General features: G+C 43.1%; 7 protein-coding genes across 17 annotated transcripts; 2 read left to right on the top strand and 5 right to left on the bottom strand.

The window, feature by feature from the left end:
- Window positions 1–17,595: 17,595 nt before the first annotated feature.
- On the bottom strand, window positions 17,596–53,719 carry PXDC1 (PX domain containing 1). The gene is made up of 5 exons (XM_053397017.1): window positions 52,381–53,719; window positions 29,981–30,072; window positions 28,090–28,207; window positions 22,421–22,532; window positions 17,596–18,435 (listed from the first exon to the last, which is right to left on the bottom strand). Exons 1-5 carry the CDS (start codon window positions 52,634–52,636, stop codon window positions 18,318–18,320), a joined length of 696 nt encoding a protein of 231 aa, XP_053252992.1. The 5' UTR covers window positions 52,637–53,719; the 3' UTR covers window positions 17,596–18,317.
- An 89,762-nt stretch (window positions 53,720–143,481) lies between these two features.
- On the bottom strand, window positions 143,482–151,867 carry LOC128417811 (uncharacterized). Of its 2 annotated transcripts, XM_053397001.1 has the most exons (5): window positions 151,592–151,867; window positions 149,708–149,785; window positions 147,472–148,039; window positions 145,195–145,275; window positions 143,482–144,537 (listed from the first exon to the last, which is right to left on the bottom strand). In XM_053397001.1, the coding sequence occupies exons 2-5, from the start codon at window positions 149,762–149,764 to the stop codon at window positions 144,092–144,094; spliced, it is 1,152 nt and encodes a 383-aa protein (XP_053252976.1). In that variant the 5' UTR covers window positions 149,765–149,785; window positions 151,592–151,867; the 3' UTR covers window positions 143,482–144,091. The 2 variants fall into 2 exon arrangements, with proteins under 2 accessions (XP_053252976.1, XP_053252977.1); XM_053397002.1 differs by lacking the exon at window positions 149,708–149,785 and having other exon boundaries at window positions 151,592–151,865.
- A 1,529-nt stretch (window positions 151,868–153,396) lies between these two features.
- On the top strand, window positions 153,397–180,884 carry PRPF4B (pre-mRNA processing factor 4B). 2 transcript variants are annotated; one of them, XM_053396979.1, is made up of 18 exons: window positions 153,397–153,599; window positions 158,882–160,075; window positions 160,903–161,073; window positions 161,680–161,832; window positions 163,107–163,188; window positions 164,299–164,509; window positions 166,195–166,268; window positions 166,910–167,000; window positions 168,531–168,678; window positions 169,998–170,135; window positions 171,810–171,963; window positions 173,454–173,568; window positions 174,318–174,469; window positions 175,264–175,350; window positions 176,445–177,261; window positions 177,794–178,430; window positions 179,212–179,257; window positions 180,177–180,884. In XM_053396979.1, exons 1-15 carry the CDS (start codon window positions 153,484–153,486, stop codon window positions 176,646–176,648), a joined length of 3,090 nt encoding a protein of 1,029 aa, XP_053252954.1. In that variant the 5' UTR covers window positions 153,397–153,483; the 3' UTR covers window positions 176,649–177,261; window positions 177,794–178,430; window positions 179,212–179,257; window positions 180,177–180,884. The 2 variants fall into 2 exon arrangements, with proteins under 2 accessions (XP_053252954.1, XP_053252953.1); XM_053396978.1 differs by having other exon boundaries at window positions 176,445–178,430.
- A 3,718-nt stretch (window positions 180,885–184,602) lies between these two features.
- On the bottom strand, window positions 184,603–198,716 carry FAM217A (family with sequence similarity 217 member A). 6 transcript variants are annotated; one of them, XM_053396982.1, is made up of 7 exons: window positions 198,040–198,716; window positions 193,784–193,880; window positions 190,509–190,590; window positions 190,402–190,427; window positions 187,913–187,981; window positions 187,715–187,794; window positions 184,603–186,392 (listed from the first exon to the last, which is right to left on the bottom strand). In XM_053396982.1, exons 1-7 carry the CDS (start codon window positions 198,288–198,290, stop codon window positions 185,213–185,215), a joined length of 1,785 nt encoding a protein of 594 aa, XP_053252957.1. In that variant the 5' UTR covers window positions 198,291–198,716; the 3' UTR covers window positions 184,603–185,212. The 6 variants fall into 6 exon arrangements, with proteins under 6 accessions (XP_053252957.1, XP_053252958.1, XP_053252959.1 ...); XM_053396984.1 differs by lacking the exon at window positions 198,040–198,716 and adding an exon at window positions 196,812–197,161 and having other exon boundaries at window positions 184,607–186,392; XM_053396986.1 differs by lacking the exon at window positions 190,402–190,427 and having other exon boundaries at window positions 184,608–186,392; window positions 198,040–198,126.
- Window positions 198,717–206,279: 7,563 nt separating this feature from the next.
- LOC128417813 (testis expressed protein 56-like) lies at window positions 206,280–214,263 on the top strand. The gene is made up of 3 exons (XM_053397004.1): window positions 206,280–206,677; window positions 209,961–210,144; window positions 213,972–214,263. Exons 1-3 carry the CDS (start codon window positions 206,413–206,415, stop codon window positions 214,261–214,263), a joined length of 741 nt encoding a protein of 246 aa, XP_053252979.1. The 5' UTR covers window positions 206,280–206,412.
- LOC128417809 (enoyl-CoA delta isomerase 2-like) lies at window positions 213,802–248,734 on the bottom strand. Of its 4 annotated transcripts, none has more exons than XM_053397000.1 (10): window positions 248,589–248,734; window positions 231,210–231,375; window positions 229,127–229,225; window positions 228,004–228,186; window positions 226,372–226,441; window positions 224,268–224,370; window positions 222,477–222,597; window positions 220,254–220,343; window positions 217,945–218,088; window positions 213,802–214,549 (listed from the first exon to the last, which is right to left on the bottom strand). In XM_053397000.1, exons 2-10 carry the CDS (start codon window positions 231,315–231,317, stop codon window positions 214,397–214,399), a joined length of 1,071 nt encoding a protein of 356 aa, XP_053252975.1. In that variant the 5' UTR covers window positions 231,318–231,375; window positions 248,589–248,734; the 3' UTR covers window positions 213,802–214,396. The 4 variants fall into 4 exon arrangements, with proteins under 4 accessions (XP_053252975.1, XP_053252972.1, XP_053252973.1 ...); XM_053396997.1 differs by lacking the exon at window positions 248,589–248,734 and adding an exon at window positions 248,458–248,578; XM_053396998.1 differs by lacking the exon at window positions 248,589–248,734 and adding an exon at window positions 248,458–248,578 and having other exon boundaries at window positions 231,210–231,372.
- Window positions 248,735–254,431: 5,697 nt separating this feature from the next.
- Window positions 254,432–287,887, bottom strand: LOC128417531 (enoyl-CoA delta isomerase 2-like). Its single transcript, XM_053396326.1, has 9 exons — window positions 287,695–287,887; window positions 286,078–286,142; window positions 283,218–283,287; window positions 280,522–280,576; window positions 276,157–276,184; window positions 274,704–274,793; window positions 262,387–262,534; window positions 261,585–261,587; window positions 254,432–255,039 (listed from the first exon to the last, which is right to left on the bottom strand). The coding sequence occupies exons 1-9, from the start codon at window positions 287,885–287,887 to the stop codon at window positions 254,891–254,893; spliced, it is 801 nt and encodes a 266-aa protein (XP_053252301.1). The 3' UTR covers window positions 254,432–254,890.
- Between the last annotated feature and the right edge of the window lie 471 nt (window positions 287,888–288,358).

The raw sequence follows: 288,358 nt of genomic DNA, 5'->3' as shown, positions 1-288,358 counted from the left end.
GTTCTTTTTTTGGAGGGGGTGGGGAGCTAGAGGAGTCAGAGACAGGGACAATACTGAGAAGGAATAGAGTGACAGAGTTTCGAATATAATGCAAAACTTGTTTGTGTTTGAAATAAACTTTAATCTTCATTGTTAACTCTACCTGACTGAGACTCAATACTTCACCAGGGAACCCTGGGTCTTTTCCACAAAATTGGTGGAAGCGGAAGAATAAAGTACAGTGGTACCTCAGGTTAAGTACTTAATTCGTTCCAGAGGTCCGTTCTTAACCTGAAAATGTTCTTAACCTGAAGCACCACTTTAGCTAATGGGGCCTCGTGCTGCCGCCGCGCCGCCAGAGCACGATTTCTGTTCTCATCCTGAAGCAAAGTTCTTAACCTGAAGCACTATTTCTGGGTTAGCAGAGTCTTTAACCTGAAGCGTACGTAACCTGAAGTGTATGTAACCCGAGGTACCACTGTAGTGGTGTACATGTCAATAGTCCGTGAAACGACCGGGGGCTCTGTACAAACGCCACAATAACGTTATACATTAGCTACATACACCATTTTAAGATACACTTGTAAGCAATATATAATAATAAACTCTTTGTTTCTGTTTCCCATTATGCTCAACATGCTTAAATGTTTCCTAACAACAGCTGTAGATTTACTGAGTTCTGGACTTCGTTATTCCACTGTCAAATTACTACTACTACTATTTTATTTGTACCCCGCCCATCTGACTGTGTTGTCATGCTCCATTTCTCTGCAAACATGTTTTCACACTGACTTCCCTCTGGTTTCACTTCAGATCATATAAATCTCTAGCCTTCCAATTCTCTCTTAACATAGAATATCTAAGGGCTGGTGCACTTTTGCTGTTTTTCTTTAGGCAGTCAACACAGGAACTTGACACGCAGGGCTGCTAGCAGGTTCACAACTGGGCACTGTTCAGGTAGAATTTCCATTGTTTTCCTGTATGGCTGGACCTTAATATAGTGCTGCCACCATCAAATAAATATTAGTGACCAGTGGGAGGTGCTGATGGCAACATTGGTGCTTCTTTATGTAGGTGCTACAGAATTTATCAGCAGCCCTACATGCTTCTAAGATAGATACTAAGCCTGGACTAAGTCTGGATCCTAAATACAGTGGAACCTTGACTTACGTACGGCTCTCTTTACGTACGATTCCAGTTACGACCTTCAGTAGGTGCTTCAACTTATGAACTTTCCTCTAGATATGAACAGAGGCCTTGCCAGCAGCCCAGAGCTCGCCCGGCCAGCTGTGGGGCAGCGCTGGGGTCTCCGTCGCCAGGGAGAGGCCTCTGGTTTGCCAGAGCTTACCCTGCCAGCTGCGGAGCAGCGCTGAGGCCTCTGCTGCCGGGGAGAGGGCCCCCATCCCACTCCCGAAGCTGTGGAAGAGGTGCCACCTGCAAGTGGCACAGCAGGGCGTACTGCAGCCCCAAACCCCACCGAGGAAGTAACCTTAGGAAGTCCAGAGAAGAACCTGGCCTGGCAAGAAAAAAAAAGTGACCCTGGCCAAAGTGAATCAGCTCTTTACTGACCCTTGCCCCACCCCCAGCTTGTAGCCAGGTAAGCCCACCCACCCTCAATGCACATAAGGGAAAAAATGTTAATTTTTTCATCTACAATACTGTCTTATTTATTTTATAGTACAGTACATTGATTATTGCCTTCATTTTATGGATCTATGGTCTTGTTAGACAGTAAAATCCATGTTAAACTGCTGCTTTAGGGGGTGTTTTTTATCATCTAGAATAGATCAATTGACTTTTCCATTACTTTCTATGGAAAAGTGCGCCTCTACTTATGTACATTTCTAGTTATGACTGGACCTCCGGAACAGATTATGGTTGTAAGTAGAGGTTCCACTGTATTCCCACATGCAGCAGCAAGCAAGCGTATGCAAGAGGTGTTCAGCTTGATCAATGGCAGTGTTGAAGGGATCAGTCAGTCAACAGGTTTGGGAACAGTGAGATGCAGTGCAATCCAATGTATGTATACTCAGACATAAGTCCCGTTGAGTACAAAGGGACTTACTCCCAAGTGAGTGCAGATAGAATTGCAACTTTAATGAGAGTTTGGAACCAGTGGTGTAGCATGGGTTGCCAGCAACTGGGGACGCACAGAGGGCGGGGGTGGGAGGGAAGGAGGGAAACGGATGGAGTGCACATGTGCATTCAACTGCGCATCACCCAGGAGATCACAGCTGCAGAGCTAAGAAAAGAAGAGTCTTCTGTTGTCTGGAGAGGTCACTTCCTGGTTCACATGGAAAAGCTGTTTTCAATAGACGGAAGTGCACAGCTGTCTAAGGCAGCACCGGGTGCTGAAATTTTGTGTCCCTAACAATTTTGAGCCCGGGGCAACTGCCCCGATGCCCCTCCTCATGCTAAACCACTGTTTGGGACTAAAATCCAGGCAGCCATGCACAGCAACCCAATTTACAGGAACCAAAGAACACATTTCCTAGTAGCACCAGGCAGTTTGCAATATTACTTGTAGTGATGAATAATGCACTGTCTTAGGCCATCAGTAAATGCCTGCAGAACAGTCTCTTTATCAGGCAGATGTTACCTCACTGAAGGATCATTCATGGACAGTCCCTGTCAGACAACAACTGCAGCTCCTGATCATCCACAGCAAAAATCATCAGGCAGTTTCCTCTTCGTCTTCATGCATTCATTTATCAAAGCTATTTGAAGCTATCATTTCTCAGCTGCCGAGCGAAGGCTGTGCGGTTGCTAAATATTTCACATTTGCATAACGTTACAACATTAACACATTTCTCTTATGAGAAATGAACATTACACTGTTGGCAATGCGGAATCTGTTAGCACCAAATTACTGCTCTAAACCTACAGTTTTAATGTTACCATTCATAATCTCCTGCACGCACAAACACACAATGAGCCTTCATACTCCTGAATTGAAATGTGGCAACTGCTTTATTTCATGGGAAATGCTTTTAAGTTATTCTGTAACATTCAAGGCTGAAGCTAACAGAAAAGTATCTATGATGAGGAAATTAAGGGAGAAAACAAGTCACTCAGTCCTCCAGGTCTCTGTCTAATTGACTGTTTATGTCTCTAGTTAAATCTCTTCTAGTTACACCAGACATCTGTCTCCTCAGTCCCTTCAAGTAACAGATCATCTTAGCATCATCAACATGTCATTTCCTCTCCAGCAAACAGATTTTCAGCTGTTTGTGGTGGGTTTTTTTTTAAAAAAACAACACCTCAAGCCATGTTTGGCTAGAAGTGGCAGTGGGACAAAAGTTTGTTAAAAGTTTGACAGCAACAGCCAATAATTAGAACATGTTCCATTCATACCTTGAAAGTTAGGGTAGCTGATGGGTTCTTTTGATATTGCCTTTTAACTGATCTTGTTTTTGTTTTTTAAAAATATTTTTATTAAGCAATTTCAACATAACAAATTATCAGTCCATATAATCAATTACATTATTTCCCCCCTCCCCATCCCTCCCTCTCCTCCCACCAAAGACATCCCTCAGCTCCTCTCTCTGATTTCTTTGCACACATCGCTCTCTGCATATTATAAAATTGTACATATCTTTATTTTGTCGATCATATGTTCACCTAATAAATTTGCGGATGTTTATTCAAAACCTGCCAAGGAGTCCAGTTCATTTTGTTGTCTTTTTAGGTAACTTGTAAAAAGCTCCCATTCTTCCTTAAAGTCACAGTTGTCCTTGTCCCACAATTTGTATGTCAATTTAGCCAACTCTGCGTAGTTCATCAGTTTTTCTTGCCATTGTTCTTTCGTTGGGATTTCCTCATTCTTCTATCCTTGTGCAATCAAGACTCTTGCTGCTGTTGTGGCATACCTAAATAAGTTCTTTGTTTTTCTTGGCAGGTCTTGTCCTACAATCCCTAACAAAAATGCTTCTGGTTTTTTTACAAATGTCATTTTAAACATTTTTTTTTCAATTCATTATATATCATTTCCCAAATTTTTTTGATTTCTCTACATTCCCACAACATATGATAAAAAGTACCTTCTTTTTCTTTACATTTCCAGCATATGTTTTGTACATTTTTGCTATTTGTACTGGTGTGATATACCATCTATGCCTTTTAACTGATATTGGCAGCAAACCTGCAGGTGGCTGAAGACTGGCTGAGCGGCTTTAGGAAGTCATATCAGTGGGACATCTATACGTCTAGAGATTCCTCAGTACATTCCCAGAAAGCTTTGCCTGTATAGATGTCCTAAGGGAAGAGTGGTCATGGGCCCTCAGTCTCCAAAGCCACCACACTACCCTGATATTGTCAGTTTGCATTTCTTAGTGCAGAAAGTATTGATCTGATGTGTAGAGATCTTTCCTATTCTACTTAATTCAGGAGGGTTCTGGAAGCTTCTCTGTGTGAAAGAGGTAAGCAGAAGGTTCATGATGTTTGGGTTATTCCTTCAGAGAAGCTGAGTATAGCTGGCTTAAACTGGTTCTCTTATCTTTTTCTGTCAAGGTCATGCTGACTATAAAATTAAGGCCAGAAGGAGCCTGGGTTTCATTTCTCTTTCTATCTCTCTTCCTTCTGGTGTGGTGTTCTGTACATAGTATGCTTAGCATTAAGGTTTAGACTTATTAGAAGTTATTGTTAAGTTTAAGTTAAGAATAAGAAGAAGAGTTTGGATTTGATATCCCGCTTTATCACTACCCTAAGGAGTCTCAAAGCGGCTAACATTCTCCTTTCCTTTCCTCCCCCACAACAAACACTCTGTGAGGTGAGTGGGGCTGAGAGACTTCAGAGAAGTGTGACTGGCCCAAGGTCACCCAGCAGCTGCATGTGGAGGAGCGGAGACACGAACCCAGTTCACCAGATTACGAGTCCACCACTCTCAACCACTACACCACACTGGCTCTCTACTGCAATTGGATTTCTTATGGACAGGGCCAATCCTGAATGTGTTGGATTTGTGACCATTATGCTCATTTGCCTTCAATAGCAGTAAAGCTCTGCTGGATGAAATGTCTATTTGCCTCTGGTCTATTTTTGTGGGAATCCTGCAACGTGTTTAAGTTTTTACTCTGCTAACTATGCGTTGGAATCTGCTCTGGATTAATATTGAGTAGAATTTCATGACAGATACGCCCACCAAACTGGTCTGAGACTATGGAAGGTGTAGTTCCTTCCCTCAATGAGAAGGAAAAATAAGAATTCTGCCTACCTCCTCCCACCCTGGCCACAGTGACTCTCCTGGGTATTAGACAGGGGTTATTCAAAGCCCTATCTCAGGGGTCAGCAAACTTTTTCAGCAGGGGCCGGTCCACTGTCCCTCAGACCTTGTGGGGGGCCGGACTAGATTTTGAAGGGAAAAAATGAACAAATTCCTATACCCCACAAATAACCCAGAGATGCATTTTAAATAAAAGCACACATTCTATTCATGTAAAAGCACGCTAATTCCCGGACCATCAGTGGGCCGGATTTAGAAAGCAATTGGGCCAGATCCGGCCCCTGGGCCTTAGTTTGCCTGTCTGGAGGCTCCAGAGACTGAGCACGCAGGGTATCCCAAAATGCACACAACTCCCCCCCCCAAAAAAGAATTGTGTCTGTAGCTTGTATATTTGCTCTCTAGGGATTCTTTATTACTAGCGCAGCCATGTCCTGGTTACCATGGCAACTATTGCTCAGTGGTAAATTCCATCAAAGCACAAAGGCAGACTGAGGGGAAAGGAAAGAAAAAAAGAGGTTGCATACAAAGAACTGGAGTGTGTCTTATCTCTCCTCCCTCTTTTCTATGTATGCGGCGAGTTCCGTATTATGCCAGAGAAGCAAAAAAGAAGTTATAATGCAGAAATCCCAACCGTGACCAAAAAAAAAAAAAAAAGATTCTACATTTAATTTCCCCAGTGCTATCCTCAGCTCCACCTCACACAAGCTCTTCTGTTCATCTCTTTTGACCATGATATATCTCATGATATATCTGCTACAGTTGGGAATCACGATATTGATATACTTCACCATTATACAGTGGTACCTCGGGTTACATACGCTTCAGGTTACATACGCTTCTGGTTACAGATTCCGCTAACCCAGAAATAGTACCTCGGGTTAAGAACTTTGCTTCAGGATGAGAACAGAAACCGTGCTCCAGTGGTGCGACGGCAGCAGGAGGCCCCCTTAGCTAAAGTGGTGATTCAGGTTAAGAACAGTTTCAGGTTAAGAACAGACCTCCAGAACGAATTAAGTACTTAACCTGAGGTATCACTGTATGGCATATCGAACAATCTGAGTTACAGAGCATCTGTGTGGAAGTCTGAGTGTGTACGGTGGAGGGAACACAATTTCCTAAGCCCTGCTGGCCTCACGCGGGAGAGAAAACAATGATGCCAGGACCAAGACAGGCATATCTCGTCTGCCTTGTCAGAAACATGTCAGTGGAATGGGAGGGTTTGAATCCTGTGGATTCCCGGTCGCTCCTGATACATGGTTGACTCTACCATTAGGTAGAGTGAGGCAACCACGTGAGACGATAGATACTGTAGGTCAGGGAGTGGCAGGAATGTGTTGGAGGGCAGAGGTGTATACAGTGGTACCTCGGGTTGCATACGCTTCAAGTTACATACGCTTCAGGTTACAGACTCTGCTAACCCAGAAATAGTACCTCGAGTTAAGAACGTTACCTCAGGATGAGAACCAAAATCGCGCACTGGAGGTGCAGCGGCAGCAGCAGGAGGCCCCATTAGCTAAAGTGGTACCTCAGGTTAAGAACAGTTTCAGGTTAAGAACGGACCTCCGGAACGAATTAAGTACTTAACCCGAGGTACCACTGTATGTCATATGACCTGTCCTGTGCTCTCCTAAACTAATCTGCTGTCCTCAGCCACATTTAAGGAAACTTTCCCATCACCACGGTTGATTCAACTGCTTCTGAACCCACAGCTTATTATTCACTTCATGCCACAGAACGCATTGTTTCCTCTGCTGCTGCTGCTGCTACTTCTCCTCTGCCCTCGTTGTTACTTCGATAATTTATTCTTTCAGTCATTAGATAAATTTTTATCTTATGTTTTATTTCTATTTTATTTTATTTCTCTTTTGCCTGCTTAACTTAGGCTTAGTTTCTAGTTTAAGATCTGCTGGGTCCTGGTTGAGCTTGAATAATAATAATAATAATTTTATTTATATCCTGCCCATCTGGCTGGGTTTCCCCAGCCACTCTGGGTGGCTTCCAGCAAAATATTGAAAAATAATAAAATGTCAGACATTAAAAACTTCCCGATACAGGGCTGCCTTCAGATGTCTTCTAAAAGTTGTGAAGGGATGAGGGAAATATACTGGCATAACTCTTTATCTCTAGTTTATTTTATTTCTATTTTGCCTGCTTAACTTAGGCTGAGTTTCTAGCTTAAGATCTTCCAGGTCCTGGTTGGGCTGGAATTATTATTATTATTATTATTATTATTATTATTATTATTAATACCCTGCCCATCTGGCTGGGTTTCCCCAGCCACTCTGGGTGTCTTCCAGCAAAATATAAAAAAAATATAAAATGTCAAACATTAAAAACTTCCTGATACAGGGCTGCCTTCAGATGTCTTCTAAAAGTTGGTAAGCGTATGAGGGAAATATACTGGCATAACTCTGTCTGAGCCAAGGAGTTAAGCTGCCATATAGCCTGTTTGTGTCAAGAACCTCCTGGACCATCCAGAGATCCTCTGGATCCTATCCCACTCATCCTGATGGATCTTGCTATAGGATCGCTCCCTGCAAGTGTTTAGACTTGCAGAGTTTGCCAGTTGAAAGGTAAATAATGAACCAGTCAGGGAAAGAGGGAAATGATGAATTTTTGTGGCAAAAGACTGTCGTTTTCACCTGACAAATTCCTTAGACAAGTGAGTTATTGTCTAGGAAAGGTTAATCTGCACGATCCCCATTTTGTAGGACTGACAGTTGAGCAAGCATGTTTATAAAACAAAGGCTCTGTGTATGTGATTATGTCAGCTCATCTCTACGGAGGCAGTTTTCGATCTATAGACTACCGTAACAACATCCGAAAAAGACTTTTCTGGCATTAGAAACTTACACAGCTTTGCAGCAATAGCTTCCATTCCATCCTATCATCTAGCTGCACCTGCCTGATAGATACCATTTCTATTTTCTCAGGCAGCTTTATTGCTTTTATCTAAAAATGAGGAGTTATGAATATATTAGAAGTAGTAATGTCTAGATTAGAGCACCTTGCCATTGTGCGTTCGTTGCTCCTTAAGAGTTCCCCAGGGCACAATTAAAACTAAATTGCCAGACTTGGAAAGAAAAACTGTCATTATACATTGCATCATATTGCTATAGAAAATCTTCCGTATGTTGAGGCTGTTTTCATTTCCTCAGCCCTTCCCTGATGGAGCCTTATCCAAATGTGCTTGTTTGACAAGCCACCGACTTTCTTTCCAGACCTGGAGAGAATTGCACTTGTATGCCTAATAATCTGGAGATGAGCTTGTATACCACATTTCCACCTTCTGTCACCAGTGAGAAGTCAAGCTAATCCAAATCGATGGCGCATGATGTGTATGGACCCGCATAATGCAGCATTGCCAATGTAATAGTCCCATCTCCAGAGTTTGTCACAGATTTAGAGTTATTTCGCAGTTCCTTGTTGGCTCATTGAGCTATAGATTTCTCTGTACACACACAGACAGACACAGTTTGGCTCATTGGAACAGAATATATGATCATTCTCCAAGTCAACATTTTTAACAGCTTGGGGTGAATACAGAACACACAGCAAGTTCATTATGTACTCCTGGAACATCTGTAGTCATCCTGGAGGTTTTGTTTTCCCCCCGCTAACATCTTTTCACAATAATAACCAGACTGCCTGCTGCGATTTTCGTTTCATAACTAATGTCTTGACCCCTGCTGCCTACACTTCTTTCATTTTTCATTCATGGCTTTGCAGATTGCTAAGCATCAGGGAATCAAACGTCATTGTGGCAGATATCAAAAAATTGAGAAAACGCTTGGGAACTGGCAGCACAGCCCCAGATCCTAAAAGTGATACAAACAGCTCGTGAGATGCTCTTATAAACTCTACATAGCACAACCCAAGGTGGGGCAAATAAACCAAACCTCCTCTTACAATATTTGTTTCTTCCAGACCCATCATTCCCTTCCAGGTAGGCATAACTGTTTGTGGCATCTCTCTTCTGTCTGTTTTCTCTGGGTCTTAAAGGCCGTCTGGTTAGAAGAGAGAATTGTGACAGGGGCAGCTTATTATGCAAGAATGGGGGGAGGGGGAGTTCACCTGCCAAAAGGAAGAGTGCTTATAATTTTCAGCTGAATATGACCTCTTTGAGGGGGCAGCCCCCACAAATATTTTATTGGAGGTGCCAAAGGGATCTAGGCTCCGAGGAGTTGGCTCCGATGCCTGCATGGAATTGCTTGTGATTTGACAGGAGCTACGATACATGCCAATTTCACCCACCTCTGTCAAACAAGAAAAGAAGATGTAGCTATTTTTAAACTACTCCTGGTAGGGAAATTTGTGTGTGGTGGTGGGAAGGACAGCTAGTTGTTCTTGTTTTCTGAATCATGCTCTCACTCCAAGCTGAAGCTTCTGAAGTACTTCAGGCCAAGGCAAGCTATTTCCTGAAGTGCCAGGGGCCAAACCAAATTTTATGGCCAATGTAATGCCATATCCCTAATGCCATGTAACCTTCCGTGTGCCTCTCAAAATACCCTGCTGCCCTTAGGTGCCAGGGAGGATGTGGTGCCACCCGTGCTGGAATTAAGATTCAACTCACATTGCAGTCAACATCTCTGTGTGGTACCAGAGAAGCGGGGTGGAATTTTGCCTACCTCAGGCTGTCAACAACAAAATGTATTTGCTCAGGCCTGCTTGCAAAATTAGTCCTTCGGGTTACTTAGATCCTTCTTCCACACCAGACCTACTTACAGTTCAGTTAGAGAAGAACACTGACTCAGCAAGAAAGCAAGGGAAAGCTTGCGGGTAACTGCTGGAAAAGAGAAAAACTCAACCCAAATGTTGCTCGTCAGTTGCTGCTTATTTACTTAGGACTGCACTAATTTATTACATTCTTGTTCCTGCATGTAACTGCCTATATATATATATATATATATATATGCGCATCAGCACATCCTTCAAAAGGCTCACTAGGGTAGGGAGCAACCCTGAGGACATTCACTTTGTAATAGCAAGCTCCTAATTTCCCCCCCCCCTCTGGTGCAATTTTTATTCTGAATGTTAAGGGAGCCTCAGTGGGGAAAATATTCAGGAGCAGCTTGTAAGATGCAGAGTAACAAACATATATTCCCTGTGCTAACACACACAACTAACAATGCAATACTAAGGGGAATACTAACAATGCAATCCTAAGGATGTTTACTTGGAAGTAAGTCCCATTGTGTTCAGCAGGGCTGAATGTCCATAAGTGATTTTTCTGGCAGAAATTGCTGGCACTACATACAGTGGTACCTCAGGTTACATACGCTTCAGGTTACATACGCTTCAGGTTACAGACTCCGCTAACCCAGAAACAGTGCTTCAAGTTAAGAACTTTGCTTCAAGATGAGAACAGAAATCAGGTTCCGGCTGTGTGGCAGCATCAGGAGGCCCCATTAGCCAAAGTGGTGCTTCAGGTTAAGAACAGTTTCAGGTTAAGTATGGACCTCCAGAACGAATTAAGTACTTAACCTGAGGTACCACTGTATTCCCTTCAATATTACCAAATTTTGGTATTGACTTTTTGCATGTACGTTGACTAAAATCCATACACACTAAACAGATCAATTATGTCTCATACAGTCATAGAATTGTAGAGTTGGAAGTGACCATGAGGGTCACCTAGTCCAACCTCCTGCAATGCAGGAATCTTTCGCCCAACATGGGGCTTGCACCCACAACCGTGAGATTAAAAATCTTGTACTCTGCCAACTGAGCTCGCTCCACCATCTGGAGATAGAATCTCGACTCACAGATTCTTGACCCAACTCTCTTTCTCCTGCAGTCCTTCCATTCTGCGAAAGACCGGAGATACATGCCTTGTGCCAAATCAGTGGAGAATTATGTTGTGCTATCAAGAGAGATTTATTATGGCACGGGCATTTGTGGATTCAAGCCAGTTTCATCAGAAGCATGAAGTGTCGTCCTCGGTTGGCAGATATATGCACATCTGGGTGTAGAGGGGAGGGGTGGCATTGTAAATTGTGGGGCCAAACAGCCATGAAATGCAAAGATACCATCTGTGGCAATGCTGTGCAATGCTTAAGCGTACAGCTGCTGCACTTGGCAGCACCTTCTAGGCGGTTGGACTGTCTGATCCTGGCAATGGCAGGAAGCAGGAGCAAGCATCCAGGCATCAGAAGCTTGAAGAGCATTGCTCAGCATGTCACCCAAGGCACCTGTTGCTGCACCTGGGTTCTCCCTCTCTGCCCTTGGGCAGTGAAAAGTCCTCCCATCTTCAGGGAAAGCGAGGAGGGACCATTCAGCAGGACAATTATTTGCCAGCCTTTGAGGGAGTGAGATAGGATGGAAGGCACTGGGGAAAGCCACAAGGACCTAAGAATAATCCAGAGTCGATATGCTAGCCTGGAGCGATCCTATGCATTGTAAAGGAGTAGAAGGAGTCCTGATGTAATCAGATTTCATTCTGTTATGTAAACTGGTTTGGGGATTTTTCTAGATCGAAAGGTGCAGTACATATAAGCAGAAAGAAAATACAAGATTAAAAAACATTGTCCTGTATCGGAAGATTTTTGGCAGAAGGTAACTGAAACTATCGGGACGCAGGTGGCGCTGTAGGTAAAACCTCAGCGCCTAGGACTTGCCGATCGCATGGTCGGTGGTTCGAATCCCCGCGGCGGGGTGCGCTCCCGTCGTTCGGTCCCAGCGCCTGCCAACCTAGCAGTTCGAAAGCGCCCCCGGGTGCAAGTAGATAAATAGGGACCGCTTACTAGCGGGAAGGTAAACGGTATTCCGTGTGCTGCACTGGCTCGCCAGATGCAGCTTGTCACGCTGGCCACGTGACCCAGAAGTGTCTGCAGACAGCGCTGGCTCCCGGCCTATAGAGTGAGATGAGCGCACAACCCTAGAGTCTGGCAAGACTGGCCCGTACGGGCAGGGGTACCTTTACCTTTACCTTAACTGAAACTATCAACAGAACAGTGCAGAACCACCTTACATTTACAGAGCAAAATATCCTCTTGAATTATATACCCAGCACATGGAAACTTACAAAACGACAATACAAATGGACTCTCCATGCCCTTACTACAGCAAAAAGACTGATACTGATGAACTGGGAAAATAAAAATGCGGCTCCCTTCGACTATTGGATTGACGACTTATACAAACTCGCAACATATGAACAACTTGCATATAAATGCAGACTTGCCATGGACAAATTCAATGGTATTTGGAATCCATTCTTACAAATACAATGGTACCTCGGGTTAAGAACTTAATTCGTTCTGGAGGTCCGTTCTTAACCTGAAACTGTTCTTAACCTGAAGCACCACTTTAGCTAATGGGGCCTCCCACTGCCGCTGCGCCACCACCATGTGATTTCTGTTCTTATCCTGAAGCAAAGCTCTTAACCTGAGGTACTATTTCTGGGTTAGCAGAGTCTGTAACCTGAAGCGTCTGTAACATGAAGTGTCTGTAACCCAAGGTACCACTGTACTGTAATAGGTTAAGATCTGGTGAAGTACAATAACAACCTTGTAAAATATACAGTTTTGGGTTTTCCTCCCTCCCTCTTTATTTTCCCTTATATACGGGTGCTGTTCCTTTCCCCCCTTTTTCTCTCTTTTATTTACATCTCACCATGTTTAATGCACATATAACTATGTACTTTTTGAACTTTCAATAAAGATGGGGGGGATACAAGATAAGCACAGTGATTATTTCTTTCCAGCAAATGTTGGACTATGGAAGCACTTAAGAACCTTTAACTCTCTAAGGTGTGAGTCCACAATCTTTACATGTTATTGGTGTTCCCCAAAGAGGGTACACTTTATATTTTTTTCGTTGCTGGTTTGTGCCATATTAAAAACTGAGAAGATGATAGAATGCTGACTTAGTTCTTCAAATACAGCCTTATTGTGAAAGCGAGAGAATATTATATCAAGAGAAAGAGAGATGCGGTTTTCCAAACCTCTCTCTAATAGGAGGCAGTTTCACCTTCGGACTTCAGACTTTGTGCAATTGCTTCTTTCTGGAACGATGAAAATGGCAGGTGGGTTTTCAACAATGTTGAATGGATCTTGGTAATACTGGCCATAAAGAGATGCTTGACTGAGCGACACACTAGCCCTATTGACACCTTCAAACCATGCTCATCAAACACATCGGGGCAGGGATCCATCATGCTTCTTGGCCCACCTTTGCATATCTAGCAGGAGGAAGTGCACAGCTGGAGGCCCAGATTGTGCATGGGTCACAAATCATGCTCCAAAGCCTCTGTATATTTAGGTGTGCAATACAGAGTTTCCTTGGCGCTTTCTGTGAGCACAGAGAGATTTGAGGTAGATCTAGCAGGCACAATCTCACCCTGTTATCATCCATGTGTTCAGTGAATGCTGTTTGCAGGTTCTCATGAACAGAGCTCCCATTTTGTAGGTTACATGCTTTGGTCAGTGAGCGCAACTTAAGAATCTGACGGCAATTATATTGATGTAAAATGCATTCCTTAAACACATAGATGTGGCTCTGTCTAAAGCAGTTCAAACTGACCGTTAAAGGGAGCCAAGGAATCACTCCCTCAAAGGGTTTTACTGATATTATTTTGTTTTGCAAGGAAGTGTATGCAGTGAGGCTGCAATGATACTGATGCAATGCACCTGCTGCCATTCTGGTGCCATTTCAGCGAGACAAAAGCAAATGGTTTGTTTCCAGGAAATTATTATTAATTCATCCTGTCATCAGCTTCAGAAAGCAGCCATAGCATCAAGCACAGCTAAATTCATCTTTTGAGCCGTTTCTTTGGAAATAGGAGTCTTGGGTGGGTTGTGTTTTTTTTTTTAATATGACATCAAGTACAGTAATGAACTTGTGTAAAAATGATGGCAGATGCCAAGCTGTCATACACTGATTTCTGTATGTTGCAGAGAGGAATGTGTTTGGCTTCTGAAAACCTAAATGGGAAACAACAATGGACTTTACTCCAGGGGCTCAAATGAAACCACAACATGAATAGACCACAATAAAAAGAGATTCTTAAAATGACCAAGAGTTATTACCACAACGTATGTTAAGCACTCAAGTAAAGGAGCAGCTTTCACAGGATGATTTGATAATTACTTTGCTGGCACCGACTATGGAAAGCCTTTTAAAACAAACACAGCAGCCAACGTACTTGGACAATCTCTGGCACAAAGGTACGTAAAAGATAATCCCTGCCTCACTGGATTAGTCAAAAGTGTTGTGATTATATTGCTAATAGTAGCCAGCCAACCTAGACAGCATCTTAAAAAGTAGAGACATCACCTTGCCAACAAAGGTCCGTATAGTAAAAGCTATGGTTTTCCCAGTAGTGATGTATGGAAGTGAAAGCTGGACCATAAAGAAGGCTGATCACCGAAGAATTGATGCTTTTGAATTATAGTGCTGGAGGAGACTCTTGAGAGTCCCATGGACTGCAAGAAGATCAAACCTATCCATTCTCAAGGAATGGATCTGTCCTGAGTGCTCACTGGAAGGACAGATCCTGAAGCTGAGGCTCCAATACTTTGGCCACCTCATGAGAAGAGAAGACTCCCTGGAAAAGACCCAGATGTTGGGAAATAGAGGGCACAAGGAGAAGGGTACGACAGAGAACGAGATGGTTGGATAGTGTTCTTGAAGCTACCAGCATGAGTTTGACCAAATTGTGGGAGGCAGTGGAAGTGCCTGGCGTGCTCTGGTCCATGGGGTCACAAAGACTCGGACACGACTAAATGACTAAACAACAACAGTAGCCAGCTGTTAGCTTATAATACTTAAGCTAATGGCCACCACATCTCATATTTGCTTAAATTCCATCAGTCATTTCTATGCTGTGCGGAGAAAAATATATATCTCCTTTTGCTGTCTTGAACCTACTGCCAATCCCCTTTATTGCATAATTCCAAATTCTAGTCAATATTATAACGGAAGAAGTATTTAGCTCTCTGTGCCTTTGTTTCCATCTCCAGTGATTGCATTTTTTCCCCACGTTCAAGTCTCTGTCCTTACAAGTCAGCAGAAATAAAACTTTCAATTTCTACAATTGAAGCAAAAATTAACCAGTGCGTAGTTTTATTAAGACTGTGGCAAGTCGTCGTCGTCCCCCCCAGCCCCTTTAAGAGCTGGAATTTAGTAACATGATTTCACTCATCATCTGGACATAACACTTAATTATGTAACCTAACTAACGGCAAGAATTGACATAAATGATCACTTTATAGGTTACAATTAGTTAGTTTTGTACTAGAAAGAGCTTGAGGGCAATCCCCAGATTGCTTCACCAAAGACAGTACAGTTAATCCATCTCAACATTTGGTATTAAGAGCAGGATTTCCCTTTGGGTATTAATGACATCACAGTGCCATTGATGGAAGCAGAGAAAAAGCAACAGCAGTGCAGTTGCTCTGTCAGTCCCAGTAAAGAAATAGCTCTGGGTTCTCAAGGGATCATTTTTAGATTTCTCTCCCACCAAGCAAATACATTGTGATGTACTTAGACCTGGGAGACCCATGCATTAAGCCCTGCTCAGCCAAAGAGCCAGTCGCTATTGCTTTGTGTAGCGTACCTTGTGAGGATAAAATTGTGTAGTACAGGGACAAGGAATCTGCGACCCTTTCAGGGTTGTTAGACTGCCATTCCCATCAGCTGCAGCCTTCCTGGCCAGGGCTGATGGGAGTTGGAGTCTAGCACCATCTAGAAAGCTGCAGGTTCCCTATCTTGAATAAGGGCATGTGGCAAGTGCAAGCCATGGTCCAACTGTCTAGTGATCCAGGAAGAGTGTTGGACAACCAAACGAACACTGAAGGTAAACCATGTTACAGAAATGAGCAACTCCTCTTCAATACATGGTAACCTCAAAATCCCATCTTTCTTCCAAGACAACGTGTTGACACTTCAGTTCTCTGTGTTAATGGGGTCCTGCTTGGTGCCACGATGATGTGACGCTCCCATGCTGCTGCTCTGCATTGGAGCGTGCTGGGTTTGCCTTGTTCCTCACAGCCATTCTGTCCTTTAGAAAGCTACTCCCATTCAGAGCAGGAAGTATCACACTAGATGGACCAACAGCATATGGCAGTTTCATACGCCAAATACCTTAAGATCACGCTCAACACCAGGTGTTACACGTACAATGAGTAATATTTTATTTCATTAAAATATATTGAAAACATCTCTTGCAAAAGAGTTGGGTTCTCAATAATTTATTACTATTTACATTAGCAAATTTTGTTTTACAATCAATATACAAAAGAATACTGAAAGGTTCACAGGAGAAAGGGGCAATGTACCATATTCTTCAGAGCTTGGGGGGAAACAAATGGAGCAAGGAACTTGGAATGTATTCTGTTCTTCATTTCCTACACACAACTTCTGGCAATTCCACTAAACACCTCTATCAGTTTTATCTCAGTTTAACCACCATTTCCCCTTCCTCTGGGAACTATAATTTTCAGTGGGTGTTGATAATACTCTGCTGGAGCATGGCTCACAGAAATACAGTTCTTCATATTCCCCCTGAGTAGAAGGAATGGCAATTAAACCAGTTGAGGCCTATAGTTTAGATGTGCCTTTATTAAGCAGCTTCATCACAGTATGTGGTTGAATAAGCTGCGATAACAGGTGCTTTGCCACCCTATGAGCTGGAGCCAAAACCAAGCTTAACACAGCACCATTCAGTAGTTAAAAGGCTTTGAGGCCTGCTTCTGCTGTTACCTCAAATGCTTCATATTAACAGAGCCCACTACTGTCACCACAGAACCAGTTTTCCCTCCTCATCCCTGCCATTCAGGCCTACAGAACTTGTCTCTGTGCCATGTCCTCCTTCAGGGAATGCAAGAGTTGTTTACACTTTCACCCAAGCCAGTGGCAAGCAGAAGGGACAATGTGGTTGTCACTTTCAAGGACCTCCAAAATTGCACTTCTTTTCTTAATAGCTGTGCATGGAAGCTCTTCCAGGTCCAAAACTCTGCCTGCTGTACAGCTATTTTGGTCAAGCTTCCACCCCCAGAAGACAAACAGAGGGGGAGGGCTAGAGTCAAAGTGGGCTAGTGGATTTTTATAAGGCTGCACCTGTTGCTGTAGCACAGCTTTAAAATGTCCACATGTAGATGGATGAAGCTTATTTCTGAATGCAATGAGAAGGAAGAATAATGGGGGCCATAGACGGACTCCCATCACTCCCAGTTGCCATGGTCAGGGATGATGGATGGAAGTTGTAGTCCACAAATATATGGTGATCCCCAAGTTCCTCATTCCTGCCCTAGAGAGCCAGCTGACAATTCTGGTGGAAACCCTGCAATAGTGAGAACGGCAAAGATTTCCTGGTTCCAAGACAGGGGAGAAATCCTAACAGCATTTCTAGCAGACCCATCCAAAATTCAGGTACAGTTAAAAAATAAAAAAATAAAAATTGTGCATTTCTTTCCCTTTCCCCCAACTTGGGATATAACTTGCTTGTTTCCTTTATAATTATATTTATTATTAATTATTATTTCAAGTGAAAAAGACAGGCCCTTGGATGATTAAATAAAACCACAGGCTTAGAATAAGTGAAATTAAGCAATCCATTTATGTGCTTATTTCCTGCAGGCACGCATGACATAAGGCATCTTTCAATGAATGAACTACCATGACACTTGTTAGAAGTTGTCACTCTGAGGAATGAAAACTGAACACAGGAGGTCTTTCATTGGAAAAGGTTAAGAATGTACTTCTGGTAAGAGGGAGCTTGAGGGAGGAGAAATGCGGATGGTCTTTGCAAGTTCTACCGTATATCAGTAAGAACCGGCGCCACTGATTTTTGCACATTCACCAATGATTTGTCAACAGCGTGGTTGCTGCTGATTTTGCTGCATGACATAGTTCCTTGGCCTATGATGCTCCAGGTGTCTTTGCTTCATTCCCTTTGGCAAAACTAATGTCTCTTTGTCCATTAGAATAGAACGGCATCTTCACAAGCTGCTTCCAGGAACCACGATAAAGAACCAAGCAGAGGTGCCAGCATCAAGACAGATGTAGCGAGCCCCTTTCTGCCTTGCATCTCAAGACAAATGCAAAACTATGGGATGGTGAACGCCATGCTTAAAGACGCCCCTCTGATGTCAGCCACAAAGTTCGTTTGGCACTCTTAGTCCAAAATATCAGTTTCAAACGGAACCAGGTGGTAGTACGACAGGTTGGTGACATATGCTGCTGGGTCATCGCTGCCCTCGAGCTCAGAGGTAAATTCGCCAACATTTTCAAACCTAGAATGGGACAAAACAACGAGTTCACGTCATTCCTGGTTGGTCATGCTACTGTATTAAAAGGGGGGAATGTGCCTTGGGATGGAATACACATAAGGAAACAGAAATTAAGCTCCTGAGAAGCGGCAGATGCCCTTGACAGAAAGCACCATGGGATAATATATGGCATCGGTAGGCAAACTCAGGCCCGGGGGTCAGATCCAGCCCAATTGCCTTCCAAATCCGGCACCGTGTTTTTACATGAGTAGCATTTGTGCTTTTATTTAAAATGCATGTCTGGGTTATTTGTGGGGCATAGGAATTCTTTCATTCATATATATATATATATATATATATATATATATATATATATATAGCCCCCACAAGGTCTGAGGGACAGTGGACCGGCCCCCTGCTGGAAAATCCATGGGTTAGGGGGCGCAAATTACTTGCCTTGCCCCGGGTGCTGACAACTCACGCTACGCCACTGTGGTGTAGTTCCATTCTGTGCACTATACGAACTGGCCTTCATTTCAGGCTGAATTCAAGCAACCACAGACGTTGTTGACAGTCACATGGTATCCTGAATTGAAGTTCACTTGTTCCGAATAGATCATGTGGGAACTCCACTAAATGCCCAGGTTAATATTGGCTGCAACGCCACACATTTTCCCTAAGCTGGTGAGAGGACAGAATGTTCAGTTGGGCTTCAGGCCTGCTGTTGGTGGCCTTACATGATCTCTTCCTTGTGAATTTGCAACATTTGTGGGCATTATTTGAAAATAATAACCGCCACAGAGAACATGACTTTGTATTCAGTGGCTAGGAAACTGCCCCTCATTTTAGTCATGAACAAATGAGCTTTACATTTTAGCTAAACTAGATGAAAGATGTTTGCATTCCCTGCCTCTCTCTTGCTAGGTCATTTACCATCACAGTGTCATGGTCCTTGCAATTTAAGACTTGCTTCTTTGAGGCTAACAAGACACTCTTAGAACATCTTGCTAGGCATGAGAAGGGGCTGAGCTATAAATACTTTATAGTATGGCTGGATCACTTTAGCCGTTCTTCTCAACTAATATAACTGCAGCGATTAAAACACCAGGAAGGCTGCAACAATCAAGCCAATCTAATGTTCCACATGCATGAAAACTCAAGAGGAGAGACTGCCACCTACTGAATCAGAAACACCTCCTTCTGAAGGATGTTGGAAATATTTGTCTGCTTCCTGATTAATTGAAATTTAAACCAATCCCCCCTGCTGCTTCAATCATCTTGCAAGACTATATAGGTAAGGTAAAGGTAAAGGATCCCTGGGTGGTTAAGTCTAGTCAATGGCAACTTTGGGGTTGTGGCGCTCATCTCACTTTCAGGTCGAGGGAGCCGGCGTTTGTCCACAGACAGCCTTCTGAGTCATGTGGCCAGCAGGACTAAACCACTTCTGGCACAACAGGACACTGTGACGGAAACCAGAACAGTGCACGGAAACACTGTTTACCTTCCCACCACAGCGGTACCTATTTATCTACTTGCACTGGTGTGCTTTTGAACTGCTAGGTTGGCAGGAGCTGGGACAGAGAAATGGGAGCTCACTCCGTCATGGGGATTCGAACCGCCAACCTTCTGGCCAGCAAGCCTAAGAGGCTCAGTGGTTTAGACCACAGTGCCACCCGCGTCCCTACTATGTATTCTATGTGCATAAGCAAGTTTGCCTGCTTCAAGGCCCCACTGAAGCTCATCCAGTGTGACTACTGCTTCTGCTCCTGACATTCAGTAATATGAGCAAGAGTACCAGTGGAGGATTTAGCTGTGTGGAATATGATTGCACAAGTGTTGCAAGATCCTTTTGGAATAGCTGGCCACTCAGATTAGGGTATGTACACAGTGAGATCCTTGCATGCTGCTAAGAAAAAACAGGCCACTGCTATGTGCAAGGATCTGAAGACTGGAACCACTAGATCTAGTCCAAGAATGCTGCAAACCAACTGTCGATCCATTTTATTGTAATCGTTTTGGTTTTCAATCTTTTCTTTCCTCCTCCTTTCTCTTGTCTTCTGTCTTGACGTATGAAGAGTTCAGTTTTTACACTGCAAATATTTAAGTTCTTGAAGATACTGTTATCTGAAGCTAATTAACACTACTTGAGGTGACACATCAGTTACCTGCCAGAACAGAATTTCCCAGGGATCTTCTGCAGTGAAGATTGTCAACATAGCTGCCTATGAAGACCGCATTTAAAAGTTTGGTTTGGTTGCTATCTGTAAACTCTTCTCCTATCATTAAAGCAACATAGAAAACAATATTTGCAGTGGAGGAGAGAAAGAAAAGAAAAAGAGTGTTTTCAGCACCATACTAATGCCAACTGTGATTCAGCATTAGTAATATAATAACCACCTGCCTGACTCATAGTAGCTGTATTAAGAGTGTGTGTTGTTTGTTTGTTTGTGTGTGTGTGTGTGTGTGTGTGTGTGTGTGAACAGCCCACTCACCAGCATGATTGGGTTGGGTTTTTCTTAAGGTTCAATACACAATCCCAAGCAATTGAAGAGAAGTTCACAACATAAAAAAATATATATTCAAAGAGAAGACAACATAAAACTGATCACACAATTGGAATCTGTTGCTGCAAGGGAGCAGTTGTGCTGATATAAAAACTAAAGGAGTGATCTTGTGCTGGACTGGTACATTCAATCCATAATGACTCCCTGCCACACATTATAATGGAAAACGCTGTCGGAGGAGTCCCACTTTGTATGTTAATTTATACAGGAGATTCAGATCTACAAGAGACTCATTGCTTGTAAATCTAAATTTCTTATGAATGCCCAAATAAATTCAAGACTTCAGATGCTCAGCCTCATCATGTTACTGTGGTAATGGGATAAAGACTGGCGTTTCAGAGCTCTGCCACTGGGATGGGTGTCCAAATTATATTCAGCTAGGTAAAGGTGTTCATTCCTTGACCCAGGCTGTCTCCTCTCACTACCTGCCCTGGCTCTGCTTCGACTCTCCTCTTCAATGTCTGCCCCTATTCAATTCCTCATACTTTTACATTCAACCCAATCTTGGTAGAATGAAAAAACATATTGCCTAACACTGGGCGATACCTGCTTTTCAATATTGCACTATAGCACTAGCTAAACATCGCTATATATCAATATATCACAATGTCTGAAACAAGGATGGAACTATGTAGAGGTAAAGAGTAGGGCTGGGTGATGCCTGGTTTTCAACATGGTGCTATATCACCAGTTAAACATCATGACATACTGATATATCACAATGTCTGAAATAAGGATGGAGCTGGTTTTCAAGATTGTGTTATATTATCAGCTAAACATTGCAATATACTGAAGTACAGTGCCTTTCCCCCCTAGAAAAATAGGTGCCGGAACTCACCATGAAGTTGTTACAGTAAGTCCCACACTTTTTAACAACAACAAAAAAGAGGTGCCAGTACTGCGTACCCTTGCGTACCCCATTTAAAAAAAAAAGCACTGCTGATATATCACAATGTCTGAAATAAGAATGGAGTTTTGTAGAGGCATTGGCTGGCTTCACAGTTTTTCCCACATTGTGATTTTTGCATAGCACACAGACACACACATCATGATTCGCAATATATTGGCAGGTCAAAATTTATGAAACCGCTATCACAATATGGGCTTCAAACCAGTTTTGGACGATATATCGCCTAGCCCTAATATTGTTCCCTCCCTGTCATCTTCCACCTCAATATTAGTTCTCAGACTTGTATCTCCAGTCTACTTTTCCTCCAGATTATGCTGCTCTTGGTAGTATGGGAGGCATTGGTCCACGGTAAACTCTCACCCCAAACTTAGATCCTGTTTGGGGTGGGGCATGGAAAAAAGGTGATATATTTCATCAAACAGCTTCGTCTAACATTTTGGTTCTTGATTAACCCTGGGATGACACAAAATGATGTTGAGAATGGGCATTTATGTTTACGGGTGGAAATATTCATTCATATACCATGTATACTTACAAATGTTCTGCTGAATCGACATCTAAGTGCTTTTCTTTCCCATTTGGTATACTGTGATCAATGACTATTGTTTCAGTGTTGGCTAAACAAAACCCATTAGATCGCATGATTTCTATGGAAGAAGAAAGGAAAAGGGGAAACATCAATATATGAGGACTAATTCCAGAAAGGAACGTATGCCTACCTAACAAATGAGATCACAAATCAAACGTTATTTGAGGGAAAGGAGACATAAATATTTCCCCCCACAAAGGAATACACCGATACAAATTTACTGTAAGCATCTCTGCTTTATGGATTAAGCCTTAGCGAAAGGAAATTTATGGGCTATCTCTTGGATAAACAGCCTCTTTAGAAATCACTGGCAAATTCCAATTGTTCTCAGACAGAAAGCATCTTATGGTCTTTCTAGCTGTAAGACGTCAGTGATGTAAACATCCTTGAGGAGTCCACAAGGGAAAAAATGAGGGTGTGTATGTTGTTGTTGTTGTTGCTTAGTTGTGTCCGACTCTTCGTGACCCCATGGACCAGAGCACACCAGGCACTCCTGTCTTCCACTGCCTCCCGCAGTTTGGTCAGACTCATGTTGGTAGCTTTGAGAACACTGTCCAACCATCTTGTCCTCTGTCATCCCCTTCTCCTTGTGCCCTCCATCTTTCCCAACATCAGGGTCTTTTCCAGGGAGTCTTCTCTTCTCATGAGGTGGCCAAAGTATTGGAGTCTCAGCTTCAGGATCTGTCCTTCCAGTGAGCACTCAGGACAGATCCATTCCTTAAGAATGGATAGGTTTGATCTTCTTGCAGTCCATGGGACTCTCAAGAGTCTCCTCCAGCACCATAATTCAAAAGCATCAATTCTTCGGCGATCAGCCTTCTTTATGGTCCAGCTCTCACTTCCATACATCGAGGGGGTGTATGACCACAGTTAAAAGAAGTGGAGCAATTGGCATTTAAATAACCCTACCTCCCAATAAGATCCTTTAAGCCCATGGTCTAAAATTACCAATTGGGCCAAACTGAATCATGGGACATGCCCAATCAGATACCCAAAACTGAACTTGGAGAGCTGAAAGCATATTTTAGGGTACAATGCCGCCCTCCCACCCCACCCCGAGAAATTGAATTGATAAGTGGGATCTATTGAAGCGTTAATGTTGTGAACCTTTCACTTATTTCCACGTATAGCTCTGGTGGCAGCAACCCAAAAGTGCTTTATTTGCTAAGCAGAATCAACAAGTGCAAAAGGTTGGATGGGCGACTACATGAGAACACTGACTCCTGCTGGCTATATGTGGCATTTCATTCTTCTTTGGGTCAGCCTGGATAGCTTAGTTGGTTAGAGCATGGTGCTGATAATGCCAAGGCTGCAAGTTTGATCCCCGTAAGGGACAGCTGCATATTCCTGCATTGCAGGGGGTTGGACTAGATGATCCTTGGGTTCCCTTCCAACTCTACCATCCTATGATTCTATATAATGTGTGTAAATAATGCCAGTGACCTTCTTCCAAACAAACTGACTCCTGCATGAGCACTTACCCTTGGAATAGCTCCCCACTTGGAAGTGGGACGCATATGCATAACAAGAAACATTTGACTTTTGATTCCTCAACTGTGACAGAAACCGTTATATGATAGGGATTGTAAACTTCTCAGTATTCAATTAGCGTGGGAGGCTGCAATTCTGTTTGTCTTGAACTGAATTTTGCCAAGAAATGACAGCCTTTGGTAATAGATTTTCAATGGGAGGAAAAGAGAGGGGGGAGGAGAGAGAATGAAAGGGCTCTTGTACCTTACACGCCAGTGTTTTGTGCAAAAATAATGGAGAAATTCTCTAATTAGGTACAGGATTTTAAAGCCAGAAACTTTATTCCGGGAACCCCTAAAAGATTTTGCTCACTTTGTCACACTAACCTGGCTGTGCAAGATGAAACTAAACCGTCTGTTATTTTTGGTTTTAAGCATATTCTCATTATCTTCACTCAGACACAACACTTGAGCAGAAGGATGATTCTTCTGCCTATTCTGAGCTTAGTAAAAGCACATTTATTGTTAAGTTTTCTATCAGTTCCCTGTCTCTGCTGCCCTCCTTCTCCTAACCCATCAGGAAGTGCACTTAAAGTATGACTCATCTTCTGCAACAAAGGATTGTACTGCAGACTGAGACGTAAACTCCAGACTCAAGCCTCTTACCATCTGGTATACTTTCCTTCCTCTTTAATCTGGAGAGAGACTGTTTTGGGAACAGGCTTTTCTTTATTGAATACAAAATATGTCCTCCCTTTCCCCTTTCCAATCTTCTTTGGATGATAACAAATGGCCAACAAACAAAACCGCAGCAGATCCAATGTGAAATATGACCAGAATATTATTTCGCTTTGCTTTTCTCCCCACACAGAATCATAGAATTGTAGAATTAGAAGAGACCCTGAGCATCATCCATTCTAACCCCCTGCAATGCAGGAATCTCAACCAACGCGCACCATGATGGCCATCCAAACTCCGCTTAGAAACCTCCAAGGAAGGAGAGTCCACCACCTTATAAGAGAACACATTCCGCTGTCAAACAGTTTGGAATCGCCTTTCTTGCAATTTGAATCCATTGGTTTGGACCCTACCCTCCAGAGCAGGGCAAGCTTGCCCCATCTTCCCCGTGACAGCCCTTAGATATTTGAAGATGGCTATCATATCTCCTTGCCGACAAAGGTCCGTATAGTAAAAGCTATGGTTTTCCCAGTAGTGATGTATGGAAGTGAGAGCTGGACCATAAAGAAGGCTGATCGCCAAAGAATTGATGCTTTTGAATTATGGTGCTGGAGGAGACTCTTGAGAGTCCCATGGACTGCAAGAAGATCAAACGTATCCATTCTTAAGGAAATCAGCCCTGAGTGTTCACTGGAAGGACAGATCGTGAAGCTGAGGCTCCAATACTTTGGCCACCTCATGAAAAGAGAAGACTCCCTGGAAAAGACCCTGATGTTGGGAAAGATGGAGGGCACAAGGAGAAGAGGATGACAGAGGACGAGATGGTTCTCGAAGCTACCAGCATGAGTTTGACCAAACTGCGGGAGGCAGTGGAAGACAGGAGTGCCTGGCGTGCTCTGGTCCATGGGGTCACGAAGAGTCGGACACGACTAAACGACTAAACAACAACATCATATCTCTTCTCATTCCCTGTGGATCACCCAGTCAACAGAGCATGAGACACTTAATCTCAGGATTGTGGGTTTGAGCTCCACATTGGGCAAAAGATTCCTGCACTGTAGGGGGTTGGACCAGATGAGCATTGTGGCCCCTTTCAACCTCTACAATTCTATGATTCTTATCCAGGCTAAACATACCCAACTGTTCCTCATCAGGCTTGGCTTCCAGACCCTTGATCATCCTGGTTGCCCTCCTCTGCACATATTGCAGCTTGTCAACATCCTTCTTAAACTGTGCCTCTCAGAACAGCACACAGTATTCCAAGGGTGGTCTGACCAAGGCAGAATAGAGTGGGATTATTGCTTCCCTTGATCGTGACACTAGACTTCTGTTGATGCAGCCTAGAATAGCATTAGCTTTTTTTTCTTGCATCCTTGAGACTACAGCTTTTCTCTTCCAAGGTTAAATACTACCTTAGCAGTTAGCAAAAACACTGGATAATTCTACCCTGCAAGATTCTAGGAACATAGGAAGCTGCCTTACACTGAGTCATCCGTGCGTCTAGCTCAGTGTTGTCTACACTGAATGACAGCTGCTCTCAAGGGTCTCCGATAGGGGTGCCCCCCCATCTGAAGATGCCAGAGATCGAACCACAGTTGCTTCACCAGTGAGTCACAGCCTTTCTGAATGGGACGTCAACTTTCAAAGGAAAGGAGAGGGAATATACAGATCCTATCTCCCTCTCTCCTGCCTGAAGTGGACCTCTGCCCCCTCTGCCTCTTTCCAAGTCCTTCTTTAAATGGTTTTTTGATTCAGTTAGCTCTTCTTCTTCTTCTTCTTCTTCTTCTTCTTCTTCTTCTTCTTCTTCTTCTTCTTCTTCTTGACTGTGGAGGCCAATTCCGGATTGCTCAAACTTCTAGCATCTCCCAGCTCACCTCTTCTGCAGACTGCTTTTCTGTGTCCCACCATCAGGATCCGGGATCTAAGTTTTTGTCTTCTGTGCCCTCTTGGACAGACGGCTCTCACCACTCTTCCTCATCCAGCCAGCCCCTGACACAATAGGACTCAGCACCTGATGGAGGGCAGTTCTCCTGGACAGGTTGCTGAGCCGAGGGGGTGCAAAACTGAGAAGATACATGATTGAGAAGATCCATTTGGGGTGCCAAATTATGGGCTCACAAATGGCGCCATATTATGAAAGATTACCAAAGTCCTCCCACCTGCTTTTTCTTCTTCTTTGGCGATCACTCGTAGCCAAGTAAAATTATCTTCCATAAACACGGTTTTAATAATGAGTCCATCAGTGACTGTGGAGGCCAATTCTGGACCCACATGTCCTTCCACAGTGGGGACATTGGTTTCCGGGCGGGAGTTGATCATGGTGTGGATTTGCCAAGCGTGCCTTCCTCTTAGCACATTCCTCCTTTTCGTGCTGAGTTTGAGCATCCTCAAAGCCCATGACACCTTTGTAAAGGATGTTCTCCAACTGGAGCGCTCGCAGGCCAGTGCTTCCCAGTTGTCGGTGTTTATACTACATTTTTTTTTTAGATTTGCCTTGAGAGAGGCTTTAAACCTCTTTTGTTGAAAGCATTACGCTTTCCATTTTTAAGCTTGGAATAGAGTAGTTGCTTTGGAAGACGATAATCAGGCATCCGCACAACATGACCAGTCCGATGAAGCTGATGTTGAAGAATCATTGCTTCTTTATATGATTTTTGCTTTAGTTAGCTAAAACGTATAAGACTGAATCAAACAAAGCTTTACATTGTGCTTTAGAATCAGAGAACTGGAGGGTTTGAAAGGACCACTAGAGTCATCTAATCCACGCCCCCTGTAATGCAGGAATCTTTTGCCCAATGCGGGGCTCAATTCCATGACCCTGTGATGAAGAGTCTCATGCTTTGTCAACTGAGCTGCCCCAGGGAGTCTTTAGTATCATGTCCAAACACAGCCATTATAGAAAGCTGGTGTAGGCAATGTGGTTCCCTCCAGATGTTGTTGGACTACAACTCCCACCCTTCCTGCCACGCTGGCTGGGCCTGTTGCAATCTGGAGTCCAACAAAGTCTGGAGGATGCCACATTGGTTATTTTTGAAAGGGACCTTGGAAGCATCTAACAACATTCGGAAGCATTTTACAGTGGTGGGAGGAACTGCTATTACTCCAACATGTGTTCAGCTCCCTGTGTGACTGTCCTGAACAGTATTATCCAAGATCAGCACACACAAAAACTAGATTACACCCCCTAACCACTTTAGATAATAGCTACTGAAGAGGTTACTTAAGGATTATCACAGCAGCCCAGATCATCTTGTCAATTACCATGTCTCCAGTAGCATCCAGTTTCAAAGATAATTAGAAGGCATGGGGAAACAATGAAGTAATTCTCATTTTTGGAGTAAAATCCTTTGAGAAGCCTTAGAAAGGGGGAGGATAGAGTGGAAGTGACTCTCTTTTGAACCATATGGATGAAGATGGGCAAAACAATAATATTAACTATTGTCGCTAAAGCAGGTTGATAACTCTTACCTGATATTTTAACTGGACTTTGAAAGCTTGGTTGAATTTTATGGACATTGTCGTTTTTTAACACCTGATCTAAGGGAGATCTTTCAAAGAAGGTGAGGACGACTTCTGATCTGGAGTACTGGAGAAAAAGGATAAAAAAGAAAATTATAATTACAAGAGCTCAGGAACAGGAGGAAATCTCATCTGAGAGTTCATTTTCATGGTTGCCTTTATTTACTGAAGAAGCACGTTCTAAGCTTGGGGCCGCAAATGTCAGGGTCAACAAGACACAGTAATGGCAGCCATGCGTGTTTAAACATGGAATTGCCCCAATAATATAGGAAGTGCAAGAGTGGGATCTGGTTTTAACCACAAAGGCAACACATAGATGAAGGGTCCAGGATCCCCTACTTGCCACCTACTTCTTTGCTGCCCCTAGAGAGAAGAACATAAGAAAAGCCTGCTGGGTCACGTCGATGGTGCATCTAGATTGGCATCCTGTTCTCACAGCTCCCAACTAGATGGTTGTGGGACACCAGGGAGCATAACATGAATACAAAAGCATTCTCCCCCCCCCCATAGTTTCCAGCAACTGATATTCAGAAGCATTACTGCCTCTGACGGTGGTTGGTAGGCATCCGTAACTTTATCCTCCATGTCTAATCCACTTTTAATCCAAGTTGGTGGCCTTAACTGCCTCCTATGGGACCAAGTCCCCTGGTCCTAGATCAGGCATAGGCAAACTCGGCCCTCCAGCTGTTTTGGGACTACAACTCCCATCATCCCTAAGGTTAGGGATGATGGGAGTTGTAGTCCAAAAGCATCTGGAGAGCTGAGGTTGTCTATGCCTGTCCTAGATCTTCCAAAATTCAGCCCTATGGGTTGTCCATGGGTTCTGGTGTCATGAGAGAGGGAGAAAAACTTTCTGCTATCCACTTTTCTCCATACCATCAGTTTTAGAAAGTTTTCAAAATGGATGGAAGTTGATTTGAGAGAAAACGCATCCAACAGCAGTTTTCCCCAAGAAGCTCCTGGATAGATGTGGATTGTGGCTACTGTCATGAGTTTGCGGCTTCCAACGCTAGTGTGGCGAGAGCACGGGAGGCAGGATAAATGGTACCCAGCCTACATCCCCCATGAGCTATGCACCATACTGGATAAATCCCGTCACTCCTGTTGGGTCAAATCCTTTTACGAAGATGGAGGGAAGATCGGCCCCATTCCCATGACAGCCCTGCTTCTGTGTCAGCTGTAAATCTACAACGTTTCTCAGGATTTGCTTGACGAATTTGTTTCTGCATTTCTTAGTGGTGACGAAAAGGTGGAATAAACTCTCCCACACAGTATGCACACATAACAACCGCTAGCGTTAAGCAAGCTACATCCAAGCGTCTCTCTCAAATTGCAATGGTAGTGATTTCAATGGGCAATCATTGCAGTGGCTGTTTGACTCAGGGTTGGACTGAATCAGACCACTGGTCCACCAAGTTCACGGTGGTCTGCATCTGCTGGCAGTGGTTTCCTAGGGTTTCAGGCAGGGGATTTCCCAGTCCTACCTGGAGAGACCGGGGCTTGAACTTGGAACCGTCTGCATGCAAAGCAGATGGCGCTACCATTAGGCTACAGCCCTTCCCCAGTGCAGGCTGCCCAATGAATTGAGTTTGACATGAAAAAAAATGCTATTCGCCTATTACCTTTGACGGATTTCCATAAATTCCAAGAATGGATGCAACTGAATGGAATGAGGGATTTATTTAGCAGAAAGAATCAGAAGCCCAGAGACCAAAACAAGGAAAATGACCCATGGGGAAGTTGAGAATACAGAGCTAGTTTATCACAGCTGTTAAGACCACAACCTATAAGGTGGTAGCCCCAGTTTTCATCAGTAAGTCTTTGCATCTGCTCCACTTACCTTCCAAGGCATATTTATAATATTCTTAAGGAGCTTCTCTACTTCGTTAAGCCTGGCCTCTATGTCGTGAGACTCCTTAATGGTGATTAGTCCTGGAAACAAAGAAGATCTGTAAGGAACGTGGGGTGTGGAGGGACCAAACACACAGCATCCTATAGAGGAACCAGCTTTTCATTTTCTTCAGTTATATGCATTCAGGTATACATTTAATGCTGAACCTATCCTAGCCTGAGGACTTCAACATGGCTAAAAATCAATTAGACAGCTGATTTTATTAGAAGGCTATGATGCATATTCCTCAGACCTTTGCTAGATCTAAGCCTGCCCACCATACATCACTATCAAATGAGAGTCTAAAAAGATATATATTAGGTCTTATGGCAATCTGGATTGCATTATGGATACTCCATCTATCATTGGCAGAACACTCAGAAAGCAGCACAAGGGAGGTTCAAAGACCTCAGGTGTAAAGGGTTTCTAAAATTAATCTAAATTTTAGCTTTGTAGAGTGTCCATACAGTTCCACAACTGCAAGGTCACCACTGAGAAGGCCTCCTCTTATTTCCTAGACGTGGCACACACTGATGCTAAGAACATAGGAAGCTACCTTCCACTGAGGCAGCCCATTGGTCCATCTAGCCAGACATTGTCTACCCTGATTGGTGGTGGGTCTGTGGGGTTTCAGATAGAGGACATTTGCAATTCTACCTCAAGATGTTGGGATTGAGCTAGGGACCTGTTTCACACAAGGCAGATGTCCTACCACTGAGCCACAGCTGCTCCCAACCCTTGGTCGACCTTTAAGATTTCTCTGCCCCATGTTTCCATCCTGGGTCACAACTCTGATTCTAGGGAACAGCCGCCTCCATGGAAACTCATCAATGCCAGTTGTTCTGGAACTTGTAGAGGCAGATTAAGACTTAGTTTTAACCAATTTCATTGAACATATATCAGATTGTTATTGCCTTCTTTTAAATGTGTGTTTTTCCGTGTGTGTGTTTTAATTACTGGTTTATGTTACCATGAACTGGCAATGCATGTACCATAAGGGAGAGGCATCTGTGTGAAGCTCACAGTACCTCTGAATGTGTTTTATTTTAAGCCATAGGAATGAATGAACACCACTCATTAATATGAAAAGGAGGGCGTGTCCCAGGGATGATACTGGGATAGGTTTAAGCCTGTTCTCTACTCTTGTTGTCCCAGCCATGCAATATCAAATGGTTGAGAGTCAAACCTAATTCTATCTGCATAGTCCATCCTGGATTCTGTCTCTTTGTCACTTTAGTGTGTGATGCTGAGAAATGGTCTTTTAAAAAGGTATCTGTTCCTATTATCTTATTATGTATCTTGTCTTATGATTTGGTATGCATTTATTGTATTTAATTAAAAGTAAAGCTGGCTTGATGTCAGTGTTAAAGGCAGAGGAGAAGCTCAGGAATCAAAACGCAAAATAAATTTTAGGAAGAGCTGTGACAATCGCATGTGCAATGCATCCAAGCGCTGCTATATGGAGAGACAGATTAAAAATGTCAATTCCACAGCAATTTCCAAGACATCCAGCAGAGAGCAGCATAATGCCATATATTAGCTAGGATTACCTCATAAGGGAAAAGCAACTATATAATATGCAAGCATCCTGAGATCATTTGGCAAAACCATCTTTTTTCTCAAATTTATTTAGTATTTAATGCAAACCACCGTGAGAACTTTTGACTGAAAAGTGATGCAGATGTTTAGGAAGTAAATGAGCAAGCAAAGAGTACAGATCTCTGCCCCAAGGAAATTGCAGTCTAGTTGATGGTGCAGAAAACAAGTAAACAGAGGCTGAAGGAAAAGAAGGGGAGGGTAATATGCCAAGGTTATAACTCACATTTCTGTTTCACTTAGAGACACTAATAAGCAGCAAAGTTGTCTCTAAGTGAAAGCTGCCTATTTATAATCAGACTGCCACCTGGCACAAGTGCAGTTTCAAGAATTCCCTACATGGTGACCTCAAAACCACCTATAGAAACTTTGTTCCATTAATGAAATAGAGCCAGTAAGTGCTAAGAGTAAACTTTTCCACTCCAAAAGCCATAGATAAGATAAGATAAGATAAGATAAGATAAACTTTATACGCATTAGCTAACGGCCATAGCAACATAAAACAAGCAATATATACAAATAAAATATATTTCAAAAAGTAAAAACCGAAAGTTGTTTTTCTCCACCTCTAACCATATAGCACCAGTCTTGAAAGACCTACATGGGCTCCCAGTATGTTTCCAAGCACAATTCAAAGTGTTGGTGCTGACCTTTAAAGCCCTAAATGGCCTCGTTCCAGTATACCTGAAGCAGCGTCTCCACCCTCATCATTCAGCCCAGACACTGTGGTCCAGCTCTGAGGGCCTTCTGGCAGTTCCCTCACTGCGAGAAGTGAGGTTACAGTGAACCAGGCAGAGGGCCTTCTCGGTGGTGGCACCCATCAGATGTCAAGGAAATAAACAACGGTATCTAGACTGCAAGGCACATGTGCTGAATAGGATATCCCAATGGTCTCTTTTGAATGCAAAAGTCCCTTCCAGTGAGGGCTCCTTAAAACCATCTTCTCCAGCCTTTCAGACCATTGAGGTAAGGCTGTTGGGGGGAAGAGAAAAAGCCTTTTCTGTGGTGGCACCCTATTTTTGGAACCTCCTCAGAGTGGCCCACCTAGTATCAACACTGTTCTATTTCAGAACCAGTCAAAGGCATGTTTTCTTTCCTCATCTTTTTTTGGGGGGCATATTTTTGGTTTTTAATATGTCTGGGTTTGGTTTTGTTGCTTTTTAAAATGAAATTTCTATTATCTTTGGAAACAGCTCCGGAAGTTCTGCTGAAGGCTTTTAAATAAATAAATAAAATGTGTCCGCTACTCAGAAATTTCCAGGGTTCGTTGAACAGAAGCAACTGCAATTCAACTACAAGCATGTCCTAACAAATGTTAGCAGCATGTTTGGAAAGAATTTTCCCTTAGGTTAGATTAACTGAATGTGGAAGTGTTTTAGAGGGGTGGGGCCGCAGGTTGGCTTGTGTCATAGTTACGTGCTTGCTCAGATATCTGGGTGGGGTCATTTAAGTGTGTCTCGTTACATTTATGCCTTGATCTGCATGCACTGCTATCATGGTATACAGACTCTGACTGCTTCTAGCTTGCTATAATCTCCAAGCTGTGAACTATGTTTGGGTTGTTGGATTGGAGGAGGACACTCAGTTGTACAGACTTTAAGGCTCAGAGCCACTGCAGCCCCTTAATCCACAATACATTTTAGAAAGTGGCTTGCCTGTCTGTCTGTTCTCTGTGCATTCGGGTGCCTCTCGAGATATCATCGCAAACTCAGCAAGCGGGTTCCAGAAGCGAGAGAGGCTGTGTCTTCATTTGGATGCCGCACGGCATTTTAAATCAAGATGGCAGACCAAAATGTGACTTTGGTATGACTTCTCCCAATTTTGGACGTGATGGGTCCAAACTCACAAATTACACTATTCATCATTATTTTTCACCACAGAAATCCCGGGCAGCACTCACATGGGCATAGCCAGGATTTGGGGGGGGGGCAGAACCGATGTGATTGGTCAGTTAGTTAAGTACTTCTATTATTTTACTTGATCTGGGGGAGGGCAGCTGCCCCCTGCTCCCCCTTGGCTACTCCCATGGCGCTGGGCACTCCTGCTAGTACTGTTAACAAAGGTCTTATAATGACCACCTACTTGCACTTTGCCAAATTCTGGACGAAATTTGGGTGAGATGCAAAGAATTGCCTGTTGAGAGTTCCTCTCAACCCCAGAACTATAGTTCCCAAGCACTATAGGAAGAGGGAATAACTACTCAAATCAAGTTAAGAATGCAGTCCTGAGCTCATCTATCAGGAAGTAAGTTTCACTGAGCTCAAAGGGGCTTACATCTGAGTAAACCTATTTAGGATTACAGTGCACGCACATAGCCATCAGTGAAGCTGATGGCAGCAGTGAGCAAATCCCCTTGAAAAGAATAAGTGGCAAGTGTATTTGTTTGCAACACTCCTTGTCTGGTGGCATTAAATGACATAATACAATTGGTAGGTGGACAGAGTTTGGTAGAAATGGCCACACAGGCCAAATGAGGCCTGTGAGATGGAAGGTCCTCACCCCCTAGACCAGACTCTCAATACAATGATGAACTTCAGGGGGGAAATGATAGCTGTAGCATTCATACAGTTACAAAATTCTACAGTGTCATCTTGGGTATCTTTACAAGCAAATCGCTGAAATTTGTTTCCTAGTTTACTCTCTAGTAGAAACCATCTTCCAGGAGAAACCATCTTCCAAACCTGTGAGCAAAAAAACACCCCCCCAGAGCTCTTCTTATATTAAGTACCTAAAATTAGCAACTCTGTGGTCAGATAGTTTGGAAAGAATAAAACTGCTTTGACATATATGAGTATCCGTCTCCAAACTGTCAAACATGAGAAATGTTACCCAACTTCATTGTTACATGGGTAAAACTTGCTGAAAGAGCAAGAAGATTTGTGTTGTTCTCTGTGGGCATTTTGTCTGAAAGAAAATTACAGCATTTACAGCTGTCATTTGAAATTACAGTTAACAGCCGTCTTTGAAACTGCAAACTTCTTCCATACCTCATAGCCTCCTCTGTTACATATAATTTCAGAAGTGTGAGGAACTATGTTTAATGTCATCGCGCTTAGTCAAACTTACTGAGGCGCCAAGTCATCCCGTAATCATGAGAAACACCACATCAGCTTCACGTCTCTCTTCTGGGCTTTCACAAAATGGTGCCCAGATACTTCCAAGCTAATCTCCAGAACCGTAATGCAAAAAAACTTGCTCTTTTAAAGGTGAGATTCTGAAAATGCAGAATCCCACCAAATTCCATAGTTCTGCAACATGTTTAGAGAACTGCATGATACAGAGCCCTGTGGATTATATAGGTTCCCATATCATTTTTGCTATGATCATTTATATACTTGCAAGGTTGTTCTTTAGTCGTTTAGTCATGTCCAACTCTTTGTGACCCCATGGACCAGAGCACGCCAGGCACTCCTGTCTTCCACTGCCTCCCGCAGTTTGGTCAAACCCATGCTAGTAGCTTCAAGAACACTGTCCAATCATCTCGTCCTCTGTCGTCCCCTTCTCCTTGTGCCCTCCATCTTTCCCAACATCAGGGTCTTTTCCAGGGAGTCTTCTCTTCTCATGAGGTGGCCAAAGTATTGGAGCCTCAGCTTCAGGATCTGTCCTTCCAGTGAGCACTCAGGGCTGATTTCCTTAAGAATGGATAGGTTTGATCTTCTTGCAATCCATGGGACTCTCAAGAGTCTCCTACTTGCAAGGTAAAGGTAAAGGCAAAGGCAAAGGGACCCCTGACCATTAGGCCCAGTCGTGACCGACACTGGGGTTGTGGCGCTCATCTCTCTTTATTGGCCGAGGGAGCCGGCGTACAGCTTCCGGGTCATGTGGCCAGCATGACTAAGCCGCTTCTGGCGAACCAGAGCAGCGTACGGAAACGCCGTTTACCTTCCCACTGGAGTGGTACCTATTTATCTACTTGTACTCTGACGTGCTTTCGAACTGCTAGGTTGGCAGGAGCAGGGACCAAGCAATGGGAGCTCACCCTGTTGCGGGGATTCAAACCGCCGACCTTCTGATCAGCAAGTCCTAGGCTCTGTGGTTTAACCCACAGCGCCACCCATGTCCCATTTGCAAGGTAGGTAAAGGTAAAAGGTAAAGGACCGCTGGATGATTATGTCCAGTCAAAGGTGACTATGGGGTTGCAGCACTCATCTTGCTTTTCCGGCTGAGGAAGTTGGCCTTTGTCCAGACAGCTTTCCAGGTCATGTGGCCAGCATGACTAAACCACTTTTGGTGCAACGGAACACTGTGACGGAAACCAAAGCGCACAGAAACGCTATTTACTTTCCCCCCACAGCAGTACCTATTTATGTGCTTGCACTGCTGTGCTTTTGAACTGCTAGGTTGGCAGGAGCTGGGACAGAGCAACGGGAGCTCACCCCGTTACGGAGATTCAAATCGCTGACCTTCTGAACGGCAAGCCCAATGAAATGAAATTAGGAAAGGAGTGCCACAGCTGATTCTTAAAATGGTGAAGATGACTTTAAAAGAAGATTGGGCAAATTTATGGAAGATAAGGCTACCAGTAGCCACTAGGCATGATGGCTATGTTCCTCCTCCGCTGTATGCCTCTGAATATAAATTGCTGGAAATCACAAGTCGAGAGCGCTGGTCGGATACAGTGAGAATGGACTGCTGAACTAGATGGACCTTATATGTGATCTACCAGGGTTCATCTTACATTCCTTTTAAGACTGCAGTGAGATGGGGCTCTGAAAGGCTTTTGCAAGTCTCCTCCCTCTTCCCTATTGAAGTCCCTGAGACCAGGAACTTCAAAGGGAAGAAGGAAGAAACCTGCAAAAGCATTTGCAGGTCTCCCCTGCTTTAAGTCCCCAATCTTGTGCCAATCTCACTCTGATCTTTAATTGTTGCTCATTAGCTGATGGATGAAGAATAAACCCTAGGCTATGGGATCCTGTTCCCAACGGGATAAAACCCTGTCCGTCTCTCACCCATCAGATGGTGGGCAGAGTTTGGGGAAATGGCATTGGTCCATGGACTCAAGATTCTCCAGCCCTGTTATAGTGGGATGTTCCTGCAAGCACCAGCAACAGCTAACTGAAAGGGGGGTAGATTTGCTGCCAGGGGGAGAGGTAAAGCATGAAGAAAGCTTTGCTGTGGAGAGATAGCTGTGCTTCTCTTCGGCAAGGTTAAAATCAGGCAAGATGTGCCCTCTTTGCCCAGATCCAATGACCATCTTTTGCATGCGCTAGGCATCCTGCATGCACGGAACAGGTACACTGTTCACACAGAACCTCACAGAATCCTGCTATGAACTGGAAAACAAAAGTAGATATTTGTATTCTGTGCATGGGAACACATGAGATCTTGTTGCAGGAGACAGGCAAGGCCTGCAGATTCACTACCATATATACAATGTGAATGCATGTTTATATTTACGTACTGCACACAGTCAATGCTGCTATGACATTTTCATGGCTGGATATGTAAACAAACTCCTGAATAAATTATAGCAATTAAAGGTATATCTTTATACTTTTACTTAGGCCTCTCTTTCTGTTTTCATACTATTCCTTTATAACACAATGCTAACCATGATTACAAGTGGCGCTGTGGGTTAAACCACTGAGCCTAGGACTTGCTGATCAGAAGGTCGGCGGTTCGAATCCCCGTGACGGGGTGAGCTCCCGTTGCTTGGTCCCTGCTCCTGCCAACCTAGCAGTTCAAAAGCATGTCAAAGTGCAAGTAGATAAATAGGTACCGCTCCAGTGGGAAGGTAAATGGCGTTTCCGTGCGCTGCTCTGGTTCTCCAGAAGCAGCTTAGTCATGCTGGCCACATGACCCAGAAGCTGTACGCCGGCTCCCTCGGCCAATAAAGCGAGATGAGCGCCGCAACCCCAGAGTCGGTCACGACTGGACCTAATGGTCAGGGGTCCCTTTACCTTTTACTGCACACAGTAGGAGTTCTGTAAAGAGCCATTTCAGGGTGCATTTCTACAAACCAAGTATCTCAGCAATTGCATACTTCAATAGCAGCCACTTTCCATCACTGTCAAAGACACTAGGACATTTTCTGTCAAGGCTGAAACTTAATGGGTAGGGTAATTTGATGGAGGAAGCATTGGTCCAGACAGTAAGATTGTTTTAATGGTCACGTGCCAATTTAACCATGGACTTCATAAACCCAGAATTTCACTGGCTTTCTTCTGTCTCCCTGGTGAGTGCCAAAACTCTTCTAATTGGAAGAGTCATTTCCATAGAGGAAACTGAGTATGTTGACACAGTGTCAGCTCACTGAATTAATTTTGAGTGATGGAATAGCAAAGAAATGAATTCTGAATAAAGCACAGCATTCTACATTGCCTGACTGGAATGCACAAGTGAAAATTTGTAGCAGTTGGTCATTATATAAATGGGATCTGAATATTTGTTTAAGTTCTAATTCGGCTCCATCAAGAGATGAGGAATGAATATTCACAAATGGAGTTTGATGCTCAACTGCTGCATTTTATGGGTGTGTGTTTGGACCCAAATTCTCAAAACAGCCGTAGTTTGCTCCAGCAGGAGATTCAGGACAGAATTCCTCCACTTCTGTATTATCTGCACTCACTGGAAAGTCAGATGACTTCTCACCAAGTTAACAGTCCAGTGTACAGAAAGGGAAGTGCTAAATTTACACATCTTCCATCAACTATAATCTCATACTATGTCCCCTTCCAACTCCTCTTTGCTGGGGCAAAGTTATATACTAAGGGAGCAATCCTAACCATGGGAAACCATGGAGGTCCAATTGCAACTACGTGGAGACTTCTGGGCAGCAGGTTGGCAACCACAGTTTAAAGACCTCTGCCTTAGTCCATAGTTAATGCATTTCCATTTCCTCTGTGTGTGTTTCTGCTTCTTGCATATTGGAACAAGTGAGCTGCTGTAAGAAGCAAGCTACAGTCAAGCAATGTACTGTAGTTTTCCATGTATAAGACGAGGTTTCTTTTACTGTAAAATAATCTCCCAAAAATGGGGGCGTCTTATACACTGCTCCTCTTATACACGGGTAGTGGGTAGGGGTGACCGATGATTGGTTGCAGCCGCGAGCTGCAGATTGTCATTGGCGATTTGGTGTGTGATTGTTGGCTGAGTCAAAGGCTGCTTTGTATTGGCTGATACTGTGTTAAATGGATGCGTGATTGGTTGCTGTGGCAAGGGCTGTTGTGGATTTGCAGCCACTGCAGCAATTGGGCTTACGATTTCCTTCCGCTGTTGGCGATCGGGCAGACTCATTTTGCAAACGCAGGTGATTGTTAGCAAACCACGCCAGCAATTATAACCGTCGGGTTAGTGATGGGTTAGCTCAACTCCGGTCAATCCTCTGGTTCATCCCCAAAAAGCTCAACAACTTTGAGCCATCCTCTCCCCAAAAGTGGTGCTGTGGGTTAAACCACAGAGCCTAGGACTTGCTGATCAGAAGGTTGGCGGTTCGAATCCCCGTGACAGGGTGAGCTCCCGTTGCTCGATCCCTGCTCCTGCCAACTTAGCAGTTGGAAAGCACTCTTAAGTGCAAGTAGATAAATAGGTACTGCTCTGGCGGGAAGGTAAACGATGTTTCTGTGTGCTGCTCTGGTTTGCCAGAAGCGGCTTAGTCATGCTGGCCACATGACCCGGAAGCTGTACGCTGGCTCCCTCGGCCAATAAAGCGAGATGAGCGCCGCAACCCCAGAGTCGGTCACGACTGGACCTAATGGTCAGGTGTCCCTTTACCTTTACTCCCCAAAAAGTTCAACAACTCTGGGCCATTTTCTTAATCTGGAGTCCCCCAAAATAGGGTGCGTCCTATACAAGGGGTGTGTCTTATACATGGAAAAGTACGGTATGTGAGCTCACAGAATCATAGAAGGGATCCTGAGGGTCACTTAGTCCAACCCCCTGGTGAATAAAAGTTGTGGTGACCATAACCTAGGTTTAAGGTGGCATTTGACACCTAGCTCATATACCCGAGGTTCTAACACTGCTCTAAGGTCACCTCTAGACTGTTGGTGTTTTGCAGGATGGATTCAAGTGCATATTGGAAATTTAGGTTTGCAGCATTAAAGTAGATGATAGTGTTCTGTTGCCCTGGTGCAACAAATTCCCTTTAAAAAACAACAACAGACTTTTTACAGTAAGGAAAGTGATGGGGGAACACAGTGAAAGGGACGGACTAAACAATTGCTTAATAGGAAGGTGCATAACCAACCACACAAACAAATCAGAATGGGTTCAGGATGAATGCTCACTATCCTATCACCTCCCTGCGAACAAATCAGAGCAAATGCTCAAAAAAGATTGGACACAGTCCAACCAGTAAGTAAGCTTTGTGCAAACAAATCTGGATTTACTGCCCCATAAACAGGTCATCTAGGGGAGCCCTGGATGTGACAGGGGAGAGGAATATTTCACTCTGAAGACAGATAACTTCCTTCTCTCTCTCTCTAGGATTGCCAAGTCCTGATGCCGCTGTATCTTTGGGAGTTGAATTTCATCAAAATTTGGAGCAGAATTCAGGATGTCACAAAAAGCTGCACATCACAGCAAATATTGTAGATTTTGATAGCTTAGCTCAGACTAGTAATGTGAGTAAAGATTGTATCCAGGTAACTCTGCGGTGAAGCTTTCTAAACATTTGTTCTCTCTTTTTTCCTTTTCAGGAAACTCAAGCCTAGCATATACAGTGGTACCTCGGGTTAAGAACTTAATTTGTTCCGGAGGTCCATCCTTAACCTGAAACCGTTCTTAACCTGACGTACCACTTTAGCTAATGGGGCCTCCCGCTGCCGCCACACAATTTCTGTTCTCATCCTGAAGCAAAGTTCTTAACCTGAGGTACTATTTCTGGGTTAGAGGAGTCTGTAACCTGAACCTGAAGTGTCTGTAACCTGAGGTACCACTGTAGTGGGCACACAGCTAGCTTTAAAAAGAAGGAGGAGGACTAGTAACCTCTGTGACTTTGTTTTGCAAGCCTGGCTCAGTTACAAAGTCAACGTATTCAAGTAACCTTGTGACAACATAAATCAGCTAAAAAAACTATTGTCTTGTTCCCAGTACAGTGGTACCTAGGGTTACAGACGCTTCAGGTTACAGACTCCGCTAACCCAGAAATAGTACCTCTGGTTAAGAACTTTGCTTCAGGATGAGAACAAAAATCGTGCAGCGGTGGCTTGGTAGCAGCGGAAGGCCCCATTAGCTAAAGTGGTACCTCAGGTTAAGAACAGTTTCAGGTTAAGAACGGACCTCCGGAACGAATTAAGTACTTAACCCGAGGTACCACTGTAAATTCAAAATGATTGGCAGCACATCATTAAGATCTTTTTACCAGGTCACTTAAAAGCAAGTAATTCATAACAAAAGATACAAACTGGCTCCTTTTTCGGCAAGCTGCACTGCCAGGGTGTGCAGCCCATGCCATATTAAAAACAACAACTCCTTGCAAAGGAGAACGAGGCAGCCAAAAACTTACTTTCAGCTAGATAATTAAAGAGCCAGAGCCTTTGTTTGCCGGACAAAGATTCTGAGCAGGCTCCGTTAATGCACTGTTGACACTGCCGACAATAAAATGTGTCACAACTGATGCGGGGCATCAACTGTGAAGCTATCTTTACTGCCACAGCATAGCAACTGCAGCCGCTGCCTTTGGAAATGCTTGGTTTGCTTCAACAAAGTTACAGACTGCCAGGAGACAAGGAGAAACCTGTAGAACAGCGTACATGCCTAATGCATACAGTGGTACCTTGGGTTAAGTACTTAATTCATTCCAGAGGTCTGTTCTTAACCTGAAACTGTTCTTAACCTGAAGCACCACTTTAGCTAATGGGGCCTCCTGCTGCTGCTGTGCTGCCGGAACACAATTTCTGTTCTCATCTTGAAGCAAAGTTCTTAACCTGAGGTACTATTTCTGGGTTAGCGGAGTCTGTAACCTGAAGCGTATGTAATCCGAGGTACCACTGTATGTACAAATGCTCTTCACCACTATGGAAGAGCCCAAAATTGTTGAGCGCTTTTATTTCTTTTACAAGAACGCCAAAAATCCATGATGTTTCGATTGACTTGTCTAAGTTCCAGGACCACCTTTCGGAAATTCCCCTCAGCCATCAATTCCACCTTTGAAATCCAGGTAATGTCCGGGAAAATCTGGACATATGGCAGCCCTAACTTCAGCTATCCAGAAAAACACTGTAGTACTCTGTAGTGTTGACTCCTTAACTGCTGTGGCAAAAAGTCACAATTCAAATTCCAGGGTAGTGGAGTTGTACTTTTGGGCACCTAGACTGTGTAGACACTATACCTTTAAAGCACATTCAAAACACACCCTTTCCCCCAAATAATTCTGGACAATACAGTTTACCTCTCACAGAGCTAAAACTCCCAGCAACCCTTAACAAATTAGAGTGCCCAGAATTCTTTGAAGAGGAAAATCTGCTCCAAATGTGCCTTAGAGTCCAAACACCACAACTTACTAAATACTATCTAAACATCAAGATTTGAACCAACTAGTTTGGAATCCAGGGTTGAAATCCCTGCTCAGCCCTGGGCCATTCACAATCTCTGGCTGCATCTACACAGCCTTGGTGAAGATTTGATGTTTTCATCCCCAAAAAGTTTTTGATTTGAGTTTCTACTGAAATGAGGCTGCATTTTAATGTTGTATTTTAATCTTGTTTCTATGTTGTATTTTAATCAATTGTTGTTATACTTGGTGTTGGCTGCCCTGAGCCCGGTCTTGGCAGGGGAGGGCAGGGTATAAATAAAACAACTTCTTCTTCTTCTTCTTCTTCTTCTTCTTCTTCTTATTATTATTATTATTATTATTATTATTATTATTATCATCATCATCATCATTATTTATCAGTATATAAAAAAACTCTGAAAAAACCCTCACAATGGAAAAATTCATACAGTTTTACAGCACCATCTGGTGTCACAGTGTTATAACGCACTGTATTTTACTAATTAGGGGACGCGGGTGGCGCTGTGGGTTAAAGCCTCAGTGCCTAGGGCTTGCTGATCGAAAGGTCGGCGGTTCGAATCCCCGCGGCGGGGTGCGCTCCCGTTGCTCAGTCCCAGCGCCTGCCAACCTAGCAGTTTGAAAGCACCCCCAGGTGCAAGTAGATAAATAGGAACCGCTTACTAGCGGGAAGGTAAACGGCGTTTCCGTTTGCGGCTCTGGCTCGCCAGAGCAGCGATGTCACGCTGGCCACGTGACCCGGAAGTGTCTCTGGACAGCGCTGGCCCCCGGCCTCTTAAGTGAGATGGGCGCACAACCCTAGAGTCTGTCAAGACTGGCCCGTACGGGCAGGGGTACCTTTACCTTTACCTTTACCTATTTTACTAATACAAGGGACGCGGGTGGCGCTGTGGGTTAAACCACAGAGCCTAGGACTTGCCGATCAGAAGGTCGGCGGTTTGAATCCCCGCGACGGGGTGAGCTCCCGCTGCTCGGTCCCTGCTCCTGCCAACCTAGCAGTTCAAAAGCACTTCAGAGTTGTTGTTGTCTAGTTGTTTAGTCATGTCCAACTCTTTGTGACCCCATGGGCCAGAGCACGCCAGGCACTCCTGTCTTCAGAGTGCAAGTAGATAAATAGGTACCACTCCGCAGGGAAGGTAAACGGTGTTTCCTTGCACTGCTCTGGTTCGCCAGAAGCGGCTTAGTCCTGCTGGCCACATGACCCGGAAGCTGTATGCCGGCTCCCTCAGCCAATAAAGCGAGATGAGCGCCGCAACCCCAGAGTCAGCCATGACTGGACCTAATGGTCAGGGGTCCCTTTACCTTTTTTATTTTACTAATACAGTGGAACCTCGGTTTTCAAGCATCTCGGAAGTCGAATGTTTCGGCTTTCGAATGCCAGAAGTAACTGCTTTGGTTTTCGAATGCTTTTCAAAAGCCGAACATGCCACGCAGCTTCCCTTTTGAGTTTCCCTATTGTTTTGAGGCTTCCGTGTTGAGTTTTCAGTTTTTGAACATTTCGGAAGTCAAATGGTCTTGTGGAACGGATTACATTCGAAAACCGAGGTTCCCATGTATAGCTGAAAGTCTCAGCCCAATGTACCTCACAAAGTGGTTGTTGAGGAGGAGAACAATGTACATCACCTTGAGTTCCTCAGAGGACAGGTGCGATAATAATGAACAAAATAAGGCTGCTATAGGAAACAAATGACTTCTTAAAAAATGGCCTGCATGATTTGATTCCTACCAAGTTGTACAACCCACCAGCTCTCTTCAAGTGGTCTGCCTGACATTGCTCCATCCCCAGTGTTCGAAATTAGCCAGGAGCCAGGCACATTTTGCACCTGGATATCAACCACTGGGGACCAAGTGAAGATGCTTGGGTGCCAGGATGGGGCCTGACATCTCCACCATCTGAGGGTCATTGGATCTGGACTGTTTCCACACACTAATACCCCACCCTGTAGATGTCTACCAGTTATAATTTATCTGCACACTCGGAATGAATTTCTGGAACCAAAGTGCTTTTTCTGTGTAGCCTGAGAAGGAGCACTGAACAGCGCTGGTCTTCACTGACCTCATCACACTGTCCTGCCCGCAAAGTGGTAGGAATAGGCCAATATATATGTAGACCAGTGTTAGAAACTGAGATATGAAAGCTAGGAGCGAAATGGCACCTGAAACCTAGGTTATGGGCACAACAATGGAATGTCTAGGCACACTTTTTAATAACAAGAATACAAAGCTGAAAATGAATGAACTGCAGCTAAAATATTATATTCATTTTTCACATGGTCCGGTCCTTCCCCTGCCCAACCCCCTAATATTTTAAAGAGGGTCTCTTCTCCAGTCTTCAGAGAGTAGCTGGAAGTGGGGAGGCAGAAAAGGGTCCTCCTTTCCTTCCACTCTGCAGTTTTAATCTGAAATCTTAGGCACAGTACTGCGCCCAGAGCTCAGAAACTGCTCGCGCTAATGAAATTCCCAGTTGCAAAATGCGCCTAGAACAATGAGAGTTTCGAACACTGATGTGGTATGTCCCTGGATGAAGTTCTCAAAGTTCTAAACCCAGCTCAAGGTTGTCATCTGAACTAGCCAGATGTTTAACTGAGAATCCATCACTGTCCGTAAAAAATAAGACTCTAGAACAGCAGTTCTCAACCTGTGGGTCCCCAGATGTTGTTGGACTACAACTCCCATCATCCCTGAGCTCTGGCCTTGCTAGCTAGGGGTGATGGGAGTTGTAGTTCAACAACATCTGGGGACCTACAGGTTGAGAAAGGCTGCTCTAGAGCCATCTTATCCCAAAATGGGCAACTATACATTCTGTTCTGGCAACTGTGACCTTGGTTTAACGAGCCATTTGGTGCCTAGCTTATATATCCGAGTTTCTGACACTGCCCATGCCAACACATAACATCACCTTCACAGAATTAGAGAGGCAACAAAACATTTGAACCCCTTCACACATTAAGTGAATATACCCTTATCTGCACTGTACATGTAAAGCCATATCATACACAGCAGATGAAGCTCAACTGCATCCTCTCTGAAGTCTCCGCAACACGCAAGTCCTCCCTTGGTCTGCATATATTCTTCCACTGATAATAATGGGCAGCATTTTGCTAGTTCGCAATAATAGTGCGCCTCCAATAATTCTTTTTATCCAAGGGCCATTTGTCCGAATGCAAAATCTTTGTAAGTGAACAATTGCTGAGGATCAGGCAAAGAAAGAAAGAAACATGAAACACCCTGTATATAATAACCATGTTTGAATCACATATATTAAATGGTGATATACATCTGGGTCAGTCTCAGGAGATAAAAGTCACCCAAGAGGTTTTATGTTCCCAGCCAGAAAAGAAAAGAAAAGAAAAAGCAGTGTACAATAAATTAGCCCACTAAAAGATATTAACAAGAGATACTGTGTACACAGTATCACAGTGTTAGTGAAGTTTTGGGTGGTGACCATGTGGAAAGATATCAAACGTATTCATTTGCTGTAAGTGAATCCATAAGGATTTGAATGTTTGCCTGTTAGCCATACAACTTCTTGCCCTGCAAATTTTCATTAACATTTGAGAGAGAATACAAAACAAGCTATATAAACCCAAGGAATAGATAGCTTTTCGTGCATACTTTATTGAACAAATTGCTACTAGCAAAGGGCTATGCAAATGGATGGTATTCTTTAAAGTTTGCTGTAACTCCTGACACCTTCATTTCGCCTTATCAACAGGAATCCCAAAATAAACAGGCACTTCGTCTGTTCTCTGTGCCTCACGTTAGAATCACAGATCCATACTAACTAACAGCAGCTGTCTTGGGTATATCAGACAGGAATATTTTCTGAGCTGTACCTGGAGATTGAATCTGGGGCCTTTAAAAACAAAATGAATAGAACTACGGCACTATTCGATGGTACTACATGGTATGAGGTCACATGCAAGTCACTGGGAAGCTAGGAAATAAGACTCCCCCCCCCCCAGGAGACCAAATACACACCCACAATCTGATGTGCAAACGGCAGAAAAGCAAGAATGCTTGCAAAGTATTTTAGAAAAACAAACCCGATTGGGTTCGTCTCCAGGTTTCAGCAGCAGTGCTCCAGACCTGTCTGCAGGGGGCGCTTCAGGACAGTGAGTCCCAGCCAAATTCCTCCCTCCCTCCCTCCCTCCCTCCCTCTGCCAGCAAAGCACAAACCAACGTGGAAACAACTTCACATTTCCAAGATCACAAAAGGAAACAACAGCCCAAAAACAATGCAGTGAAGATTGAAGTGGCAGAAGCAGAGCAGAATGAAATAGTCCAAATACTTCAGGGGGTGGGAGCAGTAGCGGTGGTTAGGGGAGGATTCCATTAGAGGCAGAGAATGAAGAAACTTGACTAGTTTAAAGACCTAGGGAAAGATGGGGAAGTTAGCTGAAAGCAATACAGCCTGGCGCTGACAGGCGCTTCTGCGGCCCACAACCTGAAAAGGAACAGAAAGGCTGGCTGAAGAATTTCTCAGTAGGCTGGTCAGCCACCTATGGCTGGGTGACCCGGGCTGGCCACTTCATACATCCATGTACACCCCTTAATTTCTCTACACAGTGGTACCTCAGGTTACAGACGCTTCAGGTTACAGACTCTGCTAACCCAGAAATAGTACCTCAGGTTAAGAACTTTGCTTCAGGATGAGAACAGAAATTGTGTGGTGGCAGTGGGAGGCCCCATTAGCTAAAGTGGTACCTCAGGTTAAGAACGGACCTCCAGAACGAATTAAGTTCTTAACCCGAGGTACCACTGTATTGATTATTTAAGGCACAAGGCTCTTTGCTGCACCCAGTGGTCTCGGTGCAAGGCGACTTCCAGGAACATGGGGAGCTGAGAGTGATCACAGCCTGCCTGGGATCATATGCTTGCAAGTTTTGGTGGAATTAACTTGATGCTGCTGGACCACAACTCCCATCAGTCCCTGACCAATGGCCATGTTAACTGCGGCTGATGGGAGCTGGAGTCCAGCAACACCTGGAAGGGCACAAGTGCCCCATCTCTGGCCTAGAATGTGAGCGTAAAGCCATCTCAGGGTTGTTTCCAGGTAAGTGTCTAAAAATACGTAGCTTGGCCTCAAATCAGTGCTGCCCAGCAGGCTTTGCTAGAGGCTTATGGGCAGTGTTAGAAACTCAGATATATAAGCTAGGTGCCAAATGGCTCCTTAAACCAAGGCTGCGGTCACCAAAACGGAATGCCTACTTGCCCTTTGGGGGCAAGGCAGCTCTAAAGAGCCAGTGTGGTGTAGTGGTTAAGAGCAGTGGACTCGTAATCTGGTGAACTGGGTTCGATTCCCCGCTCCTCCACATGCAGCTGCTGGGTGACCTTGGGCTAGTCATACTTCTTTGAAGTCTCTCAGCCCCACGCACCTCACAGAGTGTTTGTTGTGGGGGAGGAAGGGAAAGGAGAATGTTAGCCGCCTTGAGACTCCTTAAAGGGAGTGAAAGGCAGGATATCAAATCCAAACTCTTCTTCTTCTTCTTCTTTGAATGCTGGACTGACTGTGATTGAGTCTCAGTTGAACATCTGGCTAGTTCAGATGGCAACCTTGAGCTAGGTTCAGAGCTTTGAGAACTTAAAGAAGAAGAGCCCCATGATCCAGGGACAGTCCATATACATACTGGCCGATTCCAACCTCTTTCTCTTAAGGATGACTGCTCCTGCTCAAACTGCTCAGAAAAAGCATGTTGGTTTCAGAAATTCATTCTGACTGTGCATATAAAATATAACGGACAGGATTCTACAGGATGGGGTATTAGTGTGTGGAAACAGTCCAGACCCAAGGATCCCCAGACATGCACCTCCAGATGGTGGAGACGTCAGACGCCACCCAAGCATTGAGGCATCTTCACTTGGTCGCAAGCGGTCGAAAGACAGATGCAAAATGCGCCCGGCCAATTTCAAACACTGCTTATGGGATATTTACGGCCATCATAAATATCAGTCCAGTACAGTGGTACCTCTGGTTACATACATAATTCGTTCCGGAGGTCCGTTCTTAACCTGAAACTGTTCTTAAACTGAAGCACCACTCTAGCCCAAGGGGCCTCCCGCTGCCGCCGCACAATTTCTGTTCTCATCCTGAAGCAAAGTTCTTAACCCAAGGTACTATTTCTGGGTTAGCGGAGTCTGCAACCTGAAGCGTATGTAACCTGAAGCGTCTGTAACCCGAGGTACCACTGTATACCTCAAGGAGCATCTCCACCCCCATCGTTCCACCCGGACACTGAGGTCCAGTGCCGAGGGCCTTCTGGCAGTTCCCTAACTGCAAGAAGCCAAGTTACAGGGAACCAGGCAGAAGGCCTTCTTGGTAGTGGCACCCGCCCTGTGGAACGCCCTCCCACCAGATGTAAAAGAGAACAATAACTACCAGACTTTTAGAAGACATCTGAAGACAGCCCTGTTTAGGGAAGCTTTTAATGTTTGATGGATTACTGTATTTTAATATTCTGTTGGAAGCCGCCCAGAGTGGCTGGGGGAACCCAGCCAGATGGGTGGGGTATAAATAATAAATTATTATTATTATTATTATTATTATTATTATTATTATTAGGACTACAAATATGAAATTCTCTATAAGATGGTGACACATAGCACAGGGTGAGACTGCCAGTTTCTTTTCTTTTGACAGTCTAGTTGCAACATCCAGTAAAACCTTCAGCAGACTCTGAGTTCCTCTGTCCAAATAGATCAGTCCCTGTTTTGCAGTTTGGTGAAGTAGAGGCAGCCATCCAGGCTCTTCTCTGTGCCCCTCTTTCCCTTGCCTGCCTGCAATTGTACTCAGAGTCTCCTGCAGCCTCTAGGTGCAGCCTGTGTACATAGAGTTTGATTGCCCAGTTCAGTTTCCCAGCAATCAGAGCCAAACGATGACAACAGATCCGCTGCTGCCTGCCCAGTGTTTCCACGTGACTTTGTAGCGTTTCTTCTTGACATCCAGCTGGCACATGCATATATAATATATATGGCTTGATGCAGTGTCACACGGGGGACACCCAATACCATTCACTTTGCGGCATTTTCCCACCCCAGCTGACCCTTGTTGCTTTTCCTGAAAAACCTTTTATTTATTTCACTTTTACCCCACCTTTTTCTCCAAGGAATTCATGCTTCTCCCCTTCCCACAACACCCCTGTGAGGTAGGCTAGACCAGAGGTCAGCAAAATTTTTCAGCAGGGGGCCAGTCCACTGTCCCTCAGACCTTGTGGGGGGGGGCTGGATATATTTGGGGGGGGGGAATGAACGAATTCCTATATCCCACAATAACCCACATTGTTATTGAGCACACATTCTACTCATGTAAAAACACCAGGCAGGGCCCACAAATATCCCAGAGATGAAGTTTAAATAAAAGCACATTCTACTCATGAAAAAACACCAGTCAGGCCCCAGAAGTAACCCAGAGATGCATTTTAAATAAAAGGACACATTCTACTCAAGTATAAACACGGTGATTCCTGGACTGTCCGCGGGCCGGATTTAGCAGGAGATTGGGCCTGATCCAGTCCCCGGGCCTTAGTTTGCCTACCCATGGGTTAGACTGAGAGGCACAAGGTCACCCAGCGAGCTTCATGGTTGAAGGCAGGGGGGATTTGAACCCTGGTCAACCAGGTCCTAGTCCAACACTCTAACCACTACACCACACTACAGTTTTAGAGTAGAACTTCACAGAGCTACAATTCCCAGCACCATTAATAAGCTACAGCTCCTAGTGTTCTTGGGAGGTGCATGTGGTTAAAATGTATTTTAAATGTATGGTGTGCACGCACAGCCGTAAACTGAGATGTAAGGCACAGCTACGTTTTTTGACTCCCCTAAAGCAATTGCCAAGAATAGTAATAACATTTTTAAAAAAAAACCTAAAGCAAAACATTCTCCTTGGACTACTGAGTTTGCTGTTATGGGCAGGCAGCTATTTATCACAGAAAGCAATGCTAAAAAGACAACCCACATGCCTGGGAAAGCTTGCAGTGGGAGCGAATTTCATAAAACACATGGGAATCCTTTTCTACATCCAAAACTTCCAGTGCACAAAAAGTGAGAATGTCAGCAAAAGGAAATCTAAGCTAGTGTCGTTTTTCATGCATGCCAATTTTTTGCATACTCAGTTGCTGCTGTTTAACGTGGTGAGCGCAAACAAACTATTATTATTATTATTATTACTACTACTACACTCTGTCCCTTGCATTCTAAAGTGGTACAATTCCAATAAGTGTTTATTATGTGCTTTTCATTATGTGCATAGATTGGCTATAAGATTGCCGTAAAACCACTTTTCTACTGTACTGGGGGGCAAAGGTATATTTCGTTATGGATAGTAATTACATGCATATGCCATCAGTTATATTGGGCAAAAATGGCTAATACCATAATTCACACTCTTAAGTCCCAAGCCTGCGTTTCTCCTTCATTTCCTTTTGTCCTTCACTTTCAAGAGTCCTCAACACAATTAATGAAGCTGCTTTAAGCCACCTTAGTTTACGATGCAACCCTGTTGCACTTGGGACGTCATCAGCAGAGGATCAAGGTGCTGTATCACAACAGTGACACCTCACAGACTTGTTGCAAGGATAAAAGTGGCTTATGTATTGAAAGTGTTGCTCAACCATCTTTGCATTTATGAAAAATACATTTTTGTTTGTTTGTAAATACTGCAATTTGTTGAAAGCCCACATTGGGCATCAAATTTACCACACATTTGCAAGGAGAGAGGCATTTCAAAACCAAATGTAAAACTTGCCAACATAGTTATTACTTCTGAATTGCAGTCAGGAAATGCATAACTCTGTATAATTGTCACTTGTCAAAACTGCCTCCCAACTTCCTGTGAGGCTGTTCCTTCCTGATTATTTGGAAGAGTCATTCAGCGCGGAAGGTGAAGGGCCAATGCTCCATAGTTCTGGAGATCAATCTACGATACTAACATCTGAACTGATGGACAACCATCCCTAGGCACAAGCCACCTGCCTATCAAAAATAGAGAGAGATTTTTCCAGGCACTGTACCACATCATTCACACCCCACTCTGAGACTAGGCCACCTGAGATAACTAAGATATGCTGAGTGGAAATGCATTTCTTAGGTTGCTATGCTACCTATACTTTTTAATATTGATGCCAAGCCAATCACCTGCCTGGAGTCTTTTAAGACCGGAAGGTTTAGAAATCTGAAAGACTAGACTAGAGTGGACCAATCAGCCCTCCTACACTTCCCAAGATATAGGATGCTCTACAAATTAGCCTCCTGCTTCTGCCACAGATCACTGGGCAAGGTACCTTCATCTCAGGCTAGTACCTGACTCACTCATCAGCATGTCCAAAGACTGTTTGCACACATTTGATGCCATTTGCTGAATCAGCACAGCCCAACACTCACAAGCGTACACAGGGTCAGAGATCAGCACTGAGAGTCGAAAAGGCTATCAGCAATCAAGGTGGGTGATTGACATGGCGGGGGAAGGGTTTGCTCACTAAACTCCTGCACAAAATTACCAATCAGTGTCCTCGTCTGCCTCTTATTCCACACGAGTGTCATCTAAAAGCATGCCAAAGTGCCAGCAGAGCAGACAGGTCCAGATAAATGCAGTTCCTCATACAGCAGCTATCAGAGCTACAGCAGTTTTAGGAGTTAATTCCAGCAATCGCACCCCTAGTGTTATACGCATGATGAGAGTCCACAGGATTAAGAGCCAAAGACAGTACGCAATCTGGGTTCACACCGTCATCAGCAGTTACGAAGTGTGCATGCACACGAGAGCTCATACCAATAACTAACTTAGTTGGTCTCTAAGGTGCTACTGGAAGGAATTTTTTTATTTCATGATCAGCAGTTACTTTTGCACATGCTCAGAGGCACTCTGTACAAAGCATTCCATACATCCCAGGACTTAAGTATTGGAGTCGAAGCAGTCCTTGCAGCCAAGCCCTGAGGACCCTCGCCTCCGATTAAGCCTGGCTATTGGATTCCCACCCATCCCACTCTCTTCCTTATTCCCCTTCCTATGTTCCTGCTGGAAAATCGGACTGGCTGTAGTCCTGGCTGTAATCCTGCCCTGCAGCTAGAAAGGCACTCTGTACATGCTCGTAGTGAAACCCACCAGCAAAGGACTGAAAGGGGAACGAGAGGAAGAGGACCCTCCCCACGTCTCCCTAATTCCGAGGAAGGAAGCTCCGCTCTGATTTTAGCTCAACTCCCTTCCGAGTTAACGCGGACGCGGCAAGGAGCGTAAAGCGAAACGAGGGCAAGAGATAGAAGGGGGGAGAGAGAGAGGGAGAGCGGGGAAACCCGTGCCAACCTTGGAGCAAGGGGGACTGTGACAGCTCGGGGCGATCCTCGGGGAAGGAGTCGAGCAGGCGCTTGAAGAGGCGGCCCAGATCCGAGTAGCTGCGGTGCAAGTAGAGCACGTTCCTGTCCGACCACTCGGTGCGGATCTCGAAGAACTCCTCCTCGTCGCCTCGCCGGTTGATGATGAGCCTCCGGATGCCGTTGACCCAGCAGCCGCGCACGAACATGTTCACTAGAGAGGTGCCCTCAAACACGGCCGAGGCCATCCCGCCGCTGCCCGAGGCGCATAACCCCTCCGCCGGCCGGGGACTGGACGGGAGCGGACCGCCTCCGTCCTCCCAGGCGCGCCGATTCAGCGGAGAGGACGGGAACCCGCCATCGCAGGGCTAGGCGGCGTCGCTTTCGGCCAGGCGCGCTCCCCTCGGAGCTGCGCGTAAAGCGGCCCGGCGCCTCCTCTGCGCTCTTGGCCCGGGAAAGGGGGAGGTCTCCGCCCTCCTCCTCCGGCTCCTCCTCGCTTCCACTTGCCTCCCTGCGTGTCCACCCGCGCGGGGTCGCGCCCGGAGAGTTGCCCTCGAGCCAACCGGCCCCCTTTCGCTTTAGGGACACTACTTGAAGCAACGGCGAGGATCCAACGACGGCCCAACCAACGCCACGGAGGAGCGCCTTAGTACGTGCTGTGCGCGCGCGTTAAAAACTCTTCCCTTTTTCTCTCTCCTTTTTTTTTTTTTTTTTTTTTTTGCAATTTTTGCTTCCGAAGAATCCGAAATACTTCGCTGGCGGGGCAAAGAGCTTGTTGCAAAACACGCACGCAAAAGGGCGGTTGGCTGGGCGCGCCAAAGGTGGCTTCCGATTGCCCTGATGCAACACGTGGAAGGAAACTGGGAGACAGGCAGCCCACTCCCCGAGAGTCCCTTCCTGCGGCCGCTGCGTGGATCAGCTATTAGTCGGACATCGGTAGAAAACAGTAGCGTATTATTATTATTTAACGTAACTGAAAAACGGAGACAGGTTAATGAAGGGCGGGTGGGATCGGAAACAGCGACGAAAAGGAGCGGATTCCTTGCTTGCCTTTTCCTCCATCGCGGCCATCCCTAAGTTTCTAGTCCTGGGGGAGAACAGGATGCCAAGGAGGAGGGTTCATTTCCCCCCAAGAGGTTTTCCTTGCAAACAAACCGCAGCTGGTTTTGGCGAAGATAAGTTCAGCGATTGTTTTCCCTCTCCGGAGCAGCGTGGGTTTGCCCGTCGAACAAGCGGCGAGTTTGCAGCTTCCACGCGCGCGTTTGTTTCCACGCAGTCCTGAGTATGGGCGGGCGTCGAAAAAGCCGAGCGTGGCGCAGCTCGCCTTACCCTACTGGGGGCTGTTCCGGAAAGAGAGAGAGAGTCCAAACTCTTCTCTCTCTCTCTCCGCCTTCGCAACAGCTGGAAAGGGCGGGGCAGATCTGTCCAGAGAGCAAGAAAAAAAAAAAAGGGAGAGATACTCTTCTAGCACTTCCTACGACAATCCTTTCCAGCAGCGGCGGCCTGAAAACAAAACAGCAGCCGCACACAAAAGGCGTCTCCGATGGTTTGAAGAAGCTGCATAATAGAAATCCTGTTCCAGAGCCGGCTGTAGGTTTGAGGACGTCGTTCCAAAGCTCCCGCTGGCGGTGGATCCCGCGTCCACCCGCGGATCCCGGTCACGGTGGGTTTATTTGGACAGCTGGGTCCAGTCACCATACATATTTCCCACAGTTCTCCTTGGAAATGGCAGCTAGACCCAGGCAGTCGCCGCTTGCTAGGAAGCAAGCTGTAAAAGGCACTCTGCCACAATGGTGAGGGCCTAGTGGCTGCCCCAGGGATGCTGATGGGTGCTGATGTGGGGCTTGCCCTATTTGGTCAACGTGTTATTCCATCAGTTTCCACAAGCACACATTTAAATGCTCTTAAGGCTTTTGCACTCTTATGCCAGCAAAGTCTTTTTCTTCCTTTGCTGGGGTGGAGCTTCAGCAGAGGAGGAGGTAAAGGTAAAGGGACCCCTGACCGTTAGGTCCAGTTGTGGCCGACTCTGGGGTTGCGGCGCTCATCTTGCTTTATTGGCCAAGAGAGCCGGCGTACAGCTTCTGGGTCATGTGGCCAGTATGACTAAGCCACTTCTGGCAAACCAGAGCAGCGCATGGAAGCGCCGTTTACCTTCCCGCCAGAGCGGTACCTATTTATCTACTTGCACTTTGATGTGCTTTCGCACTGCTAGGTTGGCAGGAGCAGGGACCGAGAAATGGGAGCTCACCCCGTCACGGGGATTCGAACAGCTGACCTTCTGATCGGCAAGTCCTAGGCTCTGTGGTTTAACCCACAGTGCCACCCACGTCCCTAGAGGAGGAGGAGCACATAATTCCTAGCTCTGAACCATGTGTCCATGGGGGCCACAGCAACAGAGGCTTGAAGTTGCCATTAAGGGCAATGTGGCAGTTGGTGGATTTAACCCAGGGGCCAGAATCCAGGATGATGATTATGATTCATTGAATTTATATACCGCCCTATACCCGGGGGTCTCAGTGCGGTTCACAGAATAAAATCAAGATATAAAACCACAAAATACCTAATAAAAATAAAAACAACAACCCAATAGCCCCCCCCAAAAAAAACACATTTTAAAAGGTCATAGGATGTCAATCGGATCAGCCAAAGGCCTGGTTAAAAATAACATTTTTGGCTGGTGCCTAAAGGTGTATAATGAAGGCACCAGGCAAACTGCCCTGGGGAGAGCATTCCACAGACAGGGAGCCACTGCAGAGAAGGCCAGTTCTCGTGTTGCTACCCTCTGGAGGAGACACATGAAGGAGGGCCTCAGAAGAAGAACTCAAGGTCCGGGTAGGTTAATATGGAAGGAGGCGGTCCTTGAGGTGTTGTGGTCCTGAGCCATTTAAGGATTTATAGGTCAAAACCAGCACTTTGAATTGGCAGAAACTACCATATTTTTCGTCCCATAGGACGCTCCGTCCCATAGGACGCACCTAGTTTTTTGGGGAGGAAATAAAGGAAATTTTTTTCCCTTTATTTCCCCCCAAAAAAGCAGGTCGGAGAAACCGAACCAGGTCGAGGAATAGCGGGATGGCGGCGCTGCGCCTCCCTGCTGTCCCCCAAGCTTGTGGGGCTGGCCGATGTCTGCCCAGCACGAGGGGCGCTCTGATTCAGGGCGCCCCGCCCACCGGGCGGCAGGCTGCTATCCGCAGCATGGGGAGCCCTGCAGGGAGCTCCTGCAGGGCTCCCCACGCTGCGGATGTATGCCCGGCGCGAGGGGCGCTCTGCTTCAGGGCGCCCCGCCTGCCGGGCGGCAGGCTGCTATCCTCAGCGTGGGGAGCCCTGCGGGGAACTCCTGCAGGGCTCTCCACGCTGCGGATGTGTTCCCGAAGCGCCAGGCGCCCTGAAAGCAGAGCGCCCGACGCTCCGGGAAGCAGGCTGCTATCCGCAGCCTAGACATCCCTGCGGGACCTCCCGCAGGGCTGCCTAGGCTGCGGATGTCTTCCTGAAGCCTGGAGAGTGAGAGGGGTCGGTGCGCACTGACCCCTCTCGCTCTCCAAGCTTCAGCGAAAGCCTGCATTCGCCCCATAGGACGCACCCAGATTTCCCCTTCATTTTTGGAGGGGAAAAAGTGCGTCCTATAGGGCGAAAAATACGGTAATTAGTAGCCAGTGCAGTCTGACCAGGATCGGTGTAAAATGCTCAAACCGTTTAGCTCCGGTGAGCAACAAGACCTCTGAATTCTGCACCAGCTGAAGTTTCCGAATGTAGCTGAGCATTTGGCTTAATGAAATGAACACAAACTGCACCATCTTGGCCCATATCAGTTGGGTCAATTGAATACTCCTCTAAATGTCCTTCTAAATTTTCCTCTAAAATGTCTTGGATAGGCCTTGAATTACATTAATGGGTTCACTCATCCTTACCCCTGTTCCTCACTGAGGTACAGCTCCTTGCATGATAGCAGGGGAGCCAACTTGAATAACGTAATTGAGGCAGCAGGGAAGCCCCGCCCCATATAATTGATCACATGACATGGTGCACACCATTTGAATGACCTTGGCCCCCAGAAGTTGGCTCCTATGCATTACAGAAAACATAGAGAACTCGAGGAGAAACCCACAGGGCTTTCACTAAATATGAAGCTGGCTTGAAGCATCAAAAAATAAAATAAAGACCAGCACCTACCTGCAATTGAAACATGTGAACAGTGCAGGTGTGCAGCTCTCAGTACTCAGCAGAGAAGCCTCTACTGCTGTCTGCGGCTGTTGCATGTTCACAGGAGTGCAGCCTTGAGTAGAAATCTGCATGATTTCACAGACAGGCTGAAGAGCGATGATACATTTCCTCCTCCTTGCCTCCCGTTGACCCCCCCAAAGACATGATTAATCAAGGGAGTGAAAGCTTCCCCACCTCTGCCTCAGGCAAAGGGGCCTAAGGGAGCTGTCTCATTAAGTGCAGCTGTCTGCCACCCCAGCCCACCCCCCTCCGCACATAGTTTCAGATAGAGGCAAAGTAGGAATATTTGTGTTGTGGAAAAAGTGATGTGGGAGGCAATGGCTGCAAAGAGTCACCCTCTTGAGGGAAGGCTGGCTGGATGAGGGGACGGTGTGAAAAGCCTGGGGTGAGGACAGTGCTGAAGGAGCAACAGAAAGGTTATATATTGAGAACAGTTATAATATGTCCGAAAAGTGGGAGGAAAAAGAGAAGTGAGACGGTTTCACCTTGGAAGAGGGTGTGTGGGAAGGAAGTGGTGTGTTTTTGCTGGACGTGAAGCCATACTTAGGCTGTATTCTCACTCCCTGCATTTCCAGAGCTGGTTTTTTAATCTGTGTTCACACTAGGTTATCCAAAATGCATAAGCATCCTGTACAGTGGTACCTCAGGTTAAGTACTTAATTTGTTCCGGATTTCCGTTCTTAACCTGAAACTGTTCTTAACCTGAAACACCACTTTAGCTAATGGGGCCTCCTGCTGCTGCCACGCCGCTGGAGCACGATTTCTGTTCTTATCCTGAAGCAAAGTTCTTAACCTGAAGCACTATTTCTGGGTTAGTGGAGTCTGTAACCTGAAGCGTATGTAACCTGAAGCGTATGTAACCTGAAGTGTATGTAACCTGAGGTACCACTGTATGTTGTTATAAAATACTTCTGCATTCAACAAACCTTTGTGCTATCAAAGGGGTTTCCACCTTCTCCTCCCCCCTTCCCCCAATGTGTATGTTGTGCCATTGCCAAATCTGCTCTGGGGGTTTGGGGGGGGGGACCCAGAACAGATTTAGAGGGTGCAGCAGGAAGAGGAGGGAGAGAAGTCTCTGTCATGCAAGGAAACATCCTTGTGCTGGTGAAACCTTAGCCTTACTGTTACATTGAATACAACCCTCTGTGGTGAAACAATATATTTTGTTGGGTTTCTTGCCTCCACCCTTTTGTCTGAAAGAATGAGGAGTTAAAATTCTCCCAACAAACAAAAAAGCCACCCAATTATAGCGACATCATAGCAGCAATTTACACCCCTCACATTCAAAGGAAGTTTTGCATTTTATTTCAATGGGTGGTGAATTGTGCCCCTTGGTTTTAATTCTAGGTTTGTATAAGCAATCCCTCTGCACAACCAAATTGTTGCATCTGGATACAATTATATCACTTTTAGCCATAAAACATGCTGCACATCACATCGCCGCTTGGCTTTTTAATGCACTGTGAAGTTACAAAAGCACTGGTGTTTCTTTGCAAATTACATAACTCTGAGTAATTATGTCACTACGAAGCAGTTTTCAGACAATTTCTGAAGATTGACCGTCGCAAAGCAGATGAGTCAGAAAAAAATCAAATCCCTTTTCACACACTTAAAAAACAAAAACACTGCAGCTGTTTCTGAATTTATTTGAAGTGCCATATAATGTTCCAGAATCTAGCAAAGAAAACCCTGTTGAATGGTGCTTCTAGGAGCAGAAACTCTTTTCTATGGTGCCTCTAAGTCAGTTTGCACTGACTCTGTGCATTGCAAGGAGAGAGCTGTGGACATGTGTGATTGTGGTTTCTGTGTTACACTACACTTGCACAAGCAGTTTCTCTGCAAATGTTGGCCACCACCATTTTGTTGGAAATGACATACATCTGGGTATAAATTCCATGGAATTAATTAGGAATTACTTCTGAATAAGCTTGAATCCAGCTGGAACTCATTGGATCAATTCACGTATGCCAAGTTACCTGCACAGATCACATATTTATTAGAGGGAGGGAACCATGTACACAAGACATCATCACATGAAATGAATTATTCGTGTCTGTTTCACTCTGTGTATACTTGATTATGTGCATTCATTGCCCACAACACTTGCCCACGTGGCGTTGCAGAATGGCTAACGGTCTGAGCTGCACAAAGTCCGGCACAAATTCACTGGGTGGGAAATTAGTCTGAAAGGGAGAAAACACCTTGAGGAGTGGGTGTGGATGTGAGAGGGAGAAGAACAGTGTTCTCTTGCTGCTGCTTTCCCGTTTTCATTTATTTCTTCGCTTGAAAACAGATCTCTTGCCATTATAAAGTAGCTAACTGTATAAAGAGTTCAGCATGTTTGGACACTCAAATTTAGTTGCTTCGTTGATGTAGAGGTGGCAGCCTCTTTATGAAGACATTGATCCGCCACCATCATGTCTAACTGTGCTCTTAGACAAGCTGCTTTCCCATCCATTCATGCCACCAGAAAAGGAATTTTGGGTTAGAGGACCTCTAACATGAACCCACCCCAAGGAAGCAGAACTGGCCTGCCAAATTTTGAAATAAGTGCAGTAATACATGTTCCATTCAAAGCAGCGGGGACTGGACTGTTAGGGTGAATGGAGTCACCGCCCCATCGACCTTAGTTGGTCCCCAGCTAGCCTTCCTCTATCTCGCTTCTTATAAGTCCAGAAGGTAGCATTGGCTTTCAGCTTGCTCCTCTCCCTCAGTCTCAGTGTTGCTCTTATATAAACTCAGTAGGGTGAAGGATGGGGCAAAACTAGAATTAGTTGGCTCTGCCCGTCATTGGCTCTGACTTTATCTACCTTTGACCTCCTTATCTTCTGCCCCACCAACCCTAACAGGCACCAACCATCCCCAGTCCAAACAGTGCAAGACCATTGCAGCCAAAGTCTAAAGCTACCTAACCACACCACAGATTTCATCAGCCTCATATTCCCCTACTCTCACAATATGAGGGTGATAATGCCAGTCTACCATACAGGAATGTTGTAAGGATTGCAGAGATCATGTATATGATGTTATATTATTTATACCCCACCCATCTGGCTGGGTTTCCCCAGCCACTCTGGGTGGCTTCCAACCGAATATTAAAAACACAATACAGCATCAAACATGTTCTTCAAGAGCCAATGTGTTGTAATGGAGTTTCAGACCCAGGTCCTATAGTGAGATCCAATCTCTATCCAGCCAAGAAACTCACTGAGCAATCCACTATTTCTCAACTTACACTATTTCACAGGATTCTTATCATTACCCCAGACTGGGATGACTGTCACCATGAGTGCCCTGGAAGAATCCATTTGTCATAAATAAAATTCATGAAATGTGCTATATAATGTAGTTTTTTTTATTGCTGTCAGGGAAATCAGCATTATGGTGCAACCCTAGTTAAAACCAAGCTATGGTCGGTAGATATAGAAGTAAGCCAAAGTCAACAGCAAATTCAGTTGCCCAAGCTGACATTGGCTCTGTTCAGATGTAATGACAGGCCATAATTATAGAAACATAACCACAGTTAGGTGTTGTGTCCAAATAGGCAAGCCATGAGTTGTGATCAGCTTAGCTACAAGCCAAAATAAGCAACCTTGGTTTGAGGCAGGTTTGCAAGCGATGATTAGTGCTACCTATGGTTTGTGACGACATTCATTCCAACAAACTGAAGTATGTGGCAGAGGCCCACCCACTTCTCAGAGTGGCTTGTGGCAAAGGCTTTCGCACATCCCTGACAGACAAGACTTCTCTTCTGTATGAGTTATTAGCTTTTGGGAATATTCAGTGTATTTCAAGAAGAGGGATTGATGTGACCCTTTGTGGCGTAAGAACAACATAACATGGTTCTTTTTGTTCCAGGGAAGCTTTTGTAATCTCTCTTGTTCCTATACATGGTGGTCCCTCTCGCGCTCTTCAAGGGAGGAAGCAAAACAAAAAGAAGAAAGAACTTTATTTCCGACAAGTTGCTGTGGTAACCCAAAGTGAATGTGCAGTCATAGGTCTCGGCTAGTGTGAATATGTTGATCCTGCTTCTATATAGGGAGACAGCAGAGACTGAAACACCTCATAAGAGGTTAAGTAGAACTAGGTGAGGGGGGGGGAAATATTTTCTTAAATGAAAGCTATTTGGACAAAACTAAGGAGTTTAAGTGAGTGTATCACCTCTTAAGCAAATGCCCCGTTAATTTTTGCCTATAATACTGTTGTGTTAAAGTAAGTAGGATGTCATGAGGCATTTTGCCTCAAGGTAACATGGGTGCCGCTGTGGGTTAAACCACAGAGCCTAGGACTTGCCGATCAGAAGGTCGGTGGTTCGAATCCCCGCGATGGGGTGAGCTCCCGTTGCTCGGTCCCTGCTCCTGCCAACCTAGCAGTTCAAAAGCACGTCAAAGTGCAAGCAGATAAATAGGTACCACTCCGGCAGGAAGGTAAACGGCATTTCCGTGCGCTGCTCTGGTTCGCCAGAAGTGGCTTAGTCATGCTGGCCACATGACCCAGAAGTTGTATGCCGGCTCCCTCAGCCAATAAAGCAAGATGAGCGCCGAAACCCCAGAGTCGTCTGTGACTGGACCTAACGGTCAGGGGTCCCTTTACCTTTACCTTTACCTAACTGTCAGAACATGGCATCCTAGTGACGACTCTACAAGTCTTAGAGCCCCTTACAACTTAACGTTAGAAAATGTTGAAATAACAGCAAAAACAATACCAGAAAAAGGCACACAACTTCTTTTTAAGAGAAACTCAGAAGTATCTTTGACTTAACATCTCCTGAGGCAAATAAGGGCCAAGCTACACATTACACCTCATGTACGAGCATATTTATTGTGTCTGGAGGATTCTTGAGTAACATCCACTGAGGATAGCATCAGCTGGGGAACAACAGTTCAGGAGTGTTAATCCTTTCCTCATGTACCACAGCCCCAATGAAAAACATTCCACCCAAGCTGCTCTTTGATCTGAATGAGAAGCTGCCATTGACACCATTGACAGCTCCCCTCCTACAGACCAAAGCTTGGTGGGTGATTTCACTGGGACTGAAGTGCAAGGGAAGGATTAGCTGCCCGCCCCACAAAGTCCAGATCACCTCCCACTCCAGGCCTACTTTAAAAAGCCAGACACATTAAATCTGCATATTGAATATAATATGTAAGCCCTGTTCCGTCATGGAAGGAGGGCACTCACATCCTGTGAGCCGTCCTGAGACCTGCAGGTATAGGGCGGTATACAAATTTAAACAACAACAACAACAAGCCACATTCTCACCACTGCATTGGAAGGCTGGACCTGCCTCACTCTGTCCACACACTGGGGACTTGTCTGCAGAGAAGAAGCCTTCCAAATGTGTTTGGGCCATCCTCTGTAAGCTATGATTTTCTAAGAACAGTCATACCTTGGATTCCAAAAGCCCTGGAACACAGACGTTTTGGCTCCTGAACACAGCAAACCCGGAAGTGATTGTTCCAGTTTGTGAATGTTCTTTTGGAACTCGAACATCTGACAGGGCTTCAGTGGCTTCTGATTGGCTGCAAAGCCACTCCTGACCTAAGCAGGGGGGGTGTTGCGGGCTCACACCCCCGTCTACAATCTTGCGGGGCTGGCTGCAGCCCCGCGGGACTCTGGGATTCCCCACTCCGATTATTATTCATTACCCACAGCACCAGCCAATCGGCTGGTGGTAGGGGCGGGGTTAACAAAGGGCATTTAAGGTCGGGGCAGCCCTGGCTCGCCCCTTTCTTTCCTTACAGCAGCTGCTTCTTGCAGCCAATCAGAAGCCACGGTTTGGTTTTCGAACATTTTGGAAGTCGAACGGACTTCCAAGGTACGACTGTATTGTGTAGCAAGCACTAGGGACATGTCTTGGACTGTGACATTGTTACTAACAAGCAACCCCATGCCCCTGATGCTCACACATTTTGTTTAAGTTACCGTATTTTTCTGTGTATAACATGCCCCCTGTGTATAAGACGCCCCCTCTTTTTTGGGACACCAAATTGAGAAAATGGGGGGAGATTGCCTGGAGTTGTTGAGCTCTTTTGGGGGGAGATTGCAGGACACCCACAGCCAATCACACGCACATCGACAAAGCCACCAATCGTCTTCACGCTCGCCAAAAGCAAGCACCAATCGCCCAACCAATTGCCACAGCAGCCAGTTGCCCAGCAGCCAGCAGACCTTGCCACACCTGCAAAAACACCGCTGACAATCTCCTGCTCATGGCAGCCACCAATCGCCCGCCCCACCTCTCCACTATCCGTGTACAAGACGACCCCCATTTTTAAAATAAAATAACCTTGTCTTATACCCAGAAAAATACGGTATGTGATCATCTCACTATGGTTCTTTTCATCAGTTTAGAAAGCAACACATACACACAACTCTATCCTATCAGGATATTTTGTTTTCCTCAGATGTTTGTTGCACAGACGAGAAGAGGAAAGACTTGAGTCAGGAAAATGTGCAACTTTCACACTCAAATTAACATAATGCAAAATTTATTTTCGGATGCCTGCTTTTTATTTCTACTGTGTGAGCCTTCAGGCGTCAAGCTTTTTCACACACAGACACGTTCAAGTAATAGCAAAGATTTTTTTAAAGTAACAAAGCACCCCCTGCAGTTAATAAGGGCATTTATTCACGCTTGCCTGTAAGCCTGGGATATAAAGTTCTTTATGGCATCCTGCATAATTCTAAAACATTATGGCACTTGTACAAGAACTCTGCTGAAAATCCACATATCATTAGAAGTTCTTTTTTGTACTTATTACTAAGGATTTTTGCTATAATTGGGGGGGGGCGCAGCAATCAATCTCAGGTGTGCTTCAGCTTAATTGTTTTAATTACCTTAAGCATGCTGGATTGTATCCTTACTCTCTAAACAGACACACCTTGATAATTTTGGCAAATGTCTAGAAAATTTCAACTGTGAAGATTAAGGGAGTAGCCTCTCCCCCCCCCCCTTAATGCATGCTGCCATGCCCATGTGCACACTTTTTATAAAAGAAAAAAAGAAAAGAATTCACACATACTCCTTCAGACATTTTAATTCTGTTCAAGTGCAAAAGGTATCCACAAGTGCAGACAGTCTGTTTTCCCAGAGTCTATTATAGTGAGTCATTTCACCATTACCAAAGTTTGACAGACACTTTACTCCATTTATCCCTTTCAGGTAGACTTGTTTTCTTCCAATACTTTGCAATTAAAAGAGGGGCTGAGATGGACAAATTGTTCACAAAGTACTGGATTTTCTTTTTCTTTTTCTTCTTTTTTAAACAGATTGTCCTAATATACCCAGCAACAAGGTTTCAGGTTTTGGAAGTAGAAACTTGCCTATACAGTGGTACCTCGGGTTAAGAACTTAATTCGTTCCGGAGGTCCGTTCTTAACCTGAAACTGTTCTTAACCTGAAGCACCACTTTAGATGATGGGGCCTCCCGCTGCCGCTGCACCACCGGAGCATGATTTCTGTTCTCATCCTGAAGCAAAGTTCTTAACCCGAGGTACTATTTCTGGGTTAGCAGAGTCTGTAACCTGAAGCGTAAGTAACCTGACGTACCACTGTAATTTATTTGCTAGCTCAAGCACTCAGTTTTAAAATTGAGAAAGGAAATATTTGTGTGTGTGTGTGTGTCTGTCTGTCTATCTACCCATCAGGGAATTAGAAACCACTGGTTCTCCAAACTATGGGAACAATTGTTTTGTGCCCAAAACATATCTATCCAATTGTACACACACACAATTTCAGCATAAGTTGTAGAACTTTGTTTTCGGTTTGTTTGTTTGTTTTTAAAGCAAAGATCCCTGGTGAAATGTTTTTGCTCATGACTATATAATTTTGGCTGAAACGTAATGGTACAACCCAGGACAATTTGCAGCAAAACAATGGCATGCCTAGAAGAAAGATAGGTTTTAAAAATTATCGGTCCTCCTGGGCTGCAAAATATTGAATTTCCACCAAGGCATGAATCTTGGAGCTGAAAAATGTCCAAATCCAGTTCTCCGCTCAACCTCCCCGGTGCTTGCCTATTTGTTTATTTCTGCTATTCATTTTGTACCTCTTCTGGTAGAGGGATGTCATTTATATATTCTGGGCAGCGTCGAGAGAGGAAGGGGAAATACATCTGTTTCTCCACAGGTAATTGGAAATATTCATCCATGTTCCATGGACAGGTTTCTTATTAAAAACATTTATATTTTTATATCCATTTCCTAGCTGGTGCCTCTTTTATGCATATGGGAATAGCATTGCTAACCACTCTTGTGGAATCCAGAGACATTGCTCTTAAAATACTAGTGCCTGAGAGCATATATTTGCCATACAAATATGTTTATAACACCAGCAGCAATTCCTGAAAGTTATGGGTTGGTTCAACTACTGTATTTTTCGCTCTATAAGATGCACCAGACCATAAGACGCACCTAGTTTTGGGAGGAGGAAAACAAGAAAAAAAATTCTGAATCCCAGAAGCCACAACAGCAAAAGGGATCGCTGCGCAGCAATCCCTCTTGCTGTTCTGGCTTCTGGGATAGCTGCACAGCCTGTATTCGCTCCATAAGACGCACACACATTTCCCCTTACTTTTTAGGAGGGGAAAAGTGTGTCTTATAGAGCGAAAAATACGGTAAGTGGTACTCAGAATAGACCCATTAACAGAAACGAACTCATAATAATAATAATAATAATAATAATACAGCAATAATAATAATTTAGTTATACCACGCCCACCTGGCTGGGTTTCCCCAGTCACTCTGGGCAGCTTCCAACAAAATATTAAAAATACATTAAAACAGTCATTAAAAACTTCCCTAAACAGGGCTGCCTTCAGATGTTGTCTAAAAGTCAGATAGTTGTTTATTTCCTTGACATCTGATGGGAGAGAGTTCTATATAATAAGTCAGTGTGTCTACTCTGAGTATGACATGGTTGGATACAACTCACTCTGGGTGCACTGATTCTACATCTCCCTGCTCAATGAATTCTGGGCAGTGTAGTTCGCCCTTCACAGTGTTACAGTTTGCAGCAAGCTTTAACAAATTGCAGTGCCCAGGATTCTTTGAGAGACTCGGATGAAGCAATTGAAGCGATGATCATCATATTTGCCTATGACACCAAACTGGAAAGGTGACTGTCAGATGTGTATTTCACTCTGTGTAGCTACACCTGTCAGGAGGTGAGAATCACTGTGATGTAGCAGTCGCACTAGGACCACGGACAGCCGTGTTCAAATCCCCACCCCGCTGTGAGTCTGGCTGGGTGATTTGGGACCAGTCACCATCTCAGAGCCTAGCCTACCTTGCAAGGCTGCTGTGAGAGTAAAACGTGGTATGAGAGAGAGAGACCTATGCATACTCCCATGAGTGAAGGACAGGCTAAACATGAATGAAATAAGTGTGTGTAGTTTTAACTGATGGGAGTGACTGGACTAGGACTGCGCAGGTTGCAGAAACCTGTTTACCCTGAACATTCGAAACCATATCTTAGCATCCAGCAATTGCTGACACTAGCCCTTTTCAGGCATTCACCGTCCTGATGTATAAACAAACCCCACCCCCTTGGACCCATCAGCTTTGCCAAAGCCCCACCCACTCTGACACATCTTCTCTACCCAGTTTGGAGCCCTTCGTAAGTCTGAGGGTGGTGTGCATTTAGAACTTAGGGGTCTAAATCAACGAGAAGAGGCTTCCTGCTTCAGCTCTTCATTCTTAAATTCACAGAGGCCCTACCATATTTTTTGCTCTATAAGACGCACTTTCCCCCTCCTAAAAAGTAAGGGGATGTGTGTGTGCATCTTATGGAGTGAATGCAGGCTGCGCAGCTATCACTGAAGCCAGGAGAGTAAGAGGGATCGGTGCGCACCGATCCCTCTTGCTCTTCTGGCTTCAGCGATAGCCACGCAAAGCCTCTTGAGCACAGCGGGAGCGCTCCTGCCTCTTCGCTCAAGAGACTTTCATTGCTTTCTTGTTCTTGTTTTCCTCCTCTAAAAACTAGGTGCATCTTATGGTCGGGTGCATCTTATAGAGCAAAAAATACGGTAGTTAGTGAGCTGATCATCCAGTGGAGTGCTGCTCATTGTCCCCCATGTTACAGGGGTCTGATTCATATCCACAAAGAGTCAAGCATTTACTGTGGCCGGTCTCATGCTGCCTGCTCTTCCAGCAGAGATTCAACAGCTATCTTCACTTTTGACCTACTGGTGTAAGACCTTTCTATGCCAGCAGGCAGAGCCAGGCCACTGATGGGGTAGAATGAAGCACCTGCCTCAGGTGGCAGCAGCCTAAGAGGTGGCATTCTGCTTGCGCTACCACTAGAACAGTCCCCCACCTTGCCATTGAGAGGGAGGCATTCTGGCACGCAACATTGCTGCCCATCTTCCCTGCCCCCGGAGCAGAAAAGATGCACACCCACACCTTGTGAAATGCCCTGGCTCTTACTGAGTTCAGTGAGAAGAGGGTGTTTTTAATGATGTATTTGTTGCATACATATTGTCGTGTATGCAGCCACCCTAATATTTTATATGATTCTACATAAATACTTCTGTAAATAAAAGAAAGGTGTCACAGCAAAGGAGGTGGAGCTTAGCAGCACACCCTGATTTCCCCCTTGCAAGTTTGTTTACACATGAGGAGGGCAAACACCCAAATAGGGCTACTCTTTTCATCTTTTCATTTACCCACAATCACAACTAACCTGATAGTTTTTTTAAAAAATCAAGGCCGTGACATAAATGTCTTACACGTACTCTCAGTCTGTTCTAACTTGTCTACACAGTGATAGATTTGCTTGGAATGTGCAGTTTTATCAGAGAATAAATTCTTCATTCTGCCCTCCACAGAATCCTTTCTTCCACTGCATCCCTCTCATTCTTGAACAAAATCTTCCCTGGAATCTGCACTTGCAAGGAAGCTATAGATTCAGGGGCTAGTGGCTGTGAAAGTCCTTTCAGGGAGCTAAAGGATGATGTGTCTGAATGGGAGCTGAATGCAGAGAAGCAGCTATATTTGTTGTGTTCCTCTACATTCATTCACGTAAAATTGAGAGCCTCTGGCTATCTATTCCTACTATCAGAGTGGGGGAGAAACAGACCCTTGGTGCTTTGCAAGGCAAGACAGTTCACACCATAATTGTGTGTGTGTGTGTATTTGTGGTCTCTTTTCAGTCCTCAGGTTCTTTTTCTGTATAAAAGTAATTTGAAAGACCTCCACCTCTCTTCTGTATCTAGTAATAGAAGAGAATGAAATGCATACAATTTAAAGGTTTATCATAAATGCTCAAGGAAGTGTACATAACGTAAAAAGCCAGGTTCCATCCGAATGAGCGCTGTTCCTCACAGAAATAATGCTGTCCTTCTTTAAACCTCGGGGGAGGGGGAGAATAGCAATATTGTGATGGATTTTACTACCAGATGTTTGTTGTGAATCATTGTGAACTGACTTAAGGCTTTCCCCAAAAACAGCTTCACTCTAAATTGATTCCCTGTGTACTTCTGTTTTATTATATCCGTCCCATGATTCCCTTAATTTCAGATATGGAAGTTGGAAGGATTGCTGCTTGTGTAGCCAAAACAGCACTACCCATGCAAAAAGAGAGATCTCTGCAAGAGAAAGAAGAAGAAGAAGAAGAAGAAGAAGAAGAAGAAGAAGAAGAAGAAGAAGAAGAAGCAGCAGCAGCACACAAAAATCTTTACAAAAACTCTATAAATCCTTCCCCCACAAAAAAAAAAAAATATCCCAATGAAGACTGAGTGCGTGTTATGTCAACAGAATGGTAATTAGCTGTTGATGGAAAACTCTGGAAAAATGAGTAGGAAGAGAATGAGATTGCTGATCCCAGATATCTGTATCCAAATATAGTGGGACCTCAGGTTAAGTACTTAATTTGTTCCGGAGGTCCGTACTTAACCTGAAACTGTTCTTAACCTGAAGCACCCCTTTAGCTAATGGGGCCTCCTGCTGCTACCGCGCCGCCGGAGTACAATTTCTGTTCTCATCCTGAAGCAAAGTTCTTAACCTGAAGCACTATTTCTGGGTTAGCGGAGTCTGTAACCTGAAGCGTATGTAACATGAGGTACCACTGTACATAGCTCTTTCTCTCAGGCAATCAAGGCAGCACCCACGGATTATATTTATATTTATATTTATATTTATATTTATATTTATATTTATATTTATATTTATATTTATATTTATATTTATATTTATATTCCCTTGCAAGGAATCCAGGGTGTCCTATATGTTTGGGGCAGCTCTGCAAAGTAGGTTAGGCTTAGCAGCAGTGACTGAGTGGTCCAAGGTCACTGAGTAAGATTCGCGACAGAGTAGTTTCGCCTTAATTCCTACCTTTTGAGACAGGATTGGAATTCCCTGGATCAAGACCAGTACGTACTCCATCCACTGCCCCACACAGCCTCTGTATGACAAACATTAAAGCCAAGGCTGTGAGGGGGACATACAGAAAACCTAAGATCAAGGGTTTGCTGTCCTTTTGGTGAAGAGAAATAGCCACATTGATACCCGTCCATCCCCAGGAATGAATGAGTAATATGTGGACCTCCTCTGTTTACCATTTTGAATGCTTCATGTCAAAACAAGCGTAAATGATTGGATGTGTCTGCATAGCATAATTAGGGATGTAAGCAGACTTCCAATGCAGAAACTGGAGCAATAAACAAAGTAATTACAAGAATTATTTCAGTCTAGTTGCAGTATACATCATTACTATAATTACAAAACTTAAACATGAGCCCATCGTACCTTTTGTTGTTCAGCTTGTGCAGAACAAACCTACTCATTGATTTAAAAAGAATTTTTTTAAAAAATGCACCTCGCTTTGCCACTTGGGTGGACAAATATTCTCTTATATTTCTTTGGCTATCTGGTTTTGTCAGAACTTTAAGCAAGAGGAGAATTTCAGGCTAGCCTTTGTTCTAAAGGTGTCTGAAAACCTGGAGAGTCTAAATGTTCTATTGCCCATCATTCCAAACCCTTCTGTCCAGACGCACCACTTTTTAAAATAAAGTATTAAAAAAAAACTTATTTTCATAAGATTTATAAAAATGTATATGTCACTTGGTTGTTAAAAAAACAACCTCAAAGCAGTTTACAAAGAGAAAGTACCTTGCAATTTTTGCTTCTGGCATGTTTTCAGGTTCAAAACTCTTTTTGGATTGTTTGTGAGACAATATGAGATATGGATGGAGCATAAGAAACATTGCCTAATTGTTTTTCTTCTTTAAGGCATCTCCTCTGTTATTTATCCCTTTCCTGAATCATGAAGAAAGCAATCCTTTTCCTTCCACTTTCAAGTCCTTTGTAGGTTGTGACTTTGGGTCATCTAAGTCCTGTTGAATTCATTGGGGATTACCACCAGGTAAGTGAGTTGATGATTGTAAACTAAGCTGAACTTGGAATAGACCCACGGAAATCAATGGATAAAAGTTCATCTAGTTTTCTTGCCTGACACCGTATCTCTATGCTTGTATCAGCATTATATATCAAGGCATTATAATTTTAAATACATTCATTCCATTCTTATCATGCAATTTCTTGTCTGTCCACAAACCAGTGGTTGAGAGGGAGGATAATGAAATGTCATGAATAGAACTTAATGAAAATGATTTATAGGTGGCATTTAACACCAGTAAAACTGGCAAAAATGTATAGGATGAAGGATAAAAAATGTTGGAAATGCAAAGAGGTGGATGGAGACTTTTACCATATGTGGTGGACTTACGATAAAGTTAAGAACTTTGGTGAGTTAATTTACAATGAACTCAAGAAAATATTCAAATACACCTTTCCCAAAAAACCAGAAGCCTTTTTGTTGGGTTTGATGGGGAAGGAAATTAAGAAAGTGGACCAAAGACTCTTTATGTACGCCACAGCGGCGGCAAGAAATATGCTTGCCCAAAATTGGAAATTGCAAGAAGTTCCCACCATTGCGGAGTGGCAGACGAAAATGATGAGTTATGCAGAGTTAGCCAAACTGACGGGAAGAATTCAGGATCAGGACGATCAGAAGTTTCAAGAAAATTGGAATGAATTTATGGTGTATATAAAGGATAATTGTAAAACTTTAAAAACTCTGGCAGGATTGAAATAGCTCTTACAATGTATGACAGATATAAGATTTTAAAAATAGAATACGCGATGTAAGAAGATAAGGGATACTCGATGAAGGAATGGAGGGGAGTTGCAAGCTCAGCAGAGCTAAAAGTATTTATGTGATTTACTGTTTTGTATTGTAAAAATATGTATAAGGAAAATAATAAAAATTTATTTAAAAAAAGAAATGTCATCAAAGGTCTTGAACTAGGAAGTCTAGCTGTGGGGCTTATTTTCAGGCATGCTACAGCACCACCACCATGGATGGCCAAAGGTGGTATTGCAGGTGCCAGCTCAGCAAGGGTCAGGTGATACAGTGGAACAATTGGCTTCCTCTTAAACCTCTAGATGCTGCAGGTTGCTTCAGTCTTGCCACTCCATCTGAGTTCTCAAACTATCTGTCCATACCCTTGTCTCTGCTTGGGCCGACCCTGATGAAGATTTTCACACACGAGGCCTTAAATCCACTTTAAGCCTCTCAATTAGATGCATACGTGTGCTCCTAGCTAATGCTGAAGAGAAAACAGAAGAGAGACATTTTTAATTTGGGAGTATGTACCTTCTGGTCTATGGGATGCAGGTGGCGTTGTGGTCTAAACCACAGAGCCTAGGACTTGCCGATCAGAAGGTCGGCGGTTCGAATCCCCGCGACGGGGTGAGCTCCCATTGCTCGGTCCCTGCTCCTGCCAACCTAGCAGTTCGAAAGCACGTCAAAGTGCAAGTAGATAAATAGGTACTGCTCCGGTTGGAAGGTAAACAGCGTTTCTGTGCACTGCTCTGGTTTGCCAGAAGCGGCTTAGTCATGCTGGCCACATGACCCGGAAGCTGTACGCCGGCTCCCTCGGCCAGTAAAGCAAGACGAGCGCCGCAACCCCAGAGTCATCTGTGACTGGACCTAACGGTCAGGGGTCCCTTTACCTTTACCTTCTGGTCAATTTATGTTTACATTTGCATTTCAGTCTAATTTAGTCAAATATCCTTTTAAGGCTCAGGTAGCTAAGCTGTGAAAATTTCCACATAAACTGAGAATTCTATCTAAACTTAGGTTTGTATCATTCTGCCAGTCTACCTGTCTGTTGATTCGTCCATGCACACTGGCAGATAATATGGTGTATTGATTCATGTATTCTCGTGGTGGAATAGGAGATTTTTTTATGGAACACTTATTAGGATCTTCTGTTCAGAGCAGAACAATGCATGATGCCAAATGGAGACTGGTTAAAAATAGCAACTCCATAGCTAATCCCGTCTCCTCACTACATTAGATGCCACCCCCATAACAGAACATCACAGCACATGTTTCCTCCACCCTCTCTAGCAGCAACCTGTAATGGAGGTGACATGATGACCTCACAGAGCTGAGAAACAAGGCTGTAGACAGGCAGAAGAGAAGGAAGTGGGTGGTGGCCATCTGGGGTGGCAAACCTGTATTTCTGACATCTCTGGTGGTCACACCTTCAGCTATAATAACCACTATTAATCCTAATCTGACTGAGACTGCAGTCCTATGCCCATTTACCTTGGAATAAGGCCAATTAACTCAGTGGGGTTTGTGTCTAAGTACACATGGTTTGTGACAAACCAGGATATCAAACCACAGTTTGAAGCTGGCTTGCAAGCCACACTTTAAGCTCACTGTGGTTTGCCATTACACCTGAATTAACAAACCACTGACAAAGCAGGGTTATTATGGCCACCAGTCCACCTTCAGAGGGAGATGAGAATGAATTTATTGGACTTTTGAAGCTCAATGCTAGACAGATGAAAAAACAAAAGCAGCCAAGTAGCTCTAAACTATGGTTGACTGTGGTATGTTTGAAAGCTCAAAGCCATGGTGCAGGTTTGCAACTATGGTTAGCACAAACCATGGGCTGGTATGATGCCTGACTCATAAAGTCTGGTTGACATACCTAAATCTTTAAACATCCATGAATGCACATCTGGGAGCTCTTGTCAAGTCCTGGGATGTTCATGAGGAACATTAAATAAACTACACTTTGGTTCCACACTACCATGGACACTTTGTTGCCTCTTTGCAATTCAGAATATCTATAGCTATAGCTGGGACGCGGGTGGCGCTGTGGGTTAAACCACAGAGCCTAGGACTTGCCGATCAGAAGGTCGGCGGTTCGAATCCCCATGATGGGTTGAGCTCCCGTTGCTCAGTCCCTGCTCCTGCCAACCTAGCAGTTCGAAAGCACGTCAAAGTGAAAGTAGATAAATTCCCGCTCTGGCAGGAAGGTAAACGGCATTTCCATGCACTGCTCTGCTTCACCAGAAGCGGCTTAGTCATGCTGGCCACATGACCCGGAAGCTGTACGCCGGCTCCCTCAGCCAATAAAGCGAGATGAGCACCGCAACCCCAGAGTCGGTCACGACTGGACCTAATGGTCAGGGGTCCCTTTACCTTTACCTATAGCTATAGCTAGGGAAATTGTTTGAAATGATTTTAAAAGGGGTTTTTAAAATCACTGTGGAAACCAATCTGCTCAAGGAGCAGCGAATAAATGTTGCAAAAGAGCACTGGCACAAATGAGTGGCCAAATTCTTAAGGACAGGATGTGCAAGTACAAGAGTAATGGACTACTGCTTCTGAAACCAAAGGTATGAGAGCATTCGCTGGAGAACAAATACTAATCACTTACCATAAGGTATGCTCTTTACCAGTCTTCTTACTTTAATAGACTGCTATCATATGTTTATTTTTAATTTGGAACTGGGTAATCAAGAACTCTGTGCAACGAGTCTTTCAATAAAGAGATATGCCCCCTCCCAGCTTAGCTTATAGAAATATTGTGTCACTGCTGTGTCAGATCTAGGTAGTATTGTTTATGTTAAATGAATGCAACAGGATAATCTTGATCAGGCATTTTATTACATTCAGTGCACACCCAACAGCATCCAGGAAGGACATTCTCTCTTCGCTAAGTCAACTGGTTACGTTCTTAGCATTCATTGTTCTGCTTTGAAATAGTGTTTTGATTCAGCCTGTCACTTGCCATTCTAGTTGGATCAGGTGGATTGCCTTTCAGGTATTGTCAAAGGGACCTGCCCATGACATGGTAGTATTACTTTCAGATGTGTCATCTAGGGGGTAGATTGATAAAGTGGACATCATCAGGTGTGACTGCTCTCAGCTTGGGTTCCTGACTCACGTTTCCATCCATGAAAGTTAAATTTAAAAGCCTGAACCCTAGATCAAGAGCTACCCACAATGGTGGGTGAAGGTTCCTGCGATGGTGAGGTGAACAGAGTTATATTCAAAAATTGGATCCACCTGCCACCAAGTATAAAAATTAAAATGCTCAACACAAGACCATCCTAGCTCAATTCTGCAAAATTTCATTTTGCCTGGCTAGATCTAATAATTTGGGGAGACCTATTGCAAGTCTTCACTTGCAGGTGTTAGGCAGGAATTCAATATGTGTGGCTCTCCTTGTTAAAGTTGGGAACTGCAAGGAAATCAGCCTGATCGCTAAAAAAAAACTTTCAAGTCAAGTTTGACTTCTTGCTTGACCAGTGTTAGGAGATTTGCTCTTTCTTGATACTGTCTACCTTTGCCTTTGGGATGTTACACTTTCCAGGTCTCCAGTGGTGCCATCATTCATAAGAACATAAGGAGAGCCAATGGCCCATCTAGTCCAGCATCCTGTTCTCAGACTGGTCAAATGTGGATGAAGACATCCAAGTTGCAGTGGGAGCCGAGTTCAAATGCTGTGGCCTCTGTATGAACTCCTGTCACATGGAAGGCCTGTAACATCACCATCGTTATTTACATCTGTTAGTCACTTTATTTAAAAAAATAACCTCAAAGTGACTTATAAAATACAAACCGATAAAATAAATGAAAAGCCAACGTTTTTGAAAAATGTACAAGGCAAAATTCTTAAAACACTCATCAAACAACACAATAAGAACACGCCATAGCTCATCCTGCTAAAAGATGACTATCACAGCAGAGTCTTCCAATGGCCCAAGTAAATAATACAAGAACCATACTTCGTTTGGGTTGAAAAATGAATGTTTGGAATTGCCACCTGCCTCAGGCCAGGAGCTGTCCTTAAGAGAGACCCTGTTTGTATAGCCTGGTGCCTTATTGTGGAGGCCATTCAGATAGAAATGATTTGTATCATCACAATGACTCAGAAATAGGGTTGCTACAGCCTTCAAATCAGAGCAGCTGCATGGGTTGGGCAGCCACGACATTGCAGGGCTGTTACATATGCCCAGCGCCCTTGCCTGAGTGTCTGAGTGGCTCAGCAGTCTCCACATTTCCCCAGCACCAATCATGCAATGACCACAGACTTACAATCTGGCCTCATCTCTAATTAAGACTGGGATAAGATAACCCCATCATTTCTCATAGTGATGGAGCAGTTGTGTTAAGACGGCTCATATTTCTTATTTGCACCAGTCCTTCTCCATCCTATAACACAGCCACTCAGAAGAACAGTGAGGAAGTAGCTGCTGGTAAAAACAAAAGCCTCTTATGCTGTGTTTACAGCTATCCCACAGAGTCATAGATGGAGAAATTGTTTAGCATGAATCACAGGCTTATACACAAGGCACATAAATGAGAACCCCGCAGTTCTGTACAAGAAGCAGAGCTATATGAACAACTCATCTGGCCCCTCGAGAGGGACTGGTTTTCGGTAACATGGCAAAAACAAATTCTTGTTATTATAAAGCCATGTAAAAGAACAGTATTGCTGGGCTACTTAGTGCCTGCCTACAGGGGCGACTTTCATCAGGGTTTCTGTGATGAGTCTGTACTGTGATGAGGATATGCACATTATTCTGGGAATGGCACAGAGATACTGCTGGGGGTCGTGGTCTGGAGGCAAACTGGATGTGCCAGTTCAAGAGAAGCACAAGAACATAGGGATAGGCCTGTTGGATTAAGCCAATGGACCATGTAGCCTGCCATCCTGTTCTCACAGTGGCCAACCAAGGGAAGGCCCAAGGGAAGGCCAGGACCTGAGCACAACAAGAGCACACTCTCCTTCCATGTTTTGCAGCAGATGGTATTCCCTTTAATAGGGAAGTTTTTGATGTTTGGTGTTTTATTATGTTTCTGTATATGCTGGAAGCTGCCCAGAGTAGCTGGGGCAACCCAGTCAGATGAGTGGGCTACAAATAAGAAAATAATAATATTAGCAACTAGGGAGTAGATGGTGCAGTGCTCTAAACCACTGAGCCTCTTGGACTTGCTGTTCAGAAGGTCAGTGGTTCAAATCCCCGTGATGGGGATCCTGCTGCTCTTCCCAGCTCCTGCCAACCTAGCAGTCTGAAAGCATGCCAGTGCAAATAGATAATTAGGTACCACTGTGGTGGGAAGGTAAACAGTGTTTCCGTGCGCTCTGGCTTCTGTCACAGTCCTCCATGTGCCAGTAGCAGTTTAGTCATGCTGGCCACATGACCTGAAAAGCTGTTTATGCACAAACACCAGCTCCCCCCTTCTTCTTCTTCTTCTTCTTCAGAAACACACTGCCTCTGACGGTCCATGGACGCAGAGCATAATAGTCACCATCACAACCGGTAGCCAAGTTGCTTAGACTGAAGATTCACAAATTAAATTTTTACCCAATGAAAGATTATTGCTATGCTCGCTCCAATTCTCTGAGTGGTGAAGTTTTAGGAGACGCAGCGTGCACCCTGGGTTGGGTTTCCTTCAAATTAGGCCACTGAAGACTTCGAGGTGTTTTGTGATATGGCATTTACTTATGAGGTGTACCGAACACCGCTGCTCTGCTCATGCAACAAACTTCCATGCATGTATCGGAGCATCCTCTTCCTCTACTATCTCTTCCAGGTCACCACATAGCCTCAAAATCAGCTCCAGAGGGTTGGTGGAGGGAAGAGAGGAAATGGAAACTCCCATTTCCATTCACATGGCATGATTAAGTTATTGTGTGAGTGAAAACTACTTTTGCTTGTGCAATGGAACTTCTCCTCTCACTCCGCCAACTGCACTTCCCACCCCCACCCCCAAAAATGACTCTGGGATTGGGGAACAGTGCAGGGGACGTGTGAGGAGAGGAAAGGGAAGAGGAAACCTTTTGCATAAAAGGAAGCTATTGCACTCACACAATGACTTGGTTGGATTCAACCCATGCATTCTCTTAAGAACCCTGCAGCCTTGTTGTATGTTGAATGTTTCACCACCAAAAAAGGTGGAAATGACAGAGCTTTTTCTGTGTAAACACCCAAGTTAAGAAATCCCCTCCCTGGGGAGGTTAGACATGCATTTTGTATGTTATTTTCACAAATATGTTGAACTCTATGCATCCTTTCCCCTAATATATGCATTGTGGTAAACATCGTGTAGTTTGAAAACTGAGTCGCAAAATTCGGCTAAGTACGAATTTCGAATGGTGGCTATGTTTTTGCTCCCATCTGGTTTCAGAAAGTCCAGATTTGATAATTCAGCTTTATTTTTTATTTTATTTTTTTTCAGTTTGTATTTTATTTTATTTTTTGCTTTATTAACAATCTCTTATATCCTATGACACATTTCATATAGCATGTCTCGTATAACATACATATATATTGTACATCTTCTTGAGTAAACATATATATAACCCGTGTAAGCAAAAACCATATACAAGTAGTATTCTGTTTACTTACATAAATTAAACTGCTTCGTATTTTTACTATCTTTTGTTGTCTTATCTATTTATTAGCATGAGTTAAAGAAAGAAAAATACAGAAAAAGGAAAAAGGTGTCGTTGGACTTCTTATCACTTCCCAGTGTACAGCCTTATTCTAGTAATGAATAATATACCTATCATTATTGAGTTATTCTTTATATTCCTTCTAATACATTCTTTCAACAGTTAGTACCTTTTGACTTATTTCTCATATGTTTCACAGAATGGACTGTGGCTACAAGGAAGTGAGAGAACTTGAATTACAAAACAAAATAAGGAAACAACACAGAGAAAAGTGAACACATATTGAGTAATGGCTTGCAGAACAAAGCAAACAATAATGCTTCTGGGCCTTTTCCTGTTACTGCTTTAACAGCATGAAAAAGTGACTATAAGTGCGATGATCTACCTCCTCAGCTCACTCATGTACTGAGCCATTACTCCATTTATGAATACTTCTTAGTCATTCACAACATTAATAATCCATTTATTCAAGGTCCATGTTTTTCTATAGAACTCTTTGTGTTCTATAGAACTGTTATTTTTCCGCTTTTGCAAATCTTCTACAAAGCGAAAATTAGCTTTTATTTTAGAGGCAAAATATTGCTGCAATTGTGTGCATAATTTACTGGATAAATAAGCCAAAAATAATGTGAATATATAGAGAGAGAGCTCACAAATGAATCTGCTTCTTCTTATTGTGAACCTAATATAACAGGAATGCTATTGCGCTGTTTCAAGTGAAGACAGAACCACCTTTTGGCTTCTGTCTAGTTAAAAGCAAAAGATGCTGTAGTGATGAAATTGTGATTGTGTATAACCACCCTGCTAGCATCATGAACACAAACTGTCATGAATAAAAAGAATGTCTGGAGGAACCCCAGCTCTGTCTGTGTGTTTGCAGGTTTTTCCATGCACAACTTGTAAGCTTTTAAATAAACAGACAGAAATGACATGAGCATGCACAGAATTTGCCTGCCTCACCAATGAGGAACCTCAGATTGTATTTACTAAGGTGATTCCAGGTATCCTTTGTAGTACATCTTATACTACAAAGAGCCTGCTAGCTCAGGCTAAAGGTTCATCTAGTCCACAGTAGCCAACCAAATGCACACACACAAATTTTCCTCCTACTCTCCTCCCCATCCGCAAGACTAAATGCAAACACTGTAGTTACTGTATTTTTTGCTCTAGAAGACTCACTTTTTCCCTCCTAAAAAGTAAGCGGAAATGTGTGCGCGTCTTATGGAGCGAATGTAGGCTGCACAGCTATCCCAGAAGCCAGAACAGCAAGAGGGGTTGCTGCTTTTACTGCGTAGTGATCCCTCTTGCTGTTCTGGTTTCTGAGATTCAGAATATTTTTTTTCTTGTTTTCCTCCTCCAAAAACTAGGTGCGTCTTGTGGTCTGGTGCATCTTATAGAGCAAAAAATATGGTAATCTAAAAAGGAGATATTATAGAAAAAGAATCCCACACCATAGAACTCTCTTAACAAATATTAGTAAAAAGCAAACTACTCAAAGTAGCAATCACACCCTTCACCTGACTATGTGCAAAAGAAATGTGCTTTGAGCTGTTTGGAGGTGTGGCTTCAATGAAACATCTCTGAGCATGTTCAAAACATAGCTTTTGGCTTCCAGGTAGGCCTGCTAATGTTAGATTCATTCTAAGATTGCTATCATGACAGCCAGAGGGAGGGAAATTGCCCAACCAGGGCTAAGAGCCCGGAGCTCTATCATCACAAAGTTTTTCTGCCTGGAGACAGTTGGGTGGGACCTTCTAGCCATATAAGAATTTTGGATTGAGATTGGCTGAGTGGCGCAGAGAGATGATTAGCCAGAGAATGGGAGATTGGGAGAAATGTCTCCAGGAGAAGGAGCCTCTCTAAATTCACACAGATTATGGAAGGATGTATTGAAAAGGAAAGAATGTGGCTTTGATATTTTTGGAGGGATTTTTTATAATAATAATAATAATAATAATAATAATAATAATAATAATAATAATAATTGCCTGGCATTTCATCTTATATGGCTAAGCCCTGCTTGCCCTAACAGACCAGCTTCCACTTCCCCTAGCTATAATAAAAATGCAAAACAACAACACACAAAAACAAAACAAGGCACCAAAAAAGAAAGAAAAAATAGAGTGTGACAGAAGTTCATTTTTTATTATTTAACAAGTACTTCCTTAGCCTTTTTCAGTGCTAATGCACTAATTATTAAAGAAAATCTGTCTTTTGTGTAAAATCAGAGGTGATACTAAGCATTTGACAAATCTATCTAAGTCAAGCATGCCAAAACTTGGCCCTCCGGCTGTTTTAGCACTACAATTCCCATCATCCCTGACCACTGGTCCTGTTAGCTAGGGATGATGGGAGTTGTAGTCCCAAAACAGCTGGAGGGCCAAGTTTGGCCATGCCTGATCTAAGTTAACAAGAAAAAAAGGAATACGTCTTTTATCAAATCACATCTCTTATTTGTTTAAATTTGCAGCTCTAAGCTGGGTGAATGTGTCCAATGTGCATAAATGTGTATTATGTCCAATATGCAGGAAAATAAACTACTTTTGGAGCTTATTAAATGCCTCAAAATTGGGTTTAAAGTTGAGGCCCCATTTGAACTGAGACCCTATGCCTCCTAGCCCACACCCTGATTGGGTAGAAGGTACTGTTGTCAATACAATAGCCAGCCAGTACTTGCAACATATGAGCAACAACCACAGCTGTGATTGATATAGTAACTAGGGAAATAGTAGCATTTTCCCAAGCAGAAAAACAAGGCATGTTCATTCCTGGGAAACAGTGCAACATTCCTGCAACTGAAGTTGCAGTCTGGGCTCAGCATAATACACGCACAACAAATGGATAACAAATGGATTTAATGCACCAAACACTGAAAGATGTTTAATTGTAGGCTGTGGGCTGTGCCCACAAGCATATTCAGAATAAAGAGACCCAGGAAGCAGATGATGCATTAATTTCCTAAATCTGGAAAGGCTCTTGAGACAATGAACAAACAAGACATTTGGCTGCAATCCGGCTCTAGTCTTATCCAAATGATGTCAGAGGGAGTTCAGCCAAATACTTTTAATGGAAGCATGATTGAGCCATTTGACCTCCTTTTTTTTTTTTGCATCTATCCAAATTAAGTAGACTGGGTAATGTAGGAATGCAAAGTAACAAAGTGGATTGCCTTCTTAGTCTTCTGCTGGACAGACATTTCCATGGGACTGTAGCGGAGTTTGTGGATGATGCTGTGTTGACTAGGGGTGGGTTGGTGGAGAGTTTATGGAGTAACTGTATTATGTCCCACACAATTACTACTAGCTGCTATTCTCATGAGTCAAAGTCTTCTAGTGAATCTGGAATTCCTCAGTTGCAAGGAACCTGTAGGCCATTGGCAAAGTTTGCTGGATGGCGCTGACTGAGGTTACAGCCCCAAAACATCTGGAACACATCACATTGAGGAAGGCTGCCTAGTGTAAAGTTTGGACCTCAGTGTTCGCATGCTGGGTTTCCGAGAGCAAGGACATTCAGCAAAAGAAATAGTTGTGTCACTTTTCGTGCTGCATGTTTGATGAGTTTCCTTGCACATAAATGCTTTTATCATGTCAGAAATCCATATCGTCTGAAAAGTCTGGTGAATAATGTAGAAACTGTTCCCTTGCTGAGTACCTTCTGCCAGGTGGCTTAAAAGGGAAGAAAAGCACTCATTCCCTCTGATTTTATCTTTGATGATTCAAGAACATCAATAGACTCCCAAAATTCAGTATGAAGTGGTTACTGCTTTGAGGTTTGGGCTCTTTTTTTACAACAAAGCAGTATAATTATTATTATTTTCTTAAGTAAAAAACATCATCAAACTCCTTCTAGATGGACATTCAAGAGTTCTTTCATTGTGTTTCAACGCAACACTCAGTTTCATCAATGCCAGATCAATAGGGGAAGATTGATTCGTGCCCTCACATATTCACTGAGAGTTTCCTGCATTGCTTCCTTCTTTTTCTTGTCCAGTACATCTTTCCAAGCATTACATAATTTTGTAATTAGCATCCTCTTTGAAGCTCTAGGCAACGGCTTGATGTGGAATGTTATACCGATATAAAGGCAGGCATGGCCTTGGGAAGAAGAGTTAGCCAAGTTTAGCTGGCAAGCAACCCTGGCCAGCGCTATATTACCTACCATGTCCAGGAATTCTCTAGCTCCCTGTTTTCCAGTTGGCAGGAATGAGATGCTCTATAAATAAATCCCAGATGAAGGAAGCCTAGAAACGTACAGGATTTCCCACCTTTGTTCACAGATGCAGTTTCACAAGTTTGCCCCAGTTGAACAATGATTTTCAGACTTTCTCCATTCAATGCTTGTTTGTTGAGGAACCCTTAAATGTCTGCTGAGGAACTCCCATTCATGTGAGGACTTCCACAACAAACCTCTTCCTTTCTTTTTCTCTCCGCAGTGAGACATCTCCCAAATATGCTCCAGAGAGTTGAGGGAAACCACCTTCCCAGTAAAGATTTGGAGCCACACAGGTGGATGAGGGAGGGGGACATTCCATTGCAGCAGTGGAAGTCCTTCATGAATGGGATGTCCTTGTTAGATACAGCTGTCTCTCTGTTGCAAAAGTATCTAAATCAAATCTAAGGGATCTTTTAGGAGCACAGGAAGCCGATTTATTCTGTCAATTTGATACTATTCTTCCAATTTAATCCAGCAGTCTCTATTTGGACTGGATGTTGCCCACGGTCTCAGGCTGAGGTCCTTCATTTCACCTGATCCTCGAGCCTCTTTGATAGAGATGAGCCAAAATTTCTCAGAAGGAATAATTTTGAGAAAATTTATGGGTTTCCTATTGCCTATTTGCTACGCATTCAGACACCTTTTCATTTCACAATTTCACATGATAGCTCCTGAGATCAAAGAGCCATTTTTTGCCTGTGTTTGGATACAATTGGATGCCATATTGAATCAAGATGGTGGACTGACCCTTTCAAAACTGCACTAATTTGGGGGTTTCTTAAAATATTCCAATCTCCACCAGGTATGTGGCTGCTAGTGTTAAAAAAAATAGGAACATATAATAATATATGGATAATAAGACCCCTGCTGGATCTGAGCAAAGACCCATCTACTCCCGCATCCTGGTCTCACAGTGGCCAATCAGATCCCTAATGGAAAGCCCACAAACAGGACATGAGTGCATTTTTATTTATTTATTTTCATTTCAGGGGCATCAGTTTAGCTTCCCTAGAACATGATTAGGAAGCCATGACTTTCTATTGGCTTTGCAGCCAAAAAGGTAAACGAACTTGGATTTCCTCTCTCTCCTATCAAAACTCAGAGGGTCCAATGGCTATTAATTGAGCATTGTTTTAAAAGCTAAAACCTAGCATCTCATAAGGAGGAAGCATATATGACAGATCTGCCCAATTTATGTTTCCCCAAACTGAAAGAAGTCCAGCAACTATTACTGTGGCCTGCCAGGTGCTTTTAATGGAGGGAGTCACACATCTCTGGTCTTCTATTTCTCAAATAAAAGGTAAAGGTAAAGGTACCCCTGCCCATACGGGCCAGTCTTGACAGACTCTGGGGTTGTGCGCCCATCTCACTTAGGAGGCCAGGGGCCAGCGCTGTCCGGAGACACTTCCGGGTCACGCGGCCAGCGTGACAAAGCTGCATCTGGCGAGCCAGCGCAGCACACGGAAACGCCGTTTACCTTCCCGTCAATAAGCGGTCCCTATTTATCTACTTGCACCTGAGGGTGCTTTCGAACTGCTAGGTTGGGAGGCGCTGGGACCGAGCAACGGGAGCGCACCCCGCCGCGGGGATTCAAACCGCCGACCTTTCGATCGGCAAGCCCTAGGCGCTTTTACCCACAGCGCCACCCGCGTCCCACACTATTTCTCAAATATTCTACTGCAAACATTCCTGAATCTTTTGCACTGATATGAAGCCTTCCTGCCCACATGAAGCTTTGAAGTAAAGCCTCCAAAAGCCAAGAGATATTCTAGTTCCATAACATCACCCTTTTTTAAGAGCACTTGTTAAAATATTTTTTTTTATTCTGCCAGATCTTCAGGCTTTAAGCTGTTGAGATAATGTATGCTGAGCTGGAGCCAGGCTTAGTCATGCTTAGAGTGGACTCCTCAAAATAAATGGGTCAAGTTTATACCTATCAGTGCTTGGAGTAAACAAGTTTGGTTTAGCAAAGTTCACTGAACTAGTCCAAAAATCTCTGAATTACAACTGAAAGTAGTTTCCATAATTGCCAGTTGAATTGAACATGAACTAAGTATTGGAAGTGTCATGTGCAACTCTGCTTGCTCTGTAGGCTCTTATACCTCCAAGCTTCCTAGACTGTCCTTCTTGTGCTGATTTATTTATCTTCCTTCAGTGTTAGACTGAAACTCTTTGGGTTACTGATCTCACTTCCTCTTTCTTCTCTATGCCTCCCTCATGGAAGGAAATGTTTTTGAGGTTTTCTCCACCTGAGATGCATGAGCAAGCATGCAAGCATCTCCACCATAGTTAGATAAAACTAGGGATCTTTCCTATCAAATGTTTATTTCCTGTAATAAACATAGCTTTCTGTTTTTCAAAATTCATAGTCTCGGTGTGATTATATTTAAGGTAAAGGGTGCTCCTCCAGCAGGGATTTTGTATTCGGTTCAGCATCTACTGAACGTAGCTATCATTATGTTCAATATAGGGTAGAACTTGGAATGATTTCTATCTCATCTTCAAGTTCATTCTCTTACTTGTGGGTTGTTGTCGTCGTTTACAGTTTATATTCTTTGCACCTGTCATAATTGTTGGTTAAAATAAACTGAGCAATTCACACCATGTCTGTGTTTGGATGTTGTTTTTTACCTTCTTAAGTACATTTTATACTTAAGCACAACAGTTTGTAACATTCTGAATGCTGAAAACATTTTTGCTTTGGATAATTTGGATGAACTTGAATTGAACCATGAACTGAACCAGAATTATTTCCTTTTGGGTCATGTTAATGAACTAGAGCTTCTTCCTTTTAAAAATGAACTCCCTGAGCTCTGTTTATGAAATGCCACTAATATCCATGGGTCCATTCTATGTATGTCTAAGTTTGCATTCAACCCATTCATTGTCTGCTACTAATGAAGGGTTGTTTCAGATGTTTTTCAGATTACCCCTTTGTGGAGAGAGATTATTTGTATGATATTATTTATGTTATCACCTGCCTCAAGATGTTTTGTCTATCTATTTATTTATTTATTTATTTATTTATTTATTTTGGTGAAAAATAAATTTAACACATCTAAATAAACAGACAAATATAAATGCAGGCATAGCATGAACTATTGCTTGCAAATACTGACAAGTCCTCTGTACCTTCTACCTATTATATACTGCCCTTTACAGAGGACAGGATATATTTCAACTCCCCTTCCCTGCCGTATTAGACATTTATGCTCTACTGGGGGGGGTCTACAAAAATCACAGGGTACCCCACTGCACTGCTAGAACAAAATGAAACTATTAATAGTCAGAAAGAAAACTGTAAATATAAAAATGAATGCAATTTGGGTGGGAGGGAATTAACTATCGTGCAAATTGTCCCTAATATTTAGACAACTGGATTCTGGACCATCCACCACACAGTTGCTTGGCTATTTTAATGTTAATTAATGTGTTGAACCGGGAGGAATTTTTCCTCCCTGGCACTGCTAATTAAAAGTAGCAGTGCACTTGCGGGGACATTGGTAATTGGCTCTGTGCAGCAACTTTATATTCTGTTCACGATTAAAACCGATCTCTTGCCGCAACCGTTTTCAGCTTCACTAAGTCAGAAATGTATTTGCTCAGTTATCAGGAAGGAAGTTGGGAATATAAGTTTCGTTTCTCTCCCACCCCACACATTCCATCTCCAGCATTATATAGGTAACCACCTCCATAGGTGTGAGATACTTTTGTATCCAGTCACAGGAAATCAAATACTGTAACCCTTAATGTTAAATCAAGATATGGTTATTTTGGATGGTGGAGGAGCTTGTGTCAAATGTATCTCCTTTGATTTCAGTAGGCATTCTTTTTATTTCCATTGCCACAATTAGCATTAGCTTCCAAACAGGAAACAGAACAGTTATTGCTATGCAAAATGAAAATGCAGGTCACTAATATGCATAATTTTGTAAGCTCTGCTTCTGTTCAGTACAGTGGTTCAGTTAAGTTCAGTTTTAGACTTTGGACTTAATAGACTTAATAGAGGGTGTTCTTTAGATAGTATTGTGAATTATCAGCCTCATAGCCGTTAATTGCTTGGAACATTCTCATGAAAAGAAAAACAAAATTTTGGAAAAAATAAAAGAAGGTGAAAAGAAATTGAGATCAAAGCCAAAGTCTCATGAAATTTTAAGAGAAATAAAGTTTTACCAGAGACAGTATATGGAATTGATGAACCAGGAGATAGAATGGAAAATAAAGCAAATGAGACAAAAGACATTTGAATCGGCAGATAAATGTGGGAAACTTCTGGCATGGCAACTGAAGAAGAGACAAAAGTTAAACACGGTTACAAGCCTAGAGGTTGAAGGAAAGAACATTTTTAGGTCAAATGAGATTAGAAACTGTTTTCAGAGTTATTTCAGGAAACTTTATGCACAAGGGCCGGTGGAGGAAAAAGAGATGGAAGAATTTCTTAAAAAGTATGGACTACAAAAAATATCTGATCAAAGTAGAATGATTTTGAACCAGAAAATAACTGAGCAAGAAATAGAGGGAGCCATTCAAAACATGAAATTGGGAAAATCTCCAGGACCAGATGGCCTGACTTCCAGATATTACAAAGCTTTGAAAGACTGGTTGATTCAACCGTTTAAGGAAGTCTGCAATGAAATCTTAGAGGGGAAGAAGGCACCTGAATCGTGGAAAGAAGCTTATATTACACTTATACCAAAATCTGAGAAGGAAAAGAATCAGATTAAGAACTACCGCCCTATATCATTGCTTAACGTGGATTACAAAATTTTTGCAGACATTTTGGCAAAAAGATTGAAGAGGGTTTTGGTGGGTGAGATTCATAAGGACCAGGCTGGCTTTCTCCCAGGAAGACACTTATCTGACAATGTGAGGAATATAATAGACATTATGGAACTACTTGAGAATAACATTAACACTAAGGCAGTATTAATATTTGTGGATGCTGAGAAAGCCTTTGACAATATCTCTTGGAGCTTTATGAAAAAGAATCTCAAAGGAATGGGGGTGGGTCAAGGTTTTGAGAATGGTATAGGTGCAATTTATTCTGAACAAAAAGCAAAACTAATTGTAAATAACGTGGTTACTGAACAAATTGCTATTGAAAAAGGGACACGACAGGGGTGCCCAATATCCCCACTACTTTTTATAACTGTTCTGGAGGTTTTACTAAATATGATCAGGGGTGACCAGCTGGTTAAAGGGATTCAGGTCGGAGCCAAACAATACAAGTTGAAAGCGTTCGCAGATGATCTAGTTTTAACTTTGCAAGAGCCAGACACTAGTACAAAAAAAGTTTTGGAGACAATACAAGCCTTTGGTCGAGTGGCAGGTTTTAAGTTAAATAAACAAAAAACAAAGGTATTGGGAAAGAACCTAACAGTGGAGGAAAGAGAGAAGTTTCAGAGTGAAACTGGATTAATGGTAACAAATAAGGTGAAATATCTAGGGGTTAATTTAACAACTAAGAATGTGAATCTATTTAAAGACAATTATGAGAAATGCTGGACAGAAATTAAGAAAGATTTGGAAATATGGTCAAATTTGAGACTTTCCTTGTTAGGCCGAATTGCTGTTATTAAGATGAATGTTTTGCCAAGAATGCTGTTTTTGTTTCAAACATTGCAGATTGTGGACAGAATGGATTGTTTCAAGAAGTGGCAGAAAGATATATCGAAATTTGTCTGGCAGGGCAAAAAGCCCAGAATAAAATTTAAAATATTAACTGATGCAAAAGAAAGAGGGGGGTTTGCCCTGCCGGACTTAAAGCTTTACTATGAAGCAGCAGCTTTTTGCTGGCTGAAAGATTGGCTACTTCTTGAGAACACAGACATTTTGGATTTAGAAGGGTTCAATAATAGATTTGGTTGGCATGCATATATATGGTATGACAAGGTAAAAATCCATAAAAGCTTCAAAAACCATATTGTAAGGAAAGCATTATATAATGTTTGGAGTCGGTATAAAGACTTATTGGAAAATAAAACCCCTAGGTGGCTGTCACCAATGGAGGCTAAGGAAGTTAAAAAACTTAATATGGAATCTAAATGGCCAAAACATTGGGAAATTGTAGAACAAGAAGGTGGAAATGTGAAATTACAGAGTTATGAGAAATTGAAGTTTAAAGTAAGAGATTGGCTACATTATTATCAGATAAATGAAGTTTTTAAACAGGACAGGAAAATCGGCTTCCAGGTGGAGAAGTCAAAATTAGAAACAGAATTGTTAGAACCCAATACGAAGAATCTGTCTAGAATGTACAACTTGCTGCTGAAATGGAATACACAGGATGAAATGGTTAAATCAGCTATGATTAAATGGGCACAGGACATTGGTCATGACATTATGTTTACTGACTGGGAACAGTTATGGACCACCGGTATAAAATTTACGGCATGTAATGCCTTAAGAGAGAACATTATGAAAATGATTTATAGGTGGTACATGACCCCAGTCAAGCTTGCAAAAATTTACCACTTGCCCAATAATAAATGTTGGAAATGCAAGGAAACTGAAGGTACTTTCTACCACCTTTGGTGGACGTGCCCAAGGATTAAGGCCTTCTGGGAAATGATCTATAATGAAATTAAGAAGGTGCTTAAGTGTACCTTTCATAAAAAACCAGAGGCTTTTCTCCTGGGCATGGTAGGCCAATTGGTGTCAAAGAAAGATAGGATGTTTTTTATGTATGCTACAACAGCAGCGAGAGTTCTACTAGCAAAGTATTGGAAGACACAAGAACTACCCACACTGGAAGAGTGGCAGACGAAGGTGATCGATTACATGGGACTAGCAGAGATGACGAGCAGAATCCGTGACCAAGGGAAAGAGACGGCGGAAGAAGATTGGAAGAAATTTAAACTTTATCTTAAAAATACTTGCAAAATTATTGAGTGTTAAAATGTCATGGGTAAAGCATAACAGATTTGCAGCGATAAATGATTGGATAAGAGTTAAAGATAGGAATTAATAATAATTTGGACCAGGGGTTGCTGGAAAAAAAAAAAAGTTCAAAATAGAGATGCAGAAAAGGGGGGCATGGGGAAGTCGCTGAAATTGGGTATATGAAAAAATCTATGAAATTTTACATGTTTATATGTGTGTTTGTTTGTGTCTGTCTTTTGTATTGTCTTATATTATATGTGGAAAAACCAATAAAAATTTTTATAAAAAAAAAAATTGCTTGGAACATTCTCAGAAATAAAAGAAACAGTGCTGTTTGGTAATAAGTGCAGATTTGAACAGTTTGGTCTGCCATCTTGATTCAAAATGACATCCAGCTGTACCCAAACATAGACAAAAAGCAGCTCCTTAATCTCAGGAACCATTATGCAAAATTTAGTATCTTAATGCATAGCAAAGAAACAAGCAACCTTCCAAAACATATAGATTACTTCGCTTAACTTTGAAATGTGACTACAGAGTACAGTGGTACCTCGGGTTAAGAACTTAATTTGTTCCGGAGGTCCGTTCTTAACCTGAAACTGTTCTTAACCTGAAGCACCACTTTAGCTAATGGGGCCTCCTGTTGCCGCCACGATGCCGGAGCACGATTTCTGTTCTTATCCTGAAGCAAAGTTCTTAACCTGAAGCACTATTTCTGGGTTAGCGGAGTCTGTAACCTGAAGCGTATGTAACCTGAAGCGTCTGTAACCCGAGGTACCACTGTATACTCATTTGGATTCTGCAATGGATTCTAAAAGCATCATTGGGAAAATGGATGAGAGAACTCAGTGATATGTTATCCGAGTTAGACTGAATAAAATGAGTGGTTTTCAACCAAGTTTTACCTCAAGTAGAGCTGTAGAAATTAACAGCTCTAATGTAGTCCTGTTCATTAATTTCATTGGATCTACTGTAAGTAAAACTTAGTTGAATTCCACCTAATATATCTAAGAATTAGTTGCACATGCTGGAAGCCCTAATGCCAATATATTTTGGGTAATTTAGGCCTGCCCCATTATCACAACTTTTGGGGAATTAGTGGTGATAAAATACAGAAATCTTGTGGGTCACAAACTCCCAAGAGATCCAGTCAAGATATTGATGGCTTACCTTGAAGTTATTTTCAGACAGGATTGATGGAAGTCAAAAATTTGAATAAGATGTAAAAGTATGTTTAATTACTGTTGAAAATGATATGTTAAAAAAAACTACCGGTAATAAAAATTATATTTTTTAAAAAAATGAAGTTATTGTCATGAAGAAAGACCTAGAAATGACAGTTTACCTGTTGACCTCTCAACTGCACTAAGAATAGTGATCTTTAAAAACTAGAAAAATCAAACACCACCCTCAATTGACTCCTGGCTATCTAAAGTTTGGGAGCTGACATCTGTGGTTAAACTGACAAATTTGATAAGTACCAGGGAAGGCAAACAACAAGGCAACAACTTAATTGATAACAATGCCTGAAATTATTGAAATATCAAAGTGCAAGATCTAATAAATCAATATTCAATACTGTGCATGAATAAAACCATAAACATGTTTTTAAAAAAAGACATGGGGACATACAGAGCTTATTGGTGACTGGGAGCAGCCGCCGAGACCACACACCGCCGGTCCTGAAAGACCTAAATGGGCTCGCAGTATGTTTCCGAGCACATTTCAAAGTGTTGGTGCTGACCTGTAAAGCCCTAAATGGCCTCGGTCCAGTATACCTGAAGGAGCATCTCCACCCCCATCATTCAGCCCAGACACTGAGGTCCAGCTCCGAGGGCCTTCTGGTGGTTCCCTCATTGCAAAAAGTGAGGTTACAGAGAACCAGGCAGAGGACCTTCTCAGTACAGTGGTACCACGGGTTAAGTACTTAATTTGTTCCGGAGGTCCGTTCTTAACCTGAAACTGTCCTTAACCTGAAGCACCACTTTAGCTAATGGGGCCTCCTGCTGCCGCTGCGCCGCTGCTGCACAATTTCTGTTCTCATCCTGAAGCAAAGTTCTTAACCTGAAGCACTATTTCTGGGTTAGCAGAGTCTGTAACCTGAAGTGTATGTAACCTGAAGCGTTTGTAACCCGAGGTACCACTGTAGTGGCGCCCGTCCTGTGGAATGCCCTCCCATCCGATGTCAAGGAAATAAACAACTATCTGACGTTTAGAAGACATCTGAAGGCAGCCCTGTTTAGGGAAGTTTTTAATGTTTTATGTTTTATCATGTTTTTAGTATTCTGCTGGGAGCCTCCCAGAATGGCTAGGGAAACTCAGCCAGCTGGGCAGGGTATAAATAATAAATTATTGTTGTTATTATTATTAACATGTATTAGAATGCTATATATTTGAACTATAAAGGAGTGTGTGTGTGTGTGTGTGTGTGTGTGTGAGAGAGAGAGAGAGAGAGAGAGAGAGAGAGAGAGAGAGAGAGAGAGAGATTTCACACACCAGAATTATATCATATTCCCCAAGCAATGGATTAATTTTGTAAAAAAAATGTATTTGCAAATATTGAATTTTGGGGAAATGAAGTAAAAAGATAAGGAAAAGAAAGAAAACATAAGAAACAAAGAGAAAAGATAAATGAAGTAAAAAGATTATGGGCATCGTTCAATTAGGAGACCTAGAAAGAGATACTCTGGTTTCTCTTCAGATCGTATAAATCTTTCGCCTTTTAGAAAGAGGAGGAAGGGAGGCTGCAGTAGATAATAATCAGCCAGCGATGGCCAAAGTACACCTAGTGTTCCACATACACACAGGAGAGAAAGCAAGCAGAAAGGCACAGAGCCATGCGCCGTCATCATAATAGGAGCAAAGTGCTGTGGAAACAACAGCAATCCATTTCAGGTCAAGAAAATGACAAGGCACGGTACTAATGGAACGAAACGAAGTGTAAAGAACAGTACAAGACAGTCACTGAAAATACTGGTGTCCCAGAAATATGTAGGGCTGCTAGCCATAAGATAATGACTAGCAATGGGGCAGAGTTCTGTCGGCATGGCGACTGCCGTGTGCAGCACATTACTCATCTCAGCGCCACACTGGAAAGTGTAACATATGGCACGCGCTCTCCTCCTCTTTTCCCTGCAAGTTGAATGTCTAGCCTCCATTTACTGGCGTGTCACTCATATTAATTGGATCTCTTCCATGGCCTCTGTGCTGCCATATCCCCTCTGGCATTGCTGGGCCACAGCGCTCTGCTCATCGCCACAAAAAGCCAGAGGACGCTACTTTGCAGCATGTGGTGTCTTCGCCTCTTGCAATGCACAGAGTTGGAGGAAGCTGCAAAACAGGCGGCTTCTTCAAGAATCCAGGCTTTGGTTTAAGGGTCAGGCTCTCTACTGGATATTTTTTTCCTAGGAAGAGTGGCTTTTGGAAAGTCACGTTTCGAACCAAATAGTCTTAAGTCCTCCTGGGCTAAATTAACCCCGCAGTTCTCAAGATATATCTAACCTTGGTGCAGGCGAATTGGTGCTCCAGATCCCGTTGTCAGCTCTTGAGAGTTTCATGCTAAGAAAATTGGTCCTTGAAATACAATTAGGAAAGGTTGGTTCTGCAAAAGTATTTGAATGTTGCCAGGTAACAGAACATTTAGTCAACAAGTTTTGCAATGCAGGCAGGTTTCTATAAGCACCATCAAATACTGAAAGTGTGCATTTAGCTTCAAATAGGCATTGTTGGGGTTATTTTGTAACTGAAAAGTTTGGGATTTTAAAAACTTGCCTCCTTTCCAACATGGTTTATAATCCTGATACACTGTGGGCAGTTTCTTAAACTTCTTTCAAGCTACCAGCAAATATATCCACTGCAAATGGTTTTCGGCTCCTCCTTATGAAACATCAGGGATGTCTTGGAGATAGCATGTAAGTGCGAGAGAGATCATCTTTGCTAGATGACTGGGAAAGTATTCCCTCACTGTGGCTATTTTGACCGATTTGGGTTTGTGTTCAGTAAATAATGTCTGAAACATCATTTTTTTCATATTGTCACCCCAAAGTTTTCTTTAAACAGCTTGTTGTTGTAGGCAATCAAGACTCAATGTTACAGTGGTACCTCGGGTTAAGTACTTAATTTGTTCCGGAGGTCCATTCTTAACCTGAAACTGTTCTCAACCTGAAGCACCACTTTAGCTAATGGGGCCTCCCACTGCTGCGCCACCGGAGCACGATTTCTGTTCTCATCCTGAAGCAAAGTTCTTAACCCGAGGTACTATTTCTGGGTTAGTGGAGTATGTAACCTGAAGCATATGTAACCTGAAGTGTATGTAACCCGAGGTACCACTGTATTTACAACAATGAGCAACTTAGATTTGTGCTTAACACTTAATTTTATTTAGAGGATTTCCAGCCCGCTCTTCACTAAAATAATCCCAGAGTGAAGTACAATAAAGAACATTTAAACATCAGCAACTATCAGACAAGGACCTAGCAGTATTCTTGCATTTATAAATTCAGGTGATCAGTGGCTAAGCCCATCTGAGGTAGAACTGCATTCAGAACTGGATTGCCTGGTGCTCAAGATTGGTTATATTGTGAATAATGATGATGAGGATGATCATTTATTTTACATATTTATATAACACACAGAGTGCTTCATAATCCTTTGTAATTTTTGTTTGTGCTGCAACTCATGGCTCTTTGCCCAGGCTTGGCTGTTGCAAATGGACACTTCAAAAGCAATTAAGCCACTCTTTGTCCAAAGCCCCTTTGGAATGTACTACAACCACAACCACCTGCAGAACAAGAGGAGGCCAAAGTATCTTCCTCAGTCTGGAAAGACTTTGTGAAAGCAAACATTTTCAATTTTGAGAGCTGCTATGAAATCTGGTTCTGCAAGTGTAGTTGCCTCTGCATCCCCAGAATGCCCACTCAGCCTGGACATTGGTAAATAGATTATTGCAAAGGCAACACAGATCTCTAGCCTCTCCTCCAAATTAAACTGCCCTCCCCCAAATTCCACCCTAAACTTCCCTTTAACTGAGAAAAAATAAGCATGAGAGTACTGGTTAAAATTTAGATGCAAGGGCCTGTTCACCACTGCCATTCAGCTCCCAATGTGGCCTTCAATCTAAAAAAGGTTCCCCACTCCTGACGTAATGGACTCTCCTTTGTAGGACACAAGGCCATCCTATTACATCTGCAGTGATATGGATTTAGCAGGGTGCTCAGTAATAAGAAATGTTCACTCCCCAACATTTATTGAGGGCAAAGGCAGTATCAGAGAAGAAGTAGAAAAGGAAGAAGAAGACTAAGAAGACTATGGACTCAGCTAAAGGTAAAGGTAAAGGTACCCCTGACCATTAGGTCCAGTCGTGGCCGACTCTGGGGTTGCGGCGCTTCAGGATGAGAACAGAGCAGCAGCAGTGGGAGGCCCCATTAGCTAAAGTGGTGCTTCAGGTTAAGAACAGTTTCAGGTTAAGAACAGACCTCCAGAACGAATTAAGTTCATAACCCGAGGTACCACTGTATATATATTTAAAATCCTTTTAATAGCAGCCATATACTGGCTTCTCTCTTGGCAAGATGGGAAGCAGAAAAAGAAACAAGCCAGCATTCATTCCAAGATTTTTGTTTTGCTTTGTTGTGAGTGCGCTTCGCTCCCACCTACTTCCAAATATTTATGGAACAAGCTGTGGGTCACATGATCGCGCTGGAATGATTCCAGAGAAGGACCGGGAGAAGGAGCGCTTGTTTAAGGCAGTAATTACATCATCACTTTGGCATCTGGTCCCAGGCCTGGAAAGAATGCAGGGTCCTCTGATGTGAAGCGGCGGGGAGATAAAACAGAAAGCACATCATACATGACGATGTTCTTACATGGAGAAAATGGGTGAGGGTGGGAAGGATAGTACCACGTATGTGGAAAGATATGCAGGTACCCACTTTTGTAATGATTATCGGTTCGGGAGCTGCGCTTTGCAATGTGTGGTGGTTAGCGTACTTAAGAAATGTCATGTGTGAAGTGATAATGAGAGGGTGTTTTTGCATCGCCTCGCTGTAGTTCTGGGCTTCTATGATTTAACCATAATAACTACTCTTGTGGCATAGGAGATGATGCATGCTAAAAGTGCAGCCAAGAAGAAAACTTCTTCCAAATGGAAAATGATGATAAAGAGATGGTTAAAGAGGAGATAGGTGGAATCTACACACAGATGTAAAATGCTGTCAAAATGCTTTTTCAAAAAACGTTTTGAAAAGTACATTGAAGTTGACATAGCTCACTGTCGCCACCTAGTATCACATTTGTATATAGCACTTTACAACACATTTAAAACGTTTTATTTGCCGCTGTGTGTGTAGCTGAGTCCATGGGGATGTGGGTGGCGCTGTGGGTTAAACCGCAGAGCCTAGGACTTGCCGATCAGAAGGTCGGTGGTTCGAATCACCGTGACAGGGTGAGCTCCCATTGCTCGGTCCCTGCTCCTGCCAACCTAGCAGTTCGAAAGCACGTCAAAGTGCAAGTAAATAAATAGGTACTGCAGGAAGGTAAATGGCGTTTCCGTGCACTGCTCTGGTTCGCCAGAAGCGGCTTAGTCATGCTGGCCACATGACCCGGAAGCTGTACGCCGGCTCCCTCGGCCAATAAAGTGAGATGAGCCCCGCAACCCCAGAGTCGGCCACAACTGGACCAAATGGTCAGGGTCCCTTTACCTTTTTATGTATTGATGTATACAAGTCTCTATCATCATTTTATTTATTTTTCTCTTCCTTGCATTCTTTCCTTTTTATATATTGTTCTCTATTAGTTTTGTTCTAGATCTGTTTGCTTCTTATTGTGTAATATGCTGAAAACCTTTAATAAAATAGATTTTAAAAGAAGAAGCTGTCCTTGATGTCTTATGATATTCTCACTTGAAGCTGAAAAGTTACTAAGAATTCCATATATGTAGTTGCATATTTCAAGGGAGGCATTTGGACATTTGATTATGTTCAGCATTAACTGTTCGAAAATGCCCAAGACTGGACTCTGCACCTCTGCTTTGCACTATCTAAAGGAATCCATGACATCACCAATGTTGGATTGCTACTAAGAAACATTCCCTTGCAGGGTGCAGGGGAGGGAGCCTGCTGTGTTTGTTTTTGATAACTCAGCTTGTTTTGCAGATGTCGAGTATGCATGGGGTCTGATTCATCATTAACACCCCAACCAACCAAGCCACACACATGGATTCAAAATTAAATCTCCATTTTCTCACAGCAGAGAAAATCATGGCGAAGAAGAGAGGATGCCGTGTTAATTGGCTATTTGTTCATCAAACTGTGGCATTGCAACAACCCACAGCCAAGGCCTGTACTATGACCGCAGCATTCTAAATGCAGCACATCTGTGGCAACAGCACAATATTGTGTAATTAGGGCATGACTCACAGGAATGCTAAAGATGCCTGGTTTCCTGGCTCTGCGCTCATGATCTTGTGACATCAGTGTGACAAGGATCAATCCTTTTACTCATTAGGAAAAACAACAACACTGAAGCCACAAAGTACATATTTCTAGGAGTGTGTGAGTATGTCCCAAGATTCACCTTTGTCCTGGCTCTCAGTTGTTCAAGAACAAGAACTCAAAGGACTCTTTCCAAAGGCTTTAATGTTTAGATTTGGTGCAACACATATGCACGTTGCTGGCAATACACATAGTTAATCCAAGCCAGAGATACACAAGGGCAGGAGATCTACTTACTCAAAGCTTAAGTGATGACCCAGCACTGATGTTCAATATTTAGAGGGCCCCACGCGCAACGTCTTGATGTCACATGACATCACGTCGGGCCCATCAATCCTCTGGAGAAGGTGGTGCCTCTGCCCTTGCTATCCTATATAAAGGAATAGGATGTGCTCAACTCAGTGCAGCAAACTGTTCTGCTCCTTATTTTTCTTCATTCATATGTTATTAAATATGTATACCACCCTTCACCTGTCAATCTCAGGGCAGTTCACAACATAAAAAACACAAGAGAAAAAACACAAAATTCAGAACAAAAACCAGAACACAAAAAGTGCAATAATTTCTCTCCCACCACCCCCTCCCACATTACATTTAAAAGGGTATTGGATGTTAAACAGCCCAAGGCCTGGTTGAAGAAGAACATTTTCACCTAACCCCTAAAGGCATAGGTAAAAGGTAAAGGACCCCTGGACGATTAAGTCCAGTCAAAGGTGACTATGGGGTTGTGGCGTTCATGTCGCTTTCAGGCTGAGGGAGCCAGCGTTTGTCCACAGACAGCTTTCCGGGTCATGTGGCCAGCATGACTAAACCACTACTGGAACATGGCGGACTGTGACAGAAGTCAGAGCACATGGTAACACCATTTACCTTCCCGCCGCAGCTGTATCTATTTATCTACTTGCACTGGCGTGCTTTCAAACTGCTAGGTTGGCAGGAGCTGGAACAGAGCAGCAGGAGCTTACTACGTCACGGGGATTTGAACTGCCGACCTTCTGGTCTGCAAGCCCAAGAGGCTCAGTGGTTTAGACCACAATGCCACAGGCATACAATGAAGGCGCCAGACAAGCCTCCGTGGAGAGAGCATTCCACAAACGGGGAGCGACTGCAGAGAAGGCCCGTTCTCATGTTGCTGTCCTCCGGACCACTCGTGGAGGAGGAGCACAAAGATGGGTTACTAGAGCAAGCAACACAGAAACCAACTCCTTGGGGCTGAGGTCCCTTCACACACCTCCAATAAAATATTTGACAAGGCTGGCCCACCCCAAAGTTGCTGGGTGCATGTGTGTCCCACCTTGTGATTGATTATGTTGGGTGGGGCTTACCTGTCCCCCCCATATTTTATTCAAGTTGGCACCCCGGCAAGCAACCTAGGGCCTTGCCTTGAAGGTGAGAACTGCTCCATCTCTTCACACCTCCTTTGGAGCTTCCAGGACCTGGGTGATGGAGGGGGTCTCTTTTCCCTCTCTGGAGAGGCAGGGCTCAACCCAGCATCTGATGGCTCCAGGTTGGGTAGTACGAGAGACACCTCAGTGTCAGAGGTAAGCTCTGAGAGCTGTGAAGAGGAAAGCGCAGCTGAAGAGGGAGATGCCAGGAGGTAAGGTGAGAGAACTCAAGTCTGGCAGAGACCTTCCCACCCCTCTGGAACCCTCCCCCGCGCCCCTTGAATTGTTTTGGGCCTTGAGGCAACTTGTACAGGATGACACTGTTAGATTATTTTGATATCTACAGGGAAAGATTAAGAATTTTACATATTGCTCTTCATGTATATAATGTGCATTTTGGGAGCTTTTGAACAAGCTCTGCAAAACTCACTCTGCATTCAAGACAGGAAGTTCCAGCTGACTGGTGCTTTTCCAGACTGCTAAAAACATTAGCTGAGGTCAACCACAAGCTTTTTCGCTTGAACTGAGAGAACAGTGGAGTGTGACACACTCAGGAGTGCTGTAACTATCTATATGTGTTATCCACCAGTCAGTATAGGTGGGTTTCAGATTAACCTCACATACATTTAAGGAATAGGTGAGGATGTGGACGTTCTGCCCTTGCTGCCAATCAGCCCAACACCAACACAAACACACACTATCTCCACATCTGGTGAGTATAAGAGGAGGAAAGTACATGAATAGTATCTCATGCAAGAGAGTATCCTAATCGTCTCACAGCTGACAATTTCACCAAGCCCTTACCAAGAGAACCTTCAAGTCAAGTTGGGGCTTGTGCATGCCATTGTAAGATTTGCCTGAGAAGGGGTTTGCGGGATAAATCAGCCTCATATAACCAACATGCTTAGCTTTAATTAGTGCATGTAAGGGTTAAGACCATAGAGTAAGCTGTCCTGCCAAGCTTAGCTAGGTCACACACCCTCACTTTGGGAGGAAGTAGTCGCTTCCAGTTCCACAGTTCTATGATCTATGACTTTGAAGAGTTTAAGAAATAAGGTAATCAGCCATGCTAAAAACAACAGCAATGCTTTTATAGTCTATTTGGTTTTTGTGGTCCTCAGAAAATGCAGGTTTCTTCAGGAAAGCATGAACATTTCAACCATATATTCATTTTACTGGTACGGGCATATTATAAGCCAAATCTGCAAAGTGCTCAATCTTGCCATGACAACATCCAAGGGAATTTGGCAAGAGATGAATCCTCGGAAAGGATGAATTAAAAACTACTTCTAACACTTGAAAGAAAAGATTATCATTAAACATTGCTCTAGGTTTGCCTTGTATAAAAACATTTTGGAAAATCAGCAGCCTGCTTCTGAGAGGTAGGGTTTAGCCGCAGGCTATTCCTGAAGTCATAGGCTGAAACACCAACAGGAGCAGCTATCTTTGTTCTCCTGAAATAAACAGCAGCTCATAACATTTTGGTAGGCAGCTTGCTTTAGTAATATGATGTTTTCCAAAGCTGAGCCAATGTCTGGGGGCTACTGTGTTCTCACCTCCATGGAAATTCCACATGGAAAAGCACTCCACATGGTGGCTGCTGCAGTGACCGCTCCCCGCTTAAAACGGGGGGCGCCCTTTGCGTGGACGCGCGCAGCCCTAGATCTGGAGCGGCCCCATCAGCATAGGCTTGGCTTTGCCTTCCCTCAGGTGGAATACCTGGAGGTCCCCGCCTACCTCAGTCAGTTGTCCAATCCCACCTGGGGGAAGCGTTGCCAAGGAGACCAGGCCAGGTAGGGGGAGGGATTACCTGCCCACACAATAGAGGGAGGATCTTACCTGGGAATCCTCACTTGGCTCCAGAGCTTCTCCCACCCTACCTACCCTCAGTTAATGTCTTCCTTTGCAGGTTAACTTTTCTTCATAGGTTTTGCAGGTTAATTTTTCTTCACAGGTATGCGGGCGCTGCTACGATAAGGTCGCTGTTAAAGGGCCGGAAAGGAATTTCCCTGCATTGGCAGGTTTCGCCTTTCCCGTAGCAAAACGTCACAACTTTGGCGGTATCAGGCCTTGGGCGGAATCCTTTAGTCCATCTTCCTCTTTGCAGCGGCGATACCAGGGTTCCCCGTTAAAGGGGTTTCTGAAGGGAGGCTTTGACCGTACGCCGAAAGGTTGTCATTGCTCTCCCCTGCGGCGGCGGCGTTACGGGGGCGGCTATCTCTGATTGAACATATGTTCTCCAGAGCCGGCCCATCCCCCACACAAACACTGGATAACCCTGATGCTCCCTAGGTCCCCGGCTGGGGACTGGGGAGGGAGAACGCCCAATGCCTGAGCCAAGGTCTACCCACATTTGAAATTTAATAAAGTTGTGGCCAATTTAATCCCATAGCACGTTGTCTTGAGTCGTTATTCCACATGATGGGGGGGACCGCTCGGGATCTGGGGACTCCGCCTGTCCACGCAATGCGGTGAGGTGATGACTGTGAAGACTATTATTCCACCTTTCCTCCATAAAGCGCAGGATTCCTTTCCTCCCATTTTATCCTCACAACATCCCTGTGAGGTAAGTTAAGCTAAGAGGCAGTGGCTGTCCCAAGATCACCCAGTGAGCTTCGTGGTTAAGTAGGGAGTTGAATCCTGGCCCAACACTCGGACCACTCCACCATGCCATCTCTCTAGAATTATGTGCAGGAGATCCCCATGGCCAATGTTCAGGTATGATGAGAACTGTAGACCAACAAGATCAGGAGGGTCACATGTTCCCCACCCTTGCAATAAGGCTTTGGTAACCTAGAGGAATAGGGACGCAGGTGGCGCTGTGTTCTCAACCACTGAGCCTAGGACTTGCCGATCAGAAGGTCAGTGGTTCGAATCCCCACGATGGGGTGAGTTCCCGTTGCTTGGTCCCAGCTCCTGCCAACTTAGCAGTTTGAAAACACATCAAAGTGCAAATAGATAAATAGGTACCACTTCGGCGGGAAGGTAAACGGCGTTTCCGTACACTGCTTTGGTTTCACCAGAAGCGACTTAGTCATGCTGGCCACATGACCTAGAAAAACTGTCTGTGGACAAATGTCGGCTCCCTCGGCCAGTAAAGCGAGATGAGCGCTGCAACCCCAGAGTCGTTCGCGACTTAACTGTCAGGGGTCCTTTTCCTTTACCTTTAACCTAGAGGAGTAATCAGATATTTCTACAACTCCCTGTATGCTGAGCAAATACTAGTTTTATTGGAGAGGGCAAATTTTGTGGAAGTGGTGGTGAGTGACAGGCCAGGTCCTCATCACTGCTGTCCACAGTAGATTGTTGGCAAGTCCTAATCAATGTCACACAGTGACCACTCCCTCTATTCAACCTTCTCGACTATTGTTTGGTGGCCATTGAGGATACTTCTCAAGTGGGGAAGGGAGATTTGGTGTGAGGGACACCAATTGCTTCTCTCTATAGTGGAAGAACAGTGTGACAAAACACTGTGAGATGCTGTGTTTGTGGCATCAGAACAATGAAGGACTTGCCTCAATCTTTGTTTGATGGTCTCATCTGTATAATGACATAAGGAGACAACTACCGTACCCTGTAATGGTGAGTGAGAGCAGTTCATTGGTCTATCTGTAAATGCTTTAAAATAAAATGCTTCTCCCAGCCACAGAAATCAGGTATCTTTGGGAATATAAATATGACACTATTCTTTGTGTTGCTCTAGCTGAAGTCTGACAAGAATTTATAAACAAGAACATGGTTTGCTGCCAGCATGATATAATATTGCCAGGTCTTTTGAGGGGCTTTGCTGTCTTTTATTTATTTTTTATTTTTCCATGTTGGAAGCTCTGATGGATTTTTAGAATTGCAATGACTGTTTGGCTTCAGGGAATTAATATTGATTGGCTGCACCAGCATGATTTATCTGTAAGCACCTCAAAGTCTCGCAATAAGCAGATCTGCTTCCCCTTTGATTTAGATCCCTTAATTGCAAAGTTGCTGTCACCCCTACTTGAGATGTGGCAAATCCACAGGTTCTACCATTGCTATCTCTGAAGCTTTCAGTGCTGTGTACCTGTCAAATTCCTGCCGGTGAAAGAAGGAACCAAAGGCTCTGAGCAACACAGCTTTCCTAACAAATATCTATCATTTTTAGAAGATCGGGTTCCAATTCTGGGAGAAACCATAAGTGCAGCCAATGTGGTCCAAGAAATAAAAATGAGGCTTTCTTTTTTTATCTGGTGTTAACTACCTTGGAATACAGTGGTACCTCTGGTTAAGAACTTAATTCGTTCCGGAGGTCCGTTCTTAACCTGAAACTGTTCTTAACCTGAGGTTTCACTTTAGCTAATGGGCCTCCCACTGCCGCCGTGCAGCCGCACAATTTCTGTTCTCATCCTGAGGTAAAGTTCTTAACCTGAGGTACTACTTCCGGGTTAGCAGAGTCTGTAACCTGAAGCATCTGAGGTTACCACTGTAAACTGAATGGGGAAAGGTATACTGCAGTGGTGTCCAAACTTTTTTCAAAGAGGGCCAGATTTGATGAAGTGAAGGGCCGTGAGGGCCAACCAAAGTTGTGGACCTTTTTTAGGATTGAAGTTATTGGCCTTTTTTTAGGATTTTACCCCAAAGTTGTTGACCTTCTTTTAGGATTGAAGTTGTTGAGGTTTTCTTAAAATTTTACCCCTGGAAATAAACTGCCACAGGGGGCCAAATTAAACCAACCAGCGGACCAGAATAGGCCCCCAAAACGGACTTTTGACATGCCTAGTATACTGGAATAACACAACCATTGGAAACGTGCTGTGCAGATATTTTCCTGCTCTGATCACCATCTCCCTCTTGGCCATCTCATCAGTGTACACAATAGTACCATGATTTAGTCCTTTACATTGTGTGCACAAAGGGAGACAAAACACACACAGCAGATGCACAGCTGAGATCTGTGCACCACGATATTCCCCATCCCCTCCTGTTGTTCTGCTGAAGCACACAAGCCCGACTTCTGCTGGCAAGCCTAAAAGGCTACAGCTTGTTTTATAGAGTGAGCGGTTTGTGTTGGTCAACCTGGTCTTTTGTGTTTTGCAAAGCCATGGCAAAAGCTGCTTGGGCTGAAGACAGATGTTCTTTGTTTTGTGACAGATGCATCCTTCCTTTGTCCACACTTAATTTTATTCCCCTCGCCACCCCCCACACTTGCAGAACTGTGATGGCATCCTGTATTGAGGAAGAGGAGCCTGACATCTGCTGTAGCAACAAAAAAGACATCACCAAAGATTTAAAGGAGCTCAAATTAGGAGCAGCCGCACTGTTGTGGAACTGTATCCAGGAATCACCTACAGGGCTATGTTGGTGGTGGTTGTAGTAATAATGGGGTGATATTCAATTAAGTAGACCCATTGAAATAAAGGGACCTAACTTAGTAATGTTCATTCATTTCAGACAGGCTACTCTGAGTAAAACCTAGGGTACGTACACATTACTGTTTACTCTGGCTTCATGCCATATTCATCCCTGTTCTTTAAATCTATGTAGACAATAGCAGAAATTCTGTTTGATGCTAGTAATAATTGCCGAAAGAGTAAAATGTTACCAAAAATGGTGGGGTGAGGCGCTATCAAAACAGATGAAAATATGAAATCCCAACGGGTTTCAAATCCACCAGGAGATATGAAGGCCAGTGGAGGAAGAAAATTAGTCACCTCAAAACTCAGGTTTCCATGGCAAGTAGTCTGATCAAGTTATTATAGATGTGCTTGACGTATTAAGAACATTTTAATGCAGTTATCTGGTAGCAAAAAATGAAAATTTGTCTCCTCGCCACACTCTTTGCCTGCTGATTCAAGGAAATATTTTATTCTGTTTAAAAAAGTGCAAAAATGTTTGGTGTTCTAATGGAGGAGAAAGGATGTTGCACAGCAGCCTACAGCTCCTGGAGTAAAAAGCCATTTAAAATAAATGTAATCACAGAGGCAATAAAAAGGTAAATCAGATACTTTTAAGGGGGGAGGGTTATATGTGAATGTGTGGAAGAAAGTTCCAACAGTGACTTCTTTATATGAAAGGCACCTTCCAGAGGCTGTGATTGTAAATGAGGGAGTGGTGAGTGGGAGGGTTTGTTTTAACCCTTGCTTTGGTAGACATTTCCTGCTGAAATTTGCCTCTTTCCATCTTTCAGGGTTCCAGGTGCATTTTTATCCTTGCAATCATGTGCTTGAACCTTCGCAGGAGGCACCGGGGCAGGGAATACTGTGGGAGTTTTTTAATCAAAGGCAAAGGATTAAGCACCTCCTTTCCTTCTTCCTTTTGCAACACCCCTCCATCAGGATTGCTCCCTCCCCCGACTGCTTTTCATTTTAAAGCTGCCAGTTGGGCCTCCTTATTTGCCTCTTACGGAAGAGAGCACTCCCACTAATCAACAATGCTCCAATCACTGCATGGTGGTAAACAGTAAGGGAAGGGCAACGTGCCCTTGGCTGAACTCCTCGGAGGTGAGCATGGCTACGGACACCATACATACCTTCACAGATGTGTTGAACTGGAATACAGGTGCAAAAAAAGTAAAGGTATCGGACCCCTGACAGTTAAGTCCAGTTGCAGACGGCTCTGGGGTTGCTGCGCTCATCTCGCTTTACAGGCCGTGGGAGCCAGTGTATGTCCGCAGAAAGTTTTTCTGGGTCATGTGGCCAGCATGACTAAGCCGCTTCTGGCGAAACCAGAACAGCGCACGGAAACGCCGTTTACCTTCCCACCGGAGCGGTACCTATTTATCTACTTGCACTATTTGGCATGCTTTCAAACTGCTAGGTTGGCAGGAACTGGGACCGAGCAGCGGGAGCTCACCCCATCATGGGGATTCAAACCGCTGACCTTCTGATCAGCAAGCCCAAGAATCTTGGTGATTTAGACCACAGCGCCACCCGCATGTATTATCAAAGCAAACTTCTTTACTTGCAGTCAATGCACCTGGGTAACACTTTGGGGTATGTGTAATAACACAAGGGACTTGCAATTAGAGATGGGAGAGAAATTCAATTCACTTCTCATTTGCACTTGAATTTACCTAATTTGCACATTCCAAAATTGTACAAGAACCAAAACACACAGCCGTAGTTCAAAATTTGCACTTCTCTGAATTTTGCGATGCAGTTCTCCAGCCAAGTAGCGTTCACAAAACTGCGTATACTAGTGAAAAGTGTGCATTAAAATGCACGTATTTGTGAAAAATAGCAAACACAAATTCATCATATGAGGGAGACTTGTTTTGGGAAAATATGTATATTAGGCAAAATCGCATGCAAAAATGTGTATATCGGGAGAATATGGATGAATTTTCACAGGGTCTTTTAAAAAACGAAAACTGATATGGAAATGTAGAGAACTGAATTTAAGAATGGGGAAATGAGAAATTACACATCCCTCCTTGCAACCCACCTGTGTGGATAGTGTCATAATATGGTTTAGTCACATGGTGGCGCTAGACTTAGCTGGAGATTGTTTGGCTATTCTCACTGGAAAGAGACAATAAAGTTCTTGCATAGGTTCCTGATTGGTATGCTTCCTTAGTCTTCCATGGAACCGCCATTTGAGAGTGGAAGGAAGACACTTCTGTAACATTCTGATGCAGAACTCTCTCTTGTTTTTCCAGCTTACCTCAACCTGTTTACAGCTGATGTCAACACACGCACGGGATATGATTCTCTGCCACAGCCAGAAGCATAGCAGGAAATTAAACATCAAAGATTCTACTTCAAAGCTTCACAAGTTGGGTGGATCAGTTCTTCCTTGGCAGGTTTGACATGAGCTCTGAGGGTAAGTTTATGAAATCACCTCCAGGAATAAAGCTTTCCAGTTGTTTTGACTTGCAAACAAAACCTGTTCTAAAAAGCAGGCTTCTTCAATAGAAGGCCCTAAAGTGAAAAAGATGGGATCTGGATTCATGCGACAGAAGTGTGTATACATGTCACATGGCTACAGGGAAGCAGTTTATTGCCTACTGAAGGACCACCTTTCCCCATATAAATCACTCTGGATTCTGCATGCATCATCTGAGACCCTTTTGTGTGTGCCTCCTCCATATGAGGTCCAGAGGATGACAACATGAGAATGGACATTTTCTGTAGTTCCCCATATGGGGCATGCTCTCCCCTGGTACCCCAGATTTGCCTGGCAACTTCCTTATATATCTTTAGGCGTCAGGCAAAAATGTTCCTCTTCAACCAGGCCTTTGGCTGATTAATATTCTACAGCCTTTTAAATATGTCTGTGGGATGGGTGTGTGTGTTGTTTTACTGTTTTGCTTTATTTATTGTCATGTTTTTATCCTGTATTTTACTCTGTAAATCTTATGATTACCCTGAGATCTTATGATGAAGGCTGGTATATAAATCTAATTAGCAACAATACTTCCTCCCTGTCTCCAACTATTGCTCTAAACCTGTTCACAGAGCCTCCACATCTGCACTGCCGCTGATACAAAATATATTTTTAGTTGTGGGCATCATTTTGACTGTATCATTTTGTGTTTGTTAAAATTGTGACAATTTTAGTACATATACACTTTGACAAAGCTCTGTGGAGTACTGTATTCCGAGAGGATACAGTGGTACCTCAGGTTAAGAACTTAATTCGTTCTGGAGGTCCGTTCTTAACCTGAAACTGTTCTTAACCTGAGGTACCACTTTAGCTCATGGGGCCTCCTGCTGCCACCGCACGATTTCTGTTCTCATCCTGAGGTAAAGTTCTTAACCCGAGGTACTATTTCTGGGTTAGCGGAGTCTGTAACCTGAAGCGTCTGTAACCTAAAGTATCTGTAACCTGAAGCATCTGTAACCTAAAGCGTCTGTAACCTGAAGCATCTGTAACTTGAGGTACCACTGTATTCTGTATGCAGTTGTTTTATCTTTGTTTTAAATAATTTAAACACACATAATGTACACGCATAGGTTCTATCTTCACTGGAATGCAGAATTCAGATCATGCAGAGGAACCTAATGTGTGCATAGCTTTTTATGGAGAAACATAGGAAGATGGCTTATGATCCCAGGTCAGGCTACTTGGTAGCTGCCCCTTGGTTTGTATGTGTGCTTTCTGAGTGCAAAGATATTCACAATCACCCACCCTGGGAAGCATAAAATCTCAAATGGTTACCGCTTGACCACTTGATTTTGCTGATTGTATAAACTGCTCCTAAGCTCCTATTTTTTTCACATTCTGCCTGCACAGTGCAGTCTCATAGGTATGGCAGCAATCAAGTAGGCTCTTTGGCTGTGTACATTAAACACAAGGGCAACTTTTGAGCAAGAAACGAGAAGAGAAACAAGCCTGCTTCTGTAGTCAACCTATGTAAACAACTCATGGGGAATAAAGATAGAACTGAAAGTAGATCTTTGTTCCATTGAGAATGTCTACAGCTGTGCATTCCAAGCCAGGGCTGCTCTCAGTAGTCACAGTTAGCTCATCACACAAATTAAAGCATCACTGCTTATTTGCCCTGTGGTGCTATGGCGACACCATCTGTTGAGCCACAGAAATGGCCTGAAGTGTCGTGTGTGCTTTTGATTGCGTGGCAAAAATGGGATTTGTGAATTTTGCAGAAGATGGGGAGAGATGGTACACATCTGCACTCCACTGGGACTAATTAATGAATGCAGTTAACATACATATTTTTTTGGAATGTAATTAACAAAGGAGGGGATGCCTGGAAAGCCCCAGGACTGTAGGGAATGGAAAGGAAAGGAAAGGAAAGGAAAGGAAAAGGGAAGGTTAGTTCTTTCTCTCCCTGCTAAGGTGCTCAGAAATACTGGTGGACAACAAAAGAGGTTTAAAGACACTCTCAAGGCAAATCTTTAAAAATGCAGTATGAGCACAGATAATTGGGAAACACTGGCCTGTGAGTGCTCCAACTAGAGAATAGCCTTTACCAAAGATGCCAATGACTTTAAAGGAACACAAACTTGGGACGAAAGGGAGAAATGAGCTAAGAGGAAGGCACATTTGGTAGATCCTCACCCGGAAACCTATGTCCCCACTGAGGAAGGATGTGTGGATCCGGAATTGGCCTCCACATTCACTTATGGACACACCATTAAGTCCGTGTCCATGCAAGACAATCTTACTTGGCTATGAGTGATTGCCAAAGAAGAAGAAGAAGAAGAAGAAGAAGAAGAAGAAGAAGAAGAAGAAGAAGAAGAAGACGCTCAGAAATATCTTCATTCTAAAGGGACTATTTGTAATTTAAGCCTCCATGGGCACCAATGGGAGCTTCCCTTGACATGCAAATAGCAATGATGGAAAGCCTGGGAGACAAAGCATGAAACATCCTGTTTTCTCACACACCTCAATCCCTAGGCTGCTTTGACTTCTTCACATCTGCTGCTTACGTAACAAACAAACAAACAAAATGCACACATGTTTTAGCCTTGCATCTAGGTAAAGGTGAAGGGACCCCTGACCATTAGGTCCAGTCGTGACCAACTCTGGGGTTGCGGCGCTCATCTCACTTTATTGGCCGAGGGAGCCGGCATACAGCTTCTGGGTCATGTGGCCAGCATGACTAAGCCGCTTCTGGAGAACCAGAGCAGCGCACGGAAATGCCATTTACCTTCCCGCTGGAGGGTACCTATTTATCTACTTGCACTTTGACGTGCTTTTGAACTGCTAGGTTGGCAGGAGCAGGGACCAAGCAACGGGAGCTCACCCCATCGCAGGGATTCGAACCACCAACCTTCTGATTGGCAAGTCCTAGGCTATGTGGTTTAACCCACAGCGCCACCCACATCCCAGCCTTGCATCTAGCTTGGCTCTTAAGGCAAAGTCACACACGCATTTGGCCGTTTGGAGGCCAGCCTGTGCTAAGCAGGTGATGTGCATCCGCTGCCACCTGTAGGATCGAACTTTTGAGCATGGGGTGGAGATTCTAGAGAAATTGCACTTTCCCACATGTGCTGAAAGTGAATTGTTTGGGGCCTGCACACAACAGCGTCCATAAATTGATGGCAATACAAGATGCAGGCTTCCCAATTTCCCTGTGGCTACATTGTTTCTGATGGCCACATGGGTGATCTTGTGAGTGAGTGTTGCAGCTGTGAAGTGCAGGTTTAAACTATAAATGGACTAAGTGCATACTTAAATTGAATATCATAACATGTATGTACCTTACATATATTTATATATGGAAGATGTAAATATAACCAAGTTTTAATGTGCTTGGAGCAACTGGCAGTGTGCTAACTCTGCTCAAGGCAGTAACAATCTCTCTTCCAAACCTCTCTCTACAACATTTACAGCCAAATTCTAAACTGGAACAACAAAAAGCCACAAACACACTTGGAATATTAAAGCTGTTCTAGTTGGCAGAGAGGTTTGCCATGTCAGAAGGATACCAGAACCAGAGATTTCAGGGTCCAAACCTGAGACATGGTAGGGAGACTGGTGACCTTCCCATATAACCTTCCCACAAACAAATCTGAACAAATGCTCGATAAAGATTTGTAAGCTTTGTTCAAGGAAATCAGGATGCAAGCTCAATAAAATAGGTGGTTGGTGGATCAGTTGCTCCCAGATCTGACTTGTTAATTCCTGCTTTGGGGAAGACTCTGTTTCGCACTCTTAGTTTGAATCAATAAGGGTGAGGCAGGAATTCAAAACTCAACTGCATTCTTAACAACACCTGAACTGTTTTTCATCACACCCCAGATGGAAATCTCACTTGGTATAGGGTTATTTTCCAGACAATGGTTCTGCTATCTTTGGTCATCGCCTTCCACAGAATGAGTTCCTTATCTTGCCAGGTCAGATTTCTGTTTCCTAGATTACTGCAAAAGGAAGTGGCTTTTTTTCTCTGAGGAATTCTCTCACAAAGTGAGCTTCACCTCCCAGTAGTGACCTGGGGCTGTTGAGGGACCTTTGTAAGGCACAGGAAAAGGAGTTGGCATTTATAACACACAGCTGGGAAGTTGCCAGCAGAAGGGAGGTTAAAAAGGGGCTATGCTATGAGCCAGCGGCATGTTTGTACACTATGAAATCATTGCCGTACCAAATGGTATCTTGCTGGATCGAACACAGTGGAGCCACGCTATGATTTCAAGGACAATATGATTTCATGAACATTGTTTGTCTTTGGAAGTCCCAGTACTTAACATGATGGCATGCCACCAAAACATCCCATCCTCTATATAGCATTATACCATCTCAGTATATGATGGGAGTTTTGCAGGAAATGCCGCTCGTGTGGCCATTGATAATACTTCCAATGAAATCCAGGGGCCATAAATCTTGTCATTTTGGCTTCATTTTATCCCTTGCTTAAAATACCTTCTTTAAAAGTCCTTTTGCATTCAATATGTTGATTTGTGAATGTCTCGTTCAATCATCCCTCTAATTATACCACAGTCGTTTCCGCAACGACATTAGTTCTTGTTTCACATCTCATTTATGAGACAGGTGAAGCTTGGTGTCTGACCTTCGCTAGTGTCTACCCACATTATATGAGCTTGATGTAAGCTATTCAAGATACTATAGCATTGGCTTTTGTGAAATCACATATGCTATCAACAAATGTGACTTACTGAAAGATCAGTAAATGTCTTACTTAACTGCTTGGTAATAAGCTTGGAAAGATAAATGAGGGGGTGGAGATCACTCAATTTCAGAGTCTGGAGCTCGGCTGAGTCATTTTAATCCCTCAATTTTCTTCTTTTTACATGTCTGGCTTTTTAAAATAGCTTAAATATCAAGAACACATAGTATAACTTTTAATTCCCCATAGACCTCAAATAATGCAGTGACTCTGAACCAAATAATTCCAGTAGCTCTGAACCATTATTATAATGGTATTTGAAGATCTCTTTGGATTCAGCCTTGGTGTAATGTTGAAACTTCATCAATTTTCCTTATGCTCAAATATGAATATTGCCCAAAAAATAGTACCCAGGTTTATTTTGGGCCATAAAGCTAGTTTGAGAACTGTATTTGAGATCACAGCCATTTTCACTTCAAGAAGTTAAGCAGCAGCCAAATACATTTTACTGTGTGAAGCAAAAATCAAAATAGTGCACCCACCCAGACCCCATTCTTCAAACAGAAGTTGACTTGACTGGCAGCAGTTGAATTGTACTTCAGCACTGACAGCAAGACAGCACACACACCCCACTGCATCTGGGGTAAGGAGACTAGCTTAGGGGGTCATGGACTGGCTGGATGCAGAGGAGTGATAGAAAGCAACAGCTGGGGAACCCCCAAGGGAAGTAGGCTCAGAGCCAGGGAATTGGTGGTGGGACAACGATGAGTGGTCTGAGGAAGAAGAGGAAGAAGTTTGGGAGGAGGAGGTGTCAGAAGCTGCAGGGTTCAGTGAACAGGAAGGAGGCCACGAGGCAGAGATGAGTCAGGTGAAGAAGCCAGGATGTCTCCCCCTCCTGCCGTGACCAGCTGGTGTCCCAGACCAGGAAAGGTATGAAGAGGGAGGAGCAATGGCAGGCATGGCGATAGAGCCTCAGATTGCTTGGGAAGCACCAGGAGGAGAAGATTTAGGCAACTGTGGGAAGGTGGGGGCCTTAAGTTCCCACAACTGCCTCATGGGGCAAGATCTACTGGGGCAAGTTGCTCACTAGGCCTGGCCTCCTGAGCAGACCTGACCTTGTTTCCTTGAATAAAGCGTTAACTTCACTGATACTGTGTGATTTATTGTTGACCTGCTCCTGACAATAGGGGGTGTTATATAGTGCACAGAGCTCTGTCCCTAGAAGCAATCAGATCCCAAACATGGGACTGAGGTCACCTGTATTCCTCACTTCTCTTGTCCTACAACAACTTGATAGGAAATGACAAGCCAAGATTCTGTTCTCATTTACAATTCCAGTCTTCAGCTTTGTCATCCAGACTTAGTTGCACAGATGCCATATTTGACCAGATGCAAAAATATGTGTACACCTAATACACTGTGGTTTGTTGTGCAGAAGAGAGACTATAAAAACAAAGAATGCTTATGATGATGTAAAGCTACTGTATACCTAATTAATTAGAAATCCTACGGCTGGCGTATCAAATTAACGGAAGCAGCAAGACAGAACATGCTTCATAATAATGCATGCTATTCCATTTATTACCAGCATTTCTGCAGTAATAAGTAGGCAATCATTCATCATGTCATTTCCCATTAGGGCCAGGCATGTACGTGCTAAGAGCATCCAGGTCATGTTTATGCCAGTTTAACATGAAATGGAACAAAATGCATCACTCATATAATTGTCTAATAACTTAAGACTTTTGTTGCGAACCGTTACACAGCTAGGCTCCTGAAAAAACATCGTATTCAACTGGATTTACCTTGTACAAATATGTGCAGGATCACAGTCTCTGTGTCCAGATTCAAGAGCATTACATTCACTACACAAATAAGAAACAGTATTGCTCTTAAATGTATTGTCTTCTAAGTGCTTTCAGCCTGAAGCCCAGATTTTAGGTATAAAAATTCTGTAAAAGAACTACAGTCAATTCTCAGTTGTCGAACGTAATCCGTTTCGGAATCCTGTTCAGTTTCCGAAATGTTCGACAACCGAGGTGCGGCTTCCGATGGCCCCAGGAATCTCCCTAACCCCCGCCACCCCCGCCATCTTGAGGGCTTGTGGCTGGAGTGGTTCCTAATCCTCAATAACCTCATAGTTGAAACCTCCATGGACCCATTGAAATCACTTGAATCACATTTAGCAGCTGAATAACTAAAGCATGTATGTGTCTTGTCTCATTTATACTACCATGGAACAAAGGAAGCCTCATATTCTTATATTCTTTTGAATTCCAAACAATCCAATCTTCTAATAATAAACATATATTTCTGTCTCTCTCACTATATTGCCTCTGGATTTCAACCTACATTTTAATATTTGATGCTACACACGACTGGTAACTGGGTTTTGTTTTCTTTTTTCATGTCAGGCAGAAGTGCAAATATTAATTACTGAGGTTTAATTTCATGCCTGCTTGGAACAGTGGCAACACTAACTATCAGTTTTGTGTTGTTTTGTTATATATTATCAAATGAACTGGCTGAGAATGAATCATAGAATTGTAGAGTTGGAAGGGACCTCAGTGGTTTTCTACTCCAACCTCCTGCAATGCAGAAATCTCGACTAGATTGTCCATTACAGATGACCATCCAACCTCTGCTTAAAAACCTCCAAGTAAGGAGAGTTCACAACCTCCCAAGGGAATCCGTTCCACCGTCAAACAGCTCTTACTGTCAGAAAGTTTTCCCTTATGTTTAGTTGGAATCTCCTTTCTTCCATATGATGGCCCTAAAGATATTTGAAGATAGCTATCGTATCTCCTCTCAGTCTCCTCTTTACCAGGCTAAACATACCCACCTCCCTCAGCTGTTCCTCATAAGGCTTGGTTTCCAGACCCTTGATAATTTTAGTTGCCCTCCTGGCTTCCCAACCAGGGGATCTTAGCATTTCAACAACAACGACAAATCTGCTATGTAAAATGTAAAACAGGTTTGCAGTGTGCGAGTGATGGAAGTTGTAGTCCAAAACTTCTAAAGGGCACCAGGCTGACGAAAGTCGCAAGAGTATATTTCCTGCACCATTAATGAAGCTATCAAGGAGATGGCTAGTGAACATGTACAGATTGCCTTTCATTACCACCCTGCTCTTAACAAATTAAGCCCCCAGTCTTTTAGCTCTGCCTTCTATTATTTCTACATCTCACAGTGAGATAACTGATTTGAGTAGCAAGACTGAACCATCAGCTAAAAACAGCCAAAGCTCTATACATTAGCAGTCTTCAAGATGTAAACAAACCCTTTAATTAGCAGACACATGGGTTGTTAGGGTGCCCTCAAGAACAGCTAGATTGTCTCAGCAGCCTCTTCGTCCCTTCTGCCTTTGCTCTCGGCTTGGGGCTACTCTTCTGGCTGGCTGGTTCCTTTACATAGGCTTGAAATAATGGTTTGAAGTAAAAATGGAATGAGCAGAGATGTTCTGAGCAGAAAGGGAGGGGGGAGTGAAGCTCTACTGCATGCAGAAATAAATGGCAGCTCCATGCTTCCTTGCTTGGTACTGAGTCCCATGGAATCCCACAATGCATAGCATTGCATTGGGCTTAACCGTGAAGCTTGGCAGGTAATCTCCTGCAGTCAGTCACACTTTACCTCACAGAGATATTGTTTTGAGGGTGAAACAAAAAAAGCAACCCCTTTGGATTCTGGGCTGTCGCTTTTTTTTTGTGGGGTTGCAAGTATATCCTCACAGGCATAAAGCTTTGTTTGTTTCCTTCGATGAATGCTGAGCTGTGGTGGAACTGTGACATCAACACAATACCATTGGCAGTAAGCCCCAATTCAAGTGTTAAAGAGGCCGAAGACTAAGAAACTGTACAGCTCATCTTCCTCTCCACACCAAAGTGAAAAATAAAAGCCTCTCCCCTGTTGAAATAGAGGCTATTTGCAAACTGCCACCGTGGCAGACTTTCTCTTGCCCCCTCCTGCCCCACCCCCACCAACTACTTTCCAATCCAGCTGCGGTGAGCGGGTGGGGAGCAGCCTGGGAATTTGGTTTGGCTTCACGTTAGACTGCCTGAACAGTATATATGGGCTTGATTTGTATGCATTAGATAGCTCTATAGAAACTGTACTTTGACATAATGCTTTCCAGATGACTCACCGTCTCATTTTTTGAAGGACTGTGTAGCTTAGCATTTCTGTCCAGCTCAGATTAAATCCAGAGCTTCCTTGAATTTCTTCTCTTCTACTATGTTCTCTGTACATTCTCCGTACATGTGCAACAAAACAATAACACGATGTGCTAACTATGTGAATGCTTCTCCAGATGGCAGGAAGAGCAAAGAATGAATGAAGCTACAGTGAGAACCCTCAAAGATGTTCCCACACCACTCCCTCTGCCCCACCTCAAAATTGTCAACTTGTGTTTTAGTTCTTCTTTATTCATATCAAGCAAAAACCAAAAAGGCATCCATAAACATTAACAAATTGAACATGGTACATAACTGAGGTCTCTAGAACAATAGACACAATTTCTCTTTCTTCTGCTAGGTCTACAAGCGACATGCCAATAAACGAAAAACACTCTGCCAGTCATTGACAAACAAGAATATTTGTCAAAGAGATAGGAATGAAAACGGTGTTACTGAAACAATTCATATCAAAACGCCTCCCAATTTGTCACAATTTTATCAGGCATAGGCAAACTTGGCCCTCCAGATGTTTTGGGGACTACAACTCCCATCAACCCTAGCTAACAGGACCAGTGGTTGGGGATGATGGGAGTTGTAGTCCCAAAACATCTGGAGGGTCGAGTTTGCCTATGCCTGGTTGTAGATGGCTGCTTAGTGAAGGCTTCTCAAAGATGTATAATTTTAAAAGGAGTCCCAAGTCATATAAAATAAATCTGGGGTCTCCAGACCCTCACATAGTTTCAGTTGGTGTGTTATCTTCCCTAATATGGCAATATTCCAGAGGGACTGATATTATACTCAAGTGTCAAGTTCTGCACACTTTTCCAGTGATGTGGTGAGGCAGACTACTGAGATGTTTAGTAAGATACCCATGTTGTCCTCCTCATCAAAGATGTTCGAAAACATTGATTGTGGCCTCAATAACACATTTTCTTGCAGCATATTTCATATTTCCTGCTGTAAATTTGTCCAGAAATCAGCAATGAAGTTGCACTCCCACCAGAGCTGGATGTAAGTGCCTCTTCTGCACCCACAACCCCTCCAGCATGTTAGGCCAAACTTCTCAAACATGTTATATGACTGTACAGGCATACAATACCATCTGTGCATACTATTCAAGGAATTATCCTTGGTATATGCAGAAAGTGATCTAAATGCTCTCAAGTTCCAGACACTGTTTCTGTGATTTGCTTGTATATCTAATCCAGGGGTAGGCAACTTAAGGCCTTCTCAATCTGGCTCGCAGACGGTCCAGGAATTAGCGTGTTTTTACATGAGTAGAATGTGTCCTTTTATTTAAAATGCATCTCTGGGTTATTTGTGGGGTATAGGAATTCATTTACATTTTTTTTCAAAATATAGTCCGACCCACCACATGGTCTGAGGGATGGTGGACCGGCCCACAGTTGAAAAAATTTGCTGACCCCTGTTCTAATCTAATACTTCCTACTTCCCAGATCGCTGTAAGAATAGTTGCAGGGTCCAGGGATGCATCAATTAAAATTGTATAAATTGCAACTTAGCATCCCCTCTCCTCGCAGCTGATGGAATCTGTGGGTGGGGGTCCCCAAACCTTACGATGAATCAGTAGGTTGCAGGTGGCCCCCTTTGTGCTCCTTTGTGGCTCTCTGTTGGTTGCACAACAGAAGATCCTGGCAGAAGTGGTGTTTTTGTTCTCTCTCTTAAGGGAGTACATATTGCAATAAACTCTCTCTCTCTCTCTCTCTCTCTCTCTCTCTCTCTCTCTCTCTTACACACACACACACACACACACACACACACACACACAATATTGACACTTTTGGAGCAGAACAAGGCTAAACGTTCCAGGGACATTCCAAGTTATTGCTGAGAGTTCTAGGTTTACTGCTCAGATAGTCAGTGTGTCCCTCCCAATAGCTCCCGGTTGGGAATGCAGGCCAGCTTTGAAGCTCTTCTAAAGCAGTATTCCAGAGGGGAAGGAAAGTGTAAATGATTGATGCTGCTAGCCTAGGAAACGAGGGGAAGGGGGCTTATTGATGCTCTTTTATGATAGCAACAAACCTCTTGCTCCAAAGCAGTTCCAGTACTGGTCAAATCCACATTGAAAGCACTCTCATAACACTCTAACTGCCGTGTCTTTCCGCAAAGAACTGTGGGAGCTGTAGTTTTTTAAGAGTGCTGGGACCTCAGTGAGGGATCTCCCAACAGCTCTGAGCACCTGCAACAAGCTACAATTCCCAAAATTCTTGGAAGGGGGAAGTCACGGCTGTTAAAATGTTATGAAAGTGCTTTACATTTCATGCAACAAGTCCTGCTTCTTAAACCTTGAATTATTATTATTATTATTATTATTATTATTATTATTATTATTATTATGCCACCCATCTAACTGAGTTGTGCCAGCCACTCTGAGTGGCTTCCAACAAATTAAAGCATCAAACGCAGTAAAACATCAAACATTAAAAACTTCCCTATATGTTATGTACTGAAGTTTTCACCCTGGGCCAGCAGGGGGATACTGTAGATAGTTATGCAAATGAAGGATTGAAAGTGACGTTCAGTGATTGGATACTTTTAGAAAGTTGTTGCAGTAACGTTGTACTGGAGCTCTATATAAGCAGGCTGACTGAACCCTTCAGTTCAGTTCTGTTCTGGCCTGTGAATAAACAAGAGCTGTTTGTAGAATCGCTGTGTCGTCTGATATGTTCACCCACAACTTAACACTATATATATTGCCAGAATTGCTTCTTAGCAGTTTACAGGAATAAAATCAATTGCAACACATACACACACACTAGAACAATTCCATCGAAATATCACGACATCCATAATTAAAATGTGCAATAATGCAAGCCCATTAAGATGGAACAACAGTTAAAACACCAATTAAAAGCACAGGAGCCCAGTTCTCTTTTGCATCTGGCAACCCCCGACATCATTCCAATGGTTCTTATTAGGGTAGGGCTTTAGGGTAGAATCCAGAACCCCGAAATAAGTAAGGAGGAGAGGAAGTGAGCAGGCCTGAATGACGACATTTTGAACTACATGAAGTAATATACATTACCATCTGAAGTGGGGGGCGGGAGGTGGTAGTGTCATCATAAAACTATTAAGCCCAGAATCTATGATTACTGCATTTCACCTCTGCCTCCCTCCCCATCTCCCACCCCAAGTTGTTCTTGGGGATGGACTGCTAATCTGATTTCTGTCTGGTGCTAAATCATGCTGAATTGTTGGGCTTTTCAAAACTATGGTTGAAATAGCAGAGCTTATTAAAGGGAAGCCCAGAGGAAGAATGACGAAACGACTGCATGTCAGGGCTTGGACATTTTTTTCAGCAACGGGTTCTCAAAAATGACTGGTTCTGGTTTTGGTTATTAGTCCCTCTGAGCAGAAACCATTACAAATGCCTTGAAGTCTGTCAAAATAAAAGTCCTTCTTGGGTGAGTGGGTGGGCGACATTTTTGATGCAGAAGTACCTCTTACTATGGTTTTCTGAGTCTCTTCCATTCATCCTCTCGGTTTTTCTAAGTTAAGATTTCTGCATAATCACAAACTAAGGATGTCATGCAGCTTCCCCTCACATTTTTCTTCCTGGTTTTCCTGAGGGCTACTTTCAGTTTCCAGATGAATGGTTACTTTGCCTCCTTTTCTAACTAATGGCTTTTTAAATAAAAGCTCTAAGAGATCCACTTTGGCTCTCAGTGTTGCGGTGCTCAAAACTAGCCTCCCCTAGCCTTCTACCTCAATCCCTATCATTTGTTTGGCTGTGTTGGAAATCGCTCAGCTTCTCGCATACTTTTGCAACGCTTTGCATTTGTTTACATGCTTATTTATTTGTTTGACAGGAAGGGTGCTTCCAGATAGTTGCCATTTTCGAGGGGATGCCAGTCACGTACCAGAAAATCCCGGTTGCACAACAAATCCTCTTCCCTAAAGGAGCAGACTTTTTGCAAGAAGGAAAGTGACAGGAAAATGCACTCGAAAGTGTGGGATAGCACTTGCTTTGCCACGGAAAGGAAACTGTGAGAATGATCAGGAACATACCAGAGAGGAAATCCTATTGGGACTTTGTTCAGTGTAAAAATGCTTGGGATTACAGTACACTGGTACCTTGGGTTAAGAACTTAATTCGTTCTGGAGGTCCATTCTTAACCTGAAACTGTTCTTAACCTGAGGTACCACTTTAGCTAATGGGCCCTCCTTCTGCTGCCACACCACCGCTGTGCAATTTCTGTTCTCATCCTGAAGCAAAGTTCTTAACTTGAGGTACTATTTCTGGGTTAGCGGAGTCTGTAACCTGAAGCGTCTGTAACCCAAGGTACCACTGTATAAGGCTGCAAAGTCTTAACCCAGTTACCTGGAAGTAAGCTCCATTGAATACAGTGGGACTTACTTCTGAGTAGACGGTGAAAGGCTCCATTTACAATAAAGGAATCAGCACTCTGCTTGTTTCCTTAAAAAATTGCTGGCTGCTGAAGCATTGCAATTAAAGAATTTAGTCTTTGGTGACATTTTCCTTCAAAATTGTAGGAAGAGAAGAAGAGGAGGAGGAGGAGGAGGAGTTTAATTTGATATCCCGCTTTATCACTACCCTAAGGAGTCTCAAAGCGGCTAACAATCCCCTTTTCCCTTCCTCCCCCATAACAAACACTCTGTGAGGTGCTTGAGGCTGAGAGACTTCAAAGAAGTGTGACTAGCCCAAGGTCACCCAGCAGCTGCATGTGGAGGAGCGGAGACGCGAACCCGGTTCCCCAGATTACGAGTCCACCGCTCTTAACCACAACACCAAACTGGATGGGCTTTGTATACCAGCTTCACCATTTCCTCAGTTTGGTGCAGGAATTTTATTTTCACTATGAACAGAACTTGGTTTTTGCACCTACACAAAAACACACCACTTTTAATTGTTTTCTGAAATGTGGAGGGGAGGAAAAAGGAAAACGGAGACATTCCGGGATTAAATAAAAAACTGGGACGGCTTCTGTCATTGCAGGACTGTTCCTGGAAAATAGGACACTTGGAGGGTATGCGATTTTTCTGTATGTAAAATAAAAATTTAAAAAAATCAACAAAAACATTCAAAATTGAATAAAAAATTAAACTTCCACAGTAAACCTTTCAAGTGTGAACTAACTGTAGCCTCGTTGCCTCACTCAGGAGCAGGAGAGTGGTTGGCGATATTGTAGGATGCTATTTGAAATCCAGCCCAGAAGCACTGCCCATTCTCTTTTTCTTATTATTCATGTTATAGTGATAGATCTAGGCCTGTTCAGAGGTGAGTGCGCATCATCTAGTCCCCCCAAGCGATTGCATGTCATCTCATTCCCACGAAGGTAGCCCTTTGGAAAGAGAAGGGAGCTGTCTTCAGTGCCTCCCTATCCCTTCCTGCCACCATTATTTTGAAGAAAGAGAAACAACAGGAGAGATGGAAGCGACAAAGTTTCCTCGCCACTGCAGCAGTGAGTCTGGAGAAGCCTGATTTACAGAGACAGCCTTTGTCAGTTGCATCAGACTTTTGAGGACTCGCTGGGGAGAGGAGGGTGTGTTTGCATGTGTGAAACAGACAGAAGATCAAACACCACAAAAGTGCCTAGATTCAGACATTGCTGCCTCTGGCAGCACAACTCGGGAGCAGCTTCCTGGGCTTTGGAATTCAGCGATCTACCTGACCAAACAATGGTCAGTTATAATGTCACAATACAGTGGTACCTCGGTTTTGGAATGTAATCCGTTCTGGAAGACCATTCGAGTTCTGAAACCCAAAAATTCAAAATAGAAGCCTCAATATGGAAGCCTCAATACGAAAAACTCAATACAGAAGCCACGTGGCATGTTTGACTTCCGAAATGTGTTAAAAAACCGAAGCATTTACTTCCAGGTTTTCGGCGTTCGAAAACCAAAACGTTCATCAATGGAGACATTCGAAAACCGAGGTACCACTGTATCTTCTAAATAAGGGCTGTTGTAGAAAATCCTGTTATGAAAGAATACTGTTGTGTAGCATGATTGGTCATGTTCTATCTAATAAAAGCTAAACAGAATGAGCTCCTTCTAAAGGTATGGCAACTGAATTTCTATTAGCAGCCTTAAAAAGTAGTATTGCCATTTTTTTTTTACTTTTTTAAGAAAAAGCTTTTTCCTTATTTTTGGAGCTTACCATTGGTTAGCTTCACCAGTGTCCCACAAAAATGTTGCTTGTCCGGTTGCGGGATTTATAGTCATCCTGAGTATCTCTGGATTGTTGTCTGCCAGAGAAAACAATTTATTGGCAAATTCATTCTGCTTCAATAAGAAGACTTCACAAAATATTTCTCTCTCACACTTCCCTAGTGTGGCTGTTCGTTCTTTCTATTTTTTAAGGTGTGCTTTGGTCAAGATGTCCAACTCTTTTTATTTAAAGAAATAAATTCAATAATTCATACTGAGGCTTTTCTGTAAAAGTGGTGGCTGAGAGTTGTGAAGAGGGAATTAAATTTAATGCCCGCTATTTCCCCTGCCTTTGCCGGGAGGAGGAATGAGCAGCAATGAAGAACTTCACACTTTTTGCTGACACTGGGAAACAAGTGAGGACCTGCTAGTCTAGGTTACCTGAGCACCTCTTGAAAGGTGACACACATGATGAGTTGGAGGATGGATGGCGGCTAACAGATTGAGATTGAATCCTGACAAGACAGAAGTACTGTTTTGGGGGGACAAAGGATGGACTCCCTGGTCCAGAATGGGGTAACTGTGCCTCTGAAGGACCAGGTGCGCAGCCTGGGAGTCATTTTGGACTCACAGCTGTACATGGAGGTCAGGTCAATTCCGTGTCCAGAGCAGCTGTCTACCAGCTCCATCTAGTACACAGGCTGAGACCCTACCTGCCTGTGGACTGTCTCACCAGAGTGGTTCATGTTCTAGTTATCTCCCGCTTGGACTACTGCAATGCGCTCTACATGGGGCTACCTTTGAAGGTGACTCGGAAACTACAACTAATCCAGAATGCGGCAGCTAGACTGGTGACTGGGGGCGGCCGCCAAGACCATATAACACCGGTCTTGAAAGACCTACATTGGCTCCCAGTACGTTTCCAAGCACAATTCAATGTGTTGGTGCTCACCTTGAAAGCCCTCGGCCCAATATACCTGAAGGAGCGTCTCCACCCCCATCGTTTTGCCCGGACACTGAAGTCCAGCGTCAAGGGCCTTCTGGCAGTTCCCTGACTGCGAAAAGTGAAGTTACAGGGAACTAGGCAGAGGGCCTTCTCGGTAGTAGCACCCACCCTGTGGAACACCCTCCCATCAGATGTCAAAGAAATAAACAACTATCTGACTTTTAGAAGACATCTGAAGGCAGCCCTGTTTAAGGAAGCTTTTAATATTTGATAAATTATTGTATTTTAATATTTTGCTGGAAGCCGCCCAGAGTGGCTGGGGAAACCCAGCCAGATGGATGAGGTAAAATAATTATGATTATGATTACGATTAGTGAATCAAAGAGGCGAGGAGTTCCATCACACAGGATATGACACTTGGGGAGTAGAGAGACATAACAGAGGATTCCTTTCCCTCTGTTGTGCAATGTTGCTCAGGATCTGTTGCCGCATGATGTGGTGACCACTGCAAAACATTTCCATTTGCTCAGATTATGTTATGGTCCGTATCTAACAATAACAGCTAAGAACACTTCCAGAACCAGCTGTGGTCCTGCAAAGAATAGCCTTTTTCTTCTTTTCTATGTGCATTTCCAGGAAAAGACAGCATTGTTCCTGCTTCAAGCATGCCACGCAGCACAGACTGAAATCTTTGGCATCTCACTCTGGCTTCCACTGGGAGTCTCTCTCTGCCTCAGACGCTCCCTCAGCCGAAAGCCAGCTGCTTATTAACTCTTGGATCACAGCTGAATAGCACTGCCTGTGGACAGGGTCTCCCCTATCGCAAAACATTGCAAGTTCACCAAGGAGATCTGGTTCCTTTGCAAAGAACAGATACTGGACTTCTTTCTCTCTGATGTGCAAAGTTTCCCTGGCTAGAATGGGGGTCTTTGCATCATGTTATTCATCTGCCTGCAATTGGAAGCAGTACAGTTCCAGGAGTTTTGTACCCTGTGATTCTTCTGTGGTGTTGTTAGGGGACAGACCTTTCATACACAAAAATAAAATCACCAAATGCAGCGTTCTGCTTTAGGAAGTCTTGCTGCTGTTCTTAAGAATGATGAGTTTAACCCTTATCCTCTCAATGCACATTGAATTTGCATGTACAATGTGTCCTGAAGCATTTAGCACTTAATGTACAAAGCAGACTTATTTACAAAAGTTACATAAGTACTAATACACTTTGCATAATTGATTTTTAGCCATAAAAATACACAATTGTCTTGAAGGTATTGCTCACCCCAAGAGAAATAAGTGTATTTTTTCAGCTTGTGGAAGCAATTGTAGCGAATGTCTGTGTACATATAAACACGCACACATTTTTAAAAGTCAAGAGCTCTCAGAAGCCATTTAAGGAAAGAGGAACACAGATATTTATAAAGGAAAATATTGAACTTTTTTAAAAAAAAAACCTGTGTTGCCCTGGTTGTAAAGTATAGAATCCAAATGCTGACCCACTGTTAAAGTTCTGATATAAAAACAGGAACGTTTTGGGTCATTGAAGTTCAATGCTCTCTTTCAAACCTTTTTTTAAAAAAATCAAATCACCAGAGACTCTGTAAGGTGAACTAATAAACAAAAATGAGCTCTCTCCTGCTTTGAGTAGGCAGGTTGATTAGTTTAATTTAGGGGTTTTCAACCAGTGTGCTGTGGCACCCTGGGGTGCCTTGAATGATAGTCATGGGTGCCACAAGCAACACTGGCCTGTGTCCCTCTTTCTTTCTTTCTTTCTTTCTTTCTTTCTTTCTTTCTTTCTTTCTCTCTCTCTTTCTCTCTTTCTCTCTTTCTCTCTTTCTCTCTTTCCTTCCTTCTCTCCTTCCTCTGATGCCCTCTCACATCCCTTTCCCCTGTTTTATATAATGTGTCCTTTATAGCCAGACCCTTTGGGGGGGGGGAATTAAGTCCTACTCTAAGAGTTAAAAAAGAATGCAGTTCATTGCAATTTCATAAAAGTACAATTCTTTATTTAGCAGGCATTTGGGGAAAGTGCATTCCAGTCGTCTTGCCAGGGCTGGCATACAGTCACAATCCAAACTCGTGTGATGAAAAGAAAAAAGTTGTCAAATGAGCCCTTATTTTAGCTGCATGTCAAAACACTAAGGCTGAGTGTAGCTTTTGGTCTGTCCTTTGCCTGTATACAACTATAGATATAATGCTAAGTTATCATGTCATCATTCAACATGGCATAGCATTTCCCCAGCCTGGTTTATATCACCTATAACATTAAGAACTGCCAGTCCACTCCTTAAGCTGGAAACCACTGAAAGACAGGCTGCCACATATCCAATGAGTCAGCAGCCGAAGGATGAGAACAAATCCATTCCTACTGTGGGCAAGAGCTCTCGCTAAGATCTGGTTGGCTCAGTATACCAACACTTATATTTGCTTCCCCATCCCTGGTATCAAAGCTCTACCCAAACTCTAAAAAAGGTAAAGGGACCCCTGACCATTAGGTCCAGTCGTGACCGACTGGGGTTGCGGCGCTCATCTCGCTTTATTGGCCGAGGGAGCCGGCGTACAGCTTCCGGGTCATGTATCCAGCATGACTAAGCCGCTTCTGGCGAACCAGAGCAGTGCACGGAAACGCTGTTTACCTTCCCGCCGGAGAGGTACCTATTTATCTACTTGCACTTTAACGTGCTTTCAAACTGCTAGGTTGGCAGGAGCAGGGACTGAGCAATGGTGGCCACCCGCGCCACCCGCGTCCAAACTCTAGACAAATGTAAAAGAAAGCAGGGACAGCATGGTCCACTCTGGCCTATGAGCCATGATGACTAGCTTCAGGATGCCATCCACAAAATGCTGAGCTGACAGCTACCATGAATTTAAAGGACGCTTCACAACTATTCGTGCAGTAAAATGATCATAGAGAAGAGATGCCCCCCCCCAAAGTCTGCAAGACATAGGAGATGAACAAAAGGCAACACAATCTTCTTCATCTCTTGCAGCAGCCCAGAAGCTGTGGTTTCTTAAGGGCGGCGAGAATTGTTTGGAGATTCCTATTCCACTCACAGAGCTATAATTTTCAGAGTGGTTTAACAGTCAAAACATTTTCCCATAGAACTTTGGGGATTGTCACTCTGTGAGGGGAATAAGGGCTGGAGGGTATAGTAGGATGTCTTATTTTCATCAGAGAAATGTTGGAGGGTATGGAATAGGATGTCTCTATTTTCATTGAAGAAATGTTGGAGGGTATGGAATAGGATGTCTCTATTTTCATCGGAGAAATGTTGGAGGGTATGGAATAGGGTGTCCCTGTTTAATTGGATAAATGTTGGAGGGGAAATCTCTATTTTCATTGGAGAAATGTTGGAGGGTATGGACTAGGATGTCCTTATTTTCATCAGAGAAACGTTGGAGGGTATGGAATAGGACATCTCTATTTTCATCGGAGAAATGTTGGAGGGTGTGTTATTCATCTTCCATGGTTTTAATTATGATGATAATATTATCTTCTCCCCTTCTTGCTGATAGGTTTTGCATTTGCTGTAAAGCAGTTTGTTCGTTTTAAAAACACACACACACACACAAAATGTGGTATAAAATGTTTAATAAATCAATCTAACAAATGGAATGAGAATGGAAAATATAGGGGCTAGTTTTATACTGAACATCCAATCCACAAGCGAATGGTGTTTATTTTTAGATTTCATAAGCCACAGGAAATATATGCTTGAGAAAAGTCCACTGAGCAAATGCATCCCAATTGCATGTGTGTGCCTGTAGTCCTCTTGCTTCAGGCTTTTCTGGATAGCTTGGCTCTTGGGAGCGCTCTGCAGATCTAATTCAACTGCAATGAAAAGCACTTTGAGCCACAATCCTCCATGTACTTACTTGGAGGTAATTCCATTGAAAGGAGGACGTAATTTCAAGAAAACATGTATAGGGAATCTACTTCCTCACACTCCCATCCTCCCCACTTTCATTCAAGAGACATACAATTGAAGTAAGCTACGTATATATCTACACTTAGGGACGTGAGTGGCGCTGTGGGTTGCGTGGCGAGTTCCTGCCCCCCCCCAGGAGAAAATAAAGACACAGGACACCAAGTATTAAGGTTAATGGGCGAATTGGGCCACAACTTTATTGATTTCAGGAATAAGAGGTATTGGCTTAGGCATTGGTCCTATCGACTAGCCGGCTCCAGCCCGATTGCATGAAGACCTGTGGGAGCCAGGAAGTCATGGCAAGGTTTGTAGTGCCACCTGGTGTCTTGCTGACCCAGTGACCAGCATGTCTGTGCCTTATCATGTATTAGAATTGTATTGACCTTAAAAGGAGTTGTGTTTCCTCTGGGCAGTGATGACCCTATATGGTGTGGGTGGGTTTAAGCTTGGCCGGATGAGGTAACATGAGACACTGGCAAGCAGCCATGCGGCTGGAGAGAACAAAGGGTAATAAAGTGACCGGACTGGAGAGGAGAAGATGTCTGAAAGAGCTGCTCCATCAGTCCAAGGAAATAAGCTAGCTCTCTGCGTCTTTATTTTATGCTAAAATAAGCGCCATTTGTAACGGCTGGCCCGACAAGTGGTGCCCCGTGTGAGGCTGAATAAAAGATTACGACTGAGGTTTTTAAAAGAGAGCTAAGAAGCAAGATTAAAGCAAACAGTCTGGGCAAGACTGTGAGAAGATTTTTGATCCAAGCTGTGGATATCATCGACTTACCTCGCCCGGCCAGGGCTGCAAGCGCTATTCATCTACGGATCCAAGGTTAGTCGATCCCTTAAATATTGATTTTAGAAAAATGGGCAGCTCTTTGACTACTCCCCAACAGAAATTTTTAAAAGACTTAAAATTTCTCCTCTCCTGCAACAAATTGGAAGTTCCTGAGGGAGATTTGATACAGCTCATTCTGGCAATTGATGAACATTGTCCCTGGTTTCCTGCAGAAGGAACTTTGAAATTAAAACATTGGGACAAAATTGGAACACATTTTCATGGGCTTCCCAGCATTGGTGTCCGGAATTTAAATGCATGGTGCAAAGTTCGATATGCTATGGATTCTTTATCACCAAAAAATATCTCCATAGCTGCATTGCCAACACAAGCTTCAGCTTCTTTAATTCAGCCTGCTGTCCTGCCATGTGTTCCAGCCCTTGCTTTGCCTGCAGCCCCAGATCCCAAACCTCCAGACTGCAGTTCCTCACCAGAGAACCCAAATCTGCAAAAATACCGTGGTCTGGCTGGAAATGATCCTGCTTTTTCAGCAGCAGCAGAAGTAGCTACCCATTTGCAACGTGCAGTATTTGCCTGTAACTTAACTCAGGATACTATGGCATTCCCTGGTGTTCCAGCAGGAATTCAAGCCCAGCTTTTGGTTCCAGATGAATTCAAGCCTTTGGCACGTACAGTTTTACCCCCATCAGCTGGTGTATTGTTTGCTCACGAATGGGAAATTGCCTGTGGTGTTTATGCTCCTGCTTTACTGCAACAAATCAGAGGAAATAATCCTAATCTTACCCTCGCAGATGTCATAGATGCTATGATGGGGCGTGAGCCCTTTGCTCAGGCTTCAGTACAAGCCACACTGCTGCAGATCTTATTGAGGGATACTGCTCTTGCTGCTAAACAAGCAATGAGAAAAATCCCAGAACCTAGAGAATCATATCCTTCCTTTATGGACAGGCTGATTACAGCAGTGAGTAGCCAAATTGAAAATCCTGAAGCCAAACAAATAATTATCAAACAATTGGCCTTTGAAAATGCCACTGAGGATTGTAAGGTTGCGTTGCGCCCGATAATACACCTTCCTGCCATTGATACAGCTACGATGCTACGCATTGGTCAGTCTGTTGGTACAGCCACCCACAAGGCTCATTTGCTGGCAGCAGCGAAAAATAAAAACCAACCTGTAGCCATCAATACAACATTTCCAGCATGGCAAACCAAGATCACTGATACCTCAGTGTGGGTAGAACAGTGGCCTCCACCAAAAGAAAAAACCGCAGCAATGGCACCATCTCGTTTCTGAACAGCTTATTTCTGAACAATTGACTTTGGCCACATTGAACAATTTCTATCCCACTGGCTCCAGCAGACAGGAACAGTTTGCTTTTACATTGCCAGTATATAACAAATTGCAATCCACCCAGCGATATCAGTGGATTGTTCTGCCACAACAGCATGCGGAACTCCCCTACACTTTGCCAAAATTTTGTGAATGAAGCATTGAAACCTTTCCGCATGCGCCACCTAGAGGTGCTGAACACAAGCTGCATCTGGCAGTATTTGCTACACCATTGTTGCCAACAGGAAATTTATATGCTCAGATGGACAAGAAGAAGACTATCTGCATTATAGAATGGTTACATTTACCTCATACCCCTTTGAAGAACATTTATTCCGCAAATGAATCCACATCAGACAATTGTTATCAAAGGACGTTCACGTGCTATAACTTTGAGCAGTTTTGATGTTGCATCAATTTATATGCCATTTTCACAGACTGAACAGCAGCATTTATTGATCACAAATGCTGCCATGCAAATTGTTTTGGCTGATCATCATTTTTAATCCTCCAAAGGATGATCGGTTGACATTTCTGACACAAGTCACTTATGTTTTGACAAACCCTTTATCTCTCACACCTCTCCCCTCTGCACTAACCCTTTTCACGGATGGAACAAAAAAGAGGGGGGGGTGACATGGGAAGAGGGAGGAAAATGGAAAAGTTTATTTACCTCTCCACAGTCTTCTGCCCAGCCAGCTGCACTAGCGGCTGTGATTCTTGCCTTTCAATCCTTTCCTACTCATTCTTTCAATCTTATTGTGGATACTCAGTATGTATATCGCCTTTTTGCTATTTTACCAATATCTTATATAACTCCTTCTTTGGATTCTGACTTGTTTTCCTTGTTTCTTGCCCTGCAAGCCTTACTTCAGCACACTATCCGCTGTTTCTAAGTCATGGGTAAACCTACACGTATCAAAACTGATAATGGTCCAGCATATATTTCTAAAACATTTTCGGAATTTTGTATGTTGTGGAATGTGAAATTAACTCATGGTATACACTTTAACTCCATAGGGCAAGCGATAGTGGAAAGAGCGCACCTGACGTTCAAAACACTATTGCTAAAACTGCTTGGCGGCCGAAGCATTCGAACAGCACTCATCCCTTCAGCTGTTCACCAAGTTCTTTTTGTGCTTAACATTCTTTTATATCCAAATACTAGGACCCATACTCCCGCGGAATTGCATTTTAGGAAGGAGGAGGCACTCCCTCGCCCCTTGGTGGTGTACAGACGCTTGCCTGATCCCGCATGGCATGGACCTGTCCCGCTGATCACGTGGGGACGAGGGTACGTGGCAGTGGATGTCGAGGACAAGCCTTTATGGGTTCCAGCTCGATGCGTGCGACCATGGCAAGTCTCTTCAACTGCAGAAGAGCCTTCCTAACCATTTTCCTTGCCATCCTTTGCTGCACCGTTATACAAGGAAGAGAAGCAGACGACACAGTCCAGTTGAAACCACCATATTTCACCTTATCGGCTGGCAAGCAGCAGTTGCCTGAATCCTACACTGGCTGGCAGTATTCACGGCTCAGCCACTCTCGAACTAGAAGGACAGTGTTGTTGAATAAGACTTTTACGGGTGAAAATTATCAAAAGATATGGAGGAATAATATTTTTGTACAAGTTATGATTAAGTTTACTAGTTTATTGCATGCTTCTAAATGTTGGGTATGTATGCCTGCCCCCAGTTATTTTCAAATTAAGGAGGGGGAAGAATCATGGGGCATATATCCAAACTGTCAATATACATTGAAATTCATGTTAATAGCTCTTGTTCTCTTACAGGAACATACAGTGACCAATCTCAGTGCTATAGAAGCGATACCAGTGCATGGCTATTAAACTAGAAAAGAAGCCTACCATGCAGCATGGAATCAGAATTCTTACATTCTTAGCTTCCGGATGGAAGTTGGCTTCGACATTTATTGATTATAGTGATTATTATAGTAGTTATTTGCATTATTTTGTGTTGCTATATACAATGTATTCATTCTTTTTTGTGTTGCTATATACAATGTATTCCTTTCTTAATTTCTGTATGTACTGCATGGTTCTCCAGTCCACGGCCCACTTCCGGTGTCAAAAGAGTCGCTTCTCGCGCTCGACAAAGCCATTGGTACTGATATATATGATTATGCTTAAAATATAAAGAAAGAGGGCATGTGGGAGCCAGGAAGTCATGGCAAGGTTTGTAGTGCCACCTGGTGTCTTGCTGACCCAGTGACCAGCATGTCTGTGCCTTATCATGTATTAGAATTGTATTGACCTTAAAAGGAGTTGTGTTTCCTCTGGGCAGTGATGACCCTATATGGTGTGGGTGGGTTTAAGCTTGGCCGGATGAGGTAACATGAGACACTGGCAAGCAGCCATGCGGCTGGAGAGAACAAAGGGTAATAAAGTGACCGGACTGGAGAGGAGAAGATGTCTGAAAGAGCTGCTCCATCAGTCCAAGGAAATAAGCTAGCTCTCTGCGTCTTTATTTTATGCTAAAATAAGCGCCATTTGTAATGGCTGGCCCGACAAAGACCGGCAAGGATCAACACCATAAGGGGGAGTCCTGCTTGAAGCCTGCAACCCCACCTCTTTGCCAGGTTCGGAAGTGGCTTTAAACTCACAGAGCCTAGGACTTGCTGATCAGAAGGTCAGCGGTTCGAATCCCTGTGACGGGGTGAGCTCCCATTGTTCGGTCACTGCTCCTGCCAACCTAGCAGTTCGAAAGCACGTCAAAGTGCAAGTAGATAAATAGGTACCACACTGGCAGGAAGGCAAACAGTGTTTCCGTGCGCTGCTCTGGTTTGCCAGAAGCGGCTTGGTCATGCTGGCCACATGACCCGGAAGCTGTACGCCGGCTCCCTCGGCCAATAAAGCGAGATGAGCACCGCAACCCCAGAGTCGGCCACGACTGGACCTAATAGTCAGGGGTCCCTTTACCTTTGCCTATCTACACTTAAAAAGGTAAGTTAAGCTTGCATAGGTAGAAATGTACTATTTGGTAAGTTTGCCAGGAATAGCGTGTATTTCAAATATATTGCATAATAGGGCTTCCCAACCTTTCTAATCCAGTTTGTAATTTTGAGAAAGTGCTGTGGGCACCAGTCACAAAATGGCTGCCATGGGGGCATGATGCAATGCATAATGGCCACTGCATCAAATACAAATACAAATACCTTTATTGGCATTACGAGTTAAAACATTTCAAAACACTAGGATAAATTTTAAAGGGACAAGAGTGAGGCTGTCGAGGATCACTCGATTATTCTGCTTCTCCCTGTCTATTCCCTAGAGGGATGATTCATTAAGAACCCTTTCGGGTAAGATGGAGATTAAAAAGGAAGCCATTGGAGCACAGGATCACAACTTGCATTGGTAGACCCCCATATCGGATCCTCAGTTAGAGTTGTCATGTTCCCTACAGCGAAAATCCAGGCAAAGTTGTTGACCTTTTGGGGCAATATCTTCCCCCCCAACAACGTCTGGAGGGCTACAGGTCACTGGTCAGCGCTGGGTATGACTCTTATTGGTTATTGGTTTTTACCCAATACTTACTGGTATTTATTGTTTAGGACGGATTGCTTTCTTGTTAGCTGTTATTATGGCTTGTATACTCCCCACTGTCTGAAATTTTGTAAGTATATTCTCTCTATAAAGGAATACAAGCTATATTACATTTCTTGATGTTCACCATTTTGGTATTCTCTTTTTATGATTCAGTATATAAATTTGAACAAATAAATGTGTTGTGTTACATGTGTTTAAAAATATAAGCAACTGCAGACTTTCCCCCTCAAGCAATCTGAGGCTGTGCCTACGTGTCTGTCTCTGCTCCTCCCGTTTCACGCCTCTTCTGGTTCTGGGAGACCAAGGAGGAGGGGAGCTTGTTGCAGTAGGAGAGGGAGACACCTGTGCCTCTTCTGCAGCCTGCCTCCACTCTGCCTCTGAGTTGGGGCTTCTCTCTGCCACAGACTCTCCCTGCTCACTAAACCTTGTTGCCTCTTCAATTTCCGACACCTCCTCCTCCCAGTCTCCTCCCTCTTCTCTCTCTGACCACTCATCGTCATTCCACCACCACTCCCCAGGCTCTGAGTCTTCTTCCCTTGTGGGTTCACCAGCTGGTGCCTCCCACCATTCCTCTTTGTCCAACCAGTCCCTGGCACTGAGATATGAAAAGGAAGCCAGCTTTTCTCAGTCCTGTCCTCAGCTGAATGCTCTCTAAGCATCTCTGCATGGATCTAAACTTATGTGCTTTGCAATGACTCACGGCACTTACACCACAAAAGGAACAAAAGAGTGGCAACGCCTTCCTGATGTGAGGTGCTGGAGAATACAGTAAGTAATGTGAAAGCTTTGCCAATGACATTACCAGCCACCCAGCCAACATAAGCAATTAAGGCAAAGGATAAAACAAAACTGTATCTAGCCAACATTGCCGATTGAAAGAATGAAGGAGCATGACCATAAACCTAAGTTATCATGACATGCAGAAAAGCACATATCAAAATAGAGAATGAGAAAGAGAGAAATGCAAAAATATGGGCTTTTATATATACAGTGGTGCCTCAGGTTAAGTACTTAATTCGTTCTGGAAGTCCGTACTTAACCTGAAACTGTTCTTAACCTGAAGCACCACTTTAGCTAATGGGGGACTGCTGCTGCTGCTGCGCCACCAGAGCACGATTTCTGTTCTCATCCTGAAGCAAAGTTCTTAACCCGAGGTAATATTTCTGGGTTAGCGGAGTCTGTAACCTGAAGTGTATGTAACCTGAAGTGTATGTAACCCGAGGTACCACTGTATTTTTTTTTTTGATACAGTCGTACCTTGAATCCCAAACGCCTTGCAAGACGAACATTTTGGCTCCCAAACACCACAAACCCAGAAGTGATTGTTCCGGTTTGCGAATGTTCTTTGGAACTCGAACATCCATCGCGGCTTCCGATTGGCTGCAGGAGCTTCCTGCAGCCAATCAGAAGCTGCGCCTTGGTTCCAGAATATTTTGCAAGTTGAAGGGACTTCTGGAACGGATTCCGTTCAACTTCCGAGGTACGACTGTACATAGATGAGATGAATACAAAACTCTATGCATGCTCTGCTTGTTATATTTTGGTTAAGTACAAAATATTGACCAGTCTTCCCCTCTTTTTTTTATCAGTATGTCCCGTCTATCTACACCAAACTGCATATCTGTATCACAGAGCATCTCCCTATCTCCACTTACCCGCGAGTAAGTCCCACTGAACTTATTTACCGTACAGTGGTACCTCTACTTAAGAACTTAATTCGTTCTGGAGGTCCGTTCTTAACCTGAAACTGTTCTTAACCTGACGTACCACTTTGGCTAATGGAGCCTCCTGCTGCCGCCTTGCTGCCGCCCCGCAATTTCTGTTCTCATCCTGAAGCAAAGTTCTTAACCCGTGGTACTATTTCTGGGTTAGCGGAGTTTGTAACCTGAAGCGTCTGTAACCTGAAGCATCTGTAACCCGAGGTTCCACTGTATTTCTAAATAGATGCACATGTATAGTAGGATAGTGCGGTGGAGTGCCTAGACCACCCCGAGCTATCCTAAATATCTTAAAAACAAAAAACAGCAACTTAACTTTAATAATAATAACAATAATAAAGATGAATTATCCGAAGCAGATAATTGCACAAGCAATTCTGGGTGCAATGCAGTCAATCCACACAATTTGCCTCTAAGCTATAATTTTCAGGGCTCCCCATGTCGTTTCCGTGGTTTCATGTGATGGATGCTAATTAGCTCCCCCACTGTGTCACCATCTCTGTATCAAAGCACTGATAACATATGTTTAGGAGGGTGATTAATATAGACGGCGTATTCACCTCATTTTACTTCTACTATTGTTTTCTTTCTAGCTTTAAACATTGCTAGGGTTGTGGGTTGGGTTTTTTTTTTAAGTATTAAATGTGTGCCTCATAGAACTCACAATGCCAAGATAGACACAAAGACTGTTTGTGTGGAAAGTCAAGGAATCTAACTCAGTTTTATTTATTTTTTATTTTTGGCAGGAAGGGAGGTCTTGCGATAACCATGGCGACGTAACTTCCATGTACACAAATGCTTCAGGCAAACAAAAAGGAGTCTAAGAGCATTAGGAAGAAGAGGGAAGTTGAACCTGCAGTGAGGAATTGAACTTTAATGTGACAGGCACAAAATGAAGACAGTAATCCTTTCCAAAAAAACCAGGGTAGAAATAGGAAATAAACGAAAGCTTTCTACACAGTGTGCAGAACGTACTTTAAATACAGTGTGCTTTATCCCAAGCAGCCATCTTCTATTTTCTGTGTGAGGAGGAGGGGAAGTTTGCCAGTTCACTGGGAAAACATTTTAAGCCCCCTAAATGTGATATAATGGGATAGGGTAGGAAACTATTTTTATGTACTGAAGTTCTCACCCTGGGCCAGCAGGGGGATACCGTAGATAGTTTTCACTCACGTCCACATATGCAAATAAGGAATTGAAAGTGATGTTCAGTGATTGGATAGTTACAGAAAGTTGCTACTGTTGCTTTGTAGTTGAGCTCTATATAAGCAGGTTGGCTGAACCCTTCAGTTCAGTTCTGTTCTGGCCTGTGAATAAACAAGAGCTGTTTGAAGAATCGCTGTGTCGTCTGATATGTTCACCCACAACTTAACAGCTATACTTCAGGGGTGGGGAAGTGGTGGCCCTCCAAATGCTGTTGGACTACAACTCCCATCATCCATTCCCATTTACTAGGCTGGCTTTTGCTGTTGGGATCTGGAATCCATCAACATCCAGAGGACCACTAGCTCCCCATGTTTGCCATCCTTAATACCTAAGGGGAGCTCATGCCCATAGTGTTCTCTCAAAATTTGAAATGTGCCCACCACACCAAAATGGCAACTGCTTCTCCAGTAATCTAAAAAATAGCAAAGGATAACTAAACTGTGCAGAACAAGGCGGTCCAACACACGGCCTGAGGGCCACATGCGGCCTTCAATGCCTTTTGTGGTGGCCATCAGCAATATTTTACGCCCCCTCCACAGCCCTCATGCTGCCGGGTAAGTCAGGTGCTGTGTTTTGAGTCCTTCTTCCTTCTTCCCAAAGCCCAGGTAGCCGTTTTCCAGCTTTGGGAAGGAGGTGGGAGGGCTCTAGAACCCTGACAGAACTTTGTGCTTCCTTCTCAGGGGTGCCAACTTGAATAAAATATTGGGGGGGGGGCAAGTCTCGCCCCGCATAACCGATCACATGATGCAGTGCACACACACCATTTTAATGGCAATGCTCACCAACTTGGGGGGGCAGTCCAGTCCCCTCAAATATTTTATGAGGGGGGGCTGAAGCCCCTTCATCACCTAGGAGTTGGCTCCTATGTTCCTTCTCAAAGCCCAGTGCCTTGTTTATCGACTTTGGGAAGACAGCATGAAGGCTGGGCGGGGGGGGGGGGAGAAGTGCGTCAAATTTTGGCCTCACTCCCCACCCCACCGCCATATGCATGCAGCCTGTGGGTTCCATGTCAAAGTACTCTTGCAGCCCACTTGGTATGAAAAGTTGGACCGCCCAAGTGTAGAATATTTGGAAACTGGAATATAACAATGATTTCATTAAGGTCGGGAATTGGAGTAAGAAAAACAATGGATTTAACTTGCAGCAGACTTGAAAGACAACAAGACAAGCTGTGTGATGCAGAACAGTTTAATGCACCTCAATATATCACATAAAATCACAGAATCATAGCACTGAAGAGTCGGAAGGGACCCTGAGGATCATCTAGTCCAAAGAAGGAATATATAGCTGAGCTCTCCATTCTTCTGTGTTGCTTGATCGTGTCTTCCCTAAAAGAGGGCATGTGTTGCGGTGAGACCTAGAGACTGACCTCCTGTGTTGTGGGTGGGTTTGATTGGTATGCCACAACACCCGATTGGTAGGTCCCTCGATGTTGGGTTCAATCTGACCAATGGGACGCAGTCCAAATGTATCGAGGGACCTATTGCACGTGACCCAGAGCTTCCTCTTTCAGCTCGTGCATTGGGAACACCCGCCCACCTCTCTCTAATTTTAGGGCTTTGTGAGATTGACCTTGCTATGCCGTCGTATGTCGCCTGTCGTTGGGACAGGGGCACGGTATGAATTTCCCCACTTGGCTGATTGGCTGTTGCCATTTGGGTTTCGCCTGATCATCTCAACTTGTAAGGTTGTGGATAGGCACTGGTTCAGGTGATAGGGATGGGGGAACGGTCTCACCATCCCTATGTGAAGGGTATTCCGTTAAAGGAATCCAGGAACTCAACTGGTTTGGTCAACCCCTGAGAGGTGGTTGTGCCTGTACCTGTGTCCAGGGCGGCATCTGGGTGGTGAACAGAGTCTGTACCTGGCTTTTCACTTTCCCAGGTGTTCACCCTTGGCTCCCCTATGCTGGTGCCCTGGGTCAGCGCTGCCTGCAAGAGTGCAGGGAGCTAGTCGAACCAGAGCCTATGCAACCACTCACCTTCTGTAATCAATAAATTCTGCCAAAAACCAAAACTAAAATTTGAGTCATTTGTGAATTTATTTAGGGGGAAGGTCTCTGGGTTTGAACACACAAATCAGTAACAAACCTTTCCTTCTACAAACAGGGTGGGGGTCAGGTTGTTCCTGTGTGGTGTAGCCAGTGTGGTGTAGTGGTTAAGAGCGGTAGACTCGTAATCTGGGGAACTGGGTTCGCGTCTCTGCTCCTCCACATGCAGCTGCTGGGTGACCCTGGGCTAGTCATACTTCTTTGAAGTCTCTCAGCCCCACTCACCTCACAGAGTGTTTGTTGTGGGGGAGGAAGGGAAAAGGAGATTGTTAGCCGCTTTGAGACTCCTTTGGGTAGTGATAAAGTGGGATATCAAATCCAAACTCCTCTTCTTCCTCCTCCTCTTCTTCTTCTTCTTCTTCAGGCAACTCAGGATGCATGGTTCTCCCCTCTCCCATTTTCATCTCACAACAGCCCTGTGAGGTAGGCTAGGCCAAAAGACAGACATTTTGCCAAGGTCACCCAGTTAGCTCCATGGCCCATGCGAACCTGGGTCTCTCTCATTTATCTCCAGCACACTAACTACTATAATGCACTGCTGTAGATTAACAAATAAAAATAATGGATTCTCGGAGCCACAGGGGTTTTTAGGGAAGAATACTTCCAATGCTGGAAAGAATGCTTAGAGCTGGAAAGAATTGCCGGGGGGGGGGGACTGTAGATGATGGCTTCCACAATACCTTTCGCAACTCCTTCAGCAACGCAAGTGCAGTAAATGAGCACTTGTTCGCTGAACAGAAAGGAGACCTTGTCACTGCTCTGACTACTGCAATTGCAATCAAAAGTCTACTTTGTGTAGTTAAGGAAATACCAGCATCGGACGGATGTGTCAAGCAGCCGAGTTTGCTTTACCGCTGAGGGCACCCCATGAAGAAATTTTAGCAGCAAACTCTAGTGTGGTGTGACAGCAGCTCTCGGTGCACGTGCAGAAAACTCCAATCCGCCTACTCAGGCCTCCCTCGTAGCTCAGCCAACCTTGAAACCTGCCTTGGCAGTCTTTAGATCAGAGATCATTGCAGCAAGCCCGCATCTTTTGCTGGGGTTACGTGCTGGGAAACTTGCTTGAATCACGTACAGTGGTACCTCAGGTTAAGTACTTAATTCGTTCCGGAGGTCCGTACTTAACCTGAAACTGTTCTTAACCTGAAGCACCAGTTTAGCTAATGGGGCCTCCTCCTGCCGCCGCGCCGCCAGAGCCCAATTTCTGTTCTCATCCTGAAGCAAAGTTCTTAACCTGAAGCACTATTTCTGGGTTAGCGGAGTCTGTAACCTGAAGCGTATGTAACCTGAGGTACCACTGTACAGTCAAAACACATTGGGTTCAATGGCGGGTGGGATTGCCAAAGTCATTTTCCCTGGAAACCCACCCCTTTCCTCCCCCTTTTCATTTATTTATTTTTAAAATTGCCACACGTGTAAAGCTGAATGTGCACAAGTTAAACGTGCATAATAGCTCCTACAGATGAGGCCTTCTGATTCTTAGCTAGACAGTTCCTGTATTGGAGCGTATTATTTAAGAGTGCAGAATAACTGTTTTCCAAATCTCTGCAGCACAAGAAGAGGCTTTAAACTGATTAAAAGTGCTCTCTTAAAAACACTTGAGTAACCTGATGTGTTTAACATGTGTGCTGAAAATTATGTAGCAAACAGGCATCTTCTTTTATTGCTAGAGGAATCCGGATTAAGAGAGCCCTTGAAAACTACTGGAAGTGGGGACTCTTGAGTGAGTTTCCTTCCTTATTGCAGGAATATTAATTGAGGTGAAGCTATTGAGGACAGGAAGGGGGGGGTGGGTCCTATCCCTACAAGCCAATGTGTTTTCAACGTCTTCAGTAGGACAGTAATTCAGTTATTTGGAAAGCAGAGATCATTTAGCCTGCACCAGAACAGGTGATAATATTGTACTGTTGAAGAGCACCCACAGTTAGGTGAGGAAAAGGTAATCTCTTGGGCCAAGTGAGGATTATAGCTTTAATGGTGAGATATTCCCCACCCCCACCCCCTTTTAGCTCTGAGATAAAATTTCAGGGCAAATATCACTGATTTTTCCTGATCACGCTGCAATATCCAGTTTAAATTGATTTCTTCTGTAATATGTTTGATGTAAGAGATTATTCCACATAAACTCCTGCAGTTTCTCATGATAGTTGGAGTAATAATAAGTGGTGGTCCCAGACATTTGTGGCCTCCAGGAAAAATACTGAAGTTCTTTAGGACTAAGGATAAGTTTATTTTGGATGTAGATGCTAGTGCTCAGCTTGATTGCTTCCCTCCAAATTGTAAAGATTATGTAAAATTTGTGTTTGTTGCATCTTACACAGCATTTGTTTTGAACATGACACATAGAAAACTATGCAAACGTTCTTCATTTTGATCTCATTACATCACTCTAAAGTAATCATCATCTTTGCAAGGGAAGGACTGGAGCTCCATGGCAGAGCACACACAGAAGACCCCAAATTTAATCCCCAAGATCTCTAAGCAGAGCTAGGGGGAAACCTCTAGGAAAACCTGAATGGCTGCTGCCAGTTTGTGTAGGGAGCTAGACCATAGGTAGGCAAACTAAGGTCCATGGGCCGGATCAGGCCCAATTGCCTTCTGGATCCAGCCTGCGGATCCATAATCCATAAATGATATGGTAATTTATGGACCTAACAGATATCTAAAGCCATTTGCACATAACAAAATATGCATTTTATCAAAGTAATTGATATAGAAATGAGCAAACCAGTGATATTTTAGGGAGCAGGCGGGGAGCCTACACAACACAAAACACTGTTGCTATATGTAGGTTTTATTTTATTTGTTTTTTATCTTATATTTTGGAAATGTACACCCAGTTGTTGTTTTTCTTTACATATTTTGGGGGGGCCGCAAGAGAGTGGGGCCCTAAACTATAGCTTGTTTATCTTATACGTAAATCCAGTACTGGGAAGAGGATTAAATAAAGATGAGAGAGGCACTTGCCTTTTGCTGCCCCCTTCTGGAATACGAGGAGAGTGGAAATCAGTGAATGTTACCAAAAACTCTCCCAGACTTTAGAGCAGAGGTTTTCAACCTTTTTGAGTCCATGGCTCCCTTGACCAAGTACCTTCTTTCTGCGGCACCTCTGTGGGGCTCAGGAGCCCAGTTATGTTACCCCTTGCCTGCCAAGCTGGCAGCCGCTCACCCTTTTTTGAACACCCTTGTGGAGTGTTCCCTCAGCCTCCTCTCCTTGGGGAAGCCAGAGATGCGAGAGGGAATAAAAGAAGGGAGGGAAGGAAATAGGAACAGAGGCCACTGTTGCTCACGGCACCCCTGACCATCATTCAAGGCACCCCAGGGTGCCATGGCACACTGGTTGAAAACCTCTGCTTCAGAGAATTACATGCCATTCTGATTTTTTTGTTTGTGGGTCCTTAAAAGCAGCAAAGCACGATCAAAACTGTGTTGGAGTTATCTGAGTGTAAGCATGAAATGTTTCCTTTGCAGAACCTGGAATCTCAAGTTGCTGCTTTGAGGCTAGCGATGGGGCTAAAATGGTTAAGGAAACTGCAAAATAATGTTGACAAGGCGGCTTGAGCAGATATTCCTTCTTTCCTTCTGGAACCTCAGAGGTGCTCAGATGCACTACCATGCAGTTTTTCATCCACAAAGCTTTTCATCCAGGGGTTGGGCAAAGTGTAACCTTCGACCTTTCGGGCTAGTGGCAAGGGAGGGGGGAAATGGGGGAACAGACTGGAGAGTTAGCAATAGATGGTAGTGGCACAGAAGAGGGGAGGTGACAGAGTGCTCTGCCTATTTTTGCCTCTGGCCCAGCGCACTACTAGCTTGCAGGGACACACACACAGAGACACCCCCCACCCCCCAAAATGCACCCCACAACAGAACCTCACTTCTGCACTAAGCTAACACTCGCTGCTTAAGTGTCCCAACTGCCTCTGTTTTCTGGTACCTGTCCCTGGTAAATCACACGCCCTTTGGAACACTTGTTAACATGTTGGGTTTAATCAGGCCACAACTTAACGAGTCTCCATGAATTTAGCTACACAGAGGGGAGACGAACCTAGAGGGTCTGACAACCCACCGGCTGGGGGAAGCTGCGGGGAGTAGAGGCCCCAAGTGTGAGATGACTGACTAACAGGAAAACATATAAGCAACCTGAAAGCAAATCAGGATGAGTTGTCCTGTCTCTGCAAATGAATGGGGACAAATGCTCAGCAAAGACGGGATATCGTCTAACCTTGAAACCTTTGTGTCTTCCCTTCCACCACTACACTTAACTCCCCGGTGCAAATAGTAAATACGGCTGAATGTTTCTGAATTGTGTTAACCACCTGAGGTAATAATAATAATTCATACCCCACCCATCTGACTGAGTTTCCCCAGCCACTCTGGACAGCTCCCAACAGAATATCAAAAACATGATAAAACATCAAACATTAAAAACTTCCCTAAACAGGGCTGCCTTCAGATTTCTTCTAAAGGTCAGATAGCTGTTTATTTCCTTGACATCTGACAGGCGCCACTACCAAGAAGGCCCTCTGCCTGGTTCCCTGCAACCTCACTTCTCGCAGTGAGGGAACCGCCAGAAGGCCCTCAGAGCTGGACCTCAGTGTCCGGGCTGAATGATGTGGGTGGAGACACTCCTTCAGGTATACTGGGCCAAGGCCATTTAGGGCTTTACAGGTCAGCACCAACACTTTGAACTGTGCTTGGAAGCGTACTGGTCAGGTATGAGGCGACAGATTAGTGCCACTCCGTTTGGCCTCCTCTGGGCAGAGTTCTGTACCCAAGCAGACTCATCACACCAGTGTGGTTGTAGATCCCGTGTGTGCCCCCAACAGCTCTTCATGCTCCCTTCCTTTCTAGCTGCCTGCACCTAAGTTGGGTTGTCTTCCCCACCATTAAAGGTAAAGGGACCCCTGACCATTAGGTCCAGTCGTGGCCGACTCTGGGGTTGCAGCGCTCATCTCACTTTATTGGCCGAGGGAGCCAGCGTACAGCTTCGGGGTCATGTAGTCAGCATGACTAAGCCGCTTCTGGCAAACCAGAGCAGCGCATGGAAACGCCAGAGCGGTACCTATTTATCTACTTGCACTTTGACATGCTTTCGAACTGCTAGGTTGGCAGGAGCAGGGATTGAGCAACAGGAGCTCACCCCATTGCGGGGATTTGAACCGCCGTCTCGGCAAGTCCTAGGCTCTGTGGTTTAACCCACAGCGCCACCCGCGTCCCTCACCATTATCCCTCCCTTGATTCGCCTTGCATCCCTTGCCTGAAGCAGGTCAGAGTACTTAACCCTACTTAAACCACATCCAATGAGCATGCAGCCTGCTGATAACACATCATGCAGAAAGAGAGAGGGAGGCAAATTCAATTTGAAACAAAGTTTTTATGAAGCAGGGTTTATAATACAAGCAAGCAAAGACGTTTGCCATTACAAAAGAAAGCTAAAATACCATTCTAACCTAGGATATCCCTTGTATTTCTCGACACAACCCTTGCCTGCCATCTTGCTGAAACAAGGGACCTAGCACACCTGTCAAATCCATGGTAAGCACAATTCTCACAAATTGCTTTTTTGTAGACAAAAACAGTTTGCTCCCCATTCTCCAAAGGTCTGTGGCATGGCCTCTCCACAACTGCTTAAGCCCACTAATTCATCTGTTAATTCTATCCAACAAGTCAAAACTGGCTACCACTCTCAACTGGGTTGCCACTTTCAAGAAGTTATAGGTATTGCGTGCCTTTATGTATCTGCTGTACTTTCGGCCCACCAGATGATGCTGAACTACAACTCCCATCAGCCCTAGCAATCACGGACAAAGGCCAGGGACCGTGGGAGTTGGAAGTTCAGAAACATCTGGAGGGCCAAAGTTTCCCCACACCTGCTATCAGGCTTAAGCAGCCCCAAACAGGGCAAAAGTCAGTCCTGCAGGATATCTCCGCTGCCCCGTGTGATCCAATGATATTCCCTAGCACAAAGCTTTCCAAACTGTGTGTCGCGACACGTTAAGTGTGTTGGCTGCAGTGTGTCGGTGTGTCGCACGAATTCTCCCTGTTCTCTTCCCAGGGTTAGTTTAACCTCTGGTTTGCTAGTAAAACTGAATTACTGTGTCGCGAAATGATGCGCGTCTAAAAAGTATGCCACCAACATGAAAATCTTTGGAAAGCTCTGCCCTAGCACATACCCAATAATCTTCGGTGTCCGCAAATGGCGGCAGAGATGAACAGTGGTGAGGAAGTTATCTTCCGGTAAAAACTGCCCACTGTTTTATTTTTTCTCACTGAAAGATCCCTGGAAGTAAGTTTTGAAGCCACTCATGCACTGTGGCTTCCATGTTCCAACTGTAGTATTTCCTATAGATCCTGAAGATCATTACTTTGGGTATCTATAAGCCTTCTCTGTATTCGCTGCATGCCACTAAGCCATGCACCTTTGTCTTACATGGTTACTTCCTGCAGCGATTATAGAGCGGCAGGCATGCTCATGCGATGCGCTGAGTGTCAGCAACCAAGAAGGGAGTTGCGCCAATCCCCGTTTATTGCTGCTAGTCCAACAAGCTAGTCGAACTGGCACAGGTTACAAAAACAAAAGCGGGGAGGGGGATTAAGAGAGCCACCCCCACTCTCACTAGATGGTACATCTCCTGTGATATACTTTGCTCCCTTACTTTCTTTGCAGTGCTACCACCGAGCACAGATGTTGTGCAGAAGCAACCAAACGGAACTCTTGCTTCCCTTCTTCTGATCACATCACCCTCCCCTTACACTGTTGTACTGAATCCCTCTTATCTCGACAACCTACACTTAGCTTTTAGTTATTACACCACGGGATTTTTTCAGCCGGAAAGTCTCCCACTTCTCATGTGGGCACCATTGGCATTATAAGAGAAGAAGAGAGACATTCATGGTGAGTTCCGGCACCTAGAAAAACAGACCTGCGTTTAACACTCTCCACCTCCAATTCCCATGTGTCTTGTTTTTATCCTCATTCACCTATGCAAGCTCATCTGAAATCAGCCTGCATGGCATCTTCCGTGTCCTGCTGTTCTCCAGGTCGAATGCACGCCTCGCCCTACCTTCTGCTGATGAAGTCCTTTCACCTTCCACCTTCTCAGCCCCGTTTTTAAATCATCTGTAACTTCTCCTTGCAACACCCATCTCACCTACCCAAGACAAACATCGAGGGCTAGGTCTGCACCATGGTTTTCAAAGCCTGTATCTACCAGTGACATCAAGACATGCCTCACCTCCCCACACCACAGATGGACCACGGAGGCCAGACCATAGCTGTGCAGCGGATGTCATGCTTTCAGCCAGGAAGGGAAATGTTCTGACTTCTATGTATTACAAAAGCGATGATTTAGGAGGAAGGGGGATAAAATGGATGTTTTTTCTTCCCACTTCCTATTAAGCAGAAAAGGACCAAGCCTTAGCCATGGCATGTTGATGCACAGAAGTGTCCAAAACCCTATGTTTAAGGACTGCATTATTGTTCTGGTCTATACTTCAACTAGCTTATGGTTAGCATTAAATAAATGTTTGATATTAATTTATATTATGTCCCCACCCTACATGATACACAATTTCATGTATTATGTCCATAGTATATGCCCATCCTCTTTATCCTGTTTGCATAGAAGAAAGCTGGACCCACCTATCAAAAGAGGACAAAGAAACCAAGTAGCACAAGAGGGAAGCACAGAATTGTAGAATTGGAAGGGATCCTGAGGGTCATCAAGTCCAAGCCTCTGCAATGCAAGAATCTCAACACATGGTCCCCCATCCGATTTGAAACCATAACGGACCCTGCTTAGCTTTGCAAATGTGCTAGCAAGCTTTATTGTTGCACCACTGGAAGAACTACTGTTGAGCTCACCCCAACCATTGCATGTTTATGCCTCCTCCCAGGCGGTAACAGGGTGTTTTTAATTAAAACAGGGGGCAAAGAGTTTAAAACTTAAATGATGTTTCAGGGAATACAAAATTTTAAAAAAGGGAGATGTGGAGGGGGGGGTGGCATTGGCCATCAACACAATTAGGCGAGGACCCATTAAGTTTTTTAGCACCTAAGTGTCTAACCCACAGGGCCAATAAGGAACCAGATAATTAATCTTGGTGTCTTTGGAACGTATGCTACAAAACAGTCTTCCGGAGCATCTAAATCCAAACACTTAAGAGTACAACGCTATGCATAACTACTCAAAAGTAAGTCCCATTGAGTTCAAGCGGGCTCGTTTTCAGGAGAATGGGTACACGACTGAGGCTTCAGTAGCATATATTATGCCTCATTGTTTATGTCCTATTCTAGCATTAGAAACTCCAGCCGTTAATACAAATGCCTTTGGGTGTAGGCTCTCAATATATTGTTCCAGTAGCACCCAGCAACTTTAACTAGGAAACCCTCTTCCTCAGCAGTACAGTTAAGGGCTGTACTTCTGTGGTCTCCGCCTGTGGTTCACCCGGGGCACCAGTGTCCTCCTGGGGACACCCGAACGGGAGGGGGGAGAGATGGCGGAGCGTGGCCGAGGGTGCCACGAGGGTGCAGGGGACACCGGCGTCTGCTCGACAGACTGCATCTGCACCAGCGATTCCAGCAGTTCTGTCTGGCGATGCATGATGGCAATGATTTGCGCCGTGTCGGCCCGGTCCCTCTCTCGGTCCTGAAGGTCTGCGGTGGCATACCGGTTCAAGGAAGACAGGATTCTGTCAGTTGCGGTCTGTACCCTCCTGTCTGCTATTCGCGACAATTCCATGACCAAGTCATTCCTGGTTTTTCTTTGGCGCTTTCGGACTCTGGTCAGCCGCCCTTCGGAAGACAGAGTCGGGCAGTTGGGCAACAGAGCTGACGAAGGGGCCACCGTTGCATCTGAAGATAGACAGGCACACACAAACACAAACACACACACACACACAGCCATATATTAAAAAGGAGAGTGCACATTGCAATGTGATACAAAAGGACTCTGGGTAGGTTAAATACTGTACTAACAAAATGAGTTCAGTGATGTATTTACCCATTCTGCACCCCGCAGTTAGGTTTTATTAAGTTTCAACATTTTTAACGTATACAATCAAAACACAATTTCATCTTTTCTCTTATTTTTCCATGGAGTTGTTGTTTCTCCCCTACTGCTGTACCCGATCTTCTATTAAATCGTAACCACAATATTATAATCTAATTACCTCTGTTGCTCATAGCTCAAATCTTGCTTGCAAGTTCATCATACTATAATATTTCTTTAAATGGTCTGAAAAAGGCATCCATTCTTATGTAAAACACTCATAATTAGATTCTCTTAATTTTGCCAGTTCTGCATAGTCTATTATCTTACATATCCATTCTTCCTTGGTTGGGACATATAGAATCCTAGCTGCTGTTGCTAAATACATAAACAACTTTAACATGGGTAGGGGGATTTCTGTCCCTATAATACCGAACAGAAACACTTTGGGGGGTTTTTTATATACTCATTTTAAACTGGCTTTTTTTTTTAATCTTGTCATGTTATCATTTCATATTTACCCATTCTTGAACCTTTGGTTGATGAGCTGCCAGGGTTACTGAGGAACATAGAGGAGAGGGATGGAGCCGGATGATCAGCTTCTAGCGGGAACGAAAAAAGATGTGTGAATTAATATGTTTTATACATATGAAGAGGCCTGCTGGGTCAGGCTAGGGCTGGGCGATATCTGGTTTTCAATATTGTGATATATCACCAGCTAAACATCACAATATACCTATACAGTGGTACCTCGGTTTTCAAACGTAATCCGTTCCGGAAGACCGTTCAAGTTCCAAAACGTTCGAAAACCAAAAACTCAAAACAGAAGCCTCAAAACAAAAAACTCAATACGGAAGCCGCGTTTCATGTTTGATTTCCGAGGCGTGTTCAAAAACCAAAGCATTTACTTCCGGGTTTATGGCGTTCGAAAACCGAAATGTTCATCAACAGAGACGTTCGAAAACTGAGGTACCACTGTATATCACAATGCCTGAAATCAGAATGGAGCTATGTAGAGGCATTGGCTGACTTCACAGTTTTGCCCACATTGTGATTTTTGCATAGTACAGTGGTACCTCAGGTTACATACGCTTCAGGTTACAGACTCAGCTAACCCAGAAATAGTGCTTCAGGTTAAGTACTTTGCTTCAGGATGAGAACAGAAATTGTGCTCCGACGGCGCAGCAACAGCGGGAGGCCCCATTAGCTAAAGTGGTGCTTCAGTTTCCGGTTAAGTACGGACCTCCGGAACGAATTAAGTACTTAACCCGAGGTACCACTGTATCTTAATATTTACGTACGTTTATTCTAGGACTGTTAATACTAATCAATAGTACCAAATGCAGTCAAGTACACTACAAGGAGAACATAAATACAACAAAGAGCAACGCTGGTCAAATTAAAAACACAACCATTAACCATAATAACTCCTCCATAGTGTATTAAATTAGTTTGAATGAATTACAACAGCTAATATCTAATACTTATAAAGCTTATAAATAAAGGTAAATTATAATAAAGCTTTGGGGTTTTTCCTGTCAGTCTGTAATGTGAAGTTACCAAAGCCCCTAAACAATCTCCCACTCCACAAATACAAAAATCCAAATTAACATACAGTAGTACCTCGGGTTACATATGCTTCAGGTTACAGTCTCTGCTAACCCAGAAATAGTGCTTCAGGTTAAGAACTTTGCTTCAGGATGAAAACAGAAATCGGGCTCCTGCGGCGCGGCGGCAGCAGGAGGCCCCATTAGCTAAAGTGGTGCTTCAGGTTAAGAAGAGTTTCAGGTTAAGTACGGACCTCTGGAACGAATTAAGTACTTAACCCGAGGTACCACTGTACACCCACCCACATCATGATCCGCAATATATTGCCAGGTCAAAAATGATGAAACCAATATCATGATATGGACTTCAAACCGGTTTGGGATGGTATATCAATATATCGCCCAGTCCTAGATCAGACCAAAGAGCCATCTGATCCAGCATTTTGTTCTCACATTAGACAACCAAATACCTATGAGAAGCTTAGAATAGCATAAGTACACAGGCACTGTCCTGAACTAGAAGCAGCAGCATACTCCCAGGGAATGGCCTGAAGGAACAGGCCACATAAGAACGGCCTACTATTCAGAAGCCTTGCTGCCTCCAACTTTGGAGGTTGACCATAGACATCTTGGCTTGGAGCCATGGATGGACCTCTCCTCCATCCCATTGCTGAAACCAAGCCTGTCTGTTCAGTGCTTGGATGGGAGGCCATTTGAGCACCACCTGCCCTTTGGGTTCCATGATGGAAGGAAGACAGGACATAACTGTAAGAAAACATAATAAATAAAGACAGCCGCAGCGCAGGCGGACCAATGCACAGAATCTCACAAGGTGCAACATCTGAAGGCAACATCTGTTCAGGGAAGTTTTTAAGGTTTGACGTTTTACAGTGGTACCTCAGGTTACATACGCTTCAGGTTACACACCCCGCTAACCCAGAAATAGTCCTTCAGGTTAAGAACTTTGCTTCAGGATGAGAACAGAAATTGTGCTCCGGTGGCGCGGCAGAAGCAGGAGGCCCCCATTAGCTAAAGTGGTGCTTCAGGTTAAGAACAGTTTCAGGTTAAGAACGACCTCCGGAACGAATTAAGTACTTAACCTGAGGTACCACTGTACTGAGTTTTTATTATTTTGTTGGGAGCCGCCCAGAGTGGCTGGGGCAACCCAGTCAGTCAGCCTGGGCGGCGTATAAAAAATAAAATTATTATCATTGCTACAATTTTCTCCCAGGCACAAAGCAGAGTTCTTACTTGCTGCTGGCCAAGACATGCTTGCAGGCTTCGCGGAAACCGCCCTCGTCATGTAGAACATGGGACTGGGTGTGGCAGAGTCGGAGATCTCCACAGCGATCTGTGTGCATGGGGAAAACTGATCCGGACTCTCGCTATAGTCCTCGGGCACCACGGGAACGGCTCCTTCCGCCAGGGGACAAGGGGAATTGGTATCCCCCGACGACTCCTCTGGCAGAGCAGCATGCGGTAGCCTCCTTGGGGGCTGGAAGCCGGAATCGCCGGCCAATATCCTATCGAGCTGCTCATAGAAAGGGCACGTCATGCGCCCGCCCAGCGAGGAGGGGTTGTCCTTGGCCTTTTTGTAATCCCTACGCATTGTTTTAGTCTTGGTCCGGCACTCTTGGGCAGTACGCTCGTGTCCCCTCTTGGCCATCTCGCTTGCAATGACTTGGAAGGTGTCCATATTTCTGTAGCTGCTCTGAAGCAGCTTCTGAATCTTCTGCTCTCCCCATATATCCAGGAGGTCAATGACCTCAGTGTAGGCCCAGTTGTTTCCACGGCGGCTCATTGTGTTGAAACTAACAACCTATAATAAGAAGAAGAAGAAGAAGAAGAAGAAGAAGAAGAAGAAGAAGAAGAAGAAGAAGTTATTTATATCCCGCCCTCCCCAGCCGAAGCCGGGCTCAGGGCGGCTAGCAACAATAAAATAGTACAACATTCTAAAATCATTTCATTATAAAATTAATTCAAATCAGATTAATGGCAACCATTGGGTTAGAGTTCTGTGAACATTGCCAAGGAGGGAGTCAGGCTGCGCCCTGACCAAAGGCCTGGTGGAACAGCTCTGTCTTGCAGGTCCTGCGGAAAGATGTCAAGTCCTGCAGGGCCCTAGTCTCTTGTGGCAGAGCGTTCCACCAGATCGGAGCCACAGCCGAAAAAGCCCTGGCTCTGGTTGAGGCCAGCCTCTCTGTGGCCTGGGACCTCTAAGATGTTTTTGTTTGAAGACCGTAAGTTCCTCTGTGGGACATACCAGGAGAGGCGGTCCTGTAGGTACGAGGGTCCTAGGCCGTATAGGGCTTTAAAGGTTAAAACCAGCACCTTAAACCTGATCCTGTACTCCACCGGGAGCCAGTGCAGCTGGTATAGCACCGGGTGAATGTGAATGTAAATTTACGGAGGGGGGGAAATGGCAGACTGGGTGACGTTGAGTCTCAAGGGGATGCAAGTCACTCCCCCCCCCCTAAAAAACATGCACTCTACCACTGAACTGTCCTTCTCACTGTGCAGCCAAACTACCATATTCAGTAGTCAAATGGGAATGTTACCCATCCCTTCCTAGTAAAGCATGGTATGCAATACCACATAGAATTGTAGAGTTGCAAGAGACCATGAGGATCATCTTGTCTAACTCCCTGCAATGCTGGAATATGCAGCAATTGGCATTACAGTGGTACCTCGGGTTACAGACGCTTCAGGTTACAGACTCTGCTAACCCAGAAATAGTGCTTCAGGTTAAGAACATTGCTTCAGGATGAGAACAGAAATCGTGCAGCAGCGGCACGGCGGCAGCAGGAGGCCCCATTAGCTAAAGTGGTGCTTCAGGTAAGAACAGTTTCAGGTTAAGAACAGACCTCCAGAACGAATTAAGTACTTAACCCGAGGTACCACTGTATCAGCACCATGCTCTAACCAACTGAGTATCCACCCCTCTAGAGTAGTGGGGTACTTCCACCCCCCAATCCTTAGCCAATAATATATCAAAAGCCATTTTTATGCCTTCCATTAAATTACTGATCTTATTATTGCTATTCCTATTCTTAAAATAAATTTGTATGCCGCCCCTTACCCGTAGGTCTCAGGGTGGTTCACAACACAAAGTTATACTATAAAAGCACAATTAAAACAATTAGCAATGCTAATGTATGCAAACTAATAAAAAGTACATTCCCCAACCAAAGCCCCTAAACAATCTCCCACTCCACAAATACAAAAATCTAAATTGACATATAACATTTTAAAACAATTTAAAACACACACACACACCGGTAAAAACCCTGTCCCCCCATTAAATAAACTTACACTGAATTATCCATTACTCTATTGAAGTTTGCAAATTGTGGGTTAATTTTTTTTATAGAAAATACAACATGTTTGAAAGACTATGATGAATGTGTATGATGTTAATAACGTGTCGAGTTAAAATATGAATGGTGAGGAAAGATCCAACACATTTAAAAATTGAAAGTCTACTTACAAACTGTCTTTGAGTCTTATTAGTTATTGGGTTGTTTTTTTTTTGTTTTTCAATCATTGGTGAATTTGCTCCGGACTCCTGGGAGTTCAAAACAAGCAGATCAATGATTAAAACTGTGGTCAGTACAAAGAAACATGAAAAGAAATTCTGCTTTTATTAGAACAGAAGAACAGCCCAACAGGATCAGACCAACAGCTCATCTACTCCAGCCCCGTTTTCACAGGGACCATCCACATACCCATGGGAAGCCCACAAGCTGGACGTGAGCACAACAGCGATATTTTGTCCTGCAGTTTCCAGCAACTACAATTCAGAAGCATAATACCTCTGACCATGGAGGCAGAATATAGCCACTGTAGCAAGTAGTCATATTTTATTTTTATTCTGGGTCATTTTTCTTTCCTCCCTCCAACACAACCCTCATCTTGAAGATATTTACTTTAGGCCTGGGTGATCTACCGGTGATCATCCAAAACCGGTTCGAAGTCCATATTGTGATATCAGTTTCATAATTTTTGACCTGGCAATGTATCACAAGCCATGGTGTGTGTGTGTGTGCGTGCACACTATGCACAAAATGACGATGTAGGGAAAACCGTGAAGCCAGCCAATGCCTCTACATAGCTCCATCCTGATTTCAAACATTGTGATATATAGATATATCACGATGTTACAAAACCAGATATCGGCCATCCCTACTTGACTTTTACAAGTCCACATGTTCCTATGGAATTAAACTCCAAACAGAATTTCAAATTTTGGTGCTTGAAGATGTGTTTGTTTAGTCCTGCAACCCAAGGGTAGTGTGTTCACACAACACACAGTTAAAACAAGGCAGCGGTGGCCATCGACTGGGATGGTTTCAAAAGGTGGTTAAACAAATTCATGGAGGACAAGGCTTTCATTAGCGACAGACCACAATGGTTGTGTACCGGAGGTGGCATGTCTCTGAATAGTAATTGCTGGTGAGTCCAAGCAGGGAACAAGTTGTTGTGCTCATGCTGTGATTTGGGCTTTCCAATGGAAGTTGGTTGGCTCCCAGGAGCAATTCCCTGGCCTCCCATCATTGCCATCACTGTGGCTTACCAAGAGGGAGAGAGGCAAGGGAGGGAGGATGTTGGTGTAAGTTGACTTCACTGGGCTGCCTAGGCAGTGCTGGCCTCCCTGCCACTTTGCCACTCGGTGTACATAGCAGTGACACCAATCGTGAGAGGCCATGCAAGAACTGACACCCATGGCCTGCTCCCCTTGGCTACTGGGCAAATAGAGGACACTTGACTAGATGGGCCTTTGGTCTGATCCAGCAAAGCTCTTCCTGTATTAACTGCCTTTCCTGCAATTTATTGCTTGAAAAATGAGTGTTTCCTGTAACGGAAGCGCTAACTTCGGAAAAGACATTAAGCTCTATATAGCACTGATCTTAAGTGAATGCTCACAAACAAACCCAGCAAAACCACAGCATCTTTAACTCCAAACATCAAGTTAACACAAACCTGCACAGGGAGGAATACAGGGATCTCGTACTATTTAGGCCAACCATTTTTTTGCAACGCTTCTTAAAAGAGGTTGGAAAATGCAGAACACATCGAAGATGCTGCACTCATTTAACGTAATACGGGTCGAATCCCCTCTAGATTCAAGTGCACGGGACTGGGGGAGCAAATCATAGAGTGAAATAAAGCGAGGTAAATATGCACCGGCTCCTCTTTACTGGGGGCAGAAGCAACGATTTATAAACCGAAGAGGGAAGTATGCGCAAAGTAACGCGCGCGCAAGGCAATATACTGTATTACGGAGCGGCTGCGCTTTTGTCTTCCAGGAAGGAGCCCAGCAAATCCCCTCCTCCGGTTTTCATGCTCAGGGTCGGCCATCAAAGAAATCTACCTTTGTTACCCATGGGTAAAAGTTTTGCGCAGATCCATCAGCGAGAACTTCGGGTCCTTGCGCCCCTGCGAAATCATCCGCCGCCGCCACGCGACAGAAAACCTTGCGCACGCAAGCTTAGGCGAGGGGAGACAGGCTGGACCTCTCCCTCTGCTCCCCTCCGCAGGGGAGCTAAACCAGGATGGCTTCCCCTGGTCCCGATCTGCTTCCGCTCCTCCAAGCCCTTCCCTGCTTGTCTCACCAACTTCCCAAGCCAAGGCTGCCTTGCAGATACCCAAGACCCCTCCTACCAAAGCGCTAAGGGAGCATGTGCAAATGGCCTCGGAGCAGGACTGCGGGATGGTTTCCTTCATCCCTGTTACACTTGAAAGCTACTACACCCTTCCACTTTTCTTTTCTTTTTTTTTTGCAATAGTTTTTATTGTAAAAAGTTATCACATTACCAAATACATAACCATATGTAGGGATTTCTTTGTTCAACTGATGGAATATATACCGAAATGGCAAAACTGACCGGAAAGCTCAGGAACCAAGAAGACAACAACTTCAAGAAAGAATGGGGGAGAAATTTACAATTTATTTAGGAGACCACTGTAAGCAGGTGAAAACATTAGCAGGATTTTAGTAACACTTGTAATGTAACGATTACAATAGATAACATGGAAAGATGTAAAATATGGATTAGGTAATAATAATACGCAGGTGAAAATGTTGACAATGGGAGCCATGGTAGGAGGTCGAAGGATTCAAAGAAGCGCCTTTCCACTTTTCGAGTCGGTCTTTTTATGGCTTGAGACCCGGGCACCCGAGAGATTTATTATCTCCATTCGCACTTTACGATTTTATTCCGAGGGGTACCAAGTAGCAGCGCTTCCCCCTAGAGAATTGCCCAGACACCTGCACCCTAATGCCGTTTTGGCACCAGGCAATTTTTCCAGCTCTCTTAATCTGTTCTGGTTTAAACTCATTTTTATCAAGATTTTTCACACCGCTTTTAATGTTTTATTACATATCATAAATTCATTTTAATTCTTTGTTGCAGGGTGCGTTGAGAACACGCTTATAGGATGGCATATATATATATTGGAAATAAGTGTGCATCTTGCAACGTTCAAGGTTTCCTTGGTCCCGTGCGGGGACTTCATCACATGAGATAACAGCATAGGATCGGGCCCTAATGACCGCATCCTCTCTGTCCACCCAGAAGTAGTCGTCAACTCATCTGTACTCAGAGTAGATTTACTGAAGTTGATGGCTAACACTGAAATTCAGGGACCTATGCCACTCAGGCGCATACATTTCAAAAAAAATCTACTCTAAATAAGCTAAATGCAATCGATGATAACCTACTCTCAAGTAACTGGCTTAAGGAGCGCAGTCTTCGTTTGCACCCCTGCCTTTTCTCCAGCATCGCTGGGAAGGCCTATATGCATCAACAAATCAAGGGTGTTCTACTCCTGCGCCCGGCGGCTGACTTTTTAGAGACGCTCCCTAAAAGCAGAACATTCCATTCTTCCTCTCCCATCCGCCCACGCTCAGCCTCGAGAACCATAGAAACGGGAAAGAGTTACACCCCTCACTTTCTGTTCCCATTTGGATGCCGCCATATGCGGGGCTGTCCAGCGGAACTGGAAGCCGCTTCGCCCTCCGATAACGCTGCGCTTGGCCGCTTCGCGCATAAGCAACAGGCAAATGGGAACCGGAAGTATGGAGCTACATCTCCCGCGAGCAAAACTCCCTGCTCGTAGCAAGCTGCTGGAGGAAGTTACGTTACCAACTTCCGGGCTCGTGACGTTCACCTCATTTCCGGTTTCTGCCGAAGTGACCAGCGAGGTGTGCGGAGTTTTTTTATTATTATTACTATTTCGGCTCGGCTTACGTTGCCGGCACGCATGCGCGACGTCTCAATCGCTTCAGCTTTCGGCGGCGGCGGCGGTGGAAGTCGAGGAGTTCGGAAGTTCAAAATGGCGGCGGCGACGATAGTGGAGTCGGGGCTGCGGGGGCGCGGGTAAGAAGATGAAGAAGAACCATAAGATATAGATATGTCTAATATTAAAGCACGCGGTTTAGTTCCGGTAGCTGTGAGGGAGAAAGTCGGGTGGGCGAGGGGAGGGAAGGGGGGAGAACGCGCTGTTGAGCCGTTATAACGGTCGCGAGGAGGCCCTGGCCGGGCCTGGCGTCTGAGGCCGGAGCGGGACGAGCTTCTTCGGAGCCCGCCCTTAACCTCGAGCGGGGAGGCACGAAGCCGGCTTTTCCCTCGCCGCCACCCGGCCCTTTCCCAGCGCCTGCTCGGGCCCCGAAGGGCCTACCTTTGGGTCTCGCCGGAGTTGCCGCCCCCACCCGGAAGGGAGTCCCAGCGCCGGGCCCTCAAGGCTCAGCCGCCGCGCGAGCTTTCCTTCCCTGCGGGAGGAACCCCCGAAAGGTTTGCTGGAAATTAAATGCCGTTAAGCCTCTCCTGCGGCGAGGGAGAGGGCGGTTGGCAAGTAGCCTCTCGCATTACGCTTTCTTTGTTTAAAAAGAAAGATCGTGCGCAAAGGCGAGAGCCGCACCAATTTTTTTTAAAAAAAGGTAGTTTTCGGGATTTTTTTCTTTTCTCCGCACAAGTTAACGTGCGAGAGTGGGGGGCGGGGAAGATTCCTGCTCATGCTTATTTTCAGAGTTAACTCTGTTCCATTTTGGACTTATCGACGTGGCTGGGGAAATGTCTGACGAGCCTGGGCAAAGTTACTAGCCCTAGTGGGATTGTTGTTGTTGGATTGATGGATTGAATTTGTATGCTGCCCTCCACCCAAAGATATCAGGGTGGTTGCTCATAGACATGCTGCGCTGTTTTTCCTTTGCCATCGGTGCTGCCAAGTACTTCACTAACAGATTTCTTTGGTATTTTACTGGTTTTTTCCACATCACTGACTTTGTTTCTCCAGCGTGCTTCATCTCAAATAGAGGTCTACCCATTTCTTCTGATGCAATCTGAGTGATACGATTGCTTATAAATAAAGCTGTGGCATAGTCTAAATGCCATATGGGTCTATCACACATGCACACTTGGCTTTTTGTGTCTTAGTAACTCCTTACAGGCAAATAAGTGCTAGTGTTTAATTTATAAACCACATGACATTTACATTGTATTTGTTAAAGCTGCTCCCACTCCAGTGACATTTCTGGATTAACAGCTGTTACAATGCTTGTAGTCTAAAGCTATGGTCAGGAGCCAAGCCAGTTAAAATCAAAAGACTGGCATAAAAATGAATTATTTAAATTATTTTAAAGACGTATTTGTATTTCTGTAATAAAGAACCTTGCATCCCATATTTCATGAGGATGGAATTGCCAGAGTTATGAAAGATTACAATGTATTGTCCTGATTATGTAATTTTAGGGACATAACAGTATAGATAGTCACATACCAAAGTACAAACTAAAGTAAGAACTCTGGTGGGATATCGGCTTGATCATGCATTTTTTACATAGGTGTGCATGTAGAAATCAGCCTTTACCAAAGCTCTGTCACCTAACTTATTTAGTCTAGCATTTATCAGATGTCTTCGGGGGAAATCTGATGGGCATTTTGTGCTCATCAATTTCAGAGTAAATGTAATCAAACTTGCAGGGACTAATTGATTAGTGAACATGAATAGGATCAGTATGCAAGAAATTTGGGCAATAAGCTCATGTTGTAAGCTGTTGAAAGCACAATTTCTGGCTGTTCACCAGAATACACTTTTTTTTACAGCTATGGTATCCATGGGTTATTAGATTAGTAACTTCCTTTTTATGAGGCAATCCCTAAACAAATCATAAAAGATACCCCTGCCCGTACGGGCCAGTCTTGACAGACTCTAGGGTTGTGCGCTCATCTCACTCTATAGGCTGGGAGCCAGCGCTGTCTGCAGACACTTCCGGGTCACGTGGCCAGCATGACAAGCTGCATCTGGCGAGCCAGCGCAGCACACGGAACGCCGTTTACCTTCCCGCTGGTAAGCGGTCCCTATTTATCTACTTGCACCTGGGGGTGCTTTCGAACTGCTAGATTGGCAGGCGCTGGGACCGAACGACGGGAGCGCACCCTGCCGCGGGGATTCGAACCGCCGACCATGCAATCGGCAAGTCCTAGGCGCTGAGGTTTAACCCACAGCGCCACCCGCGTCTCAAATCATACACACACCATAAACTTGTAAATCTCAATTTCCAATCAAGGGTGACTTGCTGGTTAGTTATTAGTTGTAAACATTTTGTGGTTGGATGACCCATGTAGAATTTGAAAACTGTAGTTCCACTTATTAAGCTAACAGGGCAATCCAGATCTGTGCATTTAGATGGGATGGTGTCTGCTGACTTCCAGCAGGAAAGTCCCACCGTCAGGGTGCGCCCACCCAAACAGTGGACTGGTGGAGAGTACTGTCAGTGGCACCCAGCAGCCCACTTCCTCCCTCCAGCAAATGGGACCGGCACAGGATCTGCTGGATCCAGTGTGGACACTGCTGCCATCGCATGATAGAACAGGCTCAATCTGGGCCTCTTTGCTGTGTCAGCTTGGCAGCTAATGCAGTAAAGGGGCATGTTACCCTCTCCCCACTATTTCTGCTTCAACCAGAACAAGCACGGGGGCGGCTCCTAATCAGTGCAATTTTTGCTAGTTTTCACTACAACTTTCATGCGTCAGAGCTTGCTTCATGCTGCAGATGATTTGGTAAAAATCAACACCAGTTACAGGATGAAACACAAATTCTTTGAGAAGGTTTTAATAAAACTTGTTTTTCTTGCTAGAACTTGTTTTCTTTTTCTTCACTGTTTTCGCAATTGATAAGCATATGGACAAGGTCAGATTGCCCATTTATGTCAGCAGTCCATGGGAAGGGGACTCTTTATTCACTGTCTACAACTTCAGTTAGGTTGAGGACATAAATATACCGTATTGAAAGGTACAGTAGTGAAGATGGTGATGTATTCAACTACCTTTATGCCACAGCACTGTGCTGGCTTTCCTGCCAGTTGTCTAAAAATCACTGAAGTAATAGAAGTCATTAGACTGTTTTCCAAAGTGATCGACACACAATTATTTCCTACATCTTAAAATAAGAAAACTAACAAGGAGAAGACAATACTCTAATTTTCATTTTGTTTAAATACACTTATTGGCCATAAGGCACATAATAATTGCACAATCCATAAGTTCACAGAGATATTTTCATCTTTTGTTCCTCGTGAATGGTAGGTGGGCAACAGATTCCTGGATCTATGCTTGGTATCATGCTCAGGGATATTACATTCATGACAGTGTGATTTACTCACAGTTCTGGCTTTATATTTTGGAGACAATGGATTATATCCAACTAGTCATACTCAGAGTAGACCCACTGAAGTCAGCGGACTTAAGATACTCAAATTAGTTATGCCTGGCGTTGGCGATAACCCCACACATATCTCATTTTGTGTTGTGTTCTAAGCAGAGTCAATATGCTAATTTGATTTGTAAAATTCTGAAGCAATTTAGTCTGATACCTAGTTCAACAGCCTTTTTGGATCAATGGCCACATTTCAAATTTTGAGAGAGTGCTGTGGGCGCAGGTCACAAAATGTCTGCCATAGAGAGGGCATAGCATAATGCGACATGGCTGCTGGGAGGGCATGGCACAACACAAAATTAGAGAACAGTTATTGCATCTCCCCCACCCAAGAACTTCACTCCTACCATGGGAAATCAGCTATGTCCTGCTGGTCTTGATTGTGGAGATACAGCTGTTAAAAGGCACAAGAATCCTGCTTTCACCCATTCCAACTGTAAATCAAAGCCTAGGTTGTCATCTTGTACCCGCTTATCTGGGAGTAAGCCCCATTAGAAACAAAGAGACATAGTTTTGAATAGACTTTTACCATTGTACAGTCAGCTAACGTTACAGGGGAATCTTGGTGCCTAGTCTTTATCCTCTGAACACAAGAAGACATGTCTCCCCCTCTTTTGCAAATTTCTAACATTTGCCTTTGGAAGGGAGGGAGAATTCTGTAACACACACCCATACTTATGCAGTAGTATTTGCAGGAAATAACTCCCAGATCTAATACAAACCTACCACAGGCAAGATGCATCCTGGTTGTGAGGCAGAAAGGAAGGGTAAATGACATCTTCCAGGGACAAGAAAAAAATAAAGCGGGAAAATGCACGGAAGGGGAGGGGAAAGCAGGTGCTCTTTAGGACCCCAGGGATTCCTGTAGCCTGGTGTCCAAACAACTACTTAGCAATCATAGGCACACCTCTAATTTTACTCGTTGGCTAAAAACACTTAACAGGTAGAAGCAGCTAGGCTAGCTCATTTAGCAGAAATTGCCTATAAGGGTACCTGTGCATTTTTCTTCCTAGGAGGGCTAGAGATTTGCTTTTTAAAAAATGAAATTGAGTCTGGTGCCCATGCCAGGTGTGCCAATGAAGGCTGTCATGGGCACTGGGTTGGCGAACCATGGTATAATATTTATACACTGGTATTTGAGCATCTTATGTATGAACAGTATGTATGAATTTTAGTGATGCTTGTTATTTAATTATATTTCTTATATTCTTAATTTCATCTAAACTCTAAGTCTAATCCTTAGTTGTGCAATTGAACATGTTTTGTGCTTGGTCCCTTATGCTCTATTTGTTTGAATAAAAATATTATCTTGATTGATTCATCATAAGTTAGCTTATCAGGAACCGTAGAAGAATAGCTATAATAAATGGTCTGTAGCTTCTTTTTCTAGTTATTGGGGGGGGGGGAGTCCTTTCTTTAGCAAGGATGATGAACATGGCTGTTTAAACTAATTGTGCCCGAAAGTAAATCTGAAAATAAATGGGGCAATAATGGATCAATGTATAAAAATATTCTTTGACTGCCATCTAATTCACAAGTAGAAGTAAAAAATGAACCTGCCTAGGTAGTGATTTTGCCATTTTATTTTCCTGCACTAGTGTATTTGTGCTGTGTTGTTATTGGGTAATTACAGTTTACTTGTAGGAGGGATCCTTGATGGTTACTGGCACAGACATACTTCTGATATATTTTGCTTGAATGCAGATTAAGAGTTCTCTAAACAGTTATGGGGCAAATTTCTTGCTCTCTTGTCTGCCTAGCTGCCCCCCTAAATTCTCCCCCTCCAAAGACTTTCCTAAGGATTGGGAGACTGCCCTATGTTGGGTAAGCTGTGCCACAGGACTGAGAGGGAAAGGAAAGATCTCAGAAAATTTGGTCAGATCTCTGGCTGCAAACCATAATATTTCATTTGATCTCTGATTATTCTATTTAAACATATTTACAGAATTGATGATGCTGATATTTCTGAGAGAAGTGCAAATGAAGAAAATGGGGATATTTCAGAAGGAGAGCAACCACAAATTAAACACAGCCGGCATAAAAAAAAGAAGCACAAACACCGAGGTAAACATAAGAAACATAAACATTCTTCAGAAGAAGATAAGGACAAAAAACATAAACATAGGCACAAACATAAGAAACATAAACGAAAGGAGATTACTGATGCCTCTGACAGAGAAGATGGTCCAGCAAAAAGAACTAAAATTGATTTCTTAGCTCCTTTAGAAGACTTAGAAAAACAAAGAGCATTGCTTAAAGCTGAACTTGAAAATGAGCTAATGGAAGGAAAAGTTCAGTCTGGGATGGGATTAATATTGCAAGGTTATGAGTCAGGTTCTGAAGAGGAGGGAGAAATCAATGATAAGGTGAGAAATGGGACTAGATCTGCAACTAAGTCATCAAACGTTAAAGGGAAACCAGAGATTGTAGACAATAAAACAAGTTCAAAGAAACGGAGTAAGAGCAGATCAAAAGAACGGACTCGGCACAGATCTGATAAAAAGAAAAGCAAGTCAGGAGTTGATGGAATAAAAGAGAAAGCAACAAGAAGTAAATCAAAAGAGAGGAGAAAATCAAAAAGCCCCTCTAAAAAAATTAAGTCTCAAGACCAAGTAGGAAAGTCAAAGTCTCCAACTCTTAGAAGGCGCTCTCAGGAGAAAAATAGGAAGTCAAAGTCTCCAGAAGATAAGACTAAAGCAGAGGATAAGATGAAGTCTAGAGATCATAAAAAATCTCCAGCTGTTAATGAAACTAAAAACAGAGATCGTGGCAAAAAATCAAAATCTCCAGTAGAACAAAGAAGCAAATCCAAAGATAGACGATCAAGGTCTAAAGATCGAAAATCCAGGCGATTGGAAGCTGAAAAAGAGAAGAAGCCCACCAAATCTCCTTCTAAAGATGCATCATCAGGGAAAGAAAACAGGTCTCCTGGTAGAAGACCTGGCCGCAGCCCTAAAGGAAGAAGTTTGTCTCCGAAATTACGAGATAAGCCAAGACGCAGCAGATCACCTCTCCTTAATGATCGCAGATCTAAGCAGAGTAAATCGCCCTCTCGAAATCTGTCTCCTAGGAGAGCAAAGAGTAGATCTGTAGAAAGAAAAAGAAGAGAATCAGAAAGGAGGCGTTTTTCTTCTCCAAGGTAATTTTAATGAAGAAAATTAAGAATCAAGTGGTTTTAATTTTTTTAAAATGTGCCCACCTGTCCATCCCCTAACACATGAGAGGTGCTGAACTGGTGAAACCGAGATGCCAATTTGCAAAGGAAGAAATGGGAGAACACTATAAGTGAGCTCCCGATTCTTCCTTTCCAGCTGTGGCAAATAAACTTGAACGACCTGGTGCCATATGATGTCACATATCTGACAAGTAGGTGGTTCTGCCCACCAGTCAAAGTGGTCCATAGAGGGTGGGCCAATTCTGGGTCTACTCAGCCAGCTGGATCCAATTTCCCCTGGTATGTGTTATAGAAATTTGTGCAAGACCTTTGATTTATTTAACAAAATATCAAAAATAATAGCATAGTAACTTTTTCGGTTTTAAGTGTTTAATAATAAAACAGTATGCTGAGCTAGACTTGTCAGTCGCCACTGATATTGTTTCTTTGGAAGTGGAAACATCAAAGCAGAGAATACTTTGTAACTTGGAAGAGGTATTTTTCAAGCTACAAATAACTAACATAGGTATGTTTGGAAAGGCAGACTGTTGCAGGCAATAAAAGCATCACATGAGGATTTGGTGTGAATATGAAACTTGATTTGCTAGCATTTCAGCAGTTTTGCTATAGTATGTCTATATATGCTTTAATTATAGGGGACCTTTTATGTCATTCTTGCTTATATATATTTCTACTCAGTTCAGTCTATGAAATGCTATAAAGACAACTTTACAGTGAGTTTAAAATGGTTTTTTAAAGGGAATCAGGCCTATTTTTGTATATATCTTTACAATATTTCTTCTAACTTCAAGAACACGAACTAGGGATGATATCCTTTCTAGACGTGAGCGATCAAAAGATGTCAGCCCACCTAGGTGGTCCCCATCCAGAAGAAGATCCAGGTCTCCTATTCGACGAAGATCTCGCTCAGTTCTTCGACGTAGCCGGTCTCCAAGAAGGAGGAGTAGATCTCCTCGGAGAAGGTATATATTCTACTATACTGTAAAAATAAGTAGAAATTAATCTTGTACGTTAACCGAGAATGGTTCTTTTTTAAAAAATGTGCTACCACCACCATTATGGGTTGTTATCAACAAAGTTGTTCCGTTAGCACAAGGACTTCTGCCTGCTCAATGGTACTTCCTCTGCTTGGGAGCGGTAAGGGAACCCCCAGAACATATTTGAGTGGGGGCTCGAGGGACGAGGAAGTCTGATTGCAGAGGCAGAAGTCCTTGCACTAATGGGGCAACTCTGCAGGACATAGCCCTATACATTTTGCCAATTCCCTAACACTCCTATGCTTCATCTAGGAACATGCTACTCAAATTGTGGCCGCTCTGCTCCCTCTGCCGGCCAGAGAGGAAACCAGTGCTGGCCTAACTTTGAATTCCAAACCAACATGCATAGTTTATTAATATCTAAACATGAGAGGAAGTGAAGAACAAACCTTGCCTCATCCTAAGTAAATTTTTTTTTTTTTTGCTTTTGAATGGAACAGATTAGAATCTAAAAATGCTTCAAGCATGTATATAAATATAAGAGATACTTTGTCACATTGATTCTTTTTTCTTTTAATTCCACATTTTCAGGGATAGGGGTCGACGGAGTCGATCTCGTCTTAGGAGGAGATCTAGGTCACGGGGTGGCCATAGGCGGAGGAGCAGGAGCAAAATAGAAGACAAATTTAAAGGAAGCCTTTCTGAAGGGATGAAGGTTGAGCAAGAATCCTCATCAGATGAAAAGTAGGAACTGAATTTTAATGTTTCATATTGTGATCTTCTACCAGATTTTTCTGTGTGTAGATAGATGAAATGTCTTCTTTTTCTTAAATCAGAAGTATTTTCAACATGGAGGGCAATCTTGAATATTAATAGTGAGTTCAATGCTGTAGCTAGCTGATCGTCTACCTAATGTGCCACATTCTTCTTGTTATTTTAACTTATTGGCTAAATGCTGACCCATACCTGGTGAACTTGTTACTACTCTTCTGTCATTCTGTTCAGTTTGACAGGGCTCGATTGCCAAATGTTAGGATACCTTGGGAATGATTGCCAGTTGATTAATATTTGATCTCATATTGACTGAGTCTCTGCTACAGGAACCTTTAGTTATAAGCAATCAGGTTTGTAGGTTATATCCAACAGTGCTACCCAGTTGATAATAAGGCCCATTTTCAGCAACTTCTCTCCCCATAGTTCCTTACAGTCTCCCTAAATCTGCACTAGAGCATTTTAGAATGTTGCCGTGGGGGGGGGGCGGGTTGCAGTGGTGATGGGAAATGAGCCAAAAAAATGTTTCCCTCCCTGTTCTGCTGATGGAGGCCTTGCCAAGTCACACTGTTGGATAGGATCCAATACAAATATGTATTCCTAGTCTCAACCATATAGTTTGTATTTGTTTTTGGCCAGACGATACTTGGGCACAGTGAAGTAAAAATGCACATAATTAATCTCCACGAAAATGAAGATGTAAAAATAAGTATATGTGAATATACGCCTGTCATTATACTTACTTGCCATCCATAATTATAATAAAGGGAAATAGATTGGTTAATCTGTAGCTCATATATGAAAAGCGACTGGTACAATGCTTATGCAATAATCTCAATAGTCAAAATTTCCCCAATATCTTAATATTTACGTACATTTATTCTAGGACTGTTAATACCAATCAATAGCACCAAATGCAGTCAAGTACACTACAAGGAGAACATAAATACAACAGAGAGCAACGGTGGTCAAATTAAAAATACAACCATTAACCATAATAACCCCTCCATAGTGTATTAAATTAGTTTGAATGAATTACAACAGCTAATATCTAATATTTATAAAGCTTATAAATAATGGTCAATTATAATAAAACTTTGGGTTTTTTCCTGTCTGTCTGTAATGTGAAGTTATTTAAATTAACATTTTAGGATCCAGGTCTTTGAGTATTGTTTTCAGGGTATTTGAGTATAATTTCCTGCATCAATAAGTGGACTGAAGGATATGTCAATCATCATTTTTAATAGCCTTGAAGACTTTGACGTTGAAGAAGAAGATGAGGAAGCTTTGATAGAGCAGAGAAGGTTACAGAGGCAAGCAATTGTTCAGGTATGTGATAGTGCTGTACTACCACCCCTCCAAACTAGACTGTAATTTTGTGAAAGCTGATCGTCCATACTGTTTCCATAGAGTGTGGTCAGGCTTTCAAGTAGCCATAGTTACAAGGACTATCCATTCAGCTTTCTGTTATAATTAGCTGCCACAAATTCCCTCATGTCTAGGTACTGCAAAGGGAAAAGAGTGCAATGAACAAAGAGTGCACAGAATAAATGCCAAGTCATCACATTCTGCAGCATGCGAAGTGGCATGCTCTTAACTGGTGTATGTGGTAGCACCCTAGTAACCCTGGGCAAACACCCACAGACATATCTATTATGTTTCCTTTGGCTTAGAAATGAAGAGTTGGATCCAGTGTTGCCTTAATAGGTCTGTCTGCCCAAGAAAACCTTTCCTGCTCTCTTCAAGGACCTTTAGGGGGAAAATCTGAGAGCAAATAATAATAGAACTGTGGAGTTGGAAGGGACCACGGGGGTCATCTAGTCCAACCCCCTGCAAAGCAGGAATATTTTGCCAAACATGAGACTTGAACTCATGACCCTGAGATTAAGAGTCTCATTCTCTACCAACTGCGCTATCCATAATGCAGTAGAGATCTGCAATAAAATGAAGTGTGTGGGAAAGGCCTCTCTTTCAAGTGAACAACTGCTTCCACGGTGCTGGAATAAAGCAAAAATATTTCTTTGGTTTAAAAAGGTAAAGGGACCCCTGACCATTAGGACCAGTCGTAGCCGACTGGGGTTGTGGCGCTCATCTCGCTTTACTGGCCGAGGGAGCCGGCGTACAGCTTCCAGGTCATGTGGCCAGCATGACTAAGCCATTTCTGGCAAACCAGAGCAGTGCACGGAAATGCCGTTTACCTTCCCGCAGGAGCGGTACCTATTTATCTACTTGCACTTTGACGGGCTTTCGAACTGCTAGGTGGGCAGGAGCTGGGACCGAGCAACGGGAGCTCACCCCGTCGTGGGGATTCGAACCGCCGACCTTCTGATCGACAAGTCCTAGGCTCTGTGGTTTAACCCACAGCGCTACCTGTGTTTATATCACCACAAAATGTACATTTTTTCAGTGGCTTGAGTAATGGAAGATTTCTTTTTACAGAAATACAAGTACCTAACTGAAGATAGCAACATGTCTATGCCATCTGAACCAAGCAGTCCTCAGAGCAGCACTCGCAGTCGCTCAAACTCACCTGATGACATTCTAGAGCGGGTAGCTGCTGATGTTAAAGAGTATGAACGGGAAAATGTGGACACTTTTGAAGCCTCGGTGAAGGCTAAGCACAACCTCATGGCTGTTGAGCAAAATAATGGTAAGAATCAAATTCCTGTGAAATGTGTTCTGAAAGAAGATCTGCAACAGCTAAAATCAAAAGTGAGATACATTTGACATGGCAGCCATGAGTAAGAGACTCATTAATTTTAGAATATCATGAAATATTGTACAAGTTTGCTCACTTGTAGAAAGCTAAGTTAAATTATGCCTGGGGTCGCTTCCGGACTTGGTATGCTGAGTCACCAGAAAACAAGGACATGCCTCTCACTTTATCAGGCTGACTGAACACACAGTCAAAATTCAGAAACGTTTTTGTGCAGTTCTCAGCGCAATGTAATAATGGCTTTCTTACACATACCCAGATCCCAATAAAATGTAAGTGGTTGGACCCAGACTTAGACATGCTTAGAGTAAAAGGTAAAGGGACCCCTGACAGTTAGGTCCAGTCGCAGACGACTCTGGGGTTGCGGTGCTCATCTTGCTCTATAGGCCGAGGGAGCCGGCGCTTGTCCACAGACAGCTTCTGGCCGAGGGAGCCGCCGTACAGCTTCCAGGTCATGTGGCCAGCATGACTAAGCCACTTCTGGTGAACCAGAGCAGCGCAAGGAAATGCCGTTTACCTTCCCGCCAGTGTGGTACCTATTTATCTACTTGCACTTCATGCTTTCAAACTGCTAGGTTGGCAGGAGCAGGGATCGAGCAATGGGAGCTCACCCCATCAGAGGGATTCGAACCGCCAACCTTCTGATCAGCAAGCCCAAGAGGCTCAGTGGTTTAGACCACAGCGCCACCCATCAAAATTGATAGGACTAGTTAGAAGTCATGAAACTGGATCCAACGCAGGGTTTTTGAGATTGCACAATTGTGGGTGGGATTACTGTGACTAGACTACTGACTGGAACAGGGAAAGAACCCTATCTTGTCAATATTGGTGGCTTGGCAACTAGATACTTTAAGGGACCACCTTCTTCTGCAACACCCGCACCCCCGGTGTATTACGATCTGCTTTAGGTCCTTCTCTGGGTCCTGCTGCCATCAGAGATGAGGCAGGTGGTGATCAGAGACAGAACGTCCTTGTGGTGACACCCTAACTTTGGAAATCTGAAGGTTTTTCTGCTGCTAAGTTTTATGTCTTTGTATTACCCAGATCTTATTCCAGATCTTTAGATACATAGAGTTTTACCCTGCTTTTACCCTGCTTTTTGCTTGCACTGTAAGTTGTGTAGTTGGGATTGTGTAGTTGGGATTGTTTTAATTTAAGGCGGTTGATGATGAACCAAATGAGGTGGGTAGTATCCCTCTTCAGGTGACAGAGGCAGGAGAGCAAAGAACTCTGGGAGGCAGGCACAGTCTCCTCAATTTTAGACAGCTCCCTGTTTACACAGGGGTTATGTTCCGAGGCGCTGCACACATTGGTAAAATTGTGTATAATTGAAACCTATTGAGAAAGCCTGCAAATACCCTGCCCCATCCCTGTTCTGCCATTTTAGTGATATTTCAGTGACGTCTTTACAATGTTTCCAGGTCATTTCTGCACGTATACCCCGTCGCACACACATTAAACACACATAAACGAAGGGCTGTCTGTATTTTAATTGTGTTGCACGTTGCTCTTCAGTCCAGAAGATTCTGAGAGCAGGACATTAATGGAATGATCTGTAGAAATGTTAAGGCTATCTTGTATTCTTTCTCATTGCTTTCATGAATGTGAATTCTTTTAAGGTTCGTCTCAGAAGAAAATTACAGCTCCTGACATGTTCACAGAATCAGATGATATGTTTGCTGCATATTTTGATGTAGGTAATTTTTGTATAAATGCTTTTTGAAGTGCTGCTCTGTTTTGGTAAAGAACATATATAAAAACTTCTAAAAGACCACTGGATTAATTCCCAGGTTTTTTATCCAATGGTGTCTGTGAGCGAGCAGAATGGACTTCCATCTCCACAACAGAAGTTCATCTTCCTTTCCTCCCTGCTGCAGCCCACTATGTACCTAGAGTTTAATACCCCCAAAGCAGATTTAAGAGGAGGGAGAGGAAGGGAACTCTCACTGTGTGAATAAAGGTCTCCTCATTCAATGTTGGGTTTCGCCCTGAATCATTTAAACCATTAACTCTAGAAAGTGATTATTTGACCATTTTCATTGTTGCAGTTGCATTAGGGATAATACCAGAATTACTCAGCAGAATTCAAATAGCCCAAATAGTAAGATAAACACTCATCAGCTTTAATGAGAGATGCCTAGCATTGATGTTTTGTATGTTCTTTGAAGTACAGAGTGTCTTTGCCCTTTGATATTGGGCCTTCTAAAGACTTTTTGTGAGCGGTCTAGGAAACTATGTAATTGGGCAACCAATAAATTGATAAATTAAAACAGTTCTTGTAGTTTCATAGGCGAATATGAAGGAAAAAGCTAAATGAGATTTACTTTATTTCAGAGTGCACGCCTTAGGGCTGCTGGCATTGGAAAAGACTTCAAAGAAAACCCCAATCTCAGGGATAACTGGACAGATGCAGAGGGGTATTATCGTAAGTATGATTGGTACATCTCATATATATTATCAACTGAGCACAACTGCAGATTAAAGGAATCCTGTTTAAAGGCCAGCAGAATGACATTTTAATGTTGCAGGCCTTTCTCCCACATTTAGAACATCAAAGAAAACGTGTGAGTGAATAAATATATAGTCCACAACTCTAGCTTACATTTTCCCAGTTTTTCTCTGGAAGCAACCATCAACATTCGCCATTCAATGGAAACCAGAATAATGGCTCGGAAAATAAGTTCCAGCTTTATTTGCCAAACTGGACTCAGAATGCAAACAGTTCACTGAATCTCCTTCAGGAATATTGCATAAACAACTACAAAAAATCCACAGGAAAATGGGTTCTCTTTTAGTTTTCTCATGTGGGAAAACAAGTTAATATTGTTCAAAATCCCTGAAAATAAATGTCTTGGTACTTGATTTGGGTGAGGCATAGAGAACTTGAGAAGTTGGAACTAATTGGCCAGAAAGCTGGCTTTACTCTGGTGCCAATAGCTTGGTTTTCACCCGTCCCCCCATTTGCATTGCTTGGGAAAGAAGAGGACACATTTGTGTAAAAAGTGTGAATGTAGTGTGAACCTTCCAGCTCTTCCCTGCTGTGACAAGGAATTGCTGGCAATGGTTCACACAGAAGATGGAGACCATTCACACTCTTACTTTTACATATTTAAAATGCTGTTTGGGTATTTTGCACAAATGTTCTTTAAAGAGCATAAGAAATGCCCTGCTGGATTGAACAGAAGACCCACAAACTTCAGCATCCTGTTCTCACATTGACTGGCCAGATGGCTAATGGGAAAACCCACAAGCAGAATTTTAGTGCAACAGCGTTCTCCCCACTTGTGATTTCCTGCAGCTGGTATGCAGTAGCACATTGCCCTTAGACAATTGAGTTCGAACAGGCATGTTGTGGTTTGCAAATTTGCCTGTACATAGTATCTTCCATTGTTCTCCTTTAAAGAATTACCTTGCTGAATCCTCATGTTCTTTAAACTCTCTTAGTACTTCGGGGATTCTGTGTTGACTGCTCATTGAAAATCTCAAAATGGGGTGCATGGTTCTTTGGATCATAAATTGTAACGTGGGTATTTTGGGAGGAAATACTTTGTATCCTTCCTCTTTTCCCAAACATGGCATCATTAAACTGAGTGGGAAGAAGTCACGGAGTAGCATTGTGTATTAATAGAAAACCTATTTAGGTGTTACTCAGGTTCTAACTGACTTGAGATCAGGAGTGGGTCTGGGGCTCCAGCATCCCTTCACTGTAGGAGGTAAGAAGCAAGCTAGTTATCAACATGTTCTGTCTTATCCAGTTGGGAGGATTTCTCATTCAAACACAATATTTGCATTTCTATCCAGAACAAAGACAGAGGAGTTCTGTTAAAGCAGGCAGTGACCCTTAATGGAAATTGCTATTATGACTGTACCTTATATGCATTTCTGTACAGGTAAATCCTCCTTGATTGATTGGCACTGAAAATGTATTTAACAACATCTTTTTTCTTTTCCTCAGGTGTTAACATAGGTGAAGTTCTAGATAAACGCTACAATGTATATGGGTACACTGGCCAAGGAGTTTTCAGTAATGTGGTGAGGGCCAGAGATATGGCAAGAGCAAACCAAGAAGTGGCTGTCAAAATCATTAGGAACAATGAGCTTATGTAAGTAAAAAAAAAATTACATCTCAAGATAAAATGAAGTAAAACAGTAGTGGCCCTACAAGTTTTGCAGAGATGCATGAGCAGCAACTGAAGATTTGCACAATATTCAGGAAGACTGTCATGTAGCATGTTTTGTAAATATATAGAATCCTGTTATTTGTAAACTACTAACCTGTAGCTGCTGGTTTCAGTAGTTGAGCGACTAACTGTAAAGAGTTGGTGTTCATCTGCTGGAAGACGGTTTATTGATCTAGTGAAGCCTTCTGTCCACAAAACAGGAATATGGAGGTGAGACTTGACAGTCTCCCTCCACTCCTTTCTCCAGCCCCCACGCCACCTCCTTTGTTCTTCGAAAACTACTCCAGCCCTCTGGAGCAGATTTGAAAAGACATTTAAGCTGTCCCACTGAATTAACCACAGCATTTTGATGACTGTAAAATTCAAGTGCTGTGTATTTCCCCACCATACCTGTACGTTTGTATGATACCTGAAGGAAGCCTCATGGGGACTTCCTAATTCTGAAAGAGTTCGATAGATTAACAAACTGACCCTAGGAAGGCAGAAATGATGCCAGACTCTGCTGCATACCAGAGCAACTGTGCTTCCAGTTTTCTGTTACATACTCACTTTCTGGGCTATCAACAAGTTCTACCCTATTCCCTTTCTAGGACTGTGTTCTTCAACATTGGGTCCCCAGGTGTTGGACTACAACTCCCATCATCCTTGGCCATTGCCTAAGGTGGCTTGGGGGATGCGGTGTTGTAGTCCAACAACATCTGGGGACCTAGATTGAAGAACAATATTCTATGGCAGGCATAGGCAGACTCAGCCCTCCAGATGTTTTTGGCCTACAACTCCCATGATCCCTAGGTAACAGGACCAGCGGTCAGGGATGGTGGGAATTGTAGTCCCAAAACAACTGAAGGGCCGAGTTTTCTTATGCCTGTTCTAGGGATTATAATAGCCCATATTACTTCCTCCTTCCCCAAAGTTCCCATAACAGGATGTTCTCTTGTCTTCTTGCCTAATCTTTGCAAGCTTCAGTCTTGCATGCATTCAGTCACAGTTGCAAACGAGAAGTTTCTCTCATCAGATAAGGTGCTTCTGCTCTTATCCTTATGGCTGCCTTGTCTGCCTAGTCTCCAGAGAGCATTATATGTCTTCTGGTAGTGGCAACCCTTAAGTTCAGATTACATTGATCCTTGTAGTTGTAATATTGTTGCTGTTGCTTCTTTATATGTTTCTTTATATCATTTAAACCTCTGCATTTTAAGTGGTGTTTGTGTGATGTATATTATAATAAATGGATTTATTTTCAGGCAAAAAACTGGTTTAAAAGAATTGGAATTCTTGAAAAAACTCAATGATGCAGATCCTGATGACAAGTTCCATTGCCTGCGATTGTTCCGGCATTTTTATCACAAGCAGCACCTTTGTTTAGTATTTGAACCACTCAGGTAAGGTTTAAAATAATGCTGTTTAGACTGTTTATCTTATTGTCCTGTTCTTCTCCTTAAACTAAACCTTGTATGAAAGTTTCAGAAGTAGTTCTTCCTCAGCATATAACAGGGTATTCTGGAATAGGATATTTGAAAAAGAAATAAGCAGAATGACCTGACACGTCAAGTTGCAATTTGTTCCATCAGAGACGGTGACTATTAAAGCAGAATGGTGTCAAGAGGAGGAGGTTCCAAAACTATAGAATTATCCTGGCATTAAAATTAGAAAGCCACAGAACAATATTTATGTCGCCCCAGCTTCTTCTGGGGAGGAAAAAACTTAAACATGTAGCAGAGTTCCCAAAAATAGACCAGAGGCAATTGTACTATATCCAGCAGAGCTTGACTTGCTACTAAAGGCAAATGAGCATAATGGTCACAAATCCAATTCATTCAGGATTGGCACAGTCCATAAAAATCCAGTTGCAGCACTTACAAGAAAATTTACAAGTATAATAAGACTAAACCTTAACACTATAGCATGCAGAAACAGAACAAAGAGACAGAAAGAGAACGTGAGTAACCCGGGATCCTCCTGGCCTGACTGTAATAGTCAGCATGACCTTGACAGAAAGAATAACAGAACCTGTTTAAATTTGCTATATACCTTCCCAGAAGGTATAACCCAAACAACAGAAACCTTTCAAACAGAGAAGCTGCTTGAAGCTTCCTGAGCTAAGAAGCAGAACAGGAAAGGTCTCTATACATCAGATCAATACTTTCTGTACTAAGAAATGCAAACTGACAATTTATTCATTAAAACATAAGCTAAAAAATTGTTTATACACACACGGGTTAATTTTAATTCCATGTGTACATGGAATTAGGAGAGTTAAAAGTAGTGGTAGTGTTTTCTGATAGAAGGTGGAACACGTTAGCGATCTTTTAATTCCGTAGTCAAAACAGAAGCATTCTTTTCATGTAGGGTGGGTCATTTCTGTTCTGGAAATCAAGGTTCTGTCCTGTTACTTCATGTGTGTGTTAGAAAATCAATCTCTGAAGGTGGTAAGAAATAGCTCTATTCAGTTATAAATACATGTAAGTTTTCTCAGTTATTTGCAACTAAATCATTGCATGCCTGGAACAATTTCCACGAGTGCAATGGAGCACCCCTCCTCACTTTCCCTTCCTCACAACCCCCAAATCTGCTCTGAAGAGTTGGGGATCCCTCCAGAGCAGATCTGGGGGTGTGCACGGGGAGAGGAAGGAGAAGTGAGAAGTTCCACTACACACATTTGAGTTGTTCCATGTGCACAATGATTTATATAAACGCAACTCGCAATCTGCCACCTGATGTTCAGCTAATAGATTTTCAGACAAATGCTGTCGCTAAGTACAGTACACCCTTTCCGGTGGTCTATTGCAAGTAATTTATGGGCTGAAATGGTGGGGTATAAAAAATCTTTCAAGATTTATTGTTATTTGTGATACATTTATATGATACAGTGTTATAAAAATAGTTTTACAAATAATAAATAAAGTTAATGTTGTTTAAACAATGTTATTACAGATTGACTTCTATAAACTTCCTGTACATTGAATTACTATGTATTTCTATTTTTAATGTGTTTGACATTATGTTTCTTCCACCTTCTACTATCCCCATCTGTTGTGTGTCTCTTTTCAATTTAGTATGAACTTACGAGAGGTGCTGAAGAAGTATGGAAAAGATGTTGGCCTCCATATAAAGGCAGTACGATCATATAGTCAGCAGCTGTTCCTAGCATTAAAACTTCTTAAAAGATGCAACATCTTGCATGCTGATATCAAACCAGACAATATTTTAGTAAGTAATATTTTGTTACAACCCTGCAGATAGTTTTGGGGAAAGAAAATACAATACACTGTTTACATTGTGTCAATTTCTATGAGAAATTTTTCTCTCTCATGGATTTTATGCTGAAAAATATCAGTGACTGCTTGATTTCTTCCCAACTGCCTGATCATGGCTACCTTCCCTGGTGTCCCACAAGTCCTCCCCCAAGGGGAAGAAGCAATTTCTATGAATAAGATCCAACCCAACTTAGTATAGTAATATAACAAATAAGAGCAAATTTAATCAAGCTTGCATTCCAAACTAAAGATGTGCTGTAGCTTAGGACTGGTCTTTATGGCGAACCATCCCTGTGGAGTGACCCTCCCTAGGTCAACTGTAACATATAGAGCTCTCTCACCGTATGGATTGCTCCCATTACACAGAGACATTCCTTGCTGCTGTCGCAACCACTCTCTCAAACAGCCTTCACATTACTTGTAGAGTGGCTGGGGAAACCCGGCCAAATGGGCGGGGTATAAATAATAATAATATTGTTATTATTGTAGGAGCAGTCTACTTGTCATTTTAAGTTTCAGTAGTTTACTGGCAACATTTGAATTCTAATATTTGGTCAGTGCTAATTGTAATACGCTAGCTAGCATTTTAATGTATAATTTGGAATTATTCTCATAACCTACTTATGCACCTACATGATAAATTAGCATTCCACGGAAAATGCATCACTGGCATAACTGCCTTTGTATCAGTAGGCACACTTAACTCCAACCCCCTGACAGTTCCAGCAGGGTTTTTTTGCATAAGAAGGAACAGTTTAGTCATGTATACAGTTACAAGGATGCATGGAATAAGGACAGTAACCCACTCTGTGCAAACATTGTACCGAACAGTTTTTGAAAACATTTGGGTATGGGCTGCTGGGAAGTTAGCTATATAGAATCTTTATTGGAATGGATTGCTGTTGACAACTACAAAACATAGATTGGATGCTGGGCAAAATAATTCAAATGCAAACTCTGTCTGTGAGGTGAAGTACAAATTCATTTCAGATGTTTCTTCTTCATGACTATCAGGTGAATAAACTCCAGTTTTTCTCAACAGATGTCAGTATTAACTGCAGAGTAAATTCCTTTTAAAATATGGCATCTCTAGAAGTTACACATTCTTTCAGACATATTTTTTTCATATATAATTTTTAAAAGATGACAAGAACTAAATAAAGCTTCTGGATCAGACCATGGGGCTATTTAGTCATGGCAGCCTATTGCTTACAGCAGCCCCATCAGATGCTTGCAGGAAGCCCATAGCAGAGCATGAAGTCACAGCACTTTCCACTGGTTCCCAGCACACAGTGTTCAGATTCACCTTGCTTTTGAACTCTATCCTGCTTTTAAACAAAATCAGTATTAATATGTGCTACTTAAAGGTTGGTGGTTAGTTTGCACAATCAGTGTCATTTGCTACTTTCTCCATTAAGTACAATTCTTGTTGCTTTTTTTAAGGTGAATGAATCTAAAACTATTCTAAAACTCTGCGATTTTGGGTCGGCTTCACATGTTGCGGATAATGACATCACACCGTATCTTGTCAGCCGATTTTATCGTGCTCCTGAAATTAGTAAGTTAATCTACTCTTGAGATATTCTGCAGTTAATGTTGATTTTAACTTGCACATTTATGAAGAAGGACTGCAAAAATCAAATTTTATACATGGCAAAATTTATTGATGCGGTCTTAGATTTTAATAGTTATCAGTCAACCAACTAGCATGGGTGTATGGCAGGCTACTGTGAGAAAGAGAACAAACTCCATCTAAAGTTTCCTTGGCTTTTGGTTTATCAAGTTCCCCCTTACCGGGTCCCCTCCTCCCTCCTTCACCAATATCTTTTGCCACTCCTCCTTTTTCAAGGTTCCCTAGTTGCTTCTTCCCCATTTTCCGTTCACTTGGTTGCTACTATCTCCCCATCTCCTTGCCTAAGCCACTTTGTTCTTTGTTCCTTCCACACTCTTGCCTCTGACATTCTTTTCCCTCTGCATAACAGATGATCAGACTGGGAACGGAAGCTTTTTCACCCAATCTCTTTTCACCTCCCATCTGACACTCTTGATCTGAAAGAAATTAAGGCTGGTGTGGAGCATCACTGATGGATGAATTTTGAAGTTTAGAAAAGGATATGATGGCAATGATGTTTTAATAGTATACCCATTTTTACGAGCTGAGTGACATGGGAGAAATATCATAGATACTGCAGCTCATTTATTCTGTTCTTTTTGTGGCTGGCTGATCCTAGAAAAGTGAGTGACCTTTACTTGAGTGTGTCATTTTGTACGATTAATGGTTTTAATTTTACAACTGTTCTCCTTCAGTTATAGGCAAAATCTATGACTACGGTATAGATATGTGGTCTGTAGGCTGTACATTATATGAACTTTACACAGGAAAAATATTGTTTCCTGGGAAAACCAACAATCATATGTTGAAACTTGCTATGGACCTCAAAGGAAAGATGCCAAACAAGGTAAAGAAATAAATTGCTTGTAAAGATGAATAACATTCTAGAATTTTCCCTGATCCTGTAGGAATCTTGTAACATCCCAACTTGTTCACCCTGCCCCTAAACTATGGTTTACAGCCTGCGGATATTCTTTCTGAAAGGGGCCAATATGCTATTAAAACTTAATTCTAGTGGAACTTCCCAGTAACTAGAGTCTGTGGGTGGAACTCACCATTGCATGAGAGGACTCCTGCTTGCAGAACAGCTTTTCACCTTTCTTTCCTCCCCGCTGCAGCTCCCTTTATGCCACCCTCTAGAGAAGACTTTGAGGATATGCAGAGGGCTGCAGGTGGGAAGAGAGGAAGATGTAGTCTTCTTGTGTGAGCACAAATGCATTCCACTCACATGCGCTCACACTCAAATGCATTCCACTCACATGGGATACAACAGTCGATATCATTGATGCAAATGAAAAAGACATCTCATTTGTTATTGTAGATTTTTCTCTCTCTCTGCAGTGATCTGAAGAAATAGAACGTAATGACCCTTGATGTTTTCTGGAAGTAACGTGAGGCTTTTGATGTAGGCTTGTCTTAGTTTTCTGGAGTTAAATGTGTAGAGGCCTATTTTAAGATGCTACCTTTTTATCAGTTGAAGATTTCATACGCCCTAAGCTTCTGAGATCTGTGTAAAATAAAGTGCACTTTATTTTTCAGTTTGCCTACATGGTTGAAATAAGCCTTTCTCTTTGAGATTATTGCTTTCATGATTTATACTTTTGGACTTTTTAAGACTTTCAATTTGCTATCTATTTTCAGATGATCCGAAAAGGAGTCTTCAAAGATCAACACTTCGATCAAAATCTCAACTTTATGTACATAGAGGTAGATAAAGTAACAGAAAGGGTAAGTCTGAACTACAGTAAGTAAAATGCGATGTTCTGTTTGGAAATTTCTCATCCCTTTTTTGTAGGTTTTTAATTAAAATTTGGTGAATATGGTTGTTATATAAATTTTGCAACTTTTTGTATGAAGGGCTTGGTTTAAAACTCTTTGACATACACCAAGCTTGGGAGAGATCACTAACCATATACAGCATATTCTTCAAACTGGCAGCAAACTTATTAGCATAGAGAACCACATTAACAAATATGTGAAGATTTTATACAATAGCAGCTGGATTGGTTCAGTGGAATACCCAAATTATTCACTAATTGCAGATTTGCAGTGAAGGTTGAAATACTTTCATCCTTATTTAGAGAAAACAGTCCACGCAGTACTGAATACACAGAAAGCTCCTATTTGGAGGGTACATTCCCTTTATTTCCCCAAGGTGAACCCCAATTTTCTAGTCTAAAAGATCTACCTTGTTAAGGTAAGATGGGGGACAACTGTTGTGATTGCAGTGTACAGTGATGTTAAATGGTGAACTGTTGAGTCTGTGCACTGAGTAGCTTTGCTTTCAGCCTCAGTTCTGCAGTGTTGATTTGGCACAAGAGGGGCTTAAGTTAGTGGTGATCGAGGAAGGTGGGGAGCAGGGAAAGAGAAGCTCAAGTAAGTGCAGCAAATGATGGGTGCTCACCCATTTACAGAGCTGTTCACAGGCATAGCTAAGAGGTGTAGCTCTCCTCACCTTGGCTGTGATCACACGGAATAGTGATTGGGTGCTGTGAAGGACTTCAGAGAAAAGATTTTCACAGTGCAGTAATAATCAGCTTTTAGCTGGGTGGGAAGGCGGCTGAACTAGGGTGCATGCAAAGATGTTTACTTAGAATCCAATTAAAGTTACTAGTCCTTTCTCCATGAAAATGCTAGCACTTTTCACCTAGCATGATTCAGCCTTCTGCAGTCCATAAAATAAAAAATTCCATTTAGCTGTTGAATGTAATATGCCCCATTTAAAATAACACAGTACCACCATAAATTGGAATGTCCATATACTATTTTATGGCTTTATTGTTGCCTCAGATATTAAGTGCTGGATGCCCTTATCTTTGTAGGAAAAAGTAACTGTCATGAGCACCATTAATCCAACAAAGGACCTGCTGGCAGATTTAATTGGGTGCCAACGCCTCCCTGAAGATCAGCGCAAAAAGGTTCACCAGCTGAAGGACTTGTTGGATCAGATCCTCATGTTAGACCCAGCTAAACGGATTAGTATCAACCAGGCTCTACAGCATGCCTTCATCCAGGAGAAAATTTAAATCCAGCGAAGATGTTCAAAGGGTTTGACTAGTTAATATACAAAGACTGATGCAATTTCACAGCAATTTATAAATGTACATATAGCATATAAATAATTACCCTGCAAAGTTGAGGAAGAATGATATATTTGAATTAACACCAAGGCGGATATTTCTTTTAGAAATGTTAGAGTAACTCTGTTTGTCTCTCACGTGAAGATTTTTTCACTGTAGAACTGTTTTATTGCCAAGACTGCACAGAAATACAACGCTAGCATATATGGCTGCAGTTCCCAAACACATATATATATAATATATATATATATATAGAAACACACACACATATGCTCCCTCTCTCTCACCCTAACTAAATGCAACAAAGCATCTCTTAAAATATCAGTAAGACTGGGTGGTTGATTTTGGTTTTTAGCAGATTTGGCTTCATTTTGGTCTCTGAAAAATGGCCAGCATAAATGCTGTTTATATTGCATTTTCCTAGGTGTGTGCGTGCAGGCCACAGCAGCATGCCCTTGGTGTAGTCAGTGCCGAAGGGGGTCTATTCCTTCTTGAGCCTGCCCGCAGGGATGGTCTCCTCTTTTAAAGCAGGTTGCGTACAACTTTCAGTACACTGAAGGTAAGCTAAACCATCAACATCACTGACGTTTAAGATGTTAATTGTACTGGAGCAACTGGCAAATGAGGGTCAATAGCTTTGTAGCAGAATTCCCTGCATGTTTTTATAAATGATCTTGTTTTTTTTGTTTTCTGGCATTACAACTGTGGCATAATTCCAGCTTCTGTTTGATCATCACATTCAAAGGAAAAAAAATTGGGGAGTGTGCACTTGATGGAGAGAGCGCCTTCAGTGTACTGTTTATTACTTTCACTTTTAAAAAATCAACTTGCTATATATATAGACTTTATACATTTTGTTAAATGCAGTTCACTATGGCATAGAGCCAATACTTAGAGAAGTTTTCATTTCCTAACAACAAATGCGGAGCTCCAGTTCCAAAAGTCCTTATTTCATGGCCAGATAGAGAACACCATAATAAAGATTTTTTAGCTACTTGTATGTCATTTGAAAGTGTACTGCTTTATGCTAAAGGTGTTTTTCATTTGTTCATTGTTTTCATTATTTGTGATCATGTTGTCTTTCAATACAGGCATAAACCTTCCACTCTTGAACAAAGCAGCTGCTTTTTAAAAGCGGTAATTGCTTCTTTACCTTTTATTTCTTTTGTAAATGAAGCTTTCTTTAAGAAATGTGACTTTAAAGTGTTGTCTCTTGCATAAAACAGTTGACATTCACTTATTGTAAAGTGAAGATTGTTCTGCTGCATGTAAAGTGGACCATGCAGATTTCTGTATGTTTTCAGTATGCATCATTAGATAATAAAGTCTTTTGTGAACAAGGCATTGGTAGCCATTTTTAAAAGATTTTGTCTCCAGTGTTGCCGACTCAGGTAATCGCATCAGAGGAATCTTTCGTTTTTGATAGTCCGTTAATTAAATCAGTTAATAAAAGATGTGGCCCATTGAAAGAGAGATTAGATTCTTAATTATCCACATTTCAGTTTAGATACTACCCCCTGCACCCTACAGATTCTATCTACTTTCATTGTAAATTTATTCCTGTAGGTTGTTGGATTCGAATCAGGTTTTAACTAATGTTTGTGCTGTTTTTCTTACTTTTCCTTTTTGATGGTGCTGAGAGAGACAAGGAAAGCAAGTCACAGGCCACTCAACGCCTACTCCAGGGGGTCTGGTTTGCTGAGACACCAACTTCACCTTCCTAACAAGGTTATTTCTGACAGCATGTGTAGATAAACATTTAGGAACAACTTAAACAATAGCTCCTTGTTCAACATGAAGGTACCAAACTCAGTGGATTAACGTTTACCAATCCGATTCTTGCATTAAAAAACCGATCCACGTATTATCTTATTTGTATGTATTTCATGTATGTTGCACAGGTGTACAGAAACACCCCAAATCATGAAATTCTGTAAATAGGATTTTTGAAAATCCATTTAGGCAGATAATTGCATCCAGTTGTGCGCATTTAGTACAATCAGTCACGCTGCTTGCCAAAGGGGTGATCTATCCCTCCCTCCCCATGTTAAAATAGCACACTGCAAAGGAGGCAAGTGATGTTAAACCTGCCTGTCTTTGACCCTCTACCCTTTTTCTTCTCCAGTTAAAGTTACTTTAAAAGTAGCAAATCTGTTTCTCTGTCAGCTTACTTAAAATGCTTCTTGTTTGTGCAGGAGACAGAATGCAGCTTTCACTCTCACTGAAATGAAGAAGTAGATTACTTGATAGTTATTTGCACGGAGCAGTGTGGCGCACACTGCTTTGGCGACACCTCCAGGCTATCTTGCACGCCAGGTGGCATTCTGACCCAGATTGTCGTAAAATTCTATTGCCTCCACCATTGTTCCTTGCCCCCCGTTTACAAGTAATGAAAAGAGTTGGTCATGTCAACTCCTGTAGCAGCTACCACCAACCTTATGGCAACAGGATTTGTAAACAGTTCCTAAGAAAAACAAAGTTGCTTGTTTACTTGTTCTTTGTGTTATAGGTGCCGCTCAAATGAAGATGATGGAAACCAGAAGACATGAACAAAGGTTTCTGTTCTATAAAAGATATGAAAAAACATTCATTTAGTTATGTCTAGTTTTTTTTCTTCTGTTCACAGCACTGAGATATATATAGACTTCATTTACACTTTTGCCATTCTGGCAGTTCTTAGCATAGTTGTGGTGTTTTTATGTAAAATGTGTCTGTTTCATCTTTTGGGTGATGTGATTTTGTTGTGATAAACGAGATAGGCATGGTTAAATAAACATTTTATTATAATACTATAGGCAAGAGTCAAGCACATTTGATGGTAAATTTTATTTATTACATTTTTATTCCACCCTTCCTGCCAAAGGAGCCCTAGTGATAAGCTCACGGACATACTATTTAAATTTTTGCAAGCAGGTATCAGCATACTGCAACATTCATTTATCCTGGGGCATGCATTATATATGCTTTGGCTGCAAAATATCAATCTTACTTTGGATGTCTCAAAGTGTTAAGAAGAGGTCAGACCTTTTGCAGAGGATGGCTGTGTGGGTGTATACCTGAAGAGCCAGCAGAGATTCTGGAGTTGTAGGCCAGTTTTTTTATAACTCAGTTCACATTGTAGTGGGAGATCATAGGACTTAGCTTTGCTTCTCTCAGCAATTCAGTTTAGACTTTTAAGTGGAGTGGCTTTCTGACGGATACTAGACTAAGCTTAAAAAACAAACAGACCGAAAAATGAGGATATATTTAAGCCACAGGTCAGTCAAGTAAGAATTAAATATACTGCTTTTTACAGTATATTTACTGTATCAATTGCATCAGTTTGGAAATGTATTTTAAGAATTTCTTCTAGTTCTATTTATCCTTGTGCTGCAGTGTAGGTTGCTATGACACACAAAGTTATTTTGAAATGACTTTGATATATCTGATACTAATTTCTGCCTTTGCTAATCATGTGTTTCCCTTCCTGTGTAGGGTAAGTGGCAGAAAATTTCTGAGAAACATTTGCATGGATTGAAGTTTGCTCAGGAGGCAGATCAGACTATGAAAATACAGAAGGCTGATATCTTTGTGAGATTGACAAACAGTAATGAACTTGTGCATCAAAAAGTGAAGCAGTGGTTTAAGATAACTATTTTTACCATTCATTTTTGACGTTTGATGAATAACAAGCTTATTAAAGTTTTTGTGTGTTTGCTTATGCCGAGTTCTATTGAATATTAAATAACAGTGCAATGACGCGTTCCTAAGATGTGCATCTAACCATGTAGAAGACAGGTGGGGAACCTGTGGTCTTCCAGATTTGGACTCTAAACTCCCATAAGCTCCAACCAGCATGTTGAGTGGTCAAGATGATGGGAGTTATGGTGCCAGCAACATCTGAAGGACCACAGGTTCCCCAAGCCCAATCTAAGAAAACTCCATGATGCCTGGGCATTGTCAGATTTTTAGATGCATTCATTTTAGTTCAGATTGTGAATAAGCACAGCTTGATCTCTGTGATAATGTGTTTTATCACAAACTAACATTGATGAACATGGTTAACCTAGAAGTTATTCTTTCACTTCTCCTTTTCTTTATTGTAACTTGTCAATATTTTGCTGCCATTAAGTAATTCCTTCTTGTGAATGCATTTGACACATTAATTTGAAATTACTAATAAAATGAAAACTATATAAGCTACGGGTTGTTGTTTTCTTTACAATCAAGCAGTGTTAAAATTTACGGGCTTTTATCCAGTATTGTGTAAGTACACACAGATGGATATTTTCCTTCCCATTTCTCCCCTGCACCCCCCCAAAGGCTTTCCAGGAGGTCGGGGGTGCGGTGGGGGCTCAAAATCAGGAAGAGGAATCTTGTGCCAGTATGCTATTTTATTTCCTCCCCCCTTTCTATTGCACCTTCATTCAGCAGTCCACAATGTTCAGTAGATGCTACCTGACATTATGGCAAGCTTTTTGGCAGGTACAAGTAGATAGATAGATAGATAGATAGATAGATAGATAGATAGATAGATAGACAGACAGACAGACAGACAGACAGACAGACAGACAGACAGACGGCGGGGTGTGTGTGGAAGAGAAATATCCATTGGGTGATCATGCCTCATGGTCGCATAAGAGATACAACCCAGTCAGTTTACATGAAAGGGAGAGCACGCGTTACTGTTTTGAAGGGTTTAGAGAAAATGCTGTATTGAGAACACAACAGTATTGCAAGTTTATCTAAATATATTAAAAAATGTAAACCTCTTCAGAGACTGAATTAATAGAAAATGGTTCAGAACTCCCACATTTTCTCCCTAGGCCTACTTGTGTATGTGCCAATCGATGATAACACTTAATGCATCTGATAATGGTCTCTAATCCTCAGAAGCCTGTATCACAATAAATCTCTTAAGTTTTTAAAGTGCTAAAAGTCTCTCTTGTATTTGAGTGAACACTTCTGGTACTCTTCTTCAATAGAAACATACTACGTAGAGTATGAAATAATAACTGCTTTCAAGTTTTTTTTCAAACTCGTGTAGTCAGTATTATCTTATTTTTAGAGCAACAGCAGCATATGATTGCTTTGTTTTCTGCTTGCCTGTGATTCACTCTCCTAAAAGATGAATGAAACAAACATCCTTTGTATTCAGTATTTGTATTTCTCTTACATGTGATTATGCTTTGCTAAATAAATATCATCCACTACTTGAAGCATACTATGTTGTTCCTTCTCATTTTTAAGCTAAAGTAAGGGTTCCCTTTCTTTAATCTTACTCATCTGGTTTGAATTCATTTGCTTGGAAAAGAGTGGATTTGCATGTTCCATTTTAACATGCTTCCCCATGCCCAAATACAACACCAGAGAATGTCTCGGTTTTAAATGCAACTGCAAGTAATCAGACTGAAAATTAAATATTTCATTATTTTATCCTTGATAGAAATGTGGTTGAATAACTTCAATTCAAATATAGCATCACTTTCTTTTTACACCAGGAGTGGTAGAGCCTGTGGCTTTTTATATTTTGGACTTCAGCTGCCTGAAGTCCAAAATCAGCTCCTGCCAGCACACTCAATGGTCAGGATCAATGGGAAGTTGTAATCCAACAACCGTGGGAGAGCTACAGGTTTCCCTGGCTGTAGGTTGCAGTATGTATACTTTTACTAATGAAAGTATTAGCAACCTTTCAGGTCGCATGGGGGTAGTGGGTAGATGACAGGAGACTGGTTTTAGTCTAGCCTCTCTGAATCTGGCTTGCTTGGTCCAGGAAATTATTTTTGTACGAAAAAGCTTTCAGTCACTATAAGCCCAACCTGCAGCCTGAAGTGGTACAACTGAGGGACAAGTTTACATCTCGCTGGCCACTGAAGAAATGAACCTATGCCTTTTTCATCATAGTGGGACATGGGAGCCTAAAATGAGATCCCACCGCCACTCCTTATATCAAGGACATTGGGAGTCTGTGCTCAGCAGAAAGTTCCATGTAAGTAGGAGCACATCATATACTCCACTCATTTCAATTAATGAAACATGCCCCAGGAAATCTTCAGGTAGATTAGATTTTAATAGCTTTCATTTTGAAGAAGCTTTTTTTTTTAAAAGCACTGTTGTGTAATTCAAAGCAACTGATAAAAGGTGCCAAGGTGGTTGTCACCAATGGAAGCAAAGGCTCAGAAAAAGCTCAATATGGAAGCCAAATGGCCGAAATATTGGGAAATTTTGGAACAGGAAGGAGACAAATTGAAATTGCAGTTTCGAGAAATTAAAAGATAAAGTGCGAGATTGGCTTCATTATTATCAAATAAGGGAAGCCTATAATTTGGACAAAAAAATCGGCTTCCAGGTGGAAAAGTCAAAATTGGAAACAGAATTGTTAGATCCTAAAACAAAGATACTTTCAAGAATGTATAACTTGCTGTTGAAATGGAATACTCAAGATGAAACGGTTAAATCTGCTATGATCAAATGGGCACAGGATGTTGGACATAACATTATGTTTGCTGACTGGGAACAGTTGTGGACCACTGGTATGAAATTTACGGCATGTAATGCCTTAAGAGAGAATATTATGAAAATGATATATAGGTGGTACATGACACCAGTCAAGCTAGCAAAAATCTACCATTTGCCCGATAATAAATGTTGGAAATGTAAAGAAAATGAAGGTACATTCTTTCACCTTTGGTGGACGTGCCCAAGGATAAAGGCTTTCTGGGAAATGATATATAATGAAATGAAAAAGGTATTTAAATATACCTTCTTGAAGAAACCAGAGGCCTTTCTCCTGGGCATAGTCGGCCAATTGGTGCCAAAGAAGGATAGAACTTTCTTTATGGGTGTCAAGGGTTTTTGGATTAGAAGTTCTTTTTGTGGCCTTCAGTACTGAGCAACTTTGATTTCTCCAAAATGTACTTTCAGTAATGCAAATTGACCATAGAAGATGTTTGTTGCTCAACACTGGTATAGCTCTGCACTTAAGAGTCTTCTATCAAGACTATAAGCCTCATCCATCCTGCATTCTAAACTGAGCCCTAGGTACTGAGACCCTTGTTGGTAGACAGCATAGGCTATTGCATGAAAGGATTTCCACAGCCAAATATTTGAGCAATCACCTAGTGGTGGTGGTGGTCAATGGAAGTGCCTGCCATGTGTGGTTTGCACCAGAAATCTACCCTCAAGAGCAGCTTTTAAGGGAAGGGGGGTTGTAGTGTGGGGGTGGGGAGAAATCTAGGAAATACCATTGCATGAGCAGAGTTCCACTTTTGCCTTCTTTTGATCCAACTCTAAATCTATTTTCCACCCAAAAAGTCACAACCTAGTAAACAATAATTCCATACTGTGTTTCGGCCTATATTTCTGTGACCACAACCACCTTTTGAAAGTCGGAATTTAAAAAGCAGTTTAAACAATTTATAACAGTGGATTTACCTAGAATAACCTATATGCAGAGCATGCCTACCACAGTGGAGAAGAAACTCTGGCAGAGGAACTGCTGTGTCCAAAGCCTGTTGACTTAACACCAGTCAAGCCAAAAGCTGAGGAAGGACGTTTCCCCCTACTCTAAACACCAGTGCTCTCCCCACCCCACCCTTCAATTTCCCTCTCACTGAAATAATTTTCCTCCTAGTTTGGAAGTATTTCAAGGTAGCTTGGGAGCCTGAAAATCCAAGGCCTCCCTCAACCTGCACCAGGACACCCCTTTTGTTCTCCCTTGTGTTGTAGACACATTGACAGCAGAGGGGGATTCTGTGGTCAAAATCAATGGGTCTCCAGTGATGGATCTCCCTCTGCAGGCAAAGGGGAAGAGCTGCTCTGATCTATCATCAACCAGGAGCCCACAGGACTACCGGTTAAATGGCTAAACTATACCGTTGCAAAAAAATAATCTGCAGTGGTTTCCTTTCCATTCTGGCAAATTTCCAAATACAAATTTATTACAAGTACACACAAAAATCCAGACCAGATACCTAGGTCTTTTAATCTAGTATGATATTATGTGTCCAACCAGTAAACCAGATGGCATTAGGATGACTTCAGATGGCTATAACCAAATTATGTTGATTTCCCCTTAGTATCTGATCAGAAGTATATTGCCTCTGAGCATGGAAGTTACGGTTTTAGCTTATCAATATAAAACTAGAGTAATCCTCTGAAGCCAATTATCAATGCATGTTTAATTCCTCATTTATCTTTTACACTTTAGAATCACACCAATAGCACAAGGACTGCACTTTATTTGCCTATTCAATTTAAACTTTTTTATATAAAAAAACCATCTTAACATTAATTTTTTAAAAAGATAAAGAATACTATGATTACAATTATTACTATATGATAGAAAGGTAGGAATCCTTTTTTGCTATCGGTTTCTTTGAAAATCTTACATGAAAATGTTCTCCCGGAAAAAATAAAATCTGATATTTTCATATAACACAGATTAAAAACTGGATACAGCTTTCCAAATCACCATTGCTCATTCCTTTTGCTCGAATACTAATGAATGCCTGATGACTTAGTTCAACAGATCATTGCTGGTCAGCAGGCGAGCATTTTTCTTTTGAAATAACAGGTATGGATTTTAGTTTACTCGTTAGCGCTCCATTTTTTCTACAAGGTTTTCGTTTTGTCCTTGGCTGCTTCCATTTTGAACTTTCGCTGTCAGGTAAGGAGTAAGCTACAGCTGCACTGGGTAAAAGCAACTTTGCTGAAGTTGTTTTGACAGCAGATCGAATTTTTTGTGAGCTTCCGGAGCATGACAGAGCTCTCCGTGCGGGTACATTTCTTGAGTCTAAGATTACTGGAGCTTTGGCGCACTTGTTGCACCTACTGCACGATGCTCGGCAGGGCTTTGTGGACGGCCGTGCAGGGGAAGATGCTCCAGAATTCCACTTACTATGACAGCGCTGGCAAGTGCATTTTGGCATGTCCAGTTCTTGCATGCAGCAGCCAAAATGGTGAAGATCTCCATCAAAACCTGCCTGAGGACATGAACTATCGGATTGCTTCAGTTGCTTAAACTGGTGTGCATCTTTTGAAAAACTGGTGCGGTTGTTAACAGCCATAGTGGGAGAAACAGTCTCTCTTGTCCTTTCTTTTAATATCGTCAAGTGTTGCAACTTCTCCATTTCCACCAGACGGGAAATTAGCTTGCAAAGTGATTCTTCGAGAGGCGGATTAAAGGATGATTTCCATTCATCAAATTTTGATGAGGACATTTTTTGTAAATCCCAGGTATTGTAAGGCGGGGGAAGAAAATCAGGGTATGAAAATGTATCACTCTCAGATGAAGAGGAAACGTCTTCCTTGACTTCTATAGGATCCGGTTTTAGGTTAACATTCACGTTTTTTAAATATTTCAGCAACTCTTTATTTCTTTTCTCATTTTCAGATATCTCTTTTTCTATTGAAGGCTTGTCCTCTACGTTGCCATTTCCTCTTTTCAAACTCGATCTGATTACAGAAAGCATGTCATCACTACTACCATCTGTAGCAGGATAAGCAGCAGAAGCAATGGCTTCGTTTTTTAAAAAATCCCCATCTCCATTTCTATTGCAGTTCTCCAAAGCTGCTTTCTGGGTTTCAAGATAAGAAACTGTGTGGCATCTCTTTATAAAAGACTGTACCAGAGGATTATTAGTGTGGATGAAGTTTATAGGAACATCACTGGAGCTAGACGGCATTTCCCCCAAACGTCTATGGAAGTCTCTGAGGGGGAAAAGAGAGAATATGGAATGGTATCGCATTACCCCTCTAGTGGACAATTTATAGAGCCAATAGCATCACTCATCCTGGATATAAAAATAAATATATTTGAAGCCAAAGTGCCTGGATATGCACCCTGAAGCAAGCCTTTAATGTTTTCAGCAAATTAACACTCAAAAGCAGACAGACCAAAAGAAGGCTCTAGACAAACAATAAGGTACTTCAAGCAGCCCATAACTGTTCTATGGAGTTCCTTGCAAATGGAAGCCGTAGAAGCTACTAGCATAGGATACTTTAAAAAGAGATGAGATAAATCCACAGAGGATTAGTCTATCAATGTCTGTTACCACAGGGGAAATGAAGCCAAATTTTAACTTTTAAGCACTATTTGGGAACAAATTAGGTTTTAGTGCTCCCATTGTTTCCCCCCCCAAAAAAGTAATTTTTATTGGTTTTCATGTAAATACAAGAATAACATATAACCACAGTAGCTTGTCCAGTGGTACATTAAGTTTCATATGCAGTACACAGTACACAAGCAATATGCTCCCATTGTCTTTTTCAAAAGACGGTGGTGGAGGTGCTCAGTTTGGATCAGGGCTCTGTGGGGGAGTGTCCAACCCTCTGCCTCCATTCTGCAGGAAGGCCCCCCATAATAAGCATATGGTATTGCAGCTGATACCTATTTTTAAACTTACTGAACGTGTTGTCTTTTTCTATGCTAAAGGAAGAGGGAAGTTTTGTAACTCACAATGGCATTTTAAAGGTCTAACAGCCTGTATTTCCATGCTTTGCTTTGCTGCATGTTTTGTGATTTTAAATCTCTTCTTGGTGTTCTCTCACCCCAGAGTTCTTGCCCCATACCTAGATCCTAGCATCCAGGTAATTCTCCTTTTATACCTATTTTTTCCTTGAACCAACAAATACTTTACTATCCTACAGATAGTAACTCAAGTCCTTTATATATGGGAAACACAGCCAGATGGGCAGGGTATTATTATTATTATTATTATTATTATTATTATTATTATTCAAATCAGGGTCACTGGTTCTGCTTTCTATGCAATTATTTAAGGTTTTTTAAAGAAACAAGTCACACATTCCAGGAAAGGGTAGCAGGAAAAGCATGCACAGAACAGCAGCATCAAGACACCATACAACAGGAGACAAATCAAAGTAACAAAGATTTGCAACACAGGAGTGCTGGTGCACAGACACCCTAAAGCTGTTGACAATTCCTTTTGCTAAATGAAGAAGTGGCTATCTGCTTATGTTGGACTGTTCTGTTCAGTTTTGTTTAAAAAGCTAAGAACACGTTTCTTTACCTGCTCACTGCCTTGTTGCCTTGATTATGTATATAGCTCCAGGAATGATATGGTGCTTGTCTGCAGCTATTTGGGCTGAGCTGAAATAAGCGGAACATTTAAAAACAAAATGCTGTTGGTATGCAATTCAGAACAAACACTGGAAATTCAAAAGTAAGTAAACTGGATTGTTAAAACATTTTGGCAAACTAATACTACCTGTGATGTCCTAGTATTTTTGGACAAGCTAAGAGCGGCCAGCTGTTCCATTGCAGCATTATAATGGTCCTGTAAAAGAGCAGAGCCACTTCAATATTTGTAAGGCAGAACATCATTTCTAAAGAATCATGCTTCGTGTTTTAATCCTAAAACTAACCTCAGACCTGGGACGCCGGTGGCACTATGGGTTAAAACACAGAACCTAGGACTTGCCGATCAGAAGGTCGGCGGTTCGAATCCCCACAACAGGGTGAGCTCCTGTTGCTCAGTCCCTGTTCCTGCCAACCTAGCAGTTCGAAAGCACATCAAAGTGCAAGTAGATAAATAGGTACCACTCCAGCGGGAAGGTAAACGGTGTTTCCGTGCGCTGCTCTGCTTTGCCAGAAGCGGCTTAGTCATGCTGACCACAAGACCCGGAAGCTGGACGCCGGCTCCCTCGGCCAATACAGCGAGATGAGCGCCGCAACCTGTCGGTCACGACTGAACCTAATGGTCAGGGGTCCCTTTACCTTTACCTAACCTCAGACCCACCTGTTGGACTGCAGAAATCCTAAAGAGGTTTACTGAAGGATTTGTGTGTGATTTTAGAACTGAATAAGACAAGCTGGCTTGGTAGACTTGAGGCACATACGGCCAGAAAGGAGCTATGTATGAGCAGCGAAGAGGAAGCACAGATTTCAAGCTATGTTGCTACTATATATTGCAATGTCCATCTAGTCTTTTACCTCTATTTATGCTACAAATTCAGATAATCTGAAATGTTTTCAACCATCAGAGGCCTTGGATAGACCCTGCTAGAGTCTGATCCAAATGATCACTTCTAAAATGAAAGCAAAATAAAGCTTAATAGGGAGTGCAAAGATGACAGCATTCAGTTGTCAAGGTGTCTCAAAGACGCAGAGCTAATAACTACCAACACCTACACCAACAGGGGTTTGTGGTTGTTGTTTTTAATGACTGTTAGCAGCATATATGTTTGAATGTTTGCTTTAATTGATTATCTGTGCATACTGAATTTATACAGCTGCCCATCAATAAATATTCCCTGGGTAGCTTCCAAAGAAACAAGCTAAATAATGGTAATAATACAATATACCATTATTAAAATCAACAACATTATAGTATTAAAATCAACAAGAATCAATAAAAGATGGGGAAATAATTGCAAGAGAGAAGGTATGAAACAGTCTAGATTTAAAACACAATTAAAAGGCTCAGATTAATATAAAATAGTCAACAACTAGCAATAAAAGTATGAAAGAAACGCAGTCATGGTTGACTTGCTGAATCATCCTTAGCAACCAGTGGATGCAGTTATTTCATCTTTATACACTACGGCAGAATTCTTCAATCTTGGGTTCCTACACGTTGTTGGACTACAGCTCCCATCAAACCCAAGCAATTTAGCTAATAGTCAGGGATAATGGGAATTGTAATCCAACATCTGTGGACCCACACTTGAAGAAGGCTGCACTATACGATTGTATTTCTTATGAACATCATGAGACAGTCGTTGCAACAGCAATCTACCAGTGAAAACTCCTGAGATTGTAACTGCACTGCAGTCAAAAAGCTGCCATATGTATTGTGGTTCTTGCTACATTAAAAGTGCAGCATGCAAAACTGGAGAAACAAGGGACAGAGTCGTGTGGGGTTTGGCACAACTGCCATTGCTGAAATCGCTTGTTGGCTTTTGTTGCCTGTGTGAACAGCTCCAATTCCGCATTTGCAGTGTGGAGTAGAAGAATGGGCTAGAAGTCCATTGTGGCTGTGTTGCTGAGTGTGATGAAACATCATGGGAGAGGTGTCTCCAGCTTATCCATCTCCTGCCTTTGGAAGAAGATGCTGCAGGAGATGGACTGTGAGAAATGTTATGGTGAAATGTCTAGTACCAAGGTGAAACTGTCAAGCTCCCTTGTTATTTTTATATGGTCAGGAAGTGAAATGTTGTTAATGGAATGCTATTGCATGAAAATGTTGGGGGGGGGGGTTGCTGTTATATCTGCTTGCCTTTTTAAATTATTTTATTATGAAATTGTTCTCTGTGCTTGTTGATTTCTGAGATGTTTACCTATTTTGTTTGTTGAAAGATGCTTCAAGCATGATTTTTTTTTAATGGCAGCATAAAAAAAATATGATGATGATGATGATCAATATCCCTGCCATGTTTTCCAAATAGAAGCAGCCTTAGATAAACATGTGAAGTGCAGTATTACTGTATATCTGCCAAGGTATTCACACAACTTCACTAACAATGCAATCCTATGTACAATGTCAAGTAGAAAGTCCCAAAATAAATAGGCATTGATTGAGCTGTATGGCAGACAGCTAAAACCTCAATTGTGTTTGTGAAGGAATTGGAAAAATCCTTCAAGGACTCACACCTGAATAATGCATACGAAACTTCCTTTGAAATAAGAATCATGACAAGAAAGCATAGGCTTCTTTAAAAATTATTCTTAAAGGATTGATGTTTATTTTGTTCTTACCTTATAAAACGCACCTGTAAGAACACCTGTAAAAGACCAAGAGTTGAGTTTGCTTACAAAAGTTGTTTTATAATTTCTCAGCTTATAGAATATTTGCACTTGCTCACCTTCTCTAGCAATCTTCTCTTCTGATGAATGAAATTTCTTTTCAGCAGAAAAATCAGATTCCAAATTACAGAAGTGTGGTTTCTGTAATGACATTTATCTTATGTTTCACTAACTGCATATATGGAGAAAGTGATATATATGTTGCAAATGAATCTGTGGGTGCAAGGCATCCTGAATTCTAGATAGTGCTAGAATTTAATTAAGGTTGGGATGTTAGAACCAGGGAAATAGCCAGACTCATGTGTATTTAAGGTGGACCCAAGTGTGTATTAGGGTGTAGTTTAAGAGGTGGGGTGGACCCACTGATAAGCCTGTAATTAGCATACGTGAGAGCTAATTCAGTCAGACAGATGTCTTAAATTGTGACCCCACCTGAATCCTAGGAAATTGACATGAGTTAGGTGCCAATTAAGTCAGACAAGCTTCCTTGAGATGATAGCCCGGGAGTGGGGGAACAAATGATTATGAAGTATCAAAGGGGCTAAGTGTGAAAAGCACATATTGGCTTCCTCCCTACCTCAGGGGATAAAAGCCAAGGGTTTAGAGCAGTGGGTTAATAATAATAATAATAATAATAATAATAATAATAATAATAATTTTTTATTTATACCCCGCCCAACTGGCTGGGCTTCCTCAGCCACTGTGGGCGGCTTCCCAAAAAATATTAAAATACTGTAATACATCAAATATTAAAAGCTTCCCTAAACAGGGCTGCCTTCAGATGTCTTCTAAAAGTCTGGTAGTTGTTGTTCTCTTTGACATCTGGTGGGAGGGCGTTCCACAGGGGCGCCACTACCGAGAAGGCCCTCTGCCTGGTTCCCTGTAACTTGGCTTCTCGCAGTGAGGGAACCGCCAGAAGGCCCTCGGTGCTGGACCTCAGTGTCCGGGTAGAACAATGAGGGTGGAGACGCTCCTTCAGATATACTGGACCGAGGCCGTTTAGGTTTTAAGGTTAGAGTTTAGAATGGCAGTTAGGAGTTAAGCAGTGGGCTGGACAGAGAGTAAAAAAAAAGGAGGATACTGATGTCTGTTTTGAATCTAATGCCATGACTATGGGAGAAGCCAGAAGTTATTGGATTATAATGCTGGAGATCTCTCCATGGTAGACTTAGGTTGCATATATGTGTAAATAAACCATGTATCATAAAGACACTACAGTCTCCACTACACCTCATTTTCCCAAGGAAACACAGACCCTGATGAGTAAAGCATGCCTGGAATCTTGCATCACTCATGGAGATTAAGGTGCTCTGTAACTCTATCACAGTTAAACTTATGTTTTAAACAGAGTGGGAACTGGTCGAGAATTGTAGTTAGGAGAAAACATATAAATCCGGACATTCAAACAACAGTAATAAACATTTGTTACTGTATCTGTTGTTCAAGTGAAATCATATACAGGTTTACACTGATGAAAGCCCCAATAAGGCTTATTTTTATGCAGGCTTGCTGAACAGGCAAACAAAATCCTGCTCCTTCTGCTTAAGATATGCATGGATGAACCTAACTGGGTTTTATTACCCAGTAAACTTCAACAAAGAAACACAATGCTATAAGAATTCTAAGGTCCCAAATATAAAATAAATGTTCAGAAATGTACAACGCAAACACATACGCAAGTATATAAGCCAAGTGTCTGAAACAGTACAGGAGAGCAGTCCTGAAACCACTTTGACTCTCCCAAATTGACCTCAAATATTTCTCTGCAAGGAGGAAGGAAACGGCAAAACTATCCAAAAGCCGTTCAAAACAATGCAACCATAAACATGGGGGGGGGGTTTTACAACAATACACTGTACAGGCAGCCCCATTTTACATGGGTGTAATGTTCCATGGCACCACATGCGTTGGTGAAATTGTGTATAAATGAAGCCCATTGAAAAAGCCTGCAAACACCCCATTCCACCCTTTTAGTGGCGTTCAGTGGCGTCTTTATGACATTTCCAGGTCATTTCCGGGTTTGGCGCAATGCAAGTATACATGGTCAAGCACATTTTGAATGCACATATACAAGGGGCTGCCTGTATATCATAGGTTTTCACAAAGCTCATGATCTAAAGGGCTATGTGTGAGGTTCTGTAAGCACACTGGGATTTTCAATTTTTTTGTCCTCGAAACCCAATTCTTGCAGCCAAAACAACAAGCTGGAAAAGGAAAGCTGATTTTGTCACCCACTGAGATCAGAACGGAGGTCAAGACTGACTGCAAGGTTTCCACTCATGGGTTTCAGAGAATTGTAAGGGGAGTACAGGCTTCTAGAACTTCTTTTCTGGGTAACATCATTTGGATAAAATTGCTATTGCGGGGGCTCGTGGATTTCATTCCACCATCACTATAATTTGTCCACTGCATAAAACTGTCTACGCAGGAAATGTTATAGGGAAAGGAAAATACCTACTCCCATGCTCAAGAGGCTAGCCTTACACATGCTCAAGAGGCTAGCCTTACAATACACATGTGTAGCTTTGTATCGTGCTTATCTCTGTAAGACGGGTGTTCCAAGAAGGACTGGCGTGGAATGAGATATCTTGCATGTTGCAACCTGGAAGTGTAGCTGCACAGCACCACACACCTTCTCCACATTTAGAAGACTCGATGTAAGAATGTTGTAATATTCACCCCACCCCCTCCTTCCCCACACCATCTAATAGTTCTTTCAAAAGAACAAATATGATGTCAAAGCCAGCATATATTCCACTCCAAGAGGTGAGGATGGGGAGCTCTGAGAGCTTTCCATGTCTGCAGCCACTTTGAACCAATAAGCAAATACTGTTCATGAAAAATCTAATTATTCTTACAAATGAAAAAAAAAGGTTAGTCAGTCTTTCTAATTATCAGTTCTGCATCTTTGAGACACCTGAGACTTGTAATTTGGGCCTCGTTTATTTGGCTCTTGGTTTGGTTTGACTGTTTAGAACCCTTTTTACCATCAATGCAAGATTTATTTATTTTTTTAAGTTAAGTCTTAAGCTGCCATTCTGAGTTTTTGACCAAGCACAAAAATACTTACAGGACAGCATTTTGTTAGTTACTTCCCATTTTTTGTTAACTTGTGCATATCCTTGGAACCTATCGAAAGACAGGCTTTTGTTGTTTTTATTCCACATTTGTATGGCTTTTCCTTGTAACTGAACTGAACTACTCACCTTAAATATAGGGATAAGAATGTATTATATTATTAATGTGATAAATTCATACCTACTTGGTCACAAGACTGGATGTGCAGAAGAAACATGGTTTTAAAGCTGTCTCTGTGACTAAAAGTTTAGTGTACCTGGCGAGAGAAGGTGCTGTTCCCATAAATGCCAGGTATAAAGTCTTCTTTTCCCACTAAGCTAGCAGACTTGTTGTTCTTGCTTCCCCTGACCAACCTAGATGCAGATTAGGAATGAAACAAAAAGATAAAGAAATCAAGATGGGCTAGGCAGAAAAGAGGCTCTCCCTAATGACAAACGGCACAACCAAGTCATATTCTGTGCTAGGGTTAGGATTGCCAAAGTCAAAATAAAAAAAGATCACCATAGAGTGATCTTGTGAACTGTCCACCAGAAAACAAGCTAATATTCATCTGGGTAGGCTTATGGGTATAAGAAAAGAAAACTGGGAATAGCAGAAGGATATACTACAAACAGCAGATGACAGAGTAAGGAGGGGTGAAAGGTCATATAGGATCCTGCTTCCCCCCCCCATGCTCTTAGAGTAAGGTTTGTTCCAACTCCAGCTAACACAGTAACAGGCGAAAGTCATTACTTCTTTTCTTTTTTAACAAATCAAAGTGCTGTGATTCAGGACAGCAGAGGAGAGAGTCCTTCTCCAAAAGATTACATTGGTGTGTGTGTGTTTTTAAAAAAAAAAGTTTGAAAAATAGGAGCAAGCATTCCTTTGGGGAGAGGCAAGGTCTGGCTCACAGTGTTTACTAATAAAAAAGAAAAGTAAAACATGGGCTGAGCAGTGACTCTCATGGGGCACCGTGAATGCACACATTAAGGAACTGAAATTAATAAAGCAATAAAATTAAAATTAGCATTTATTTAACAAAGCCAAAGCATATTGACAGAGCAGGATGACTTTTGCTGTGACTCCTAGTAGTTTCATAGGCACTATCCAATAGGTGACAAATGCACAATGACATTCCCATTGTCTGAGGGACTAGAAAAAAAAATTCTTTTATTTGGAAAGAGGTGCTTTAATCTTATGACATCAACGCAAATAGGTTGTCTAGAAGGACCTAGACCCGGAGTGATTTGATATGAAGAGCAGAAGGAAAGAGACATGAAGTACACAATAGGAATAAAAATCAGAAGAAGCAGATATGTTAGGCAAAATCAGGAAAAGAGATGCTGTATATGAGTGGTGGGAAAAGGGACTGAGGCTGTGTACTCATTACTGGCTTAAAGTGCAGCTAAATTGTTTTTTTCTCGATTCAGATTAAAGCTGGTTTGAGAGGGAATGTATCAGAATGCAGTACTTCACAAGAAACCATAGGATATATATGGTGGCTAACACTTGTGTGTACACCACTTCCCAAAACTGCATTGGGAGCACATTGGTTGCAGAATAAACTGGGGTATATACATTGCCTTATGGGATGCGGGTGGCGCTGTGGGTTAAACCACAGAGCCTAGGACTTGCTGATCAGAAGGTCAGCAGTTCGAATCCCCATGACGGGGTGAGCTCCCGTTGCTCGGCCCCTGCTCCTGCCAATCTAGCAGTTTGAAAGCACGTCAAAGTGCAAGTAGATAAATAAGTACCACTCCGGCGGGAAGGTAAACGGCGTTTTTGCGCGCTGCTCTGGTTCACCAGAAGCGGCTTAGTCATGCTGGCCACATGACCTGGAAGCTGTACGCCAGCTCCCTCGGCCAATAAAGCGAGATGAGCACCGCAACCCCAGAGTCGGTCATGACTGGACCTAATGGTCAGGGGTCCCTTTACCTTTTATACATTGCCTTAATCAGGAAAAGAAGAAGCATGAAGCACTAGAGTGCCAGGGAAACAACAGGGGCTCATTAATTTGCAGGTATTACTTAGGCTGGGAAAAGAATGAAAGGGGAAATAAGAAATGAAGAAGTGCTAAACAGCAATGCACATTGCCATTCGTAATGCTTTGGCTGTGCCTTGCTATTTGTTACCCATGCAGCCGCATTTCTAACAAGGCAGAAAGTGGAAGGCAATTTTGCATCAGACATGCACCCTAATCAATGCACTTTTCTTTCCTTTCTTTCCATCACTTGATCCCTTTGCAACAAATGTATGTTCCCCACATCTCCTGTCACATTTATACACATGGCAGGGAGACGGAATTAGCCACAGTTCCCACCGTGGGCGAGAACAAAATGAAAACCAAGCGACCTGGGGAATGCCAAACTGGTTTTAACCCTCACTTGAGGAGGGGAGAAACGTCCAGAGATGGGGTTTTTTGAACCCGATTCCAATCTGGAGGGGGAATGCAGACCTTTTCCAAGTGTCCCTATTTTCCAGGGACAGTCCCAGATTTACATAAGCCGTCCCCATTTCTGATTTGAGCTGGGAATGTCCCACTTTTCCTTTGGATATCCCTATTTTCATCGGAGAAATATTGGAGAGTACAGAATAGGACATCCCTATTTTCACTGGAGAATCGTTGGAGGGAAAAGACTCCCTGGAAAAGACCCTGAAGTTGGGAAAGATGGAGGGCACAAGGAGAAGGGGACGACAGAAGACGAGATGGTTGGACAGTGTTCTCAAAGCTACCAGCATGAGTTTGACCAAACTGTGGGAGGCAGTGGAAGACAGGAGTGCCTGGCGTGCTCTGGTCCATGGGGTCATGAAGAGTCGGACACGACTAAACGACTACACAACAACAACATGATGCCCCTATTTTCACTGGAGAAATGTTGGAGGGTATGGAATAAGAGTTCCCTATTTTCATTGTAGAAATGCTGAAGGTTATGGAATAGGATGTCCCTATTTTAATTGAAGAAATATTAGAGGGTATGGAATAGGATGTCCCTGTTTTCATTGGAGAAATATTAGAGGGTATGGAATAGGACGTCCCTGTTTTCATTGGAGAAATGTTGGAGGGGACATTTCTATTTTCATGGGCGAAATATTGGAGGGTATAGAAATGGAGCTGAGAAAAACAGGCTCCCTTGCCCTCCTGCAGGACCTACGGGCTGAGGGAGAAGGAGAGGAGAGCAAGAAAGGTGAGTGTTTTAAGCGCGAACTTGAGGCCGCAGCATCTCCCCTTGGGGAGGCAAGTGGCGCGCCGCTTCCTTGGCGTCGGGGCCTCCCCGTCCCCGCCATCCTTTTGGTCCCCCCCATACCCAGGCAAGCCCCCGAAACTCCCGCTCGTCTCCGAGGCGGCAGCAGCAGGAGAAGAAGCGGGCTCTCCCCCACCAGCCTCCATAGGGTGGTGCATGGCCTCGAAGCCAGGCAACGCCTTCGCGCTCCTCCTTCGGGCCCCGGCGCGCGTTACAGGAAAGCAGTCGCCATGGGAACGGGCCGGGGGGGGTCCTTCCTCCTCAGGCGCGAGGCGGCGCCTTGCTGGCCCTATTCCGGGCAGCGGCCAACTTCATGCTGCCTCATATCTAGCATTGCATTTTTTTTGGGGGGGGAGGCTCCTTCAGCCCCCCGAATTATCCTCTCCTGCCCCTCCTTTTGCACCGGCCCCTTTTGCATTTCTGGCATCTCGGCGTCGCCGCCCTTCGCGTTTGTTTGGACTGCAGTTTGTGCAAACCCAACTGCGAGGATGCAAGGGCGTCCAGAAGAACCAGGCTGCATTCGCTGACTCTCCGCCTCTCTTTCCCTCGCTTTCTGTGTGCGCGCAGGCCGCAGTTATTTGCAAAGGGAAATGGTCGCCTACTTCAGCCTAAATTGTCAGAGGAAAGCATCTTTCCCCTGGGGGGGGGGGCGGAAAAAATCTACATCGGGTAAATCGGAATGGTTGCATTCGTGTTGTGTTTTTTTTAAGCAGCTTTTGCCCTCCTTGTTTTACATTAGCAGTTTCTTGCATGCATGCAGAAGAGGGCACGCGCTTGAGTCGCCAAGAAGTTAGGACCGAGCGACTCGGCGGCTGCAAACCCGCACTCGGATCCCATGCAAAAGTTTTGATAGCGGTCTAGCAAATGCAAATGCAGTTGATGCAAATGCAGATGAGGCTGAGATGCATGGAAAGAGATGGTGTGTGTGTGTTTGATGCAAATACAGTTGAGGCCCAGGTGCTTGGAAGGAGATTAACACTTTCTCTTGACCCCGAGGGATAAATAGCAGCAGATTGTGGGGAGGCGTTAACAGAACTAAGTGGTACTGATGTCAGTAGGGGCTTACTTCCAGGTTAGTTTATGTAGGATTGGAGTCGGAAAGAAAACTGGAAGAGCCAATCAAAAGATTTACTGCAGCAGGCGCAGCTTAACCTTAAGCATGGCCAAAACAAGTGTTGTTGCTGTTTTGTTTCCTTTGTTCAATTCAGAAAATAATGCCACAGAAACTCTCTACCATATTTTAGTTCTAAAGACCCACACATTAAAGCCTTTTCAGTATATGGAAACTTACATGATAGTATTACCAGAACAGTGCAGATCCTCTTCAATATTAGCTTTACTGTATTGTTTTCTCCGAGAATAAAAACCTGGGTTAAAAACATGTGGCGCGGGTAGCCCGCATTCTATGTTTCTTCTTTGCACACAGCTGAAAACCTTTTCATTGGAGTTCCACTTAATTTTATTGCAAGCAGAGTTGCCACTTGGTGAAGGGAATGCAACGTTTGTTTTTGGTAGATAAAGCGTTTGTTGCTTTAATGTCATAGCTAGAACACCAGTGACTAGGAAAACAGCATTCAAAAACAAAATTATATTTTGAAGTCAGTTTAGCTAGTTATCCTTATGTTTAACTATAGGAAATGCTGTCATTAAAAACCCTACGATATGCACGCTCATTTCATACCACATTGTGGCTCATATTTGTAGCGAAATGTAAAAACGTTCACTTAAAAACAATTCTTTCCTCATAGCTTAGAAATGAGAAGAAACCAAAGCCGAGACTGTGGAAATATGATAAAACTGAGCATTGCTAGAAAAGCTACTTTGCTGTCAAAGTTCAGTGAACTCACGGTTTTGATCTAGGTACTTCTCTATGAGCCCTTTGACAGCGCTTAGCGTTTCGGAATTTTCATGTGTCATCAATTGCAGGGCATTGTGACTCGCACTCAAACTACATCTTGTGCAGCGTTCTGTGATTCTTTCCTTTCCCCCAACCCATTTCCGTCCAACCCATTTCCCCTTGCAAATTAAAAAAGCAGCCTAAAGAAGAGGATCTGAACTGGAAGATAACCATGAGGGTCACATGGCCAGTATGATGATGTCACAATATCACATATCAGATTTGGCTATATGAAGATGCCATGAAACCAGTTTAGTGAGAAGAATGCTTTCTGTTCTCATCCTGAATGGCTGAACACACTTGCTCCCATCTTCAGCTGCTTCTGCGCTAAATGACGGGATGGAACAACTTTTTGCGACTGATGAAAGCTTTGGTGAAAAGCATTCCCACTTTAGGCTAAATCAGACATGCCCAAAGTCCATTTTGGGCCTAATCTGGTCCTGTGGCAGTTTATGTATTGGTGTTAAATCCTAAAAAAAAGGTCGACCCTCATGCATGTTCACTTCATCAAATCTGGCCCTCTTTGAAAAATGTTTGGGCACCCCGGTAAACATTGCCCAGTTTTCCACTAAGCAAAGGCTTGTTTGTATGTTTCATCATCTCCAGGGCGCAAGGGAACTAAAGCAGCTTGCAGATGTAATCTTAGAGCCTCTGTCTGTGTTCTTTGATAATTCTTGTAGAAAAGGTGAGGTCCCTGTGGCCTGGAGGCAAGCAAATGTCCCCGTCTTCAAAATGGGGCGGGGAGAAGACTCGGGTAACTATCAACAAGTCAGCTTGACATTGATGCCAGGAAGGGTCCTAGAACAGGTACCGTATTTTTCACTCTATAAGACGCACCCAACCACAAGACGCACCTAGTTTTTGGAGGAGGAAAACAAGAAAAAAAATATTCTGAATCTCAAGCCAGAACAGCAAGAGGGATCGCTGTGCAGTGAAAGCAGCAATCCCTCTTGCTGTTCTGGCTTCTGGGACAGCCTGCATTCGCTCCATAAGACGCACACACATTTCCCCTTACTTTTTAGGAGGGAAAAAGTGAGTCTTATAGAGCAAAAAATACGGTAATTAAACATTTTGTAAGCACTTACAAAATGATTCTGTGATTACCAAGACCCAGCACTGGTTTCTCAGAAACAGGTCATGCCAGGTGAATCTCATTTCTTTTTTTGATAAGAGTTACAAGCTTGGTGAACCAGGGGAACACTGGGAATGTAGTATATATTGATTTCACTAAGGCTTTTGACAAAGTCCCCCATGATATTATTGCAGAAATAATTGTAAAATGTGGGCTGGATGAGGTTACGCTTAGGTGGATTTGTGCGTGGTTGACTGACCAAACCCAAAGAGTGTTTACGAATGGTTTGTCATCATCCTGGAAAACAACAAGTGGAATGCCACAGGGTTCTGTCCTGGGCCCGTTTTTGTTCAACATCTTTATAAACAACTTGGATGAAGGCATTGAGGGGATGTCCATCAGATTTGCAGATGATACCAGAAATTTGCAAAAATTAAGTTTCACTCCGTAAAATGAGATGCCCTACCAAATCAACAGCTTCAAGTTACAAGCAAGGAGATTCCAACTAAACATCAGGAAAAGCTTTCTGAATGTAAGATCTGTTCAACAGTGAAACGGACTCCTCTGAGAGGGGGCAGATTCTCCTTCCTTGGAGGTTTTCAAGCCATGGTTGCTTTAGGGTTGAACTAGATAACCCTCAGGTCCCTTCCAACTCTACAATTTTATGATCTTTAATGAACAGAACCTCCCCACAATGACTTCAATATATAAATGAGGCACCATAGATAATACACTGAACTGAGAGCTTTCACACCTCGCATGAATTCAGGTCACAGTGATCTTCAATGGAGTCGGTTTTCACATTCACCTCCCAGTTACCTAGTGCTTAATAACCAAGTGGTACAGATGATTTCTGTACTGGGACGCGGGTGGTGCTGTGGGTAAAAGCCTCAGCGCCTAGGGCTTGCCAATCGAAAGGTCGGCGGTTCGAATCCCCGTGGCGGGGTGCGCTCCCGCTGCTCGGTCCCAGCGCCTGCCAACCTAGCAGTTCGAAAGCACCCCCGGGTGCAAGTAGATAAATAGGGACCACTTACTGGCGGGAAGGTAAACGGCGTTTCCGTGCGCTGCGCTGGCTCGCCAGATGCAGCTTGTCACGCTGGCCACGTGACCCGGAAGTGTCTCCGGACAGCGCTGGCCTCCGGCCTCTTGAGTGAGATGGGCGCACAACCCTAGAGTCTGTCAAGACTGGCCCGTACGGGCAGGGGTACCTTTACCTTTACCTTTACAGATGATTTCACTATGGTAATGGTCCTAAGTGGCTATATTCCTGAAAATGATTGTGTTCTACATTGCTTTATGGTGTCCCTGAATGAATAGAACATGGTTGGGTATTAATTACAGCAAGCCTCTTTCATATTGGGCTGTTAACATTTTTACTGATCCTACTTCTGCATCTCTAAAAGAAGTAAGTGAAGTTCATCACTTCCCATCTTTGTGGCTGGAAAAGCGTTGCCTATTAAACTTTTATGTGCCAGTCTGCAGTTAAATGCACAGGAGCACAGCCAGTAAAAAGCTGCCAAGTTTAGTTTCTTAAGATCAGAAAAACAAACTTATCCAAGAGATGTATATGCCATATAACCAGTAACATATTTTTAGTGTGATCTAGCATTTCCCCAATCCCCAGTCCCCTTCAATACCCCAGTTAGGCAAAAAACATACATGGACAATGTAGGATTGATTTCAGTATTCCCTGTACAGTACTCATAAAGCCCATTTATTTCTCTTGCAGCAACTTCTCATAAACTGATGTCAGGATTAGGCTTTAAATATATTTATGCAATGGGAGTTACTTGCAAGCAGCCATGCTATAATCAGTTCTTTGGATGTGAAACAGCATCTGCATGTCTCAAAATTATAATAATCCCTAGATTGTTAAAAACTACTTTGTACTTGGATTTTTGAGCTACTTCTACACAAAAAAAAGAAGATTGGATGACCTGGAATTGTTCCAAGTAATAAAGGTAATGATTTAAAATGTTAGAGTGTTTTATGAACTGTTAATGGATTTGACCCAAGATATTATACTTTCTGTTACTATTATAGCGATCAGTCCTAATATTACTCATGAAATAAAAGTTACACATGAAAGCCCCGTTTTCATATACTTAAAGCTTTGCTCTACTTTATTTTTCCACTGGGGCTGTCCTTCACGATTAATAATCCAACAAGTATTATTTTCCCATTGAAGAAAACCATTGTCTTATACTAGCTTATAAAAGGAAGGAAAAGGAATGTTTGCCCCAGTTTTCAAATTATCTATGTCCTGCAAGTTTTCTATTTTAAATAAGGAAGTGACACAGGCATAATGTATTATCACCCATTGCTCTGTTAATCACTCCATTTCCAACTTTCTCACAGAAAAAGACATGCCACATCAAACAGACCTTCCTATGAGTGCACTGGACAGAAGTCTCTGGCTATTTATTGTCTCACCTTCATCTCCATTATCAGATTTCTTTGTGTATAAGTAACCTGCTGGATTTGTGCTATCACATAGCCATCTCCGTTTAGCTAGACCTACTACTACGTATTTCATATAATACTGAAGCTAAACTTGGTCAATTCCCCAGAATAGGTTCTATCTGAGCTTAAGGTTTCTCCCCAGCTTTCTTTGAGGAGAACGCATATTCACACAGCATCCATTTGTGGGCCAATATAAACCAAAGATTGCAGTTCAAGACAAGGAAGGTGTGTATGTATGAATGAGAACCAACTGAAGGCAATTATTTCTATCGTTTGTTAATCACCCAACACAGGAGAGCTTCTAGATAAGTTTACAACTGACTGGCTGACCCCTGTGAAATTCCGTGTTGGAACAACCTCCCCCAAGCACCATCTTCCATAGGTGACCATTCAAGCAGGAACAGAAGTACTGAAAAGCAGTGCCTCCAACTCACCCTCCCAAAATGTGATAGCTGGTAGCATTGAAAGCTGCCGAGTGATTAAGGAGAAACACAGCATTTCCCTCCCAATGTACAGAGCATCCAAAGCTATTTCTGTGTCCAATCAGTGCCTCAACCCCAAATGTAATGGATCCAGTATATCAGTTTCATCCAAAAGTGCCTTGGTCACCCACTACTCAAGGCTATTGCCATGAAGGAGATATTTGCTACTACTAATTGTTAAGACCTTCTGGGTTAGGGGTAGGTTTCTTTGGGAGTGGTGTTACCACCACTTGTAAAAGAATTTACCACTAACTAGCAGTCCCTCCTTCCCTGCCAGCTCTTATGAGCCAAAAGGGACTTGGGTCTTTTCTTCTTCTTTGTCGATCACTTGTAGCTGAGTAAGATTGTCTTCCATGAACACAGTTTTGACAGTCCGTAAGTGACTGTGGAGGCCAATTCTGGACCCACAGTCCTTCCACAGTGGGGACATAGGTTTCCAGATGAGAGTTGATCGTGGTAAGAGTTTGCCAAATGCGCCTTCCTCTTAGCATGTTTCTCCCTTTCATCCTGAGTTTGAGCGTCTTCAAAGTCCATGATATCTTTGGTAAAGGCTATTCTCCAGTTGGAGCGCTTGCAGGCCAGTGTTTCCCAGTTGTTGGTGTTCATACTACATTTTTTAAAGATTTGCCTTGAGAGAGTCTTTAAACCTCTTTTGTTGACCACCAGCATTATGCTTTCCATTTTTAAGTTCGGAATAGAGTAGTTGCTTTGGAAGACAATAATCAGGCATCCGAACAACATGACCAGTCCAACGAAGCTGATGTTGAAGAATCATTACATACACACTGGTGGTTGCACAGACCTGACTAGACACCTTGTCCATATCCTTCAGCCGCATCAGCTGAAACCCATTCAACAAAACTGGACAAGGCTGCATTCCAGACACTCAATTTGATTTGTTAAGTTACAGTCATAAGACCAACTGAACGTGTCTAAAGTGCTAGGTGCCCCATTGGTACACACCACTTTTAAATACTTTGGAGTATATGTTACTAGGAACACTAACAAATAGTTTATAACCAACTATGGCCAAGTGTGGGCAAATGGTTTGAAAGACCTGTCATGTTGGAACTGCTTGATTGTCTTCTCCCTGTCTGAAAGAATTGCCCTGACAAAAACGATAGTTGCGCCTAAGCAAACCTAACCTTTAAAAAAAATTTCCCACAGAAATTCCTACCACTGTTTCAAATTCTGGCAAGCTAGACTGGAAACTTTTGTATTTTCCTGTAGAAGGTCATAGACCTTCAAGGTTCTAAGGTATAGAAAACTGAAGGATCGAGGTTGGGGAATTCTCTTATTGAAATTATTCTATGAAGCTTACCAACTTTGGCATCTGCTATCCTGTATAAATCACCCAATAGACAGACAATGGGTACAGACAGAGCATTCTTTATGGCAACAATCCAACCCACAACACAGTCAATTAATCCAAAAAGAAATTGACAGTAGTTTAAAAGTGCGGGACAATACACTGAAAACAATTTTGAAGGCCAGGAAGCATAGAAAGGAAACCTTAATGCTGAGTAATCTCCCTGTTATTCCTGATATATGAACATCACAATTCTATTCAAAGGACATACCGTAACAATAAAAGAAAACCATTTGGACAAGCCTCAAGACTTTTATATAAATGCTAAACCAATTCCCAGGGATGCTGACTGGACTGATGTGGTAGCAAAAGTCAGCAAATTTATCTGACAAAAGCATCTTCTTCAACAAGGCACTAGGGATTTCACACCATTTGAAAACGTATGTCTCAATCTAGGTGAACAAGAGAAGGGGTTAATATCTGCTTTGCGCAGTCTGTTAGATAAACTGGACACAGGATTTTAAAATACCTTTAAACGGTTGTGGGAATTAGATTGGTAGCCAACTGGGTATCTCAGATGAATGTTCAGTTCCTATGTGGGGTAAATTGCCTTACAAAACCACTTTGGCTAAAAGAAATGCTTTTGAAAATAGTGCAAAAATGGCACCTAACACTGGTGAAAATTGCAAGAATGGGTAAGCTCACCTGGGGAAGATGCAGGATTTAATAGCTCATAAACACATACGTGGTGGGATTGTAATAGGGTGGGAAGATTTTGGGACAGAAGTGTTTCAGGACGTTGCTAAAATTCTGGGAAAGCCTGTAAACACACACAGAGACCCCAGAAACAGCTTTGCTAAGTATATTTGATGGAGATAATCAATATTTATTATATGAACACTTAACTGGCTATTTACTAACAGCATTGGGGACAGTGGCTGCTAGAGGTTGGAAGAATGCCATGAGTCCATTTCAGTGGAGATAATCCCTTCTCAAACTAGCTTATTTATTTCATGACTTTCATATTGCGTGAATTGTGGTGAGGGGTGGCTATGTTTTGGTTGGGCTTATTGTGAATTCTTGTCTTTCTGTTTATATATGTAAAATTTAATAATAATTTTAAAAAGCATGAGGGGAAAAAAGCACCAGGACAGTGAAAGACAAAAGTGAAATGAAATGAAATATGGCAAGAACATTGGCCCAGAAAACGTGACAGAAGAAGGGTCACATTTAAAGTGTTTGACCAAAGCTGTCCCAACACAGCCATGCTTCTAGAACAGGAGTAGGGCATCCATCTATTGGCAGATGCACACCATACATTTAAAGCATGTTCACTGCACATCTAAACCGCATGACTCCCCACCCCAAATCCTGGGAACCGTTGTTTCTCCATTTTGGAACTACAGTTTCCAGCACCCTTAACAAATTATAGTTCTCAGGATTCTTTGGGATGTGCTTTAAATGTGTGTTGAATGTTATGGCGTGGTTCTGCCACCGCTTAGAGATTTCCTTATAACCAACCATGATATAAATTTTGTTAAACAACAACTGTTCTGTCTAGCTAAAGCAAAATTTGGCTGACAGCGATTATGGGGTGGGGGGAATGGTAGCTGGTTTTGACCTATAAATCCTTAAACGGCTCATGACCGCAATACCTCAAGGAGCGCCTCTTTCCATAGGAACCTGCCCGGTCCCTGAGATCATCTTCTGAGGCCCTCCTTCGTGTGCCTCCTCCTCGAGAGGTCCAGAGGGTGGCAACACAAGAACAGGGCCTTCTCGGCAGTGGCTCCCCGTCTGTGGAATGCTCTCCCCTGGGAAGTTCGCTTGGTGCCTTCATTATACACCTTAAGGGGCCAGGCAAAAACGTTCCTTTTTAACCAGGCCTTTGGTTAATTTGATTGACATCCTATGCCCTTTTAAAATGTGAGGGTTTTCTTGGGGAGGGGGGAGTGTTATAGGGTTGTTGTTGTTTTTATTTTGATTATGTATTTTGTGGTTTTATACTGTATTTTTCCGTCTATAAGACGCCCCCAAGAAAACACCCCTAGCACTACCTGTGTATAAGACAAGCCCCAATTTTAAACCTAATTTTTTGGTAAAAAAACAACCCTAGTCTTATACACAGAAAAATACGGTAGTTTTTATTTTATTCTGTGAACTGCCCTGAGACCTGCGGGTATAGGACGGTATATAAATTTAATAATAATAATAATAATAATAATAGCTACATTAAGCATGTTCCTACAACATAGTTTCTTCCACCCAACTCCTCCCCGTCCTTCTGTTTGTGATGTCACATTGCTCTTGTGATGTCTGGAATTCATAGCAAGGGCTGGAAAAAGCCTCTGGCACAGAAAGAGAAACAAACATGTTTGCTGTGCTCCACTGGGTGGTAGCTACATTCCTAACAAACCTTTTTGAACAAGAAAAGAGGAATAAATATGCCTGTGAAGACCTCTCTTCCGAACTTGCCGCCACTCCCCACGAACCAGAAAGCAAGCAAGAGAAGTTTCGGTTCAGGCACCAGGTGGGTGACAAGATCTAAGCTGAACTTGCCACCACTGGTCATTTATCAGAAATTAAGCAGCTGCGATAAGGAGGAAGACATATGTCAGGTATTCCAAAAGCTTTCCGCACTTTGTGGCAATTTGCAAGACCCTCTGAGAGAGCTGCTTCTTCGGTGTGCTTATGAAGACCAGGAAAAAAGTACGTGCAGACTATATTTTGCTTCACTGGAAATAAGAGTTGCTGGTCCTAATGTCCGCACACCAGGCTGTTTTTAAGGGAAAAGGTTAAGGAGTGGGTTTAAAGAAGAGGAATATGAAAATATTTTCTGAAATGAAAACTTGGAGATATATAACTGTCAGCATTACTAAAATGGGAACAGAGATTGACAGTGTTTAAATAGCCTTTGGACAGGAAAGGTACAGCTATGCTGGTAGGAAGCTTGGAACTAAACAATATTTATTACCTAAATACGAGACCTTTAGGTTGAAGGGGATGCATGCCACAGGCAAATATTATTAAACCATATTTCCACATATTAATATAGCAATTATGTGGCTGGTTCAGAAAATGAACGCCTTGAGTCACAATTTCTTAGCAGCTACAGCCTGAAACGGTGTGTCTGCTCTTTCACAACGCAGAGGATAATGAAGGCCAGAAATGGCTTTAATAGTACTTTGCAGAAGATTAAAGAAGTGTCTGAAGTGGGATAAAGAAAGGATTGTATTTCAATAAAATTAATCCTCCCTAGATAAAGAAAACTTCAACACTGTCCATCTGGAAAAAAATCAATTCATTATTTTGGGAGTCAGGCATGTTTAATTTGTTGGAGACTTTAAGAGGTAAAATACAGAAGGGGGGGGGATGAAAAGAGATTGAAAACGAAATCTCGCATATTCCTGGACAGAAAAACAAATAACAAGAAGCATTCAAGCTGTGCAGCTTTGATTTAAACAATGTTCATGATAGCTTCCCATGATAATTCCTCCCCCATTATGATATTTGTTAAGTTAAAAGATATATTGCCTTCCCATCCCTCCCCAATATAAAATATGTACCACCTCTAAAAGTACTATCGCATCCTTATAAGCATTTTGCTACCCTAAGACAATGGTCTTGTCTATTTTTGCTTCTAATCCTATATACACTTCCCTGGGAGTAAGTGCCACTGAAATCAATAAGGCTTATTTTTGGGTAAATTTCCATAAGAGTCAACTGTAAGTCATTTTACCCAATAACAGTGCTAGATGCTTCTTTCACATTTATAATAGGTGGTCTTTAAAATTTAAAACAGTTTAAAAATACAAAACCATACAATTTAATGACAACTTACAATGAAACAGAATTTTACTGCAAAGCAGTGAGCCTGCACAAACCTACTGCCACAGTTCAGTGCAGTTGTGCAATGGAAGACAAAAGAACTCCATGAATGAGGTGGAAAACAGTTCCATTTGAATTCATCATCTGCTTTGTGGGCCATAAGGAAGGGTCAAATGCAGGCTATCAACTATAGCGTCCAAGTCAGTACAGATCCAATCAATTTTGCAAGCATAAAAAGGTAAAGGTACCCCTGCCCGTACGGGCCAGTCTTGACGGACTCTAGGGTTGTGTGCTCATCTCACAGACACTGCCGGGTCACGTGACCAGCGTGACAAGCTGCATCTGGTGAGCCAGCGCAGCACACGGAAACGCTGTTTACCTTCCCGCTGGTAAGCGGTCCCTATTTATCTACTTGCACCCGGGGGTGCTTTCGAACTGCTAGGTTGGCAGGCGCTGGGACCGAATGACGGGAGCGCACCCCGCCGCGGGGATTCGAACCGCCGACCATGCGATTGGCAAGTTCTAGGCGCTGAGGATTTACCCACAGCGCCACCCGCGTCCCTTAGTTTGCAAGCATAGTGCTGAGCAAATTGTTCACAGTGGGCAGTTGAGTAGTCTAAATCAGGCTTCCACAACATCGGCCCTCCAGATGTTTTGAGACTACAATTCCCATCATCCCTCACCACTGGTCCTGCTAGCTAGGGATCATGGGAGTTGTAGGCCAAAAACATCTGGAGGGCCGAGGTTGAGGAAGCCTAAATTCTCCTAATGTGGGCCAGAGTGTAAAAGACTCCTGACCACTTGAAACAGCTCCGCTGGACAACGCCTTACTTATGCAATGGACACACACACAAAAAAGATGTTTTCACTGCCTACACTGCCATGGAATGGGTATTCAAAGAGACTCTGGCCTGTATTTGGCCAGACTCCAAAGTTTTCCACCAACATCACTTTAGTTGCTGTCTCATGCGTTTCATTGTCCTCAGTTCCCCACAGAACCAGGAACCACTTCATGAGAGGGGATGCTCAGGAGAGATAGTGTCCATAGTCACAGTCAGGCATAGCCAAACTTGGCCCTCCAGATGTTTTTAGAACTACAGTTCCCATCACCCCTGACCACTGGTCCTGTTAGCTAGGGATGATGGGAGTTGTAGTCCCAAAACATCTGAAGGGCCAAGTTTGGCCATGCCTGGCCACAGTCACTTCTCCATTCCGGAGAGCCTCTAGGGCTTCAACAGAATCACCTGCCGAGGCAACAGGAAACTCCCCATGAGCAATCAGGAAGCCATCTGGATCCCTCAGTCTCCTGGAGTGGATCATCTTAATCAGTCCCCCACCACTGCAGAGGCTCTGAGTTCTAGCAAGTGTAAACCCCACCAGGTAGTGTGATCTGACCATGACAAAAGAACTATAGAAAGTTCCTCCACTCGTAAGACCACCACTGTCCAAGCCAGCGAGGAAAACCAAGTCCAGAGTGTGCCCTGCAGCATGGGTAGGGCCAAAAATTACTTGGGACAGACCCATGGTTGTCATGGCTGACATGAAGCCACTCCTGACAAGGGAGCCCCAGCGTGAATGTTAAAGTCCTCCAGCACAGACCTGTGGATAACTGGGGAGTGCCAGGAACATGGTGCTCCTGAAGAAATATCTGATTATGGAACGGCTGGCTAGTGCACTGTTGCAACTAATGACAAAGATGGTTGTGCCCGAGTATTTTGGGAGCTAGCCCTATATCCAGTCTGATCTGTAGGGAGGCAAGGATGTATGGGAGACCTTCTTCTGCCCGCACTATCGTTGGAAGGTCACCTCTGTCATTTGATAAATCTTGCATGGGGACAATCTATGGGAAGCCAAAATGATCAAAATGAACTTCTGCAAAGAGGTCCTTCTATTCAATGTCTACATCCACTGTTGCCAGTCAGGAGCTGGCTGGAAGATAAAATGCTGGACCAGAAGATCAACCTCTGGTATCTCCCAACACCATGTAATCTGCTGGTAGGTCTGGGGGTTCAGAGACCATTCTCCCTGATCAGATGAAGTTAGTTGCTGTTAAAGGTACAGCAGCAGGAGAAGTAAAATAAAATAAAATAAAAATGCAACAAACCCCATTCTAATACTGTATACTTAAAGCAATAAACCATTCTTGTTTTCCACCCCTCTTCAGGTTACAAGGTCTCCTACTTTGACACGTTCGAAACAGCTAGCGACCTACTGCAAGGAGTATACTGTTCACCAGAGCCAGATCACATGCCCCTAACAAAAAGATTTCTTTCCAACAAGATTGCCAAGGAACATAAAGCCTTTGGGGTGTACAGACATGATGCTCCACTGGCAACCATAATTGCAAGGTAGGATATTATACAAAAGTGTTTCTTTTTTCTTTTTGAATGCATCTATTGTATAACTTCTTTTTTGTTTAGGGATACTTGTATCCTCTACTTTCTTTTTGTGGGGGAAATGTTCCCCACCCCAAATCTCTAATAATATAGGTGCACACTCAGTTTCTAGCTAGAAAGCCCATCACATTGCATAAACAGAAAGGTTTCCCTGCCACCAGATCTCCTGATGCCGAGACTGCAATGGAAAGGTGACTGTATCACCACTGCCCGCTTCCCCCTTGGAACAGAACAATGAAGTTATTCCAGGATTATTTTGCTATATGGACACAGTTCATTCTCATTTTGCTTCTTCTCCAGTGACCAAAGGCTATGTTGATACAGGGTTTATAAACACATAACATCTATCAGTATACCAAGAGGTGTTTATGGCTTTAACTGTCTGGAAGACATACGCAACAAGGCGATGGAGTTCCGATTTGTTAATGGTTGGGACATAAAGACAAGGAATTTCTCCAAGCATTTGCATGTCAGTAGGATCACACCTGAAAATGAACACTGTTGCACTAATGCAATGGAAAGCACAAACCCTTTTTAAAAAAGACAAGACTGCTGATCAGCTATTTAGCAAGGAAAGAGTAAGGGAGTCAAATCTAGCCCCATTCCCTTCTTGACCAGCTTCTCTATCTGCAGCTTGATCTCCAGCTAGAAATAAGTAAGAAAAATAAGCTAGGGTTTGTGGTGGTTGGTGCCACAATCATAAACTAGGGTTTGTGGCAAATGGTGTCACATGCTCCAGTGCCATCCCTGAAGGACAGGCCCATAGCAGTAGTTGCCCTGATCCGTTTTTCTCTCGACGTTGCCTCCGGCATATGTGTCACTGAGGGCAAGGGGGGTTGGATTCCCACTGCCGTATGGTGGTTGCCCTGGGAGGAGGAGGAACAGCCAGCGGAATTCCAAATCTCTTGTACAACTTCAGCCTCTCTCTCCTCCTGCTCTCCCAGGCAATTTAACAACTAATAAAGGGTAAAGGGACCCCTGACCATTAGGTCCAGTCGCGGATGACTCTGGGGTTGGGGCACTCATCTCGCTTTATTGGCCGAGGGAGCCAGCATTTGTCCGCAGACAGCTTCTGGGTCATGTGCCCAGCATGACTAAGCCGCTTCTGGCGAACCAGAGCAGCGCACGGAAACGCTGTTTACCTTCCCGCCGGAGTGGTACCTATTTATCTACTTGCACTTCGTGCTTTCGAACTGCTAGGTGGGCAGGAGCAGGGACCGTGCAACGGGAGCTCACTCTGTTGCAGGGATTCAAACTGCCGACCTTCTGATCAGCAAGCCCAAGGCTCAGTGGTTTAACCCACAGCGCCACCCACGTCCCTTTAACAACTAGTAGCATTGTCCAAACAAGAGAGGGCTTCCAGCCCTTGAGTGTGTCCCAAAACCAATGCGACCCATAAATCCAATTGAGCAGCTTATTCTAAGGAGCACATGCAATAGGGAAAGGAGAAGAAATCGCATGCGTGCAGATCAAAAGGTATTGCACTAGGCAACACATAACAGAACACACCTAACTCTCAATAGTTGCCTCGGGCACTGGCAGCTTCTGGCATCATCGCCAGATGAGGGGCTCAAGAGGGACAACTGTTACGGGGACCCTATTGATATTTAAGGCCTCTTGTGCCCAGGTGGCTTTGAGTGACAGGTTTCTAAATCCAGCCAATCCGATGATGGCCACATATTTCAGGGAAGGAATCGTAACACCTTTGGGAAATTGAGAGATGAAGTTGTGGTCCAAGTGCTTCAACAGCAACCTTTCCTTCTGTGTGTGCTTTGGGATGTTGGCAGGAACAACATGACCTTTCTGCCTGGGCATGATGGAGGATGAGAGACAATGGGCAATCTTAAAGCGACAGGAGGAGGCAAGAGTTGCAGCAAAAGTCTGTGTGCAGTTGCAGAAAATAATTTCAGTACTGAGTCCACAGACAAAAAAATATCGGAGAGATGCTTCTTCACTGATACCACTATCTGATTTGTTCATTTAAGGAAAACAACAGAGACAGAGAGAAGCACTTACTTATTTTTCTTCTTTTTACATTACAAATCTGTTCATTTTTTTGTCCCATATTGGTCTTGTTACCGGTTCTGCTCCTACTAGCACTTTAAACTCACAGAAATTTGACAAAGCAGAGCCTTTCCAGTTATGAAAATATTTAGGAAAAGTTTCACCTGGTCTCTCTCTACACCAGAAAAAGCTTTACTTGTTCACATATCTTTATTTGTATATCAAGCTGTTGTAAAAGGCGCATGAACAGGGTCAGTAAAAACTTGGCAATGCCACAATAATCCTTTCTTACAGAAAAAATGTGTTTTATCCATTGTTTTCACACCACCTTTCAAAGAATCAGGGGCGAATGCTATTAGCATATTTTCCTCTGCTTCCTCCCAACCAAGAAATAAGGATCAGGAACTCAGCTTATTCTGGCTTGCTTCTAATATTTGGGTTATTTCTGTAGTAGATGCTCTTGTTCCTGAGGGGAACTTACTGTCTCTTAAGTTCTTCTGCTATAAATTTAGGATTTGGCCCAGTCACAGGGTATGAAAAACTTATACTTCAGCCACTGAAGATACCTGTCTGGCAGATAGTTAAAATGCCTTTTGTTAAAACTCTGAAAAGTATCTCTACCTGTGAAAATGTGAGACTCCAAAATATGAAAAGTTAAAACAAATGGCCAGGAAAAAATCAGGTCACACTTTCTTATGCAATGTTCTCTCTGGAGCAGAACACTGTGTGCAATTTATACTTGTCAAAACACTGAAAGTTGTGGAACAAAATAATATCCCAACTACCACACTCTAGGGTATTTTTTTTCTCGTTACACAAAAAGAACAATTGGTCTCAACTGAAATGTAGTTTTACGAGTGGGGCGTTGTATCCAATGGAATGGCTAACAGCACATGTGGATCTAAGCATCTGTTCTAAGCCAAGGGGTGGGGGGAAGCCTGCTACACTAAGAGATGTGGGTAAACTCCCATCAGCCCTAGGCAGAATGGCAAATGTCAGGGATGATTGGAGCTGTAGTCCGGCAACAACTGGAGGACCACAGGTTCTCCCATCCCAGTTCTAAGCCAATCCAATTGTGCCTTCCGCTTGTATCAGGGATTCCCAAACTTGGGTCTCCAGCTGTTTCTGGACTACAACTCTCATCATCCCTAGCTAACAGGACCAGTGGTCAGGGATGATGGGAACTGTTGTCCAAAAACTGCTGGAGAAACGCCGACTTGGATATTTCTCTGTTGTGTCGTATGTAGTATGGCAGGTCTGTGAGCAGAAAAATGGTTTTGCTTATCCCTGTGCTAGGTTTCCCCCCACCCAACTGCAAAATAAAAGCCAGTCTTCATCATCTTGGCCCTAATATCTGCTGAACAAGTTGCAACTCCTGCAATGCGAACCAGGAGTGTTTACAGAATAAAACTCTACACCTAAACCTTTTCCCTCTTCCTCTTCTCCTCCGTCTCCCCCCCCCACACACTTACACACACACATTTCCCATTGGCTTTCGTTGTTTAAAACAACCAAAGCCTTATTTTCCCAGCTTTAACAGTGAGAGATGTTTCTATTTGTCCTGGAATTAAATTTAAAGACCAAAGATGGGACACAAATGCCTGCTGCGGTTTGCAAAAGGACTGTATTAACCCACGACATTGAGCGAGTGTCACATAACATAGCAAAACGCACAGAACTGTTATAAGGTTCCAAAGTATTTGTAAGTAAATGTTTTAATTCAAATTTTCCGCTAACACGAATGTTACGTTCTCTCCCCCCCCCCCCCGCAACAGATGGACACCAAATAGCATGTCGGCCCACTATGACAGACAGTCAGTTATTCAAGAGCTTAAAAAGTTTGGGGACATTGAATCAGTGACCCCTTTCGGAAGACAAACAGTCATCGTCGTGTTCAAAGAAATCCGCTCCGCATGCAAAGCAGTGAGCGCTTTCCCACCTGAGTGCCCAGAGGGAGGAATACGATGTTTCTGGCACCACAAATTCATGTCCAAATACAAAAGACGGAAATTCCAAAAAATGAGAAGCTTGACAACGTTGGGAATGAAGGTGCCACCTGCACGTTAAACGGATTACGCTCGTCCCTGTTAAGGCACAACGTGGATATGTATTCAAAGGATTCGTTGAATGAAATTTAGTCTTCTGGTAAGAGGAACGGAACTATTCTACAGACATTTCTTTCTGCACAGTTGGCAAGAGATCAGAGCTTGGAATTCTGAAAGAAGCTCATTATGGCGTTCATGCACTCATCGGACAGCCATCTCCCTTTGAGACATTCGCACTCTTGGGAGTTAACTTCATGGAGCTTCTCCTTTTCCATGCTTCGCATCAACTGCTTGGAGATTGCCAAACTCTGGAGAGGGAAATAAATAAATAAAAATTCCATCGTTACGTGTGGAATGTGCAATTCCAAGTGACATTTCTATAAGGTGTAAAATCCCAAATCTAGCTGGTAATACAAATTTGGGGGTTGGGGGTTAGGGTGGGTGCAGGGTACAATGGATTAGTGTGAAGGGGGCTCTTATATTTCTCTCTACCCAACAGCAGCTTTCCCTGAAAGAAGCTAGTGTATACAGTGGTACCTCGGGTTACATATGCTTCAGGTTACATTCGCTTCAGGTTACAGACTCCGCTAACCCAGAAATATTACCTCGGGTTAAGAACTTTGCTTCAGGATGAGAACAGAAATCGTGCTCTGGCGGCGCGGGGGCAGCAGGAGACCCCATTAGCTAAAGTGGTGCTTTAGGTTAAGAACAGTTTCAGGTTAAGAACAGACCTCCGAAACGAATTAAGTACTTAACCCGAGGTACCACTGTAAAAAGGGTTGATTGCTTCCCTCCCAGTGCCTCCAAGTTAAGGTCAGCCAGCAAACCTGTGTTAGGATCACGTTTGCTGAGGTTCTAACCTAAGGCTGCAGGCATAATGTAGCAAAGGTTGCACACGAGAATGGAAATGGTTTATTGAATATTTACAGATAAACCGTAAACAGATAAGAACATTAGCAGGATTATTGTAATAACCTGCTGTTCGATAAGAGTACATATTTAAATTAGATGAATAAATGAGCAAACTAAGTTAATCTGGATATGCAGAAAGTATTAAAAATAAATTTAAGGAACCACAGAAAGAGGGGGAAGGACGTCAAGTTTTGAAATGTTAAAATGATTGTAAAATTAGTGAAATGTATAAGCCTGAAAAGTATAATTAAAAAAAAAGAAAGTTTGTGCTTTAAGCAGATTATAGTGCAGCATGAAAAAACGGCACAGGAAATTCTCTTCTTTTTAAACAGGACCAAGACTATTGCCACAAGTGTCTTTGTTAGCATATACAAGATGAAAAGCAGGTAAGGTTGATAATGCTGATCTCGCTATGCTTTTCTCCTAGTGTCAATGGTATCCTCAGTAAGAAACCAATACCCTGAATCTACAAACAGATGGAAGAAGAACTTCATAGATGGTACTATTAGTTGGAGTCAAACAGATTTGTCAGTGTCTGATGGTTTCTGGATTGGTTGGAGACAGAGAAATATGCAAACCAGGATAATGTCCAAAATCAGCGCTTACATCAATACTTGTTAAAACTGACTCTGCTATAAATGGGCCATTTTGAAGTTGCTGTTACTGTATATATTTTTCTTCTAGAACTCCCAAAGCAGAGAGAAAATAATATGGCTTAAGGGAGTTTTTTTAAAAAAAGAAAAATGGGGAAATAAGACACGTTCAGGCTATTTTTTCCTGATCCGATTCTTTTATTCTGAGCACATAATCCCCAGATGAACTAAGCACATGCATTTCACATTGAAGTGCAATATTGTATAATTCGTACTTTCACATTTTGAGAGGATTTTAACCATATGAGTTAGAAAACTAAATCAATAAGGCTATAAAAATTGCCCTCTGTGACAAGAGAAAGATGTTAATGACCACTAAAGTTTTTAAAGTGATGTTGCCAATCAATAGATCATAGAAAAGCAGGTGAAACTGACAGATGAAAGCCAGAGTTTAATAATTACTGTTGTATCTCCACTGCCTCACAGAAGGCCCACAAAAAAAACAACTCACAAAGGATTTGAAAAGGTCAAAGATAGACGTGTGTTTGAAAGAACAGCCCCCCATCCACCCTCCAAAAATTATCAATAAAAGGCCAAAAGAGAAAGAAAACAACAAACACAAAGCCAAACAGTCAAAACAGCCATGTGAATATTATTTTTTTACATCACTGCAAAACATTAGCAGGCCTTTAGAGATGTTTCAGGATTTTATGGGCAGGTTTCCTCAGAATATAGGTTTTTTTGGTCAAATTTTAAATATGCTTATTAATTATTATATTTTAATATTTAGGTCAAAGTTCAAGTGTTAGCTGAAATCCTTTTTTTCCTTCTTACTCCCTTAATATGAGTAGATTTATGTTGTTGTTTTTCCTGAATAAATATTTCTTTGGAGCAACATAAATCCTTTGCCACATGCACAGCCTTGAGGAGGTCAAATTACATTGCAAGTTATTTATAACTTATTTATTAAAAGATTTATAGCCCGCCTTTCATTATTATTTCCCACATTTCAGGACAGAGTAATGTTGGATCTTTGAAAGTCCTATGTGGTAGGTTGGAAAACTACCTGAATTAAATATCAAAGCTGTACATCAGCTGGCCTCCAAAAAACTCTTTTGTGCATTTCTAACAGCTGTTTTGCAGATGAATGTAAATTAAAAGGCAGAGCAGAGGCAACAGCAGAAAAGCCATTATTTGCTCAGTCTCAATTTCCCTGTTTAAAACAGAAACAATACTAACCTCCAAGCATGATTTGCTCACTACCATGACCTTAAGAGGGACGCGGGTGGCGCTGTGAGTAAAAGCCTCAGCGCCTAGGGCTTGCCGATCGAAAGGTCGGCGGTTCGAATCCCCGCGGCGGGGTGCGCTCCCGTTGCTCGGTCCCAGCGCCTGCCAACCTAGCAGTTCGAAAGCACCCCCAGGTGCAAGTAGATAAATAGGGACCGCTTACTGGCGGGAAGGTAAACGGCGTTTCCGTGTGCTGCGCTGGCTCGCCAGATGCAGCTTGTCACGCTGGCCACGTGACCCGGAAGTGTCTCCAGACAGCGCTGGCCCCTGGCCTCTTAAGTGAGATGGGCGCACAACCCCAGAGTCTGTCAAGACTGGCCCGTACGGGCAGGGGTACCTTTACCTTTACCTATGACCTTAAGAATAGTTTATCTACAAGCAACAAAATGTTACAGTGTGGAGCGATCTCCTGTTCAGTCCTCCAACCAGCCATGCTTATTTCAGGATATTCCATTCAAATTCCTCCTTCCCGGATACCCATCCTTGCTGCAAATAGCCACTCAGCATTCTGAAACTGCTGGTGTTTTGGGGTTCCTCCCTTAGGGCTTTCCCCTAAAGCTTTTGTTTCTAATTCCTGCAAAAGTTGGGGTTCACCCAAGCACACACCCCATTACCATCCTCTTGTGCACAGATAGCGCCATGTTAGCTACACAAGAACTGGCACCTGGAGAACGGAAACCGCTAGTGGAATTATGCAGGCAATACAGCCAGGCGCCAGAAGCGAGCTACGTTGGCAGCCATGCAGCCAAAACCATCACGCTAAGAAATGCACAATGGAACTACTTTGGAGCCAAAGGTTCTGGGAATCGTAGCCCTCCTGTGGTTGCGGCATGTGTTAGAAGGAAGATGAGCAAACCCGTACGTTTACAGCCTGGAAAATAAGCGTTTTAATTTTTTTAAAAAAAACTAACATTTTTGGGAAGGCTTGCGTAAGCTTTCAGCCGTGCCCACGCTTCCTTCTGGAAAACCTGGTCAGGGAAAACCTCTGTGACAAGCCCTTGTAAACAGGCTTCCGCTGCGGTCAGTTTCTTGTTGAAAAGCAGCATCTCCGTGGCCTGAAAGAAAGGAAAACAAGAAAACGATTACTTGGGCAAAATGCTAGTGGCAAACAGAAGCAATAAATAAAACTGTCAGTCCCAGCTTGTTCTTTCGCTGCTGTCTGTTAACCTTTGTGCTTTGTTAAACACACGGAGGGGGGACAATAGCGTACTGGTAGAGTACATGCAGGGGGACACGGGTGGCGCTGTGGGTTAAACCACAGAGCCTAGGACTTGCCGATCAGAAGGTCGGCGGTTCGAATCCCCGCAATAGGGTGAGCTCCTGTTGCTCTGTCCCTGTTCCTGCCAACCTAGCAGTTCGAAAGCACGTCAAAGTGCAAGTTGATAAATAGGGATCACTCTGGTGGGAAGGTAAACGGCGTTTCTGTGCGCTGCTTTGGTTCGCCGGAAGCGGCTTAGTCATGCTGGCCACATGACCCGGAAGCTGTACGCCGGCTCCCTCAGTCAATAAAGCGAGATGAGCGCCGCAACCCCAGAGTCGGCCACGACTGGACCTAATGGTCAGGGGTCCCTTTACCTTTACCTTTAGAGTACGTGCACTGGATCCCAAGCTCAGTCCCTGCCACCTCCAGTAATACAGTCAAACCTCGATTGTTGAATGTAAACCATTCCAGAAGCCCATTCGGCTTCCAAAATGTTGAACAACCGAGGCGTGGCTTCCGATTGGTTGCCGGAGCTTCCTGCACTCAAGCGGAAGCCGTGTTGGATGTTCGGCTTGCGAAAAACATCCGAAAACCGGAGCATTTACTTCCAGGTTTTTGGCATTCAGGAGCTGAAACGTTCCTAAACGGAGGCGTTCGGGTGATGGGAATAACACATCCTGAAAGGGAAAGAGCTCACCTGAGACTCTCCAGTCATCTGCTGCCAGTCAATTCTGGGCTAGCATGATCAATGGTCTGGCACTACTATTATTTTTCATAGAATCATGGAAGGGACCCCAAGGCTCATCTAGTTCAACCCTCTACAGTGCAGGAATCTCATCTAAAGCATCCATGACAGATGGCCACCCAACCTTTGCTTAAAAACCTCCAAGGATGGAGAGTCCCCAACCTGCTGAGGGAGACCATCGAAAAGCTCCTTTTCAGCTGCTCCAGGAGCAGCTGTGAGTTAAGGAATTTGCTGGGGAGCAACTTGCAAAAAGCATTATTAAAACTAGAGTTAAACAAATCATGGAAAGGCCACAGGGGCGTATGCAATGCCCCTGTCACCTCTATTCCTTTTTTTAAAAAATTATTAACAATTTCAACATAACAAATTATCAAAACAAATCATCATTATTTTCCCTTTTTTCCCCTCCCACCTCCCCAACAAACCCTCCCCCCCCCAAGACTTCCCTCAGCTCCTCTCTCTGATTTCTCAACTCATATTGTTCTCTGCATATTGTAAAATTGTATACACCCTTATATTATCTATCCAATATATTAACCCTCAATAAATTTGTGTATGTTTATTCAAAACCTGCCCAGGAGTCCAGTTCATTTTATTGTCTTTTTAAATAATTTGTAAAAAGTTCCCATTCTTCTTAAAAGTCACAGTTGTCCTTATCTCACAATTTGCATGTCAGTTTCGCCAGTTCTGCATACAGTGGTACCTCGGGTTACATACGCTTCAGGTTACAGACTCAGCTAACCCAGAAATAGTACCTCAGGTTAAGAACTTTGTTTCAGGATGAGAACAGAAATCGTGCAGCGGCGGCAGCAGGAGCCCCATTAGCTAAAGTGGTGCTTCAGGTTAAGAACAGTTTCAGGTTAAGAACGGACCTCCGGAACGAATTAAGTACTTAACCCGAGGTACCACTGTAGTTCATCAATTTCTCTTGCCTCTGTTCTTTTGTCGGGGTTTCCTCATTCTTCCATCCTTGTGCTAGCAAGACTCTTGCCGCTGTTGTAGCATACATACGTAAGTTCTTTATTTTCCTTGCAGGTCTTGTCCTCCGGTCACCTCTATTCCTAACCTTCGTGTGTTCAGTGGGAAGGGGTGCAGGAGGCTCGCAAGTGTGCTCAGCCCCAGAGATGAGGCTGGTGGCGACAGCGTGTGTGGCTTTTCAGCCCCCGCGCAAGTTGTTTAACTCCTTGAATAGGGCTCAGTGGCTACCTGAGCGAAGCGCAGAAGGCACTTCTCTCAAAACAACCCTCAAAAAGACAAAAATGTATCTCTCTTACCTTGGATACGCCCATAATTTTTGGAAACGTGTATGAGGAACATCCTTCCGGACTCTGGCCCAGCTTGCTAAAGGGGGTGTGAAATGTCGCCTGTGAAGGAAAAAGACTCTTGCTTTAGAATGCTGTCACTTTCAAATCGCATACAATATCTAGCTGTCCTTTTAAATCCTGAATTAGAATAACAGAATTGCAGAGTTGGAAGAGGTCCTGAGGGTCATCTAGTCCAACCCCCAGCAATGCAGGAATTTCAAGTAAAGCATCCATGACAGATGGCCATGCGTCCTCTGCTTAAACATCTCCAAGGAAGGAGAGTCCACAGCCTCCTATGGGAGTCCATTCCGCTGTCAAACAGTTCTTACTGTAGAAAGTTCTTGTTGATGTTTACTCAAAATCTGCTTTCTTGTAACTTGAAGCCATTGGTTCAGGTCCTAGCCTCCAGGGCAGGAGAAAGCAAGCTTGCTCCCTCTTCCATGTGACAGCCCTTGAGTTATTTGAAGATGGCTATTATATCTCCTCTCAGCCTCCTATTTTCCAGGCTAAACATACTCAACTCCCTCATCAAGCTTTGGCTTCCAGACCCTTGGTCATCTTGGTTGCCCTCCACTGCACACATTCCAGCTTGTCAATATCCCTTTTAAATTGCATGAGGGTTTCTATAGGCGGTTAGATAATAGTATATGCAGCCCTAGCCACAAAAGTCAACCTTTCCATGGTTTGCATGCTATGCAGAAGGAACAATAGAGCCTGCCTTTGACTTCTGAGACACAATTGAACAGCGACCCAATTACAGCTGTCATCCAGAATGAGACCACAAGTGGCTTTGGACATGTGCTTGACACACTGAAGTTCACAGTTCTTTGTATAAATGACAGGGGACAGACACAGTCAGGGACAATACATGTTTTGGACCTGAATCATCCACAGTAATGATGTTTATAAATCCTTACTTGTACAGAAAGCATTGTATGCTCTCAAACGTAATGGAACAGAGAAAAGAATGAGAGAGGGAGATGACGATAATAATAATAATAATAATAATAATAATAATAATAATACACACACCCCAACCATCTGGCTGGGTTTCCCCAGCCACTCTGGGCAGCTCCCAACAGAATATTAAAAACACAATAAAACATCAAACATTAAAAATTTCCCTAAACAGGGCTGCCTTCAGATGTCTTCCAAAAGTCAGATAGTTGTTTATTTCTTTGACATCTGATGGGAGGCCTTCCACAGGGCGGGCGCCACTACTGAGAAGGCCCTCTGCCTGGTTCCCTGTAACCTCACTTCTTGCAGGGAGGGAACCGCCAGAAGGCCCTCGGCGCTGAACCTCAGTGTCTGGGCTGAATGATGGGGGTGGAGACGCTCCTTCAGGTATACTTGGGCCGAGTCCGTTTAGGGCTTTCAAGGTCAGCACCAACACTTTGAATTCTGCTTGGAAATGTACTGGGAGCCAATGTAGGTCTTTCAGAACCGGTATTATGTGGTCTCGGCGGCCGCTCCCAGTCACCAGTCTAGCTGCCGCATTCTGGATTAGTTGTAGTTTCTGGGTCACCTTCAAAGGTAGCCCCACGTAGAGCACATGGCAGTAGTCCAAGCGGGAGATTAGACAAAGAGTATATCAGTGCAGAAGCACTATAATTCTGCATTTCTAATTGGACCAATGTAGGAAAATGTTGCACACCACATTTTCTACCCACAGCTCATTTCCCATCTGAAACTGAGATGCCAGGAGAAAATAAGGGCAAAGAAAACCAGCGAAGCTTTGCTCTCTCTGCCAAATTCCAACTTGCAGTCCAGCTGGGAGAAGGCTGTGCAAAGGTGGCTGTTCTTGCAGGCCAAAAGGAGCATAGGAAAAGCAAAATGCCAGCTCAGAGCCATCTTAGCTACTGATCTTCAGATGAACTCAGGGAGGGCAGCAAGTTCCGGAAGCTTCTTTCAGGCAGTATTTCTAAATGGTCACAGCTCGTACCAACAGGCAGGAAAGCTGAGCCAACACATTTTTTTTTACCGATGTAAAGGGGAAAGACTCTTTGTATTTCCCTTTTCTATACTGAGTCATACATTTTATGATGCTGTCAGCTGTCTCAAGTCTCCATTTGGAAGGAAACTCAGTGCACAAACTGAATAAATAATTTTTTACTCTAAATAACTTCAATTTCTATGAGAGCCCAATACTGGATTGGCAGTGGGGGGGGTCAGGCATTCATGCAGAAAACTTACCCTGTCAGTAGCATACACCACGTCAAACAGCCCAAGGAGAGTTACAGCAATACCCACAGCTGGCCCATTCACCACAGCGATTAATGGCTTAGGAAAATCAATGAAATGGTCAACAAAGTCTCTGGAAAGAGAAAGGAACAGACTAGAATGACTGCAGATAGTGGAACAGTCTTCCACACAGTGTCAGCAATTTCCCCACATCACAACACACATGCCAGCTATTGCCCAACGATACATCTCAGCCATTTTGTGTTTTACTTGCAGCCTAAAGGCAAAACCACTTCTCCTCCCAATGACTGATTTTCATCATGCTGCGATCCCTCACAGCGAATCGCGATAATGATGCACCCACTTTCCAGACCCTCTCTAAAGGGCCCTGGGAAAGGAGGGTTAATTTCTTCAGGGTTTTTTCCTTTGTTTGACATCATTATTTCAAAGTACAGCAGACACATTGGGCTGTAAAACCGTGAAAAGGTGGTGTGTTAAGTGGCACATAAATGAAAGCAGATAATGTCAGTCTCTTGAACTTGAAAGATTCCACAGTATAATGAAGATGCTACTGGTGGTTTGTTTTAGGGTTTTTTAAAGATAGAGAAGTGGGAAGTATTGTACCCTCTCGGTCAGTGCAAAGCTGGCACCTGTGAACTCAAAACTGACGTCACCAGAGCAATTAAATACTTTAATGGGAGGTTTGCATTCTCCTATACTGCAGCTTTAATGAATGCCAGAGGTTCACATTGCTTTCTGGTTGCTTCTAGATATTGGGGTCAATCTCTGATAACAGGGCAAACAGGAAGTACCTCATATAAGAGACACTTTTTGAAATAAGGGGTTCTGCTTGGTTTTAGCTGGCAGTCCAAGTCAAAATCTTCCAGAGTCAGGCTGATCTTTTAAGATCTGTACAGGATGGGTGTGTTTCTCTCAAATGACAGCAAACAGAGCTTTCATATACTAGCCCTAAAAACTAATTAAGGAAGCATCCTTCCATCCATTCACAGCAACGAAATGGGCCCTCACCAACTAGTTATAACAAAAGCCTTCAACACAATTTGCTCAGTCTCCCCTACAGAAAGAAGGCATAATTTAGGATCCAGCACTATCCCCTGTCACCTGTGATGGTGCTAATCTCTGTGACCAGCTTCCCCCAAAATGCAAGATTTGGGAGGCTCTATAGAAACAAAATTCAAGAACACCATCCATGATATTAGCTGAATTCTATAGGATCCTTTGTTTAATTTTGTTGTTCCACTTGAAATTGCTAACTAGTCTTAAAATGTATGTATTTTATTAAATTTATATATTACACATGCATTAATTTTCAAATTGGATATGGAAATAATCATAGGTAAGTAATACAGGGTCAGTGTGTTTATAAATGTTTTTACACAGATGTATCAAGTCCTTCTCAACTGCATTGTTATTCATAATCTGTAAGACAAAAACCTTCCACTTGTTAACTTACAAAGGGAATAGATACAAACTCTCCCATAACTTGCGTTTTCTTGGGCTGCACAATTTCTATTCCACACAAAATACACACATCAGTTGAGCTCCTGTGAAAAAAGCCACTGCCTCTAATGCCGAGAATTTATCAAAAGGTGCAATCCTTTGCACGCTTACTTAGGGGCGACCCCACTGAACTCAAGAGGGATTTGCTTCTAAGTAAACAAGATCAGGCTACACATTTCAGTTTTCTCTTTTTTCAAAATGTGTTAAAATGTGGTGTCCCTCTCCCACCACACATTCTGCATGTCTGGTATGCATTTCAACATAATGCAAAACAAGTCGTACTTGAGCATTTCTGCAGAATTCTTTGCCATCTCCTCTAATCCATTTGCTGGGAGGTTAGTAAAGTTGTTCAGGTCATTTCCACTACAGTAGTAATCTCCATTACCTGTAAACAAGCACACACATCAGGACTTCTGAGCGTGTGAAATAAACACAAATGGAAAATAGCGAGACAATGTTTACGAATGGACGTTCTCAATTTAAATATTTAGCTTGTTATGGGCACAATAAAACATTTAGGATTTTTTTATGCCTCTCTGATTTCAAATGGAAGATAGTGAGCGCATGTTTAACTACTCCAGGAAAGTCAATAGAACATTAAAATTCCATGTTCGGCTGAATTGAGCTCTCTCTCAGTTACTTCAAACTGGCTCAAAAGCTTAACAAGTATTTAACCAATTAAGAACCTTCCAGTTGCAGTGTTTCTACTTGATTATAAAGGTAAAGGAAAAGGGACCCCTGACCATTAGGTCCAGTCGTGACCGACTCTGGGGTTGTGGCGCTCATCTCGCTTTATTGGCCAAGGGAGCCGGCGTACAGCTTCCAGGTCATGTGGCCAGCATGACTAAGCCACTTCTGGCGAACCAGAGCAGCGCACGGAATTGCCGTTTACCTTCCTGCCGGAGCGGTACCTATTTATCTACTTGCACTTTGACGTGCTTTTGAACTGCTAGGTTGGCAGGAGCAGGGACCGAGCAACAGGAGCTCACCCCATCGCGGGGATTCGAACCGCGACCTTCTGATCGGCAAGTCCTAGGCTCTGTGGTTTAACCCACAGCGCCACCCGCGTCCTTACTCTACTTAATTATATGGTCTCTGAAAATAATGGGGCTGCCATCTATTGGAGGCTTCTGCTGGTAAATGGAGCGGAGCACATTTTCACCAATTCCCCTCCTCTGCCTTCAGAAACATTGCTCTGGGGAGCAGGGGAGGGGACAGTGGGACCTGTAAGGGGAAGGGGAAATTGGTGGTAATTGCCTCACTCCCCTTCTGCTGGATCAGACCTGGGTGTTTTTAGGATTCCCTCCTTGACAACGCTATCATCTGTAGAGCAAATGTGGTTTTATACAGGTACAGAAGAAAGAAAAATCAAATGTGTGGGCTACTAGAGAGGAGAAGCCAGCTGTTTTGCTTCCCCTTGGCGGTTTTGCTGCAGAGACTCGCTGAGCCCCAAACTCGCTCCAGACTAACCACAATCTGCAACCAAGTTTAGCCCTATCGTTTCAAAGAATCATAGACTCGAAGAGTTGGAAGGGACCCTGAGGATCATCTAGTCCAAACCCCTGCAATACAGGGCTATGTAGCTGTCCCAAACGGGGATTGAACCTGCAACCTTGCTGTTATCAGCGCCACGCTCTAACCAACTGAGCTATCCAGGCTGCAGCTCAGGGTTTGTCTGGAGGAGCTAATCTTGAGCCTGGGTTCCAAGGACACATGAAGCGAAACCACGGCTTAGCCCAACAGCCACCGAGGAGGAGAAAATTCACCAGGATTTCCTCTCTGGGAGCACACACACTTCAATCAAGCCGTATGAAAACCATATCCCCCATCACAGACATTAATACATCGAAAAGGTCATGAGAATATTGTTGAATGGTCACTTTAAAATGTGAAGGTTCATTATTGTTTCACAAGTTGTGTATGTCTTTAAGGGCCAGGGCAAGTAACGAGACCCAGTCTTACAGCTGCTTTGTCTCATTCCTTCTGGGACACTTTGTCACCTTCAGATTTGCACCAGTTTCATGGTGTTCTCTGTAGGCACAGCGCACAAGGAAAAGGACCAGGCAGAGGGCCTTCTCGGTAGTGGCGCCTGCCCTGTGGAACGCCCTTCCATCAGATGTCAAGGAAATAAACAGGTATCTGACTTTTAGAAGGAATCTGAAGGCAGCCCTGTTTAGGGAAGTTTTTTTATGTTTGATGTTTTATCGTGTTTTTAATATTCTGTTGGGAGCTGCCCAGAGTGGCTGGGGAAACCCAGTCAGATGGGCGGGTTATAAATAAATTGTTTATTATTATTATTATTATTATTATTATTATTATTATTATTTGCATACTGGGATTTTGAAAGAAAAACAAACTTGATAGAGAATACAGTGAAGGGTAGTACCTGTGATAACCGTAATTACAGAGTCATCCTTTGCTGCTTCCTCAAGTGCTTCAACAATTTCATCGTACATCTGCACAGAATGAGAAAGGAAGAACAAGTACCATTTGATGTTACGGGAAGTTTGAGAAATTTGGGGGTAGCTATCTGGATCTAAGACCAGCCTTTCTCAAGATGATTTAGGCTCCAGCTCCCATCAGCTCCAGCAAGCATGCCCAATGGTCAGGGATGGAAATTGCAGTTAAAAACATTTGGGTGGAGCACCGGGTTTGGGAAGGCTGCCTAAGATTCTACTACATCAGCATAGTCTCGGCTGAATCCAGAGCCTGGACAATACAGGAACTCCTTTTTTTCTCTCCTCTTGCAAAAAGAATTGCCCTGGGCATGCAGAGTATTTATAACTAATAAGAATGGGAAGCCCCTAAGCAGGCCACTGGATTGTGCTCTTTTTTGTTTTAATCCTGCAAATATATACATGCTTAACATTTTGCTTATATGAAAGGAAGGACCAAGAGATGTGAGTGTGTGGATGAGTAGAAGCCATCCAAATGTTTTAAATGCATTTCCCTACCACCATCAGCCAGTGATTTGTATAGAGGTGAGCAAACACACAGTTTATTTTACCCTAAAGGTAAAGGTAAAGGGACCCCTGACCATTAGGTCCAGTTGTGGCCGACTCTGGGGTTGCGGCGCTCATCTCGCTTTATTGGCTGAGGGAGCCGGCGTACAGTTTCTGGGTCATGTGGCCAGCATGACTAAGCCGCTTCTGGCGAACCAGAGCAGTGCACGGAAATGCCGTTTACCTTCCCACCGGAGCGGTACCTATTAATCTACTTGCACTCTGACGTGCTTTCGAACTGCTAGGTTGGTAGGAGCAAGGACCGAGCAACGGGAGCTCACTCCGTCGCGGGGATTCGAACCGCCGAGCTTCTGATCGGCAAATCCTAGGCTCTGTGGTTTAACCCACAGCGCCACCCGCGTTCCATTTATTTTACCCTAGTATACCCTAATTTTTGTACACATTACTTGGTGGGCGAACTACATTGCAAAATTCAGAGGATGGCTGTGTTTCCGTTCTTGTATCATTTTAGAAATTAGGGAGGTTTGCCTCTAATGTGCCAAAAATGAATTTCTCCCCCATCCCTACCTCCCATATTCCAGCTACTGCCCTTGCCATGGACATTAATTTTGAGGCTTACTGAAGACCCTTTATTTTAGAGAAGCCTTCTCAAGAGGATTGCACATTATTAACGTATACAAACTGCAAAAGTCAATTTGTACGTTGTTTCATTGTATTCTGAGGTTTCAAATTCTTATATACTGATTTAACATGTCCTAAGTATAAAGTAATAATTATTTTTTATATATAATTATAAAGTAATATATATATATATATATATATATATATATATATGAAAGATTACAGAGAGCACCCAGAAAGAAATCAGTGAGAGAGCAAAACGTGGAGGGAAGAAAACATGAAATTGATAGTGCAGCAGGTAGTACAAGGGAAGGTAATCTGTCCTCTACTTTTCAGTTCTTAAAAGTTCTGCTGCATCTTTCTCTTTTTTAAAATTTCCATCTCACTTTCTTTGTTAGCCAATGATTTGTGACCTGTGCGATGAACCAGCTTACCTTTTTACTGATAGCATTTTTCACCTTGGGGCGGTTTAACACAATCTTTGTGATGTTGTCTTTAGTAGAAACCTCTAGTGTTTCATAGGCAGCCTTGCTGCCAGGAGGAGTCGCTTCAACCTGAGAAGATTCTGCAGCCACCAAACTGGATACAAGTTCAATGTATTTCTGTCTTGCGCTGTCCTAGAACAAGAAGCCCACTCCAAATATAATAAAACCGGTGACGGATTACATATAGCTAGGGTCCAGATACAAAATCGTGAATACACTGCAAATAGCACCAAGGTAAAGGATTCTAGCTTCAAAGTATTTTTTTAATGAGATACTTAGTTTCATTTCACTTTTAATTTTTGTACCGCCTTTCTTTATTGCTAAACACAAGGCAGTCTACAAGCAACAAAATATACAATGAGGAACACGCACCTTATAATAATGCAGAAAGACATAATAATACATAACTTTAAAATATAACAACTTATATCAAGTTAAACATTCAAAAATCTATTAGAACATAATAGCACACAATAAAATTAACTCTCAAAACACCAGCAAATAATAATTACCGGATTTTTCGCTCTATAGGACGCACCCGACCATAGGACGTACCTTATTTTAGAGGGGGAGAACAAGAGAGAAAAAATCTCCCCCTCTCTGTCCAGTGCCCCTTCAGCGAAGCGGCAGGAGGCGCTGCGCAGAGAGGGGGAGAATTTTTTTTCTTGTTCTCCCCCTCTAAAACAAGGTGCCGTTCAAGGTGCCTTCAGCTGCCTTCAGGCGGCTACCTTGGAAGCCTGGAGAGGCTTCACCAGCATCCTCTCCACAGGGAAGGTGCAGGCAAGAAGCAGCACCCCACAGGATTGAACCTTCCTGCTTTCAGATGAGAGGGAGGTAGGAAGGAGACACAGGATCTCATTCTTCTCCCACGAAAATCCCTAATGAAACCCACCCAAAACTGATTCTGCCCTGGATGTTCCCTGGAGTGGGGCAGATGGGTGGACAGTGCACGAACCTATTTGATAGATATTATGTGAACTGCCCTGGGAAGAACTTTTATTTTTGAAAGATGGTTTACAAATGAAACAAAGGCCAAATAAAATAAATTTGCCCTTCGTAGCATACTACTCACCTGTGGCAAATTGCCAAGTGATTGCCATGCATCCCATTTGGCCTTTTTGACAAAGTCTAGCATTCCTGGTTTGGGAGCTTTGCAGGGGCCCTCAGTAGCCTATGTGATTAAGAAAGAAAGAAAAATCTAACCATTTGAGTAAGTTTACACTGATTAGCCAATGAAAAAGAATAGAATCACCCACATGGATTCAATGGGTTGGCTCACTCATAATGCTAAATCTAGCCAGACTGAGCATAAGCAAAATGTTGGACTGATGTGCTCCCTTACTCCCATGCAGCCAGGCCAAGGATTCCAGCAGTTTCATTTTATTTTTTTAATAAATCTCAACTTACTGTTGCATACCAACCAGGGGATCCTGGTTCAAAACAATTTTTGATATGTTTCACAGGCCAGCTTCATAACCCGTGGTTTGAAGTTGGCTTGTTATGAAACTTACCAGAAATTGTTGCTCCCTGGTTTGAATCTAATGTTAAACAAGGGATTATTTTTAAGTGAAACTGAGCTCTCCTGATGTCCTTCTCTTGGCCACGCAGGAGAAGCAGAAGAGGACACGTGAACTCGATGCTTCATTTGGGCTTGGACAGGCCCACACAGTACCACACCATAGTGTAGTGCTACACGCAAATGTGGTCGTTATACATTCTGCTAATCAATACTTGAATAGCAAGTATGTTTCAAAATTATTATGAAAAGCAGTCTGCATTTTAAGATGTCCAGGGTGGATAAAAATCAATTATTATTTTTATTTTAAAAATCAGATTTTTTTTAAATTTAAATGGATTTTTTTTAACTTACATTGGATTTTTAAAATAAAATGCTTTTGGAGGGAAAATGTTTCTAAAGATAGTTTTCTATTTAAGTTACATTATAGTCCAAAGGCTATTCATCAGGAAATAAGGATTTGTTTTAAGTTTCTCATGTATGCTAAAACTCAGTCTAAGTTTTTTTTAAAAAAAAGTGTTTAACCACATTAGGTAACAAACATGCATACATGTGCTATAATGTTATTATTTTAGTTAAACAAATTGTTTAAATTGTTACTAATGATTATTTTTTCTTCCAATAAAGTACAGCAGAAAAGCTGTCCAAATATAAACAGCTAAATGATTAAACTTCACAATAATTTCATAATTATCTGTCTATGTATTTCTAATAGTATAACCAAATCAGTAATTACTGATATAACTGCAAAAACTACTCAGAAAATTTATTATTCCAAAATAATAATGAAACCTTCATCTGGTTTTAAATATTAAGATTATACTAGCAAGAAGTCTTTCTGTAAAAAAATATATGATTTAAATCAAGTCTTACTGACTATTGATTTAAATTGTGATTTAAATCAATTTGATTTAAATCAAATACACCCTATACTAAACATTCTGATGACATCAACAAAAGGCATGCAACAAATTCTGGAGTCTTAATTCCACTTGATACACCCACTACTGCAATAAGATTTCTCTGCTCTTCCATGCAGTTTGGAGCACAGCCTCATCAAAGCCTCTTAAAAGTCATCTGAAATATATGCAGGTCTCGCAGTCCTTTGGAAGGCCAAAATGGATATAGTTGTGACTTCCATAGGGAGTTCATAGGGAAAGTACAAGAAAGGGCTCTCTCCCTGGCTGTTGAATTACTCTGCCTCATAACATGAGGTAAGCAGAGAAGGACCAGATCTAAAGATGTCAACAGGGGTTCATGGTAAGAATTCCAGAGACTCCTCCCCCGTAACTAAATATATACAACTAACACATTAATATACTATCATTTCCAACATCTGTGGGACTTTTCCTGTGCGAGGAAGCAGCACCAAATGAATAAGTTCTCTTGTTACATATGCTTGTAGAGTCCAGAGGTGGAAACGAGGTTTAAGAAAAACTCAAGAGAGCAACTAGGAAAAGCTTGCTTCAGCTTGATAAACTAGTAGTTTTTAAAAGAAAAGCACACTTTGTGCAATGGACTGTGCATTTTTAAGCAACCCCTCGGTTGAAACTGCAGACTGGCTTATCCAAACTGTTCCAACAATCATTTCTCCAGTGCATCTATATTCATTTTACAGACTGAAAACGGACAAAGCTACCTGTTTAAACAATGCATAAATATTCAGTTTGACTTGGTTGCCAGGATCCGTCTTCAAAAGTTTCAGCTGCTCTCTGGCCTTTTCAAAGTCTTCCTGGCTAAACTTCATGGTAGATTTAGTAGTGTGTAATTGTAGCGCAGGGAAATGAAGGCCATACACTGGACTGCTGGGGGTGGAGGGAGAGAGAAAGGAAATAAAATCAATTCAGTTCTTGCATTCAAATCTTCAGTGCATCGTAAAATCAACACTTAAGTTACTTACTCGTCAAGTGTTCAAAAGCCTTCAAATACAAGACCAGTTAATAAGTACAAAAAAAGCTGCATGGAAAATCATGGGGAAACCTGTGGTCCAATTAACCTTTGGACAAGATTACCTGTATGTAAGCCAATCTTCTGTGTAAACATTAACTCATGGATTTTGTTGGGACGCTAGCAAAAAGGAGCAAAACGTACAGTGGTACCTCAGGTTACATACGCTTCAGGTTACAGACTCCGCTAACCCAGAAATAGTGCTTCAGGTTAAGAACTTTGCTTCAGGTTGAGAACAGAAATCGTGCTCCAGCGGCGTGGCAGCAGCGGGAGGCCCCATTAGCTAAAGTGGTGCTTCAGGTTAAGAACAGTTTCAGGTTAAGTACGGACCTCCGGAACGAATTAAGTACTTAACCGGAGGTACCACTGTATATGAAAGGGATGTCGTTCAAGTAGGAATTCCATACAGACCCCTCCAAAAAATAAGCAGTCCAGCTGGAGTTTCTGTTTTGCTTTCAGGCCAGTGAATGAAAACGAGAGAGAAGACAAGGGTTCTTCTTCCTCCTACACTATCCCACTCACGTTTCACACACGTTTCTTGGCCTCCAAGAATTCCCACTATCCATGACCACTGGTCCATGCTGGTTGGGGTTGATGGGAGTTGGAATTTGACATCATCTAGAGCTCTAGGGGTTCCCAATCCTTGACTCATGTGCCTAGGTTGCTTCTGCGGTGAGCCCTGTCTCGTCACCAAATTGCAATGGTGTATTTGCTCGTAATTTGGATTAAAACACTGACTGAATCAGGTGAGGGAAGCAGGGAAGACACCATTGCTTTAAGTATTTCCATTCAACATTCGGCCTTCTAAATGCTACGGCAAGAATGCCAAGAATCTCTGTCCCATCAAAATTTTCCCAAAATGAATGCATGGAGAATGTCAGAACTATAGAGGTGCATCGATTAGTAGCAAGTGAAACCTTAAAAAAAAAACCAACCCCACGTTCTAAAAATTGTATTCTTGGCAAGATTAAAAGCATTCCCCTTTTCAACTATATCACAGACACGTGTTCTTTATTATCCCGGCTCTCAGGCCACTTCATTATAATTCTGGGCAGTTAGCCTTATTTACCTCATTAGGCACTCTAGTAATGGCTTTAAAATAATTCGGTTTATCTCCATATAACACAACAAGCTTCTATTTGGCAGTTAATCCCTAATTAATAAATAAAGACATCCTTGGTTTTCAGAAGGCACTTCTACCAGGGACCTAACAGCAGGAGGGTGACCTCTCCCTGAAGAGAACATTTAACACAAAAAACCCGCTATCCCCATTCCCCAAGGGGGATATAGTCTTATCAAGAGACTATTGACCTTCCACGATGCCAGGCAGAATCAAAGCAATTTTCTAAAAGGCTACTAAGGGCCTTAATCCAATACAAAGAGCTTTCAAAAAAAACTGCACAGCAGGAGTGATTGCTTAGCTGGGGAAACTGCTGGGAAATTGCAAGAGAGTGTAATTATGTGCATGATAGCGAGTCCCTGCTTACAGAATTTATCATCGACATAGCCTAAGATCCTATACAGCTAGGGTGTCATTTTAAAAAAAAAGCACTACAAAGGCAAACCTATGCATGTTCACTCAATTTTCAACGAGGCTTACTCCCTGGTAAATGTGCTTTAAGATTGCAGCCTATGCTCTGCAGCAAAGCTGGCTGTTCTCTTAAGCAAGTTGAGCATAGTCTAGCGCAGGAATGTCCAAAGTCCGTTTCAGGGGCCTAATCCGGCCCGCCGGTCAGTTTAATCTGGCCCCTGTGGCAGTTTATTTCCTGGGGTAAAATCCTTTTAAAAACTTCAAGAACTTCAACCCTAAAAAAAGCTCAACCACCTCAATCCTAAAACAACTTTGGGGTAAAATCATAAAAAATGTCAAAAACTTCAATCCTAAAAAAAGGTCATCAACTTTGGTTCGGCCCTCATGGCCCTTCACTTCATCAAATCTGGCCCTCTTTGAAAAAAGTTTGGACACCACTGGTCTAGCGAGTAACAAACTTTCCAAGCTTTCCACACTGAATCATACAACAGTTTTTGCGAGAGGTGGCTTGAATGGGGTGCAATGGCGGGACATCTCATGGAAGTCTACTCAATATGGAACCAGAGCAGAACTCCAGTGTATAGTTAGAAGAGTAAAAACTTAAAACACGCTGCAGGATTCCCAGAAAATAGACCAGAGGCATATATTTCATCCAGCAGAGCTTTACTGAAGGCAAATGAGCATAATGGTCACAAATCCAACACATTCAGGATTGGCACTGTCCATAAGAAATCCAGTTGCAGCAGACTTAACTTAAACTTACAATAGCTTATAATAAAACCTTATTTTGAAATGGTATCCCTTTCCCACCTACACAGCTATGATATGCCCACCAATGTAGACGGAACATCATGGGATGTAAACGTAAACAAATCACTATTACCCGCTGCCCATGAAGTGTGGAAAAATCAATCACAATTCTGCACAGAGCTTACAGCGGAAAAATTATTGGGTAATGCTAGCTGGAAGTGATCCAATCAGGAAAGTTATACTACAAAATCTAGAGGACTATCGTGGTATGATGGTCCAGCCTTCTTTATGATCGCCGAAGAATTGATGCTTTTGAATTATGGTGCTGGAGAAGACTCTTGAGAGTCCCATGGACTGCAAGAAGATCAAACGCATCCGTTCTTAATGAAATCAGCCCTGAGTGCTCACTGGAAGGACAGATCGTGAAGCTGAGGCTCCAGTACTTTGGCCACCTCATGAGAAGAGAAGACTCCCTGGAGAAGACACTGATGCTGGGAAAGATGGAGGGCACAAGGAGAAGGGGGCGACAGAGGATGAGATGGTTGGATAGTGTTCTCGAAGCCACAAACATGAGTCTGACCAAACTGCGGGAGGTAGTGGAAGACAGAGGTGCCTGGCGTGCTCTGGTCCATGGGGTCACGAAGAGTCGGACACGACTAAACGACTAAACAACAACAACATCGTGGTATGATGGTATGTGCACTGAACAAAACAGGATGCAAAAAAGTATCAGCTAGGCAGCTGGTCCGAGCGGGGGAGATACAAGGCATGTACATATCTTTCTTCCCAAAAAGTGCATTCTTCCATTGTCTCCCGAGGCAGACGGATGACAACCAACAACCCTTCTTCATCTTGCAGGAAATCCTTATGAGACAAAAGTGGGTGTTGCATTGCAATGGACTTGTTGCCTTACAAAGACAGGAAATACCCATCTCTGTACCTCATTTCATTGTGCATGATCAATATTTCAAGCAACAGTTACAGTTTCCCACTTCTTTTGAAGCTGGTGTTCATGAATGCAAACCTATGTAGGAGTGTGAATGAAAAATAAACAAGTGAAAGGTTTGTGTGACCATTCCCTTGGCTTATTTGGCTGAAAAGCATAATTTCAGCAGATCATCTTTTTCAGGAAAGGAAACACTTCTTGTTCTTCTTTTTCCAGGATAAATTCACAGCTAGATCTCATGGTTCATAATCCTATTACGGATAATCCTATCAAATGAATAGCATGCCCGCCAGACAATCTTGTCAATATATTCTGAAGCAGAAAAGCAGATTCTCTTTTATCCTTTTAATGATCTTTCCTCAGGCCTGAGTTCCACAGTGTCAAGCTTTTGTTAGGGAAGGCTTTTATATTAAAAAGATAATACTTTAATAATCAATTAGTTGGTATACTGTCATCTTGTTTTGGCTATTTCTCTCTCTCTCTCTGCAATTAGGAAGCATAGAAATAACGAGTTCTGGCACGCACCTTCTCTTCAGCAGCAGTCCTGCCCTCGGAGAGGAAAAAAGGCAAAGTACAAGATTTCTTATATTTGCTTCCAGAACCTTGGACGCCATCTCCCCTCTCCCCGCATCCTCTTCTAATTACCTTTCTTGTCCACTACATCTGTCTAAACTATTTTAATTTAAGAGGATGCAATGACTACAAAGAGTCTAAGGAATAATTAGTATTTAGTGAGAGTAAGAATGAGAAAGCATAAACCTTTAATCACCCCTAGCTGAAGCCAACTGGTAAATTAAAACAAGGAAAGGCATTTCAGATTCAGGTTCTTTTTTTAACTTCCGAAATCGTTGAAGTTACTTATTTATTACATTTGTACCCCAACTTTGTGAGAGCTGGACCATAAAGAAGGCTGATCGCCGAAGAATTGATGCTTTTGAATTATGGTGCTGGAGGAGACTCTTGAGAGTCCCATGGACTGCAAGAAGATCAAACCTATCCATCCTTAAGGAAATCAGCCCTGAGTGCTCACTGGAAGGACAGATCCTGAAGCTGAGGCTCCAGTACTTTGGCCACCTCATGAGGTGAAGACTCCCTGCAGGCTTCACCACGCATGCTTGAAAATTACAAATTAATTTGCCAACTTCTTATTTTTTAAAAACACCGTCTCTTTGCAGGGCACAGGAGCCACTACCAGGACAGGAAGAGTTTGTAAAGAACTTGGCAATCTGGGGGTTGAGCCAGGACAGAACTTGGAAGTTTCCTGGTTTTTCAGATCCCAAGTACAGTGGTACCTCAGGTTACATACGCTTCAAGTTACATAAGCTTCAGGCTACCGACTCCGCTAACCCAGAAATAGTGCTTCAGGATGAGAACAGAAATCGTGCTCCAGCGGCACGGTGGCAACAGGAGGCCCCATTAGCTAAAGTGGTGCTTCAGGTTAAGAACAGTTTCAGGTTAAGTACGGACCTCCGGAACGAATTAAGTACTTAACCTGAGGTACCACTGTATTGGTTACCTGACAAGACGTGATTTTATTGTTCTGACGTAGTGAGATAGCGGCTGACTGACAACCCTCATTGCAAAGTGTGCTAGGAACTGGACAAAGAACCCTCCAGCCACAGACACCGTTAACTAAAATGGAGTTAAACAGCTCTTGAAAGTAGCCTTTGTGTGCATTCTGTGACATTCCCCAGAATCACCTACAGAGACAGAAAGTTCTGAGGCAGAAATGTTCCCGTTCAAAGGGCTCCCTAAGGACAGCAAGCTTGAAAATCATTAGCATAGAAACTACATGGCGTAAGAGTAAATGGTGGTTGTGAACCCTGCATTTTCAAGTGAGGTACATAAGTTTCACTCTTACGGCCCCAAATATTGACAAAACAGATGCTTAGTGCTCTTGAAAGAGTAATTTTGGATTCCCATTGAAAACAAACGGCTCAATTCCCCCAACAAATCTAATCCTTAAGAAACTCTTTCAGCTCTAACAAATGAAGCAGTAAAGACCCCATTTACCTGCTAGTTCTAGTATAACACTACATGGTCCATTAGTTTCCCCCCTAGCAATTGTATTCTCGGATCACCCACTGCTACCGTCTTCAAGATGAGCTCTCGTAAAACTCCAGTCTTCAAGTCACAAGACCCGAAGCAGGCTAACTCAGTTCAATAGAACCATTTGTGAGTTATTTACTTGAAGACTATACAGCTCCCTGTTTATAGAATAGATCCAAAGTCCCTGAAAGGCACTCAAAACCATTGATTCGCAGTAGGGGTTTGTTTTTTAATAAAAGTTTTTTTTTTTTTTACAATCAAGAGCATGATCGTTCTCAAATCCATTCTAAAAGCAGGTTTCTTCTGCACTCTCCATTAACCCAGGGTGGGTGTGGGTGGAGATTTACACGTACTTTCTTCTGTCCCATTCCAAAAGCATGGGAAGGATTTTCAAATTGCAAGGTGGTTTGAGTTCCCCAATCTTACAAATAAGGCAATTTTTAAAAAAAAATCTTGTAGAACCCAAGGAACAGGATGTCCACACAGCAGCTCAGAAGGCATTCTTGTACATTTTCACATCTAAAAATCATCACAACCTATGCCGATTACATATTCTACATTTTCCTTCACATCCTTAGGTTTGTAACTTCCATACAGCTAGAAACTTAAAATTGTCATTTCAGGGACATGGCAGAAAATGGTAACATCCTTTACCTTGTTTCTCAAATACATCTAAATGCCCACTTAAGTTGTTAGATCTAACTAAGACTGCAATTTTACTCACCAGGTGGGGAAACCTGGGACCCTCCAGATGTTGTCGGACTTTAAAACCCATCAGCCCCAGGCAGCGTTGCCAATGGTTCTTTATTTTATTTTGGAACTATTATATGCCACTTTAAAAAACCACCATGATGGATGCTGTAGTCTAACAACATTTGGAAGGCCCATCCCTGCTATTCAGTTACCCGAGTGTAAGGATGGAGTTATCTGCCAATTAAGTCTCTCATTCTCGTTTTTCCAATCATAAATTAAGCCCATTAATTCTCAATTAAATAACAATTTTCATGAAAAATTGCCAGCATTTAATGCAGATTTCTCTGTGTACGTAGTCACAAATTGTTGACAGTGGCTTCAGGAGATAAAAAGGGAAGAGGACCCAAAAGGACAGACTCTGAGACACGCACAGACCAACCAACTGAGAGAGGAAGAGGCAAAACAGAAGCAGCACAGCTGTCCATCAGACCCTAGAAAGGGACGGGGAGAACAAGCAAGCAGAGACCTACAGACCTGCACTGAACTCAATTGGACCTCCTGCCTTTTAAATCATTAATCTTCAACCCTGATTGCAGTTTGGGCACTGGAGACTGAATTTAGCTTATTTACTGCAGAGCTCCTTCACCTTGGTACTAAAGAAGGAATTTCAGCAGGTTTAGCTTGCCGTGCAAGGCTAATGAAATCTGTACCTGATGCAATCACCTCTACAGTGGTACCTCGGGTTAAGAACTGAATTCGTTCTGGAGGTCCGTTCTTAACCTGAAACTGTTCTTAACCTGAAACACCACTTTAGCTTTGAGTTTGACCAAACTGCGGGAGGCAGTGGAAGACAGGAGTGCCTGGCGTGCTCTGGTCCATGGGGTCACGAAGAGTCGGACACGACTAAACAACAACAACAATTCTCTGTCGCACGAGCACCTCAAACAAACTGAGCGCATTGTCACTAGGGTGGCCAGGTGCCCCTGTCACGCAAGTTACACCTGCTGAAATTCCCTCTTCTACATAACTTTTGCATCTGGCTGCTCTCAAAATTCAACTATGAACCTGTATGTGGTCTTATGGGCAGATCCTAATCCTTGCAGCATCACCAATGATGTTCAAAAGACAGAACTTTTTAATTGTTGCACAAAAGTATGAAGTAACTATGAAATTACCCTATAGTGGAATTCTAAGGAGATGTGACTACTACAAACATTTAGGATCTGGGTAGTAGTCTACAGTCCTGAATATTCTCCCATGGAATAAATGACCACCCAAAATCCAGCATTAGAGAGCTCATGAATCATGCAGTACATCTTCTTTGCAAAAAAATCGTTCTTAAAGCATTCCTTCACTTTGCAAAAGATGTTGCATGCCACTTTATCTGTATTCACACTGAGCTCTTAGTGCTACATTTAGCACTGGAAACGTTGTTCCTCCTAGATGGATTGCATGTGCCACATTCTAAATGAGCACTAAACTCATTAGTTCAACCTTCAAGCAGTTCAGTGCAACACGGCTACTACAGCAGAACCTTCCAATTAGCTCAGTCAGGGAGGGCAGATATTCATGATTAGATCAATGGGTTTGTGTCTCTCATTGCCATTTTAGAAGGCTAGAAAACAGCTTTCGCAATTCTCTACAGTTAGGAAGGTAGGCAGGAGGGGATAGTTACTGGGAACAGGAAAGTATGCGGGAACACCACATACTAGTTAATTTTAACTCACATTTAAATTTGGAATGGCTTAAGGCCAAACTATCTGTTATATGCAATGGTAGCCTGATGGCTCTTCATTAACAGGAGAAGCTGCCTCAGGAGGAGGTGATTCGAACCAAAGAAGTAACAGGCAAAGGATTCTCTGAAAGTGGCCTTTCCAGTCAAAGGCGTACCTAGGGTTCCTTGCGCCCCCTTGGCAAGGACCTGTATCTGCGCCTCCCCCAGGGGAAAAAATGCTATTCTCCAGTGGGCAGGGGCCAACGCTCCCCACTGTGTGTGCACAAAATCTATAGTTGCTTAAGGGCCAAGGGAAATGCACTCTGCACATGCCCAGAGACTCTACTACAGTTTTGCATCTCCCAGAGTGCAGACCAGGCACTGAAAACAGTTGAGCCCTGGCCCAAATTCACACTTGCTGCCCCAATTCTCACGTCCCTCATTGTCCGTCAGATTCCTCTTCTTCTCACTCTCTCACAACCACGTCCCCGCTCCCCGTCTTTGCGTGCCACTGAGCGTAACTGGAAGAGGGGCAAGATGGAGCCATCTGAAGCCACACGCTTCACCCCAAGTCTCCTGAACCAGGGGAGTTCAGACACCTCGCTTCTCCTCCAGGCCGTCCTTCCTCACCTGTCCTGCGGGCCAACCCAGCTGGTGGTTTGGGTGGCGTGGTCGATGTAGACTTTGCCATGTTAGGTTCCTCCCAGCCCTTGGGCAAGGGCAGCTCCTGCCTGGGCATCTTGCCCACCGCTGGTGGCTGCAGCTGGCAGACAGGTGGGCCAAGCCTGGCAGCAGCCCCATGCAAACAGCTCAGCAACCCCCAGCCAAGCCGGTGGCCTGGCAGGCTGGGGCCAGAACACAGGCCTGGCCAAGACGGCTTTCCTTTTATACCTTCTGGGCTCAAGAGGCATGTGACCCTCCCCTGTCACGAGTCTACTCCACCTGAGGAATGACACACCTCCTCCCCGAGCTAGCGGGCCCCACCTGGGCAGTGGGTCTTTGAGGACTTCCTTCAGAGAACTGACAGCTGTAAGTTCAGGATCCCTGAAAGCGGTTGAAAGATCTCACGCACAAGTGTTGGTGCTGACCTTTAAAGCCCTAAACGGCCTCGGTCCTGTATACCTGAAGGAGCATCTCCACCCCCATCGTTCAGCCCGGACACTGAGATCCAGCGCCGAGGGCCTTCTGGCGGTTCCATCATTGTGAGAAGTGAGGTTACAGGGAACCAAACAGAGGGCCTTCTCAGTAGTGGCACTCGCCCTGTGGAACGCCCTCCCTTTAATTGTGAAGGAAATAAGTAGCTATCTTATCTTTAAAAGACATCTGAAGGCAGCCCTGTTTAGGGAAGTTTTTAATATTTAATGCTGTACAGTGGTACCTCGGGTTACATTCGCTTCAGGTTACATACGCTTCAGGTTACAGACTCCGCTAACACAGAAATATTACCTCAGGTTAAGAAATTTGCTTCAGGAACAGAACAGAAATCATGCTCTGGCGGCGCAGCGGCAGCAGCAGGAGGCCCCATTAGCTAAAATGGTGCTTCAAGTTAAGAACAGTTTCAGGTTAAGAACGGACCTCCGGAACGAAGTAAGTACGTAACCAGAGGTACCACTGTACTGTTTTTAACATTTGATTGTTAGCCGCTCAGAGTGGCTGGGGAAACTCAGCCAGATGGGCGAAGTATAAATAAATAAATTATTATTATTATTATTATTATTATTATTATTATTATTATTATTATTATTATATCATGAGATAATTTTGCTCTCCTTGACATCTTGCAAGACTTTGATGAGATCTTGCAGGAAATCAGCACCTACTTCACGTCACATCAGTGCAGGACGGGGGCTCAACAGCTTTGGCTGCCCCCGCCTAACAAAACTCCTGGCTACACCCATGTCTGCCTCTGACCACTCATCGTCATCCCACCATCAGTCCCCTGGCTCTGAGCCGCCTTCTCCTGGGGGGTTCCCCAGCTGGTGCCTCCCACCATCCCTCTGCATCTAGCCACTCCATGACACTAGGCTACTACAGCCATGGCATCTGACCAAGTCTGGAAGGAGAGGGAGAGAGTGGATTCACATGCCCTGGCCAGTGCCTGCATCCTGCGGCTACAGCCATTTGGACTGGGGAAGAGCCTGGCCATCTACTTGCACACATGTGCACACACGCCCTCCACCACCACAGGAAAGCCTTGTAACTGGCCCAGAGGTGCCAAGCAGAGGTGCAATATTTGCTCACTTACCCTGGGCCTGCACTCTTGCTGGGGGCCAGCTTGACGAACCCCTAAGTATGCCCCTGTTCCCAGTTTAAAGACGAGGGAGGTGGTTATCAGGCTACTGCTCCACACACTTGTGTAGACTGAAGATTTCCCCCAACCTTCCTTTTACTGTTTGCACTGATACATGTTTGTGAACATGTGACATTAAACGTGCAGTAAATGTGTCAGCTTAAGCAGCTTTTACAGCGCTAGTGCACAAACAGGTTCTTGCTCAATGCCAGCCTCAAGTTCTTGGCAGGGAGAAATGGGTAATTCCAAGGCTGTGTGCTCCATGACCTCAAGTCTATAATTTTTCTTCTTTTCCCTCTTTGTTAAAGCTTAAAAATAAATTATATGCTAAAAACCTGTTTGTGCATTGTGATTTGGAACACTGAACCCTACAATTACTTATTTTTCTGAAACATCTGTAGGTCTCCTTGCCGTAATTAAGCCCTGAATTCGTAGCTTAAAATAACTTTGAAATTAGTTAAAAGACTACAATCACGGAAAATGCATGATGTTACTACAAGGAATCTGTGACTTGGTTTCTAGAAGAAATTGAGGAGCTAGAGGGTGATAGGTCAAAGGCTCGGGTTGCCTTAGAAATATGATGCAACCTGTCCAGTTACTAAGATCTACAGAAGAGGCTCTTTTGAGGATGCCACCACCTGCAGAGGGCTGTTCTCTCCTGTCACTCCAACTGTGAAATAGCACAGTGGTTCTGAAAGGGTGTGGCAAGGGAGAATGGCAATTGTGGCGGGAAGATTCAAGGACAATCAAATAAACATTTAAACCAGCTGTTTCTGGACTACAATTCCCATCATCCCTGACCACTGGTCCTGCTAGGGATGGGAGTTGTAGTCCAAAAACAGCTGGAGACCCAAGGTTGGGAAGCCCTGATTTAAACATTTCAGTGTAGTATAGAATAGTATGGGTTTTTTTATTTGTTTGTTTATTTTGCAGATTATGGTTGATATTTTTACAAAATGAGAGCAAGAGTCACGTCATCGACCCAACACGCCTCCCTTCCATCTGTAATGGCCATGAGAAGATTGGAAGATTTCACTTCCATTTAAGATCAACAACAGTTTAGCGTGTCATCTGAACACTAAACTGTGTTTAATCTTAACTATGATTAGTGAAAGCTGGTAGTGGATGGTGTGGAGGTGCTTACTAGGAGGGAAGAGGCAGTGGGAAAGGTGGCATGGTGAAAACACAAAGGCAATGGATTGGCTCCAGTGGTGCATTTTCAATGTGCTCACCTTACCGCAGGCTTCCTCAACCTCGGCCCTCCAGATGTTTTGAGACTACAATTCCCATCATCCCTGACTACTGGTCCTGCTAGGGATGGGAGTTGTAGTCCAAAAACAGGTAGGGAAACCCTGATTTAAACATTTCAGTGTAGTATAGAATAGTATAGTATAATTTGTTTATTTATATTTTGCAGAATATGGATAGACATCTTTACAAAATGAGAGCAATAGCATCAAGTGATACGGAGGACAATCCTAGTTGTGATCCAAAATCACCACTCGAACAGAGTGCTGGAGAATAGCATTGGCTATTCTTCTACAGTTCTCCATGGGATTTTCAACTTCAACTAATATGAAAGATCAGAAAAGAGAAATAATTCTCTGTGTTGATGAGGAGTTGAGAGTTCGTCTCAAATTAGACATAATATGAGATTACCCGGCAAAAGCAAGCTCACACCTCTCATTGAGTTTGTATACATATTTAAGGTAATTAATGCGAGAGGCTTGTTTGTAATTAAATTTTGGGAGGAATTCATGCTTTTATGTAGCTGCATTATTTTATACTTTCTGGATGTCTCATGATATTATAAAGGAATTGTGTTCTGTGTTATAAATCAAGCACTGCCGGGAGTTGCTTCTTTTTCCCACCAATGTATTTGTTATCAATTAAAAAACAACAGTGTGGCACGAGCAAATTTTTATTCTGAAAGTGCGGCCCAGAGAAAAAGGTTTGAGAACCACTGCATCTATCTCTGCTTTTAGAAAATGTGCCAAGTCACATATTTTCATTTGGCCGTTAAAATTTCCTAATGGTGTTGCTTGTTTAATGTTTTTTTTTATTATGCTTTACTGTTGATTTTAATGTGTTTATGCTGTTTTGTTTTTGATTTGTTGTACACTGCCTTGGTGGGTTACAAAAACACAGTGTAAACCCATTAACAACAAATGATAAAGAAATAGTAGCAGCCCAACACATACCGCTTAATAGTCCTGAAAATGTGTTATATTTAACGCGGACTGAACTGGTGCTAAATTTACATCTGCAGCATCCTTCCCTCTTACATGTTCATACTATCCCATATTACTTTACCACATTCAACAATCTGAACTGCTTACTTGAATCTGATTTTGATTTTTGATTATTATTTTTTGCTCAGTAAAGAAGTCAATCAGAAGTTGAAGTGGGTTTTGCAGGGGAATCATCATTTCCTGGCAAGATTCAGCTGCTCATGAATGATTCACCTCTCTTTCATCTCAGAGTAACTAATCACGTAAACAGCAGGGTTCTCTGTACTACTTGCTGGGTGAAGTTTACAGCTATGGAAAACAACACAGCAAGTCGTGAAAAACTCAAGCTAATCATGAAAGAAAGTGGGTGTAGCTGAAGCATCCTAAAATTCCTTATTTGCATTGATAGAATAACAATATATTACGATAAGAAATGCTGGAATTACAGCGCCAGAAAAGCGTTGGTCCACCCATGGAAATCAGTTAATACCCTAATGTAGGCTCATCTCCACTGGCTCACATTCCAACAAATGTTCAAGCTACACATGGATGTTCCACTACTAAGGTTAGGGAAGCACATACCATTTAATCCCAGGCTAATCTATTACAGACTCACACTTCTGCTCAGCTGCCATGCAGGTTACTTTTTGAAAAATTAACAGTGGAGCTGTGTTTTTTACCTGCAACACCCACCCCCAAATATCATACCCTGTTGCAGATAGTTTTCTTCAAAGTCAAGCTCCTATATGCAAGTCAATGATGACATGTGAATTTCCAAGATTTTGGAGAATGTCCTGCTCTATTCTTAGGAGTAATGGGTGCTCCTCTGAAACATTACTTGCTACCCCATTCACTTACCAGCTTGCTGGTTGTTGTTGTTAATTAATTAATTAATTAATTCTTATTTATTAATAGCCTTCCAAATATATACCTCAAGGTATATATAACATAATAAAACATCTAAAAAACAGTTACATGGAAACAGAATATGAAATTTAAAAACAATACAAAATGGACACCCATAGACTTATTCAACCAAATTATAATTAGTAGGGTGTGTGTTGTGTTTTTTTTGCAGTTGCTCTTGCAAAAACCTCTGTGCAATTATGTAAACCACTTGACAATTGCACATTAAAAACATGGTAAATATATTTTCACTCCATCAGGCTTTTGCCTGCAGCGGTTGCTTTTACTTGTGATCTCTGCAGTTATTGTTTTTAAAACGATTTCATGTTGCATAGTTGAACTGTTTTATTCTTTGTATTATAATATTTTTTGTGTGATGTTAAATTGATTTAAGGATCGGAAAAACATATTCATTCATAAATAATTGATTTAAGGATCGGAAAAACATATTCATTTAAATAGAAATAAAAATAACTATGTGTTGTGCTAAAGTCCTGCAGGTGTTTTTCACTGGCAATGATATCCCATCCACACACTTGACAGCATCAGGTATGGACATAACCATACTGTGATGCTGCCATTCAACTCTTTTTAAATAGGACTAAATAGGACCACTGTCATACAGGAAGCAACAGACATTCTCCAAAGGCTATTTTTAAAAACTGATGAACATAAAATGAAAATAGTAAGGACATATGGGATAAGGGAGTTGCACTTCACACCACTACTTACATTACAAATAATACTTAACAGGAAGCTATCAAACACACACAGTAAGCCCTGTAGCATTGAGGGGAAGATATCAAGCTGTACATAGCAGTTCCTCAAATTAAAACTTGCTAGGCGAAACGTTTTGCACAGGAGCCAAATCAGAGGCATTCACTTTTTGTTATCGCTGACAACACCTGTATAATTTTTAATCTGCAAAGTATCCCAGCAACCATCAGACTTCTGAAATTTGATCACTAGGTCGCCCTGACCTGGGCAGGATGCTCAGCAAGCACACAAATCCCATCTCAGCAACTCACAAGAAACCCTGCAAGTGGAGAGGCCCCTCATGTCGTATAGGGATTTGAAACAAACAGAAGCAGAACAACTCCCCAATTGCTTCTGCTTGCTCTATGGCTCCCAACTTAACACCTGGGAGTTACTTAATGGGGGTGAACCACACTCTGCACTTATTACGTAAGAACATAAGAATAACCTGCTGGATGAGGAAGAGCCGGAGTTATGGGTGTGTGTGTGTGTGTGGCAATTTTTGTTTGGCTTCAGATGAAGCCTCCAGAGGGGCGCCATTGAAGCTCTTAGCCTGTGCGTGTGTCCATAAATATGCATGGGGTGGGTGGGTGCCAAACTGGGTCTTTGACCAGGGTGAAATAAAGCCTAGTTTTGCCCCTGGATGAGGCCAACAGCCCATCTAGTCCAGCATTCTGTTCTCACAGCGGCCAACAGGATACCTGTGGGAAACCAGGGAGCACAGCATGAGCAAGAGCACACTGCTGCCTCCAACGCTCCAGGGCATCTGAGGAAATTACCGTATTTTTCGTCCCATAGGACGCTCCGTCCCATAGGACGCACCTAGTTTTTTTGGGGGGAAATAAAGGGGGGGAAATTCCTTTATTTCCCCCCCAAAACCAGGTCAGGGAACAGCAGGATGGCGGCGCTGCGCCTCCCCGCTGTCCCCCGAGCTTGTGGGGCTGGCCGATGTCTGCCCGGCACACTCTGCTTCAGGGCGCCCCGCACGCCGGGCGGCAGGCTGCTATCCGCAGTGTGGGGAGCCCTGCGGGAACTCCCGCGGGCTCCCCAGGCTTGCTGATAGCTTCCTGAAGCCTGGAGAGCGAGAGGGGTCAGTGCGCACTGACCCCTCTCGCTCTCCAAGCTTCAGCAAAAGCCTGTATTTGCCCCATAGGACGCACACAGATTTCTCCTTCATTTTTGGAGGGGAAAAAGTGCGTCCTATAGGGCGAAAAATACGGTATAATGGACCCAGCAACTTTTTTAAAAAGGAGGGTGCAAGGCAGTTGTGGGCCCCACTGAGGCCCTACCCATTGCCTCCCCCAGATGCTATGTGTCGCAGGGAGCCCCTCCCCCATCCGGGCTTAAAGCAGGTATTCCACTCTTATAAAACAACTGTCTCCCTGCTTATTTAATTTATATGCAGAATTCATCATGCGAAAGGCTGGGCTGGATGAATCCCAAGCTGGAATTAAGATTGCCGGAAGAAACATCAACAACCTCAGATATGAAGATGACACAACTTTGATGGCAGAAAGTGAGGAGGAATTAAAGAACCTCTAATGAGGGTGAATGAGGAGAGCGCAAAATATGGTCTGAAGCTCAAGATAAAAAAAAACTAAGGCCATGGCCACTGGGCTCATCACCTCCTGGCAAATAGAAGGGGAAGAAATGGAGGCGGGGAGAGATTTTACTTTCTTGGGCTCCATGATCACTGCAGATGGTGATAGAAGTCATGAAATTAAAAGACGCCTGCTTCTTGGGAGAAAAGTGATGACAAACCTAGACAGCATCTTAAAAAGCAGAGACATCACCTTGCCAACAAAGGTCCATATAGTTAAAGCGATGGTTTTCCCAGTAGTGGTGTATAGAAGTGAGAGCTGGACCGTAAAGAAGGCTGATCGCCGAAGAATTGATGCTTTTGAATTGTGGTGATGAAAGGAGACTCTTGAGAGTCCCATGGACTGCAAGAAGCTCAAACCTATCCATTCTTAAGGAAATCAGCCCTGAGTGCTCACTGGAAGGACAGATCCTGAAGCTGAGGCTCCAATACTTTGGCCACCTCATGAGAAGAGAAGACTCCCTGGAGAAGACCCTGATGTTGGGAAAGATTGAGGGCACAAGGAGAAGGGGACGACAGAGGACGAGATGGTTGGACAGTGTTCTCGAAACTACCAACATGAGTTTGACCAAACTGCGGGAGGCAGTGGAAGACAGGAGTGCCTGGCATGCTCTGGTCCATAGGGTCACGAAGAGTCAGACACAACTAAACAACAACCAGAGTATATATTTAAAGTACAGTAGATGAATAAATGAGCAAATTAAATTAATTTTGATATGCAGAAGATATTAAAAAGTTTAAGGAACCGCAGAATGAGGGGGAAGGAAGTCAAGTTTTTGAAATGTTAAAATGATTGTAAAATCAGTGCCAAGTATTAACCTGAAAAGCATTAATAATAATAATAATAAAGCAGGTCTTCCACACCACAGGATGTCCCTTATTTCTAGACACACTTGATTCCTGGCATCGCCATGCTTTGGCAGACTTTCTGTTGCATTTCCTTGCGTGCACGAGGTTCTAGGTTCAATCCCCGGCCTCTCCAGCGGACAGCTGCAATGGAGACCCTAGTCTGAATAATAATAATAATTATAATAATAAAGCAGGTCGTCCACACCACATGTTGTCCCTTATTTCTAGCTGCGAGGGAGACCCTAGTCTGAAGAATTATTATTATTATTATTATTATTATTATTATTATTATTATTATTATTATTATGACTTCTACCCCGTCCATTCAAGCCATTTTGGGCGGCTTCCAGCGCGCATATAAACATCAGAAAACGTCTGGAGAGCCTCTGCCAGCCAGTGCAGGCAACACGGAGCTAGATGAGGGCCTACTAGGGCAGCTCTCCCTCCGCCCAGCTTGGCCAGCAGGTTGGCGAGATGTCGCAAGGACTCGCAACAAGGGCACGCCTGTGAAAACGCGGCGAGGCGGCGTTTCACCGGGTTGGCCTGGCAGGGAAGGAAGAGTCGGAAACCCAACCAGACACACTCGCGCCCCTCCGCCCCACCGCCCGGGACGAGCCGCTCTCACCTAACCCCGCGGAGCGGGCGCTGAGGGCGAAGCAGCAGGCCCCGCGTCAGGCGCTGGAGGGCGGCAGCGCCGCTGAGCATCGTTCGGGAGGGAAAAGTGCCGGGGAGGAGAGGAAGCGAGAGAGCTCCTACCTTGCCCAATGAGAGAGCGCAGAGGGAACTGGTTCTCCCACCCCTCCACCCCACTTCAGGGAGGCTCGCTCGGCCCACGAAGCAGGCCGGGCCGGGCCGGGCCGAGGCGGGGAGGAGGAGCCGCCGCCGCGCAGAGGATCATCCAGGGAGGAGCCGCGCAGGGGGAAGGCGGGCGGAGGAGGCCTGGCCGCGCGGTGGCGCGACTTTCCCCGGAGAGGAGGAAGCGTCGAGGGTTGCGAGGGGAAATGCTGCCAGACCACGCTGGTTTATTAGAAACAAATAAGCAAACAAACAAAAACAAAGTAGTGGGGCAAGTTTCCCACAGGTTCTGTAGCCGGGCTGGTTTTATTTATTATTACATTATTATTATTACATAATATTTATATATCCCAAACAGTGCCGGATTTACGTATAAGCTAAATAAGCTATAGCTTAGGGCCCCACTCTTGGGGGCCCCCAAAAATTTTTAAGGGGAAAACACTGGATGCACATTTCCAAAATATAAGATAAGTCCAACAATTTATTTGATAAAATACATATTTTGTTATGTGCAAATGGCTTTAGATACCTACTGGGTCCATAAATTACCATATGGTATATATTGAACACCAAAAACAGCGACAATTTGTTGTTGACAAAGGACAGCTGGACATATAAAGGGCCTCATCAAACCTAAATCCGGCCCTCATCCCAAACAGTCATAGGAGGAGCCAACTCCATTCCTTCACCCTCCTCCCCAATAAAATATTTCAGGGGCGCTTCCCACCCCCTCACCCCCCCCAAAAAAGGCTGCTGGGCATCATCATTCAAATAGTGAGTGTGTGCCACATCATGTGGCCGATTATACAGGGCAGGACTTGCCTGCCCCCCAATAATAATAATGTGCTTTTTTCCTTGGGGGACGCAGGAGTACACGTACCCCTAAACATTTTGTGAATCTAAGTTTGGCCTCATCGAGGGGCAGTATTTCAATATGAGTAGGAAAATGAGAGTACCCCTAAACATTTTTTTTTAGAAAAAAAAGCACTGATAATAATAGGTAAAAGGTAAAGGACCCTTGGACGGTGAAGTCCAGTCAAAGGCGACTATGGGGTTGTGGCGCTCATCTCGCTTTTCAGGCCGAGGGAGCTGGCGTTTGTCCACAGACAGCTTTCCGGGTCATGTGGCCAGCATGACTAAACCGCTTCTGGCGAAACGGAACACTATATCGGAAACCAGAGAGCACGCAAATGCTGTTTAAATCATAATAATTCTACACTCCCATTCGGCTGGGTTTCCCCAGTCACTCCTGGAGGCTTACAGCACATTAAAAAAAATCGTAAAACATTAGACATTAAAAATTTCCCCATACAGGGTTGCCTTCAGATGTCTTCTAAAAGTCAGGTAGTTGTTTACAGTGGTACCTCGGGTTACATACGCTTCAGGTTACATACGCTTCAGGTTACAGACTCTGCTAACCCAGAAATAGTACCTCAGGTTAAGAACTTTGCTTCAGGATGAGAACAGAAATCGTGCGGCAGCAGCAGGAGGCCTCATTAGCTAAAGTGGTACCTCAGGTTAAGAACGGTTTCAGGTTAAGAACAGACCTCCAGAAACGAATTAAGTTCTTAACCCGAGGTACCACTGTATTTCGTTGACATCTGATAGGAGGGTGTTCTGCAGGGCAGGGAATTTGTTGTGAAAAGTTCCAAAATCCATATTGGAGAAAGGCTACAGTTCATTTGTAGAGCATCAGCTTTACCTGCAGATGGTCCCAGTTTCAGTCCTCAGCATCTGCTGGTAGGGCTGGGAAAGGACCTTGTCTGAAACCTTGGAGAGCTGCTGCCAGTCAGTGTACTGTAGACAATGCTGAGCACGATGGACCAATGGTCTGACTCAGTAACTAAGGCGGCGTCCTATGTTTGTGTCTACCTCCCCCCCCCACAAGAATGTCATTGTAGTTATCAAAACTACACCCCCATCAAAAAGCTGGAAAGTAGCACTGAAGGACATCTACGTCTGTGGAGTTTGCACTGTTTCGTTCTTCCACTGGACGCTCCAAGCTTAGACCACTGGGCTTTAACATGTCATTCTTTTGTGTTTCTGTACAAATAATTGAGAAACATTGACCATTTTTGGAACCTAAGTTATGCCGCCTGTCTTTTCTTGCTGACCTTTGAAGAGTTTTGTAAGCAAACCATTTTTAACTTAACAAATATGTGGTCTATTTCTATGCTAAGGGAAGAGTGGGGAACTTTAGAAGCAATGTAGAAAAGCAAGTTTTAAAGGTCTAACATGCAGCAAAGTAAAACATGTTTTGTGATTTTAAATCTCTGCTTAAGGTACTCTCTCCAAAGAGTATTTGTCCCAAACTTGGATCTATTCTAGGGGCACCCATGGAATTCTCCTTTTCTTTTATCTAGCATTTTATTATTTAACTAAATTACAAAATAGGTTAAGCCGGGGGTCAGCAACCTTTTTCAGCCCTGGGCCGGTCCACCGTCCCTCAGACCATGTGGGGGGGGGACTATTTTTTGGGGGGAGGGGATGAATGAATTCCTATGCCCCACAAATAACCCAGAGATGCATTTTAAATAAAAGCACACATTCTACTCATGTAAAGACACGCTGCGGGCCGGATTGAGAAGGCGAATCGGCCACATCCGGCCCCCGGGCCTTAGGTAGCCTGCCCCTGGGTTAAGCCGACACTAATGGCTTCCATTCCGTCAGTGAGGGGAAATTCAGTGCTATTCTCAAAGCAGTAGGGTTTTTTTTAAGGAAAACGTACATCTGACCTTAGGCAGCTCAGCCTCTGCTTCAACACAAAAGTAAGGCAGTAAAAATCCCTCCCCAGCCGCTGTCCATCAGAATAATACTTTCTATATGCAACAGCTAGCTAGTTGCATAGTATTCATAGAGCGGTCCTTGGTCTGCTCCTTAAACAGCTAACTTGCCCCTCCTTTGGTTTTCCCTTTTGAATATTTGAATCAGAATTCTATAGCTACATTTCTTAAGCTGGCCTGTATGATTTGTTCTTCTGAGCTTTTAGAGTTATGTGCTCCATATCTCTCCACTTCCCATAGAGATAACAAGTTTTTTTTTTAAAAAAAGAGCATTGCCTTCTTCGCAATTGAAATAGCCTCTCAGGAACAATGATAAATATTTGATGGGTCAGAGTAAACACTACAGGTGCTTTTGTGCTGCATAGAAGTGTAATAATCAGTGTTTTTCACCCTCAGATGGAAGAGTTCAAACAGTTAGTTTACTCTCCTGTCTAAAAATATAGGAATGACCTACTTATTAACAACAACAGAGGTGGGGAGGGGGAGCTCTGTATCCCTAGAGGAAAAAACAGCACTTTACATAGATTAAAATCCTAGCCTCACTTGCTTGAATTGCCGGCATGTTGAGAGCAGCACTTCATATGTACTACAACTGCAAAGTGCATTTTCTGTTATTTCTCCAGAAACAGCATATTGCAGAATTCAAAGACACCATCAGATTTCATGTCTAGAATTTTACTTGCCAGTTGTGCATTTACCAATGGCATTGGGTCTTTTATCCTGTTTTATTTCTTTATTTAATTTGTATCCCACTTTCAGCTTTTAACAGATGGCTCCTTAAAAAGAGAACATCAGCTCTTTCCCTTAGCATGTAGAACTAGCTTATTAAGGGTGCAACTGTAAATGTACTTTCTAGGGAAGAAACCCCACTGAACACTGTGGGATAAGGGTGCTTGCACTTTTAGTATGGAATACCTGTGCTCCTTTCACTACTTTTTGGAGCATATCCACACAATGTTGTCATCCAGTTGTGCCTTCCTCTGTTTTCCCTTGGCATCTTCCATCTTTTATACACTGCAAAAACCACATAATTTTCATTTGTGGAGTGCAGGTGGTCACACCAGGAGTCAGGGCTGTTGTGAGTTGTAGTTCATCAATGGACTACAACTCCCATCATTAAAAGAAAAAAAAACCCAAATACACTTTTATGCTGTGCTGCATCTACACACCTTCAAAAACTGGTGGGTTCTACCCCAGTCTCAATGAAAGTCTTTGGTCTTCCCCATCCCATTGCTCCACCTCTCTCTTGCCTCCCAGGACCTGCTCGGGTACCAAAATTATTTTTTGTTTCAGGAGCTACAGATCCTACTTAGTCACCCCAGTGTATGGTGTTGAAAAATCTGTAGCCACATTTAGCTGCTTTGCCTTGCTCCAAAGTTAAGAAAGGCGAACAATTCATTTGGGTGTTATGGTTTCTGGCACAGATTACTATGTGGCTGAAACTGAAGTCACTTATCCAGAAGTGACTTCATTGAACTCAATGGGACTTATTTATGAGTAGGCATGCATTCGATTTAAGGTGTACAGTTTAAAACTAAACTATAGGGAGCCAGGTAACTGGAATTAGCTGGATCAAGTGCTGAAGATGTGGTTGAGTTCTTTCTCCCCCCTTTGTTTGTGATTTTTGTTCTTTCATTTTTGGCAAACTCTCTTGATATCTCCACAAATTTCAGGGTGGTAAGAGAAAGGAATCTAAAACATACATCGCAAAAATTCAGTGCAACGCTATGATGATAAGCACACGGCAAAGGGCAGAATTTCACAGGAAAACAGTAGCATGATCTCTGTTCTACGGGATGTTTGAAAATATAAAGTCACATTAATTGAGCCTTTACAAAACGTTGAGTTGCACAGAAATTTCTCCCACGGCATAGACTTTGTAATAAAGTAACTTTCATTCTGTTGCCAGAGTGCAAACAAGGAAAATCTCTTTGGGGGAGGAAACCATGGAATGAGAGTGCTTTAAACGTATGATGTGCTTGCACTGCGATTCTGTGGACGTATGAAAAGGAAAACACACACCCTTTGTTAAGATCTTCCTTTAGACTTGTCATTTATTTTGTTCTTGCACAAAATGGTTGCCTACATATTTATTTATTACAAAGCTTCAATAGTCTAAAAAGAATAAGTCAGTGGTATACTGTGCACTTTACAATTGCATCCTAAGGAGCACAGCAAGAATAGTTGGGTTTTCACAACGGGGAGTCATTGCACACATTCAAAGTACATTTTCATTATTCTGCATGATGTTGCTTTCCCAGTACTTTTGTTTTTTGTTGTTTTTTACAGGAAATGATTACCAGTGAACACTGACAAGATCATGCTTATATACTCACTAACAAGGCAGTCCCATCCTTGAATTATGCTAGCTGGACAAGGATAAAAAGGTAAAGGGACCCCTGACCATTAGGTCCAGTCGTGGCCGACTCTGGGGTTGCGGCGTTCATCTCGCTTTATTGGCCGAGGGAGCCGGCGTACAGCTTCCGGGTCATGTGGACAGCATGACTAAGCCACTTCTGGCGAACCAGAGCAGCACACGGAAACGCCGTTTACCTTCCCACCAGAGTGGTACCTATTTATCTACTTGCACTTTGACGTGCTTTCAAACGGCTAGGCTGGCAGGAGCAGGGACCGAACAACGGGAGCTCACCCCGTCACGGGGATTCGAACCACCGACCTTCTGATCGGCAAGTCCTAGGCTCTGTGATTTAACCCACAGCGCCACCCGCATACCCAGACAAGGATAAGACTGTCATTAATTTTCCTTCACTGGTGCATCTCCAAATTACCCCATCATAGTGATGAATTGAGGCCATTGTTACTTTATGTCAGGCATCAATACAAATGTGTGCATTTGCAGGCAATTGTGTACACATACAGAGGCATACATAGAGATTGGTGAAACAGACCCCCCCAGGGCACAAAAATCACATCAGACTATGGGGTGTATGTCATATATTGTGTGGCAATGAAGCAACAACGTCGTGGCGAGATCGAACGCAGGCAGCTCCTTGCCAAGGGCACAAGGGACCCTGGGTATGCCTCTGTACACATATGTACATTTAGCATACCCAGAAACAGAAATATTCTGATCGTAAAGCAGCCAAGAAACAAGCCAGCAAGGAGCTGATGCAGTATGGCAATCAATTTTAAGCCTGACATGCATGAACTCAGTGTAGCTAATACATAATATATACACTGACAGGCTGTATTCATGAGGAATAGCACTTGCCTCTTACAGGGATTCAGCATTGCAGAAGGATCTTGATTGGCACTAGGGGACCAGGGACCAGCCCATCCAAGCAATGAGGCTGCTTGGAGGAGAACTATCACCAGGTCATTCTGTCACATGCATTACACCATACGATACATCATCCATTACTTAGCGCTGGTGTAAGAGAGACTAAAAATACATACAGAACATAAACGCAAAAGCAAATTCCACGGGGACAATAAAAATCCTTTCCCCCACGGTCAATATTATAATTTTGACTTCTTCTGGAAGAAGCTTGTTACGGCATTCATGCACTCGTCTGAAAAGCATCTTTCCACAAGCTGGTCACACTCTCGTGAATTGACTGCACACAGTTTTTCCTTTTCCACACTTCTCATTAATTGCTTGGAGAGGGCTAGAGATTGGGGTGGGGATGAAATAGGGGAAAAAATTAGTCGCTCAAAATGAAGGATGTCTTATTGGTATCTGCACATTTGGGGGCTCTCGTCACATAAGGGCAAACAACCCACTATAAATTCAACTGGGATATTACCCCAAGCAAGCCCTGTTGGAAGAGATGGAACCAGTACAAGATGCTGGTCACACCCAATACAACAATTCTCCCCCCACTTGAAAATTGCTGAGGAGTCTCTGTGCACAACTTAATCAAAACAAACTTCTTCTAATTAAGTCCTATTTTAGTGTTTTTTAAAAAATAAATATCTTCGGGATTGACACCTAATCAAAACCAGTGCCATATCATGGAACCTTGGGTCAAGGTCTTGTTAACCTGTTCAGTAATCCAGTCCTGGTCAAAGTGGCCTCAATCTCCCTCATTAGAATAAAAACAAATCAAGTGCAAAGTACAGATGTTCTCAACTCTTCTGCAACCTTTACACGTGCCAATTGCAGCTCCTCCAAGTTTCCCTATTTACCAGGGACAGTCCTGGATTTACAGAAGCCATCCCGGTTTCTGATTTGATCTTGGAATGCTCTGCTTTTCCTTTGGATGTCCCTTTTTATTGGAGAAATGGGAAGTTTTTCAATGTTTAATGTTTTATTATGTTTTTATATACATTTGAAAATGCCCAGAGTGGTTGGGGGGGCAACTGAGTCAGATGGGTGAGGTAGAAATAGTGAAATTATTATTATTATAGAATAGGACATTCCTATTTTTATTGGATAAATGTTGGAGGGTATGCCATTGGGTGCTAACTTGAATAAAATATGGGGGTAAGCCCCACCCCACATAATCAATCACATGATGCAGCGCCCATACACCATTTGAATGACAATGCCTATCAACTTGGAGAGGGGGCCCTTAAATATTTTATTGGGGGGCAAAGATCCCTCAGCCCCTAGAAGTTGGCTTCTATTATGCCAGTTGTGTGGAGCTCATGGGTCCACAGTTTGAACGCTTCTGCTGCAGGAGGTAGCATCAAAATCAAGAATCTTGTGGAACCTTAAAGAAAAGAGCGCCACTGAGATAACATTTCCATCTACCAGAAAATTCCTGCTATTGATCTAAAACCTGCAGTTCTTCAGCAAAGAAAGGCTTCAGTGTGAAATTGCTGAACTAGAATTTATTGGCAAGTTTTCATCTTATTTGTCGAGAGAGACCAAGGCTTTCTCTTCCACCACAGGTGTTAATTAACATAGCAATACTAGGAAGATATTTTTTTGCTGTTGTTCCTAATTGCTGCTCTGGTGCAATTATCGTTGCGCTTATCTTATAAGCTGCGGCACAGAATTGCCACAGACTGTGAGGCCTGTTCAGGTCACAAGGTTACGCAAGTCACAAAAAACGTGAGCAGGGATAGGTGTGCTAGCTGTGCGTCTGAAGCACAGGATTTGCTTCCACTCATGGAGGCGCCATATGTGATGTAGAGCCCTGGTGTTCCAGGGTCCATAATAATAATAATAATAATAATAATAATAATAATAATAATAATTTATTATTTGTACCCCGCCCATCTGGCTGGGTTTCCCCAGCCACTCTGAGCGGCTTCCAACAACGATGAAAGATACACTAAAATGTCACATATTAAAAACTACCCTGAACAGGGCTGCCTTCAGATGTCTTCTGAATGTCAGGTAGATGTTTATCGCTTTGACATCTGATGGGAGGGCGTTCCACAGAGCGGGTGCCACTACCGAGAAGGCCCTCTGCCTGGTTCCCTGTAACTTGGCCTCTCGCAGTGAGGGAACCGCCAGAAGGCCCTCGGAGCTGGACCTCAGTGTCCGGGCAGAACGATGGGGGAGGAGACGCTCCTTCAGATATACTGGACCGAGGCCGTTTAGGGCTTTAAAGGTCAGCACCAACACTTTGAATTGTGCTCGGAAACGTACTGGGAGCCAATGTAGGTCTTTCAAGACCGGTGTTATATGGTCTCGGCGGCCGCTCCCAGTCACCAGTCTAGCTGCCGCATTCTGGATTAGTTGTAGTTTCCGGGTCACCTTCAAAGGTAGCCCCACGTAGAGCGCATTGCAGTAGTCCAAGCGGGAGATAACCAGAGCATGTACCACTCTGGCGAGACAGTCTGCAGGCAGATAGGGTCTCAGCCTACGTACCAGATGGAGCTGGTAAACAGCTGCCCTGGATACAGATTTGACCTGTGCCTCCATGGACAGCCGTGAGTCCAAAATGACTCCCAGGCTGCGCACCTGGTCCTTCAGGGGCACAGTTACCCCATTCAGGACCAGGGAATCCTCCACACCTGCCCGCCTCCTGTCCCCCAAAAACAGTACTTCTGTCTTGTCAGGATTCAACCTCAATCTGTTAGCCACCATCCATCCTCCATCCGCTTCCAGGCACTCACACAGGACCTTCACCACCTTCACTGGTTCTGATTTAAAAGAGAGGTAGAGCTGGGTATCATCCGCATACTGATGAACACCCAGCCCAAACCTCCTGATGATCTCTCCCAGTGGCTGCATGTAAATGTTGAAAAGCATGGGGGAGAGGACAGAACCCTGAGGCACCCCACAAGTGAGAGCCCAGGGATCTGAACACTCATCCCCCCCCCCCACTTTCTGAACACGGTCCAGGAGGAAGGAGCGGAAGCACTGTATGACAGTGCCCCCAGCTCCCAGCCCCTCAAGACGGTCCAGAAGGATGTTATGGTCGATGGTATCAAATGCCGCTGAAAGATCCAGCAGAACTAGGAAACAGCTCTTACCTTTGTCCCTAGCCCGCTGGAGATCATCAACCAGTGCGATCAAGGCAGTTTCAGTCCCATGATGAGGCCTGAATCCCGACTGGAAGGGATCCAAATGGTCCGCTTCTTCCAGGCGTGCCTGGAATTGTTCAGCAACCACTCGCTCAATCACCTTGCCCAAGAATGGAAGATTTGAGACTGGGCGATAATTGGCCATCGCGGCCGCATCTTTATTACATGGGGGAACTACTGTGGGATTTTTAAATGCAGTCAAACCAACAATTCATGTTTCGTCAGAAGGCGCTGAGGCTCACAGTCTTCCCATAAACTTGCTAGAGAGAGCTCTGTGATAACAACCCACCCCCTTGTGCCCTAACAGGAAGAGGGTATGGCTATATATATATATATATATATATATATATATACACACACACATACATACACACACACAGTGTGTGTGTGTATATATATATATATGGAGAGAGAGTATATATATATATATATATATATATATATATATATATATATATATAGTATATATATAGAGAAAGTATATATACATATATATATATATATATATATATATATATATATATATATACATACACACACACACAGAGTATATGTGTATATATATACACACAGTATGTGTGTGTGTGTGTGTGTGTGTGTATATATATATATATATATACACACACACACACTCTCTATATATATATAGATTGTGTGTGTGTGTGTGTGTGTGTGTGTGTGTATAGATAGATAGATAGATGATAGATAGATAGATAGATAGATAGATAGATAGATAGATAGATAGATACACAGTATATATATATATCCTTCTTCCTGCCAGGGCACTCTCTTTCCACTTTTCTCCACCATTTTCACCACTGTGAAAACACCTGCATTTTTAAGCTACACTTATGTCTTAGTAACTGAATTACTGTTCTAAGTCTGCCCGAACAAAGCTGCTGTTATCAGTTACTCAACAAGAAGCATACGGAGTGAGCAAATGTTATTTTTACCTTTTACAAGACTGTTTTGTGTGTGATTATTATTTTAAGTGGGAGGGGCAAAAGGGGGCAACGCCAGGAAAATCCAGTCTGCCTTAAAGCATCCTGGATTACTTATCAACTAAAAAGGCTAAAACTATCCTATCTAAGCTTCCCTTTTAAGTTGCAAAGGGATGGCACTGTGCTGAACTCACAAACATCAGGAAGGTAGGATGATGTCTAACAAATATATCATCTCCTAGCATCTAATCACATCTCAACAACTACGAGGGCAGGGGCCTCCTTGCTTCAGACATGCTACACATTTTGGTAAAGCATACTGGATGTAGTGTTTCATTATTATTTTTTTAGGTGACAGTGGTATCATTCAACATGTTCAGGATGGCTACGCTCCCCACCCCCAGGGGACAGATTGATCCTTGGCCAGTCATCTGTGGGCTGCTTGTCAGCTGTGGATATGGCCCAAAGTGAGTGTGGTCATTCACACTCTCACATTCACATGCAAACACTAGTAATGTCTGGCAGAGCAGGGCGGACCAATGTTGCTCAGCTGGCTTCCCAACACAGAGGTTGCTGCCAGTAACCAAGAGGGACGAGGTGGCAGGGAGGTCCGCACAGCGCAGGCACAGCAGTGGAGCCAATCCAAGGCCCCTGCTGCTGCCCTGGCACTGCGACAGCCTCCCCACTTCTCCACTCCTCTCGGTTACTGGCAGTGACCTCTATGTTGGGAAGCCAGTTGAGCAAAGCCACTCTAGCCCACTGGCTACTACTGGTATGCACTAGAACAGCACTCTATTGCTACTTCCCCAAAGTCCTGATTTGAATGTGTTGATAAATACATTTCAAGGCAAAGCAGATTGTAAATTGTGAAGGGAAAGGGACAACGTGAGAATGGTGTTGCTTGTATGTGCAGCACCTCAATAAGGTGCCTGAATCTGAAGCACTGAATGCCTGCTGTCAAGTAGTGTGAACGTGCCCTAAAATTCAAATCGGGGCTTTTGCAAAGCAGCAGTAAGATGTTTCAGGGATTATCACCATGTTGGTCTCTGGCTTTCAGAGAACCACAGTGGGTAATTGAGCTTTTAATTAGGTTTAAGATGCTTTTTGTTATAGAAGGATTGTGAGTTTTACAGAGCCACTAATCTGACACAGAGCTCTGACTTAACAAATGAAGATAAGTGAGGAATGAGCAGACATAATTCAGGCCTGCTGTGTGGGGCTGCTTTTGAACATTTTCAGAGGCCACAGAACACAGTGGCTTGTTTTTCGAGGGTGTCATTTGCTGGAGCACAAACTCGAGAGTCTTCTTGGCAAAATTCACACTGCTGGGAAGAGCTTTGCACAGCAGAGGAGGATATAGGGCTGTGTAAGCTTTGTGCATGCACTGGGCAATGAGCCGAGAGGGCACTGTCTCAAAAGGCGCCAGCATTTGGGAAGGAGGCGTGAGCCTCTGATAGGGTCCTCGGGTCCTCCCTCCTTCCCAAAGCCTAGTGAAATATACTTGGAGTCGAGTGTGGATTTCATGCTCTTTATTCAGCTCATAGTAGTGAGGAATGAAAGTTCCCCCAAAATATCTGCTTTAAATACATTATTTACACAATGGGCTGCACGTGATTGGCTAATTCTGGGATTCTCCTGTAGGCCAATCAGGTTGCGGATTCACTTCCACCTGGAGCTGGATTGGGTGGCTCCTGCGGACCAATCATACTGCGGCATTGTTCTAGGACCAATCAGACTACTGCATTCTGGATCCTATTGTTCTAGGACTAATCAGATTGCTGCATTCTGAATCCTATTGTTCTAGGACAATCAGACTGCTGCCTTTTGGATCCTATTCAACTCAGTACATAACACACAGTTAGTGCTTTTCCAGCCTTGGGAAGGAGCAGGGAGGGCTCTGGTTTTGGGAAGGCAGTGTGAGGAGCAGGGGTGAGAGTGCCAAATTTTGGGCTCAACACAGGGTGCCATAGGACCAAAGTCCACCACTGCAAACAGCCATGTTCTATTGCAGCCCCATCTCCCAAGAGCGCCTTATTCACAAACTGGACTATATAACAAGTTAGACAATCAAGAACAGGTATTTTGGCAACCAAAGTGAAATATTATAATGGTTCACACACACACCCAACTCAACAACAACATATGAGCTCCTGGGCCTAGTGTCTTTAAATTAAGGTTACCCAGACATCCCTGGGGACAGTCCCCGGATGTACAAACCAGTCCCCATACAAAATCCATTGAAGTTGAAAAGTGCCCCCGGATTCATTGAAAAAAATCTGGTAACCTTACTTTAAATGTGATTTCTGTGGTGCCTCAGTGGGCTTTCTTTAAAGGCGGCTCCCATATCCACAGCTACTTCAGGATATCATATACCTTTCCCCTTCCCCCTTCTCTTTTCAGTGAGCCCTGGCTGCCGGCTCCTTTTCTACTTAGGACATTTTCACACAGAAGACTTAAAACAGACTCCTAAAAGGAATCAAAAGCCTTTGATGGCTACAATGTTCATTAGCATTACAAATGCTTCCTGTCTGCCGATTCTTAATCAGGAATGCCTAGCTACAGGTTATGTTAAATGCATCATCAGTGGATTTTGAAAAAATAATATGGAGCATGGGGTGGATTTTTGCCAATGCATGGAGAGAAGAGGTTTAACTCTCCACTCTTCAGCTGCAAACCCTCCCCCAGTGTGGCAATTCCCCTTGGCCGGGGAATCCCAATGATACCAGAGCGCTCTATGCTAGAATACAGGTTTGCATGCTATTTTCAAAAATATGTGCATTTCCCTGCACTTACTCATTTTTGTACACAATTATTTTGGTGGAGAATTTCACCATAAATTCCAGAGAGGTGTGAATTTTGGGGTATAGTCTCAGAAAGTACAAATTAAGTAGGTTTGCATGAGATTGAGGACCAAGCCAAATTCCTCCCCTATTGCCTACGCAAAGGAACATAAGAAGCTGCCAACCTGAACCAGAGCATTGGCCTTTCCAGTACAGTATTGGCTCTGACCGGCAGAGGCTCTGTGAGGTTTCAGGCAAGAGACTTACCCTGGTGTACCCTGAAATGTCAAGGACTGAACCTGGGACTTTCCGCATGCAAACCCTGTGCTTTACCCACTGAGCTATAGTTCTGCCCCTTTTCTTATGACCAGGTAAAGAGCATCTACTAAAATCCTGCTGTCAAAGAAAGTTCTTTTCCAGCAGCTGCTTCTGCCGCAAAAATACTCCCAAGGGTTGCCTAGAGACTGTGCCTTCATAGTTAGGGATGACTGGGATGCAGCCTGATTTTTGCAGGATACAAAGAAAGAAAATATTGTCATTTGCGATCACACATGAAAATTGATGTGTGAATGGTTCTCTTTTTTTTTGTTCTCCATCTCATTAGTGAACCTATGTAATGACATCTTTTTTAGCCATTCTAACATTTGTTGGCATTTTGACTGGTATTTGGCTCAGTGTTTTAATATGATTAAGGAGGCACTCCTAAACACACGTATTAGGAAGTAAGCCCTCTTCAGCACAAGGAGATTTACTCCTGAGTAAACATGTATAGGGTTGCGCTGTTATGAATAGTGTGTGCTGTAGTTATTACGAACATTTCTAGGAAGATTAGCGTATGCTTTCAGCCTTGTCCAAACTTCTTGCTGAAAAGTACTGTCAGCAAAAACTTCTGTCACGAGTCCTTGGGTTCGTGTTTCATTGGCAGTGATCCTCTTGTTAAAAAGGAGCATCTCATTTGCCTAAGTGAAAGAAAACAATAATGAAGATTCAATAGCTAAGAAGTGGTGCTTGCTCCATTTATCCATCTTATAGGCCTATGTAATTTTGCCAATATGCAAATGTTTCGATGTGCATGTAGCTACTGTGGTACGATATAATTAGCAAGAAATGGGAAAGCATCCTGTAATACAAGTGCCATATCAATGATGAAAATTCCACAAAGCTTTAATCTCACAGTGAACCGACTTGTCTCGCAGAATCTGGATTGGAGTGTTAAACCAGTTATCTCACAAGTGAGGCTCTCGCCGACTCCTGAAGAATAGAAAAAATAAATGATCTTGGAGTGGGCTGTACAAAGTAGATGGAGGTCTCCTGCCAGTTCTTGGCTGCTGGAGAGACAGAGAGAGCTAAAAGAAGCCGCTCTGCCTAAATGCTATTCAGATGGTGCAAAGTTCCGTTATATCTATGGCGAGACCTTCAGCCAATTTTGTTTTAAGAGTGTGGACTCTGTGAATGCAAGTGGCATCATTAAATCTGGCATTCCCAGGATAGCCAGAGTTGCTGAGTCAGGCTTTATAACAATGCCACCCACCTTAAAGGTTGTGTGCTGAAATGCAAAAGGTGTTTTATGTTTGATGTGATGTGATGTTTTATGTTATGTTTCCTGGTGTGGACAGAGCATAGTACAATGTACTTATAGAAAAGGCGAAGTATTCCCTAATTGTGTGGTAGGTTCATTACAATTCTGCTTGCAGCTTTCAACAGAACAACAATGCTTCGGTGGCACTAAAAGCCAACCATCTGGAAGCAGCCCAGATGTAGAAACATAGAATACGCCTTACTGCAGTGTTCGCCATACTATTCTGTACCATGTTCTTGTGACATTCTTTTCTTATTCTAATTTTTATTAATTGTTCCGAGGGGAAAAACAATAACAACAATGCTGTAATTTGATGGCTTTGGAAAACTAAGGGACGTGTTGCCACGGCAAGCAGATGTCCATGTTTCTTATCCCGAGAAAGTCTGATGACCTGAGACGGGTTGAGCAAAAGGGACTCTGGATCAGGCCCATGAAGAGGAGGAAGGCAGCTGGGTACACTTCCCCTGGGTTTGGAGGATTAAGTTGGCTAGGGGACCCTGCCAGGGACTGGCTGTTTTTGTTTGTTTGTTTGAGTTTATAACTTGATTCTAACAAGACTCATGCCCTGGGCCTCAGACAAGCTTTGCATGGGCCTGCTTTGGTTGCTAATCTAAAGATTTGGATTCTTCCATAAAACAGCTACACATTCTTCTCAGTCTACTAAGATCAGAATCTATCCCTGAAGGACGCTGAATATTAAGACCCAACCACACGTGCTCAGCATATTTTTGCTTATGTACACAGTGTTAAACGTGCCAGTGTGTGAATGCAGCTGGTATCCAAAATTCTAAAATATTATAATTATTTTGCATGAGTATATTAGTTTTCTGGGGCTGATCCCTGGTATCTCCAGGTAGGGTCAAGAAAGAATCCTGTCTGAAATGGTGGAGAACTGATGGTAGTACAGTGCTTCTGCTGGCCGGGGTTGATGGAAGTTGTAACCCAAAATACCTGGAAGGAATCAGCTTGGCTGGACTTCAGCCAGAGGGCCACATGGCTTTCTGGGAAACTCTCTGTGGGCCTCCAAGGTGAGCCCTAAGTGGGCAAAGCAACAAGTGTAAGTTTCACCTTTATATGGTAGGCTATTTTCGGGGACTTCCGATTAGCGCCAGCGCTTAATGGTGGATTTCTCCCGGAGCTCCGGGAGAGATCTGCTTCGTGGGTTCGGGTCCTGCAGCCACGGCGGAGCGGGGACCCTCAAAAATCACAGGCGCGTAGCCTGTGAACTGGAGACTCGGCGGGCACCTTTGCGCCCCCCCGACGTTGTGAAATAGCCTTTTTAAAGGCTACGGAACAGCGGAGGGTGTGTGGAGCGGTGCTGAGAGTCGCTTTCACCCAGCCTGCGAAGCGAAGCCGCGTCGCCATTAGCGGAGAGCGCTGATTTCTTCCGGTGAATTTGGACTAAAAAGAACAACTTTCCGTGAGTAGGATTGAACCTTAAAATACAATTGGACGTTAAAATTAAAGAAATTGGGCACCGAGACGGATAAGCACTAAAAAGGAAGTCTGCTTTCCGTTCTGTAGCAAGATTAAAGCGAAAGGCATTCAAGCTGTAACTTTTTGACAGGAGAGTTGTGCGAACTAAGAAATCCACCACCAAGCAAAGAACTCCCTCCCCCGAAGGCAGGAGGGGGGGGGGAGAAGATTTTAAAGTGTCTTCCTGCCTGCTTAAGAGAAATTGAACTGTTTACCGCTGCTCCTTTACCTGGGGATCGGACTGCCGGAGAAAAGGAACCGGCTAAGGACTGTCGCTACAAGAAGGTTAAAAAGTAACTGTTATATTGACTTTGGCTACTCTCAACTTGAAATACTTTACTTTGTTGCACAGTAAAGTTATTTGCAGGACACTATTGATCTGGATCCTTTAAAAAGAAAAAAGAATAATTGAAAGGGACTAGGAGGGCTTTTGTTTGTTTTTGGAAAGTGTGGGACTAACTTGAAGGTAAAGAATTGACTTTACGCCCTCTAGAGGACTTGTGAATAGTTTCAGCAACAAGTGGAGCTTACAACTTGAGAATTCTTTTTCTGACAGCTTAAGAGTGTGGGAATGACCTTGAGTGAAAGACTTTGTTATGGCAGATGGTAAAGAGAAAGAGGACTCACAAGAAACAACCTTGAGATCTGGTAGACAATACAAAGTCGATCTTTCTATGCAAAGAAGGGCTTCTGTATCAGGAGCCTCTGGAACTGCAGCTGTCTCAAAGGCAAAAGTGAAAATAATGTCTTCAGAAGAAGCATTTGCTAAGGTATTGGGGAAAATAAATGACTCTTTGGAGGAATTAAAAAAGCAAGGCGCAGAAACTAGAGTACAGGTTGCTGAAACAAATAAGAAAATTGAAGAAATCTCTGGGAAAATTGATTTAAATACAAAAAGTATAACTGACCTTGGGAACAAAGTGAACTCTAATGCAGAAGCAATTGGGAAATTACTGGAAGATTCATCTACAACACGAAAAATAGCTGAGGAAGCTAAAGAAATTGCAACTGCTGTCGAGGAAAAGTTTCCACCGGTTTACAAGAAACTAGATGAGTACGAGCTGGCACTCTCTATGCAGGATATGCAACGCAAGGAGAGGAACCTAAGGATCAGACTTGTGCCAGAAAAGGAAGGAGATAACTTGGTGGATTACTTGACAAAAGAATTCTCTGACTTTTGGAAGCAGGAGCTGGACAAGGAAGAATTTAAGATAGAGAGTGCATTTAGACTGGGAACAAGGCAGAGGAAGAACAGACCCAGAGATTGTTTAATAACTTTAAGGTCAAAGGAGGAGAGAGACAAAATACTGAACCTGCACTACCAAACAACCCTTCAAATTGAAGATTTTCATATTGAGATTTTTAAAGATATTCCCAAAAGTATTTTGGATGCAAGAGGTTTTTACAAGGACTTGGTGACACTGCTGAAAAGGAACTACATACCATTCAGGTGGGAGTTTCCCCAAGGCTTGTCTTTTAAATACAAGGGGAAGAAAAGAAGAATAAAGACAGTGAGTGATAAAGACAAGTTCTTGGGAGAACACGAAGAAGACCTACAGAAAGAGACGTTTCCAGGACAAGGGCATCCTTCAAGCAAGGGACCATTAGACACGGATACGGAACCACCGACAAAAGAGGAACAACAACTGGGAGCTGTAGGAGGAAAGAGTAAATAACCCCATCATGGCTCTGCAACTTTTAACCTGGAATTGTAACGGTTTAAATATTCCCAGAAAAAGAAAAAATATATTTCATGCTTTAAAGAAAGACCAATTGGACTTGATTTGTTTACAAGAGACTCATGTGACAAGAGCACATAGAAAATTATTAATAAATAAAAGATTGGGACAAGAATTTATATCTTCAGACAGAGTAAAAAAGAGAGGAGTGGTGATCTATGCAAAGGAAAATTTGCAACCGAAACAAATTTTTAAAGATGATCAAGGAAGATATTTGGCAATAGAAATTCAATCTCAAGGAGAAAAGTTTTTGATAGTGGGAATCTATGCACCAAATGAAGGGAAAGCTGAATTCTTCAAGAAGTTGCATGAGACTTTGATGGACTACATGGATTACAATTTAATTATGATGGGTGACATGAATGGAGTAGTTTCAACAAATATGGACAAAGCACAAAGACAGGTAGTTACAAAAGACGGAAGACTACCAAAAACTTTCTTTGAAATGACTGACAATATGGACTTGATCGACATTTGGAGAACAAAACACCCATTAGAAAGAGAGGGAACCTTCTTTTCTGAAGCCAAAATGACATGGACACGGATTGACCAAATTTGGGTGACTAGCAGTATGGCGCAGAACATAAAGAAAGTGGAAATCTGCCCAAAAACCTTCTCCGACCATAACGCAGTAAAGATGGTGATGAAGCAAACAACAACTGGCTCCTTCAGATGGAGAATGAATGACACCTTATTTAGAGACGAGGAGATTTGTAAGAAGGCCCAAAAAACTTTGAAAGATTATTTTGAAATTAACTTAAGGACTAAAGTAGAAAAAAGAATAGTATGGGACGCAAGTAAAGCCGTGATGAGAGGGTTTTTGATACAACAAAATACATTAAAGAAAAGAAAGCAGAATGAGAGGAAAGAGAAAATCTTGGAAAAGATAAAAGAAGGGGAAAGGAAACTAAGATTGAAGCCAAAATCGCAAGAGATTTTAAGAGAAATTAAATTATATCAAACACAATACATGGAACTGATGAATCAAGAAATAGAATGGAAAATTAAACAAATGAGACAAAAGACTTTTGAATCTGCAGATAAATGTGGCAAGTTATTGGCTTGGCAAATAAAGAAGAGACAAAAACTCAACACGGTAACAAACATAGAAGTGGAAGGAAAGAACATATGTAACCCAGTGGAAATTAGGAACTGTTTTCAGAGCTACTTTAGACAACTGTACACACAAGGGCCGCAGAAAGAAATGGATATACAACAATTCCTCGAGAAAAATGGGCTGAAAAAGATTTCGCAGGAAAGTAAGATAACTTTGAACCAGGAGATATCAGCACAAGAAATAGAAGATGCCATTCAAAGTATGACGTTGGGCAAATCTCCTGGACCGGATGGACTGACTTCCAAATATTACAAAGTTTTGAAGGAAGGGTTGATACAACCTTTGAAGGAAGTCTGCAACGAGATCATGGAGGGGAGAAGGGCACCCGACACGTGGAGAGAGGCCTACATTACACTTATACCAAAGACAGAGACTGAAAAGACTCAACTTAAGAACTACCGACCCATCTCGTTACTAAATGTGGATTACAAAATCTTTGCTGATATTTTAGCAAAGAGATTGAAAAGAGTTTTGATGGAGGAGATTCATGGGGACCAAGCGGGCTTTCTCCCGAAAAGGCATTTGTCGGATAACGTAAGGAATATAATTGACATTTTGGAGAAGTTGGAAGTGAATATAAACACTAAGGCTGTTTTGATATTTGTGGACGCCGAGAAAGCCTTTGACAATATATCTTGGAGTTTTATGTTGAAGAACCTCCGGGGGATGGGGGTAGGCCAAGGGTTTGAAAATGGTATAGGTGCAATATACTCTGAACAGAAAGCAAAATTAATTGTAAATAATGTGGTTACAGAAGAGTTCAAGATTGAAAAAGGGACACGTCAGGGGTGCCCTATCTCCCCACTACTTTTTATATCGGTCTTGGAGGTTTTGCTTAACATGATTAGGAGGGACCAGTTGGTTAAAGGGATTCAGGTCGGAGCTAAACAATATAAACTGAGAGCATTTGCAGATGACCTAGTACTTACATTACAAGAGCCAGAAGCTAGTACGAAAAGAGTTTTGGAAATAATTCAAGAGTTTGGTCAAATGGCAGGATTTAAATTGAACAAGTTAAAGACTAAGGTATTGGAGAAAAACTTAACACAGGTTGAAAAAGAAAGGTTTCAGAACGAGACAGGGTTGACTGTGGTTAAAAAAGTGAAATATTTGGGTATAAATATGACAGCTAAGAATGTGAACCTATTTAAAGATAATTATGAAAAAACTTGGACAGAAGTGAAAAAAGATTTGGAGATTTGGTCAAACTTGAAGCTTTCCTTGTTAGGTCGAATCGCAGTTATAAAAATGAATGTATTGCCAAGAATGTTGTTTTTGTTCCAAGCATTACAAATAATGGATAAAATGGACTGTTTCAAGAAGTGGCAAAAAGATATATCTAAATTTGTCTGGCAGGGCAAGAAGCCCAGAATTAAATTTAAGATATTAACGGATTCAAAGGAAAGAGGGGGGTTTGCCCTGCCAGACTTTAAACTGTACTATGAAGCGGCAGCTTTCTGCTGGCTAAAAGATTGGCTGCTTCTTGAAAATACAGACATTTTGGATTTGGAAGGTTTTAACAATATTTTTGGGTGGCATGCATATTTGTGGTATGACAAGGTTAAAGCACATAAAAGTTTTAAAAACCATATTGTCAGAAAAGCATTGTTAAATGTCTGGGTCAGATATAAAGATTTGCTGGAAAACAAAACTCCAAGGTGGCTGTCGCCAATGGAAGCCACGGCGGTTAAAAAGTTAAATATGGAGTCGAAGTGGCCAAGATATTGGGAAATCCTGGAAAAGGAAGGGGACAAACTGAGATTGCAGAGTTTTGAGAAATTAAAAGGGAAGGTGAGAGATTGGTTGCACTATCACCAAATAAATGAAGTGTTTAAATTGGACAGTAAAATTGGCTTCCAGGTGGAAAAATCAAAATTGGAGACTGAATTGTTAGAATCCAGTACTAAGAATTTGTCAAAAATGTACAATTTGCTGCTGAAATGGAATACACAAGATGAAACGGTGAAATCAACTATGATTAAATGGGCTCAGGACATTGGTCATAATATTTTGTTTGCTGATTGGGAAAAGTTGTGGACCACCGGGATGAAATTTACGGCATGTAATGCCTTAAGAGAAAATATTATGAAAATGATCTATAGGTGGTACATAACCCCAGTCAAGCTTGCAAAGATTTACCATTTGCCTGATAATAAATGTTGGAAATGTAAAGAAAAGGAAGGTACATTTTTTCACCTTTGGTGGACGTGCCCGAAGATTAAGGCATTCTGGGAAAAGATCTATAATGAACTTAAAAAGGTATTTAAATATACCTTCCCTAAGAAACCAGAGGCCTTTCTCTTGGGTATTGTCGGCCAAGGGGTGTTAAAGATGGATTTAACTTTCTTTATGTATGCTACAACAGCAGCTAGAATACTCATTGCAAAGTACTGGAAGACACAAGATCTACCCACACTGGAAGAATGGCAGATGAAGGTGATTGACTACATGGGCTTGGAAGAAATGACGAGCAGAATCCGAAACCAGGGAAGAGAAGCAGCGGAAGAAGAATGGAAAAAGTTCAAGGACTATCTAAAGAAATATTACAAAATGAATGAAAGTTAGAATGATGTTGGACTGGAAAGTAAATGGTTACTATTAGCAATGGTTAAGACAAGGAGAATAAGGAAGATTAGCTTAAATTTAAAGTAAAATAAGGCAAGATTTGCTGAGTAATTGATTAGAATCTGGAATACAGAAAAGGGAGGCATGAGGAAGTCGGGGAAGAAAGGTATAAGAAATTAAGATATGAAATGGTACTTGTTTTTTGTGTTGTTTTTGTTTTTGTTTGTTTATGTATTTGTTGTATTTATGTTATGTCTGTGTGGTTATAAAAACTGTTTAATAAAAAAATATTTTTAAAAAAATATATATATATATGGTAGGCTATTTTCTAGACAAACGTATTCCTATCTATCCAGAGAAGCAAGGGATCAGGGATCAGGGACACCTTCCTGGCAGGCAAAATAATTGGAGTGTGAAGCAAAGGGCTGTAGGCTGGGGAGAGGTCTGAGGGCCAGATGGAGAATTTGGAGGTCCTCATTTGTCCCCCTGCTCTCCAGGCCTTAGATTCTCCACCCCAGGTAAAGTCAGGCCTGAGCTACACAAATCCAGTGGTTCAATTTGGTATGGGACAGTTATCCATCTTCCTCTTGGGTTTATGTATGTACCTGTGTTTCAACACTTACGGTAAATGTTAAGTACTGTTCTGGCTCTCACACCTCAAAACCACATTGTTGAGTAGGAGAAAGTGCAGGCAAAGGCAACTTAAATAATCAAGGGAAAACGTGAAGCACCTTCTCTAAGAAGAGAAAAGTTAGTACTTGGGGCTTTTTTTGTTTAAGGCAACAATTACGAAGGGAAGAGTGGGAGATGCGATAAATGATTGTGAAATTACGACCGGGGAAGAGGAATAAATTATTCTCTGCTCAGACTCTAAAAGCCAAACACTGAAGCTGACTAGCAGTAATTTTCGGATAAACAAAAGGAAATGCTTCTTCATGTGAGGCATAATTAACTTGTAAGATCCACTGCTACGATGAGGTGCTTGACATTAACTCGGATAGCTTTTTAAAGAGTTAGACAAATTAATGGAGGGCAGGGTCCTTGACAGCTCTTAGCCGTGGACACTAAAATGAGAGCATCCATTCTGAGAGACATACTTGCCCTCTTCAGACATTGGATTGCATATGTTTAGAACCGCAGGAAGGAAGGCGGAGGTATGAACATGCTGGCTATGCCTCATTGCCCTCTAAACGTTAGACAGCAGAGAAGAGAGTCTCCTGGAGTGTGGATCTTCCAGGGTTCCACTTTGTGGAGGGAGGTTCCACATGGGGTAAAACGGGGGGGGGGGGGGAATCACACTCCCTAAATCACACTTCCTGAACCAACACACAAACTGAAATGTCGATACAGTGGTACCTTGGTTCTCAAATGCCTTGGTACTCAAACAACTTGGAACCCAAACACTGCAAACCTGGAAGTAAGTGTTCCAGTTTGTGAACTTTTTTCGGAAGCCGAACATGCTCCGTTTTGAGTGTTACACTTCCGTGGCACTTCTGTTTCGAGTGCCACACTTCTGGTTTGAGTGTTACACTGAGGTCTGTCTGTTTTTGCTGTTTATTTTGCATTTTAGTTTTTGCGGCTCTTCTTTTTTGTTTTTGTGACTGTGTGGAACCCAGTTCAGCTACTGATTGATTGTGTGACTGCAGCACACTGTCTATTGCTTTCATTTTATGGATCAAGGATCTTGTTAGACAGTAAAATCCATGTTAAATTGCTGTTTTAGGGGTTGTTTTTAAAAGTCTGGAATTGATTAATCCATTTTGCATTACTTTCTATGGGAAAGGGCACCTTATTTTTGAAACGCTTTGGTTTTGGAACGGACTTCCGGAACAGATTAAGTTTGAGAACCAAGGTACCACTGTATTGCTCAAAACACACACTTCTACAAATGTTGCAGCACAATTCTCCAGCCAAACAATGCATCCAAAACCACATCTTAGGGGAAAAGTGCACATAAAAACATGTTTATTTGTGAAAATAACTTGCAAAAATGAAATAACTTTTGCAATACTTTTGCAACACCTGCAAAAATGCACACTTTTAAAAATGGCTAAACTAATGCAGAAATGTGGCAAACTGAAGTTAAAGCTGGAAAAATGAGATGCCGAGAGAAACTAAAACTGCCAGATCCACCTCTCTCTAACTTCAGACAGTCAGGGGACACTACTAGTGTACTTATCCCCATTGCTCTTTGAAATATACTCAGAGTCGCAAAGTGATTTCATGCTCTTTATTCAGCTCATAGTGGTGAGGAGGAATGAATGAAAGTCCCCTCAAAGTATCTGCTTTATATACATTATTTACACAATGGGCTGCACATGATTGGCTAATTCCGGAATTTTACTGTAAGCCAATCAGGTTGTGGATTCACTTCTATCTGGAGCATGATTGGGTGGTTCCTGCCAACCAATCATACTGCTGCATTGTTCTAGGACCAATCAGACTGCTGCATTCTGAATCCTATTGTTCTAGGACCAATCAGACTGCTGCCTTTTGGATCCTATTGTTCTAGGACCAATCAGACTGCTGCAGTTTGGATCCTATTCAACTCAGTACATAACACTCTTCCTAGTATGTTATTTAACGTGCAATCTGACTGCTGGGAGAGAGCTGGTGGACCTTTAATTATGCGTCTCTCCATCACGCTCCCTTTGTGGGCTTCCTCTGGCTATCATAGGAAGCTAGCTTAATACTGAGTAAGACAATTATCAGTCTTTCTGGCTTTGAATTGTCTACCTTGACTTGGATCTCCAAGGTTTCAGGCAAAGATGTGGAGTTGGTGGGGTTTGAACCTTTGCATACAAGGCAAATGCTCTACAACTGAACCATGGTCCTTCTCTGTTCTGATTCAAAAATCCTTTCTTATGGATTCCTACATTCTCATGTGGCCTACTGCATGGGCACTCCGTTTGGACCAAGCACTCATCTTCTTACCCTTGTCAGAGCATGCAAATAAAAGGGAGCTCGTGAGCCTCTGAATCATGAATCTGATCTTTCCCAAGTCACAAGCTGTGGGGATTGTTATATGAACCTCAGAGAATTCAATCTGGCAGGCTTGAAAAAGAATAATCAAGATGATGAAAGGGAAACATACTGTTAGGGACAGAGTTCAAATATTTTGCATTGCCAAGCTGAGAGGAGGCTTTCAATTACTTTTCACACATATAATTAGATGTCTTTAATATAGAATTCCCCGTTCCATGCTGCTACTGCAAAATGTGCAAGGAATGTAGAAAATAACCTTAAAATCTGCCGTATAAAAATAGAGCAGTTTTTAGTACGATTTACAGACATCAATATTTAAATTACAGCTAAGTGAGATGGCTGAAATCGAGATTTCTGCCATTGAAGATAGTCTAGGAAGAATAATGTTAACACTTCATAGTTACCCATTGTGATAGCAGAATGCAGACAGGGCAATCCTATGCATGTGCCAGTGAGTTCACGGAGACTTACTCTCAGGTAAGTGTACGTTGAGCTGCAATCCTATGCATACTTACCTGAGAACAAGGATACACAACTCTTTCAATTTTGGTTTTCTCAATTTCTCCTTTTTCCAGTCTTAAATTCAGTTCTCTACATTTCTAGAGCAATCTGCAAATTTTAGTTAAAATAATCCTCATGAAAATTATCAGCATTTTAGTGCAAATATCTCACAATAAACACATTTTTGCATGCAATTCCAATTAATATACACATTTTCACAAGCATTTCCTCCTAAACAATACATTTTGGTAAGATATTCTCACTAATATATGCATTTATATGCACGCTTCACATTAGTATATGGATTTCTGTACACATTACTCAGCTGGAGAACTGCCTTGCAAAATTCAGAGAAGTACAAGTATGGCTGTGTCTTGGTTCAGATTTTGTTTTGGAAAATGTGAATGAGGTAAGTTCCCCTTTAAATGTGAACTGAATTGAATTTCTCCTCCATCCCTACCTGGGAGTAAGGCTTCATCAATACAGCAGCATTTTCCTCTGAGGAAATACACATAGGATCACAATGCAAGCCCCAAACTATACACCAGGGTGGAGAACTATATACACCAGGTCTGAACTACAACGCCCATCATCTCTGACCACTGACCCTGCTGGCAGGGATTGATGGGAGTTGGAGTCCCAACAGCCTCTGGAAGGCTAGCCCTACTATGTATTGATGATGGCACATTGTGCCTTTAGAAGGAAGGCTGCCCCAATTACATATCAAATTGGGGTGAGGTGTCCCGGTTAAGAGGTGCATGGGTGAGAGTGTTGAAGCATCTCCCCATCTGCCATGAACTTTTCTCCATTTGGACTCACTTCCAGTACCTGAGATTAGTTGAGGGGAAAGCAACATTGGGAGATGTGGGGTGGTAAATTGTGTGGAGGTAAACCTTCCTCGTAGGGAAGTTGCTCAATTGTTTTGCGTGCATTTTTTCTGGTGTATACTCAACTGCAAACCAAACTAGTACCGTGGCTATATTTTGTCGAAGGGTTTTAGTGTCATAGTGTCTAAGTTGTTTTAAGTCTCAAAACCTATTCCTGATGGACTACAGGAACAAAATGAAATTAATCTTAACGATGAAATGCGGAGAAGGGGGAAGAGGTATAACAACTGGTTGGTACTGGGGTGTGTGTGTCCCCTAGCAATGGGTTAAGTTACTTACCTTTATGGGGCCCATTATCTTAGGAAAGGTGTAAGTTGAGCAGCCTTCTGGAGTCTTTCCAAGTAGGCTAAAAGGGGTCTCAAACACCACCTGCATTGACATTGAAACAGATATGTATATATAAGAGCAAAAACCAGAGAGTGTTTGAGAAAGCTTCAAACAGGTAAGATCTTTAGGACGTACACTTAATTTATCTACTCTTTTAATTGTATCAGACAAGTTTCAACCATTTAAACCACATTGTACCCCCACCTTGGGATCAGATGATGAAGGATGAGCTAAAAGGACTCTTAATAAATAAACAAATGTGCCCCATTGAACCCAGTGGGGTTCATTTCTTGCTTAAGGTGCACAGGATGTTCCATAGACTCCTTCCTTAGGTTCCTTCCTACTGCAGAGGAATCAGGAACAATGCAAAGGAACAGCCAGTTGGTTCCAAGAGGAAGTGAGAACGCCACCTATTGTTTTGAGCCACTCCTACTCACTGGCTATAAAACCACATTCCCATCCACAGTGACTCACGTTGTATATGTGAGAGAGGCTACAGTTCAGTGGCAGCGTATATACTTTTCATGCATAAGGTCTCAACCTCTGACTTCTCCAATTGATAATGATATTGGGTAGCATGGAGGGGCAAGGTCTTTGCTTGAGTCCCTGGCAAGTAGCCAACAGTGGGAGAAGATAACTCTGGGTTGGAGTGGTATAACTCAGGATGAGGCAGCTAGATATGTTGACGTAACTATGAGACTGCACTGGCTACCAATTAGTTTCCGGGCCCAATTCAAAGTGCTGGTTTTGACCTATAAAGCCTTAAACAGCTCAGGACCTCAATACCTCAAGGAGCGCCTCTTCCCATATGAACCTAGCTGGCCCCTGAAAACATCACCCTCCTTTGTGTGTCTTCTCCTCAAGAGGTCCGGAGGGTGGCAACACAAGAACGGGCCTTCTCTGCGGTGGTTCCCTGTCTGTGGAATGCTCTCCCCAGGGAAATTCGCCTGGCACCTTCATTAGGCACCAGGCAAAAATGTTCCTTTTAACCAGACCTTTGGTTGATCTGATTGACACCCAACACCCTTTTAGAATGTGGCTTTTTTTGGGAGGGGGCATATTGGGTTATTGCTTTTGGTTTGACTATTTTATGTTGTGGTCTTGTTGTGAACTGCCCTGAGACCTCTGGGTATAGGGGGGTGTATAATTTGAATAATAATAATAATAATAATAATAATAATAATAATAATAATAATGATAAACACAGCTGTACAGGACATCTGAAGGGATCCACGTCTTGCCCAAGCCTATTTCCCCCCCTCTCCAAATTTTAGCTTAAAAATCCATGGATGATAGATCTGTAGCTCTGTGAGGGACCATATGTTCTGTATGCAAAAGGTCCCAGGTGTGTGTGTGTGATGGGGCAACTTTTATTGATGTCAAAGCTGTCTTTCTAATAACGCACCATAGACCCTGTGCTCTTTTCCAAGCTGCTGGATGTTAAAAATGAACACAATCACCAGAAGCCATGGGATGTTATTACCAACCTTCCATCATGTTCATTTTTTTTAAAGGTATCCTTCGGTTACTAATATGAGCAGAAAACAGCAAGTAAGTAGGTCAGCTGGCCATGACGGAGGGCTACTCTAGCATGCAGGGTGGAACAGTTGCGGCAGTTTTAAAGTGCTTTATCTCACTGAGTTTCGCCGTCTCCAGTGATGCTGCTTCTGCCGGGGAGAAGGGAACTAAGGCATTCAGAAATATTGCTTGGCTGAAGCAGTTCCTCCAGGCAGTTTCAGATCATTACTGCTGCTTCCCTGAACCAACCTGAAAAGACTTTTTGCTCTCCCCGTTGTCAATTCATTATACTCCTCACGTAAGACTTCTCATATTAGTTGCTTTACCCACATTGCTGTATTAACTCCTTGGCTGCAATCTGGAGATAAGAGTCGGTGTGGTGTAGAGTCAGACGAAGACCAGAGACTAGGACACAGGCTTGGATTCCCTATTTTGCGACCAGGTGACCTTGGGCCAGTCATCGTCTCTCAGCCCAACCTACCTGACAGGGCTGTTGTAAGGCCAGGGAGGGAGCGGAGAGCCTGTCAGTTTGCATTTCTTAGTGCAGAAAGTATCGATCTGATGTGTAGAGATCTTTCCTATTCTAATTAATTCAAGAGGGTTCTGGAAGCTTCTCTGTGTGAAAGAAACAAGCAGAAAGTTCCTGATGTTTAGGTTATTCCTTCAGAGAAGCTGAGTACAGGTGGTTTAAACTGGTTCTGTTGTCTCTTCTTTCAAGGTCATAAAAGTAAGGCCAAAAGGAGCCTAGGTTTCACTTTCTCATTCTATCTCTTTTCCTTCTGGTGTGGTGTTCTGTACATACATAGGGGTGTAGGAATTTATTCATCCCCCCCAAAAAAAAATATAGTCCAGCCCCGCACAAGGTCTGAGGGACAGTGGCCCGGCACCCTGCTGAAAAAGTGTGCTGATCCCTGACTTATGGGAATAGCTTTCAGCATGGTACAAACATCTAAAACGCTCAGAGTACGGCCACTAAGAAAGCTGTTGCGTGTTCCTGCCTTCTCTCCCTAGCTTGCTCCCAATAAAGCTGGCTCACTGAGAGCAAAACACGCAGTTAGTAAATGAATGTAAATGACCCAGTCACAGTTTCATATCAAGTTCACCTGGGACCCAGCTATACTTATCAATTATATTGTTATAACTGCGTTACAAGCATGCGACACCAGATGGCGCTATAGAGCAGTGATCCGTCGCCAACGGGATTTTCCATTAAGAGCTTTTATAATGTGTTTTTGTACAGCGTTTTTTTAAATTTGTAGAGATCTAGCCCTGATCTGGAAAACCAAAAAAAGATCAAAGAGATTCACCGAACATGCAAAGAAGCAGTAGGTGGGGAAGCAGGTTTCCTCTTCCTCCCTTTCCTCCCTTCCCTTTCCCTCCATGGCTCACTTATGAGTCAATTCAAATTGTGAAATTATAGTTGACAAAGCCTGGACTTTGAGCGATGAGGAAAGCACTGGGAAAATGCCCTGAGAAGTGTGAGCTAACACTTGCTTTGATGCAACATCACTTGGTATGTTATGTACTGAAGTTCTCACCCTGGGCCAGCAGGGGGATACTGTAGATAGTTTTCACTCAGGTCCACATATGCAAATAAGGGATTGAAAGCGACGTTCAGTCATTGGATAGTTACAGAAAATGGTTACTGTTGCATTCTAGTGGAGCTCTATATAAGCAGGCTGGCTGAACCCTTCAGTTCAGTTCTGTTCTGGCCTGTGAATAAACAAGAGCTGTTTGAAGAATCGCTGTGTCGTCTGATATGTTCACCCACAACTTAACATGGTACTTATGCCAGGCAGGTATATTTGAGATGGCTGTTGCACATGAGCGGAGGAGCACTCATGCACAGATTAGTGCTTCATGAATAGGAGTTCGGAGATGTGGGGGAGGTTGCAGTGGGGAGGAAACCCAAAAGGTTGTTGGGTGAATACATCCCCGCCCCCGTCTCTGATGTGCACACATTGTGACCCTAATTGCACTTTAAATTGCTGATGTGTACACACACTTATATGCAATGCCCTCAGGAGTACTAGGAACATGCTGCATGCAGTGAGTTGGCAGATCGTCTAGATCAGGGTAGGCAACCTAAGGCCCGGGCGCTGGATCCGGCCCAATCGCCTTCTAAATCTGGCCCGCTCGGTCCTGAAATCAGCATGTTTTTACATGAGTAGAATGTGCCCTTTTATTTAAAACGCATCTCTGGGTTATTTGTGGGGCATAGGAATTCGTTCATTCCCCCCCCCAAAAAATATATAGTCCGACCCACCACATGGTCTGAGGGACGGTGGACTGGCCCACGGCTGAAAAATGTTGCTGACCCCTGGTCTAGATGTTGCAACACGGTTTCAGGGAGGGGAAAAAATACCCCCCCATCCATTCTCTGATTCTCCAAATAAAGTACTGATTTCTGACTTGGGGGAACAGAGAGTGACGGTGGGGGAAAGTATACAAAGGCCACTACTCAGACATCACATTAAAACTCATCACAGATGGACCCAGATTGTTTTGACAACTTGTGCTGTTCTTTGCCCTCAAAGTTCTTTGCAGGTTTTTTCAGCATTTGTCCCCAGGAAGCAATAAAGCATCTCGTGGTTCTTAAAGAGAATAATCTATACAGATGCATGAAAGGAAACACTCGGCTCACTGTCTGAACCCAAAGTGTAATCACTCAGCCTTGTACCACACAGAAACGGGTCCTTCAAGGGCTATGATTATTGACTGCACTTTCCCAAAACAATGGAGCAGTATGAAATGGGGATTTCTTGCCTTCTATAAATTCTAGCAAATGCGTTTTAATGTCCCCACAGCCACTTTTCCCCATTCCCTTGGGATACTGCTTTATTCATTCATAATTTATAACAGGGAGGATAAGGGCATCTCAATCAGGCCAGCTGTCATAAATTAAAACTTGCTTTGTACTCTTTCAATATGCCATAGATAGACTCTTGCCATTATTTGTGCATGGCGTGAGAAAAACAGGTCTCTTGTAAGTAGCAGTCCTTCATTGCACAGAAAAATAAAATGCAATGTACACAGGAGCCACAAACATATCTGAAAATGGATCTTGCACTGAAAGTTTCTCGCATGTCAGTTTACTGTTGAACTGCACCAGCACATGATTTTTGTCTCAGATCGTAATTTCATTAACCAAAATATCAAAATCAATTCCACGCCAGTGGGTCTGATCCAAGTCTCTCTTAATGGCAGATTCCTTTACATGGAGAAGGGATGGACAAGGCTAAGCCCCAAAACCTGAAGCTTCAGGACTCAGCTGAATAAAGACAAGGTGCCCTTTGAGCGTGTGCAAAGTGTACACCTCTCACCACCACATAACCACAACCTTACCCCCACCCCTGCTGCAAAATGCATACTTGGATGAAGGCTTCCCAGGTCAAACAGCCCAAACTCTGTCAGTTATGATTCACTGGGCCAAAGATTTTGGGTATAATATACAGCTGAGCGATTGGGTAAAATTATGGAAAGAATGTTTAAAATTTACTGCATGCAATGCCCTAAAAGAAAATGTGATGAAAATTATGTATAGATGGTATATTACACCTGTTAAGTTAGCGAAAATGTATAAATTCAGCAATAAATGTTGGAAATGTAAAGAAAATGATCCGATGCACGCAGCAAAAGAGCCGAGTCAGTGCTGCGTGACTTGATTTTATAACTTTTGGTCCATCCCCCTAAATGGCAACACCAAAATTTGCCCAGTAACCCAACTGCCCAATCACTGCGGATGGTCATCCATACTGACCCACCCAGCAACAGAAGGGTGGCCTGTCAGACCCCACCATAACATGTGTTCTCTATGAAGGAGAACACGCTTTCTAAAATCCACAGGGCACATGAGACCATTTGCTTTTACTGCTCAGTTGCTGTTTGGACTTGCTCAGTCTCTCCTATATTGAACCCTGCTCCTTTAAACATGCCTACATTTCATTGGATCCCAGGATGGGGCACCCACCAGCCCTTCCATTCTGAACAGCAGAGAGGTGCAAAGATGATGATGTAGTTGTGTTTCTGCCCCCCCCTTAATGGGGGGCTCTCAAGGGTTAGGGTTAAGTGACTCCCAAGGAGCTCTCTAGATTTGCAGTCGCAGTCCAGAGCTCTTTCGACACCAGTGTGGATAACAGTATATGTAGTAAACATGTGGGTAATAGTCTGAATCAAGCATTTAATGATGAGAACATATTTAAAAGCTCATGCTTGCTTCAGCTGTTCTCCACTATTTTTCTAAATATCTTGCAAGTTTTCGGCAAAATTATTAAGATCATTCCCACTACAGTAGTAATCGCCGCGTCCTACAAAGATCCAAAAGTAACATTTAAAATGTATGCAGTGGGCTGATTTATCAGGGTGGTAAACATAATAGAAATAACAAGGACACGAACAAAAACAAAACAAAACAAAAAACAGTGCTGAGGTTGCAATCCAAATCTAACTAACCAGGAACCTTTTTTATTATATGACTAGATGACCCTCGTGGTTCCGTCCAACTCTATGATTCTATATCTTAGAAAGAGAGGCTACAAGGTGCAATGCAACTTCACTGTACAGTGGTACCTCGAGTTAAGAACTTAATTTGTTCTGGAGGTCCGTTCTTAACCTGAAACTGTTCTTAACCTGAGGTACCACTTTAGCTAATGGGGCCTCCTGCTGCCGCTGCGCCACCACTGCGCAATTTCTGGTCTCATCCTGAAGCAAAGTTCTTAACCCGAGGTACTATTTCTGGGTTAGCGGAGACTGTAACCTGAAGCGTCTATAACCTGAAGCGTCTGTATCCCGAGGTACCACTGTATAGTAAGCCCGCAACTTATGTGAAGGTTCAGTTCCCAGGAACTTTGTACAAACACAAAAAAACGTGTAACGCCAGGAAGTCCCTTTAAACAATCTGTAAGAAAACCACAACCCAAAACACAACAGCATTCCGCAGCTCAGAGCACCTCTCCCTCACTGTCAGAACACCTCTGCTTGCTCTTTATGCGCTAGCTAGGCCCTGTGTCACTCTCTGACAACACACAAACTCTGTCTCAGGGTGAGTGCAATGACTGAAGGGATTGTCAACTGTTCTTTCCTCCTCGCTTGCCTGCTTCTGACAATTTTTCTACCAAGTATTTTTATTCCCGTTCCCCCCATGTTCTTCCAATCTATTTATATCTTCTTCGATCGCCTGGGTAAGGTTGGGATCACATAAGAAAAGTGAGTGTAAGTTGCAGGCTTGCTGTTCTACCGGGCACAATATAGAGAAAATATTAATAAGATATACACCCAGTTCAACATCAGAAAGAAGTGACTAGATGTGTGGCCTGAGCAAAACAATATGTTACAAATGAAATTTGTCCTTTGGTCTCCAATGGCAATTGTTTATCATTTATTCTTGATTTTATTTACATTAACATTTTAAAATGATGATTACAATGGCTTTGTATCCTTGTATTAACTGCATTCTAGATTTCAAATAAATATATTTCGGAGCAAACGAATGTTCAGGTCCAACTTTTACATCAAGGCACATCTGCTAGTCTACATGTGTTACTTAGAAGCCCATTTCATGCTATTCAATGAGTGTTATTCCCAAGTAGGGAAAGGGGGGGGGGGCAGAATTGCATTTAAAGGCTAACCTACCTGATTTGCACTTTCTGAAATAATACGAGAACCTTTTCTGAATTTTGCAATGCTGTTTGCCATCCAATTGCTTAGTACAAATGCACATGTTTGCATTTTTATGTTGTGAACTGCTCTGAGATCTAGAGTCAATGGGATATTTAACAGAAATGCTCTCTATGTGGCTCTATTCTTGAGGTTGACCCAGATGCTGTAGCTAGTGCGACGTGTGGTGGCTCGACTGCTCACAGAATGTTGCCATCCTATTACACCACTGCTGAAATATCTGCAATGACTGCCAATTAGCTATCGGTAACAACACCAGTACACTCAAAATGCTGGTCCCTATACAGCTTGGGACCAGGATACCTAAAAGATTGTCTCATTTCCTATATACCTCATCAATCACTGTGTTCTACAGGAGAGGGCATGCTGCAGATAAAATCGTATCAGGAGGGTCATTCCTCACAATGTTGTAAATGGGCCTTCACTGTGGTGGCCCCTAATTCTTTGGAACTCCATCTCATTACACATCAAACAGGTACCAACTTTATTATCTTTTCAAGTCCTGTTAAAGCATTCCGCTTTCAGTAAGTCTTCCAAGAGGAGGTTTCTATTCCAGTCAGTATCTGAATTTATTTGAAATTGTTTTATATGTGTGTAGTATTTAGATTGCTGGACTAGGACCTGGGAGACCAGAGTTCAAATCTCCACTGGGTGACCTTGGGCCAGTCACTCACTCCCAGCCTAACCTACATCACAGGGTTATTGTGAGGATAAATTTGAGGGGAGGAGATACAAGTATGCGATCTTGAGCTCCTTGGAGCAAAGGCTGAATATAAATGTAATTTAAAAATGGTTTTAACTGTTCTTGTATGTGCAATATGTTTTGTATATGATTTTTATTCAGAAATGAATTCTTATCATCATCATCATTATTCCCTTGTAAACTGTTGTGTGAGGGTAATATACCTTGTAAGGTTGGAAATACATGTCAATAAATAACAGGAAATGGAAGTATTGCCCCTCTTCCACAAAGAAATCACAATGTCTTGGGAGCTTTTAGCATGCGATACTTACAGGCGTTTCTCCACCGCCATAATAATTGGAAACACATTCTTTGTCAAGCCCAATATTTTACAGGAATTCTGTATTTCTTCCTCCCTCGGTGGATAAATTTCAGGCTCTGTGGACCAATTGAAGCTCAAAAGTTTTCTAGAGGAAGAGGAACCTTTTGTTCTGCCAGACAGATTCTTTCTAACAATTTCCACCCACAGGAGAGAAGATTTGGCCGCTGCTTTATTAACACCACTCTCAGAACTTCCACGATAAAAATACCTGTTATTACAGTCAATGTGGAATCATCCTTGGCAGCTTCTTCAAGTGCTCGCATAATTTCACCATACATCTGTGGGAAAAGAGAAGGGGGGAGGAGGAAACTGAGAGTACGGGGAAGACAGCATTTCACTCACGCTATCTAAATATTGTAGAAATAACATGGCAAACCAACTATCAAATCCTGAAGAATCTCTACCAGGATTATTTTATTCCTCTGTTCTCTGTTTTGTGCCTACAGCACGCAGATAAGTTGATTTTGGTTTAATTATTATGAGTTGGCCCCAAAGAATGTAAGGGTGGTATTCATCTAGGTTTCAGTCAGAGCAGAGCCACGAAATGAACATGCAGCAATTGGAGGAAACCACACATAAAGATATGCAGGTTAAGCATACATGTGGTCTAAACCACTGAGCCTCTTGGGCTTGCCGATCAGAAGGTCGGCGGTTCGAATCCCCACGATGGGTTGAGCTCCCATTGCTCTGTCCCAGCTCCTGCCAACCTAGCAGTTCGAAAGCATGCCAGTGCAAGTAGATAAATAGGTACCGCTGCAGGAGGAAGGTAAACAGCGTTTCCGTGCGCTCTGGTTTCCATCACGGTGTTCTGTTGCGCAAGAAGCAGTTTAGTCATGCTGGCCACATGACCCAGAAAGCTCTCTGTGGGCAAACGCCAGCTCCCTTGGCCTAAAAAGCTAAATGAGCACCGCAACCCTACCGTCGCTTTGACTGGACTTAACCATCCAGGGGTCCTATACCTTTTTACCTTATCCTTGAAGAAAAGAGATGCTATTGCTGGAATATGTGAGGGAAGGCTCCAGACCACTGCCCTGTGTGCTTTGTGCCAGGTGGCAGGCAATTTCTCACAATGATAGAGTACCTGACATAGTGTTGCTCTGGAGAATGGTGGGAAATTAAAATGGTGGTTGATAGCCACCCGTATCAGGTCTTCAGGGGCACTGTGGGAAATTTAAAACGTTTGCTCATAGCCACCCACCAACTGCTGCCGCAGCCAGGTAAATCCATCCCCACTGATGTAGGTAAAGGTAAAGGGTAAAGGGACCCCTGACCATTAGGTCCAGTCGCGGACGACTCTGGAGTTGTGGTGCTCATCTCGCTTTATTGGCCAAGGGAGCCAGCGTACAGCTTCCAGGTCATGTGGCCAGCATGACTAAGCTACTTCTGGCGAACCAGAGCAGCACACGAAAATGCCGTTTACCTTCCCACTGAAGTGGTACCTCTTTATCTACTTGCACTTTGACGTGCTTTCGAACTGCTAGGTTGGCAGGAGCAGGGACCGAGCAACGGGAGCTCACCCCGTCACGGGGATTCGAACCGCCAACCTTCTGATCGGCAAGTCCTAGGCTCTGTGGTTTAACCCACAGCGCCACCCGCGTCCCTACTGATGTAGGAGGGGCCCCATAAATCGAACCTATCGAAAGAAGGGGCCTTACAGCTACCACTTAGGGATTTTTACAGTAGCTGCAGTTATAAACTTCCATGGGGTTAAGACTTCAATCATTTCCATGCTTCATAAGCCAGTCCTTTTGGAATATGGAGCATGACTGAAACACTCTTGACTCGAAGCAGAATAGACTAAATGTGCTAAGAGAGCACAGTTTCAGCGGGTAATTTGCTCATTTTGGGGATTGCTTCTTAGCCAACAAATGAAAACAAGGGCAAGCCTGGAAGCTTGGCATTCCTTTCCTTAATCATTTGTGAATCTGAGCCAACCATGAATTATTACAGAGAGAATCATGAGAGGCCCACTCCTTTAAACATAATTTTAGGAGCCTGGGACAGTACATAAATTACCACTACAACCAATAATTTAGCATAATAAGGCCATTTTAGTTGACATGGAATACACATCAGATTCCAGTTGATACAGAGTCATCAGAACGTTGGCTGGCAGTGAAGAAAAAAAAGAATTATGTAAAGAATTTATATGAAACTGCATCTCTAACAAACTGCAACTGCCCAAACATGTGTACCAAAGGACAGTGGCATGACCCATTTGAAGCCCACATATTTGAAATGAAGGACAAGATTTCCTGCATTACAATCTCTGGAATGACTGCATTGAAATTAGCCTATGATCCATCTATTTTACAGGTTATTACTGCCCTTAGTCAGACCCTGTGCAGCCAGTTTTGAAATTAATGTGCCCTTAAGTGCCATTAGAAATGGGTAACTGCCAGCTTGTGTAATACTTATATAAGTGCACTAAGATTTACACACAAGGACTTCTTACAGTCTCTGCAGGAATGGGGTCCCTGAAAGTGGAAGCAACCAGCCTTTTCACAAAAGAATTGTGATACTGTTAAGTTGTGGGTGAACATATCAGACGACACAGCGATTCTTCAAACAGCTCTTCTTTATTCAGATGCCAGAACAGAACTGAACTGAAGAGCTCAGTCAGCCTGCTTATATAGAGCTCCAGAACAAAGTAACTGTTGCAACTTTCTAAAACTATCCAATCACTGAACGTCACTTTCGATCCTTCATTTGCATAACTATTTACAGTATTCCCCTGCTGGCCCAGGGTGAGAACTTCAGTACATAACAGATACAGTCTTAAATCAGAAGTCAGGGAGGCCTTTTTTCTCTGGATCATTGGTTTTCTTCCAATGACAAAGCTATCCTCTGATTTCTCTTGGTTCGTATGCTTTCTCAGTTCTATAAATGTATTTCCTTTTACCGATGAAGGAGCGCAGCAGTTCTTACTCAGCCCTTTTCACTGAAAAAAATATTTCCCCATTTCCTATTTCTGTATTTCTATCAATGATTCACCTCCTGTGGTCTCTGTTGAGTTGAATATTTTGTGAATCAGTCTTACACCCCAGTAATGTAGACTGACGACTGACCTGCTGGATTTTGGTTTCCACTGATTGTTTTGATATTCCTGTTTGTTTTCCTTGCTTTCTTTCCCCTGAAAATTTCAACAAAGGCAATTTTGAAGCAAAACATTTTGCCTTTGATTTGGATTGTGGAGCCTTCTCTGATCCTGCTAGCTCTCCAGTTTGCCATAGGCAATTTATATAAGAGCAAATGCAATCACAGTAATCCTGATTGGTCAATAATAAGCAAGTGATTAGCTCTCACGTATTCTGGCATGTGAATCAGAAGTGAAATAAAATGAGTCAAAGAGATATTCTCACTGGCTCATACTGATTTAGGGGGGTGAGTTATGCATTGACAAGAAAGAGAGAGAGAGCACAGATTTGCGTAAGATGTGCATATGCTATTTTATATGTATAGTTGCATATTTAAGGGCCCTCCAGATGTCATTTTATGGTACAATCATGGCTATTTTCACTCATGATGGAATCAGGGCTGTTATGTGCAACCCACCTTTAGGTGCCAAGCGGAAACATTCCTCTTCAACCAGGCATATAAAATAGTTTCCATTTACAGGTTACTGATTTATAAGCAAATTGGTTACCCCCCAAAATCATTCTCCTGTCATTTGGCTTCCATGGTGGAATCTACACACATATTTTAAAATGTGAAAATGCTTTAAAAAAACAAAAACATTTTGATAAATTACATTGAATTTTGCATAGCTCGCTGTTGCCATCTAGTGTCACATTTGTATATCACACTTTACAACACATTTAAAACGTTTTATTTGCAGTTGTGTAGCTGAGTCCCATGTAACACCAGTACTATACAACAGTGCCAATAACCTGAGTCACTCCAATCACAGGGATACTTCCTTACACCACAAAACTATACTTCCCTTGGGACACACACATTGGTGCAGGACAGCTCCTTCCTGCTAAACTGCTGCCCTCCAGCTGCTTAGAACTGCATCAGCTGGCTATCTGTTCCGGCCAGCACTGTGCTGGCTCAGACTGTTGGGAATTGTAGTCCAAAACAGCTAGCGGGCACCATGTTGGTGAAGGCTGGTGCAGAATGCAACCGTGCAGTGATCCAATGTGATCAACATATTCATGGAAGTTGGGGAACAATCTGTCAAGTAGCCAAAAAGAACTACTACATTTTTTGGCTATTGAGTTACCGCACTAACCTAAACTGGACCTGCATTATGTGCTCAGAGCTTAAAATGCAGAGCTAGCCTAAAACCTGCAATGGTTGTTCAGGGACGCTTGGCTAAATCATCCAGGGTCTTAATAACAAATGTTTACTTAGTCATTTATCTTGACATGAAATGGCGATAAACCAAGACCCGTGTCATTTCCCCAAGAGTATTTTCCTTAGGTCTCAGTTGGCTTCAGCCTTTAATTAACCCCTTGATTAAAGGGCCATGAAGTATATCACATCTCGGGGGAGAACATTATCTTCTAGATAAGGGATGTGTTGAGTCTTTATTGACCGCATTTTGTCTGCCTTGGCTAATTTAAACCAGAACAAATAGCCTTAATTTCAAATTCTGGAATGCACACAGTGTTACCACCATTTGACACATAATGTAAATACCACTGGAGCCTGTCATTTAGAAGCTATCTTCGTGTACTCACCACAAGGTTGATAGCAATTTTTTTTGTCTGGGCGATTAAAGATTATCTTTGTGATCTTGTCCTCTGTAGTGACCAGAAGGGTTTCGTATTTGCCTTTACTTTGGGCAGAAGATGCCATTTCCTTACTGGGAGAGTCACAAGTGGCCAGGCTCAACTGAGAATCCACATACGGCCAGCTCCGTTCTGTAGTCATCAAAACATGATATGATTCAAAAGCCCAATAATACAAAGCAGAATTACCTCCTACGGACACATGGCTGCATTACATCTATATTCCACTTTTCTCTCTTCAAGAAGGGACACAAAAAAGGGAAAGTAATTATTTACTAGCAGATTTTAGCCCTGTTCATGTGTGTAGGGCATTTACATGTATCAACAGAAGAGAGGCTGCACCTCTATCTCCACCGTTGAAATTGGGTCTCTCAGCTGCCACTGCCCTGACTTTGATGTATTGAGAACCGAGATCTGAAAGGGGAACTACTCAACTGAGCCACTGTTGACACACACTGTTCCCTTTTCAAGCCTCCCTGCTCAATATTCAAAGGTGAGATGAAGTGAAATGAAGGTGGGAAATGGTGCGAATCTGTCAATTTCAGTTTCTCTTGGTTTTGCATTTTTGCAGTCTTAAATACATCTCTCCACATTTCCACATCTGTCTGCCATT

Source organism: Podarcis raffonei, chromosome 7 (genome assembly GCF_027172205.1).
Source record: "Podarcis raffonei isolate rPodRaf1 chromosome 7, rPodRaf1.pri, whole genome shotgun sequence".
In the NCBI taxonomy this organism is placed as follows: Eukaryota; Metazoa; Chordata; class Lepidosauria; order Squamata; family Lacertidae; genus Podarcis; species Podarcis raffonei.
The sequence above is the reverse complement of the archived record's forward strand: the minus strand, read 5'-3'. Positions and strand labels throughout refer to the sequence as shown.

Coding starts and splice junctions, on each gene's coding strand:
- PXDC1 (XM_053397017.1), bottom strand. CDS start 52,636: ATGGCCTCGGCCGTGTTTGAGGGCACCTCTCTAGTGAACATGTTCGTG. Junction 30,073..52,380: donor ACAGTCCCCCTTGCTCCAAG/GTTGGCACGGGT, acceptor CTTTGTTTCCAG/GACTAATCACCATTAAGGAG. Junction 28,208..29,980: donor TTATAAATATGCCTTGGAAG/GTAAGTGGAGCA, acceptor CTTTTTCTCCAG/TACTCCAGATCAGAAGTCGT.
- LOC128417811 (XM_053397001.1), bottom strand. CDS start 149,764: ATGATTGAAAAACAAAAAAAAAACAACCCAATAACTAATAAGACTCAA. Junction 145,276..147,471: donor CATGTCTTGGCCAGCAGCAA/GTAAGAACTCTG, acceptor CGTTCCCGCTAG/AAGCTGATCATCCGGCTCCA. Junction 144,538..145,194: donor AACCAAAGGTTCAAGAATGG/GTAAATATGAAA, acceptor GTCTATCTTCAG/ATGCAACGGTGGCCCCTTCG.
- PRPF4B (XM_053396979.1), top strand. CDS start 153,484: ATGCGCGACGTCTCAATCGCTTCAGCTTTCGGCGGCGGCGGCGGTGGA. Junction 160,076..160,902: donor AGGCGTTTTTCTTCTCCAAG/GTAATTTTAATG, acceptor TCTAACTTCAAG/AACACGAACTAGGGATGATA. Junction 161,833..163,106: donor GAATCCTCATCAGATGAAAA/GTAGGAACTGAA, acceptor CATTTTTAATAG/CCTTGAAGACTTTGACGTTG.
- FAM217A (XM_053396982.1), bottom strand. CDS start 198,290: ATGACATTAAAGCAACAAACGCTTTATCTACCAAAAACAAACGTTGCA. Junction 193,881..198,039: donor TGTTCTGGTAATACTATCAT/GTAAGTTTCCAT, acceptor ATCTGCATCTAG/GTTGGTCAGGGGAAGCAAGA. Junction 187,982..190,401: donor TTACAGGTGCGTTTTATAAG/GTAAGAACAAAA, acceptor GCTCTTTTACAG/GACCATTATAATGCTGCAAT.
- LOC128417813 (XM_053397004.1), top strand. CDS start 206,413: ATGCCTGTGAAGACCTCTCTTCCGAACTTGCCGCCACTCCCCACGAAC. Junction 206,678..209,960: donor TTATGAAGACCAGGAAAAAA/GTACGTGCAGAC, acceptor ACCCCTCTTCAG/GTTACAAGGTCTCCTACTTT. Junction 210,145..213,971: donor CTGGCAACCATAATTGCAAG/GTAGGATATTAT, acceptor CCCCCGCAACAG/ATGGACACCAAATAGCATGT.
- LOC128417809 (XM_053396997.1), bottom strand. CDS start 248,537: ATGCTCAGCGGCGCTGCCGCCCTCCAGCGCCTGACGCGGGGCCTGCTG. Junction 231,376..248,457: donor CGCCCGCTCCGCGGGGTTAG/GTGAGAGCGGCT, acceptor CTCCACCCCCAG/CAGTCCAGTGTATGGCCTTC. Junction 220,344..222,476: donor TGGTGTATGCTACTGACAGG/GTAAGTTTTCTG, acceptor TTTCCTTCACAG/GCGACATTTCACACCCCCTT.
- LOC128417531 (XM_053396326.1), bottom strand. CDS start 287,887: ATGACTACAGAACGGAGCTGGCCGTATGTGGATTCTCAGTTGAGCCTG. Junction 286,143..287,694: donor AAATTGCTATCAACCTTGTG/GTGAGTACACGA, acceptor TGAAATTTTCAG/GGGAAAGAAAGCAAGGAAAA. Junction 262,535..274,703: donor AGATAATGGGCCCCATAAAG/GTAAGTAACTTA, acceptor TCTTTCACTTAG/GCAAATGAGATGCTCCTTTT.